The 232,778-nt window shown below is 44.5% G+C and overlaps 4 protein-coding genes across 10 annotated transcripts; 3 read left to right on the plus strand and 1 right to left on the minus strand.

The window, feature by feature from the left end:
- Positions 1-92,914: 92,914 nt before the first annotated feature.
- Positions 92,915-161,252, plus strand: ZHX2 (zinc fingers and homeoboxes 2). 4 transcript variants are annotated; one of them, XM_084511195.1, is made up of 5 exons: positions 92,915-93,069; positions 120,609-120,677; positions 125,706-125,762; positions 152,779-155,469; positions 159,807-161,252. In XM_084511195.1, the coding sequence occupies exon 4, from the start codon at positions 152,967-152,969 to the stop codon at positions 155,463-155,465; it is 2,499 nt and encodes an 832-aa protein (XP_084367321.1). In that variant the 5' UTR covers positions 92,915-93,069; positions 120,609-120,677; positions 125,706-125,762; positions 152,779-152,966; the 3' UTR covers positions 155,466-155,469; positions 159,807-161,252. The 4 variants fall into 4 exon arrangements, with proteins under 4 accessions (XP_084367321.1, XP_084367320.1, XP_084367318.1 ...); XM_084511194.1 differs by lacking the exon at positions 125,706-125,762 and adding an exon at positions 141,784-141,870; XM_084511192.1 differs by lacking the exon at positions 125,706-125,762.
- A 13,369-nt stretch (positions 161,253-174,621) lies between these two features.
- Positions 174,622-188,770, minus strand: DERL1 (derlin 1). Of its 2 annotated transcripts, XM_084509288.1 has the most exons (8): positions 188,454-188,770; positions 186,821-186,932; positions 183,645-183,709; positions 181,513-181,539; positions 179,269-179,364; positions 178,829-178,881; positions 177,553-177,663; positions 174,622-175,713 (listed from the first exon to the last, which is right to left on the minus strand). In XM_084509288.1, the coding sequence occupies exons 1-8, from the start codon at positions 188,604-188,606 to the stop codon at positions 175,575-175,577; spliced, it is 756 nt and encodes a 251-aa protein (XP_084365414.1). In that variant the 5' UTR covers positions 188,607-188,770; the 3' UTR covers positions 174,622-175,574. The 2 variants fall into 2 exon arrangements, with proteins under 2 accessions (XP_084365414.1, XP_084365415.1); XM_084509289.1 differs by lacking the exon at positions 181,513-181,539 and having other exon boundaries at positions 183,618-183,709.
- Positions 188,771-188,983: 213 nt separating this feature from the next.
- Positions 188,984-214,948, plus strand: TBC1D31 (TBC1 domain family member 31). Of its 3 annotated transcripts, none has more exons than XM_084511188.1 (22): positions 188,984-189,096; positions 191,930-192,076; positions 192,573-192,688; positions 194,608-194,786; positions 198,477-198,628; positions 199,050-199,209; positions 199,474-199,674; positions 200,890-201,063; positions 201,909-201,988; positions 202,091-202,237; positions 202,520-202,653; positions 203,624-203,757; positions 204,380-204,559; positions 205,556-205,788; positions 206,352-206,504; positions 207,569-207,704; positions 208,539-208,631; positions 210,252-210,392; positions 211,404-211,598; positions 212,022-212,172; positions 213,748-213,864; positions 214,561-214,948. In XM_084511188.1, exons 1-22 carry the CDS (start codon positions 189,020-189,022, stop codon positions 214,701-214,703), a joined length of 3,243 nt encoding a protein of 1,080 aa, XP_084367314.1. In that variant the 5' UTR covers positions 188,984-189,019; the 3' UTR covers positions 214,704-214,948. The 3 variants fall into 3 exon arrangements, with proteins under 3 accessions (XP_084367314.1, XP_084367315.1, XP_084367316.1); XM_084511189.1 differs by having other exon boundaries at positions 214,480-214,612; XM_084511190.1 differs by lacking the exons at positions 212,022-212,172; positions 213,748-213,864; positions 214,561-214,948 and having other exon boundaries at positions 211,408-211,556.
- Positions 214,949-218,281: 3,333 nt separating this feature from the next.
- FAM83A (family with sequence similarity 83 member A) lies at positions 218,282-230,352 on the plus strand. Its single transcript, XM_084509290.1, has 6 exons — positions 218,282-218,311; positions 219,201-219,373; positions 219,467-220,073; positions 222,604-222,771; positions 224,200-224,324; positions 228,235-230,352. Exons 3-6 carry the CDS (start codon positions 219,501-219,503, stop codon positions 228,782-228,784), a joined length of 1,416 nt encoding a protein of 471 aa, XP_084365416.1. The 5' UTR covers positions 218,282-218,311; positions 219,201-219,373; positions 219,467-219,500; the 3' UTR covers positions 228,785-230,352.
- Positions 230,353-232,778: the final 2,426 nt, after the last annotated feature.

Genomic DNA, 232,778 nt, shown 5'->3' on the forward strand with positions numbered 1-232,778 from the left:
GGAAAACTCACAGTGCAGCAGAATGTTGTGGACGTCCATAAGCTCAGCCTTCCTGAATCAATGCTCTAGCTTTCTTCTATCAATTATTTTCTAGTGGAATCCTATCAAAAAAAGAATTCTGATAGAATTTCAAAAACTTTGCTGCATGCATCCAATTTGTACCAAGGCATGATGCTTTCTAGCTATACCAAAACTCAGATAGCTCTGTCCATGAAGAAATCACAGAAGGTCATAAAGCCTTAGGCAGATTAGAGTTGCTGGATGAGCTGGTTAAAACAGGCTTCTAGCTTATACCACAGTCTACACTGAGCTCTTTTCATACCGATGAAAAGCTGTTAGGATAATACTCACAGGAAAATGTACAGCACTCAGACAGCTAAAAGAAGAGCAAAACAGAGCAAAAAAACATAATGCTCTGAAAGCAGCAGTGATTTCCTGGTATCCTTGTTGGAACAGAATTGAAATTAAACAATCCTAGGCCAAGATTTTAGCAGGAGCTTAGCATCAGACTCATGACACTGACATCAAACCCCCCAGCTGAAATATGCCTACCTACTTGAATGCATGAAATAAAATAGCAGCATGGCCAGGATTTTTAAAAATAGAAACTTAGCTCAGACCTCTGCCTTCAGATTCATGCATGCAGGTATAACAGCCTCATTTCCTTAAGAACCAAGCACTCAAAACCATCAACTCCAAACACCGCTGCTGGGAGCCATTCAACATTTTTTCATACTTACTTATTTATTAGCCTAAATAAAAATGTCAGAGCATAATATTAATCCCCTGATTTTTATTTATTTTTTTTTAATCTTGGCTTGTGCCTGTTTCATTTCATTTCTATCCCAACAAAGAAATAAATCAATCCAACAATTCAAGTCTTTCTGATTATTTCAGAACTGGGAGACTATCCAGTTACAGGGGAAAACAGTTTGAAAGGCAACCCACACATGGGATCGGATGTAGGAAACTCCTGTCAGCTTCAGAAGAGGTAAAATCTGTGTGTGTTCAGGTAAGGGAAAATACAGCAGTGTTGTTATTTGCAAAGTGCAGGCAGTGAGAAATGTGAGACTCCTTCCAAACTTCCACAGATCTTTGAAGAATGTTTTGTTTGTTTGCAGGAGTCAGCTGGAGTGCAACTGGTGCCAAAGGGAACCAGCTTTAAAAATGAGTAACAGCTCAATGCCTTGCTCATATGCAGCAGAGATCGAGCAGAGAGGCAGACAGGAGACCAGATGCCAACTGAAAGCAGGAACCTGTCCAAAACATTGCTGGAATTCATTCACTGATCGTGACAGTCCCGGCATCTCCACTGCAAATGAACTGAACTGGCAAGTGGTCGTTCTCTGAAATGGCTCAGACTGCAGAAGTCATTAGATGATGCTGGCTTAATAATATCTCCTGGAAAAATCAGAAGCTCTGTACCAGACACAATAAGATATTTATGCTATTATAGAAGAGAAGGTAGAATATAACATAAAGAGAGGAAAAAACAGAGAAGAGTTAATTGTTCCCCCTATTTTATCTTTGCCTCATCATATTCTTTCTGGTATTTCTATACCTCTGTTTAGTGAAAAAGGTCTTAACATGCCTAATTTAACCTGCTCATTTTCACTAAGGCACTAAGGAGTTTACTGCCTGTGTTCCAACCCTAAACCTCAGCTACCCATCATTTTCTACTGCAACCCCTCTTCAGGCAGAAGCAGCATTTGCTGCTGGAGCCCTCCAGTCTTTCTTTACCTGCTTCTTCACTGCCAAGCAGAGGAGACCATAATTTGAGCTCTCCTTTCCTTTCCCGTAGCAACGCAAGAAGATAAAATCTAGCTTATGGGTTCAGGAACTACACAGACAGACAGTGCAATTACAAAGCCTCTTCCCCTTTGGAAGCCAAGTTAACATCTTGGAAATGGAAGACTTACTAAAATTAAAAATTAAATTAAAAATTTAAAACCTAGGATCTGTAGAAGTCTTCTGGGATAATCTGATAGTTTGTAAATAGCTCCCAAATGGTAGGTGGAAGAAGATGCAAGAATCTGACAGAAAGGTGACTGCATGCTGGATCTACAAAGATTTAGGTGATTCAGGAAATTTTCTGAAACATGGGGTTGGTGTGAGGGAGTTTTGGGATGCTGTACACAAAAGGCTGCTTTGGTCCAGACATCTCAGTAACCCTGTGTGAAGAGAAATGGAGAGCCTACTGCTTTCAGGTGCCTAAAAGGTTCAGATGATATGTAGTCCCACTTGTACACTGAACTCCATAAAATAAACTACAAGCAGCACTATCCTAATGGATGGTGCATTCACCCCGTAACACCAGATATGCCTGACTGGGAGACTCTCACACAGAACCTTTGTCCCCATCCTTCCCACATTTGCAGCGTGCCTCTCCAGCAGGATTTGGCACATGAAAGGTCCAAACTAACTCAAAATCATCAAAGAGGGGACAGAAGGAATAATTTTCTTCCTTTTATAGAGCTACCCAAGCAGCAAGCAAAACCACCTGGCCCCTTTCCAATTCCTGCTCTTGGACAGGTCTCCAGGCTCTCCTTTTCTACTCCTTTCATATGTACACAGTAGCCAGAATTTGTCACCTTGCAGGCATGTAATAGTTACCCATTCTCATGACACCTTCCTATGAATGTTTTTTATTTGTCTTTCTGCAATCCAAAAGATCTATAAAACATGGTCAAAGCCAGGGGGTTCTTCAGACTTTTTCTCTGAAAAATTAAAAAAATAATAAAGCGATGAGTTATGGTTATTAAAATAAGATGTAGTGCTGCCTTGCAGACAATCTCTGGCTTTGTTTTCTCAGGCACTCAGCCAACAAGAGAGGCAAAGCAATGAGCAAAACTGCAGATTGCAAAGTCTAATTTAAAGAATAATTATTATCATTATATTGCAAGACCACGTTCCCTCACTGGGACCTGCATGAGAAGTTTCAGTCTCCAACAGACATTTGGCAGTCAGGCTCAGAAGATAGGGATCTGCAAGACTCTTGCAAAAGTTACCAATTGCAAAAGAGACAGAGTAGTGGGGGAAGATCCTTGGGTTTCAAAAAGTGTGTGGAGGACGCTGAGGACTGTATTACCTCATGAGAGTGGTTGACCTGAAAATGAGAGGCGTCATTGGAGTGGGGCAGGAGTGGAGGGATGATTCAGAGGGCATTTATGGAGATCATGATAGCTCATTCCCTGCCCCAGGTAAGACCCTGGCAAAACTCCTGCTAACATCAATGAAAACCCACAGTCTCTTCCTGTAAAATGCCCCTCTGCTGTCTATTTGCAAAGGGGCAGGCTTGCAAAACCAGTTACATATTACTTCTGTAAGAGATCCTGGGCCTAGGACAGGCAGATAGTTAGAACCCACCACCATCCATCCTGAGTAAAGCCACACTGATGCCAGTGCCCTGCCTGAAGCCCAAAGCCAATCCTGAGCAGTTCCTGTGATGCTTGGGGATATTCAGGCATGTCAGAGGTCATCTTGAAAAGGCTGAACACTTAGCAGTGTAGAGGGCTGCCTGAAGTTAGCTGATAGCAGATATCAGGTGAAGGGCAATGCTTAAATCCCTCTCCCACTCTCTTCTCCTCCCACCCTGGTGCAGGAGCAGTTAGGGACTTGAGTACTTTCTAAGACCTTAAGGACTGTGGGCCTGATTTCCAAAGCTGTGTTATAAGCAGCAGAAATCCATTGTGAGGTAAATTTAGATATCGTGTCTACTGTAGGCAATTTCTGTCTTTACAAATGCAGCCCTAGGTGACTGAGACGTTTAGGTGACTCTGACACTTGCAGCCAGCACATCTGCAGAACATGCTAAGCCCCCCTGCCCACATCACAATGTTGATTTAAATTGGATTTCCTACCCTCAAAATAGCTGCCCTTGTGCATCAAGGACTCCCAGTATCACTTGAAAGTCTGACAAAAGTAAAACCCAGAGATAACAAGAGGGCTACCATGCAATGCAATGCAGTATAACTGTATCGAGACCCCAGAGAAACCTCAAATGTAAAAATTCTCTTCCTCAGCAACAGCTGATAGGAAAAAAGATGTTAGCCACAGACATCTGAAGATACCGGAAGCCACGCTAAAAGCACAACAATGGTAATTATTAGATGCTAATAATAATGATGATATTAATAATAAAATGGTATGTTTTAAATGATAAGAGCCACAGCAAGAGTCCATGAAAGTTTGTATTTAAAACTGATCAGATAAGGTTCACGTTTTAAACAAAAGCACTTCAGCAAGCCTCGTCAGTGCTGCCAGGCTGAACCCAGCTCAGGCGTGCTGAAGGGAAGTGCCCCGTGACTGGGCTGCTTGGGGAAGGCCCGAGCTTTGTGGAAGTGTCCATGAGCTTTGACATATCCTTGACACATGTCTACACATCCTGCAGCACCTGGGCAGGGACAAGCATATGGCTCTGAAATCTCCCCCTGACCTCATTATCCGAGGGTCACTGGCTTGGGCAGCTCCAGCAGCTCCTGACTACCTAGGGAGGCTTTAACCCATGACTGCTCATGTGGGCCGAGACGCTGAAGACAAAGGATTCCTCTCAGACATTTAATTGAAAGCAGTTGAAGCAGAAGCTTTGAGATTTTTGCAAGTTATGAATGAAGCTCTGTGAATGAGTGAGGCCAAAGATTTGCAGCCTTGCAGTTCCACCACCAGCAGTGGCAAAGCACACTTTGACCACGCCACTGGCCTAGCAGGACCCCTGCCTGGCAGGAAAAAGCGCGAGAGTGTCAGAGCGTTTCGCTCCTTATGGCCATTTAATCTTTGGCCTTAAATCTCCCAAAGCCATTCATTATCAGTGACTGAGAGTGGACGGAGTAGCATGCTGTTGAGAAACCACAAAACCCATGGGAAAAGAGTGTGTTTTGCGAGGCCAGCTCCCATTCACATCCAAGGGGCGAGGGCTCACCTCGGGGAGCTGACAGCTGATGAGCAGCAGGAAGGGAGGGAAGAGAGCAGCCCCTGTGCCCATCTCTCCTGCTGAGAGCTGCTGGCAGGGCACGTGGAGGCAAACCACAGACGCCACCAGCAACTGGCTTTAAAGGAGAAATCTGTAGGGCAGCTGGATGAAACAGAAGCCAACACCACGAGCTGCACTAGGTCACGTACTCTTGTTTCCATTGGGTGGTAAAGGCAAGTTCTCACCTTCCTGTAAGGAGCAGAGCAGCCTGCTGGCTGGCTCTTGTCTCCAGCATCTCATGCCCAGTTCTTCTGTCACACAAACCTCATTGTTTTTGCAGTGTTGAAGTTACTCCACACAGTGCTGTGCCAGGGCAGGCCCAGGAAAAGAGGCAGAAGTACAGATGAGCAGGCTCTCGCAGGCAATAGCTAGAAGGGGCCATGATCTGCCTACTGCCCAGTTTTACTAGCTCTCCTGACGTAAAACAACTGCTACCAAAGCCATAATATTTACAGAAATAGTCTTCTTTGAACAGATACAAGCATAACACTGCCACCCTCCATTATGCTGCATAGATTTGCCCAAAAGATGTTTACCTGTTGTGATAGAGCAGCTGCAGAGGACCTGAGCACAATAACTTGAGACAAGTTTTTAATAAAAAGCAAACAGCAAAGAAAGAAAAGCCCTAAAGCTATCAATGCATATTCAATATACATTGAATATATACATGTATAATATGTATATAATGTATACATCAACTATATTCTCAAAATTTCCCTTCCATGCTTCTAGATGAAGAAAGAAAATAATGCTGAAGGGGATGGTGAATGGTGAATAGTTTCCATAGCCTGGGCTGATAGTGGAGTCAACCAAAACATAGCGTAGATCTTCCAGAAAATCATCTGAGTTACTCTGAGATATCCTATGAGTGAACGCCTCTCTCTAAAGTTACAAAGAGTTTTGCTATTAACCTCAGCTGGACCAAGGTCTTACCCAATATTTAGATTGTGAAGCTCTCCTTTATTGCACTCTTATGGATATAACATTACTTTATGTTGGCTTCTGGGCCCCACAAAATCCCATTATAATTAATCTTACTTCTACGATAACTCTGGCTCAAAGGATGCTGTCATAATGACCATGAATATAATTGCCTCACCATGCTGCAAGCTGTAGTAAATCATCAGCCACCATACAAAAGATCAAAGTAGGCTAATTAAACTGTATCCTTAGCTGTCTGCTACAGACATTTCAAACTGCTTTGGCTCCCAGCTGGAAATCAGTGTTTCACAAGACCTAAAGCAACTCTGAACAAAGACCAAGGAAAATATATACTTGTACTTAAACAGCTGCTTAGTCTGTCAAACTGTAATAAAATGCTGAAAAGGGAACTGGTAGATAATGAATAATGCACTCAAAAACATCCATAAGACTCATCAGGCTATTGAGAAACAGGCAGGATTGTATATAAAATATTGAATGGTCTCTTGATTTTATTCATGTAGAAACAGCACACCTTAATTTTCTTAATTGGAAAAGTGCAAGAGATTGAAGTGCTTGGCAAACCTCTCTGAGTTATCCACAAATATCACTAGTTTTCCAATGAAGAAACTGGTTGCTAAGGGCGTTTTAAACTTCAGAGCTACTACAATGATATTAAGGAGCTGATCCTCCATACACTCCACCTAGAATAAGAAGTTGAATTAATGTTAGGGAAACTATCCTTTCCTCCCAAAGACTCTCTAAATCAACAAAAGTTTTCAGCATAAGGCCTGAATTAGGAAAAGGTAAAATAATATTTTCACCTAATTCACAGAGACTAGGATTTAAAAAGGAAGTTCTCTGAGCCATATCTCAAAATTTATTCCATGTCAATGCAAAATATCTGATGTTTCAGAGGAATTAAGATCAAGAACTAAAGTGTTCTTTAGGGTTTTCCATGTTGAGCTGAAATCTGGCCATAATTTCTGTTAATAACCCATTTTCCTGCATGCACAGCAGTCTCCATCACTCACAATGATCCCCTTCCTCCCCTCTACTCTTCTGATGCAGAGAGGCAAATCCTTAGGGGACTGCAATGTTGCGGTAAGTGGTGAGGAAGGAGAGAATCCAGCAGGGGAGCCCAGCTCACAAAGAAAAGGAAAATGACACATTTGGGCTACAAATCTAACAAAACACAGAAGCAGCATTTCCAAATCAATATATTTCTGGCTTTGGCAATAACAAAAATACACTGTTTTAGGTGTTGGGTTTTTTTCATGAGGTGGAATTTATGGGAAAAAATATTTTAGAGAGCACAAGTTTAAAACATTATGTCAAAAAATGTTCCCGTCCTGAAGATGTTGGCCATAAGAAGTGTTCTGAGTTGCACCTAAAAATGTTTATCTGTCAAATATTTAATAAAAACCTCATCTTCTCTTCACTGTATAATGCATTTAATCTAAAAATTCTAGAGGAAGGATTCTTCTCTTCAATTTTGTAAGACATCAGCAAAACCAATTTTTGGCAAGTGGATATATGCATATATATGTTTTTACTTAGGTCAGAAAAAGATTGCTTTTTGTGTTGAAAGTCAGCAAGATTCAAAATCTGCCAGTGACTTCTGCTAAAGTACACCTCTGTTTCCATGTCATAGGCAGAATCAGAAAACCTGGGGAAGAGTTACTATCACCAGCTGATCTCAGTGCTCTTAAAAATCCTCCCAGAGCTTCACCCTTGGCTCTGACAGTCATGCACCACTACAAGCTCCTGTGTGACAAATGCTACATCCACGTATAAAGTTGGGTGAAAACGAAGAATCAAGTACAAGATGGGTTTTATAGGTGATCTCTGGTACCCAACACGGGAGAAGAAAAAGCAGAAGAAAAATGGTTAGCATTGTAACCACAACTATTTCTCACAGCAGTAGGAAAAATAATGTCTGAAGGCAAATAGTAATTTGGGCTGTGGTTTTTTCTTCTGTTTGGTTGAGTGATTAAGCCCACACAAATATCTCAGTGTTGATCAGCCCAAATACTTTCTCATTATTATTAGGAGTAAAGAAATTAGAAAAGTGAGCTTTGGATCAAAATGAAAAATATCATTCAGTCCAAAATAAAACATTGTTCAACTATAAGGTTATTTCACTGTTTTTGTTAACACATTTTTATATAAGTTTATTTTGAAATGAAAATGCTGCCTGAAAATGGCAAGTCTGCAAACTAAATTTTCCAAACATGGAAAGGAATCTTGTTGCCATTTTCAGTATCTATTTCCTCTTCCCTCTCCCTGCTTTTCCCATACTCAACCCACACGGGTGGCTTCAGTCACTGGCATGGGGATTTCTCTGGCCAAACCATAAGCACTTCTGAGATAGACATCTGCAGCTCAGCAAGTCTCAGACCAGTATAAAAATGTGAAGTACCTTCGATGAATCACACCCTAGAAGTACCTATTTCTCTCACAAGCTATAAAGGGGAGCTAAGCAACTAGCTGAGGTGACTTCCTCCACCCTCCCAATGTTTCAGGATAGGTGAGTTAACTACCATCCCTTTACCCCACTGTTTCAAGGACAATTTGCTGTTCAGCAACAGCAGAAGTTATTCAGCTGTACTGAAGCACCTTTGAGCAGTGGCTGGCATGTATATTCTTTGTGGTCTGGGTTATTTCAGATTTATTTCCACTCCAGCCAAGTAGACCTCTTTAGTTCAGCTCTAGTTATTCTGGTTTTGGCCATGAAACAAGAGTCTTGCTCAAGTGGCTCTTTGCTCTTTACACAGCATTGTTAATAAGAGCTGTTATTGTTAACTATTTGGAAGGAATATTCAAGGCTGAGATACTTGAGGCTGAATATGGTATTCAAGGACTAGGTAAGAAGCATTTTCCCAGTTATTAGGTCAACAATCAAAAAAAAAAAAAAATAAATCCATAACTGATTGAAATAACACCTAAATATTTCTCCAATCAGGGTATCTTCACAGAATATCCTGGGAATAAATGACGAAAAAATATCCAGTATCTGCTATACTACTTTAGAATGTTCTGTCCATCCTTTCTCACTTGTCCATCCTCATGTTCCGGTCTCCAAATTTCCAGGGTGACACATAAGGTGGAAACCATGACTAGGTTGGACCTAAGAGATAGGAAGCAGTGTCCAAAGCCAGGTGGAAATGGAAGCGCCATGTCTGAGGCCAGAGACAGTGTAAGAGTATGTTAATTGTTCTTCTGGGTCCAACTCTCCCAGACCTCTACTTTGCTTGTTAGTAGCAGTAATAGAGGATGCTGCCAGGCAAAGTCCTGGCCACTTTCTGCAGGCCACTGCCCTTGTACCCTACCAATGTCCAGGGTCACTGGATTAAGGACAGTAGCACATACAACCTTGCTTATGCCCTCTAAGATCTGTTTTTATAGAATCATAGAATGATCTAGGGCTGAAAAGACCTTCATGATCATCAAGTACAACCATCAACCTGACCTATCAAGTTCCATCACTAAACCACATCCCATGGCACCCAGTCAACCTGTCTCTTAAATACTTCCAGGGATGGGGACTCCAGCACTTCCCTCAGCACTTCATTACAATAATTGACCACCCTCTCCATGAAGAAATTCTTTCTAATATCCAATCTAAACCTTGCCTGATGCAACTTGAGACCATTTCCTTGTGTACTATCTCTTGTCATCTGAGAAAAAGAGTCCAACACTCTCTTCACTGCAACCTCCTTTCAACTAGTTGTAGAGAGCAATGAGGTCTCCCTTCAGCCTCCTCTTCTTCTGTCTAAACAAGCCCACTTTCCTCAGCCGTTCCTCATAAGTCTTGTTTTCTGGTTCTTTTACCAGCTTCATTGCTCTTCACTGCACACATTCAAGAGAACTCATCTATCTCTTCTCTGTGCTTACAGACACTACGTGCTCTCCTGCAGAAGCTTATTTCAGGAGGTCATCACCCACCACTTAAAAGTTCTTTCCTTATATTTGTTCCAAGTGGTAGATCAGAAGAATCACACACCGGAAACATTTCTTTCTCTTCACTGACTTGAAAGGGCACTTAGGTGCATCACTGAGATGATTAAAGACAGTGAGTCATAAGATAATGTTTTTATTTTTATCCCTTTGATTATTAGTCATATTTAAAAAGTCAAACTGCCATTTGCACATATACATGTATATAGACCTACCTAGGAAGACGCAGTTACATACAGATGAGCTGATACTACACTGAGCTCACTCTGGCATGCTGGCACTGCTTTCCCAGCCTGGCTGCAAGCTCCTGCCTGCCCTCTGCTGTGGTTCTTCCCTAGCACTTCTCCAGCCACGGGACAAGTCAGTCCACCTGACTGATTATTCAAAGAGCTGTCTGGGCCCCAGGGTGATCTTTCTGTGCTGAGAGCAGTGGGAGCTCACCTCCAGAGCAAGGAGTTAAGAGCAAAGATGCATCTCTCAGCAGCATCTCACCACTGGAGTGACAGCAAGGCAGCACAACACCCGCTCCCAGGATGCTCCCAAGAGGCAGACTGCCACTGTTCCAGTATAAGATGATGCTTCCAAAGTATCTAAAGAAACACACCTGGATTTCTAGAGAATCTGTAAGGCTCACAAGCACATAAACTGCAAGAGCATCAATAGCTGGTATATTAGAGGAGATATACAGGCTGCAGACTACCCCAGACAGCCAGAAGATTGACATAAATGAGACACCAGAATGAAGCAATTAGACCCCCAGTTTTACATGCAGCTTTGCTTCAACTAATTTGTTAGCTTCCTTTCATACAAATAGATTGGAATGAGAGCTCCTTGGAAGAGGACCAAAAGTCTCCTTTGGAGTGCCAGGAAATGAACCAACCAGTTCCAATGCTCATTTTTATAAATATTTCTGCCCATAATGAGACTTATCTCTGAAATATCCAGCTGTCAGTTACAGTGAGTTTAATGAGCTCCATTCACTGCCCAAAGCCTTGTGTTAGGCTTTGATATGGTCTGCTGATACATTACTCTCCTATGATACATAAGGGAATTAAAAAAGCAGTGTTACATGGCAATGAAGGGCCACCCTTGCTCTGACTGGCTATCCTACAAGCCCTTAGCCCAAGTGCCACGTACCTGGTGTGTGTCTTTGAAGGGCTGTTGTCTCCAAACCAAAGTAGTTTCCCTGAAGCAGTGGATACAAGGTATAGCCACCTCCACACCAATTACAGATGCCATCAGGCCTTTGTAGAGTCTTTGATTTTTCCCTTTAGCTGTTGGAAAGCTGCATCAGCAGTCGTACCTGCAAAAATCTTTCACAAGGAAGCAAGTTTAAGCACTGCCTTCTCTTCCTCTTCTCCTAATCCATGAGGGATGATGCTGAAGTAGATGAAGGGCCTATGGCACATGTAGTAAATGCACCCTTCAAAGCAGATGCAGATGCAGACTTACCTCCAGCCATGCCAGAGAGGAGCTTCTCTGGAGACACCATTAGCAGCTCTGAGGTCCAGGACACTCTCCTTCTGAAGTGATGCATCCATCAGGAAACAACACTTTGCCTTTTTCTTTGACATATGAAGCATTTAGGACCCACAGCTTAACTCCTAGCTGGTGCTGCTCTGGTTCACTGTGTCATAAGTATTTATGGACTTTAGGCATTGTAGTACACAAGTTTCCCAGGGAACATGATACATGGCAACTTTCTCCCAATTTTATTACCCCTCTGACACAGTAAACCTTCCCTCCCCTTTTTCTTTCTGACATGTTTCCTCAAAAGAAGGCTTGTGGGGATTGTTCAAGACTTTCATGCCAATTCCTGGGCCAGATCTTGCCAATTTCCTATCCCTTTGCTTTTAAACATGACTCAGAATAGTGCATTTGTCTTACACATTTTTTCTCTTTATGTTTCTATTACAGCTTACACAAGACATATGTTACTCATCCTTCTTCCTGCAGCATCAGGAGCATTCACAAAAATCAGGTGCAGCCATAAGAATATCTGTGTCCAGAAGATCGTTTGCATATGACACTTTAATCCAACCTAATCATTCCCATCTCCTGGTCCACAAACCTCAATTAACTTTCCAGAGCCTCTTATGCAGGCTGTTAGCACTAACCACGGAGAGCACATGGGTGATCCAATATACAAGAGTACTTGCTCTACCAGTAATCTTAGCAAATATTTAACTGCATTTCAGGTTTTGTTTTGTGTTTTTTTTTTTTTTTTTCATTTCAAATCCATAAATCTGACATACTCCAAGACATTTCTTGACACTTTCACTCATTTGGAATAGTACTTTCTCTCAGCTAAATCAATAGCTTTGCCTGAGTAAGCTTAATGTTAATGAAGAGGAAAGGGAGAGAAGAGCTTCTGGCTTTTAAACTTGGGCTTCAACTAAGAGAAAACCTACAAATACAGAAGATCTGAACTATCGTGCTCTCCTCCCCTCCTCACCTCAAATAAATAAAATTCCAGCAGAAAAAAAAAAAATAATAAAAAGCAGATTCGTACAGTCTGAAGGGGAGATTCCCTTTAACCTCTTAATGGGCTGCATCCTGAGGTCTGTCAGTAGCATCACACACACGTCCCCATTATCCACCATGAAAGATCATGCAGAGAATGAGGGAGAGAATTGATTTCCTGTCCACAGAGTGGCAGCTCCAGCAAAAGTCAATGTTATCTGGAGAACTAAAGTGGAGCAGTGCACTTTAGGATAAAGGCTTAATGTTTTATCTGCTCACATAAATACTTTCAGATAAAAGAAATTGGATTTAAATAGCATTCCAGCTGTGACACAGACTGACAAAAGTCAGGGAGTGCCAAAGATAAGGCCACATCCTTTACCCTGGGGAAAAAAAAAAAAAAAAAAAAAAAAAAAAAAAAAGCCCTGTTCAAGTAAAGATTGATCCATCAGTTTCACCTGTGAGCTGTTTATCACACTGCAAGCCTTGTGTCCAGATCCACATGAGCATGTGACGGCAGGAGACAGATTCGATCTTGGAGAAAACAGTTATGAAAGAGTCATGATTCAATACAAAAGCTTTTTCCTGAAGATAAGCTCTTCCTTCGGAAACATTGACTTAGTTACCAGCTCAGCATGACACCTGAACAACCCCTTCACAGGGGTCTGCTGGCTGCTGACCTTGTAAAACATGCTCACTATCTCTGGGCTTTGACTAAAGATGGGCTTTTCTTCCTCAGGTTTGCTTTTAGCAGCATTTCTCTGCCCTCTGCCTATTTAACTCAGTCATCTCTGTGTGGGTCCAGCTTCTGTTGGCAAAATTCCCAACTGGCTTTACTTGATTATTTTTTTCTCTTAAAAAGAAGGAACAAATCCTCAGTTCTTACCCCTGCATCATCTGGCAAATGTCAAATTGTCGTTTGCTGAGAATTTGCACAAGGGAAGGTTTTATTAAGTTGCAATGAGAAAAAGGAGGAACACATCAATTTGTTCCTGAAACTTACCATGGATATTGGCTGAAGGTTGTGAAATTCTGCCAGCCTTGACCTCATAGAACAAGAAGGAAATTTCAAAAGATGTAGCGGGTATAAGTAACTAAAAACATGACGGTAGAGAGGAGTTTACTTATTTCAGAGTGCTTTTATGAACAAATACAAAGAATGCAGAAAGCCAGAGGTAGGACATGTTCCCTTATATACTGCCGTACATGCCTATTAAAATAATTCAGTACCAACAGGGATCTGACTTAGATATGATCATAAGTCATTTTCAGTAGTTCCCACAGGTTGTTTCTGTCAGTTCCCTGGGTGAAGACTGAGTCAGAAGAATATCTGAGCACATGCATAACTCTTAGCAGGTGTCTGCTGCTGTTGAAATGTATATGACTAAATTGCTTTAATGAATGGGAACTTCAGTAGCTGTGTGAAGTAAATGGGGAACACTCCTAACCAGTGAGCACTACAGCAAATAAAGCCTGAAACTACCCAGACAATTTGTCTGAGAGTTCTCTTATTCTTGAAAGGTAACATTAAAGGCATAAACTTTATCTCTGCAAGATAAATGTTGCATTTCTAAGACTACATCCTGATCCTGTCAAAGTCAACATGAAAAATGGGTGCAGACAAAAATTAAAATGGAATGAAGGACTTGATACAAATCACAGCTGTATAGTATCTCAACCCTGAGCTTAGTGACTCAAAGTTACCGCTATTTCACAACATTAACAAAGGTTCCACACAAATATTTTTAAAATAAAAGCATTCATGATTTCTCCTTTTATCAATGGGAAAGAATTAGGCCAAATCACAAAGATAACATTCCTTTTAAAAGTTATTTTTTCTGGGGGAGGTGGGGAGGAACTTGCATAACAGACTTATTATGGTCAGCACAGCTTCTTACTTTGCCTAGCACCTTAAGCCCTTGACCTTCTAGAGGTCAGAAGATATGTCTGAAATATAAATTTTAAATACTAGTATAAATAATATCAACACACATGACTGCTAAGGTGTGAGTTGACTACAGTGTGTTGAAAAATGGCTTTCAGCCACTTAGTTATTGACCAAAACAAGTACACTGGAGTTCAGAAAGGGATTAGACAAACTTATGAACAGGTCCATAAAGTGATACTGAGAGGTCTAGAAGGGATACTAAAAGGACTAAACTTGCATGCTCTCCCAAAAGAATATCTTCCCTGCTTCTGCAGGAGATTAATATTAGACTAGAATGACCATTTGTCATTCAGCAGTATGGTGTTCCTTATGTTATCATTTATAACTATCACAGTTAATTAAGCCTAGCAAAACAATTCCTAGAGGCTAAAACCTCTGTCTTCAAAAGCTTGCATTTTCTCTAGTAGGGAAAAACAGCAATATGCATACATACACACTGGGATGTCTAATAGCTCAATACAGGTTTCACAGAATCCTAGAATCATAGAATATCCTTACTTGGAAGGGACACACAAGGATCATCCATTCAGACTCCTGGCTCCACACAGGACCACCCAAAAATCAGACCCTGTGTCTTAGAGCATGGCTCAGTGCTGTGACCACTGCCCTGGAGAGCCTGTCCCAGTGCCCAACCACCTCTGGGTGCAGAACCTTTCCCTAATCAAAGACACATTGTTAGCATAGGAATGAGGAGTTTGGGAAGAAGATAACACCTACAGTGGAGCAGATTTTCTGTGTACATAACAGAATGGATGCATATCTATCAGCAGTGTCTAATCAGTCTGGATGATTGCACTGAGTTAGTATACTGAGTATTTTTAAAGTCTAAATTGCATGCTGCCACTGCACAGTAATTCCTATTTCAAGTTAAATGCAATTTAATTACAGCCAAATATTTCAGGATAATTTCAGTAGAAGATTTAGTGCCAAATTCTATCACGGAAGATCAAGACTGAATCCACAATATATAATCCAAGACCCAGTCTTTACCATATGACATATGGTTCAGAGTATCATCAGTTTAGCAAACAGTGTCCCTCTTCAGGTACTTGTCCCTTTCTGTTGACTCAATGGACTATGGATGCACAGTGGAAGAGTCAGACATCCTTATTTTCTTTTGCATTTCTCTGCTTTCTGATTAGCTGCTTTATATTTAAACAGAAAAGCAACTTAGCAAAACACCACAACAGCTTTTGTTTTGCATCCACTTTCAGCTGTAGAAGTATTGCCTATGAAAAACAAAAGAGTTTTCTATCAAAGATGAACATTGCACACATCACTCCATCATCTTTAAAACAGGCCATGTTTTCTGATGGTCTCCATCCCTGCTCCTTCATGGCTTAATTCCATGGGAAGAGAAACAGAGGGAAGATTGATCTTGTGAGGCTCCAAAAGCAAGAGTGTTTGTAGAAAAGGAGCAGTTGCTTATTATGACTTTCCTGATCTGTCAGAGAAGAGCACATGGTCAGAACAAGAGAAGTCTAGCCAGGCAATAAATATGGAGTGAAAAAATACATTAACACACTCACTTACCACACACAATGTCACATAAATCATATGGAATACCATTCTCTCAGGCTGAACTGTAACTGAGGGTGGCAAGTTTAACTTTCTACTCATTAAGACTGTTTGCATGCCTAAGAGCCTGTTAAGAGCTGAGATGAGAAGTTGACCTCTTTTCTATACAGATCTCTGCTGAGGGCAGCAACACCCATATTTTTCCCCAGTGCTGGGCAGGGGGTTACAGACAAGACACACATAAATGTTGGGTTCTCATTTGGACGCTATGCTCTTTTTTCTTGATTGCTTTCTTCCTATACAATAATTTATGTAGGTGGAAAATAAGTATTTATTCTTTTTGTATATGGAAACATAGCAGCAAGACTCCACAAACTCTGCTCATTTCTGACCTTAGAAGGAAGTGAGAGCCAGTTGGGTTAGAAAAACAAGAAAGGTCTCTTTGCTGATGCTTGATACTGATTGCAGCCACGAAGGAGCATTGTGTACATTCAGATGTCTACTCTGCAATTTCATAGCATTATCTTCTGACTTGCCTTCTGATTATGGTTCCAGACAGAATCTTTATTCCATCCACAATTACAATTATTTTCTGTTTCAAATTCTCCTTTCTTTTCCTAAACAAGTTAGGCCTCCTGCTTATCCTTTATTTGAACAGACAAAAGAACAGTTGAAACCTCCTTTTTCCTAATCGCTCCACTATAGCTGCATGTCCTCTCTGTAAAACATACCATTGTGGTATATCAACAGACATTTCTTATATTATAGAAAAAGTACCTTTAAAAATAAAATCATAAAGCTGTTCCTACTAGTGTCAATAAGCCATGAAATCACTCTCACAGGCACATCTGTGATATACTTGGGTACTACAAATAAAACAGAATGCCCTACAGCTTCTGTTTATTCTAAGAAAATTAACCCTCCCTTCTTTGTGGATAAATCCTACCAAGCTACCCACACCATTTGCTACATACAGTTTCACTTCTGACTTCTCAGAAGGGAGATTTGTCCCTGTTTAGAAACAGCCACCTGGAATGAAATAAGTTCTTTATTATGTTCGGTGCAAGGATAAAACCCAAGAGAAGCTTTAGAACTATGAATAAGATAAGATTAATTTTGGTTTATTGGCCTGTTCCCCCAGGGAGAAGGAAAGATGAGAGCAAAAGGAATTCAGACAGTTCATTCTGGTTTGCACGTTGTTATATGCACTGCAAGCTCATATTTATACATAAACTGAATTTCTGGGGGGCTACAGAAGTGTACTGTTAAGAACTCAAAAAGGTACTCTCATAACAAAATGAATAGGCCAGCATTTCCTTTTTTAAATCATGCAGCCTCTGCTTTACAGTTTCTGCATCTCCAGCCTGCATCCATGCAATTCTTATTTGCATTCCCAAAGCATAATCCTACTCTTTTTACACACAAGTAAAGCTGTGGTGAATTATTATTACACAAATGAATGAGGCTTCCAGGAATATGTCATAAAAATTCATAGTAACTATATTATGGTATATGCATAATACCATACTATTTACAGATAGACCATAATCCTCATTCTGAATCATTATGGTCTATCATATCAACACAGCTTTTAAACCCTGGGAACAGAGAGACCGCAACGGTTCCCCTGGAGCCAGTCTATAGTACTGCAAAATACAACTGTTACATGGGGACAACTTCAACCCATAAATTCATAATTGCTGTTGGGGGGAGGAGGGGTTGTGTTGTGTTGTGTTGTTTTGTTTCAAGGAAATCACTGAAAAAATATAATAAGCACCCTTGTGAAAAGCATAATGGCCACTATTTTTATATACACTACCTCATTGCATTAGTCTACATCATGGAATAATGGAATTTCAGACTCATAAAAATCCAAGGGATATCTTATTGTAATTCCTTCGCATAGGTCTTCAAATTATACTTGAATGCAATTCAAATGCAAATTATACTTGAATCCCTTGCAAGTCAGAAGTTTGGATGCCGATTTTGATGTTTGTCAAGATTTTATGCAACAATGTTATGTGTTTTGCTTGTTTATTCTAAAAATACAATAGTCTTCAATTTGCCTTAAAAAAGGCAAAAGTGTCCCAATATGCAACTGTTGTAAAGGTGCATTTTGAAGCGTAAACATCACCTACTCTGTAAAAATGCAAACTTTCTGGTTAAGTGTGACAACTCATCACTCTACTGAGGTATTTGGATCAGTAAGATTGAATTCTACAAGTAATAGTTTTTTGTCACAGAAGTCAACAATAATACCGTACAGCCACAATCCAGCAAAGAGTAAGCTCCAACTGTTTAGCTTGTGCACAAAGCTACACATAGGTTAATATTTGCAAGCCTGAAGCCTGAAGGCTTAGATTTGCCATTGCCATTAACCCCTAAGTAACAGAACACAGAGAGTTTAAGACTTCTTTTTTTTCCCTAGGAAAGTCATTGTGGTTATACTCTGACTACTTATTAACCAAATGTTGTGCATCACTCCATCCTAGCACTTCACAGTTCCTCCTATCTCCTAATCATTTCTCCATATTCCTGGTGACTACAGTGCTTGCGGTTTTGCCAGGATCATGTCTTGTGGTGAGGCGCCCTGTCTAGGCTTTGTTTAGCAAATAAATTTATTTCCTCATTTTACAGCCTTATACATCATTCTTCATTTTACAAGCAGGGTGGGGACCCCTGTGAAGATGAGATGGGCATCTCAGGAGGCTCTCCAAATGAGCAGTGTTTTCAAATAAATAAATCACCCTGGAACTCAGAGTTTCCTTTACAGACTCTTGTGCACACACACAAATGCTCGCACTTCCTCCCTCCATCTAAGGCTTTCTTTGTTCCCTTTCATTTCTCTGCTGTGCAGTATATCTACTCAGCTCCTACCCAGGTTCTCACCCCACTAAATCGCTGGAAGTTGTTTTCTCTTGACCTTTGGGAACCTCGCAAAACTTAACTCTTTCCTTTTTTCTTTTTTTTGTAAGCAATTTTAATGGTGGCCTTTTTTTACTGTTCACAGCCCAAGACAAGAGAATGTGGAAACAAAAGAGAAAAGAAAGAGATACAACATCCACCATCACAAAATCAGCTTTTATTGTCACTATTTAACAAAACCTGGTGGTATGCTCATACTCAGATTTTAGTTTAAGCCCATTTTCCTAAAATGTGCTCTTCCTTATCTACATGCTTTACCTACAAAATAGCACCAACTTCCCAAGTTCCCTAAAGGAAAGCCCCCCACACCTTCAGTGGCTTCTTTCCTCACAGTCCAGACAACTCAGGCACAGGCAGGCCTAAGCCCATCACAACCCCATACCCTGACAGATATATTGAGCTTATTTTCCTAAGCATGACCGATGTGTCTGAGCTAGAGCTTGACAGACAATGGACAGGACTACAAATAAGGTTTATAACATCCAGAAGGGTTCAGAGAATGTGATTAGGAAGCATTTACTGTTTGTTTCTCATGAAGCTCTTGCTTGAGGATTCCTGAGGAAACCAGAAATCACGAAGTTTGACAACACTTCACCTGGTACACAGGCACAATGTGGGATTCCTTCCAAAGAGTGCTGTGTAGCCTCCAAACATTAACTGATTTCTCAAAAGAAACCCTTCAAAATTCCTGGAGATATCCACAAGTGCTAAAGAACATCCTCTGCTGGATGTTGGAAACCCCAGATTGCTGGCCATGAGAAATGGGGAGGATAAGATATGGAAAGAATCACATAAAAGAGCAGTGGACACCTACTTTTCTCTAATGCAACAGCTGCTTCGGTAATCAAAGGGTGATGGGAGATACATGATCCATGTTATTTTAAATTCTTTCACTACCAGTGAACACCCAAAGCTTTAAAATCAAGTTATGGTTGGTAAGTAGAGGTAAAGTTCCAGTTACTTAGTTTTTAAGTCCTTTAACAGAATATATTCTGCCTAGGTTTTGAAATCTATTACAAAATAGTCAGTTAAAAAAAATAAATAATATATATATATACACATAGTAATAAGTTTATTAATATGTTCATATGCTTTTTTTCCAAAGATCTTAGAAACAAAATATTTGCTTTCTGAGTTATTTTTACTAAAGGAGTAATATTATGTTTATTAGACCGATAACTTACAAAGACCTCTGCAGAAAATAATAGCATAATCAAGAACAAAAAAACTGCCTTTGACTCATAGTCATAATGAATCTTTTTCTTCCTGAACATGCTTCTTGGTCCAATAAAGGTTTTCACACTGGCTAACTTACCATAAATTCATTTTCATTCTTCGGTTTGTTTAGATATCATGTGCTTCCCATTTTCTGCAATATGATTAATGAGTGAAAAGTATTGCTCTCATAGTACAGCATACAGCATTTGAACCACAAAAAAACTATAAAAATATCGCTGACCAAGATCTCAGACAGATTCTACAGTCAACCTCTCCCTGCCCTGGAGGTGGGCCCAAACCAAAATCACAGCTCCAGACAATATGAGACTTTTGGAAATTTTCGATCCAAAGTAAAGTACCACCATTTAGACTCGCTTCTAATTATAACAGACTGGATTTAAAACACAAATGTAGTATCTATCCAGCATCTATGTTGTGCAGAGTCAATTGCAAAACTCTTACTCCAACAGGAGCCAAGATAATCTTTATAGTGGAATCAACAGAAATAGTTAGGAAAAAATAATAATCAATATTGATTGTTTTTAAGAGAAAGACAACATTTTCTGTGCTGTTTTTTAAGTGAAAATCTATGAAAATCTACTCCTTAAAAAAAAAAAAAAGGCATTTGAAAATTCTTTTTCTTGCAAATTTTTAACAATAGTAACGCAGATAACAGCTATGTTAATAACATACAGCTTCCCTTTTCCTTATTTCACTTCTTCTGAGTTCTTGAAGTTTCCTTTGGCAATTGTTATTGCTATTCTTATGTATCAGTCCTTAAAGCACCAGGAAGCAAGCTTCATGGGTATAAGCATATTAACAGAAATACAGTCATGCCCACATTTATTTTGTTAGTCTGATGTAGCTACATGGCTGTAGGGAAAGCAGAAGGACCTCTGTGCTCAGACAAAGCCTTAGATGTACTAAGTTGTGAACACTTGGTGCCCACATCTATTTCAGTCCATGTCTTAAAGTTGAGGGTATTAGTTTATTGACCTACTGAACTGCCATTCTCTTTCCTGGCTTCTCAGTCTTTACGTTATCCCCAGAATGAGTAGATTTTACCCATTCTTTTAAGAAACCCACAGTGTATATGGAAAATACACATCATTTTCCAATATGAAAATGTCCCAGCACACAAGCCAAGAAATGTACATCTTGAAGCCTTAACAGATTAAATCTGTTTTGGCAGTTACTGTAAATACAAAGGAATTACACAGAATTTATAACCACGGTGCATTTTAACAAGCCTTCAGGTTAATTTCATATTCCCTGCCTTCAATACAGACAGCATGACCTTTTTGAGAAGGATGAATGATTTACAAAAATTCTATAGAAAAAAATAAGATTATTCATAAACCACGTGATAAATATTGCCCTACCAACTAACTGTCTGTAATGCAACTTTAGTGCACCTAAGTGCATGTGTGCGTTCCCACCCTTCCAAAGGCACAGGCTCTGTAAAGTGAGAAAACCGCTCCCTCGTGGCAACAAAATGCACAGTGAGGGAAGAACAAGCCTAGATCCACAACCGTGGAGTTTGTCGTGGTGGAACACTGCTGGAAACTGGGCTGGCTCATAGGATATCAATAGAACATTTGTTTCACTTGAGATTTAATAATCTTTGTGAGATTACATCGACTATGCTAGTAATTTTCACACTCTGGATGTTGAGGCCAGGGGGAATATATTTCACCTAAAAGTCACCCTGATGAATTCTGCAAGACTGTGGAAGGAAGAAGAGGTCATACCTGCAAATACCACATGGAAAGTAGGTAGAATTGAGCTGAATGATAATCATAACTTACTGTGTATCAGAGCTTTACAGTCCTGAGTAGAGAAATAGCATCATCCCGTTGGAGAAAATTGGGTTTCACAAAGGTGAAACACCTCCTGACACCTGTGATTTAAAGCTCCCCTCCTGGGAGGGCAAACCCACCATCCAGTGTTATACCAGTAAAGGTGCTGGAATCATTCAAAACCAAAGACACTGCAAGTGGCAGAAGAATGAGGCTTAGTACTGATCAGACGAAATTAGAGGTTGATATTCCACAGAGAAAATCCATTTTTATGTATGTATGTACTTCAAATTGGAAGGAAAAGGGGAAATACTGCAAAGTTGGGAAATAGTAAGCTTTTGAGTTGAAAGTACAACTTTAAATTTGCCTTCTGATGCCTGTATCTAATATAATAGCTTTGTGTTTTAGATCATGTTAAGATAAACATCAGCTGATGCAGAATGGGATAGCTTTTAAAATTTTGCATATTCTACTTCTGTCAACGATAGCTGATATTACTATAACTTGTTAATTTACTTTCAAAAACTAACAGACAACAATAATCTATTCTCTAATTCAACTTAAAAGGCCAAAATAGCTGATATTTAATTATTTTTTCAAACCTGAGCCAATCAATAATTTCCACATTATGATGTTGAATGTCCCATTGAAATAAATGAACTTGTTCTTTTAAGTGAAGAGGCTCCTGTGTGGCACTTTGATGACAAGATTTGGGCAGATTTCATGGATAGCTCTGATATAGCATTTTAATGGAAAAAAATATATATATATGTTATTTGAGCATGAAATGTGCCTTTCAAAACCAGCCAACGCAACTCATTCAAATGATCCAAAAGTGATACAGTGCAGCCAACTTCTGGTGTGTAACCCCATCACAACATCTCCAAAGAAGTCGCTGGGACCTCAAAGCTATGCAGGCATCACTGGGTCTTTCCTTTTAAGCAATGTTTTTAACTAAGTCTTCTGTGTCCACTAGCCTAAGACCTGTAAGAAAACCTGCTCTTCTGCATCATGTGGGTTATATCTGCTTGGGGGAAATGGAAGGGCCAATTCATCCCTCAGCCTGCTCTTCCCTCTCTTTTTCCTCTTTTCCAGGTCACCCTTTTGCTCTCGTTGGGCTTCCCTGGCCTTGTGATGCCCTGCTGCTCCTGCCTGTGATATTGTGCAGCATCTCTGGAGGTGTAGAGGTTATCCAGAGGTTATCTGTGGGGGCAGGTTTATTTGATGACTTCTTTTCAGTCCTAGTCCTTTTAGAAGAGGGTGGATTATCTGAGGGCTGGGTCACCCGCAGTGTCACAGGCCTGATCCACACCCCGGTGTAGTCAAGGAGCTTTGATTACCCATCTGATGGCAGTAGCCCTCCAGAATACTTTTATCTGCTTCCCTATTAGCGCAGTTGCTAGTTTGTGCCAATGTTGTTTCTTTGCTGCTTGTATAGGGCCTATCTTCAGGTTGGAAAATAGGGAGAGGAGAATTTAAGCCACAAGTGTACAAGGCAGATGAGGGACGGAAAAAATGATGCTCTACCTTCTTCCTCTCTTCCTTTAGGAGCAGGTGAAATAACACTGCCTGATGTACAGAGCGGTGGTGGAGCAGGCAGCATCCTCTTGGTAAAGCCCTGTGCACCCAGCACAGTGAGCTGCCATTGAAACAGGCTCACAAACCTGCACTGAGCTGTGTGATATCTTCCAAGGACTGCATGAGCAACCCAGGTCAGGGTTTGGGAAGCAGCAGCTTCCTTTTCAAGTGGCCCAATTCAGCCTCTGGCTGCTTTTGAAGTAACAAGAGGAGAAGGCGTCCCCTCTCAGAGGGAAGATGGTGTAACTAAAGAGCCTCTAAAATAATGTTGTTCCTTCTCTCCTGTGATGGCCGGTTTGGCCGCCTGACGAGGCCTCTCTCTAAAGAAAACAGGGCGTTTCTCTGTGAACCAAGTGGGGAAGGATCAATACGGTTGTTACTTAATCAGTTCCACCAGTGAGACATTTCAACCACAAGTTAGAGGCCTGAATACACAGAAAGAGGGAGAGAAAGGACAGCTGCTGTGTCGGTTGGGATGCCCATTCCCACCCTTACCTCCTGTCTCCAACAACCTAAGGAATGGGGTGCTTCATGCAACTTTCACACATATGGACACAGACACACACACACACTTTACACACCCGTTCACATTCACACACCCTGCCTGACAAACCGTTCGCACAGGCGAGCTCTCCCTCCACATGCTCTCCGCCAGGGCCTCCTGCTGTGCTGGAGCAGCCCATCACTGGTCACCTCCATGCCTCGTCTGGAGGCCTCTCACCATCTGGACCACCTGTGAGAAAATGTTTTCTTAAAGAGGGGAAGATTAAGGAACAGGGATTTACACCTCGGTCCCCAAGGTAATTACCAGATGGCAAATGGCTTGTTTTCACTTGATGATTCAGAGCAACTGAACCAGGCCTACTGAAGCAGCTTGGATTTCGTCTCCAATGAACCTCGCTGCTTTACAAGCTGAAAGGTTTGCTCCCCACTCCTCAGATAATGATTTTAAGGTAGAGCTTGCGTTTAAAACAGAAGCCTGGCATTATGCGGGTGGATTTCAGTGTGCCGGGACCACTTCTTAAACTGCCTTAACTCTTTGCTGACCACCAGTGGGTCTCACCCAGAGCTCACGGCGGTGGTCTGCTCACCTGAGTAAGCAAAGCAAAATGTGGCCGTCTCTCCCAGGGGGTAGCAAAGAAACCGTAGAAGTGAGGACTGTCATCAGTCTTTCATTTTAACCTTCTGCTCTGGTAACAAAGATGAAATTAAAGCACTTGCCTTTTGAAGAATTAAAGCTTTGCTTTTTTTTTTTTTTTTTTTTTGCTTTTTTTTCTTCTTTTCTTTCCTTTTCAAAAATGACAGTAGAAAGAAGCAGTACTTAGAGTGAGCATTAACAAAACAAGAAGCAACAGAATACATTCAATGGAAATTTATAGTCAGTGCTTTGCTTTATTTCCTTTAAAAAATGGAGTGAGAGATTTAATTAAACCTAAAATGAATGTTCTATTTAAGGCCCTCTTGTAAATATAGGCTCCCTGCCCTAAATTAAAGTAATATGACATTCAAATGTCATCTTCCAAAATGTTAAGGCCAACTAAACTACAAATTTAATGTCTAATTTGGCATTCATTCTGTTCCTAAATCTTCTGCTAACTTTCTATATATTAGCTGGAATAAACATCAGGGTTTGTTTAGTTTGTTTTTAGTTGTTGTCTTTTTTTTTTATTATTTCTATTCAAAGAGTTTTCTGAAATGAATAACAAATGCAGGCAATCAGCAAAGGGAATGCCAAGTAGTACTGGGACTCTCTCTAGTTTCACTTTACAGAGTTTCATTTTGAGCTTGCTGTATCAATTGCCATAGCAGTTTAACTAATTTGTCTTATGGCCTTTTCTCATTCACTGCCCTGCCCCATAGCTATGGAAAAATAGGATTATATTAGAGGTTTCTTCCTTAACCCTGCCATACAAGGCTTATTGTCTCTCTCTGATGTTGATGTATTTTGTTTCTGTCATCAGTTTAGATGTTTCTGTTTAGGTCCTTTTGAATTCCAAGATTTCGGATTCCCCAGTTCCTTGTGCTGGAAGAGTCCTATCACCCTATCTTCTTCCCTGCTCAAGAGATATATTTTCAGGTGAAATAAAATTTGCCTTTTCAAAGCATTTGCAAATGCCCACTTCAAAGCACAGCTCTGCCCGTGAAATGATGATTGATAATCAGCTGTAGTTTCTAAATCCAAAAATTAATTGCGAAAGACCATTTGTATTCTGCATTGACCCTGAAACAAGCCTTTAGTTTCATTACATGGTCAACTGTCCTATGGCATTTTGTAGTAGAATAGAAGGCATAGGCCACTTTTAACAAGGAATTGGTCATGGTCTGACATGTCAAGCAACATCCAGGAAACTAAGCGAACATGGAAAGAGGCCACATTTGGATATTTTAGCCATGAAAAAGTTAGAGGTATGATTAAGTTAGTTCTCTAGGTTCACTCTATAATCTATAGTTATAGAGGATCATGATCCAGTGCTGTGCAACTTAAGGCATGGTTTTATTAAGTGTTTTGGTGTGGCCTTGATTCAGCTTTGCTGAAACAAATGCTAGGGCTATGAGAGAGTGAGTAAGTGAAGGCCATGCAAGATGAGTTGTAACAAAGACAGAAAAGAAATAGCTGAGCTCATGGTAATTAGCAGTTCAAGAGAAAATTATTGAATATAAAGACAGAAAGCACTGAGAAAAAAAAAAAAAAAAAAAATTAGTTGCCTGATAAATGATAACCAGATAAAAGCAATCCAAGGAGCTGGCAGCTTCAGGATAGACAGCTGGGTCAGCAGAGAGCTGAGCTCTGCAGAGAATGATTCGTTCACTTCTCCTGCCACTGATGCCTCCCTGGGCATGGCAGAAATCAGCTTCTATAGGTGCCAGCCAGGCAAGAAGGTTGGGCGGAACACCTATCATTTAGGTAACCAAATTTCTATGGGATATATCTTACAACATGTGCAGATGCATTGTAAATTACCAAAAAAATATATAAAGTATATTATGATATAGCAATAGTTTAATGTCAACCATCACAAGTTACATGGGCAGCACACTACTGAATATGCTGATCTGCTGACAAAATGTAGATCAGATGCTAGTGGTGATGTAGTTTTCTTTAGGTACAAGTTTGATTACACCTAGCTCCTCATCAAATGTGGGTATGTCTTGGTGATAGAACTTTCTCCAAATTCGTTTGATGAAAAATTCAACCTAGTTTCTGTTGGTACCACCACTTTGCAAGGTGATTAGGAAGTCAAAAAGAGTCTGGCCCATGCTCCGTAATTTGCAACTGTCTACTTCTTAAGAGCCAAAAGCTACATGCATCCAAATTAAAACAATGGACAAGGACTCTCTTTCTGGTATTTCATGCAGTACTACAAAACAGTCTGCATCCATACAGCTATGCTATTTTTTCACTTTAAAAAAAAAAAAAAAAAAAAAGAGAGAGAGAGAGAGAGAGAGAGAGAAATTAATCTAAGTTTCCTATTAGAAAGAGTCCTTGACCTGTTCCTGAACCATGCCAGGGCTCTGTCTGGGAGAATATTAGCTGGCATGGGCCAACACCATGCCAACAGGCAAGCCAACAATTACACAATACAGGCTATTGTAGGACATTGCTCACCCTATGCCCCAGTCTTGTTTAGTTTAGTTACTACTATAGACATAGGCAAAATAGCAAGAATATAAGGCAAGGATTTTCCCTGCAATTAAAAGCTGAAAAATTCAACTCAGCCTCTGTTGATAGACTACATTACATGCAGGATCTTTAACATCTCCTAGCAACACGCACTAGAAAGGCTGGTTGAAACTTAGAAATAACAGAAACATCATGTGCTAGTGGGGATAAAGCAGGCAGTGCTAAAACCTATTTCTCTCTCCTGGTCCTACCTGCCCAGAGCTGCCTAGCCCTGGAGCCTGTTGAAGAAGAAGCCACCCACAACATGCACTCTGGGCAGGCACAGCAGGCTTGCCAGCCACCAAACAGCGCACTTGAGGCTCCTCAGAGCCCAGACAAAAGCGTGAATTTCCTTTTTTTTTCATTCTGTCCTTGTCAAAAAAAGCATACTTTTGCATCTGGGCTGCCTGTGTGGCCAAGACCACGCAGAGGACTGCACAGCTATATCTAATAACGTGGAAACATGCCTGACATTGGCTGATTCTAATGGGAAGGTCACAAAATGTAGCAGTGGGACAGCATAACAGTTAATAGAAAGATCCTCAAAGATATGAGACCTGATGTTCAGCAGATAGGACAAAATCAGGGCTAGTGGGTATAACGTTGATAGGTACAGTGATAATGGAAAAGACACAATGGAAGCATGCTGTTTCCATGCCTTTAAGGAGAAGGGTGGGATGGCAATGCCAAATACTCTTTTGTTTCTGTGCCTTTGTTGAATGTCTGCTATTATACACACATTATTTATTTAGGCATGAAAATTAACTCCCTCAAGCCCACTGAACCAAGGAAGCACACTGTGAAAGAAATGGGGGCCCTGAAGGCAGTATCTTCATTTGGCAAAGGAAAACAGCAATGTTCACTCTTCATTTGAAGAAGGATCTCTAAAGAGCATTATGTTTGCTAACGGTAAACACTTTGGAGGCTTTCAAGAGCCAGGGATTACACTATTATCCAAAACAAATAATCTTAAACCACATTTTTTGAAAACAAAACTAATATGATAAACAGACAGGAGTAATTTATCAAGTGCTGCATACACGAATGATTCTCTTCCTCCAGCTCAGAGTAAAGCTGAAATTCAGGACTCGAAAGCTGTCTTCTTGCTGCAAATCTCTTTTGTACATGGTTGTGTCACAGTTCTTATTGGAAATCAGATCTTTACAAGCCAGCTAACAGTGTGTTTCAACATTGCTCATTGTATTACATCTAATTTAGGCAACAATTATTCTAGACTGACTTCAGCTGTGATATTATCATCTATTCTCCTTATTGCCTTTTAAACACGAAAGCCAAATCACACAGAAGGGAAGAGGTCTCAAAACCATTACATTCCTACAATAGTCATGGGAATAGATGGACAGGTCTATTGAAATGATTAATCTCCCACTATGAAAAAGGCATTGTTATGAGCTCCAGCTTACTAAGAGAATCAACACCTGCACTTACTCTGAAAATAAAAATCCATAGGAAATGCAGATACTCTGATTATGCCCTTCATGGCATTACTGTGCAGCTTATCGAATCCAGGCAGGTCCAGGTCAAAGGAAGATGCTTAACCCCATTTTAGTGAGACAGTAATTTAGTGAGGCAGATACCCAGCCTGCATGGAGTCACTTGACTCACTGCATTCAGATAATCAGAGAGCAGTATATGCTTAGTATTACTATCACAGGTGGCACTACCAGTAGATTGACTACTGAGTTTAGAGCAAAAAAAAAATGAGTATAAGAGTTGTCTTTTTTATAGTTCATTACTTAACAGAAGCTGTGTCCTCCATCCTATGGACATCCTACCTCTGACTACCCAGTCATCTCGTTAAAGAATCCCCATTGGTATTAAACCTCAGACTTCTTCACATGGTAGATGGGCAACTAACTGGGGAAATACAAAAAGGCAGTTCAATGATGTACCTGCTTGACTCCTCAGAAGTCTAGAGCTCTGCTAAGATGCTTGCATGATCCATTCATAGCTGGATCTGATTTCTTCTGAATCTCTAAGGACAAAACTGGTCTCCTTTGCTTAGCTCCTTCAAACACCATGATTGATTTATAGAGCGCTTGTCTATAAAAAAATAAATAATTAATTAAATCAAAGAAAAAAATGTTACAGGCATATTCTAGTCTTTACTGTCTCCAGGACCATCACCTGAGGCTTAAAGATAGCACTGCTCTCTAAGTGGTTCTGTTGTTCAGGCAGAAGGTTGCTGCTGATAGTTGCATCTAGCAATATCTAAAGGTGGCAAAAATCCTCCACTTACAGGAACTTTAGGTAATGGTTAATCTCCTGTAAATGAAGAGTGGGCTGTCTAGGATATTTAAGTGCTGCTGCATCTTATGATCATCGGAGCTTTCTCAGATTGTGGGAAATGGTTGCTGGCGATAGAATAAATTGCCAAATACAGTAATGAAAATCAAGAGATTTTCTAATGATTTTGATGGCCATTTACTGTTGGTCATGAATCTAAAATAATCTTGCATTTCTGGAGTAAAATGTCCACACACATCACTATCAGCAGGGCACAGTAGCAAAACAGCATTACTGAAGTCAGCAGTTCAGGCCTTGTTGCACTGCACTGCTTACCACCACTGCCTCCAGCCAGAAAGACTTTGTGACTGGGGTGCAAAAGGCAAAAGCAAAGATGTATTTCATGCTTTATTCCTGCAGCCATAAGTTACAGAACCTGACCTGCCTGTACCAATAATAGTCCAAAAGTCTTAGGTAGACTTTGACTTTAAACTTCATTATGAAATTCAGATTGCCAGGAGAGAGACTTAGAATTTACAGAAGACGCAGTCCAGGAGGAATCTAGCTATATATAATATACTTAAAGCACTCTGTGTACACAGGAAAAGCTGAACCCAGCATCGAGTGTATTTTTGTTTGTGCTGTAAAAATACAGTGCAGCATAAACTCTAATATACAATTTACAGTGCAGTTTCCGTGACCTGAGTTTTGGTTATCTGAAACATCCTTTTTTTCCCTGAAATGGATCATGTTCTCTATTGTCTATTAATTACTTCGAAAGTATCTCATCTGTTTTTAAATACATAATTGCCTGAATTCGTTATCAGCTCCTCTTAGAGATTTGGTTATTATGAATTGCACCACATACTAGTTATCATCAGTTTGTACACTGAAAAGGCAGGGCAAGCTAATGATGATAATGAATCTCAGGCAAGTTTTGTGCTTGCTCTTTCTTCTCCCCAGATGGCTCACCCAGCTCTAAAGCTTACAAATACATAATACCATTCCTTAGAGTAAACATATTGTAACTCGATTTTCTTCCCCCAAGCAAGCAACCAGATGAATGGCCTTGGTGGATTATTCTGTAACAGAAACACTCATAAGGGGTCTGTGATAAGCAAGCCAATGGAAATGGAGTAGTGCACTGTTTAAAATCATCTAAACATTTTCTCTTAACATGAAACATTTGAAAATGTGTAGCTCAGTGTTTGATGAAACACAGTACCCTGTTGTCTGTAGCCCAGTTCTAGCCCCTTCTTTAAATGTAATCTTTTATCAAAGTCACATGTGTTTTCAATAAATTCACATGTGGATGCAGTTACACCAGGAAAACTGATTCACAAGTACTTTAGAGGCTCCTCTATCTTTCAGGCCCACCTAAAGTTTCATACTTTTTTTTCTTTTTTTTTTTTTAATATTTTTTTAGTAAGCATACGGAGGGAAATAATCAGTTTTGCTTGCTTACAACACAACCGCCCTGGTCTGAATCATAAGTAGAGCATTGTTCAAAGGAACAGCTGGTACCAACTCCGAAAGTTTAAGTGTTCCCCTCCAAACAAAAATCTCTGTTGAGTCTGTTAGTCATCATCTCCCACAGGTATTGATTCAAGGCTACAGTTCTGCCTGTTTCTGCCATGTCTAAAAAGATTACGTGCGCTGTTCTCAGAAAGGAACATTTTCATGCACAAGCAAACATACAACTGTTTCTTTCTTGTCTGCTAATCTACATGATTATTGTACCTTTCTGAAAAATTTTTTAACCACATATAGGGCAATTGCACTTCAATAGCAGCAATGCAGCACTAAGAAGTGATTTCTGCAGGGGTGGATTTGCAAAGATTTTTTTGCCCTCAGGAGTTTAAGCTACATTAACACACAACTTTGTTGTAAATCCCACTCAATTCTGCCATTTTTTTTATTTTTTTTTACCAGGAAAGACAAATTTAGGGGTGGGATCTGTTTAAAATATATTTTCAGAAACTGAACTCTTATTGCACCAGACTTTCAAAGCAAGCTTAATACAGGTCACCTTCTCATTTCCAGGAGTCTAATTTTATTGCTCCTTCCAAGCCATGCCAGACACGGGAGCTCTAAAAAGCACTTAAACTACTTCTGCAACTGTGCTTAGATTGTGCTGTCAGCTGAACTTCTCCCAATGACCAAAGGGTAAACTTTGAATGTCTTTCATTGGTTTCTAGGACACATATCCTTGACAGTGAGTTTTCAAATACAATTTGCATTCGGTTATATTTAGCGCCGCTTTCATTAGCATCAGCCCCCATCTTGTCTTGGGATATGCAGTTATCTCTCAAGGCTTCTTTCAAGCAAAGTAGTTTAACTCCACATCCTCCCATAGCCTGTGGCCTGCTGGTCTGAGCCTAGACACCAAGTAATCTACCTCCTTTGACTCAACACAGGAACCTCCAACACTAGAGAGAAATCAAGAAGCAAATGAGGATTCAGATGCTGGCCTGGATCTGGTGTGACCAACATCCTTCATCTGTAGCTGAAAACCAGAAGCTGTAATGGACAAGGAACTTCAGGAAAAGCTTTTGAGTTCCAGCTGCCCTGCTGAAAACAGAGTATTTCCTGAAGAAACTGGAAATAGAGTTGTTGCTGGCAGATACAGGAGAGTTGGAGTTGCCCATATCTTTTCAGTCAGAGATCTGTATTTGCTGATTACGTTTCAACTTGAAAAGCAAAACAAAACAAAACAAAACAAAAAACAAACAAACAAACAAACAAAAAACAACTATTCTCTGGCCCTCCTACAATAAAATAACAGACAAACAAGAGGAGAGAGGTTGCTTATGTGCATTTGTCACATGTTGGTCTCTGGATCATCCAGCCATTTTCTTCTCAGTGAAGAGAAATCTCATTGCTGTGAAATCAAACAGCATGTAACATGGTGCCTCACACCATGGAGTGACGGGATGCACTGCCTGGCCCTGCTGTTGGGCAGCTCAAGGGGCTGGAGGCAGGACCATGTCATTCAGCCCCACAGCACCATGCCACATCAAAATAAAGCTCAGCCCTGACCACTGCACTTTTCTGACTGACCTGTACAGCTTGTGTGAGCTCATCCATATGTGAGCTCAAACACACCAGGCAGAGGAGTCAAGTGTGAGGGTCCTTGCAGGGGACTGACTTCCAAAGTCCACACTGTCTTCTCTGACCTCTCCTCTCAGTGACTCATGCCTGGCCTGAAGATCATTGTAGTTTCAGTCTGTACCAGCTATGAGCATTGTGACTCACAAGCAGTAGAAAATGGGCGTAGATGTTAAGAAGGCTGAGCATTCTGTGCCAGATCCAGGAAAATGCTTAAATACATGTTTAAAATTTATTCAAGTGGAATCAATGAGACAAAATATGTGTAATTAGGCGTGTATCTCACCAACCACAGTGTCTACACCTTGGATGATCAGAATTAACATAGCAAGGCTTTGCTCCCAGTTACTGATGCACCTTATAGTGAGAAACAGGACAAGCACAGCATTGAATCAAAAGCTGGGGACAATATCTAGAGAATAAGAACAAGGGACATAGAAATAACCCTGCTCCCACAGGGCTGGGACTAAATAGCCCATCATCTTCACCAGAACTAGTTCATGCTGTCTTCCAAAAACACAAAAAATGACCATGACTCCAAGAATTCAATTTCTCCAGAATTACATACAAAGGATGCAGATGCCTAAGTACACCTTTTGTCCTAAAAGAGATTAGCGATTAAAGCAAATGGCTACCAACTAATATACCTGACAATACTGTACGCAATAATTAGAATTAGAGTGATGGTTCTATTGTCCAAGGGTTTTTTCAAATTGTTGAGAAAATAACAACTTTTTAAAATATAGGCATTACTCTTAAAATATGCCTACTCAAGCTAGTCTGACTGAATCTGACTTTAGCTGAGCACATTTATATGAAAAATGAATGGGGAACTCTTTATAAAATTAATCATCAAGGAGGCCCCACTCTGTTCAAAGGTAAGGGTTCTATACAGTTGTGTTTAAGACATGAAATTCAGAAGTCATAGTTTTACTCTGTCTATTACAATCAAAGAATAAATGAAAACTACCTAATGCGAGGTAGATTAACCTGAGATCTCTTTGAAACCATACTCCAAAGCTTGTGTCTTCAAATACCACTACCAGAATATAAATTCATTTTACCCCAAATTTAAAAGATTTATAACTGGTGAGGTTGTTTGGTGCCATAACTCTTCACAATAAATTTGCTTACAGCCATGTTCAACCTACTAGTTATTGCACAGCAAATCCAGACTACTTCCAGGGAATCACAAATCTCACAGATGTGGATGGAGATAAAAAACAGTAGGGTTTCAGTGGAACTCCTGTGGTTTTAATCTAAAATAACAAAGCAGAATCTGGTCTGGAGAACACAATTCCCATGGAAATCTTCATGACAAATTCAGGAGGGGTATAGGTTACATGTTAAGTATAGGTTGATCTGAAATAGTATAAGTGGTGAAGTAGTGGTAAGCAGGATCTTGGACTATTTTATTCCCCAGTGACTGCAAAAAGGGTAATGTACAGGCTGGGGAACACAGAGTAGAAACTAAAATGAGAAATGAGAAAGCAAGCCATTCTGCTCTCTTGGCTGAAATCCCTCTTACTCTACAGATGAGGAGCTATTGACTTCATTACAGAGACTGAGTCTTTTCTTGTTCCATGCTACTCAGCAGTGATGGTGGTACATGATGGGAAACTACTGCCGAACACAGAGTAAAAACAGCTTCACTGTCTCCGTGTCCTGTTACTCTCCACGTACTTGAAGCAATCAGAGGATAGGACTTTCTGGCAGGGATTACAGCTGCAAGAACAAATCATCCTTCAGGGCAAAAAATAAATGAGTCCTAAGTAAACCTCCATCAAGGGCAATACTTCCAAAAATGGGTGAAAGCATCAAAATGTGAGCATGTCTACTTATAAAGGGAGATCAGAAGGACTGAAAACTGGAAAAATATTGTGTGGTGTCTCCAGTAATTTATTTCTTAAGGGAAAAGTCAGGACAACTCCCCCTCCTTCCCCTCTCAGTCTCAGCCATGTCCGGTTCTCTGGTTTAAAATTCAGTTCAGTACCTTCCCAGACAGGGAATATGATTTCCTCCCTTCATTATAGATTTCTCTGGTTTGCATTATCATTCAATAAATATATTGCAAAATGTTATTTGCCTCTGTCCACCGCTTTTGATTTGCTGGAGTGGTCTTAAAGGCATCACAAATTAAATTACTGGATCCCACTCCAAACACATCAGGACACACTGGGGGAGAGAAAAATCAAGCAACCCCATTGCATCTGGTGTTTGGTGTTTATGTGTTCCAGCAACACATGTTACATTGTGCTAATACCCTTCTGGAAAAGCATCAGTGAGGAAGAAACTGTCCAGTTAACTGCAAGGACCAGTGCTGTTCTCATAGTCAGCCTGGCAGTCAACACTGTGCTTGAGGGATTTTAATGTACACAGATATGTTTTTGATTTGTTGACCTTCATTTTTAGCAGGAACTTCTTCTGAAGTTGGTCAAGGTAAATGACCAGAATCTGGAACGAAATCTAAGAACTGTATGCATTACTTGTGTCCAAGATCAGTAGTGAATTCAAAGCAGGCTAGCTGGAAAAAAGGAATAGCTTTATATTGGAATGTATTTTTCAGGATAAGCTTACCCTGCACACGCAAATAATAAAAAAAAAAAAATAGTAGTAATAATTTAAAAAAAAATCAATCAAGTATTTATTGTCAACAGGCACTTAGAAGCAGCACCAATCAATCACAAACAGTGCAACTGCTGAACCCATTCTATTGAGACACTTGGGGCTTTGGATCACACCCTAAACAATCTGCCCAAAATTGTGTCCTATACATTCCCTTTCTGGGTGTGTGTTCCCACCACTGTGCAGAAATGCTGGGGACAGGCCTCTGTGAGCCCTTGGATATGCTCCTGACAGGGATGATAGGGGATGATAGAAGCACAGATGTATCAGAGGGGAACCCCGCTACAGTGGTGAGGAGAGACCACCGTAGTTATCAGCTCTTGCACCCTCACACTGTGTGCGGCTACATGGGGACTACTAGGGCCATGGCAGCAAGCACCAGGCAAAGGTGTAGGCATGGTCCTTTGGCAGTGACCTTGTCTGGTCGATGGGCAGCATCTCCATTTGAACTCTAACATGCCCCAGAGCTGGGATGGGAATGTGAAACATAAAAATAGTTATTGGAGAGCAATCTGAAACATCTGAAATGTAAGATCTCTCCTTTGAATGGGCTTTCTTATTCCCATTGCTGAGACCTATGCATGTGGATCCACTGATGTTGCAGAACTGCTTGGGAGCTGGGTGCAGCAAGGAGGCTTGGAGATTACACCAGCAGCATGTCTGTAGGTCTCAAACTGAAGAGAGATGAGCCTTATTCCTGATTCTCAGAGGGTCCTGGGGATTTCTCCATGCCTCATTCTCTTCACTGTTGAGTAATCTAATCAAGAAAATGGATATGCACTCTTCCCTAAGGCATTTTTGACCAACTGCGAAAGGAAGCCATCTAATTTTAAAAGCCAGAAAAAAAATAAAATAAAGTAAAAAAGATTCTATTAAAATTGATATTTTCACCTATCTTTCCTCATAACCAACAAGGCTAATATCATTTAATATCACTTGCTGATAACTGTCATTGCAATATCATCCCAATTACCTCTTAACGATGGGAAATACTGTATTGGCCAAATAGTCCAGGAAAGTGACAATCCGTCTGGGCTGCAGAAATGTGAAAAAGTCTTGCCAACTGTGCCAACTTTTCCTGAATTAGATGACAGTGAACAGTGATGCACAGCTCAGAAGTGAATAGGAAGGGTTTGAGAGCTCACCAGAAAAAGGGAACTATGTCACACATAGAATCACAGCCACTATGTCTTCTTCAGTGCTTCCATTTTAGACTCTTCCCTGTGCTGGCTCTTCCTCACTCAGCTCGACATGGCAATGCAAGGCCAAGCAGGAAAATAAATAAGTCAGATCTTCTCAGCAGACTGCACACCTTGGTGTTGGCTTCAGAATGAACATATTGAAGGATTTCAACTGACAACTGCAAATACTAAATAAGATTATGTCTTAGGAATTGGCAGGAATATGGGGAAACTGTGAGAAAAATTGAAACATCTGAGGGTGATAATTTATTCTCTGGTCTACTAAAAAGATGTTTTGGAAAAACCAAGTGAACAAAAAAGCCATTTCAGCCAAGAGAGTGTAGGATTCACCAGAGGTATCTCTGGCTGTTGATGTGGTGGCTTATTTCTGACAGGGTATGTTGACACCACTCAAGGGATTTATTGAGGCCTGATATTTATCCTCAGATAGCATTGGGGTTCTTTTCCTAGGACTACCACCAAAAACGTAAGCTGCATAAATTACAAAGGGGCCAGCAGGACTCTTTCTGCTATATTCAGCTACACTTTATTATTTCTGGGAATCTGTTCAAATTACAGCCAAGATCATCTCTCTTCTTCATCCAGTTGTTCTATTACAACTCTCCAGTCATATTCCTCCCTTGTTTCCTCATCAAACACAAGATTTCTCTCCTAGCTTTGAACATCCTCCGGAACACTGTCCTATCCTTTCAACTCTATCTATCACTGCAAGGTCATTTCCAACCCAGCAGCCTTTCCTGCAGAAAGCCCTTTAGTGGGCTTCAACAACTTCGATGTTCAGAGCCACCAACACTAATGGCTCTATTTCTATGCAAGGGTAATAAAAAAGAGCTTTGTGGCCACGTAACTCCATATTTTGCACAGTCTTCTACACTGCCATCAACAGGCAGGAAAAGTTTCCAATCAAAAAATGCAATGCAACCCCTGAAGTCCTACTCCACCATCCCTCCTGCATGCACCCAGCAGTCTTTAACCTGGTGAATGTGTGTGCAGAGAGCTGTGGGAAAGAACTGATATTATAAGGAGTGAGAACATTGTGCATCCCATTAGACAAACCTGCCGATCTGTATCTCACACTCCAAACCAGATAACCTGCTTGATCCATCTGGAGTGGAAAGCCTCTTTGACAGCACCAACACAAACAGACCCACTTGACTGAAATATTAATGCACCATCAAAGTACAGAGAATGATAGACTTAGAGGAGAAATCATGTTGGAAGTGACCTTACCAGGTCTGTAGCCCAACCTCCTGCTCAAAGCAGGGACAGCCGTAAGACCAGGCAACTGCTCAGTGCTTGGGTCTTGAAAACACCTCTCAGGATGGAGGTGGCACAACTTCTCTGGGCAACCTGCTCCCACACCTACCTGTCCTCGTGGTAAAAATAGTTTTCCCATTCTCCCATCAGAACCTTACTGTTTCAATTTCAGTATGCATTTAATCAAAATAAATGTGGCATTGATGTTATTGTTTGTAACAATTAATACAGTGAAATTATGCAGGGCTTTTCACTCACCTTTGTCCTCAATACTTAAGAAATTAGATATTCTCTATGACCATTTTAAAACTCCACCAGCTGTTACTTGTTTATTGTCTTGGAGAACAACTAATTTACGTTCAGAGCCATTCTATAACCAGATACAATATCTTGCATTTCAATGTCCTGTACAGTAAAAGAGACCCCCCAAGCACTTAAATATATATCACAAAACCCTGCATTAACTAGCGGTTGCTTCTTCGGTAAAGCCTGGCAGCTGTTTAACCACAAACAGAAAATAAGGAAAAAATAGTTTTGGATAAGACATGGGAAGTACTGCAGGAATTTGGCTTGTCCTTCTGTGGTGGTGTTTCACTGTGAAGAGCCATCGTCAGCGTTTCTCTCAGAATAAGTTGGCTGGAAAGAGACTCCCAATTCAATTCAGTGCACCTAAATAGCAAAGCTCAGCAACTCCCAGAGATGTTACTAGGAACTCTGGGTTTCTCAGTTTCATCAAGAAGCATAAAAATTGCTTTTATTGACTGAACTCCAGACTTTGACACCTCATACAAAGCTCTCGCAATTCAGAAATACTTCTTTTTTCCATTTTTAGTCCTGCACACCATTGCACATTACTTCATTGCTTCTCTAAATTCATCAGACACTACACAGAAAAGCAAAATGCAGTGAGATGCAGCATGCTTCTTGAATTGGGTCTGAACTAACGTTCCCTGCAAAATGCCTTGGGATATCTTCGTTGTCCAAGAGTGATGAAGAACACAACTCTGCACCACCTCAAAAGCTCTCACACCCCCTGATAGGGTCAGAACAAAGATGTTTTAATCTGGTAATGATCCACCAGAAACCAGGATTGCTCTTTGCTCATCTGCACAGTATGTTCAAATGCTTGCCTTGTACACACACCCTTGAAACACGTGCTAAATTATTTGTTTCTACCTCTGCTAAAGGAGAGGAATAGGGACACCAAATGGTAAACAACCCTTAAGATCTGATTCACCTTCACACTATATTTGAATGAGTAACAGCAACAATGATGGTGTATTTTTTTCTAGGATCGTTCAGTTGCATGGATTATAGTTCATATTTTCTGGAAGCTATTCAGCTGCAGTTGAGCATTCTGTAAACAAGAACAGATGCTCTACAACTTCTTGGTACCCTTCTCTACTATCCCGAGCCACTGTGCTGCAAAGGGAAATCAGTGTAATGCATTTAGGTGCATTTTTGCCTTTTAATGGACAATTTATCATGATGAGGAAGAGCAAGCAATAGAATCAATCAACAACAGATTTCATGGTTAACACAGGGAATCAGCCTGGTGACAGGATTAGCCAGGAAGCTCCAGTGGTTTTACTTTGATGTTCCAGGTTACTTTCAGTCCAAAGCTGGAAGAAACAATTGTATTTTCTGTCTTCAAAGCAATTTGCTGCACTCACATGAATAATACAGTAACTTCAGTGTGCTAGCAATATCTTTCAGAAGTGAACAGACTCCCCACCAAACCCATCAACACCACTGCATCAATTGTGAGAGACAATCTCCGTCCATTGCCTGTGGTGGAAGGACCTCCCTGGCCAACCTACTGAAGGATGGGCCATCAGTAAGGCTTCAGTGGAGAAAAATGCAGGTTCTCCCACAGCTCTCATGCTTAGCAGGTGAGACCTACCCTGGCTAGTACAAGGTGCTTTGACCCTCCTGCCATCACGGAAATTGTGCAAAATGTTCACAGAAGTCTTTGTCAAAATTCTCCAAATTCCTCAAGGACAAAGATCCATATGACTTCTGCCGGAAACCTCAGCTTACTCTTGTAAATAGCTAGAAAGAGAAAATTCTTTAGCCTTTTGTGTTATCCTCCCGCTGCCAAAGTAAAACTGCAAACGTACGCTTTTATGACAGCAAGAAGACAGTAATAATAACAGCAGTAGATGGATACACTGATTCAGGCTCACAGAGGGAAGTGATATATGTGCCAGTTCAGCAGTGACCTTTAGGCAAGCAGACTGCTTATTCTTGATGTCAGGGGAGTCCTGAATAGGTTTACCTCCCCTGCCATCACAGGTTTGTGTTCCTGAGGGCCACCTGCAAGCAGCTGAATCCAGTGTTGAGGAGAGCATACAATGCCAGTAGCCTTTATAGGGGCACCTAGGGAGTTTTCCAAGTACTTTTTACAGAGGTCAGAGATCTTGTCAAAGTGGATTTTCAGATAGGATAGAGATAGTTCACTCTGAGTATGTAAATAGTTAATTCCTCCCTTCAGTTTAAAAACTTTGCAGCTCTTCACTGCTTCACATAAGTGATTTTTTCCTCTTCTTTGCTTGATACAGATTAGTGTTTCACAAATAAAAGAGCTCTTCAGTGCCAAAGTTAAATCATATTATCAGAAACACAGAAGAGAATTCGGTAGGCAAAAAGCTAATTCTGCTAATACCCCATGAATGAAATTCTAGCTGTCAATTAAAGAAGAAATACTTCCTCTTCTTCTGAATGCCGGAGAGCAGAATTAATGCCACAGACCAATTTCTATGGTACAATGTAATAACACAATTACAAAGCTGAGAAAATCCTAAAACTTATTTTGCTTGGCTTCCAGCCTGACAATTTTCAGAACCGTATGCAATGCATGGTTATGTTTCCCATTAAAAAATTATTTGTTAAGCTTCATTCAAGACACAGGAAGAGACAATTCAATGGCTTATCAATTTCATCTGAACATCACTTGATTTTTTTGCTTGGCTTGCACTCACATTACAGTCTCCTTAAGTAGCTGCAACAACCCAGATTCAAATAATATCTCCATCCTCGTACCAGACAGCAGTGATTTACAAGCCTCTCAAGTCTTGCACGCCAAGCATAGGACTCCCACAATCTCACCTCCACACCTGGGTTGTCTCCTTGGAAATTCACTGTGCAGCATCACGAGTTGGCCCAATCTGTGACCTGCTAATCCACTTCATCCAGCACAAATGGGGGAGATTTGTCTCCAAACTGAAGCACCTAATAGGATTAATGTCCCCATATACCTGTGCACTAGGCATCTGAGTTTCAATTACAGTTGGTAATGATCCAGGGCTCAGTTTGGTGCATTTAGAGATGCCCTAGATTCCACATGATTCCTCCAGGCACCACTCCGAATGGCACAAGTCTCTTCTAGGACTGTGTTTTCCTGATACATCCAGGCGACTTGAGTACTCAAGAGCACCACACAAGTTCTGAAACTGATCCCTGCCCTTCGCCCCAACTGGATCCCACCTGTAGACTGAGACCAGAGCTTTTCAGCTGAAGAAGGAATCCAACATATAGCTGACTGTTTTCCTTGCAGTAAAGTATGTCATCACACCTCATTAGGCTGTATTCAAAAATATATATTATATATATATACATATTAAGACAACTATTAAAGACAACAAGTAAACTATTCATATTCGGAGCTGGCCCCAGATTTGGAACACTTCAAGATTAAGTATCTGGGATACTGGCTCCCTACTCTGGAAAGATAGTACCTTTTGGAAAACTAGAAATCAGACTCAAAACACTGTTAAATTGTGGGAATGCTGGAGTATAAGGATAGGGTCAGGCCTGTTTCCCAGTATTAGAAAAATATTTGAAACAGAATTCACAAGGTACATTGAAAAGGGTAATAATAAATCAGCTGCTGTATTAGAAATGGTTTGTTTTGTTGTGTTTTTGTTTTTGTTTTTGTTTTCCAGAAGTTGTATGGTTTATTTCCATTTGGCTTCTGTGTGGTCCCACTGAATGTGATTTGTGATTAAAGCTGATTATGATACTTGTCTTGAGGCCAGTACTTATAGTTTGGCCATTTATACTGAAGCCTATTTTCCTTGCCACACAGTCCCCAACACTGGTTAAACCAACCACGGAGAAAGCTGCAAGAATTCGTTAGCAAAGACTAAGTGGGAAAGCAAGGCAGGTTGTGGGAAGTAGCTGGGACCAGGCTCCAGCCCCAGGCATCAGGCTCCTCCATGTGTCTGAGGCCAGGCTGGGACATCGGGCTGCTGGTAGGGGTCAGGATTAGGCCCCATGACATGAACCAGTGTCAGAAATAGCCCTGAGCTGTAGGGACAGGGTTGGTCTCAGTGGAGCCCATGGCCAGGCAGAGCAGGGCTGTGCCAGAGCTGGAAACCAGCATCCTACAGCATCAGTGGGGCAGGAATCGATGGTCCTAATCCATGCCAAAATGGATCTCCTAGGCCATGGGCAGGAATGGGACAACTCCAGGGAAGGCTGGTCATGTTCAGTATGGGCTGTCAGTGCCCTTGGGGTTCTGATGGTAAATACTTGCAGCCATAAACTTCATCATCTTTGTAATACATCAAGAGATGCAGGTAGGATTCAGCTGGAGAATGACAACTTTAGGTGCCTGCATGTATTTGTCATGTCTGCAAGAGTCTCAGCCACCATTAAAGTCACTGGAGATCCAGCTGTTGTGGCCTTCGGATCCTGAGGAATCTATTCAAGCAGCCCAGCCAGTAGCCATGAAGTTCAGCTGAAGAATAAGATAGCTGAATGCAGACTTCTAAAGGCAGGTGCCAGGTCTCAAACCTCACCATCATCAGCTAAGATTTAGACCTCAACTCAGCTGCCTACACACAGGGATCTTCTGATAATGGAAGCATCCTGGAGCACCTGAGATATCTACAAGGTGCTGGTAGATGTGACATAAGACCAACAGTGGTGCCTAATTTAATGTAAAGTGTATCAGCTTTCATGGAGTGTATTAGTTCTTGGAGAAGGAACATCCCCTGGAAGCCAAAAATGAGGTAACACCTGAGTTCAGTGGGACAAGCAGGGTCTTGGTAAAAAGTGCTAAGTAAAAAAAAAAAAAAAAAAAAGACCCTTTCTGTTTAAGGAGGCCTGTTCTATCATGGAGGAGGGTAGAAGTCAGAAGAGAGATGCTGTGAAAATAAGGCAGAAGGAGGACATGTTACAATGGCTAGGCATAAGGCCCATAATCCTGGGCTGAGAGGGAAGAAACATCAGGGGATATTCAAAGAATTGTACAAGTGGCAGCCAGAAAACTCCTGGAGATGATATGAAGGCATTAAAGCTCTGGCACCAGAAGTACAGACTGCTCTTTCTTTTCCCTCCCCCTCGACCTCTCCCATGGATTTTCCCCAATAAATCATAATGGGGGCTTGCTGACTGCTCGGTACACAGCCACAGTCACAAAGAGTGTCTTGGTGTCTTTCATTAAGTCGTTTAAGAGAGCAGTGCTCTCCAAGCAAATTATACAACCACAGACTGGTGGATGGTGCTCACTAGCAGTTCTTTTTTTTTTTGTTTCCCTTCTGGTTTGCATTTATGTGGCCTAATTAATATTCAGTCAGAGGAACTCACTTTCCATTTACCCAGATGAATGAAGCAGAATTCAGAGCAGAGTGCTTTGCAGATGTAACCAGTGGTTAACCTTCAAGTGCACGTATCCTGCTATATCAGGTGGGAGATGACTTGTGTCAGTGAAATACTAGCAGTCCTGAACCCATTACAAGTGCTGCATGGTCACAGGCCAAAGACCATTTTTTTGAAAGGAACAATACTCTTTCCAAGGACAATCAGGGAATCTGACCTCAGTTCCCAGTTCTGATGCACCATGGTGGGAAGTAAGCTGTGATTCCTCAGTTTTCTGGCACATTGATTCACATCCTCTTCAGCTGCACATTTCTGTAGGGTGAGGTGCTCTGCGCCACTTTTGCTACATATTGTATTTAAATGGTATAACAAAAGAAAAGTCCTGAGCAAGTTACAGGGATTCCAGTGTAGCACCAGGCTGGAGGCTGGGATGGTGATGGGATGCTACTGCCAAAGGTAGATGCCAAATATTTTCTTTGGCCCACAGTTGTAACAGTTCTTGATGGGTGTAACAGGGCGTCACAACATCTAAAGATTCGGAAGTTCTGCCCCACTGAGTGACTCAGATCATCAGAGTTGGGGCCCAGATATCACTGGGGAGAATCAGACACCCTGGAATGCAACGCAGGAAGCCCACACACCAAGCAATTAGCTGACCAGATTTAGGCAGCAGGACAGGCCAGCTCTACCTAAACAGAGTCCCAGTGTTTAGTCCTGAAGCCTTGCCTGATTCAGGATCAGCAACACAGACACTCTTTTTTCTAAAAAAAAAAATAAAAATTTCCCAAGCAGCAGGAAGACCCTAGCCCCAGTCTCTCCCATCTCCTGGCAAACAACCAGAGAACTCTTACACTAAAAGCAGAGCCACTTCCTCCCTCTGAGGAAATCTTGGTTCAGCATCAGATAGGAGCTCAGCAGCTGACCAAGAATCCAGCTCTTCGGGGTGGTACTTGAAAACATTAATCATTAGGACACACTTTCTCTTTCTGAAATCACTTGACTTGCTCCCTCCACACTTCCCAAATTCTGCAGCTAATGAGACTGGGACCCTACAGACAATAGACTTACTCCCACATCATCTGAATTAACATTTTTCACACTATGCACTGTGAAGGAAATAACATGAATGTGGAAATAACAAGAATGTGGTATAATCTTTTTCTGCTCACCCTCACTATCCCAGGGTGGATTAGTTCTCCTTTATTATGGATCCTTTGTCAACCATTCCAGAGAACTATAGCTTTATTACTGTGAGCTTAAATAATTATGTATGTCTATCCTAATAAGAGAAAACATGGTTTGAATTTTGTAACAGATGATCTTGAGGACTTCAGACTTGCTCTGTCACTGCAGTTGGCCATAACCATCAAGCTGAGTAGTTTTATTGTAAATTTAAATTATGAAGATCTCATTAAGGTCTGAGCTTTCACTATGACACATGCATTGTACAGATCTTATTTACTTGTTATTCACATTTCTATGGTGCTAATCATCAGAATATCCTCCTGATGAAAGAAAATGCCATCATTTCATGTAGGAAAGCACTGCAATGCCAGGAAAACAACCCAAACTTACTTCCTAGGTTGAAGGAAGGAGAAAGCCTCCTGCTTCAACTAAACACTAGCACATTAGCACTGAGCTGGTACTGCCTCCAGATAGAAGGGGCCAGCTGTCACCAAGAGGTAGATTAGACCGCTCTTACTCTACTGAAGTATGGGAAACTCACCTGATGTCTGGGTGTCAGATTAGGACTTTTAAAGTGATTTAATGTTTACTGAATGTTTACTGTTTAATCTGTTGAAATTTCTGTACACATAGACAGAGGACACACGATACCGAGTTAACCTAAGAATGCAGATTTAAACCTAACACATGTGGGTTGTACCTAGTGCTTTTAGTGTGACCATTGTCAAGGTGGGGATGGGGGAGGAGGAGGAGTGGAGGGAAAGTAATAGGTGTGTGGATGTGAAAATCGGGACACTTTCACAGCTTTATAGGTAGTTATGAGCTGAGTAGAGTCCTGAGCTATCATTGTTAAGATTAGTTCATTTCTCTTTGGTACCTTGTAATTGGGTGCTTGCAAAGGTTTACAATAACCAACATATCGTAGCACAATACATGACTATAAAATTGCTTTGTTTTTCTGCCAATTATGTGGTGAGAAATATATGGCTGACATGTCTTGCCACATAGGGGAAAAAAATCATTTCCCAATTAGCTTTGTATATTTTTGGCTAAGAAGTTTTCTCATGAGTCACAAATCATTTTCTCATGGCATCAGTAGCCTTATTACATATGCAACTAATTTTGTTCTGTAATCTAAAGCAGCAACAAAATGAAAATTTCTGATATCTCTCCTGGCATCCAGTTATGAGAAGCTGCAATAATTTTTCTTTCTCTACAAATAACAGTAGGTGCAAAGGATCTCAAGAACAGCAATACCATTGTGCTTTCAGTTGGCAATAAGGAATATAATGAATAGCATACAATGATCCTGACCTCAACACATCCGTCAGCATTGACTACTTTCTGACAGAGCTCCAAAACAATGCCAGCTCAAAAAAGCATTTTGATAGCTCTCTTCTTATACTTATTTATCACGTGGAATTAATATTGGCCCCACCCACTGATCTCAGTGAGATCAAGAGGAAGTTCACAAACGGTTTCAACAAAAGAGAAAATAAAGATTTCTTTCTCATTTGTTGACCCTTGAAAAAAAAATAAAATAAATAAAATAAAATAATAAAATAAAATAAAATAAAATAAAATAAAATAAAATAAAATAAAATAAAATAAAATAAAATAAAATAAAATAAAATAAAATAAAACAAAATAAAATAAAATAAAACAAAACAAAACAAAACAAAACAAGAAGAGAGAGAATACTAGTAACCACATTAAATAAAAAAGCAATGTAAGTACTTGGCAATCAATGACAATATAAATAGAAACTGTTACTTTTTGATGAACATTAGAAAATCTAAACATGGTGATTCCTGCTTGTTTCTTCTGGGGTTGCCTACCTCCCACAAGACATGCTCTTGCTGTTCTCCATGGGAGATCATCCATTGTGGAATTGGTGAGGTTTAACATAGGGCCATTTGACAATGGAGCTCGTCTTACTAACTGGCTAATTTAACATTGAATTCTTTATCCTTGGAGTGTCTTGAGTTGCTGCTTTTTCCATGGTCCAATGGCTCTGAATCTTTCATGCTGTAAAGAGGTCTGTTGCCATGTAAATCCTTATTAAAAAATAGCCAAACTCCTGTCCATGACAAGAATGCACCATAATATCAAACCAGTCACAATTATGTTGAATTTAGTATTCTAACTATTCAAAGGTATATATTATCAACAGTTTTTAGAAAGAGGTACATTATCCTATAAATCTTAGAAAATTTCCCACTGCAGCCAAGTGCCTGCAAATGAAACAACAGCATGACAATTTCACAACAGGCATGAAAATTACTCAAAAGACTTAACTCATAATATGGACCTAAGTAGGAATAACACACCTCAAGTTTTCAAAGCCTTTAAACATATCAGTACACTCTGCTTTCAGCTGAAACCTTTGAGTGGATTAACAAAAATGTTTTCAGCTTCAGTTCTGAGATGTTACAGTAGGCTAGAAAAATAGTATCTCAGGTATTACATTCCTGGTGAAGGGCAAGCACCAGCAAAGTCAGAGATAGCCTTGCCTTGTGAATTACTCTACATCAAATAGGAGGCCACAACCTTCAGCCTTTGTTCTGTGCCTCCAGTACTTCTGCCAGCCTCTAATTATATTTTCATGTGTAAGAACTGACCTAGAGTTCACACCAAGTGCGTTCTCCAGGTTGTCTTTCTCGCATTTCTGTCAGCTCTGCTTTAGCAAGTATCAGTGATGGAGGATCACTGGACTCCTTCCTTATTCCCACCTGGGTTTATGTTGGCTCTGCAGGAGCACAAGTGCCAGTTTGGCTGTGTGGAATGAATGACCATGCATGGCCATGGCTTTTGCATTTTGAGATCTATTTTTCTACATGTTTTCCTCTTCAATTTTTTTTCTCTTCCCCTTAGGGGTCTACTCTCATCTGCACCTGAGTAGTCCAAAGAGACTATAAAGACAGTTGCAGGCACCACAAGCTCCCTGCTCTCTCTCCGGTCTGGGTTAGCAAAGCTGATAGCACAGTGGTCCTTTGGAAAAGAGTTGAGACAGCAGCAAGAGAAGTGTTGAACTGTAAGATCAGGAAACACCAGTCCTTGCACTCTAGGTGGGACTGTACAAGTACCAAACTGTACCAAACCAAATCCAGTACCAAATGGATCTCCAGATCTGGAGTCATCAGGATTATGAGCCCAGTCCTCAAACCACTAATGACTTGATTGCTTTTACCATTGAGGAGTCATGCTGCCTGTACATCAATGACTGCTGAGTTTATTTTCTTTTTGCATACCAGTACATTTTCAGAGAAGAAAAATTAAAAATGAACTGACAGGATACAGTTTTAAGGCAGGCATGCCTCAGAAGGCATTCAAAGGTATTTTAGTTGTGTTGTTTTGCTGTTGGCTATTTGGGATTCTCCAGTCTCACCTGGCTTCTAGATGCTGGTGAGATTCAAACAGGAATGTGGTGCAAATCAAGCGGGGAGTGTTGTTGTCTAGCATCCACCCAAGTCTGCATCACAGCTCTTGTAGCCACTGATGGCTCCATCCCAAGTAGCGACAAAGTTGAGGGCCTGTTTCATCTTAATCAACTCTCACTGACTAGCTTTAACTACCTCTTATGGATTGATCTTACAGCTCTCCAATTGTACTTTTCCTGCCAAGATTGTTCATTTCAGTGTTTTTCTTTCAAGTGTCTCAAGAGCACAGTTCATACAACTCCATATAAATCTCCAAATTTACAGCATGTCTAAGTTATACACAAGATGGTCAGGAAATTATGCCTAATAGAAAACTGTCAGCGGCAGATTATGAGAGAAGTGTGCAGGACAGGTAACGATAAGGCAGAAGAGAAATACAAAGACCTGCAGGAAAACAAAAGAAGGAGCAGCGGGTCTGGTCGCCAGTTGGCATTTACGCCAGCCTAGTCATATCAACTAGTGGTGCTGTTCTTACTGCGTTTCTCTGGCAGGAGCCCTAGCAATCATTTTTATGATGGTAACAGCTACAGCTTTTTTTTTCTTTCAGGAATTTTGGAAAGCTACACAAACCAAAAATACCTTTTTTTTTTGGTGGTGGAGTCTGTTTCACTATATCCAGAGTTGACTAAATCAACCACCCCACCAGTCTTTCCCACATGCAGGGCCGCAACCCACGTCTCAGCCTAAAAGAGCAGGGGCTATGTGAAAGCACCATCCACCCTCCTTCCCTCAGAGAGTTCCCACGTTTAAGTTCAGTCTGAGTTTGTCCATGAGTGAGGACAACACGGCAGGTGAAGACAAGCATGGTGGACCCATGTCTGACCACCAAGTAGATATGCTCAGGCCTCCCGCTCTCTCCCACTTCCCAAGCCCTGGACTGCGAGTCCCAGGGCCAGCACCTTTCTCTTTCATTATGTTCCTCATCTGGTTTAACTTCTCTGACCTGCCCAGGCAGACAGTCAGGAGGTTTGGTTTTAATAACATGGCTGACAGGCAGAAATGAGCCCAGAGGGCCTACTTCTGGCAGCCCTCCCCTTTTAACCATAATAAGGGGCAGGTGGAGGAGTCACTGGGTTGCAAGACTCTAAGCAGAGGTGTGTGGGATGAAACCTGCCAGAGACAGAAGAGTGAGAAAGGGAAAGATATGAGACTAGCAATTCAGAAAAGCAAACCATGAGTGACACAACAAACCAAGCAGTGCCAATATGCAGTGCCTACAAGCCCATCTGCCAGCTCCCCTCCCATTATGCTCGCTTGGATGCCTTGTCACTAAACCCAGTCAACCCAGAGTGCTTTGGTCCCATCCTCCAGCAAGAATGACTTTGTTTCAGAGCAGGATCATATGCTTAGGGAAAACCTCGAGTGATCCGGCTGTACCAGGACAGACAGTCACAGATGTCTGCAGTCAAACTGGTCGTGCAGCCCAGACAGTGGTAAAGCTTTGTTCCTCTATTAAACACTTCTGTAGTTAGATGTTCAAGATGTTCAAGGCTGGGTTTCAGTAGAGTCAGTGGGTGCATACAGTTAAGCCACATGTATGTGTTTAGTTATTTAGTTTTTTAGTTATTTTCCAACTGAGGGAAAAAAAAAAAAAAAAAAAAAAAAAAAAAAGGAGGGGGGTGGATTTCAGCTTTTTGATGCAGGTTTTTCTCATCTTCACCTGGTACCTGCTTCAGATATGGTTTCCCAGGCAGGACATTTATTCAGCTGACTTGGAGCTAATCAGCAGTAGTTTGAAGTTAAAGCAGATTTCGTAACTGAATCTTGATGTGGAGAAAGTTTGGGTGGGGAGAAAGGAATCCTGTGGTTTTTCCACAATAAACCCCCCAAACTGTCAGCTACTGTCTTTTTCGTTTCAGTACATTTTTCTTTTGCTTTTCTTTCCGAAGGGCTGGGGTAGAAGATTCAGACCCCCCCATCCCACTGTACTTTTGTTTCTAGCAGGTTTCAAACACTGTGACGAGCAGCAAGTTTTTCCATCCTTCCCCTGAAGCAGAAACTGTGTTCTGCCGTCATCTGGCAGGAAAGAGCAGCGTCCATCCAGGGAGCCACAGCAGAGAGGTCACTGGTAAAATACACATGGAAACTGAAATATTCACTACTCAAGGTTTGCCTTTGGCTTGCAGCTATTTTAGCTATTAATATCTGAAGTGTTCAAGCCTTGCGAAATGGTTCTGAAATAGGCACTCCAGGTCTTAGCTTAAAGACTCTGAGTATTTCAACGTCGAGCTCAATGAAAGGTGAATCGAGTCCTTAACACAAATAATAACAGGGAGAAAATACTGCCTTTCATGCAATGCTAATATCCTTGACCCCACACACACTTTTCCCCAGCTGACAAATTAGAGCTTTTATTTGCATTTGGGTCCCTCTAGTGGATAAAGAAAGAAGCCCGAGGACTGCTGAAAAATTTGTGTGTGACACCCTTTGCTACAGAACCACAGTTTGCAGCTGATGGGGTTTCTGTGCCTTTGTTTTGCCTTTTAAAACCAGATCACACCACAGATCAACACAGATTAAGCTGTTGTGGTGACAGAAGACAATCCTCAGCACCCCATGCTCTGAAGGACGGGTGGGGGCCCCTGGTCAGCTACGTACCAGGATATTCCACACTTTTCCCTCATTTTAGGGATGGAGCAGCACCGTCATGCAGCTGTATGGACTGGGAGACAGCTTTGCAGTCCTCGTGGACACCAAGTTAACCTGGGTGAGCAGTGCACCCTTGCCAAGCTCATACAGGCCCGTGTTAGCACAAGTGAAGCCAGCATGTCAGGGGAGTGAACCTTCTCTTCTGTTCAGCACCAGTGCAGTCACATCTGGAAAACTGTGCCCAGTTTTGGGCTCCCAGACTCAATGCAGACATTGACAGACCACAGCGAGTCCCAGAGATGGCCATAAAGGGGGTCAGGGTCTGGAGCACACATTGTAGGAGGAGAAGCTGAATGAGCTGGGTTTGTTCAGCCTGGAGAATAAACATCTCAGGAGAGACCTTGCCTGCATCTAACTAGTGGTAGAGCACAGAGAAGGTGAAGTCCCTCTCTTCTGAGCTGGATGGTGAAGAGGCACAAGTAACATTCTAAAAAGATACAAGGAAAAAGATTTCACCATGAGCATGGTTCAGCACTGAAGAAAGTACCCAAAGAGGTGGGGAATGTCCTGCACTGGAGATATACAAAGCTTGAACTGAGGCCCTGAGCCACTTGCTCTGATTTCAGAGTTGACTCTGCTTTGAGCCAGGGGCAGAGCCAGATGATGTCCAGAAGTTCTTCTCAACCCAAATCATTTTGTGTTTCTCATTCACTGAATAACCCATCTGGGCCTTGGCTTTGATGAAGAGAAATTTGAAAAGGAGCAGTGGCTATATGAGAAATCAGACAAAGTGACTGATACAACATCAGAGACCATGGAACAGAGCATGCATCTGAAGGAGAACAGTCCATCTGCATTCATCCCTGCTAATATCAGGTACCTGCAGTAGGAGTATGGCCACACAGTCCTGGCCCATTCTGAGACACCTTTTATCTGTCCATCACTGAAGAAAGAAGCTAAAACACTGAAGAGTGGAATTAATTTCTTCTTCACTGACGCATTCTCATCAGCAATTCAGCAGCTCCGGTGAGCGCTTCTTACATGCCTCAAAGCAAGGGACACTTGTGTTTAGAGATGAAATAAAATGTTTTGGGGGTGTGGGAGAGAGAGTTAATGCTTTTCACATCACAGCCAGAGTGGCAAAATGGTTAAGTTCATTTGGAAAACAAATTGCTGGCAACATGTTTGCTACACGGGTGGTTTCCGTGTTTATTTTTTGCTAGTTATTTCTTAGTTCTTCTGTTTTTTTAATGACTACATAAAGTTGTTAGGAATTACAGGCCTGTTTTTGTTTCCACTGAAATAAATGGAAAGCTCTCACTGATTTCTCTGCTGCCAAACTGAGATTTTTATGGCCTGATGCGGGCAGGCTTCCACAGCGGTCAGCCCAGAGAGCACAGCAAGCCTTTCTCCAGAGCAGGAGACTGGCTGTCCATGACAGATGGCTGCGTGGATATTTCCTCTTAGGCAGAGGCTGAACGTGGTGCCATCCTCTCATCTCACATGCAAGAAAAGTTCTCTACCAAACTTCTCAAAAAATATTAATCAGGTTCCTGATGAAAAGTTGTGGCTTCAAAAGTTGGCAGAGCTGCAAGCAGAAAGAAGTAACTGATAACTTTTCTATGCACGTTGCTATGAGCTGCTCCTTATGTTGCTGGGCAGTGTTAGCACTCTCTTTGTAAGACTGTGGAGCAGTGATGATGTTGAGCCATCAACAGGAATACCTGTGGATCTAGGAGCATTCGTTCTGCTTTCAAGTTGCTCAGTTACCAGTTGTGTTGTACTGAAACAGGCAGACAGCAGGATTGTGCTTTGACACAAAAATCTGCTCAGCTCCAGACAGAAAGAGAAAAATGTTCTATCTCCCTTTGCAACCAAAACCACAAAACAGAAGCTAGGAAGAAAATAAGGGAGGTGGTGGGACGGGAGCTTCCTACCCAGGTCATCCTGAAGCACTAACGTGAGCTCACAACATGACCTTCAAAGAGAGGTTTTCTGCCATAGAATAAAAAATGCCAAGATTAATCAAATTAACACATCTCCTTTTATTTTAGGCAATGAAAAAGACCCATCTGACATCACTGAGTAGCTGAGAACCTGCATCTAGTGCATTTATCACCCTAGTAGGTGAGCTTCAGTGCTTAAAATCACACAATTGCCCAAAGCATCACAGTGATCTGATAGTGGGATCCCTGACCTGATATGTGAGAGTTCAAAACAGTACCAAATGTGAACACCCAGGAACAAAATACATAGAGGTACTTCAGTGCCAAGGGCTTATTGGCCAATATAACTGTTTATCAATAGGAGAAATGCCTGCCATGGCAAGGGGAGAGTCCATAGCTGGTTAAAAGATAGGAGCCAGCTTCTTTCATCTTCCTCAGTAAGGCCCTCATCCATATGGATATCTGGTTTTCCATCACATTGGAACCAGGGGAGAGGGGAAGGCACTATGTCCTGCACCGACACAGAATGAAGGCAGGGCTAAGCATACAGATGGTTGAAGTCCCCCAGAGCACTGCTTCAGTGGACCTTTTCCATCTGCCCTGACTTGTAGTGTGTGACAAAGTGTTATGTTTTTGGCTGGGATAGAGTTAATTTTCTTCACAGAGCCCTCCATGATGCTGTGTTTGGGATTTGGGATGAAAATAGTGGTGCCAGCACACTGCTGTTTCAGTTGTTGCAGGGCTGCGCTCACCCAGAGCCAAGGACTCCCCAGCTCCTCGAGCTGCCCTGCCAGCGAGGGGCTGGGGGTGCCCCAGGAGCTGGAGGGGACACAGCCAGGACAGTTGGCCCCAAATGCCCCAAGGGACATCCCACATCACAGGGATGCTCAGCGATGGCAGCTGGGGCAAAGAAGGAGGCAGGGGGGCACTGGGAGTGGTGGCATTTGTCTTCCCAAGGCACCACTACGTGGGGAGCCCTGCTGGCCTGGGGGTAGCTGGCACCTGCCTGCTGGTGGAACGGGGAGAAGGGATTCCTTGCTTTGCTTTGCCTGTGGCTTTTGCTTTGCCTGGTGAACTGTCTTTGTCTCATCTCATGAGTCCTCGCACTTTTACCTCTCTGATTCTCTCTTGCATCCCACCTGAGCAGAGTGAATGAGTGGCTGGGTGGTGCCCAGCTGCCTGCCGGGGCTCAACCTAAACACAAAGCAATGGGAGAGCATCAAGACAAGAGAAATCAGAGGAAGAATGGGAACAAAACACAGAAGCCAAGAATTAGGGGAACGGGTGCCAGATCTTTGCATAAGCAAATCTGTTGCCAATCATTTTCCTGGATAGAGAAGCTGGTGTGCCTTGAGCACAGTTTCCCCATCCAAAGGACTTGGATTTTAAGCTAATTCTGCTGTCTAAAAGATTACCATGAGGCCCTAATCCCTCCAGCTCCATGGTAAGGGGAAGAATGCAGCACACAGACCTTGCTGGTAACCACTTACAGCATTGGCATCAAACGCTATTATGAGCACCAGTTAAAAAGAGAGGCATGACTGCATGGCGCCAGGCTCGCTGATTTCCTGGCAGCTCTATGTCCATGCAAGTCCGTGTCCATGTGAGCTGTTTATCTTCATGCTCACCTCCTGCTCACAATTACTCCCTGTCACCCTGATGGCTTTACTGCCACCTCAGCACTCACTCCCCCGTGATGCACAGCATCAGCCTGCCTCACCCCCTACCCCACAGCCACACACCACTCACCCTTGCAGACACATTTCCCAGCCACTGCCAGCTCGGTATCTTGGGGTCACACCACGGACCCCTAGCCCACCAGGCCAGCTTTGCGTCCTCACTGCAGGGTACCTGCCCTGGCAGGACTTTCCCAGCCCATTTCATCGCTGTCTGGCAGAAACTGATCCATACCTCGGCCTGTGCTGCCCATCTCTGTGGGATATCCATGGTTTTTGCACCACTTTTGCCCATGATGGTGAGTGATCCAGTGTGATCCAGCAGCCTCTGCCCCTTGTAGCGGAAGACTTCTCCTCTCTTCCATGTGTATAAGAGAGCAGATAGTCTGTCTGGGTGTGCCTTAGGCAAAAATCTCCCAGGGAAAGGAGCCAACTGGTGTGCCAAAGTTGTGCAATGAGTCCAGGGGGAGTGTTTGGTAGGACAAAGTATATGAAAAAAGACTAACCCCTGCTTAAGAAGGCCAAATTCTGCTGAAAGGCTTCTCGGCCCTGGGTTATGAACCCATGCTAAACACCCTGTTGCTGGCCCTGTGACAGAACTGCTCACAGTTAATCCTTACTTACTGAAATAACACTTCCCAGCCAGCAAAACAAAATGCCTTAATGGGGAGCTGGGGGGATGCCTCAGGTTGGCTGGGACAAAGATTTCGACCGTACCCATCCATTAGCAGGGAGCTCTTCCCCTCCACACTGAGCTCCACCAGCTAGAGATAATCACTGACAGCAGAGATGTTCCAGTCCTATTTCACAGCAGGAAATACAAGGGATGTCCGTGGTTATGAAATATCACATCCCTCATTCTCCCAGGTCTGTCTGTTAGTAAGAGGTTGGTAAGGTTGGGCTCAGCAGAGCCCTAATGAGCGCAGAGGGTTGGAAAAGCAGCAGATAATGTAAGTCTGCTCTGAAATGAATCAAAAATTTATACTTTCACTACATTTGGCTATAATTCTTGGGAACAAGTGAAGACAAATCACAATGTTAAGATCACTTTGTGCATAAAGTTACTGTGTGTAAAGTAAACTTACTGTGCAATTTTAGGTGCTAACTCCCAATACAAAAAGTACTCAAGTTTTTAAGAATTTTAAGAAAATTTTGACATGAGCAAAGCAATGCTTTTCCCCTAAATTCAGCCTGCAATTGTCTGAAGAAGTATTCCAAAAATCACCGTGCAAGGAAACAGCAGAACTGATGAATTTCAGCTGAAACATTTTAAGCTTCAGGGAGTTTCAAGTGAGAAAAGCGGGTCTTACAGAGGAAACGTGTTTGGTAGTATAGGCATAACAATTGCTAACAGCTCCACCTATAACATGTTCAAATTAATGTATACTGCACTGTCCGTAGTAAAACACAGATTTGAGAGCCCAAGTGTTTCCACTGCTATTTGCACTGATCCTTGCCATGAGAATAGCAATGTTTCATCTATGAATAAAAACATCAAGCCTAAGCATTTCTGGCACTACATATAAAACTTCCCTTTTCTCCCACATGTTAACATGGAGATTCACAGGCAACCAGCCAAGCAGACCGGAGAAGCTAAATTCACTGTATAAATAATTCAGAATCAAAACCACTGGTGGTAAATCTGGAAAGTCACCATCTGACCTACCATATGTGGTTACTATGGAAATAGCTTTCTCCTTTAACTTAATGTACTCAGTAGTGGGAACCATTTCCCTATGATTCACATGAATCTCTGGCATGTGCTCCACTGCTAAGTGCCAGCAGAAAGCTGCTTGTTGCAGTGATATTATAATACCTTGACAGGATTTCAGGACTAGAAACTGCCACAGACTGGGTATGAGATAACCGGAGATGAAGTTAGAGTACCTGTCAGCAAAAGCAGCTCAGAAGAGGACTTGGCACCCAGCATTGCAATGTGGTCACATCCAATGCCAGTAATGTTGGTCCCAAGGTGATAACAAACCTGTAGCTCACAATGGAGAGGCACAGCTCACTTCCAGCCCAGAGATGAGACCCATGGCCACCTGCCTATGAGATGTGGTCTAGTTGGGATTACAAGGACGGGTTTATGTTTTGAAGGATTAAGCACAGTGAAACGATTCAAGAACTGCAGAGTTCTTACCTGCCCCTGCTACAGCTGCATTGTCCGAGGAAGTCATTTCACTTGTTGATACCTGTAAAATGCTTGTGTATGCCTATGTATACATCACAGTATTTGAACAGATCAGGTGTCCTGGTGACAATAGCATCAGCCAGGAAGAAAAGAAAAAATCTTGGATTACATCAATTGGAGGTATGGGATGGAGAGAAGGGGGGTCAAGTACTGGTATCATTCTCTGGAGTTGCAGCAGAACAAGAACAGCACACCAGTGATGCTCAAAATCAGCCCATCTTGAGCACCACTGAGAAGCAGTGTGGGTAACTAAACAGGGAAGAAAAGAAGAGAATAATCAGGTTATTGTTATATGAATAGTTTTTCCAAAGCCTTCACTTTACATGTGAGTTAAATAGCATATCTTACTAAATAGCAAAAAATATTTTAATTTTCATACTGTCTCTTCAGTAACTAATAAAACTTCTGCATCATACACCCTAGGTTTATAGGGCTGTTAAAATGCAGCCCACTCTGGGATGAAGTGCAACAGTTGTTATTTTGCTCATATTAATACTCCATCCAAGGGCAGCAGAAGAAGATACTCAATTATTTACTATTTTACAAACAAAAATCATATAAAAGCCTTGGTTATTAACCAGTGCTCTGCACAACAGGCAGGGCAACCTGCATTCCCCTCACATGGACAAGTGGAGATTCTCATCTTCCACAAGAACACAAAAATTCCTAGCCAATTGCTAAATGACAGATAGGAAAATGATGCAAATCCCTTTAATTTGAAAGGGATAGATAAGAAAAGGGGTTCTTCCTTAGGAGTGCTGGGATCCATCATGCCTGGGAGAATGGAGAGTGGGGAGGTGGGTAGAAAGCAGAGAGGCACATCCAAAGGAATCAGGACATACCGCCTCCTGCCTCTCTCTGTGGGTGATACAGTGCTCCCGCTCCTTGGTGCATCCCACCAGTCTGCAGTCAGATGGGGTGAATCTGGACACCAGGGAGCCCCTGGGCATTTGGCTCTTCAATAATTCCTGACTCACGCTGACTCTTTGTTTCCCCCCACTTCCTTTCCTCTTTTCATCACGGGGATAGAACACAGGCTTTTAAATGCATCCGAAGTCGAGCAAACAGAAAGCACAAGCTAAAATTCCTCATTGACACCTTTGGGACAGCAGTGAGCACAATAGCTTGGTGTGATTTAGGTTACAATTTATGACTTCAGTCTGGTTTTTTGATATCTGTTGACATGGGAAAGCCATGGCCACTGTCTGCACCCAGATAAATGACAGACTGAGCCATTAGGATGCTCTCACCATCTTGTAGGCAGAACTTGACAGTATATGTAAAAGCATCAATGTGACTGGGAAACGTAGTTGTCATCCAGGTACTCAAACATCCCTCTATTCAATTAACACACATTTTAGTGCCTCTGGCAGAGTACATTAACAATTTGCAGACCCAAGCAAGGTTCAGCTTCTTGGGACAGAGTGAAAGAGTCAGTCACACAGCTGCTATACAGGCAAAAATACTCAACTGAGGAGCCAAACATGTGGTGTGACTCCCAGAAGAGAATTTGGTGTCTGACGTTCCTCACCAGTGCTCCAGACTTGGATGTTGTTTGGATTGGCCACCGATTCTTTCTCTGGCTGCAAGGAATGAAGGACAGGCAGCTGGGCATCCCAAACTCTCCACAGCTTTACTATGGGGTCGGTGTGATCTGGCAGTTAAAGCACAACCCTACAAAGCGATGGCTTCAGTCCTCCACATCCAGCTTCCCCCTCTTGCTGCCAAGAGAAGCCTGGCCCAGGGGTGGGTGCACACATGAGGTCCTTCCAGCAGCCATCTGTAGGATTCAATGGTTTGCACATTGCAGTGGGTACGGGGGCTCATCCAGCTGTGGACAGAGAACTCCAGATGAGAAGGTGTTGGGAGCTGTCAGTGCTCTGTGCAGCTTTTGAAGGCCCTGAAACCCCTTTTTATTTTTAATAACATCTGTTCGTTCTTATTTCATTTGTTCAGGTCCATCAGTTGTGTCCCAAATGGGGAGCAATACCGCCTTTTACAGTTATTGGGAGACATCAGCACCGTTCAAGATGTTCATGTTCAGATGTGATGAAGTGTAATGTGCTTTTTTCCGGAATTCAAGGTCTCTTTCCCTGAGAGCCAGCTAGTCATAACAGAGATGAAAAAGCCATCACTAGTCCTTTCCAAAGCTGCCCCAGCACTGTGATACAAAGACCATCACAGTCTACAGATTTACACCCTATTACCTGCAGCACCACTGCGCATTTTTCAGACTCAGGCAAGTGGAGTTTGATCACACCTGTTAAAACAGTGTCAGCAAAACAAGCATCAAGAAGTAAAAAAAGCTTCTCGCTGTGGATGACAGCAGTGAGAAAAACCTTTTGATTTGGTCTCATCCCAGCATTGCCCTTTCCCAAGGTGCCACACATAGCTCATTGTTTCTTTGCAGGCAGTGTACAGATTCCCTCACTCATCCCCACAGCAACATTTATGAAGGGATAGCAAAGACACCATGTGCTAACACTTCTTGAGCATTGGCCTGGTTGCAAGGGGCAATGCAGAGCTCACACTGTCCTACCAGGTGGGCAGACAGACCTCTTGTAATTAGGTAATGAGCCCCAGCACCTTTCATTACCTGGCAATCACACACTATTACGCTGAGACTCCTTACATTCTTTACCTTTCATGTGAGAACTGCTAAGATGCTTAATTCTGAAAATGATGGATGATCTCTAAATGGGCAAAGAATCTCAATTTCCTCACATGCAATTAACATTATCTGGCCCAAGCAGAACTGTGCTGCATATCTGAGAGCTCTGCACATAAAACTCTGCTTTCCTGCAGCCCGCTGAGATTCAAAAGCCACTTCAACTTGCCCAAAATATAAAAGACATGACAGAGCATTTTTGTACCATGTTTTATGGTCTTTATGACATCCAAAACAAGTCTTTTAGTAGAGGAATTTGTGCATTCAGTAGGCAAACTCTGAACTCACAATTGTCCCTGGGCAATATGTCTGCATGGCCATGTCCGCTCATTTCTGTAGGGGATGCATAAGAATTTGCACTAGGACAGCCAAATGTTTACACCCTCACAAATAGTCCAGCAAAAGATTATTTTGTTTTGTGCAAAAAATTTCACATTTCATCCAAAAAGTTTCTGGTTTCATCCACCAAAAAAAAAAAAAAAAAAAAAAAAAAAGTCTTTGGCCTCAACCCAATTTGCAGACAAAAATGCTTGGGCCTTTTGTTGTCATGAACCAAACAGAAATCATAGTTTGGCTTTTGCATTGTTTTGTTTGTTTGTTTTTCAATAAAAACAGGAATTTTCCACATCAGTTTCTATTTTGACAATGAAGTGATTTATTTTAAAGAAGTATTTCCAAATGAATATTCCAACTGGCTTTCACTGTTTGTATTTTCATCCAATAAAGAAAGGAAAAATGTCAGTGCAAAAGACAAAAGCTGCAGAGTCACAGCTCACGAGGATGAGTGATCAGGAATGCAATTTGCTTGGTTGTTTCCAAAAATCCGTCCCTTAGTAAATAATAATTCTGAGTTCTTGTTCATCTGCAGATCCCAAGTAACATTTCTAAGAGAAACTTTTATCCTTGAAATTAAAAAATCACTTCTTTCATATGCTTTTCAGAAAAAAAGGATGTACATACACTTCACATGCAAAATTATTTCTAACCACCCACACTAACTTCAGTAACCACATATTCCGATTTCCATAACCCATTTTCTTCCCTACTCTTTCTCCTCACTGAACTGTCAAATCCTTCGTTGCATTGCAATCTCTTTTTTCCATATAATTTCCCTTCAAGAATCTCTTCTGTTTTCAGGTGCTATCAAATAAATAATCATTTCCCAAATTGATCATTGAAGCTAAAGTCTGGGCTTGCTGTTGCTGGCATTCTGCATATAGTTCACAATCATATAGACGTGTGCACAGACATGAAGAAGATTAGGATAACTCTGGCACTAAAATAAGAAACTCAAGGGACCTACAGTCTTGGCTTTTATATACTCCTAAGGTTATATTACTGCATGAGGTGGTAGATATTCTTCTATCTCACCATTAATAACATAAAAAGAAGCCACCAAGTTGCATACTTCTATCTCAAAATTTCAGCACACCCAAAACACTGTGTCCAGCACAAAGCACTGGTTGCATTCATCCAGGTGACTTGAATCCCCCATTTCCTGTCTCACAGCTCTATGCTGGCTTCTGACATCCCAGCTGAGGTACCTGGCACCAAAATCCAGGTACAGAGTTATACAGGCAGTGTATCATACATCACACGCAGCATCACAAAGAAGAGACACAGCCTACTCTCCTAGAAACTGAATTATTCATTTTCTTATTTAACTTTTCTATCTCCATTTCTCAATCTAAATGAAGTTCCCATAAAATCCTTAATCCACTGCAGCCATATAAATCTGCTCAGTGAGCTACAAGAGGGAACTGGGGGAAGAGAATTTCCAAAGTACAAATGGAAAGAAAAGATCCAGCCTTCACAGCAGCTGAACTACCTTTAAAACAGTGGGGTTTTCATTTTTTTGTTTGTTTGTTTGTTTGTTTGCTTGTTTGTTTGTTAGTTCCCCAAAGTATCCTGCTTTAATCTAACTCTGCTACTGTTCACTTGCTTTGATTTCAGACTCACCAGGTGCTTTTGGCAAGCCTGTTCCAAAAGATCTCTGCCCAGATCTTCAGCCCAAGGGTGCTCTTGCAGTAGCAGCTGATTGGAAAGATTTCATGAAAGTATTTTGGGGGCCAAAAAAGATCTGTTTTTGTGATAATTCATGCATTTTCAATTAAAAAAAAAAAAAAAATCTGTTGATTTTGATAGCATTTGCCCTAGAAAGAAAATAATTGGCACATTGTGAAGTTCACATATCCTATTTTGTCCTTTTGGAACTGCAGTTTTGATTTTCTTTCTCCTGAAACAGACTTTCAAAACAAAATCCAGTTAGCAAAGTTTTAAAAGATGGAAATTAAGACCAAACATTTTGTGTCATTTATCTGCCTTCCTGGAATTTCACTTACTGGGAAAGGATAGTTTTTCCTTTCCAGTTGGGAATGGAGAATCAGAATTTCCTTGAAACAGAAGATCTGGTCTCCACCCATACCATTTGCAATCACATGTGCTTATAAACATGAGGAAAGGATTTTCAAATAATCAAAACCATATCAAAATAACCCAAAAGTTTCATCAGCGTAACACAGAGGAAATAGCACTGTGATTGCTGTGATCAAGTTAAGTCCCACAGTGGAGCAAGTGGATCCAAATGGTAGGTTTTCCCCATGGGCTTTCCCCGTTAGAAGACCCTCAGACCAACCAGCAGGTCAGAAAATAACACCCAGCTTTCACAGAGTTAGGGACCAAAAAATTGATCACATCCAACAGTGGCAGAAGGAAAAAGCAACTTTTGCAGAGTATTGGTGAGCTTTAATGAAGGTGTGATCCAGAACCCTAAAAAATTTCTCCAAGCAGAGTAGCAGGATCAGGATCATTTCTCCTTTCATGCGATGAAACTCTAACACGTTGCATAGAGACACACTTCCAAACTTCACTTTTGCCATAATCCTGAAAGTGTAGTTCCTACAGCTATCACAGGGTTTTAAACCCAGACAGGTTAGAAGACTGGATCCACTGCACAACTAAGTAAATGGACTCACAGATACAGACTTTGGATCAGGAACACTGTGCCAAAACTCTGTGGGCTCAATCTTCCCCTTACTCAACCAGTAAGGGCTTATCCTATTAGGTGACATATCAGAATTTTTTTTTCCATCCCCAAATAATTACAAGGAATACAGAAAATCTCCACCAGGAGGAAATTAATGCATGTAAGTAGGCATGGAACTGAGAGGGTTGTTACCACACCCAACGCAAGTGAATCACGGGAGAACACTTTGAAGAACGCCGCATTTTACGAAATAAGATTCCCGCATTTTTTTCAAGTGTTTCAGGAGGAGAAAAAAAGTGCCCGTGATGTCACCAGGCCTGCTGGGCGCTTCCAATCTGGGCTTGCTCTGCCAAGTATTCCCAGAGCGGTGATTTAATTTTGGCTGTGTCACTACTGCTATGTCAGCTGTGCTGCTGTGAAAGCAGCTCTCATGTCGTTCCAGCTGGGCTGTCGCTGTCTTTCAAAATCCTCGTCGTGTGTGACACTACAAATGGACAAGTCAGCAAGGTACTAGCTTGTAATAATGAATTCTAATTGCACATATGGGTAGGATCTGCAGCGCTTCGGGATGCGTTTACGCGGTTGGCATTTGTCGTAGGGCGTGATCTGAGGCTAGCAAAACTAAACAGCAGCCTGAATAAAACGAGCTTTCTGCAAACTCATGCTAGCCAGGGGTGTAGATGTTTGCCTGCTCCAGACCTCGACAGAATGGCTCCATGGATAGAGGCCATTGTCGGGTACTTTGCCTGTGAGAATGGGGACTTTCTGTCCTGATGTGGATCCTCCTAATCCAAAATAAAGGTTATTTCTCTGCATTCCACTACTGCAATTAAAAACAGACCAAACAGGGCTTCTCACCATGTGATGGACATAGAAATATGCATGTTTGCCAACTCCTCATTTAAGCACAGGCACAGCAGTTTTCCCTTTGTAGTTCCAGTAGATGGAGCAGCTCCTGTCCCCACCCAGCTCCCCAGGCTCTCTGCTGCAGCTTTTTCGTTTGCTCTGGGCTTGTCCTGCTCCTGAGCTTCACAAGCAAACTGCGTGTCAAAAGGAAAATGAGGAATAAATAGGTAAAAGACCAACACGCATCCATGAGCCTAAAATTTCAAATGGAGAAGTAGAACAAGTGCTGGAAAGAAAGCAGTTTGACAAATAAATAAATAAATAAATAAATAAATAAATAAATAAATAAGGAAGAGAATGGATTTAGTTGGGTGCACAGCTCTCCCATGAAAGAGTCCCCTTTGATCTACTTAATACCTCTCCCTGCAGGGACATGTGAAAACTTGACCACTGGCCGTGCAGTAAGCTGACACTTGTTTTTTTAGCTCACACAAATCACCTGACGTCATTCAGCGCTTTGGTGGGTGAAACGGAGCCGGGGTGCAAATCCCACAGAGGTGGAGAGGTGGCCCCCCAGACCCCATCCCAGCAGCTCACATTGCAGCCCGTCACTGCTACAGGGCTCTGGACCAGCCGGACTAGCACTAAGCCAGGCCCTACAGTCCCACCTCCATGCCACAGCACAGGCACAACCCTGAGGACCAACCTTCACCCTCCTGAAACTCCACAAATTGGTGTCTGCAAAGAAGGAACCAGAAGCTGTAACCTCCTGCTCGTTCCTTCTCATGGAAACAGGAGGCAACACAAGGCAGAAAACACCACATGGTAAGTCAAGAGCAAGGAAATCATCCATGTTATCCTGAGGGGGGAGAGGTGGAAGATCTCTTTAAGAGCAAAAAATTCAACTGGATATCTTCCAAACTACACTGAGGATCAAACATCCTTTTATACACTGATCTTACACAACTGAAGTCAACAAATATTCTTCCATTAACTAAACTGGCAGAATAAACTCTTTCCAGCCAGAAGTGAGCCACTTACGTGGAAATAGTAGAGATAAATCTAAGACTGTAAAGTTAACCACTGACTAAATGCAAAAGCAGGAGAGCTATGCTCTAGCTGTCTTCTATGACTGCAAGGCACAGATGTCAATAGGGCATTTATTGGCCTGTTTTGGATAGCATACACAGCATGACTGGGAAAGAAGTGAAAATCAGAAGAGCAAGAAGTGAAACCAAATAGAGCAATTGCCATAGACCCATAATAAAATAACCAACAAGACGACAGTGAAAAAGCAACCATCAAATGTACAAGAGGCAAGCCAGAACTGATGCCATTGCAATCAGACTGCCACATAGATTTTTATTAGTATTATTTACAGGATAGCTTTATACTAACTGTGTTTCCTAAATAAATGAACTAGAATGGCAAACCCAAGCTTGAATATAGGCTGGGGTTGAAGATGACAAAATGAGGCAGGGTGTCCTCAATGGAGGAGACAGCTGATGACTGTCAAATGATCAATGTTAACAAAGGAGGAGCCAGTCTTGATATAGCCAGAACCTTATTAGTATCACTGACTGTTGAATCCTTCTTCTGCAGTCAGTGATTTCTCCAATTAGACTGGATGGACAGCGGTTTTCCCTCTGGATAATTTCAAGATAATTTCCTTTCATCCACAACAGATGAAAATTTATGTACTTGGGGAGACTTCCAGATTGTCTCCGGAGCTGCATGATAACAAACTGCTGCAGCCTCCTTTTGAGCTGATCCCGGATGGCAGGACTTGCCTTTTGCTCTGTGCAGATGCTCACTGGAGGTCTCTCACAGGTGTAAATCAGGGCAGCTCAGTGATTTCAGTTCCTGAGGAGGATTAGCTAGATCACCAGTTTTTAATCACTCTAAGATTTTAGGGCAAAGAAAATTACTTTAAATGAGTCAGAGCAAAATCTGTCATCCCTTCAGCACTATGCATATTTCTCTCTACTCTGTAATTTCAGCTTTGGAAATTCCAGCAGTGTCAATCAGAGCAAACTGAGAGTCCCAAGGAATAATGAAATAAAACGAAATATTCAGAGTTACATCTCGCAAAACTTAGGAATGATTTAAACACTAAAGTGGAACTTTTACAAAACCCCAAGGAAGTTTTACATTTTGTAGTGTCAGCAAAGCCTGACTAACCATCCCTTCTTCCCTCCCTCCCTCCACAAAATTCCAAGAGAGCTATAAACACCTACAATAAATCTAAGGCTTGTGACCACTTCCTAAATTGAACGTGCTGGAGGATTTTTTATGCAAATCCCAAGGTACTCCCAGCATTATTATATTTTATTATACTGCTTAAATAAGCTTTAAAACATATACATGGGACTAGGTATATTAACTTCCATAGTAGCTGTAATCTAGTAAAAAATGGTTTACAAAAGGAAAAAACTTCATTAAAAATTCTTATATTGTTGTATATTTTAATATACAAGCTAATATTGGTTATTTTAACCTCAGTGTTATATGTGAGATGAAAAGGTCTCTAAAAATGATTCACTGATTTTCTAGGACTTGTAATAAAATAAAAATAAAAACAGGCTCTTTCATGAGAATGGACAGCTGAAAGAACAGCCACCTCCAGCCTACACAGGGCACGTGGCATCACCTGGAAAAGCAGCATGTACAAAAGGCACATAGGCAAAAAGTTTTTACTTGTTATTCTTCAGCGCACATGCATATTTTACACAGACAAACAGGGAGATCAAAGGAAAGAGAAATGCAAAGGATGCAGCTTGAAAAAACATCACCACTGTGAGAAGGTAAGAAAGCAAGCCTTAAGCAGACATGCTGGGGAAAGGGCATGCAGCTTGCAAAGGAGAGCCTGACTGATTTTCAGGGGAAAAAAAAAAAAAAAGTGAATTTTGTATGTTGCTGAAATTTAAATACAACTGCCTGAGAGAGGGATTATTCCCTCTTCCGTTTCTACTTGTCTCTCTGCAGCCTGGCATACATGCCTGGTGATGCTCACATCCCAGTGGGATCTCCATGGACTCTGAGCATCCACACAAGCAGGAGGATCCACAGGCAAAGCTCAAACTGTGAGGTCAATGCACTTGCAGGCTCAGTACCTGATTGCTTTGTTCCCCATGTGCTTTGTGTTAACCCATTCCACTGAAATCAGTGGGTCTGCTCACATTTAAGGGAAGAGAAGAGAAGAGAAGAGAAGAGAAGAGAAGAGAAGAGAAGAGAAGAGAAGAGAAGAGAAGAGAAGAGAAGAGAAGAGAAGAGAAGAGAAGAGAAGAGAAGAGAAGAGGATTTAATTATTACTCATTAAACATTGAGACTGTGACAGGACTTAGACACAGACTGCACTGGCATTTATTGAGTGATCAGTCTGGAGGCTCCCCCACCACAGAACACCCCAATTCAAAGAAATGTCACAGTCCAAACATCCTCATGCAGACTGCACAGAGAGACTCTCTGATAGAAGCTTTGGGAACCCACAGGACACAAGACCGAAGCAGAAGCAATCTGCCTAAAAAGCCTCCCAGCTAATCTTAATCTGACCAATTTGTGAAAAGTCCCTGGTGGAGGCAGCTCTACAAGCTCCCTGGGCAGCCCATTTCCCTGTCCCGGCAGAGCATACCACTTACACCACTGGCCACTCTGTGGGTGTTGCAGCATCCTGCACCAGATGCAGTGTGCTAGGACTCTGCTAAATCTGGCTTTGGCTGCTGTCTGAGGCTCTGTTTTTAATGTTAAAACAATTATCATGCAAAAAGATATCAGGTAAAACTGAGTAAATACACTGAGTACATCAGTTCTATTCTCAGCTCCCTTCTATTGACAAAAGGTTGTTTATTTGCATATTAATGCCTGTTTAGATTAGAAGGTTTGTCTCTAAGAGGGAATAAGAGTTTATTTACAAAGCTATTCTGTTGTTTCCATCTCTTGAGTGCTTGTTTCATTGGAGCCACCTGGGTGTCTCTCACTTAATCTGTTCATTAATTACCCCAAGGGGTCACCCAGACCCCATGTTTTAACTCCACACAAAGTGCTGTGAACCATATATAGATGGGCTGGGGCTTTTGGGTCTGGTCTGTGCTAATCAAAAGTGGTGAACAGATTACAGAGCTCCATAAAAGTCACATATTTATGTTAAAATATAATTGTGTATATAAGGGAGTTTAGCTGGGTGGCCAAAAATCGTACTAGGGTTACTCTTCTGGATCAGAGCAGGGATCCATATAGCTCACTATCCTGGTTTTGTCATTGTTTTTTAACAGAGCAAGTCCCATGTACTCCAAAAGAAAGCTCTTCAAATGTTGCACAATAGTTAGATATAGATTGAACTGAACTCTGCATTAGAGCTCAGTGTTAAATCTAATTGTTAGAGATGGAATTATCCCAAAAGAGCAAGATTTTGTAACAAACAGTAAAAACCTCAGAGCAAGAATAAATGCTGAAATAGCTTTAACGTAGAAACTAATTTAGTAGAGATGGATAAAGATAGTATTAGCGGGAGATAGGTGAGCTCCATCTGTCCTCCTTTCTCATCTCAGATCCAGATCCAAAGAAGCATTTGCATTCCTAACTGCTGTGGAGGTACAGAAATCTCAGTGAAATCAGAAGGATCTCTGGCACCCAAAGAGAAGCCAGGTACTGCTATTTTAGCCTTCTTCCTTCTACACCAGTTCACAGCACCTTTGCATCCCACTTCAGGCAAACTGGGATGAATCCTGACCCAGGATATTCATTGGATACCCAATTTTGAACCCCAGCTGTACAGACCCACATCAATCAGGCAGAGTCCAACTCTGTATAATCACAGAACCACAGAATGGCTGAGGCTGGAAGGGGCCTCTGGAGGTCATCTGGTCCAAACCCTGCTCAAGCAGGGCCACCTAGGGTATAATCCATCTCTGTTTACTGAGACCACTTACATGGGACAAAGCTAACCGTTTGTGTATATCTTTGCAGGCAAGAGCCTCCAACAGATCCTAAGGGAAAAATTATGTTCTTATTGCAGTATGTTTAACTCCATATCTTCATCTTAGAACAGAAAAATAATCATAAATGTGGCAATTCCAAGTTCTTTGGTGAGTCACCACCAGAGAATGACTGCAGGCATCTCTCCTGTGGAAAAGATGTCAGTAACGCCACGTCATATTGAGCTCCACTAACAAACAACCTCTTGCTTAAGTAAGATCAACAAGATGATCTCATTCGTAGCTGGTCCTGAACAATAACCAGCTGTGATAAAGACTGGGAATTAGAGGTACCTAACTTGGGGGGCAGAATTGATCTCCAGAGGCAGAGGCAGGAGCTTAGCTGTCCACATGTTCACTAGGAGTGTAAATTCACACTGCATTCAGCTCCAGGGCTCAGTTTTGTTGGACAAATACAACCTTCTTATGTTGCTTTATATGCCCCAAGGGATCCAAGAGATCCACACAGAGCTGGATGAGATGGCACTGTACCAAGAGGAGTCTAGTTCCTCCCTGAGCAGCATCAGAGTCCAAGCATGATCTCCTAAGCTGATATCCCTAAATGACTTGGATCGTGCTTATGCAGGCTGTTACTGACTCAGTCACCTAACACAGGCACCTGGTGCCACCAGAAATGCCTGGTCCCAACCACAGTTCCAGAAGGGTCTCTTTGAGGTCCTAGACCATATCTGCCAGCCCCTTGTGGGTGTGTTAAATGCACTGCCACATCTGAAATGGCACTTGGTGCATATGCACGGACAACAGATATCCCTTTTCAGCCCCTTTGTCATGATATGAGTCACATCAGATGCATCTATTGCTATTGAGTGAATATACAGAGACACTTGGTGATGAGCTGAGATACAGGCATTAACGCTGTAGACATCTTCATCTGGTCAGGTGAGAAGCACCTCAAAGAAAATATTTCTTCACATTATAGGTTTTTTTTTCCCAGGAAATGTTATTCTTCCTTTCTAAAAACAAAAAGAAAAGGTGATTTTTGCATGGTTATTTGAACTTTAATATCCTTAATCATGAAAAAAAAGTTGTGAATACCTTTAGCTCTGCAGAATGCTTTCCTGTCAGTAAAGAATGCTACAGCCCGTTTCAGGAATGAAAGTCTTCAAAATTTTTATAAAATATAACATCTGAATTTACTAAATTAAGTTACAATCAAGGGTGAAAGAGTTGGAATTATTAGATCCTCTAAACTGCAGAAATAGATTAAGGGATGAACATAAATAGAATTACATGCCTCCTCACAGCCTTTACCAATGAATATTCTATCCAATCAAAGTGAATACATGCTTGATAGGATCAAGACAAAATGAGTGGGATGGCTAATTATTGAATGGATGTGGAGCAAGTAATGACATCTCATCACTAGCTCATCAAAATGGGCATTTCAATGTTGAACTGAAACCTGTAAATAAATAATTTAAGACATTTTAACAAATTCTATATTCCAGAAAGAGAAGTTATCATAAATACCTAACACATATTGCAAGATCCAGTTTTGATATTTTTACAAGTGGAAAGCATTTTAAGAACTGTCTTTCCATCATGAAGAGTATCACAAAAGCAGCTCACGCTCTCCTTCTCTTTATTTACTTACGTGAGTTTGGCATGGGCCTTTATACACTGCAAATGTTGTGTGTTTATGTACTTCTAAGAGATGAAAGATAATTACTGAGGAGAATGGCAAGCTAACCATTGTTTAAATTTAATGAATAACATTAGTTTTACTGAGCAGAAAAGAACAACAACAACAAAATAGAGAGAGATTTGTTTTTAATTTCCAAACCAGAAAGATGCGGGTACAGTTATTTGTCCATACTAGGCCAAACAAAATTGTCTAAAAATTTGAAACCATATAACATTTTTGCTTCCAGATTTTATGTCAGATTATATCAGATTATAGTCCACAAATTTGTCCCCTACCTGATTAGTGAGAGTAGCAAACAGTTTCTCAATATATCCAAACTTACTGCTTTCCTATATAACAAAAGAATATTTAGAAATTTATCCTTCCTGGGGGAAAAAAAAATATATAAATAAAAATAAAAAATAAATAAAAAAAAAACAACTCTACCCTTGATTTCTGTTAAAACTCTGGAGCAGCTCAGGCATAAGACAGACATTTTAAACTACTGGAGCAAGTTCTATCAGGAGTTCTGTTTAGGAGTCCCAGCAGCACACACACAACCAAAGGCCACAGTTCAGCTGAGCAGCAATGTCCATGCTGTGACCGATTCCATTATCAACTGGGCAGCAGTAGCATCCTGCTGGAAAGGACCCAAGGGTTATGGTGGACACCATTTGACTAAGAGCCAGCAATGTATTCTTCCAGGGAAAACTGCATTTTGGATTATATTTGGAGCAGCAAGGCCAGTGCATCAAGGGAATTCATTGTCCTTGTCATATTGGATTACTAGTTTTGGTTTCTGGCCCTCCAGTTGAAGAGGGATGTGGACAGCCTGGAGGGTACATACTAGTGGGCAACCACACTACCTCAGGAGACTAGAGAACAAGACCTAGAGGGAGATACTGAGAGAGATGAGCTTCTTCAGTTTGATCAGAAAGAGTCTTAAAGATGATCTAACAGAGGTTAGCAGCTACCTGATGGGTAGTTACAGGGGTAACAGGCTTGGGAGGAGCTGGTGGGACAGTGTTTCGCTTGGCAGGTAGGCAGCATGGGTGAATACTTCCCAGAGAAACGTACAGCAAAATAAAAGCAGTACTACCCCTCTAAAGTCATCATTTGTCTCAATTGGTTGTGAGTAATATGAGCTGGTAATATTTGTCTTTGTTTTGGTGAGGAAGAAAAGGCAGGGGGAAGGACTGGCAATCAGAGAAACCGTTATTCTGGCATCAGTGGGAAGGCACTATATAGCTTCAATCTTTTCAGCAAATTGGTCTTCCTAGGAAAGTGCACCTAGTGACAGCTTGAAATTATGCCTTTGAAAGGGAAAAGTAACTTTAGGTATGTGAAATGAGGACGAGAACAATTAAACAGTGTTCTTGCCTCATTCACACCTGCACAGCGCTCACAGAAATGTACTTTACTCTTTCCCCTTCCTTAAGTGAAATGTCTCCAGATGCATATTAAAGCTCAGCCTTCTCATGTGCCTGCTGCAAGATGCTGAGCAGAGAGCAAAGAAAGTTTCCAGTGTTCAAGAAACCTTGCAGTTCATATACCTGGCCCTTCTGATTCCCCACATTGTAGGGGGTGTTCCCTACATTACTGCTTGAACATCAACATAAGGGGAGGCAGAGTTGAGAACGCAAAACACCATTCAGAACTGCACAGTCTGCCCTTGTTGTTTTGTAGATGCAGATTTAAGACTTCAGGTGATGATAAAACTCATCCGATCCAACTTGCAGCATTGCATGAAGCTAGACATCTTGTTGCTCATGCAGCATGCCTTCTGATCCATGGCGGAGCTCTGTAATAGCCCCTGCTTTCTTTTTAGCATAGAAAAAGAAGAGATCAGCAAAGCACAGTTGTTAGAGTAGTAAATGCTCCATTCTTAATATTCCCCACGTGTATGAGAAAGTAAATGAAAGCCAAGTAAAGAGAATGGGACACAGAGGACCATATTTTCAAAGTGCAGCTCTTAAGCTGTCACCCGTTACAAGCCCCATGCACATTAGACCCATTTATGTCACATTTGCACTTGCAGATTGAAGGCCTTTCATGCAATAACTGTACATTTTACACCAGTAGAGCATTGACACCTGAGGGCAACGTGGTCCTGCCAGGAGCAGAGGCAGCTCTTTCACCAGAATTAAAGCAGGCCTCAGGGTTTATCAGGCATGTTCCCCTTGATGTGTTTGAGGTGACTTTTAATGCATCAGAAAACCAATCCCTGCACATGTAGTGCAAGACAGGCAGTTGTGCTGGGGAGGTGGGGGAGAAGTAGGACCATCTCTACTGGTAGCAAACCACAGTCATAACATGAAACTCTGGCAGCTTCTTCACAAATCGTTGCAAATGAATTACCACCATTTACAAGTAAGGTAAATGTATAGTAAAATGTTTTTGATTTCAGGAATCTTTAGTGTATTGGGCTGTAGTTTATGGCAGTTCAGCTGCCATTGCATGGGTTGCTGAGCCATCCCTGAAAAAAAAAAAAAAAAAAAAAAAAAAAAAAAAGTGATGGGATGGGAACCATTGTAAATGTTTGAAAATAAGCAGGACACCAGAAGGACCATTGCCAGCTTGGCCCTGTCCCAAAATGCCACAGGGAAACATCTTCCTGCACAAATGCACATTTCAGACACTGGAAGTGACTGAGGAAAAAATCAGAGATTTATATTGACACAAACAAGGGAAAATAAATAACAACCATAAACAGAGTTACCAGGTCTGTACATGTCCCAGATGGCAGAAGGCATAATCTATCTGCATTACAGGAAAGAGTGCCTGGAATACGGATATTTGTAGTTGAAAACTTAGAATACAGAAAAAATAGTCTTGGCTATATTTTGCCCATTAAGCTCCGTGAAGTGCTCTGGGATACGGAAATGAGTGAGAGAATCCCTGGCCAGTTTCCACCTTGGCTTCTGTCTACTGCAACCAACTTCACAGCTAATTCCTGTGCACCCCTCGCTCCAGCAGAGCATTTACTAAATAACTTTAAGTACATAATTATCCCCCTTCCATTTAGGCATTTAACAAACACTCAAGTTTTGCTACAGCACGGCCCCTCGTGAGTAAGAACAAGCATGGATGCAGCAGCAGCCAACAAAATCAATACCTAATTCCCTGCATCAGGGCCCCTCGCGTGAAGGACTCTTGTCCAGCATAGGACCAGGAGTGGAGTTTGCTCAGACACGGTGGTGGGGTCAAGTTCACCCAATGGCAGATACCCCCAGTGTAGATGTTGACATCTGCTCATCACTTTAAAATCCCTTTATGGAGAGAAATAATGTGCCTTTGAACCATTCTTCACCAGACCTCTTTAGAGGTCTATCTGGCAGAGGGCACAATGCATCCTACACTCTGCTGAGCAGCACTGAGTATATAGAGGCCAGTTTGGGGTAGACATGGTCTTTAAGGGATGAATCCTCTCACCTGTCTGCAGAAGACAAGGACTGTCCCCCCAGGCCCTTATGGGGAAGCTGAAACATGGCCTAGCCATGAGGTTCAGTGGAAAGCCCTGACCAGGCCCAGAAAAGCTGTGGCTGGCACACCTATTTCTGGGGAGCAACCTGAGCAAAAATCCCTACTTCTCATCAAAAGCTGGGCTGAAACTCTAGAGAAGCCAGACAGCTGGGCCCCAATGGGTGTTAATCCCGACCAAGGATGTGCAAAGCAAATGGTCCACAAGAGGGCTCCCAGATGACAGCAGTGCCTGGGAGCCACCTCTGCCCCCTGGGACTACCCACCCAGCATGAGGTGGGGACGCCCTCCTCCTTCCCCGGTCCTTGGCTCAAAACCTGCCTCTCCCAGTCCCACCTGACAGAGATGCGATAAGTGGTGTGACCACGTGCCACAGATCTGCATTTCGGCATCCACATCCTGAGAAGCTGCTGGGCTGGCCTAGTATAAATAACTTCCCACAGAGGAGACAGGGACATCCTGTGGACACTGAGTCACTGGTGGTGAAACGTGTCACTCCCAAGGACACCCGCACCCAAAAATGTCTGTGAGAGAGGGCAATGAACCATCCACAGCCCCATTCACTGGAGCTGGGGGGGAAGGAGCTCAGTTCAATGCCAATGTCCTGAGAGAGGATGCAAAAATCAGCCAGGAAAAGAAATGCCTAGCCATGGTTTTCCTATGGCACAGGGACTGCCTCTGTGATTGTCAGGGTGCAGGCTGGAGGTGGATGAGCAGAAGTGCACTCACAGCTTGGGTGGCAACATGACCAAAGGAGGCACCCAAATGGGAACTGCTTGACAGCCCTGACCAGGACATCTATCTTTAATGTTGTCAGTGCTGTGATTTTAGTCCATCATGAGACATCTCCGTGGGCCTGGCCATATGCCCACTGTCAAAGCTGCAGTGCAAAGGCAGAGATCACCACCCTCTCTCCTTTTTATTGCTGGAGAGCTGAGGTCCAAGGAGACCAGCTATCCAGTGTCATGTGTGAAATCTGGAGCAGGAGCAGGGGCATGACCCACTCCTCCCCAGTTTACCCTCACAGCACCCTAGAGCAAAGACTGCCGCTCACTGGCTTCCTACTCAGCTTCCAGGGTTTTGTGGTTGCTGGTGAAAGAGCTGAATCTCCTGGTGGGAACAATGGTGACTTGGGCTGCCTTAGATTTATAGTGCTTTAATCAGATGTGGACATGGCTATGCTGTGTCCACTAGAAACTCTTCCAGCCTGGTTATAAGGTCCTTCCTCATACCATGCTGAACACCCACAGTGCAGGCTGCTCAGTAGATGCTGGGTTTAGATGTGATCTAGCTTAGAGGCTGCTGAGATGCTGTCCGAGAGGTCCCCATAGCTGATGTGGGGAGGCAGCCAACTGCGTTTTCCACAGGTCAGCGCGGAATTCACTCCTCATCCCAGGCAGCTGCACATAGAGGTGATGAAAGGCTTCTGGAGAGTGCGCAGTCCTCTGACAACTTCCAGGTATCTCCCCAGTGAGCAGGGAGGCCCAAATCAAGCATCAAGAGCACATGTGAACAGCTGCCATGGGAGGAAACCGCTCGAGTTATGAGGTTTGTTTTCAATTCTTTCCCCAAACTCAGCTCCATATGTTGCTACATTTTTCCAGCCTCTGCAAAGTGATTCATGTGGCATGTTGCCTAACATTGCACAAAGTGTGCCCATACGAGGCCTTGCAAGTGCGCGGAAAGACTCTGCTCCGAGGCAGGTCCTACCTCTCCAAGGACAGACGGGACTAACTTTGCTGCCCGTAATACTCCTGCCCTTCTCCAGCTAAACACGGACACCCTGTGGAGCCCAGGCATTTCCCAGCCTGAAGAGCCTCAGGGCAATCCCTGTCTGAAGTTCCTGCCTCTCTGTATCTCTGGTCAGCCCGTTGCATCTAGCTGAGGGTATTGTAACCTCAGCAGCAAACTCTGTCCTCTTGGCCATAAACATCCTGCAAATAAACCTCTGGTATCTTTGGCCGAGTACCATGCACGATGCTCCCACGTAGATCTCTTTGTCCAAGATTTAAAGAGCAACAGAATACAAACTGCATCTTCTATTCAGAAACGTAATTGCAAATTCTCAATTGATTTTGTGCCAAAAAGATATACCATAAAACTCAAACAGGCTATTAATGAGAGAGACATTAGCAATAAAAACCCATATAACTCTGCACATAAAGATGAGCGATCATTATGAGAGCAGAAGACAGAGATGCAAATACTACGTGTTGTTTGCTTGGGGTGATTTTGCTAACATTTGGAGCTCTGGTGTAGTAACCCTTCACATAAATATTACAAGACTCCACTATGTAATTATTCCATCTTGAATGTCATCGTCTGTACTTTCTCCCAGAGTACAAGTGGTTTAGATAAATGGAGGGAGTATTTGGGACTCGGTTGCTCAGGACTGGGTTCAATTGTTTTTGCAGCAGCATGAGCATATGTTAAAGGTATGTCAACTCCAGGGGACACAGATAAACTGAATTAATTTGATCCACACTAACACCACATCCTGGAGGGTGGAGGGAGGGCAGTACAAAGCTGGCTGAACTTGTGTCTAAGTTAAACAGTGCCTGAGCCAGTAAAAATCTGCTTTTGTTGATGAGGTGACTGGCACTGTGGACAAGGAGAGGGCCGAGGATGGTATACACCTTAAACTTCCGTGAAGACTTTGATGTGGTCTCCTACAATGTCCTTAACATCAGATTGGTGCAATACAGATAAGAGGACAATAAGATGTCTCCTCTTCACATCCTCTCTAATGACCTTCATATCTTCTCTAATGACTTGCGTGATGGGACTTGACTATGCAAGCTTGCAGATACCAAATCAAGGAAGGAGTGAGATGCTGAAGGGCAGACTGCTGTTCATGGGGGACTGGAGAGGCTGGAAATTTGGCTGGCCAGCTGTAGGACTTGCAGATGAGGGGCCCTTCCTCAAGCCATGTGCTCCCAAGGATTCTATCCAAGTGTTTAAACACCTCCCACACAAAGTTTTAGCTGCGTCCTGTGCCAAAGCCCTTCTGTCCCAAGCATAACATTGCTGATACTTTACCTTGGGCACTGGAAGTCTAAATGTCTTTGAAGGTCTCAGGGTGAGCTCCTTGGCCTGAGACCTTTATGTTTCAACCGGCAGGTTCAAGAAGAAAAGAGTCAGCTAAGGCCAATCCATTAAGAATAATGAATTTTTGAAAGAGAGAATTTCCTTCCAAACACAACTTTGTATGAATGAGGATGAAATTCCCCATTATCCAGCACTCCAAACTGGCTTAGTATTCAACATGTAGCAAATCTACAAAACGTGGTAAGAGGGAAATCAAGAGGCTGTTCTGCACATGTAAGCAGCCCTGATCCTGACTATTTTCCTACCTTGTTAGTTATTTTGGGTATAACCTTGCAAGAAATTAGAGTTCTCACCTACCTTTTAGCAGTGATGTCTAACTTTCAGGTACTCCTGGCACTCACTCAGCCTTTGTCTTCCCTGATTGTTTCCCTGCTGAAGCTGGATTGCTCCATATCCTGTCCATGCATGGTATTTTGTGTCCTGCCAAAATGCCCTTTGCAAATGCAGGAGGTGAGGGAAATGTCTGTTGTGGAAGTCCCCTATGGAGTTGCATACACATTTTGGGCTGTTTAGGGTTTGAGTGAAAAGAGGCTTCTCACAAGAGCACAATTCAACACCTCTGCATTTTCTACCAGCCAGGAGGACATCTGTGAATCCCAGACTCAGGCTCCCATCCCCACCATGAATTCCCAAATGGGAGGTGTGAGTTCACAGGACAGCAGGTCACCTAAAAACAAGGCTCACAGGTACACAGTGATGTGGCACTTGAGTCTTGGTGTTGAACCTGAAGATTCCTGTCTTGGTGCATCCACCTGTAAATAGGGGCTATAGGATTCACTCCACTCTACTGAAACCTTGAGAGAGTGTGAGGCTGAAGCCTGGGGTGCTGAATTCACATGTGAGCTTCCTGCCTCCCACCTATGTATGAGAGAGCAGCTCCTGCTAAGGGTATGGGGTAGTCTGGGGTGCTGAATCGGTACTGGGAGGAAGGAAGGCAAAGTCTCCCCCTCTGCCCTCTCCAAAACACAACATTCATTTTTCTGCAGTGCTGAGTTCTCAAAGAAACTACTTGTTTAAGGCAACAAGCTGAGGCATTTAATTACAGTGATGCCATTCATAACACGACAGTTAAGCATCTGTTGGCTTTTATAGCATAATCTTTATTCTAGACCAAGAAAAAAAAAATATCTGAGTTAATTTGGGTGAAGAGCCCTGACCCCAGGGCCCAGGAACAGCAAATCTCTCCTTCCAGTAATTCAGATTTGTCCTCTCTGCACCACACACGGTTTGCATGATCATCTACAACTTTAGGAGTCCTGCAGGGAGTCAAAAACAAAGGAAGCCTTCACTACATATCAATTGTTCCTCCTCACATGTGGCAATTTTGGGCATATGCTAACAGATGTTGCTATCCCAGCAACAGCCCCTAGTCTAATCCAGGGTTTTCCAGACATTCTGGACTATTTGACATTCAAGATGCTTCCTTCATCCCCACCTATGGCTTGTACTGACAGGGATCTTTTCTCAGTCAGCTTTTCTCAGTTTTTCAGTGGGAAATGAGGCTCTGCAGGTTAGTTGGACCCCTTAAAGATGGATCCAGACACAGCTTAGGAAAATTGAATGGGTGCTGAGAACAAACTCTATGGACATCCACAACTCTCGAATGCCCCTGCCTCTGTTGAACACTTTCAGGAAGAAGAAATGGGCATTGGAACGGGCTTCCCAGGGAGGTGGTGGAGTCACCATCCCTAGGGATGTTCAAGGAAAGGTTAGACGTTGTGCTTAGGGACATGGTTTAGTGGGTGACATTGGTGGTAGGGGATGGTTGGACCAGATGATCTTGGAGGTCTCTTCCAACCTTAGTGATTCCATGATTCTAAGAAACACCCAATGCATCGCACAATGAGATTGCATCAATAATGCTTTAACCAAGTCACTAACCTAAACCAGCTCTATCCCTTCATCACCACCTCTGCAACACAGAAATAGTATTGTTTTTTAATAAGCAATTCTTTCCTCAACCAACTAAAATTAACTTTAGGTGAGATGTATCTTCAAAACCAGGTATTTTTAAAAGCTTCCTGAAGGGATATGCTCAAGCTATAGTGTGATCTGAAAGTTTACAGAGGCGCAAAGAAAAAAAAAGAAGCCACTCCTCAGAATCCAGCAGCAAACAACAGCCGGGCTGACCACTGCTCCCTGGAGCCAGAGTTTCACCCTCAGTAGCAGAGCAGCTCAGCAAATGCATACTCTGGGAAACATGCAGTGAAAACATCAAGTCAAAGTTCAGCTATTTTGGAGTCGTTAATGGGAAAAAATAATACTTTACTATAGGAAAAAAATCCCAGGAGACTTCCTCATACACATTCATCACTCAGAACAACTACAAGGAGCTTATTCAAACTTTCCATCCTGGCATTAATTGTAGCAGCACCTTGGAGCCCCAGCAAGGAGAGCCAGGCTGCAGCGGGCACTTTGCACGTATATGATAAAGGAGACAGTCTGTTCTCTGGGAGCTGACAATGAAGCAGATAACAAATAAATAGATCAGCTTCAGAAGAGTGAGCTGCATGGAAAGCATCAGGCAAAATTATAACACTTTGAGTAAGCTGTGAATGCATGGAAATTGCTTTCTAATTGACTTTTTTTTCTAAAATGCAAACTATACCGCTTGTCTTCAAGTGGACAGAGCAGTATCACAGAAACCTTCAGTACATTCAGCATAAGCTTGACAGCTACCAATTAGACCAACCATTAACTGAACAGTTCGGGGAAGAAAAAAGGGCCAGAGCATCATGATCCTCAGTGCTATTGTGCTGATTAATGTCCCTCTATAAATTATGTCTGGGTCACCTGTACCTGTTTAAAGTTTCTTTCTTTCCTGAGCTTAAGTTCTAAAAGAAAAAAAGAAAAAAAAAAAAAAAAAGGAAAAAAAAAAAAAAAAGGATTAAAAAAATATGTATCTTCTTTCTTCAGTAAGGCACAGAAGGCTCTCAAGCTCATGTAGTGGTGAAACTAAGCAAGTTTGGAGAAGGGAGGCCTACTTTTATGCCGTTTGCTCCACTGAGATAAGACTTGCATTCACCTTCAGAGGTCAACGAAAGCTCTCTGATGGGTCTCACTGCACACAGCTTCATAAAGTAATGCGGTCCTGAGTATTAGTTGTAAAAAAATATCTGTCGCTGAGTCCTGGATTCACTTTGTCACACTGACTTCCAGACCCATGTATGAAGCCTTGCATGGAAGTCCTCCAGCTCATGAAGAGTAGTGATGAAACCTGGCAGCAGACTGCACTTGCACTTTCAACAAAAGAAAGTATTGTAAGAAAAAAGAAGGGAGAGAAGATGTGGAAGGAATCCACATTCTTCTCCTTTATTATGTAGAACTACAGGAAACAAAGGAAGAGAAGAAGCTTGGGAAGGATAGGGTCAATTTCAGAAGGAAAGGAGATTTCTCAGAGAAAGACTGGAAGTCCTCAGAACACCAGAAGGCGTAAGAAGCAGGTGTGCAGCACAGAGCACGTGGGTACATCCCTCACCTGAATACCCATCCCATGACAATCTGTGAGGTGGCAACCAGAGCATTTCAGGCCATGTCTTGGGTATGGTCCCCACAAACTCCCGCTGGGTCTCCTGAGAACCAGATCACAGAGCATCCCAGCAGCAGGGAGCTCAGAGTCCACACATTTACTCTTAATGCTCACTCTTTTCTACCTGGTAAGTGTATCCAGAGATGCCAGAAAAGAGGTCAGAGCCTCTCAACACTTGAAGTCCCACCAGATGAATGCAGCATGCCCCAGGACTACTCACTGGGGTGGTGGATGCAGTACTACAAGACTGGTCCATCAGGAGAAGCCCATAAAATGCAAGAAAGGGAAGTAGAGGTTAGGGATATGGTTTAGTGGGGACTGTTAGCGTTAGGTCAGAGGTTGGACTCGATGATCTTGAGGTCTCTTCCAACCTAGAAATTCTGTAATTCTGTAATTCTGTTGAGATCCTATGGATTAGCATTCATGTCGTTATTTCTAGAGGTGCTGGAAGTTTACCACCACCACAAATTTCACAGGCAACTGGCAGCTGTAAGTGTTTTCTGAAAAACAATATATATGATTTTCATACGCTTTTCCTGATTCAGAGCATATGAGTTCCTCTCAACACTGTATGGATGGGGAAAAGATTGCTGCCCTTTTAATGTCCTGGCAGAAAAATGGAAACCTAGATTAAAAGATATAAATCAAGTCTTTGTTAGAAAAGAAATTCTTCAGCATGAAAAAAAAAAAAAAAATTAAAAAAAAAAATCTTTCATTTTGGAGAAGCTGGTCACAAGGAAAGGGCATTGTTTTCTTTCTTTCTTTTTTTAAGGACATTAAAAATGGATCAAAATGAGCACACAGCCCTCCAGAAGCTCCTGGCCTGCCCACCCTCTGGGGTTCAGTTAGAAAATTGCACTTGGAAAACATCTACAAAAATGTTGGCAACTATATATCAGCTTTTCCCCAAAAGACCTCATGGGCTTCTACTATCCAAACAGATCAGATAGCTCAGAAAAATCCACATCTGTACCAAGCTGCCGAATGGGAAATGAGATCAAAATGTGAAACGGAGAACTTCTGATAGCTCCTCCATGAGTGACATTAAAGTCAGACGGGGGAGCAGGAGGTTTGGCTCCACCATTTTGCCCCATTCCCCCAATTTACGAAGCCTCAGCAGAGGGCATGGATCAAGGGCCCTGGCCACAAAGACCCTTCCCAACCCACCACACGAGGGAGGAACCAAGAGCTTTGGTTTCAAGAGACCATTTCTTGTGATGGTCTCTACTGTTTTCACCACTTTAGAGATTCTTTTTCATATACAACATCGGGGCTTGTTGGAAGGAGTGTCAAGATTAAACAGAGCACACAAGTCCCCTGCTCATACACTTTCCCCTCTGGACAATATAAATAAGATTGCACACTTTCTTTCTGGCAGTAACCGCTGTTATTATTTTCCTCCCTCTCTGCTGATGCTGCCAGTTGAGCATGGAAAGACACCAGAGTGGAGAAAATCATTGGGAGAAAAGGCTTTTGGAGTGAAGATCGCCGTACGTCACTTAAAGAAAGTTGCTAGAATTAGCTCACTTGAATTCCTGTGGAGCTGGGAGGTGTTTGGAGGTAAACCCAAATTCATCCACGATAATAAGCTCTCCATCAGGATGAATTCAGGCTTAGCTGCAGCCTTTCTGTTCCCGTTGCTGTGTTACAGCACAGAGCTCTCTGCAACCTGAGGAATCGCTGCCCACCAGGGTGTCTCCCCTCAGAAAGCATGGGACAGCAGCTCCCACTGCAAGTCCTGGCTCAGGATGGATCCCCCAAAATCTATCTATAGAGACCTTTTCTGGGCTACAAAAATGAATTAGACACATGCAGCCCCTGGGCAATAAAAATAAAATGAAGTGAGAGGAGTTCTGTATGAAGAGCTGACTATTCAGATGGAAAAGCCTCATTAAAGGAGTATAAAACTTATAAAAAATCAGATCCACATAAGCATGCTGATCTGCAAAAGCCAAGACAGCCCTGAGATAAGCTTTCTATACAGTTCTCCTCTGATGTGTATCAGCGATAAAGCACTTTGAATCACCACTTTATTCCTGGAGCCAGATAACAGGCCTTACCACTGCACAAATATTTGTCTTTACCCAGTTAACAGAGGCAAAGCCATTAATGCCTGGTGCATTCCTTGTCCCTCTCTCCTTGTGTATGGGCTTTTTTTAGGGAATGCCAGCAGCAAGTGGCTGTCTTGTGGCCCAGCTGTGGCCCACCAATGTCACCCTTGAACCATACCCCAGTGCCAAGAGATGAATTGGCAGAGGGAACATCCCGTATGTGTAAATCCTGTTAAAATCCAGGCAGGCACAGATGACCCATCCACACTGTACTCTCTTTATACAGAAAATACAGGTTTCCTATGACCTATGTGTATGTGACTTCTGGGTGAGTAAATTCGGAGCACAGCCAGTGCATGGAGTCAGTACGTAACGCTGCTGGGAGAGTTATTACACGATCACACTATTGCCAATGAGGTATTTGACGTTTTGCTTCACTGGGACCAGGATTTCAGGCAAATTGCTTATGAAAGGTGGTAGACTGGAAGACAAAAAAAAAAGTGCCAGCTGGACAGCCTCAGCCAACCTGTTCACCAGTAGTAAGAGAGGGTTGTAGCTCTTGCATTACAACCGTAGCCGAAATTGCTAAGCTCTGTGAGTAGAAACTGCACTATTCCCCAGCCCATGAAATTCTAAGTTCTCCTCCTTTCTCCCATGCCCTATTCAAGTACTGGTGATTTCACGTGGTGAGGAAACCACAGGCTATGCTTTGCTGATATGGTACCGATAGACCATGCTTTTTGAACATACCGCTTGTCCTCAGATGGAAATACCACTCAAGGGTTTGGTAGGACTCAGGTCAGCTGTAGAGGGAGGTGTAACTCCTTTCACACCTACCCACATGTATTTCCAGCACACAAAAATTCAGATCCACTTTCCACAGATCTCCCAGCTGAGAACCCAACAGTAGTGAGTAAGGACCAGGCAGGTGCATGGTCAAGAGGCCCTCCTCAAACCTCTCGACACATCCATGCTCAGAAAACATTTCTTCTAACCCTGACACACATTGCTAACTAAACCAATGTTCAACAGGAAATTCTCTCTCAACCATCCTGGCACTTCTTGTCCCCATCATCTGCTCCACTGCCTTCTCCACTAACTTCCACAGTGTCCACCCACCAAATGCTGAGTCAGCTTCATCTTGTCCCAGAGAAGCCCCTTGGTGAGCTCAGTTTTCATTTCAGCTGGGGCTTCTCAGAAGACAAGTATTTCTGAGTGCAAGACCTGCTGGGACAGCAGAGGAAGGTGGACTGGTTCCATTAGGCATCCATTTTCCAGTTCAGTCGTGCTGGTTTGAAATCCCTTGTCTTTACTGCGGAAGCATTAGTGTTTTACCATTCGCTTCAGTGGGAATCCCTGTGCCAGGGAAGCAGATGAGGCAGTCGACCACCCCGCCCTTATCTTTGTTAATTTTGCAGTACACACAAACACTGCCATATCATCCCGACAAAGCTCCGTCTGCTGGCCCCATGCCATCCCCTCCGCAGCACCTCCTGTGCGGCAGCCCAGTCTCCTGGAGCTGGAGAGATGCGATCCAAATCTCTTGGCAACATTAAATCTCATTCAATTAACTTTGTTGGGGGACAAAGTTATTTTGCTCCTGATGTTTATAAGTCTGATTTGCCACCCAGCAGCTAGGCAATTAGGTATGGCACAGCTGATGTGAAAAGACACAGCATGCTCCAGAACAGCAGAAAGAACCCATTAACCAAAAACCCTGCCAAGTCCTCAAAAAGGCCCACGGTGGCAGCAGGTGCAGGCAACTATTGGCCTTCAGTGCCTTCTATAATGTGGTCTGCACCCATTTTGTTTCCACCTGCAGAGACACCTGCCCCAAGGCACCACAGCTCTGGTTTTGGCCCCATAGGGCATCCCCACCTACCGATGGAGGTACCAACAAAGGGTGGGCAGGTGCTGTGTCCTGGCTAACTATATGAACATACATCTCCATCTGGCACTTCCCTGTGAATAAAAGCTCATCGTTGTCTCCAAAGAGATTTCTTTTGCACCTGTAACAAAGCAGGGGGGGTCTTCTAGGTCGCTGATGGAGGAAACTACTCCTCGACCCAACGAGGAGGTGCTAGGGTGCGGTACCAGCTGGGAAGTGGTGGGTTAACACTGCAGGCCTCCCCTGTGTGTGATTTGACTTGCGCTTAGTTGCAGCGCATGAATCTTTAATTACATCTATATGACATTAAAGGGAAATTAGTATAGTCAAAATTCATATTCTTTCCAGAAAGAGTAAAAAAATAAATAACCAAAGAGGTAGTAATTTGTTTTTACCACGCAGCAGGTGGTATTATATCCCTCATTAAATTATACAGATATGATTAATATTTATCTACATTTGTACCACTATCCATCAAATTCAGTACTCACCACACCATCCTTAGCTCTGCACTTGTTTTGAAATGCATTTCATCAAAGTGGTGAGACATAAGTAAAAGTGGTGAACAGGACCTGGACACAGAGACACCCCTGTGCCCCAAAGCAATACAACATCATGGGCATCATTAACACAACCTACACCTTTTTTTCATCCTGTTTCTGACTCCAGGTAGAAGTAAATTCAAGAGGCTGGGGGAGAGGGATCGTTCAACTTTTTTTTTTTTTTTTGGTTTGTGTTAATATTGAAAATACCTTTTTTTTTTTTTTTTTTTTAATATTGAAAAGAGTCGTTTTGAAAACAGGTGGCTCTATACAGTTCATACCCAGCAAAATGCACGTTCACATCCTTATAAAGGTGTGTTCTTCTGCAAGTTGCCCTCCCGGTGTGTGTCCTCCCACTGCTTCCCCCTGTATCACCACTCACACGTCGCAGATCCCCCCCCGCCTGTTCAGCCCTGGATGCCACACAGCTGATGGCAGCAGGACGCTAAATTTAATTTGCATCTTGTAATGCAAACGCGCCCAGAGGTTGAAGCAACAGGCAGGTTTTTATAAATCAGATTTTACATACAGTATCATTTTTTCCCCAGCCGCTCTCAGAGCGTGAGGAAATAGGTATTTCGCAGGCAGCACTTGAGCTGAGCTTAACCACCTCTGTTGAAAAATGTCACCACAAATTTGTCACTGAACCAGGGTGACATTTAAGGTGGCTACTGTGACAAAATATTTTACACTGAGAGAGCTGCTTTTCTGGGTTTCATCAAGTTCAGAAAAGATTTTCCCTTTAGTTGTCGTAAATACACTTAGCCTAGCCTGTAATTTAGCATGTTCCCCAGCAGCTAGCTTTTCAAATCCAGTTCTCCAGAACCTCCTGGAGATATTACCAACATGGCCTTGTGGCGAAATGAAATCCTGGAGCTACCCCAGCACAAAGGGAAAATCTGTGTGCTGGGACCTAAGGGCAGAGCGCGCACTAAAAGGACATTATGAACCGCTGGTGGAGCCGTGCTAGGATAAAGGCTCCAATTTATTCCTGCAAGCGCGGCAGTTCTGCTTCTGTATTTCTGATGGCGATACAAGCACACTTCCCTGTGAAAGCAGGAAAATTCCTGCTGCCACTGCTAAGATACAGGCCACTCATAAATATTTACCACAGCACGCGGTGAGCCGAGAGCTGGGCACTCCTGCTGGGACCAGCCACGGAGACAAACGATGGCTGTGGAGCGAAGCCAGTGGGTTTACGCTCAGGAGATCTGGCTGTGCCAAAGGGTTTTTGCATGATGCTGGCAAAAGCCACAAGAGCCCCAATTCTGGTATTGATTTTTATGACCGCTCACCCAGAGCCAAAGGCACTGGAGAGCCTCATCCCCAGCTCCCCCAGGCCCCAGTTTCACACCAGTACTTTGGGATAACCATATGGGCTGGTGGTATGGGTGTGTTGTAATGCTCATCACGTTAATCTTTTAAGCATCTTGAGACCCTGGTATGGACAGCGCTACATAAGTACTGTTATTTTTAAGCGTACACAGCCAAAGACCAATAAACTAATTACATCCCCCTTAGGAAAAGAGAAGATATTAATCTTCTCACATTAAATCTGTCCAGGGTAAACATTCTTCTCTCCTCCTGCTGTTAAAACATGTTGCCATAAGTGTTTAGTGCAACATCTGACCTGTTTCTCTGGAATCTTCCTAGATTAGGGTCAGGCCATTTGCACTTCAATAGTTGCAGGGCTGTACCGCAGTTTCTGGGGCTGGAACATGGCTCGGCTGTAAACACTTGCTGGAGGCTGTAAAATGGCATAAACAGGCTGGGCCAGGGAATATTTTATAGTTTTGGAAGGAGAAAATCGTTGTACTTGAATCTTTTTTTTTTTTCACTCCTTTTTGGTTGTGAGCCTAAAAATTTATGGAGGTCTTTGAGGTCAGCACTTCCAAATGGCTTAAAGACAAAGCTGCAGCAAGCGTTTGCCAGGTGGAGAGGTAAAGCAAAGTGAAAAGGCCTGACTAGTGATCCACTCAGGCTGTATGGATGATATACGTACAGAAAGGGATGGGGATGCACCAGACCTGTCAGCCTTGTAGACCAGCTCCACCCTAAGGGACAGAGGAGCCTATAGCATGCTAAAGGCTGTGTGCTCCATGCAGATCCTGGCACAAAAGCCCCAGAGGGGTTCCCTGGACATTATCACCATATAGGATCATCATAATACGAAAATCTATTCTGCTGCACAGTGAGGAATTGTGCCATTTCCCCTGGATCTTCTCCTCCCCTTTCCCAAAAATCCTCTCCTGTCACACTCAGCTTTGTTACCTCTTACCATTTAATAAGCACATATTGTTTAAGTCCTCGTAGACAGCACCGTATCCACTTGGCAATGATTAAAAGAGCCAAATCAGACTGCCTGTTCACTTTCCAGCTCCCCAGAGAGGTGGCACATTGTGCCACACATCCGCCTGCATTCCTGCACTGCCAGATATCCCCATTATTTCTGTCTGTACCATCAGTTTCAACGTGCTACATCCTAGTCTAGGATAAAGGCACATCCTGAAAATTCGTACTAAAGTACAGACAAACATACAAGCTGTCTCGGCGAACTAGCTACATGTGTAAATAGCTTCCCAGAGGAGCAGACTCAGCTTGATGATTAAAATCAGCTCCAAAATCCACAGGAATCACAAAAAGAAAAGAAAAAAAATACTACTTTGAACCAGGGGCTGTGATCCAGGTCTTTGGTTAATTGAAAATGGGTAACAGAGGCTGTGACACCTGCGGGGCAGCCTTTGGTCACTAATCCACTCCAGTTGGCCACAAAGACTTGCGACAGTTGTCACCCTTCCCGCCAGGCTCAGCAGGGAGGTGAGAGATGAATGCCCTGGGAAGCCAACCCACTCCCCCCCAGGCCTGTTATCTTCTGGATGGGGTCGGGGCAAAGCCACGGGGGAGCAGAGGTGAAGCATGCATTGCCCCCGGCCATGCAATACCTGCCTCCCAACAGGAAATAGGAAGTTTGGCCTCCACAGCTTTTAATCTGTGGGTACAGAGAAGGAAAAAAAAAAAACAGGGGGGATTGTAAAAAATTCCAGGGGATTGAACTAGTATCATAAACAGGTGAAAATGACTTTTCAAAGAAAGCAACGTTCTCTACAGAGAGAAATTTTTGGTTTCTCAAGTGGATGCCACCCCAGCTCCAGCCTCAAAGTCCTGCAGAAAGCCCCCGGGAAGGCTTCAGCCCTTTGGCTCCAGGGCAAATCCCCCGGCTTGCAGCACAGATCTCACTTTTGTTAAGGCAGAAGCTGCTTTTTGATTCCTTCTCTGAAGCATCCTGGCCTGCCTGGTCCCGCGGTGAGGTCATAACTCAGGGCTGATCACATCACAGCGCGTTGCCATGGCGATGCCCGAGCTGTCACCGAAGGATGCGTGCTATGATTTCACAGCAGATGGGCTGTGAGGGAGGAAGCCCTCATTTAAATTTTAAAAATTGCTTTAGTAATTAGCAAGAGCAATGGGGAAAAAAAATATATTGAAAAAGAAAGAAAGAAAAAATATCCCCGAAACTGGCAGCCTCAGCAAAGGGTAATGAATTCTGCAGGCAGGGATGGGGGGAGCAGGGGCTGCTGCTCCCAGTTCCCCCCATGGGGTCACTGCCCAGCTGTAGGGTGCCCCCCCTGCCTACCAGCACATTTCAAAGCACAGGGACAGCTCCCCTTGGTAGGGAAGGCAGGGTGCTGGCGGAGGATGCTGCAGGTCTCGGGCTGGGTTAAAGCACCAAGTGCTTGGCAGAGGGGAGATGTGTCCTCCTGGGTGCACAAGTTCTTAACAAGGAGCTGGCTCACGTACTCCTAGGGCCCTTTTTAATGCAGAAAATGAGGAGCTTGGAGTCCCAAGAAAGTACTTTTGTCCTTGCAGGGACATGGTGAAGCATCACTCCCAAGAGGAGAGTGCAGGCCCCAGTTCTCCCACCCCAGCCACACTGACCCATACAGCAGCCTGCGCTGGTCTGGCCCTGCATCCTCAGCATCTCTGGGGCTGAGCCCAGTTCCTCCTGTCCCTCTGCACACTGGAGATCAACAGCAGGCCCCCTGGCCCTTTGGGGACCTGCAGCAGGCCCCCCAGCACATGGGGGACCAGCAATCAAGGGGGCAGAGCAGACCAAGTCAAGCTTTTTCCAGCCTTGCTGCCCCTCCCCAGCAGAGGTGACCTTGACGAAGGTCCCCACCTCCAGGTCCCCATCCCTGCAGCCACCACGGCTCATTGCAGAGTTGCTGCCATCCCCATAGCTGCAGCTCTTCCACATCACAGCTGCTCAGCAGTCTCTGGGCAGGATTAAATCTCTCCTCCGCCTGCAGCAGGCAGCACACGCAGCATCTCGGGGACCTTGGGCTGAGTCCTCGTATTTAATGGGGAGAGCAGACTTTGGTGCAGCATGTTCCTTGCTCGTTCGGTGACTAACTGTTGATCTCTCGAAGAATAAGCCAGATGGTTCCCGTGATAAGTGATCAGCTCTCCTGGAGTTTTTGAAACAGAAAAAGACAGATGCCTGCGTGCCTCTTGCCAGGACCCATCTGAAAGCTCAGGCGATGAGTGCAGGCATGCCGGGAGCTTGTGTTTAGGGGATTCTCTCCATCCAGGCTCAGCAGCTGATCTTCCCCATCAACCCTGCTGAAGGGGAAGCATCTTGCCTCCTGACAGCCTCCCCCAGCTTAAGGGCATTACAGATCATAAGGTCAGCCCTTATAATTGGATCAGACCGCAGCAGTGCTTTGCTCTTCTGTGCATTTGTTTTAACATCTCATTTTGCAGACAGCACGTCTGATCGGTGCTCTCCACCTCAGCTTGTGTTTGTACAGCTCAGCGATTGAGGAAAGTGATAGGATTGACAAAGCATTTTAGCAGGGGAGAAAGCTTAATTTTGGTAGATGTTTTGCTGGGGGAAAAATGTGTATGGGTTGGAGAGCGAGTGGCAAGTGTAGGAGGTGAAAGAGCTCTGTTCCTCCGCACTGGTCATTGACCACAGTGCCAATGCCAGTGCCTCTCCTGCAAAGAGCAGAGACCAATATCTCTGCAAGAGAGGGAAGAAATAACAGTGTTTATCTGCTGACCTCTTTTCAATTTGTTTTTAACTTAATTTCTACCAATGTCCACACCAAGAGCCTAACTCCAGCATCAATCTGTAATTAAAAACACCAGCTGCGAGCCATGGCCTCGCCGTACCTGTGTGGGTGATAAAGAGCAGGGTGGGATGGAGCCAGGAGCCAGGTGTGTGATCAGCAGCTGTAGCTGAGCCTGGTTGTTCCTGCAAGCAGCTTGGGACCCCAGCCCAGAGCTGCTAAAGTCCCCTGGGGGGGGGGGGAAATGCATCCCGAAGCTCCCAGCCCACTCTCTGCTGCAGCATCCCATGCACAAGTCTCCTCCTGGTGCCACGGCGCTAGGCCAGCAGAGACATGAGCAACGTGCAGCCGTTTTTATTTCCATGCCTCTGTTTTGGCTTCCAGAGGACGCTCAGCTCCTCCGAGGATACACACGGAGTCTCCTCGGAGTGCAGCTCTGAGCTGCACCTCCACGAGGGGGAAGGAGCTCTGTAACGCTGACTCAGCCTGCAATTTCACAGGCTTAAACAGTCAGAAAGGAACCATCACGCTCAATAAGACCAAAACATATGTGACAATACATATGTCAGACGCTCATCTCCTCACCATTAAGGGTATATAGACACACGTATCAGCACAGAGTTCATTATCTCTGACCAAGGTGCTATTTCACAGGGGAGGCTGCAACTTCATCTGAGGTCTTTATGAAGCAGGCGTCACCTTAAATCTAGAGAAAGTGCACGGAGGAAATGAAGAGGGCACTGGATTTAAAGCAAGCCAATGTCCTGCCCTTGCTTCCCAGGGAAATTGTGCGTGCTCACTCACGGTGCTCCGTGAGCAGTGGGGCTTCCATCATGCTAGGAACTGAAAAGAGAGGCTTTATGCAAAATAAATAAATAAATAAATAAATACAACATATAGCAACAATAATAATTGCAAACTTCCGTTTTGCATATTCTGTATAAGCAATTTCCATCTCCTTACTTTACCCTGCATCATTTTAATGTTAGGCTTCCATAAATTAGTTACATACAAAGACTTAGCGAGAGTATTTACACCACTTTCACCATAGATACTTCTTTTTTAGTCTGATTTCCCAAAGAATTAATACTTTTGTATTAAAAGCCCTAATTGCAAATACTGCTCTCCTATCCCTCAGCAAATTTATGATCCTTTCTGTTGATCTCATTTAAATGGCAACAAAGCTGGTAAAAGTGCTGGAGGGCATGCCCTGTGAGGAGAGGCTGAGGACACTCGTGTTGTCCAGTTTGGAGAAAAGGAGGCTCGGAGGCGACCTTGCTGCTCCCTGCAGCTCCCTGAGGAGGTGGGGAGGGAGGTGCTGGTGATGGCAGGACATCTGGGAATGGCACAAAGCTGAGCCAGGGGAGCTTCAGACTGGCCATTAGGAACAATTTCTGTACCATGAGGGTGGTCAGACACTGTAAAAGGCTTCTGAGAGAGATGGTTGATGCCTCATGCCTGCTGGTGTTCAAGAGGCATCTGGATAATGCCCTCATTAGTGTGCTTTGACTTTTGGTTAGCCCTGAAGAGATCAGGCAGTGGGACTAGGTGATCTTTGAGGGTCCCTTCCAAGTGAGCTATTCTGTTCTGTTCTGTTCTGTTCTGTTCTGTTCTGTTCTATTCTATTCTATTCTATTCTATTCTATCCCATCCCATCCCTTCCCATCCCATTTCATCCCATCCCATCCCATGCTATCCTATTCTACCCTATCCTCCTATCCTACATCTGACAGGGCAGGAGTCAGAGATGCCCCCCCAGCCACAAGTTCCCAAAAGGAGAGCATGTGGACAGAGGTGCCACACGGATTGCTGGTCCCACTACTCCAGATTCAAACAGAGGAGGAGCTTGATGGCCAAACCAGGTCTCTGGTTTGCACTTCCACATGGGAAAACGCAAAGTCACGGAGGAACAGCTGTCCTTAGCCTTACCCCCACAATCTCCACAGTTGCCTTGCAGCAATGTTGAATAAACTGGGACAATTTTAAAACCGACACCCTCCTCGCCTTAAAACCCAGGAACCGTGCTCCATCCTTAATGGCTTTTCAGCTCCTAATTGCTATGACGTCATGTAGGTTTTGGGGGAACCTCAAGAGGGCCCTGATTTAGCGCAGGGACCGCCCCGACCTGGGCTGGGAAGTGCCTTTGTCCCCAAAGCCTGCCCCCAAGCAAGGCACCCGGCTCCCGCTGGCAGCCCTCGTTTGCACTTGAAAGCCGGCGTTGACGGCAGCATCACCTAACCGGGCAAAGAGCCCTTCGCGTTTGGCAGTGAAAAAAAAAAAAAAAAAAAAGGAAAAAAAAAAAGTTAAAGAGGCCTTAAAGAAAGTGCTAATTAGGACAACCGCAAGGAGAGGATTTTTCGCTTGCCTTTCCATTGATCTGCCCTGTAAAGAGTATTTTACATTAACAAGTGTAGCAGTCATTAAAACGCTGTGGCTCTTCTTTGTTTTCGGTTCCCAAATCACAGAAAATTATTTAAGACTAGAAAAAAAACCTTCGGGGGGAGGGGGGGGGGTACTTTTGCAGAAAAAATAGCTTTTTTTTTTTTTTTTCCACCAAGCATTCAGAATTCGGCAATATTTCCACGGCTGAAGAGTTAAAGTGCATTCGGCAGTATTTATCAGAAAGCGGAATTTCCATTAGAAAGAAATAAATCCCCGGGGACGAAACCCAAAGGTCAACGAGCATCAGCAAGCCCGAGAGGTGGTCTTCGGTGCCCCCGGGGAGGTCGCCTGCGCTCGTCCCTTCCCCGGCAGCTCCCTCCTGGCGAGGAGCCGAGAAGTTAAAGCAAAGCGGTGAGAGTGGAGAGAGGCAGGGATCCGTCCCGTTCTCAGCCGGAGCTCTCAGAGACTGCACTCAATCAGGCAGGCAAAAACACGCCTACTCAGCTCAGGGTATCCCCGCAAAGAAATCTCTTGACATTGCTTTGACATATTTACTTTCTCACGCGATTTTTTTTTTTATTTTTTTTTTCTTTCCAGTAGCAATAACTCCCGGCTCCTCTTCCCTGCACTCCGAGTGATGCCGGGCGGTCCCGTCCCCGCAGGAGGCTGGGGACACCGCGGTGCCCGGGGGTGTCGCTGAGCCCTGCGGGGGAGGGGAATCCAGCCAAGCTCTGTCCCCTTTTTGGGACACGGCCGAGTCCCACATCCTGCAGCTTCCGAGCCTTGGGATGTCGAGGTGGGAATGTGAATTTAAGGGCATCTCAGCAGAGGGAGCGCATCGCAGCCAGCCTGTCCCCGAAGTTACGGGGATGCTGTGCTGCTCGGTCCTGTTAGCCCGGACTTGTTGCAAGATCTGCCAGCCGGCAGCAAGCTAGGCTCGGCGGATTATTTCTTGTAATTAATACACCGTAATAAATAGAAAATAGCCCGGGTCCTGGCTGGCTGCGCGTCTTGGGTCGAAAGGGGAAGAGACACAAGAGTTTAACGACAGTTTTAAATGGGGGGCAGGCTTCCTGCGGCGCGGCAGAGATTGCAGCATCCCTTGGAAATACCCACTACCTTCCTGCAACGAACAGCCACCGCCTGCAGCACCCCCTTGAGCCCCCCCATCCCCAGCAGAGCCCGAAGAAATGCCTCCTGCCTCCCCAGGTGTCCCGAGGGGCAGCCTCAGGGAGGCGGCACGGCCCCATCCAGCCCCCGGTGCCCTCTCCACGGGTGGGGACGGGACCGAGAAAGGGGGGTCCTAACCCCACGGGGCGATGCTACGAGGGGAGAGGTCCCGTCCTGGGGCCGAGCCCCCCACCCCCGGCGGGGTGCCACCGGCGGAACCCACGCGTGCGGCGCTGGGGGCGTGGGAAATTCACGCGGCCGGGCCCGGGGCAGCCGGGGGGGGGCCACAACCCCGCTCCCAACTTTCCTCGGAGCCCAGGGACCCCGGCGGCCGCTCCGGCGGTGGTACCGTATGCAAATACGCAGGCTGACGTCAGAGATCATGTGGCTTTTGGCGTAGATCCCCGCCGATCGAGGGCTTTTTTTTTTTTCCCTTTTTTTTTTTTTTTCCCTTTTTCGTTTTTTTTTTTTTTTTTTTTTTTTTTTTCTCCTCTCCCTCCCCTCCTCTCTCTCTCTCTCTCCCTTCTTGCCGGGGCGGTGCGTGCGGGTGCGCGTAGCGGCTGCCCGCGGGGGGCCGTGCGCCGCGGCGGGGGCGGGGGGCGCGGGGTCCCGCGGCCGCGGGCAGCCGCGGAGCGGGTGCGCGGAGCTTTCCCCGCCGCTCCCCCCGAGCCACTTCGGGGACAGCGCCTTGGGGCTCAGGTAGGAAACTTCCCAGGCGGAGTCCCCCCCCCCTCCTCCTTCTCCTCTCCTCTCCTTCCCGAGCCCTCCTCGGCCGCCCTCCTCCTCCCTGCCCACATGCGCTTGCGGGCGCTCCCGCCCCGCTCGCTCGCACCCAACTTTTGCTCCTGGAAAAAACTGCTCCGGGAGCCCGACCGGGGGCTGGGGGGGTGCTGGAGCCTAAAGGGGGGAGCCGGGAGGGTGCTCGGGGTGGGTTTTTAATTGATCGCTTTTTTATTTTTTAGCAATGCGGCTTCTTTCCCCCTGCCCTCCCCCCCACCCCTTCTCCCTCCCACCCACCCCTCCGGTCCTTCTCCCCGCTGCCTCCCGATCGCAAGTTCGGGTGAAGGGGGAAAAGAGGAGGAGGAGGAGGAGGGAAAAGGGGGGGGGGGGAGGAAAAAACATGTCTACGTTTGTCTATGTCGACATCAGCAACACAAAATATGGCGTCCGCTTTCGACAGGGCGTTACGTAGAGGCGAGCAGGGCGATTTTGGCGGTGCGGGGTCGCAACGGGAGCCGCTGGCTCGCAGGGAGGGGAGATGGGGGAAAAGGGAAAAAAAAAAAAAAAAAGAAAAAAAAAAGCTCTCGGGTTGGGGGGGGGGGGGGGGGGGCTGCAGGAGACGGGCGAGGGGGTCCCGGGGCTGCCGCCGGGCTCCGCGCCCCGCTGCCGGAGTTGGCCGGGATTTCTTCGGATTTGAGGGGCTGTGATTTTGTTTCGGTTTGGTTTGTGTTGTGTTTTGTGTTTGTTTGTGTTTTTGTTTTTTTTTTCCTGTCCCCTTTCTGCCGGAGAGGGGGCACCGCCAGGCCGCGGCTCGGAGCCCCCCTGCCCTGCCCCGCTCCTCCGGGGGCTGCGGCCGGGGCAGAGCCGGGGGCACGGAGCCGCCCCCCCCCCCCCCCCCCAGCCGCTGCCCAAGTCCCCGTTTCGCCGGGGCGTTGATTTCTCCCAAAACGGGATCGGGAGATTTCGGGAAACTCGGCCTTTGGCACATTGCATCCACTTTTTTTTTTTTTTTTTTTTCTTCCTCAGGAGGGGGTGACTTTCTCTTTTGTTTTAGCGGCTTCCCAAAGCCAGCCCACAACTGTCTGCTTATTATTTTTTTTTTTTCCTTCCCTCTGTCTCGTCTCCGGGCTGAGGGGTGAAAGCAGAAGGCACAGATTTTGTCCCCTCTTTGCTAGGAATAAAACTTGGAAGCAGAGCTGGGACGTGCTGAGGAGCTCCACCTGCCTGGCTCTGGGGGTCCCTCTGCCCTCTGCTGCTGGGGGGCATCACCCTCGTCCCCAGATCCTTGGGCTCCCCAAGCACCTCCCCAGTAGAGCATCCCCACCCTGAGGGCAGGAGCTCCTTTTAAACCCCAGGAGCTCACCAGGGCCCTGACATACAGGGGAAAGGCAGCAAAAGTTTGTTGGGGGATTGGAAAGTGGAGAGCAGGAGGGGGAAAAGCATCCAGAGAAGCAGGGGTGGAAGAAAGAGGGGGATTTGCTGGGTGAGGAGCCTCCAGCAGCTCCTGCCAGCAGTGCTGGAGCAGTGAGTGATGCTGGGGGGGCACACGGAGCCCTGGGGGGCTTCACCTCTGCTCACAGCAAAGCTGAGGGCACAGCATGGGGATGTCAGTGAGGCAGAGCCAGTACCTCCTATGTGATTGTTGTGTCCCACCTCGATTCAAATAACACAGGTGCCAGCACCCCAGTTGGGGAAGTTTTAGCACATCCTATAGAGGAGAAATGACAGGAACTCCAGCAAAGCCCCTTTCCAACTTGGGGCTGAAAACTAACATGTCAAATGCCTCTGTGATACTATTTTCCATGAAATGATTGTAAATCATCGCTGCTCTCAGCTTCGTCCACTTCACCTACAAAGAGTTGTCATTATTTTAAAACTAGGGATTAAACTTCAGGCCGGTTTGTCCCCTGGCTGGAGCCGGGGCAGTTTTATAGGTGCGAGGAGGAGCAGGCTTGGACGTCTCCAGCAGAAACTTGTGTGTAGCCTTGCAGGGAAATAGCACGTGAGCTCCCAGAGTGTGTCTGGGTGCATGGTGTGGTGGTGTTAGGAGACCAGGAGAGGAGTGATTGTGTTGTTTGAGAGGTATCCGTGACAGAAGTGCTTTGCCTGTGTAATATATTCCTGTCCCGGTGAAGCCTTTCTGATGTAGATGTGGCTTCAGCCTGTAGGATGGACACAGCAACCCTTTGAAACACAGAATTGCAAATTGATCTCCGGGTCGGTGAAAGCCAGCCACTGGCCAGCAGGTTGGGAGAGTATAAAGGATAAAAAAAAAACATGCATTTTTTAAGTGGCTGGCCAGTCCTTGCTTTTTTTCAGGAGCCACTTGTGTGTTTATCCCCTCTCAGGCTGCCCCTGTGCATGTGCAGAAATGAATTGCCACAAGCTCTCCTCTGTTTGTCCTCTCTCCTTGTACCTGTGATGAACTCAGTCCCGGAAAGAGCTCGCAGACGTGCGTAGCTCAAAGCGATCAGCCCAAAGTCCATGTGATTACTCGCCTTCATAAAATGACGTTTTTCCTGCCTGGCCACCACAAAAGTTATCCCGTCAGAGTTTTGTCCTGCAGCACACCTCTGCTGTGGGTGTCTGGGAGGAGGGCGCTCCTTCAGCTGCTTTCTCCGCAAGTACCACGGTTTTCTCTTCTTTCCACCCCAGGGACATGCCACGATTTCCAGTCAAGGGCTGTAAAACCAGTAAACCATGGCAGGGGACATCCCAAGCTGGCAGTGTCACATTTTGATTCTTTTTGTCAAGGAGGTGGACTTCATGGTGTTTTAATATAAGCCCCAAAGGAGAAAACTAGCATTAAATATAGCAAAGGTACTCGCTTCTTTTTGCATTTTCAAACCAGTTTCAAACTGCAGCAGACTGGAATACAGCAGGTTTTGCTCGTCCTCATACAAAATGAGGCTTTTAATGCCAGGCGTGACATCACTGTGCTTGCATGTGCGACATCCTCCGTTTTTATCCCTTTTAGCTCTGCTCTAACTAGGGTGATCCTCAGGGATATCACTTGGAGTCTCTCGCGGCTGGGATGTTTTGACCCATATCTGAGTTATTTTTCTGTGTGTCCGCTTGACTTAAGGAACGAAGGCATCCACTGAGAATAAATACAAATAGTGTTTTGATTATAATTTGTTGAGAAATGGACATGGTCTCAACTGACTTCCCTGAGATTGTAGCATGGCTGTCAGTGGCAGCAAAGCTGCATTTCCTTTTTATGTGGAGAGTGTAATTTGAGTTTCAACTTCCTTTCAAGCATAACCATGATCCAGCTAGTGTGCCCTTTCCCTAACAGTTACTGCAAACCAGGGGTTGTAACATGCACAGCTCCCTGGTGGTATCTGTAGGTATTCCAAGTACGTAAGAAAATTAAGCATTATAGGCATTAACTTTAATCCATTAAAGTAATTCCTGGGATTCTGTCAAGGTGTGTTTACGTGTGTCATGTCAGCTGGAAATAGGTGTGTGGTGTTAGTTTATTTTATCTCCCGTGTGAAAATTCATAGGCCTGGAGTTCAGTAGATGTCATCATATGGTGATATTGGAGGTACACAGTGATTTGGGGGCTCTTCGGTAAAAGCTAGAAGACATAATGATTTCCAAAATGTTGCAAATACTTTTAATAGACAGTAGTATTTGTTGGTGTGGTACCCCGAGGTGGGAATAATGTGAACAGGGCCCTTAAAAGATTAATCCAAGAGAGTTCAATTCCAGCATTGCTGTCCTAAGGCAGTTCAGAAATCACCATCCCAGCCCTCCCTCCCCAAAACACCATGGCTTTACAGATCATAAGGTTGTGGGTCTTTTTGTTGTTGTTGATGTTGTTGTTTTGTCCTTGTGTTGTTTCTTTTCTGTTAAGAGAGAGACACTTCAGAAACACTGTGGTTTGCAAGTTAGGACAGCACTCAGCAAGCTGCTCTCTGTAATGTGCACCCCCCAAAATGGCTCTGAAGCAAAAACTGAGGTGTCTGTCTGGCAGCAGGAGTTGCAGTTTTATGTAAACCAGCCAGTACCGTGAGCATGTTGGTGCAACTGGGAGGCCTGGTCCAACTGGCGCACGTAGGGTGTCTGTGTGAAGTGTGTGAAAGATCCTCTGTTGTTGGTATAGGGTTTTTTTTGGGAGACCATTTTTTGTTTAGGGAGACCAGTGATGGTAAGCAGATGAGGTTTTGGCATTAGTGAACAGGAGGGGACCTGCAGGAAGTCCTCCTGGGGATTTAATCTGGGGGGTGTGGGGAGATTTCAGTGAATTGTGACAACTTTCTGCAAGTAGCACACTTCCAGGGTGGTGGAAGCAAGGCTTGCGCAAGGAATTTGGTGTCACACTGGTACTGATCCTCCTCATCATAGCTACATTTTCTCTCCGCTGTGGCCCCTGGGCAGACTTCCCAGCAGGGACACAATTTAGCAAAGCCAAGCCTGTTGACCATCAGCTTGCCCTTCGAGTTAACTTTTATGGACATTTTGTGGTGTCATTTGCACAAGTCCTCTCCACAAGTCCATAAACCATGGGTTAAAAAGCTGTGGTCAGCACTATTGAGCAGTGATGTGGTTCAAGTTCACCCTTGGGTGCAGCTGCCATCCAGAAAAAGCTCTGAAGTGATGTAGGTCTCCTCCTCAGGCTGCTTATAATCTCTTTATGCAGGGCATCTAGGGCCTAGGTGGGCATGAGCACTTTGGTGGGGTCCTCATCCCACAGCCACACCAAGAACTTGTTCCTCGAATTTACTGAGCACGGGTTTATCCTCTCAAAGCCAGGCAGTGAGCTGGACGAGCTGTGTAAGCACAAGATGCCCTTTTGCTTTTGATACAGGCCTTGCTGCTGGTGGGATACATGCTGCCCTGGGCTGATTCAGCATCGTGGCAAATGTCTGTGGCACTGTAGGAACTTCTTAAGTGGTATGTGTGTGTGTGTATATCTATCTATCTATCTATCTATCTATCTATCTATAAAAATATATATAAAGTACAGCATTTCAGTGATGTGATCTATGGCATGGTCCCAGCTGGCACCAAGGGCGAGGACAATTAGCTTCTTGTCAACAGCAGGAGGGGTGGGTTGGGAGCTTCCCCCCCTGCTTTCTGTGCCCAGGTTAGGCCATCATGGGCCTGAAGTCTTAGTTTTCCTTGCCTATTTTTCTCCCAGTCTTCCTGTCCTGACCTTATTTCCCCTCTTAGATACTAAGTGCTTTTTAAGCTTGCAACCTCAAGTTACCTGTGGATTTTGGCATCTCTTTTGTTGTTGTTAATTGTCTATTGTTCCCACAATTTTCTATTAAGTGCTAAAACTGCATATTTGACTTGCTGGATCCAAAACAAAACAAAACAAACAAAAAAAGCTAAATGGAAAGAGATTTTCTTGCCTGTTTTGAGTCAATGACCGTAACTGAGGAAGCCTCAAGTTCAGAATTATTTAACCTCTTGTACAGTCTGGTGAGTAGAGGAAGAAGTCAGAAACCTGATGTGTATCTCCTACAGCAGAGCTTTATAGGGGAAAAAAATGTGATTCCTTTCTTTTTACATGGAATCGTTTTGTGGTTTTTGTTTTTAAATAGCACTCCAAAGAAGCAGGCTCTGAGCGGCTGCTAAAGGCACCATCAGAGGGGTTCAGTAAAATCCTAGTATTTCTCAAGGAGTCTGTGCCCCGTCTCTTTGCCTTCAATCCATGTGTTCCCTTTTCTCACCCTCCAAGCTTTGGAGTTTTTTTTTTGTGTCTCTCAACCTAATTTCATGCTTATTAGTTTCAGTTACTTTATGTTACACTTCATTCAGGCAGCAGAAGTGGGAAAATAGTTGTTGATTTTGTTGTTGTTGTTGTTGGTTGGTTTTTGTTTTGTTTTAATTTGAGGTCATAAGTTTGCTTTGTTTCGGATGCTGCAGGGTTTGGGGCACTTAGCCGGGGGATGCCAGGCTGAGGCAGGCCACACTGGCATCTCCCAGGTTTGCTGCCAGGCTCAGGAGCGCTGCTGATTCACTCTCACAAGAAATTAAAGGAGAGTCCTGTTGGTTCTGGCCTCAAGTGTTTTTGACAAGATGCCTTCCCCACCCCTCTTTCTGCCTCCCACCTCTAAAACAAATATGTTTTGTTGTGGTTTGTTTTTTTGTGTGTGTGTTTTGTGTTTTTTTTTCCAGCATCCTCTCCAGCACGAACTGTCAGGCACTGCAGGGAGTTTTTCCTTGTCTTTTGTCTCTCCAGAAAGTGATTTATTTAAATGATATGCTCGGAGCACGCTGCCATTGCAGGCTTCGGTGCTTGTCGCCTTCATTGCCTTATTATAGTTTCCTTGAAATCCGTGGAAGATCAGCCCAAGGTGGTTTGGCAGTCCTTTATCCCACATCTGTTCCCTTGTCCCCATCAGGCATTCCTGGGGCATCTCCTGCAGCCTGCCACGTTGACGATGCTGCTTGACGATACTGTCGTGTGGCACTGCTAGATGTTGGGAGGAGTCGTGGCCTCGCAGTTAGAGATTTTAGGGATCTCTTCCTCATCTCTCAGGACAGCATAGGTTTTTTCAAGGCTGTGAGAGCCAGAAATCCTTTTACATGAGCTTTGTGTAAAGTTCCTGATCTTTCCAACCTGGGCTCGGGTACCAGCGTCTTCTCAGGAAGGCACCATCTCCATTCTGCTACTGTTTTGAGGGTTAAATTTAATTTTCTTTGAGAAGTCAGTGGTGTTGAGATGCTGAAAAAGCACTGTGTGGGGTTTTCAAGCCAGAGACAGTGTCTGGTGATGCTGCATGGGAGAAACAGCATAGACATGCGGGGCTGGTGCTTGCTGTGGGCCTGCAGGATTTTACAAGGAGGCTTTCAGGTTCAGAGCTGGTGATGAGCAAATCATGATCTGCGGGTAGTTTCAGAGGAAACTGCTTCCTTAGGGAGCCTCTTCTTCCCTCTGCCTGCATGGGATCTTCTGGCCTAAGGAAGGAATAGGCTCTGCATGTGTTTTAAAGCAATTAGAGTGACAAGGAAGCAGTGTTAAATGTGTTAGTTAGGAAGGAGCTGTTTTCTTCAGCTACCCTTACTTGGTATCTTCTTTTTGTCTGGAGTTAGCGTCCTCAAGTTTTGCTCAATCTCAGTTTATACAGGGCTCCACTCCTCTGTGGATCTGCCGTAGTCTCATCTTTGTGCCTGGTGGTTATGTCAGGGGGATAGAGGTGGTTTGGGAAATGTTGCTCAAGGCAAACACAAGTTTCAAAATCTGCAGTTAATCAGATACAGGAAAAAAAAAAAAAAAAGTTAGCTTTCTAAAGTGTTTTACATTCAAACCTAAATGTTCTTAGATGTTTTTAGACTGTAAAGATGGTCTTAGCTCCAGCCTCATCTCTTCTCACTTAGCAGAAAATCAGAATGCCGAGGTGGTGGATTTAAAGTTAATCTTTTGAAATCTGAACTCGTTTTTTTTGCTCCACTTTAGCTCCTTTGCAAGTGGAAGTTCCTGTTCTCCCTGTAAGGCACCTGTGAGCCAGAGTGCTCAAGAATGGGAGCTTTCAGCAGGGTCAGCAGCTCCAGCTCCCAGCAGAGCCAAATGCACCCTACTGCAAAATCTCCAGGGGATGCACATATACATAATTTTGGGGGAAAAAAATAATAATAAATTCACAAACCTCTGTCTGCATCCCCTCACCAGTTTAGGAGGAATTATGTTGTTCAGATCATGTTTTGCATTTTTATTTTATTTTCAGTATCCTCTTCCTTCCCCTCCTTTCCTTTCCCTGTTCCCATAGCAGGGCAGCACATCCCTTTGGGCGCAGGGTGCTGCCCAGGCAGGGTGCTCGCTGCCCTTGTCCCCTACATCCCAGGCTGTGCTCTGGGGAGCAGCGAGCTGTGAGCTGCCGGCTGGCCCGAGCTGATTTTTTCCATAGTAAACATGAGCCAAGTTCTTTTGAAAATTCACGGTGGGGTACGGCCCGGGGCTCTTTATAATTCCGCCTACCAAAAAAAGGCCACATTTCACTGTGGCACAGCATCATTCAGTGCCTGTCTTTAAAAAAGCAGTCTGTTCAGTAGCTTTCTACTTATGTGCTGGGGAAACCATGGCAGGGGAAGAGCTTTTGTGGTGCACGGTGGAGCGAGGGACCTGCTCGGTGATGTGCTATTGAATGAGAAGCACCCCCTGGAAAGTGTGCAAGCTGCATTGCAAGGAGGATATTGGGTGTTTAGTGCTAGCACTGCTGCCTCCAAAGATTGGTTGTGATGTGATAAATAGTGTGTGGTACTTGCTGGCCAAGGTTTAGGGGCTGTTTGTGGTCTGCTTTGCTTACAAAAGGTATAGGGAAGTAGCCTGAGGATGGGGATTAGCATCCATATCCACCACCTCTCTAAATTCTTTCGGACGTTTTGTGTGCAGCAGTGCAAGGTGCAGTTTGCTGCATTGTGAAAAGAGTGTGTTTGCACAGGAAAAGAGTGTGTTGATTATTGAATACCTGAGCTTCCTCTCTCTGTCCATTTTCTGGGCTTGCAGCTTGTGCTAAAGTTTGCTGCTTTGGACCCAATGCATCCTTCCCCATTGCCTCTTGCTGGTGCAACCCTGCTGGAGGATCCTTCCTCACCTCCCTTTCACAGGGTCTGCAGGACAGAGGAAAGGACTGTGATTTGCCACAGTTTATTCTGTTTTTTACAACCCACAGATACTCATCTTGAAACGTTGTTCACCTTCTGGGGTGGCCCCTAGGCTTGGGTTGGGTTGGGTTGCAACTTGGTGAATTTTTGGCTGGCAGCATGATGGTCCTTGTGTCTGTGCTGTGCTTGAAAAGCACTGAAAAAGTTGGAATCAGTACATTTTAACACAGTAGTGAAATTTTTAGGGTAGCTAGCAGAGGAAGAAAAATATCACAAATCTTGGTTTTCGGTTTTGTTTTTCATGAAACAGTGAGACGACTGTGGTAGAAACCCGATTAAGAAACATTTGCAGTTGGGTATTTTTTCAGTCATTAACCTTTTTTTGGCTTGTCAGTGATCTTAAAGTATCCATTCTTAAATTATCTAAAACATCTGGTTCATGCCAGATGAGGAAAAGCCCAATGCACATCTGGGTTTGGCAGGATTCTCCGTTCATGAAGTTTCATCCTTAGCATGATTTAAATAGTTCAAGGTGTTAAAGTCATTAAATCAAGGTTTATAACAGCTTTCAGATGCTCCCCAGTTAAAGCAGGAAGGAATGTTACATGCTATGTGTTTTAAAAGGAAGCACTGAACGTTCTTTGCTAATTATGTTCTTTTTTATTAAGTCCAAGTAGTTGTTTTTTTTGCTTTTTTTTTTTTTTTTTTTGAGGCGAGTTTGGCAAATGATAGTTTTTAATCAAATTACAGAATAAAATAATTGCTTCAAATTGAATGTAATGAACTCTTATTTTACAGGTCTTCATACAGTGAGGATCTGTTAAGGCCACCCTTGATCTGCATTGAAATTAGGCAGGCAGAGTCTTGTTTGAAGGCAAGCAAAGCCAAGGACCAGTTTTCTTAAAAACTAGAAGACATCGTGCCAGGAGGTGCTTGTCCAGAAGCACAGGCTTTAGGAGAAAGCAGGGTGTTAGGGGATAGAGAAGCCTTTTGTCTGTTCAGCAGGTACCTGTGGATAGATTAGGCAAATTGTAGTTAATGGTTTAACGAAGGGCCCAATGCTGCAGCTGTGCTTGACTTCAGTGCTACTTGGCAGTGCTGTTCTGGAGGGTAGGATTAAGACTATGACTTTGAAATTAAGCTTTTCTTATACTTGTCTTCTTCCCAATAAATACAAAGCTTCTGACTGCCAATTCTGAGTGGTACAGCCCAAACAGATGACGTGTAAAAAAAGGCATTAAGGAAATGGGTCTGTGCTGTCCTTATCCACCTTCAGGAGAGCCTCTGAGCTCCAGACCCTTATGGTTTTCTTTGCAGACCCTTATCATTTGTTTAGCAGGAAGTTTCATCTGTGTCAAGCTCTCTGATGTGAGCTGAAATTCAGGAGACTAACTGTGGGAGCAGCAGGATTGATGTAGGCTGCTTTCCGCTGGATTTGACTCTTGAGATTGAATTCCTGCGTGGACTTGGAGATCTGTGTCCCCTTCCCTGAATGACACTGTTCCCTCGGACCTGTCCTCCTCACCCTGTCTGCTTTTCCTGGCTGTAAGGCTGGAGCTGCTCCAGGCTTTGCTGGGTGAAGCTCTCTGTATGTGGAGTTAGCAAACGGGGGACGGCTGAGAGACGCTCACTGCGTTCCCAGCTGGGAACATGCAGGCAAGGCGATGTCAACTCAGAGGCATGAAAGAGTAAGCAAAGCAAAAATACCTTTCCACCGAAGCCCTCGCTGCATGCAAGGCTGAAATCATAGGAGCTGTTCTTTGAAGTCAGCCTCCTAGTTGTATTGTGAATTTGGCTTTCAGGGTGCAGCTTTGAACATGTAGCTGAGGCCTTCGAAAGCCCCAAACCTCTGCTCTTTTACGTGACATTTTTACATATATTCATCTGCTGGGTACACATATACTTGCACACATGCATAGCCTGTTCCCACCTGGACATGTGTTCGGGACACTTGTGTTTCAGTTGGACGTAGTCCTGAGGTGTTCTCCCCCCAGCAGATGTTTCTGGAGCATCAGGACAGTCTGTGCAGACTTTTTGCAGCAGTCTCCATCCCTGGGACCCACCACTGCTGGGTCCAGCACAAGGCTGCCACCACACGCAGAGGGGTTGGGTGCAGTTCTCCTGGAGGTCTGTGACCAGCCCCAGGGTCCTGTCCTGACGGGAAGGATCTGATGAAAGGATCAAGCCGTTCCTTTGCATTATCACACTGTAGTGAATGGGCAAACACTTCGGTTCTCATCTTGCCTTTGCTTCTGAAATCACCAGCAGCTGTTTCATTAACTATTAATGACCTGCTCATTAATGCTGTAAAAGGCTAGGACCAATCTCACAAATTTTCTGGACTCTTCCCCTGAAATATTTATGACTTGCTCACTATGCAGAAGGGCAAGAGCAACAGCAGAGAACATGCCTCCAAGTTTTGTTGAGCATTATTAAAGAGCTCATGAATATGAAGAAGCTGGCAGGTTGTTTCTTTTTTTTTTTTTTACTTTTTTTTGGCTTGCCGAGCTGTGTGTCTGGCTGCAGGGGTAGGACAGGCCCATAGCGGGCGCTCGCTGAAGCATCGCTGGCTCAGCTGGTCCCTTGGTGCTCCATTACTCCAGGCAGCTTCCTATCCAGGCTGACCTACTCTTCTGTCTGGTCTTCTGCCTCCTTAGCAGAGTTTTCTTATTACTATTACTTAACTTTCTTATTACTATTTTTTACGGGGTGTAAATATTTTATCCCACATAATATGAAAGGACAAGGGATGCTTGGTTCCTTTCCTGGAACCATTACTTATAGCTGATGGACCAAAGTTAAAATGGATCCGGGATGGAATTTCAAAGTCCTGTCCTTCACCAGCATCATCTTCAAGGGTTTAACTTAACAACTTACTTTTGTACTGCTAGGACAAGGTGAAGAGCCTGTTTAGGCAGCCTGGTGGTAACTAAAACCTCATGTTAGCACATGGTCACACCATGCCCCATATGACTGCAGCAGGCCCTGGTGGGACCCCATTGTCACATCAGTCTCCAGAAACGTGCCAGCAGTGTGCTGAATGCAGCTTGGGTTTGACCTCAAAACTAGCATAGTTGTCTCTTGGGAAGACCTGTGGGACTGCAGCCAGCATCCAGATTTTGTGTGACTTTTGTCACTCCTATTTATTGAAGCAATTCCTCCACAAGCTGGAAAATGGATAGATGCAAAAACAGGGTTTCTACCCTTTTGCTGGTGTAGATCTTCCAGGAGCAGCTGCAGTGGAGGCTGCAGAGCAGATCCTGGTCAACTATGTTTTTTTTTTAGTTACCCGTAGTGCCATTATCCCTCCGTCTGTAGAGCTGCTCTCTTCCTTCTGGAACATCTCCCCCATCATCCCACCCAAGAGCATGAAGCTCCTCCTAAGTTTTGGGAACCCTTTCCTTATTTCTTCCTTGGTGGTTAGGAGGAGTTGGCCCAAAACAGATGCTGCTCCTCTCTCAATCTGGCATTGAATCACAGGTGAAGGATGTTGCAACATCTCTGTTCCGGAGCAGAGGGAAGACCGATGTAACTCAAAACGCTGTGTCCCGTCCCTGCCAGAAGCACCAGGGATCAGGTATTGATGACGTGAGAAAGCACGGTGATGATCAGCATTTCCAGTAAGCAGAAGCTTACGGTGTCCTGTGAAATAAGCGGAAGAGGGAAGCGTCTCCAAGGGTCAGCTGTGGGATCTTGGTGTCATAACTTGAGCTGCCAGCAGCCAGAGAAATTCCAGATGTGTCTCCTGCGTGCTGCTGAGCTGCGGGTGACACTTCAAGGAAAATGTGTGTCTGGTTGCACTCACGGGCAGATTCCTGATTTCAGCACTTTCAGGCTGAGGACTAGACCACGCTGTGGATTACACTGAAACTCATCATTCATCTTCCTTTTTTTTTTTTTTGGGCGGGGGTGGGGGCACTGTGTTCCTGTCATGCCCTGTCAAGATGAAAACCATTGCTCACATATTCAAACAGCGCTGTCTGAGGTCCAGCCTTTAAAATGTCTTAGCATCGAAGTGATCAGTGGAGTGCCAGTAGGTCACTGGGACTTGTGGGTCTCCAGCATTTCTTGTAAAAAACAACTGTTCATTAGCTATATCCACATTTGCCTTGTGTCTCCGGGTGGGTACCCAGGTTTGGAAGTGTTAGCTTAAATTGTTATGAAGCCTGATGTGCATTTAGGTTGATTTAGTCACTCCAACCAGCAGCCACATTGGGGCTCAGTGAAGTCTTACTCAGGGAAATGTCTTCAAAGCCTAAATTAAGAGGAAGAAAGGGTAAAATCATCCTCATAGCTGCAGGCTTATGGGTAGAAATGGAGGAGCTGCTCAGCTGGCTTAAATACGGTGGGTTCTGGTTAAGTCTGGGATGAAGCTGTCCTGTAGGATTTTAATCATCCTTCGAGATGTGTTAGTTTCTGTCTGTAACAGCGAGCGCTACAGCTTCATCCTGCATGCGAAATCCTTTCCTGAAACAGTGCTAATCTGGAGTTTACAGACCAGTGCAAACTCTCCTGTTTGGCTTTTTAATAAAACCTTGTATTTCACAGCATCAGCATCTCCACGCTTGCTTTACAGCGACTGACAGTCGCTCCCGTGAACGGAGAGGCTCAGCGTAGAAAGGCACAAGGGCTGAATTTTATGTTTTGTAGGACGCAGGTTGTAATGCACACTGGAAAGTTAGATCGCATCTCGCTTTCTTCTGAAAATAGCTTGGGGTTAAGCCATGCCTACAGCGCAGACTTCTGCCAGCAAAGCTGTACTGGCCAAAAGCATGAAGAGGTGTGATTCCTGAGTGACACAGCCATGCTGGCACAGCCCCAAGGCAAGGCTTGCTTGCGCTGGGAAAAACCACCCTTCCTCGGCCCTGCGAGCTGGTTTTGCTGCGCTGTTGTAGAAGGTGGGCTTGTTGCAATGGCTCAATCTACTGCATAACATTTTGACAGCACTGTGTAGGTATTCGTCTGCTGCTGAAGAGCTTCTGGTGTCGTGGGGGTCTTAGTTCCTATAAAATTTTTAAAGGGATGTTTTCACATCCTCCTCAGCATCAGAGGTGAAAGCCGCATCTTACTGTTGCAGGTCCTCTTCTGTCAGCTGTCTTTGTGTGGCTGGTTTTGGTGTCCCTCCACTTGCTGGGGCAGGGCACAGCAGCTGTTATTCTGGCTGTGCACGACTTAGTACTGTCTAATGTTGCAAGATCCAAAAATAAAAAGTGGAAAAATATGCAGACAGAGGAAACAAAGCACCAGTTTACCTCTTGGACAGAGCATCTCCCTTCCCTCTTCCCAGCACAGCTTTACCCCTTGAATCCTGGAACACAGACAACTCCTTTGGGTTTTTACCACCTACTTCATCTTTCCACAGAGTTTTAATCTTTGGCTTCCTTCAAGAACTGATGTTGTTACACTGCTACTACAGGTCCTTTGGTGAAGTACTGTGCCTTTCTTCCCCCCAGCATTTTAGAGTTAAACATTTCTTTGCTTGAGGAAAAAAAAAAAAAATCAAGGTCATTCTCTGCATTATCAGGGAACCAGAGAAAAGAGCAGTTCCTTGTGTTTTTTTTAACCTCTTTTTTAACCTCTTTTTTTTTTTTTTTTTTAATAAAAGTTGGGTTTTGTTTTGTTTTGTTTGTTTTAAAAAAAAAAGCTCCTGATAGCTGTTAGCATATTTTCCATCCATGTGTTTGTGATGCAGAAAAGTTTTCTTAGAAGAATGACGTGCGGAAGCAGTGAGGAATAAAACTGATATGCACATTTTTCCGTGGGGAATTAAAATCTCTCTTCCCATGGCCCTGACTAGGGCATTACCCTCCCGCCTGTCCTTTTCCTTCTGTGTACCCATGTCCCCATGTTGTGAGTTACTATTCAAATAGCTCGGTTTCTCAGTACGGTATTGGAGGCTCTGATTTCCAAACAGGTCCCTGAGCATGTGCCAATTGAGTGTGACGGATGGCAAAGGCCTCAGCAGACTTGCAAACCTCTTACTGATGTTTGTTTGTGGTTTTTAATTTACCTGTTACCTTTGGCAAAGTTAGTGCAGTAACTCAGTCTGCTGGCATTAGCCAGCTAAATTTCAGATCAGGTAACAGTGTATTGAGATGGGATTATCAACATGAAAACATTCAGATCCCCAACTTGGTCTCCATGGGGAGCGTGGATTCTGACTTGAAACAAATATGTGGCAAGACTGCGATTGTGGCTTGTTTTTCTCCCAAAGTAAGAATGGGAACTGTGTCATCTTTTGTTGTCTTTTCCCTGATCCAGTGAAAATCTGCATTTTTTCTTTGTGAAAATAGACCCAAAAAAATTATTTTGCTACAGCAAATGCCATCAAAATGCAAAGGTGAGTCTGAAACACTGAAATGTGATTGCTCTCCAGCGAGTTTCCCCCATGTATTTGCTGGTGCTGTTTGTAGCTGTGGAAAGCAGGGATGCTCGGCTTCCTGGGGCACGAAGCCCTCATATTTAGCTCATCCCAACAGATCACAGGGCACAGGACCTCAGTGTAATATCCTTAATCACTCCTCATTTCCCTCTTCCACCAGCAGTTCTCTGTTACTGTAGGGATGTATGCACGCACCTCAGCACTGAAAAACAACACTCGCTATTTTTACCTGTTTATTGATTATTTTTTATTTTTCCTTGAGGCTAAACACTAAAGACAAATAAGTTTATGAGCAAAGCATTTAAATGAATATGCAGTTATTATAGCTGATATCAGGGCAAAGGAATGCAAACAGGCCAGTGTGTGGCTTGATGTTTTTAGCTCCTGACCCTCCACCAATTTTTTATTTTGAGCACAGGAAGGGGCCAATATATGACCATATGCTTACAAAATGCTGGTTGCAAATGCATTCCAAACAATGTTGTCATAGTAATGATATGTCATGTATGTGTCACGTTTTATCACATCATGAATGTATCTGCATGACTACAAAACTTACTGTGTCTTCTTTTTGTATTCTTTGCCATAAGTATTAAGAATTGTTTCCAGTATACTTTTGTATCCATTCTGAATAAATTGGAAATGTGATTTCATTTTGTTCAGTACTGGTGGAAAATTCATACTGCAACATTTGCAAGAGATTGCAAGGAAAATGTTAAGTGTGTGCTTAAGCATTGTTGATGTTGATCAAGTTAAGTGTGCACTTAAGCCTTAGGAGCTATTGCCTCTTTCCAAGCATTGGTCTTAATGCAGGTTCTGAAAGAAGGGGAATTGATCTCTACTTACAAGGTTGTAAAGATGGAAGTGCACCTTGAGGGGAGCAATAATCAGCCAGAGCTGATGCAGGTAATTCTGTGAACATTATCTTGGCTGTACCTTTTCATTTTCCAAAGATAAAATCCTTTCAGCATGATCTAAAGATTCCTTCAATTTTCAAAAAAAAAGAAAAAAAAATCTCCCCTTGTGATTTGTTTTCCCTTATTTTTCTTGTCATATAATCGCCTTCGTGTACTTTTAACAAGGTTTTGAAGTTAACGCTACTTTGAGGCAGTGATATCTAGGCCAAAGAGGTTCGCACCTCTCTGGTGTGAGCGAGTTCTTGTGATTTTTGGGGAGGGACGTCTTGTGATCAGGACGTGGAGGAGCAGGCAATCAAGGCTCCCAAGTCCAGATTCGATCTCTGCAGCTTTCCCCCTTGTGAGCCTTTGGCAAATGAGAGAATAATGCAGACTGCATATAACAATCTTTAAAATAGATATCCTTTGGGGAGAGTGTGGATTAATTAACATTTCAGAGACGCTTTGAGTTCCTTTGATAGGTGTTGCAGAAATGCAAAAGTGTTTTTTTTTCTTGCTAGACATAGGCTATCTAAAGGACAGATTTTAATGATGTTGGTTTACCTCCTAAGAGTTCTTTTTCAAACGGAAGACTATTTAACTTCTTATGTATGTACCAATGTGGAGTTTTACCGCCAACGTAAGCCAATTAAAGTATAGGGTGCCTGGACAAAGACTGGATTTGGTACCTTCGCTTCGTGGAGGTTCATGCTGATAATTTGCCACTAGCCTCAGGGCTCTGATAGCAATTTGCCAGATGCTATACCAAGCCTAATTTGCATCTGTATTTACATAAATGCTTTAATTAAAATTATATGCACCGAGCTGAGATAGATCAGCAGCACTGCCTGCTATTTGTTTATGTTCCCTGACAATAAAACCCTACGTTGGCTTACAGATCATGCAACCTGACAAGGCAACTTGAGGTGTGGACTAGAAACTGGACAGATTTCTAGTTCGGCTCTACTGCAAAACAAGGAGAGACCTCAATCCTCCACAAATAAATTCTGCCTTTATTTTAGCACCAGAGGTGATTTGAACATCTTGATTCCAGCAGTCAGATTTGGTCCAGGATACTCTAGGTTGGGTAGTGCTGTGTAGACGTGATTTGTAGCTTCTTGCAACCCATGTCTATTTTGTCACACGTGAAAAAATGTGAAACTCCTCTGAGTACAGTAGAAAAATATTTTAAATGCAGTTTCCATCATGAATAAAATGTTTGACTGCTGTTATCTATGAGCAGAGCATTACAGAATTCCTTGTAGAGGCAAGAGCTCTAAATAAAGGGAATTTCTGGGCTCAAGTAAAGTCCTGGTCCTTTCAATGGGACATGTGAAAGCTTGTGGCTGAGTTGGGATCAAGGCAGTGGAGACACTGACTGAAGCTTTTGCTTAGACTCCACAGTCAATCTGGAAAATGCTAGCATAAAAATACAAATAAGTCAAAGCCTGAGTTAAATCGAAACTGTACAGTTTGCATTGGAACAGCAGAGGTTGCTCTGGTGTCTTGCTCTGGTCAATGTCACTGCTGCTCCACAGTTATTAGGAAATAATCACAAAGTGTCACAAAGGAGACTAATAGCGAGGCAAAGTTACTTAACTTGCTCTATACCAAGTACTTCCAAGCCACTGTTCCATGTTTTGAGACGTAGTGTATAGATCTGAGCATCAGCAGTGCATTTCTCAGGTGACCTGTGGCGACCACCTCATATAAGGTGACTTGCCATGGGACGGGTGGCCAAAACCAGCTTATTGAAGTCCATGTGCAAGAGCACAGGCATACAAAGTGTCTGTATTTGTTGCACAGCAGCCTAAATATCCCAATACAGAGGCCATAGACAGGCTGGGCAGGCAGCCAAGGGTGTGAGGCATGCAGGGCAGTGAGGGGTGTCCAGGCCTGTGGCCACCAGAGATGGCAACTGGGGCCTTCTGGGTGCCATGGCAAGGCAGTGCTTTGTGCTGGGGGGAACGTGGGAGCTTTAATTGGGAACAATGAAGCCAAATTTCCAATCAGCCTTGCTTTATCTCATCAGTAATAAAGGAATGAGAATACCTCCCATTTTAAGTCCACTACTGTGGTTGGATGCTGGTTGTAAACAGGCGTTTCCAATCTAAGTGGAGCAGGAGAAGGATGGGAATGTGGCACATGGGGTTATTCTGGAGCTCAGGAGAAGAAACTTCTCCGTGTGGAAAGCATCCTGCTTGAGTAGGATAGGCGCGTGGGAGGTTTTTAATTTTATGTTAATATATGCTCTGTAGCAACCTCGTTTGGCAGGGTGGCCTGATGCTTGGCCTACCCCTTCACCCTTCCTGCTGCATTGCCTGGTGAGGAAGTGACAGGAGCCCTGCTCCTTTCCTCTGCCCATTGCAACCCCAAGATGGTCACTGGTGGGAATCTGGGCCAATATCCCAAGTTTTTTACCTCTACTTCTCCCAGGGTGATCCTAACACATTTTGCATGAAGTGGGAGCCACAGAGCAGAGGCAGCCATGGGCAGAGTCACCATGGGCAGCCCAGGGTGGGAAGAAGTTCTTTTTTGAAACCGCGGTGTCTCTCTGATTTTAAAATTCACTACCAATGCTTTGAGTTTACCAAGCACTGCAAGCTGGCCGTTAATCAGCCAGCCTTGTCACAACCTGTACATATTTTAAGAATTGTGCCAACTGTTACTGCTTCAGTGATACCTAGAGATTTGGTGGAGAGAAGCCTGGCCTAATTTTTTCAGCGCAGCTAAGGAGGCGTTTTCATTTCCCTGTTTAATGGGACTCTCCCCAGCCTTATTTTTCAAGGCATTTTCTTTGAAAGATTGCAAAGCTCAGAGCAATCAATTAATGCACAGTGGAAGGCAGAAGTCTGGGTGTAATATAGCAACAATTCTGCAATTAGAAGTGTTTTAAAAACTGCACTTCAGCATGGCTCAGTAGTGAGCAGAAGGGCAGCCTGTCCCAGAAGACAGCGATCCAGCCCCTTGAGCTTATTACCAGGAGGCAAGCAGGATTTGGGGAAGCACCTCTTTGGGTGAGCCTCCTGAGCAGTTCATGAGGCTCCTCAGATTGCAATGGGAGATGGGGAAGGTGGTTAGAATAAAAGTAGATGGAGCTGTAGGTGCTGGAGGAGGGTGGAGAACATGCGGTGTGACAGGGAGGCGCTTGGGAGAGGGAACCACCAGCCTAGTGTTGGAGTTTAGTCATTCGTGTATCAGAAACCGTAAATCTGTTAGGTTGGGTTTGGGTTTTTTTTCGTGTTACACAATTGCTGTGGTGGAAACTATTACTCATCTTTCCATCTCAACTCTCCAGACAAGGAAAACGGAGTGTAAAAATGCAACTCTGACAGAGCTTAGGGATCCATCCTGATGATCCTCCAGTGCCAGAGTGGTGTCCCAGAGCCAGGAAGGAGTTGCTCAGCTGAGTCAGATCCCTCTCAAGCTACAAGTCATAGTGCGTGTGCAAATGTCCCCGCTCGCCATGTGCCTGGATCCCTGCAAAAACAGGTCTTGCCAAAGTGTGTGCCCAGCTTCCAGCAAAAGCAAGCTTGCTGATCAGGCTCTTGGGCAACATTTAGTTATTCCCAGCATTGCACCACCAACAAAATATGCAAAAAGCATCTCAGAATTAAAAGGACTGCGTCCTGGAAAAGCACTTGAGAGCCAGTTCATTAGCTCTTTGTTTTTACCAGGAGTTAATTAGACTTCCCAAGTACTTCATAATTTTTTTTCAGCTGTCATCTGGAGTCGCAAGCAATTTTTTGAGTCACTGCTACTACAAACTGTTACCTGTTGCTAGGCATTGTCCTAGAAGTGCCCCTTCTCCATTTCCCACCTATGTGTGCAGATAGAGTTGATAATTCAAGACATCTGCAACAGGTCACCTCATCCTAAATCAAAATCTAGTGTTTTTGTCACCTGAGGTCAGCTCTTTTTTATTATTTCTATTACAGAGAACCTCAAGACAGACATTGAGGTTGAGGAGACAACATAAAACAGAGCTGAAGAGTGTGCCAAATAGTTCATAACCATGGAGCAAGACTTGACAAAGGGCAGAGAAATGGAGAGATAAATTAATGATAAAATGTGTGTGTGAGTGTTTTTCTTGTGCTTTCTCACGTCAGCTTTTCTACACATTGTCAGCTGTCTAAGTTGAGTGCATGTAACAGCAAAGATATTAAATAGTATATAATAAAAACAGAAGCAATGTGGGAAAACGGCATTTACTGAATTTAGAAATCGATCCAGATGCTCTTTTGCTGTTAGACTTTTGACTTTTTTCTTTTTTTCTTTTTAATCTACCTTTTTGATTTGGAGTCACCCAGCAAAACTAATCCTTGGCTCAGGTGGATGTTTGGCTTAAGTTCTGATACTCTTTTTTTCTTCTTTTTAAACTAAAAAAAAAAAAGCTTAAAAAAAATGATATGGTATTTGCAGAATCAATAGAAAAGCTGACCCAGATAAAAGTGTGCAGAAATTGGTTTCATGCCCTAGAACTTTTCCTGCATGCTTTTTGATGCAATGTATCTGATCCTTCAAAAAGGAGGTAACACAGAGTGATCTCAGCAGCTTTGAAGAATTGTTCTGGAAGAATAACAAGGAGCACCAGAGAAAGGGGTGTGCATGTGTGCTTTTTTTTTTTTTTTCTCCCTTGTTAAATATATTGTGAGAAGGAAGGACTTAATGTCATGTTGCAGGTTATGTTGAAAGATTGGATAAATTTTGTATGAAATCCCTTTTTGTCTGATTTTTAAGTGGTGAAAGCGTGTTTCTCCTGAACAGCTATTCACAGTAGGATGTGAATTGCACTTTATCTTCCTTGGTTTGAACCTTTTCCTACCGGAGTGTGTGGCAAAGGCGTATTTAAATAGTAGCTGGATTTGCTCTCAGAAATGTAATTATGCCCTGGATCCTGAGTCAGGTAGAAGGCTGTAAAAAGCATCGGCTGCTACAGACATACTCCAGCACAAGACTCCAAATCTTAATTTGATTCAAATACAGCATTTAGATCTGTGGAAATGTATAAAAGCTCCAGTGTCTGAACCTGTATTCCTTTGGCTTCCAAAAATGCATGAGGGTGTTCGGAGGTGTGGACCTGGAGGCGTAACAAATCAATGTTCAATACAGCCATCACTGCCAGGAAGGTGATAAGTGGATAGGACCAATTTGTGGGGCTGAAAAATTGGCGGTCTGCGAGGATACATTTTTGTTCCATCTCTTTGTGTTCTCTGCTTAGAAAAAAAAAAAAAAAAAAGAAAGAAAAAAAAATCTAGCTGGAGGGAAAGGATGGGCCCCAAATTACTGATTCCTAACAGAATACGCAGATGCAGTGCCCGGGCTGCACTGGGTATTGCCCGGATGGGGAGAAAAGTCCACAAAAGCAACTGCTGCATGAGTTTTCCCAAAAGCCTTTCAGTCCTAGGGGCGAACAGAGCCATCAGACCCTCTGAGTGCCCACCAAGCCTAGGGGAGCCACACCAGTACAGGGATTTGTGCTGCCAGAGGATGCCAGCCCTGTTAAGCTCATCTCTCCCATTTATTTTTTCCCTCAGATGCTGTTTTTTGGTTCTTGGTGTGTGCAGGATTTCTGCTTTCCACAGCATTTCTGCAAGGCACCCAGTGCAGGAGCACTGATGTACCATCACTGGCACATGAGCTGCAGCTTCCCAGATGTTGATACATGCTCTTACTGAAAATAAGAGACTCAACAACACCTACTGGTGCTAGTTTTCAACAGTAGATGAAACACACACACCGTTATTTGAAAGGAGCGAAGTGATTTCTTGCTTTATGTTTACACCCTATGCTCATTTTGTTTCTCGTACCACTTTTGCACTGACGGCTGCTGTGTTTGGCAGGAATTTGCAAACACATCGATGCTTACAGCCAAAAGTAGGAATGGTCTAAACAGCCGGAAAAGGGAAACCCCTTCCCCTTGTGTTTATTTTTATAGCAGCAAAATGTAGTTGCTGGCTGGCCTTGGTCTGTTTTTTGTTGTTGTTTTGATTTGTTTCCCCCCCCCCCTTTTTTTTTTAAGTTGCCTTTCTTTTCTTTTCAGCTTGGGAGTTGAGGGAAACAAAGGAGGAACGAATTAAGAGCAGGAGAAAGAGTGTCTGCTGCATGGCTGAGCTTCATTTGGTGAGGAAATCAGGCTGAAACTGGAGAGACCAGGCCAAATCCAACAACAGTACTGGGAGGCTTTAAAATGTGTCATTCTGACGGTGAATCGAAGTGGGGAAAATAACTAGGGATGTTTCTGGCTGCAGTCTGCTTCCAATAGGTTTGTACACACACGGAGTGATGCTGCTTGCCTGCTGTCTGCATCATTTGCCATGCGTTCCTGTGGGATCCCTGCTATAGGCAATCTCGAATGATAACCCCTGTCCTTTCCAAATTGGCACGTGTGTTCAGACCGTAGGGTCTGGCATGCATTAGCGTAGTTTTGCTTTCTGTTCACTTCAGTTTTCTTTTCTCTGTTGATCTTTTCCTCTCTAGCAGTGCCATTGTTCCAAGCTTAAATATTTGTGGAGGGTAGGAAGGAGCGTGTGGTTCTTGGCTGGTCCCCAACGTACCACATTCTCTGTGTCCCTAAAGCAAACTCGCTTGATAACACCTGGATGGATCTCAGCACCAGGGCTCGGCATCCCTTCGAGTTGAAAACTGAGAAGCAAATGGATAGTGTACAGCTCATTTGTTTAAAACTCAAATAAAAATTACTGCTGTACCTACGCTGGGCAGCAAAAGTGTCCTACAGCAGTGCTACTGTAGCAACCACTGTGTTGGAAAACAGTTATCAGTCATGGTTTTGGCAGAGGAGAGTTGGACAACCGCTTTCCAAAGGCATTTATTACTCTGGGCGAACCTTTACTGCCTTGTCTCATAGGTAACTATCCAGAGGGTGGCAGTCTGAAATGGAAGGGATAAGAGAAATAATGTGAAATAAATTAACTCTGCTAAAAGCCAAATAAATTAATGATGAACTTTCTCCTGGCCAGAAAGCATTCCGCTACGGGACATCACTGAATTTTCTTACACAGTCAAACATTCTTCTCTTTGCTTTAAAGCCCTTGCTGCCAATTTAAAATAGTATACGAAACTGAGATTTCTCACCCTTCAAGAAAACGCTTTGATTTGTTGAGGGAAACTAGGAACAGTTAAGAAAATAGAAAAGAAAGTAATATGTCTTTCTCTTGTGCTGACATCCACAGCTAGGGATGTGTTGAAAAGCGAATGTAATCGGCTTGGAGCGATGCTTTCCCATTCTTTTTCATTTGGGTTCAGTCCTTTGGTTCCCCCTGAACAAAACGATGGTGAGCTGAGGTTCAAAGAGGCTGTATGAGCTGAGCGGAGACACGGCATCAGGACCTTGTGCTCGTGGCTGTCATGCTGCCAAGGTGGAGGGGTCCCTCGCAGGAGTCTCCTTCTCTTCCCATGCCATGCCAGAAGCTGCAGCAGCCTTTCCACTCCCAGCCTCGCCTGCCTCGCTTCATCACACCTGAGGAGACTGCGGAGTCCCTGCTGCCTCTCTCACCATCCCTTTCAGTGCTGGGGAAGGGCAGCCGAGTGCCCAGTGGGGCAAGGATGAGGTTGCCAGGGATGAAGAGGTGCAGGGACATCCCCAGGCACCACCGGGTGTTCCCAGTTGCATGGTGTGGCACATGGTTCATGTGCTTGCAGAGACCTCTGGGCAGTTCTGTGGGGTTTTGTTTCGTGGTTTGGTGGTGGTGGTTGTTTTAACGGCTTTTTCACTGCATATTCAGTTCTTTGATGGAAACTCTGGACTTTTGTTATGGGTTTGGCTTAGGGATAGGGGCGGAGATGGTTTAATTAAACTCTACACTGAACCTTCCAACTCTGCATTCATCATTTGCCCTGCAAATAGAACAACTGTGAGGTGGTCTGGCTTGGCCCATGGTAGCACTTTGGCTATGCCAGGAATACTGTCCATGCGTTTCCATCCCCATGTCTTTGCTCAAACTGGGCTATTCTTACGTGATTTAAGCACATGGAGATCATAGGGCACACATAAGCTTTATAAAAGTGGGTGGAAGTGAAGGATCTTCATGACCACAGTCTTCCCTTTCGTTGAGGGTTGCCAGACACGGGTGAACGTTCGAGGAGGAGCTCGGTGGAGGAGCTGCAGCACACAGCAGTGCCCCGCCAGCCAGCAGCTGCTGGGGCGCTCGGGACCCGCCGGGATAATGGGGATTTTCAGCACATTGAGACAGACAACTTCCAGGAAAGCTTGTATCTGCTAATCATGCCATAATAACAGTCTGCAATCTCCAGGCTGTAAACCACCCATTTCCTACACAGCTGTGAATATTTAATTTGATAGAAGGCATTTCTATTCTAGTGCTCAAAGTAATTCAGCTCACTAAGATTGTAATTTTTATCATGGTAGGTTTTTTTTGGGAAATCTAGATATAAGCTAGACGGAAAAGTTAATAAATGCCTATTGGGATACAGACACCAGGGGGTGAGGAGCTGACTTGGACTTCATTGTCCTATAGCCTTGATGTCTCAGGCAGGGCATGGTCAATGGATGGGGGAAGCCAAAAGCCACCAGGCAGATGGAGGGCTGAGGACTCCTCCCCATTGCATCTCTCTTACCCAATCCATGGGACAGCCCAAGCCTGGCATTTTGGGGCAGCCAGAGGTTGGGAGCATGGTGATGGGTCACCAAAGCCTCATGGGGCTGCTTGCAATTGTTGGAGGGTTGGCGTTGGAGGTGTGACCTGCTCCACGTTGATGCTTGGGGCAGAGTGGCAGTGGGGATCAAACTACCCAGCTGGCATCTTTCAGGAAAAGAGGTCGAGGAGGAGTTTGGGTTTTATTTTTCCTCGACTCAAGTGCAGCTGGGGAAAGCAAGTGCTTTCAGGACTCCCAACTCCATTTCTCTTTGTATAGTGTTCTTTTGCAAAATTGATAATTTCCTTAGGTTGAAAGAGTCTCAAAGGAACCTTACTGTCAAGCTGCTAAAAAGTACAGCTATTTCTCTTCTCGGCCCTAACAGCAGCTCTGGATTTACATTTTAGTTCACTAAAGATATTTCAACAATCTGTTTTTTGGGGGTAAATCTCTTGCGAACAATGAAAAATAATCCCATTTTCAGGTGGTTAGCTCTGTGATGTTTGGGTTGCAGAAACCTGCTAACGTTCGTAGAGTGACACACTTGTTAAAGTCTTTCTGTTTATTTGTGGTTTTCTGTTTGTTGTCGTTGTTTTGACATGAGATGCCACTTTTCTTTTTGGAAAGCATCCAGAATGACGAAGCGGGGCTTGGGGCTGGTGGTTGGGTTGCGCCTGCTGGTTGGCAAGCAGAGAAGGAAGGAGCTGGAGTTGTCCTCCCTAGGCTGCAGGCCAAGTACAAGCACACGGAGGCGATTCCTGTGAGTCAGGTGGTGCGTGGCAATTCATAAATCACCGTCACCTGTTCCGTACGTGTGCTCGCCAGGACACCACGCTGGAGCCAGCGGATACAAATCTCTCCCGTTCCTGTCCGTGACCACGCAGCCGTGTACGTGGCACATGTAGAAGAAGGCAGGTTGTGGTCCAAAGGCAGCGTGGCTGCACATTCACAGGTGCCTGTCTGTGGCTGGGAGAGATCTGTTCTGCCTTCACCTGGTCCCATGGCTGTGACACACTTCTGCAAAATGACATTTTTGAGGAATGAGTGCGGCTTCCCCTGACCTGAGCTGGTCTGGGGTAATGCAAAAAGCACTTCAGGAGCAGCCATTCAGGAGTAGCTGCTCAGGCTGAACAACGTTGGGCAAGACCTAATTCCTTGGTATTAGCAATTACCTACCGGATGCAAAGAAATATTTGGCATTTCTGTGCGAAATGTGTCGTGACTACTTCTTCTGCAATCGCCTAACTCCAGACTTTCAAAAGCAGCAGCAGATCTCCCAGAACCGTCAGGTTGTTTGTAAGATCTGAGATATGTGTGCATATATATGTATATATGTATATTACCAACACGTTTCTGAGCTGCTGTCTTAAATCATGCTCTCATAGCCACGAGGGGTAGAAACTTTTTCCGTGAATTCTGAAGAGGATTGCGTGGTGCGGCACAAGAGTGAGGGACTGGGTTTAATCACCCAGGAGATTTCCTCTTGCTTTACATCTCCTAAAGCTGGGATCCTCACAGAAACTTCACTAGCTGAGTCTTTAGGAAAAGCACCAAAAATTGTGAAGCTCATTATACAGTCCTAAGAAGCGATGGCACTTTATATAATGTATTTATTTCAATTGACTCCCTAACCAGAGGTTAGAAATGAGGCTACTTAGCACTACAGGCAATTTTGTTAGTGGCTGAAAGCATTTTATCTGTAAGGGCATTTTTGGTCCTGTTGGGAAGACATGGGGCCACTTCTATGCATTGGACACAGCACTGAAAAGGCAGGATTTCAGAGGGTGTATTCAACATAAGATAACCAGACTAAGCCCATTAAAGACAGAAACTGCTTGGCACCAGGATTGTAGCACAGAATGGGAGAATTGAGGGATTTTAACCCAAAATTCTGGTGCCAAGCACTTTCTGTCCCTTCAGCAGGTGGAGGGGTAAACGCCAGTTTCTCAGTTACAATTCAGTGAAACTCATGTTTTGCCTTACTTTGAGGCGGAGCAAAATGGGAAGCAGTTTCCCTTTTATCTATGAATAAACACGCAGCTTCTTCTATTCTAAGCTCTTAGAAAACATCTTTTGGTTGTGTAACAGCTCCTGGCCTCCCAACTCCTCGAGTAGCTCTGATATTCCTTCAGGAAATCAAATAGTGGCTTCCTCTGAAAAGAGCCAAAAAACACCTGACCTGCTGCTGGGAAGGAGCGAAAGACTCCAAGTGATTTCTTTCTAATTTGCTGTCAGGTTTTCCAGCCAGCCTTCCTCTGTCCAGATAACGCGGAGAGCATGAAGTTTTTTACTGAAATTCCTCAGCTCGGGCTGAAGATGCAGGCGGTGCTGTGGGCACCGCTGAAGCGATCGATAAGCTTCTGTCTGGCGAGCAGGGTATTTGGCTGGATGTACTGCTTTTGCAGCTGGATGGATTGCTTTTTTTTTTTCTCAGCCCAGTCCTGTGACCACTTATTTTCCCCTCTCCTTTTCTTCACAGCCCCTCAGGCAGGGTGTTTCTCAGTTGTGTGTACACACACATGCACAGCTGCTACTGCCAAACCCTTCCATCCCAGCGCTGAGGGGGGAAATATATAAAAAAAATAAAGGAAGCAAAACCAAAGAAAGCAAACTTTAGCTTTAGGACCCAGCAGGTGAGTCCCTTGAAGGAGAAGGGCGATGAGCCAGGCACATTTTATCGAAGCTCCCAGTAGCCAGAGCTGGTTCTGGCCCATGCCTGCAGCAGATGTGTTGTGGGTATTTCCAGTCCAACGCGGCAGGATGGCAGGGCATCCCTCTGTGAGTGCTCCCCACTGTCGTTTTGGCCTCAGAAATGTGGATTTTCTTTTTCCCCAGAGGCCCCCAAGGTATGTGGTGTTACTGTACATGCTGGAGCACCAAACCTTCACATGATGCTGTTGGTGGTCAGTGGACATTGCTGCAGTTCCTGTCAGTCAGCATTCCCAGGTCTTGTCAAAAAACTCATTGTGGGCAGAGAGTGGAAGGGTTGTTTGCTGTTTTGCAGTTTTCTCCTTTTTTTTTTTTCTTTCCCTGACTTACAGAGCTTTCTCCCTCTTTTGTAGGTATCTGAAGTTCTGCTCGCCTTGAGAGGCAGAAGAACTGAATTCCCAGGATGTAAGAAACGCAGTGCTGTGAGTAGCTGCTTTATTTCTATTTTCCTTTTAAGTGAGAACCCCGAGTTTTCTCAAACAGAAGGAAGCATAAAAAGAAAATTAAAAAAAAAAAAAAAAGACATTTTTAGAACTGTTTACAGCAAGCAACTCCAGTGCTTTGGAACCAGTTGTGTGTCTTTGGCACCTCTGTGCAACCCACAAAATGTAGCCAGCATTGTATTACCACATAGGCTGAGTAATTATCTCGCTACAGATATGAACCACATGAATGCATTTAACTATGAATATGGTCAGCAGAATGGACCATTAGCACCATCTGAAGCTTGTTTGTTATTTTCAAGCCCTACCAGCCATTAAAAGACAAAACATTGCTGGAGAGTTGAGGCAAGGAATTCCTCAGGAAGAAAGCCTGTGTGTTTTGGAAGGGGAGAAGAACATGGGTTTGCCGTGAGGTGGTTTTTGAGTGTGTGTGTACAGCTTCCCAGCCCTGTCACCAAAACAGAAAATGATCCAGTATCTAGCTCTTCCCTAATCTGGTCAAATAACTTCAGAGCCACTTTTACACCACATGAGGTATCTGCAGGCTTGGCTCCCTCCCTTGCTCCAAGGCACTTTGGCCAATATTTTATGGAGTTGGACTCAGTGATCCATGTGGGTCCCTTCCAACTCGGGATATTCTATGATTATGAGTATATGCACATATATTTGAGCAGCAGCCACCCCATGGCTTCTTCCTCTGCATTGCCAAAGAAGCCGGGGCTGGTTTGTAGCTCCTGAGCTGCAAGAGCTGGGGCTGCACAAGACAAACCTCTGTGTGCCCCAGGGCAGCTCCTCCAGGCCATAGGGAAACAGGGTTAAAATTTGAGTGTTTGGGTACCACTGCTCTGGGCATCACTGCGTTTCTGTAAGTTTTCCTAGCAGAGCAGCTGTACAGGGGTTGGGGTTTTTTGAGGTGTTTAAAAGCAGCCCGAAGCCCATTCCATTTTTACCCTCTTCTGTGGTGATACAAATCTATGGTTACTTGGAAATCAGGAGAATTTTGTTTCCATTTATATTTCAGTGGCATACAGCCTGTTTTGTGTTACACCAACACAAATCTATTTGGGCTAGAGCAGAATAAAACCCCAAATTGAAATCAGCCTGAAAAAAATAAAGGCCTTTGTTATGTTAAGAGGAAAGAAACCGAGTCCATCAGTGTTCGGAAAAAAGACGTGGTAAAAATTGCTAAATAAATACCTGGCAGGCATTCAGAAATTGGTAAGCAGAAACCCAGCAGTAGGGAATCCTGCTTCCAGCTTTTTCTGAGGGATACCAGCACAAAGTCCTTTGCTGGGAGAAAAATGGTGTGAGATTGTGATGGTGTTTTGGGTTTGTCCTCAGGAAGTTCTGTTATCTGTAGTCTCCCTTTGGATCAAAAGCATTTTCTCCCCACTCCTCGGTGTTTAATGCCGCATGAGGCCTGCTAATCGAGCTGTGGGGTTTATTTTTTGTCCGTCACTTAGAAAGCACCACACAGAAGGGGCTCTGGCCTTGTTCCCTACAGCCATGCTGGCTGCAGGGAGGTGGTGTGGGGGAATAAATTCAGCAGAAAGGTGCCACGTTACACGTTGTGTCTCTCAAAATATGTCCATCCATTAGAAACGCTGCTGAGCAACCTCCTCTTTGAGATGAGCGTTTTGTTTTCTGTTAAGTAGGCAGTGCTGAAATTTGGCCTCTGCTCTGCAAGCACCTCTGAAGCCCTGACAAATCCTTGTCCTAACGCACCCATGCGGTGCTCACTGCTGCAGAAGGAGTAAACACGGGGACCTGCCCGTGCTGTGCTCCAGCTCTTCAAAGGCAGACGGCTGGTCCAAGGTGCATGCTGTCTGGGTTGTTAAGTCAAAGCAACACAGCGGTGCAGGAGGCTCTGATATATCACGGCTGTGTTAAGAGGGTGAGAGATAAAACAGAAGAGCAGGCTGCTTGGAAGCCGCCCAGGTGACTTGTGTACGGTCTCAGATGGCTCTGAAATTATTGCAGTGAGAAGTAGCCATTTTTCAGCGGTAGAAGGAGACAGTAAATCCCCATTTACTTGTGTTGTAACACCCTGGCATGTGAAAGGCTGCTTGGCCAAAGCCAAAAAGAACTGGGCAGCATGAGATGGCTGCAGCGGGGCACTGCCAAATGAGAAACAACACGTAGAAGGTGGAGGAGAAACCGGAGGTGGAACATCTGCTCTCTGCATTACCCCTCCTGTACTGTCCTGCAAAATGCTTCAGGACCAGGCATTCAGCCTGGAGAGGTGCTATGGAGAGAGGGGAGAGCTGCTCAGCTGGGAAGTTCCCCTCCATGGGGTTTTGTTTTTGTGGGAGAGAGGAAGGACCAAGCCCTGGGAGGAGGCAGGGGGAGAGCTTCCTCCAGGTCAGATCCACTTGAGAAGCATCAGCAGCTGTGGTGTGGCTGCTGTCCCATGCTGGGATGCTGTGTGGGGGGACGAGGTGGTGCCAGGGCATGCTGCAGCATCAGGCTGCTGAGACATGGCAGGTCTGGCAGGAGAGCACGAAGGGCAAAGAAGCACATTGTATGCATTGGAAAAGCTGGGAAAAGGTAACTTGGAAATCTCACCCATTTTCTATCAGCACTCCCAGATGTGTAACTGTGAAGAGGATTCTTGTTGCAGGGGACCTTTCTCTGCCAGATACGGTTTGGATGGATTTGGGGGACTTCAGGGGTTTTTTTTGGTGGTAGTGGTGATGTTTTTTTTAGTTTTGTTTTGGGTTGTTTTTTTTTTTGCTATTTGCAGCTTGAGCAACGACTTGACAAATACTTTCTATCAAAGCTCTGACAGCGGGGTGTCCTCTGAATACCAGCACTGTGCTTAGGCACTGGATGGTGCCCTCGGCCCCCAGCCAGGAGAGGGTGAGGAGATTTCCTCCATGTAACATCAAGTCCACCTCTGTCCTGTGGCCAGGGCAGGGAGGAGGGCAGCTTTTCCCAAGTGCTCAGCACCTCCTGAGCTTTGCTAAGACCAGGGCTGATGCTGCCTGGCTTTCCAGCAGCCCCAATGTGGCCATCCCTAAGGATCCGGTCCAGGAGGCAGGAGGAAAGAGAATAAAGCAGATTTTGTTCCATTCTTTGTATTTTTTTGGTAGTGTCTCTTCTTCCTTTTCTTTTCCATTAAGCATGATGTCACTAATGACATCAGTCCAATAACTGCTTGCGGTTGTCATAGTCACAGCCTGTGACACCCAAACAAAGCAGCAGGAAACCAAGCTGCCCTACAAATGCTGTAATATTCACCACATTCCTTTTGATTAATAACTACGTGATTAGGTATTTAGTTTCCATTAGGAAAAAAAATAAAAATAAAAAAAGGAGTGGGGGGGCTAAAAGAACAAAATGAAGTCGCTGCGAAGGGGAAGGTTGTCCGTGACTCTGAGCCACGCAGCTGTGCTTCTGCTTCTGGTTCCTCTTCCCTCAAATCAGCGTTGCCCTGGGACCTTGATGTTCAACTCCCTCCTGCAGCAGTTCCCTTCAGTGATTCCTTCACGGTGACACCGTGGCATGGATGAAGGCAACGGGAGAAGTCCCAGTGCCTTCAGTGCAAGCAGTGTCCTCTTGGAAAAGCCTCCCAGGGCAGCGAGTGCCCGTTTGTTGTTTTAAATATATAAAATAAAGAGATTTGGCGTGAAGGGGCAGGGCTGCTCTACACTGGCAAGGTTTCTTCTCTTCTTCAGAGTTTGCACAGTTGGCCTGAGGATCGGAAGGCACCCGCTGCAGGACAAAACTCCAACAATTTCTGAAAATCCTTGGCAGGAACAGATGAAGAGTGGATGCTCTGGTGTCCCGATGAGAAATAGGGGGCTGGCAGGGAAGGGGCTGTGCCAACCCCTTGCTACCACCACCCAGGCTCCCCACACCAAGCCCCCCTGTCCCTGGACACCCATGGGGACGTGCACACCCCCAGCATGGCTTCCCCAAAATCCATGAGCTCCTGTGAGTGGCCAGGGTCAACCCCGCCGAGCTGGGGGCAGAGTCCAGCAGCGAGCGCTGCCCGGCTCCGGGGCCACAGGCGCTGGCAGGGGGGGTGCTCATTATATAATAGCTGGAGGTTGATTAATATGCCGTGAGTCAGAAATGCTGGGGTATTTTAGCTTTCTCCAGTTGCCACGGCAACGTTATTTTAACAAATAGCTTTTTAATATTTAATTAAAACTCAGCTTTTGGCAAGCCGGGGTAGGGACTATTACAATCGCTACTACAAAGGGTTAGCCATGGGTTTTGCTGGTTGATTTGTGTTTTTTGTTGTTTTTTTTTTCCTTCCCCTCCCAGAACTGTCAATTTCCAAAAAAAAAAAAAAAGAAATCACTGTAATTCATTAGTTGTGAGAAACGTGTGCGCGTTCCCAAGACACAAAGCAAATGTGATGCAAATCTGCAGTCGCAGTTGACAACTGAAGGTTGTCGCTGCTCTGAAATGCCCGGTGCCAAGCTGGCTGTGTCGGGACAGGGCGGTTTGATGGTGTTTATTAAGCGCTGCTTTGTCGCCAGACTTCCTCGCTCTACCTTTGCCTGCTGGGTGAGATCATGCCCGTTTTGTTTGCTTCCGTGCCAGGTTGGATGCTTTTTCCCTCGCCAGCTTGTAGAGGCTGGTGCCCGGGGCCAGCCCGGGCTCTGGACCGATTCCTGGGCTTTTTTTAGGTGAGCTCCTCCGCTCCCTGGTACTGCGGCGGAGACGAATGAACAGAGAACTTGGTCTCAAGAGGAAAATAAATATTTAACAGCTCTCTTTGTAAATACCTTTTATTTATAGAACAGTTGCAGGTTCTGCCGTGCTTGGTGAGCGGGGATGCTTTTTATGCAGGAATTCTGCCTTGAGGGACTCGGTGGATACTTAATGTCATTTGTGATATAATAATGAAATAAACGTGTTGGTCTCGTGGGATTCCCTCACAACCCCTCTTTGCTGTGATTAACTCCACTATCGCACACTTCGTCTCCATTCTCGTCGCATCGCTTCATCTCGTACTGAAATGTTATTTGGAAATAACACCTTTATTTCCTGCAGGGAGGGAAGGGAGGCTGTTCGGTGTTTTGACTTACACAGAAGACTCTGAAACTAGAGGTATCTCCATCACGTGCCACCATCACGTCTCACCAGGTCCCTCGCTTCCCAGAAGGCTGGCACAGGGCTGTTATCCTTCCCCCTTCCAAACAGCATGGCTCGTCTGTCAGACCTATGGCTTTCCTTCCTATTTATGCTGAAGGCATGCTATTGCAACAAAAAATATAGTATTGCTGCTGTAGTATTTCAAACAGCGCATTGGGTAGTTCTTTAAAGCATTCTTCTGGGTTGCATCCCATATTTCTGTGCATGGAAGGTGTTGGAGACTGCTGTGGGCTCTGGGGAGGATTGAGCTTAATATCTTACTGCTAAGGAATCAAAACTTCCCTGCTGCAAGATCAGATTTGACTGGTTTTGTAGCAAGCAGGGGTCTCAACATGGCTTGTAAAGCATCAGCCAAGGTCACTTTTGCTGGTGAATAGAGGGAGGTCCTGCTGTGCCAGGGACAACGTGATGGGGAGCACGGTGACAGGGGCTCGGTTGTGCCCAGGTGGAGGTGGCTGCAGAGGTGAGCAGCGGCTGCTGGGGCCAGGAGCACATGTGGGGAACAGGACCTGGGCTGCGAGTGATTCAGGCTTCCAAGCACCATGTGATGTGGCAGGTCCAGCTCATCCAATCTGCCCTGGAAAACAGCTTTTGAGGTGGAAAAAAAAAAAAAAAAAAAAAAAAAAGAAGAGTTTCTCTAGGAGGGAAGAAGCAGAGAAGAGAAACTTCTTTTTTGTTTGGGTAGATGTGTCATACAGAATCTTCCTGAAAAGGCAGATGTGATTTGCACGGGGGAATAAAAGCTGTGCTGCAAACACAGACTGCAGTGGAAGAGCTCAGCTGGTCCCCAGCAGAGCCTGAGCACTCAGGGCTTCTCATAGGGGTGAGCAGCAGTGCAAGGCGCTGTGTAGGTTTTCAGTTTACACTAAGCTTGGACCGGCACGTCATTTTGGGAGGCACAGCATGACCTCTGGCAGACCAAGGCAAGACCCTCTGTCCTTATGAAGGTTTAATATCTCTGCTCACACTTTGTATTGCAGGCCAGTAATCTTGCCCAAATCCCCATCTAACCAACCCTGGAGCTTCTCCCCCTCCCCAAAACTCTCATTCCCCATGCTTGAAGCCAGCCCCAGGTTTGCTTCCTTTTCTCGCCGCTGGTCCTGGTTGATTCAAAACCCACGCTGCTACCTTTGTGTCTGCCTGGAAGGTGAGAACAACAAGGGACGGAGTAGAGAGCCAGGTAAATTGCAAGGAGGCAGGTGGGAAGTGACAAAAATCACAATAAACTTCCCCGGAGCTCCCTGTGCTCCCCAGGATGCAATCCCCCCACCTCGGCTGCCGCAGGAGGTTTTTGGTAGCGTTGTCTCTCGCTGACTGCTTGCTCCCTACGGGGTCTGCTGGAAATCTGAGGGAGCTGGCACCCTGAAGGCAGGAGCTCTTCAATCTGCACGTCTGCTTACGTACTGGAGAGCACGCCCTTGTCTCACAGCCCGGCGCAGGCAGTGGAGGTGAGCATCATGGGGTTTGCATCCCAAGTAGCTGCCTGCGATGCAGCTGTGATTCTTGCATGGGTGGCATCGTTCAGGCCCCATCTCGCTGCTTTTGAGGCTCAGGAGGAGCATCACGTACGCAGCGAGCGCTGCGCTGGTGTCTGAGCTGTCTCCGTTCTCCCTGCCAGCGTTAGTCATGGCTCAGGTGCAAACAAACCCGGCACATTTCCTGTCTGTGCTCCTCAAAATGAGCTCAAACCGGGCTGTAGCTGTGTGTGCTGCTCCCCGACACCCAGTCAGGATTGCGAGGGACGAGTCCAGCCCCAGCTGGGTCTCGGGCAGGACAGTGAGCATGGGTGGGGAGGAAGAGCAAGGACAGCACCCGGCAGCTTCTCCAGGAGAAGACTTGAGGTCCTGCGGCATGGGGAAGTGTATTTGTCACCAAAGAGGTTGTTGGTTTTGTGGTGTTTTTTGTTGTTGTTGGTTTTTTGTTTTTTTTGTTTTTTTTTTTTTAGCTCTGGTCTAAAATATTCTGTGGTCCCTATTGCTGGTGCAACCTTATTCTCTAATTTCTTTCTTTATTTTTTTTCTGAAATAAAAGAGCCCACTGAGTGACCATGGCCAGACCATTTCTCTGGTGCTCAAGGAGTGTGGGCAAGGAGCTGCCTCCTTCTCTGACCCCCTTCTGGTGGAGTCGGGAGCGAAATTTCAGAGGAATTCAATGAGCCAGGCTCAGCCCCTTCAAAAATATTTGGACAGCACTAGGAGAAAGCACTTGTGAGCAGGTGAGAAGCAGCTTGCTTGTGGCAGCACACCCTTGGTAAGGGCTGCTTTTGTAATGAGCACAAGCCTTTTGGTGCACATTAGGGACCGAAACCTCAGCATCCTGCAGCTGCAGCGTAACGTGCAGCCCTGCCTCTTGCAGCCGTACGTCGTGCTTGGGTCTGGTGCTGCAGAAATTGTGCCGCTGCTCTTCCTCAGCTCCAAAAGCGACTTCCTTTGCCGTCTGTGAAGACCTGAGGGTGCATTTCGCGTGTGTCACGAGGACGGCTGAGTATCTCTTTCCAGCCACGTCTGGCTGAGTAATTGTGTCACTTGGATCAACTCCTGACGGCGGCGTTACACTTGGGCCAGTCCTGAGGTGGCAGGGAAATTGGAGGGATGCTCAGTGTGTTAAAAGTGGTGCAAGGCTAGCTGAGCCTACAGTACCTTGTATCATCTTGGTGGCTTTTAGGTGGGTTTTGAGCCTGGGAAGCAGGTGGGGATGAGATGAAGGGAAAGGAGGGAGATGGTGACCTCCATAGAGCTGGGTTTCCAGGAGGGGCTTCGCTGTGCCTCCAGCGATGGCTGGGATTTCCCACAGCCCCCTTCCTGCACGGGGTCTCAGTCAGGACTCGTCGGCCCCTCCTGCAGCCACCGTTTCGTGCCACGGCCGCGTTGCAGATCCCCTTCTGCTTGGCTGCACGCTGCTTCTTGGCAACCCAGCTGCCCTCTCATCCTGCCTGCGCGTGATTTTATCGCTTCCTCAACCCGGTGGGTTTAATGGGAAGTCTTCGTAGCGTGTATAAAAAAATCCTAGTAGGCTTAGCTGGCGAATTGCACCCGCAAATCACAGCCCCTGCGCGCCTGTTCCTGACACCTCCCTTCTGCAATGTGTCTCTTACCTCCCAACCAGCGCGCTGCTGTGCCCATCAGGTCTCTGCACAGCAATAGATATGTATCAAAGATGTTGCTTCTCCTCCTGAAAACCTCACTGTGCTCTGCGGTGTATCCACAGCACTGGGCTCAGGTGTAGTGGCCTCTTCCATGTCCATCTGGGGTAGCAGTGCAGACCCAGCCACCACCATGGTCAGCAGATTCGCAGCAGTGCTGTCAGACACCTGTATACAACACATGGGACCTCAGTTTTTTTCCAGGGCATTGAACTCCTGGGGGTCCCATCAAATGGTTTTGGAGACCTGGGTCCTGGCCACATCTGAAAATTAGTCTGTGGCTGCTTTGCAGGTGCTGGATTTTATTGCAGGTGATCAGAAGCCCTGCAGTGGGGGGCAGTGAGTTCCTGGGAGTGAGTTTGGGGTTTGGTTTCTGTTATTATATAGGCAAAAAGGATGAGTGACAGCATGGCTAGATCCACACACACTGCCAGCCTGTGGGTTCTCTCCCACAGGGACTGCTGGGGGTGACTGGTGCTTCTTGGCCACTCCTTGCCCCAAACCCTCTTTGGCAGAGGCTCGGTGCCAAATTATTTTGTGGAAATTCAGCACAACAGCAGCTGGACGGAGGTGAGCAGGTAGGAAACCCAGAAGGGTTCCCCCTCAGCAAGGGCTGAGGTCGCCCTGGTGGACACCTCTTGCTGTTTGCTCTCTGCAGGGCAGAAGCACCCTCACCGCCTTGCCTTCGTTGGGGCAAAAGGGGCTGAACAAAATCTGCCTTGACTTCACGAGTGGAAATTTGTTGGGTTTAACCTTCACACAGAGTTGCCTGTGAGGAGCTGTTAGCACAGACAGTAACGCTTGATGCCGCTTGTTGTTCCTGAGCCACCGATTGTGAAGCATCGAGCTTATTGCTCAAAATTACTATTTTTGTCATGGTATAAATGGTTAGTAGAGAGTTTTGAGGAGTATGTGTTGACTCATGGGGACAGCAATATTTAGCACTTGCTTTTTTTTTAATTTTTTTTATCTTCAAAGCAGTTTACAGCTAGTAATCCTCCTAACTCCTCTTTGAGGAAGGAAACAGTGTAAACTCTTTGGGGCAGGGATTGGCGCTTGTTTTGTTTTTGCAGCACTCAAATTGGGATTGGGGAAGAGCTATTGGTCTGGGAAACATTCTCACTATAAAAATCCTATCTAGTTATCATACAGAGAAACCATTTCACAAGAATAGCTCAAAAATGCTGGAGAAGATATTAGGATCGGGACATCTCCAGTGCTAACAGTTAAATGGTATCCCGCCTTTCTCAAATTTATGAAAAGAAGTTTTATCTGTCTCGGGAGGTTTTCTTTTGTTGTTTAAAGTTCCATAAATCTACATGGGAGATCTTAAAATTGGAGGAGGACTGTGTGACTAACTGAGGCATTTCTGAGTTAAGTTGTAACATGAAACATAAGAAAATAAAGGTTCTCTTGGCTGGGTGCATTAGTAGGATATATTTGAACCAGTGTGTTGCATGTCATTAAACATATGGTGAATCACATCTGACATACATGCCAAAAAGAGTCTGAGATAATGGGACCAAAATGTCATTCAGTAACAGTATTCACATGACAGAGTAATTTCCTGGAATATAATCTACAGGGATTGTCAAATTAAATTTGAAAATTTATCCCCCTTTCTATCTTGCCCCTTGCAAAATAAAACCGCCAGAAATCATTAACCCCTTGTTTGTTCTTGCTGCAACTTATGAATGTGAAGTTTCCTATTGTGTCTTGAGAGCCTTTTTCTGCCCCAGCTTCGCCTGCCCGAGGGCAGTGTGAGTCTGTGCACATCCCTCAGCAGTGTCCCTGCAGGGCCCAGCCTGTGCTGGGTGTCTTCTGCTTTGTCCTTCGTGTCTGCCGGCTGTGCTCTCCTGAAGCAGTGACCGCCTCGGGTAACATGCCTGCTTTGTGTATTGTCATGGACATAAAAATGTGCTCTGGGTTTGTTTTGGCTTCCTAGGATCTCTTCGATGAGAAGGCGTTGCATGTAGTTGTGCGTTGCGTGCCGTTGAGTGTACCATGAATCTGTGCTGGCTGAAACAACGATGTTCTCCAGGGATCTCATGCGTGTTAGGAGAAAGTATAGTCCAATTACTGCTAACCTGCCTTTATGCTAAACTTCATGCTAAAATGCATTAGGTAAACTTAAGAGATTGCTGAGGTTGTGGGGTAAGGTTTTCTGAAAGCCAGGCTCCAAATCTGCTCGGTCTGTCTCCAGTCTGTGTTTTAAGCGTTGACTCCAGCTCCTAGCAAACGTTCTCTAACTTCGTCGGTGTTAGTCAGGCGACTCATTTACTGGGAACTCTTACAGGCTCCAGTCTATTTACACAGTCCTTATTAAATTAGGTTGGAAAAGCACAGTGGAATTTCAAAGAACAGCAGAGTGTAGATTCATGATCTTTCCTTTTTTGTAGTCTGTTTGGAGGAGAATGCCTGGGGTCTCTTTTCATCTACGTGTAGATGCAAATCACTGGTGAAAATGTAGCAGAGAGAAGTCTTTTATTAGTGTTGTCTCAGCTGATGTGGTGAGCCTTGGGAGTTGTGGTGGGCATGGGCAGCAACAAGGGGACATGGTGGCTCCTGTGCATATAGCTGAGTTCAGGAGGAGAGCAGGGTGCAGGGGCCTGACGGCAAAGCCATTCCTTAGTTATTCTCCTATTCCCTTCTCTCTGGGGCCTTTGTAGCCCCTGGCTGCTGCCTCTTTCTTTCTGTCCTCCTTTCCCCTTGTCCAACCCAAAAAAGACGGCTGAGGTGCAACCCAACGCCTGCTGTTTTCATTATTGCCTACAAATCATCCTTCTTCCCCTCTGGAAAACCCTGTGCTATCACCCATGCCGTGATACACATGCATACACACACAAAAAAATAAACTTACAGCCAAACAGGATGAAATCTATAGTAAAATACTACGTGTAACATCATCAAAGCTCTGGTTTAGGCAGGGCAGATGGAGCTGCCCTGCTGACCTAATGCCCATTAAAAAAAAAAAATCTGTAGCTGGTGTCAATGGGCTGCTTTCTTTTCCTTTCTTTCCCTTTCTTATCATTTCTGTGCTTTCTCTTTATAAGAACTTCAGTGCCACATTAAAGAGATTACAGGTTCTTTTCATCTTTACCTTTATTCCCCCAATTCCACTTCTTCCCAGCAAGCCTCGGGGGTTTTTGTTGTTTTATTATTATTATTATTATTAATTTATTTTAAAGCGATTGATTTATAGCTCTCCTACCTACTGGGAAAGATTGACCCACTACTGAGCATCTTCAGACAGCTCTTCTTTTGGGTCACTTGGGACTGGAAGCAAACAGAGGTCTGGATTCAAAGGTGTTTCTTTCCTGGTGGTACTTACTCCCTACAAAAACAGCAATGGCATGTGCTAGTTCTGTGTAGTTTTATAGATATTGTGTGTATGTGCACCTTCATGCTGAAATTGGGTTGTCCGTGGAGGAAAGACTTATTTTTCACTAATAGATTTCTTGTTTTAGATCTGGTAAAAAAATCTCAAATCATTCCTTTTCCCTCTTTCTCTCCTAGTCTGCTTTTGGTGTTTTTCTGCTGCGTGTGGTTTTTTATGCAAGCCTCAGACTGTGCTTTGATTCTTCTGAAACACGGGCCTTGGATCCCATCTGAAGCCCCTTTTGGTGGGTTAAATATTTTGTGGCTCTCCTCAGTTTCCTGCCCCTGTCTCTGTCTGCAGTCTGGGGCAGGAGGCAGAGGAGGGATGTCTTTCAGAGCCCCAGCTTGTGTGCCTGATGGGCTGCGTGGGCCATGTCCTTGCTCAGCTTTTGAAGCACTGAAAAAGTATCTTTGGGTAGTCTGGAAAAGGACAGTTTTCAGTTCCTGCCATCTGATACCAACTCTAAATTGTTTCATCTTCAAAGGAAGAAACTTGAAGTGCCAGGGTGGCTGTTTTTCATCCTTCCTAAAGGATGAATCTGACAGCACCAAATTTCCTTGGCTGAGTCTATGCTGGTCCAAAAACACCGACCTCAGCAGTTAGGCTGATTTATTCCACAAAAGGAGTCAAATCTGTCCTGTTCTTGTTTAAACTCAATTTTGAAAGAATGAGATCTGGAATTAAAAACAAATGATGAGAAGAAAACAAAGCGCCCTTTTTTCACTCACCTTCCTAGATCTAATATTCAGGCTCCTCTCCTCACTCACTCATGCAACAACAGCTAAGACAGAAATCCCATGGACGTAGCCCTTGAACTCTTTCATTTTGTGCCGCCTCTCATTAGGAAACAAGTAGAGATGCCACGTCTGAGCCTTGGCAAGTGACAAAAGAGGCCAGCAAAGACTTAGGTGCCAGCTCCGTTCTGCAGATGGCTCAGGTTCTGGTGACCTACCTCCTTTTGCCTGTCCCTTCTTGGCCTGGCGTGGTTTGGACACAGTTAACTGATGAGAGCTGCTGTGTGTTTGAAGAGGTTTGGGAACTGATTTCAGCAGCCAGATCCAGTTTCTCAGCAGTGTTGTGTGCAATTGTGTTATGTTTTGTCATATTCCCTTTATTTCAATAAGTGTTATGAGAGGACTTGTCAGTGATTGAGGATTTTCCATTACATTTCTGTAGCCTTTTCATGCTCCGTGGCTGTCGTTCCCATTTTGCTGTACCTCGCCTGGGATAACTTCTCTTTGGAGCTGAAATCTTTCAAAAGGAAAGAGGAGGCACAGCTCACCCAGTCCCTGGCCTGTATGGGTGGGAAGGGGCTTTAAGACTTCTTGTTTGTTCCCTCTCTCCTCAGATATTTACCCTTTAACTTACTGTTGTGAGGCCACAAGAGATACCAGGGGAGTTGAATGCAGCAGGTCATGACAGGCACGATTGCTTCCCAAGGCAGGAGCACCCTTCCTCCTCAGAGGCTTGGGAGTATTGCTAAAGGCCACACAGATCAGGAGCTCTGTGAGGAGTTTGTCCTGTTCCTCCTGACTGAGCTTTTCAACCCCCTTCGTGTTTTGGTGGGGGTGGAGAAGGCAAAAGGCATCAGAGAGGAAGCAAGGCCATAGTATCATGGAATGGCTTGGGTTGGAAGGGACATTAGAGACCACCCAGTTACAACTCCCTGCCATGGGCAGGGACATCTCTGACCAGACCAAGCTGCCCAAAGCCCCATCCAGCCTGGCCTTGAACACTTCCAGTGATGGGGCATCCACAATATCTTTGGGTAGCCTCTTCAGCGTCTCTTCCATGAGACAAAGAAATGATGAAGAGAAAAAGAACTTTGTGAAGAAAAGATAAAAAGTAATTCAAGAATTCAGCTGGGGGGAGAGGGTCCTCTTTCATGTGAGGAACATGCAGTAAGCCTTGATCTAATCCCCTGAACATCACAAAAGTCTTGAGACAGCAGTAGCTTTAGGAAATGTTTTTGACCAAGTGTTTCACTGCCAGAAGGCAGCTGACCTGCCGGAGTTGAAGCTTTTTACATAAATGCATGTTTCAACGATGCTTTTGTCAGGAACGTTGCCTGAAGCCCATACCAGCTTTGAGAGAGAGAATGGTTTGAACACTCCTTGGAGATGTGGTTTCAGGTCTCTGCCATCCCCAGCCTTAACCGCTGGACTATTGTCTCCTCTCTTCCCACCTTATTTGGATTTTGGGGTTGGGTGATTTCAGATAACAACATCAGCCCTTGCTTTTGTTCAGCTGTGGAACGTAGTTTTTCCTAAACCTCAGAAACTGTTGTGCAACTAAACTTTCACATAAAGCCTCAGGAGAAATAACCCTGGATGGCTCCAGCCTGGGTAATCGGAGCACTTAAGGCAGAGTCTTGCAGGTGATAAGATAGAGAGGGAATGCTGTTGGGAAGAAGGAAGGGGGGAAAAGTCCTTGGGAACCGTCTTGAGTGTCAACTTTGGATCCTGAGTGGTTCAAAAAGGATCACAAATCACAAAGGATTTGGCTACATGGCTAGATTGAAGAATATCCAAAGATGAGGCGTGCCTGGAGGTCCTAGCTCCCACAGATGTCTGGGGGCGCTGAATTTCTGAATATTCATTAAAGGCCTGGGAGGGGGGTTGCTTCAGAGGATAAGTTGTGGTTGCGAAGACGAGCTTGAAGGCACAGCCCGTGTTTAATCGTGCTGCAGCAGCGGCAGGTCGGTGCTAGCAGAAGACGGGGTGCAACACCCAGTGATGCCTATCGGAGGCAGCGAGGGAGCTCACAAGCAGCCTGCCCACAGGCTCGGCTGCCCACACCAGCCAGGGGACATCCCTCAGCGAGCTCCTTGCTGCAGCATGTGGAGACCATCTGGGAACATGGCCCAGTCGCCTTAATTGTGCTCCTTTCTGGCACGGAGAACATTTTTGGGGCTGCAAAGGTAATTTTCCGTGACGTTTGGAAAACAAAATACACTGAACGTGCTTTACAAAACAAGCAGACCAACCAACCTGCAAATGACCGAGCGGCTGGTTAATGGTTTGAGCCAAGGCCGCTTTCTTGGGTGTTTTAGTGGTGGGATCACCAGGATGGACTCGGCCAGCGGAGGTTTTTAGCACACTCCTTCCCTGCCCTCCTTCGTTTTGCAGCGAGGTCCATGCAGAAAAGCGCTCTCGGAGCTGGTGGGTTGCCATGGCAAGAGCTGCCACATCGCACGGAGCTCATAGCAGGGTTTTCGTTGGTTATTTGTTTTAAAGAGAGAGAAATTTTCACAAACATTGTAAAACTGGGAGACAAACTAAATTAACGCAAGCTGGTCACAAAATCAGCGGTTCTTGAAATCATGCAGCTAAGGATCTTTTTTTGTTTTTTCTTTCCTCCCTTGGAAGGAGCGCACGTGTTTTGGCAAACAAATCCCGAATATTAGTGTCCTGCTGGATGTCAGTGACTGGTTGGTTGGAGCCTATTTTGCAGCACACAGGAAAGGGGGGAGGAGTGTTTGCTGAAGTCAGTGGGGATGAGCGCATGTTCTGGTCGCTGTGCTGCAGACCTGTTTCTGGCCATTTTCGTGCTTTTCGCGCTTCGTGGCCCTGGCAGGCAGCACCGTGGATTAGTAACATACTGTGTCGGAGGAGATGTGAGTTCGAACTTCTCGCAAAACTTTGCTCTTAGCATGCATGGGCTGAGTGGAGATTATTTCTGTGCCAGCACCACACGATCCCTCTGAAATTTTGGGGTTCGTCTGGCACGGGAGCTTCATGAGCCGTTGCTTTCTGTGCTGGTTGTGCTCAGGGTTTTGCAGGATTTCCAGCACAGTTTGGCTGGAGAGGCAGCAACGGCTGCCCAAATGACAGGTTATTTCGGAAACAATGAAACTTAGCACTTCTGTCATCCCGTCCCTCCATGAACGGGACCGGAGCCTGCACCCCACAAAGGGCACGGACACAGGTTAACACTTTCCTTCTGACTTCTCTTTCGCCTTTTTCTGAAAAATTCAGCAAGAAGATAATCCATGAGACCGGCAGGCAAGGGGGAGCTTTGGGCTTTGAAACAGGAGAGGGAGGTGGGCTGGGAAAGAGCACGAATCATACAAAATAAGGAGAAAAGCGAAGTAAAGAGGTTTACGGGATGTTACAAACTCAAGCTCAGGTCTTGCTTTCCTTCTGTTGACCTAGATAGCAGCAAGAGTAGCCGCCTTCTGAGCTGATTCCTATTTTTGTGGTTCTGCCTTCGTATGGCTTCTTTGCGTTGCATTCTGATGTCGTCTCGTTTGTAGAATAGTGATTAGTGTTTGGTTGTTTTTTTTTTTGCTTTTGGGGCAGAATCAATTATGTATAAGAAAGTACTCAAAAATCATTCCTTCAGATACTTTTTAATGGAGTGAAATTGCTCAATGGAAGATTTCTGACATACCAAAAGGCAACGTGAAATAATTGATTGACCTTGTAAGAGGCAACTAAGACGTGTTCCCCTAAGGAGGTGTTTTTTTTATGTGTATAAACCAGCCTTGGCTTTTTCAACCGAGATCCCTCCTACTCACCAGAAACGGGAGGAGAAGAAACCCAGTTTCAAAAAAAAAAAAAAAAAAAAAGGATTTAGACAAATATTCCTCAGTAAGACACTGTTGTAACGAGCAGTTCTCCTCTTCTGCATTTCTGAAGTATTGCTCAAGAGCCATTGTTACAGTTTGTTCATCTGGACACGCTATGAAGTAGCCGGAGGGGGATCCAGGGAGACAAAAAGGCCGATGCTTGTAATGAGTCCAGCTCTGCGCAGGAAGCAGTGAGTATGCCCGAATTAAAAACGTGTGGGAGGAGACAGGAGGAGGTAACTGTCAAGTACACTTCGTGGTGTTTTAAGGTGTCCTGATGGCAACCACTTACACTGGTAAGAAAGAAATGAATGGAAGGTTTTGCCAATTCTTGTCGCTGGCAGTTTATTCTTTGGCATGGAAATAATCTGTCTGGGTGAAACATTGTCCCTCTGTGGTTTGGGAGTGTAAGGGGCATTCCAGCCAGATGCCAAGGCATCTGAACTTTGTGTGTTCCAAATCAGACTCGGTTTTGGAAATGGGAACTGGTTTGTTCTGCATCCCGTGATGTTTTAAATGAGAAATGGAAGAAACAAAATGTGCCCTTCTTTGTGGCCCTCCATGGCAAAAGTCTGCAAAGGTGTGGATTGGGTTAGTCTGATCCTACTTTTAGGTGTGTCACTTAGCTGTTTTTAGTACGTGGTCAGATTTTATGAAACTTCATTTACTTCCAAAGATGCTTTTCACTCTCCTGCTTTTTTTTTTTTTTTTTTTCAAAAAGAAGGACTGTTTCTTTCAAACTGGGACATTAAATAATTTTTGAGTTATCCAGTAATCATCTCTTCTGCATATTTCATGGGTGAAATGAAAATGCGGAGACACGTCCTGCCAAGTCCCGCTCTTTTCCAGCAGCAGCCGCTCAGGCTGTGCTCAGCCTCCATCCCCTGCCCCACCACTGGCATCCTTTCCTGGAGCTCCCAGGTGCTGGCAGCTCCCATCCACAACCCAGTCACCTTTCTTGTAAGGGACATGGCAGGGAAAGGTGGGACAGGCTGGATTCAAAGCCCTGCTCCGGGCCTGCTGTGCTGACATACACACACAGGCTGGCAGATTTAGAGCAAACGGAGAAATGTGGCGCAGAGGAATAATGTTACATCACATCTATCTGCCAAGTTTCTGGCCTCAAGAACAAGAATGTACCTGGAAATCGGAGAGCTGGTGGTTTTGCAGCATCCAGGTAGCGAAAGTCCTGCAAAGAAGCTGTGGGCAGAGCTCCGACACTCTCAGATCTGTCATCTGTGCTGCTAGTCAGGTTGGAGTTTGAAGGAATTTGTGCCCCAAAAAGCAGCGACTGGCTCCCCTCTGTCTTCTCTGTCCTGCAGTTCTCGCTGTGGGAAGAGGGAGGTAATGTTGCGGTAGCGGGGGAGTGCTTCTGGCCCAGCCATGGAAACCCGACAGTGTGTGACAAGGGGGAAGGATTGCATTGTGCACCCAGGTCCTGGCACGAACAAAGGTCCTTTGTGGCCCTGCCAAATTCTCCCAACAGCAAAGCTGTCACTGTGTGCAGAGGGCAGCAGCTCTGCCCTGTGACAAATCGGAGAAGCAAAGGGTGCTGTGGTGAGGAAAAGGGAGCTCCTTTGGTCCGAGAGCCCTGGGGCAAGATGCATTTGTTTGCCATCCTGCCTGATAGGCACCAGGAGGGACACTTAGTAACCTGCACACACCCACCTGAAATCTCAGCATAGGGCAGAGCAAGGCAGGCCTTTTCCCCATAAGCCAGCACGGTTTTGAAAGGCTTTTTAACTCTGTGTTTGGGTTTTCTTAAAAAAGTTGTATGCATAATCTGTGATTATCCTAAGGAAGATAAGTATTTCTATTTAATATTAGGGTATTAAATGCATATTAGTTGGATGACAGAAGCTAGAACAGCAGTACAGAACAAGACTGTGTCTTAAGACTAAGTTTAGCTCCAAACTACTATTAATTTCAGACTTTAGATGGTGTGAACATCAGGACCATCAGTGGTGCTTCTGCTGGCTTCTGCTGATGGATAATGAATGCTTGGTAGCTTTGGTCTTGTATGAGATGTCTTAAATACTCAGAAGGCTGGGAAAATGTTTTGTGACTTGCAGTGGAAGGGACACATGCAGATGTTTCTGAGGGTCTTGTCTAACTTGCTGTTTATTGTCTCTTTGCCTTTTCTGCTGAACATGTATTAGGTCTTCTGCTTCTGCCATACCATCAATAGGATTATATTAAAGCAAAGTGGTTTGTATGGGTATGAAGTCTGGGTGCTTACTAAGAAAAAGAGTGATAATTAAATACACCTTGAAAACAAAGTGCTGATACAAAAATTGAAGCCTATAAGAGAAAAACGGTGTGCAGAGGTGATCTAAACAGGAATTGCAGAAGATTAAATACAGCAGGTGTAATAAAACAACTTCATCAGGCACAGCATGTGATAAGGGTGGTAGAAAACATCAACTAAGCATCTTTTAGAGGGTCACTGTTTCAGTATTTGACCTCAGAGCTGAGGTCAAGGAACTGATTAAGGGATGATGTGATGCACACTAGGATCACTCAGTTTGTATTACCAACAGTAGGAGAAACTTGACTGAAAAGCATGTGGGAAGTGTAGGTAAACTCACAGCAGCTTCAGGACAGGACTTCCAGAGCCTTCAGAGCCAGCAAAAAAGAACAAATATATTAGCAATATCAACAGGCTTTGGATTAGAGGGAGTTGACATGAGAAGGTCTTCAACACTTTGAAAACCTCCCTGAAATACTGGATTTTCCAGAATTTAGGCAAATATATATTTATTATATATTGATTTATATGTTTTAAATATATATATCAAGGCAGGAGAATTTTTAAGCTGTAGCATTCAAGCCAAGAAGACCAGGAGGAATTGGTGCAGCTTTGCTAGCAATGTATGTTGCTGCAGCTGCAAAGGAAGGTAACTTTGAGCTTCTGTAAGGACAGATGTCAGAAGCAGAGGGGCTTCTCTGCAGCCTACGTGCAGAGACAGGCTTGTCTGCAGCATGGCCTGATGAATGATTTCTGAGGGAAGGCAAATAGCTCAGGCCTTTGATCTTCAGACTTTTGATTTTTGCAGAGTTGTGGTGGTTTTGTGTCTTCAGCACGTGTTCAGTAGGACCTAAACTAAGAGTCCCAGCTCCTTCTGCACTGGCTGTTAAATATTTTTAACTCATGAGCCAGGAGGATAATCTGAATTTCATAGCCTGGAGCACAGACCACCTGGATATAATTTCCAGCCCTGCAGACTTCCCATGTGACCGTGGTGGGTAGGGCATGATTTTTTGCACTGTCTCTACCCCATCCCATTTGGCAGCAGCAAGCTGTAAATTGGCTTGACCATTTAATGAAGCCTCAGCCACAATCTCTTCATGCCTTAATTGCCCATCTGAGCAATGGGATAACGGCACTGCCTTAATTCACAGCCCTGCTGTGAGGATAGGTGCCTCAACAGCCGTAAAGCCTTCAGATGCTGGGCTGCTGGGATCCTCTGAATACCGTAGGTCATTAACTACCTAAGGGCAGGCTCCTACTTGAGGAAAAAGGCCCTAGAAAATCTACCTGTCTTACATACTCGGTGGACATCGTGTGATTGCTGTCAGAGAAGAAAAGGCTCTGAACGGGGAAGTTCATTTTCCATGGTGTGAGGCGAGGCCGTTCTTGAAACAGCCTTTCCTTTAAACAAGTACAGCACAAGAAAATGTAATGTAAAATGTGACAGGATGAGAGTTATTTACACTAAGATGCTCAGAAAGGCCTTCAGCAGAACCATCAGCACCAGGGCTGGAGGGAGGCAAGGAGGTCAGGTGGATGGATGTGGAGCACTGCATAGGCCGGTGCTTCTTTTAAGCACCTAAATCCTCATAACCAGCAGCCATCAACTTTCTTGTGAATGGGGACGTAGAGATGTGACCTGCTGATTTTACACCTAGCATGGGCAAGTGTGGGGGTCTGCAACATGCTGTCCGACCCGGTGGTGGGGTCTGTCTGCACTCCCAGACCAACACATGGCATTTCAGTGTGGGGTTTTACCTCACGTTTGCCTCCTCAATTCATCAGGGTATCGAACCACCTGAGTTAGGCCAAAGGCTGACTCTTCATCAGCTTAAAATCGGAGCTGTCTTGAAGTGCCTGGGGCATCAGGTTTGTGTGATATTCCCCCCTGCATTAGGGGGACACTGGGTGTCCAGGTACCCGAAAATCTGGCTGGCAGTTTTTGGGGTGGTTTGGTTTTGAAGGTGTGTTGAAGTTCCTGCTTCTGGAAATCTCAAGGTGAACATTTTTTTGTACATTGCTGTGCAAGCCCTCAGCGTGGTGGGCTCCCAGGCACTGCTTCATACCTCAAACCCTGCTTTGTGATAGTTTATGGCACCATAGCTCAGGCCTTTTCATTCAGATGGAGAATATTTTTAGGTATTATGATAGTAAGCCAGACCTAATTTTTTTTAATTGGAAATTACTGTTTTCTGAAGCTTTTCCTGGTGGTGCCAAGGTTCAGACTGCATAGGCAGTGTCAATCTGAACAACGAGAAGCGATAGCCATTGAATTCAACAGAGCATAGATGAGTGGAAAGGGAAGTGGGGGCAGGAGAGAAGAACAGGAGGGTCTGGGGAGCAATGTTAAAACCATGCTGTGGGAGGGAGATGTTACACCAGCCTGTCTGTGGTGTTTTCTCCTCTGATCTGTACTCCTCATCTGGGAACATGAAGATACACACAGAAGCCCTTGGGGGTGGGGGGAAAGGGAAGAGGTGCAGTGAGTCACCAGCGTTGTAAATCACAACCATCTGCGTTTTTCTACCACATCTTGAGTGAGTCAAAGGGGGAGGTGTGCAGCTATAGACACGCAGGTTACTAATGTTTTGTGTTAATTGTTGAGCTCCTTCCTCTCTTTTGGGAACTCCGTAGACTCCTCCAAGTGCTGCTGCTGTGTTGGATGAGGCTGATGCAAGGGATGCTCCCCGTGTCGGACAAATAGTGTTGGCCACACATCCTGTAAGTCTGCCTGTATTGCCTTTGTTGTTCAGACTCAGCACCCTGGTTGCCTGGATTTCTCCTTTTCCTCTCCCTCAAATCTAAACCCTGCTGAGAAGTGGTCACCAGTTGTCTCCTGCCCTCAGCCTGTGTTCCTTCCCCTCCATCAGGTCTTCTGGGCACTTTTCCCTCGGTGTTTTGTGGTGTGATGTGTGCTGCCTGTGTCAGGAGGAGAGAGATTTAGGGGCTGCTTGTAGAGAAATTAAGTTGGTTGTGGGTTTTTTTTGAGAAAGAGCTTATTTCTGTCCTGGAGCCATGCAAGAAGAACACCCAGTATGCACACGTGATTTTTGTTTGCCCTATGCAGCTCAAAAGAGTTTGTGAGGGCCTTAATTTTACTTGAAAAACTCGCTGCTGAGCTGACTAAAGGATGGGTACTGCGGTTCCCAGGGCAGGACAAAATGCTGAGGGAAATGAGCAGTGTGAGAAGTCCTGAAGCAGGAAAATTTCTGTGCTATTGCTTACGTTTTGCAAGTGTGTAAAGAAGTCAAATGCCTTCATTCTGTAATAACCCATCTTCTTCCTGCTTTGCAGGCATAGGGTCCCTCTAATAACCATAGGTCTGAACAGAAAGAATAAATAATAATAATTGAAATATACAGGAATATATCAATATAAAAGCTGCCTAGATGGAGGATCACAGGAAGGAGGAAGGGGACCAGACGTTGCTGTTAAAACATTTTAGTTTGTTTGTTTGTTTTTGTGTTGTTGTTGTTGTTGTTTTTTCCCAACAAATGGGAAATGATTTCTAGAAGTCGCTAGAGGAAAGAGCACCGCTTTTAACCCTCCTAGGAATTGTTCGCTCCTTAAAGGCATACCTAAAAATAAAATAAAATAATTCACTGAATATTCAAACAAAACAAACTGGTTTTAATGTGTAAAATCAAATGTGGCTACATCCAGGTTTTGGCCATCTAGTTGAAGATACTGTGTACAGATAATTTCTGTTTTGTGTTTGTGAATCTCTTGTCATCCCACCACATGGTGCTAGATAAAAGCTCAATATGAAGAATTACTTAAATCCAGCAACTTTAATCCACTCCAGTGATGAGGATTCAGTGAGCTGCACAGACAAGTAATTAAACTAATTAGAATGAATGTTTTTATAGTGTTTCTATTTCTCTCTTAAGAAATCTGTTGGTCTTTATTTCTCTCTGATGAACACGCAAGTACCCACCCTAGGAGTAAACATGCTGCTGATTAGAGGAGATAATTTTGACACGGTGCATGACTAATCTCTGGAACTCGCTGCCCCTGAAAGCCATGGATGGAGGGTGTTGGGAAGAGGCTTAACCCCCATGCAGGTATTGAACAACTGCTGATGCATCCACCAGTATTTCTGGGGGGGTGATTCATGCATCCTCTTGCTTGGAGGAGGTCACACTGCATTTTTCCCTCCCCAGTGGGAGAGCAAGGCCCCAGGAGAACACCCACCAGCATCTTCTGAGTTTTGAGCGTGGGCAGCTGCAGACTCCACAGGAATTTGGGGATCTTTCCTTCCACGCATGGGAAGCAAGGGATGTCCTCTACCTGCTAGCAGAGAACCAGCAAGCTGCGTGTTCAGTAGGACCCCAGGGCAGATGCCTCTTGCAGAAACACACACCTTGAGGGAAACAAGTTCATAATCAGTGAGAGGCATGGCCCTTGTGTGCTGATAATGATTGCCCACATGCCCCATTTGGCCTTCAAGCTGTAGGTTGCCAGCCCATTTTCCAGAGGAGAAGGCAGTGGCCAGGAAGTGAGGAAACCTGGGTGTTGTCCCCATCTCCACCACAGGTGCAGGACATGACGTTGGGCACATCACTGGTGCTCACCTGCCTGTCCCAGGCCTGTCCCATCCCCTTGGGGGCTGGAGAGGGACAATTCCCGTGGGGCCTGAGGGAAAGGCCACTCTCTTGTTTCGGAAAGCAGCCATTGCTACAATGCAAGCATTGAATCAGTCTGTAAGGTGGAGCTTTTCGTTATGGGTAGGGTATTGTATCACTTTCCCAGTCCTCATTTTAGCCACTAAACTACTTAAACGTGCATTTAAAATAGGGAATTAAAAAAAAAAAAAAAAAAAAAAAAGTGGTTGCAGATGAGTACTTAAGATAGAACATTCACAGCACACAATGTTCAACTTGCCCATTTCTGGGAGGGGGTTGGCCACTTGTGTTCATGCAACCAGCAGCACAGAAAACCCGCAGTTTTTACCATGCCTTTGGCTTTGCAATGGTGTGAATGAGAACATTTTAGTTCAAAGAACATACCATATATGAGCAATATACTCTGAAAGATGTCTAGTGTGCGGTGCTGGCTAGCACAGCTCACTCTGGTAAAGCCTGCTGAGGTTATTTTCACAACACTTGTGTTTTCCAGAATAAATTTCTCCATCTCTTTCCTCCACACCATGATCACGTAGACCCTGAGCTGTAATTGCAAAGGGGCAGCGTTCATGTGGACTGGCTTCAGCATGCCTTTCTCTGGGGTTTTCTCCTACTGTTAGCGCCTTTTGAGCACTGCATTTCATCCCACCCTCAACTCATCCCCATCACCACCACCCATCAGTGTTTTATGTGTGTATTTTTGCCTCTCGGTGGCCGTGCTGCAGGCGTGGATTCCCCCAGACAGGGCGTGCATCAGGGCTGCTCCTGCCTTGCTTCATGGAGGTGTTGGCACCCAGCTTCACGAGTCATGTTGATGCGGGTCAGGAGTATGGGGGCACTTTGCTTTGCTATTCACATGTGAAATGTGTGAGCAGTTGAGTCTTAAAGGAAAGAAAATGCGCCAGGCCATCATGACCCGCCACAAACATCTGCGTGGTTATTTTCTAATTAGAAATGTCTCCATCAACATATGTGAATTAAAAATCTACAGCATTTCCAATTTTATTTTCTCATGTCTCAAAAAACTATCACTGTGGCAATCTGTATACCTCCCCATTAATTTTGCTTTATTCAGCTTACAAAGAAGAGCAAAAGAGTCAGAGCTCTTGGCTGCTCTCTCTTAAATGCTGTTTAAAAGCTCAACTCTGAAGTTCAGAAACCTTCCTTTCTTTCTGTGGTTTTCCCTTTGTAAATCATTGCAGTCCCAATCCATCATGTAGGAATTATTTGCCCTGGTTTGCTTCTGCTTATTCTCCTGCATATAATTAAGCAATGTTTTTAACTGTGTTATCACAGTGGAGAGCAACAGCATTTTTGCTGTGCTGGCTGATGTGCTTTTTGATATTGCTGCAGCAGCTGCATGCTAACAAGAGTTGTAAGGAAGGAAAAACATCACCTAAGGCATGTTCCTCTTTGCACCATGGAATGTATCTCTCACCTCTCTTCTTTGCATTTGTAGGAGCATAATATTGCCACAACATTAATGAATATGAGTTCAGCCTCTCTGATAGGAAGCAGGAGAGCAGCTCTGCTGTACTGTTCATCTTCACACTGTGGCTGCCTCCATGGGTGAGGAATAAATGGTCATAGGGGAGTTAGAGGGTTCTCCAGCAATAGCAGTTCTTGCACAGAGCCAAGCTGTGGGCATGATCTTGGTTGGAGTCAAGTGTTTTTTGATTTGCTGCATGATAAAGCAGGGCAACACCCCAAAATCCATGGGCAGAAAGGCTTGTGACCAACAAATCCTTTCCAGGCAGCACCTGCAGGTGCTGTGCTGTCACTCCTGCTGCAACCCTGAGCTGGGAAGGGGGAATGGGAGAGCTGCAAGGAGTTGTTGGTACCTTTGTGATAGCGAACATCATGTTCAGACATGGGGTTTTGTTTGCTTTTGGCTGCAGCCAGATGCTGGCATAGGGCAGAGCAAGTTATCCGGTGAGATTAAAAACAGAGGAGTCTATTGGCAAATCACACAAGCATCACTACAGCATTTTATTTTTTTTAAAAAAAAGTATATCTGTGAAAAACACAGATCCATTTGCACTGGGTGGGGATTTCAACCCCTTCGGGGTCTCTGTTGCATCCATTTCATTCAGTCCTGGCTCCTCTGAGCTGGAAGTGAGATACAGTGTGAAATAGTGGCGTTTCTGGTGTGCCTTTCCCTTTCTGCGGCAGTTTTTATCTGATTATTATTATTATCATTATTATTATTATTATTTTATATTGCTTATGTTTGGGATAGCTTTTGCAGACTCCCTCATATTTTTGGGGACCCTGCCACCAAAGCCCAGGGGGAAGAGTCCTGTGACAGGGAGTTCAGCCCCTACTTGAATATTTGCTTTTTTCCTTTTAATTTGTTGGGAGGTAGTATTAAACTGGCTGTGGGAATAAAGGAAAAATGGGAGAAAGTGAGAAGATGGCAAAATTCAGCACAAGAAAGGTTTGTGATTTATTTTTCCAGCCCTTTGCTTGAACTCTGCTGTTTGTAAAGCCAGTCCACACGAGCAGTTCTAGTCAGCTTAGTACCACTGGCACAGACTGCCCTGGGGTTTTATTTTTAACAGCTCTGAACTGCCAAGTGCACTAGGATAGTTATAGCTTTACCAGCATAAAAGTGTTTTCACTGCCCAAACTTACTTCACTTGAGAAACCTATAGAGGCAGGAGTTATCCTTTGCTGCTGGAAGATGGCATTGCTACCCAAGCAAACGTTTTCCAGCCACAGCCAGACCTAAAACCGCGGTTTATTTTCCCTGCATAGTTCTCTGCAGTTTCCCAGCCTGGGAGCCAGCAAGCCACGAGGAAATCTGGCATTTCCCTGGTCATGCACCAAGTCACCAAATGAGTTGCCACTTTGTTCTCCTGGCTGATGCTCCAGAGCCATTCGAATAGGGCTTTGAAAGATCAGAGGACTGTGGCTGGGTTAGTTCGTTAGCTCTTGGAAATTAAACAAAACCAGGCTGGGGCCTCTCTCATAACTGCCACGATGCACTTTTTGAGCAGAGATGCCGAAAAGAACACATTGCTTCTGACCTGCGTGCTCCCGTCCTGATTGCTTTGCAGCAGCAAAGCAAATCGAAAGCTCCTGTTACTGCAGGCGGGCTCTGTGGTTTGGTTTGGACCTGGTTCACGGAGGCAGCTGTCTGCTTGGAGGCGAGCGCTTTTGTTTTTAACCTGGCTGCCTTTGGCTGCTTTGTGCATCTGCTCGTTTAAAAATAAAAAACAAACATAACCAATATTTATTTTTTCTGCTGTTTTTCCCCCTTGCAGCCTGGCAAGCCCAGCAGGAGATAAGGCAGGTCAGCTGCAGGGGTGAGGGCTGCCTTCCCCCATATGTCTGGGCTTTCGCTGCTCGTAGGGCAGTTGCCAACAGCACTTCTGCACTCCGTGCATGGTGGTGACAGCAGCTAAAAGGGAGGCCAGTGGTCCTGGGTCCCATCCGTAATAAAACAAAAGCAGTGAACCAGGCTGGCTTTAGTGACAGAGATTGTATGTGTGCCAGAAGTCTGTACCCAGTGCAGCCCCGTTTGTCTGGCACAAGACGCGGATTTTGTCCCTTGGAGCAAGCTGAACAGGGGCTTGGTGAAGTGTGGCTTGTGTTGCCGTCTCGACATGCTGCTTGCTAAGCCTTGGTTGTGGCTGAGGGGTGTCACAAAATCTGGGGAGTCACTGCCAGCTGGAGGACCAGCCACCTGCAGGTAAAAGCCGGTGGTTTGTGCAGTCAGGTTTGTGCGGTCCCCTGCCTGTCTCACAGAGATGTGGCATGGGTGGTCCATATTCGTTGTGAGAACTGATTGGGAGCTCCAAGGCAAGAGAAATGCTTTAGCAACTTCATATTTATCCTGAGTGAGGCACTTACCGAGGTCCTGGAGGAGCAGCGGCTTGGAGGTCCCAATAAACTCCTCGTACACGCAGTTGGTGGGCCTCGCTTTCTTCCCCTTGTTTTGGGACAAAGGGACAAACCCTCACTGGTTGTGGTCTCCCAAAAACAAAACAAAACAAAACAAAACAAAAAAAAAAACAGCACATCTTGGCTTGAAACTCATTTTTTTGTTACTGACCTCCAAAAAGCAGCATTTGACTTGGGGTTGATTTGTATAGTGGGTAAGGATTCTTGTGTGGTAGAACTGTTCAACGTGTAGAGTTAGCAAAGCAGCAGGTAGAAATACAGAAAAACACTGTGAAATAGAACATAGGAAAAGAAGAAATATGTAAAAATATCTAGTAAAATTGTAGCAGACAGAATTTGTTATCCATCCACCCACTTATACATGTTTCAGAGATACCTTGGCCCATGTTCTGTATCAGAGCATCCATGCCTGGGGCTGATCCTTGCATCCTCGTGAGAGGTGGGAGTTTGGCACAGCAACCCGATGTGGCAGGGAGCTTGCCGAGCTTCCAGAGAATGGGGAATTCAAGACATTTAGCCTGACTTTTAAGAAACATTTGATTGATCCAAAGTAGTAACCTAGATGTTTCTCTTTCTCCAGTCTTTCTTTCCCATCCCATTCCTTTATCTTTTTGTTCTTAGCTCTTTCTTCTTTTTTGGGGGAGAGGGGGATTGATATTCAGTGAAACGTAAGTAAGCCTTGCTCCGTCTTTGATGTCTTTTCATTTTCTTCCTTTTGCTGATGTTGCCACATGAATTTTGCAGAAGGTCACACATCAGAAAAGGAGCAGACCATTAAGTTAAGCTGTGTGGCCAGGGAGGGAGAGCAGCAAAGGAGTATCAGGGAGCTGTGGCTCCATCCTCATCCCCAGCAGCCTTTCCCAGGGTGCTGCTTGCACCTCCCTTCCCTCATCAGTGTCATGAGTGGGATCTGCAGGGCAGTGTGAGGTGACCCCATTCCCTTCACCCCATTTCCAGCAGCAGCCTGGTTTGGACAGCCGATTGTACCCCCTTCTCTCACCTTTTGACCCATTTAAACCAGATTTGATATAGCAAAGAAGCTTCCGGAATGATTAATGTTCTGCAAGCTTCATTAAAAATAGTTGGCTAGGAAGATGGGTGTTCAGACAGTTGTGTTTGTGTCTAACTTCTGATCCCATCTGCAGTGGGACTCAGCAAGTGACAGACCACAGACAAAATACTCTGTGGGAGGACGATTGTGAAGAGGGAAATTTTGAAGGAATATGTGGAAATAACAGAGAATATTCAGAGTAATCCAGTTTAAAGGTCAGTCAGCACAAATCTGCAGAAAACCAGGCATCATTTGTTCCACTGTTCATCTGCTTGCTTATTATTAAAAGGGAGAAGGGAAAAATAAAATAAAGAAGAGATGGTGGAAACCCAAGGCATGGGTGGCTCAGAGGTGCTGATGCCTTGGGTTATGGTAATGATAGTGTTGGTGATCCCAGGTTGGAGGAAGGTGTCACCGTGTCATCCTGACCAAGGTAAATGCTTAAGGAACAGCCATAGAATCACAGAGTTGTTAAGGTTGGAAGAGACCTTCAGGATCATCTGGTCCAACCATCCTCCTACCACCAATGTCACCACTAAACCATGTCCCCAAGCACCATGTCCAGCATTTCCCTGAACACCCCCAGGGACGGTGACTCCACCACCTCCCTGGGCAATCTGTCCCAGTGCCTGACTGCTCTTTCTGAGCAGAAATGTCTCCTCATTTCTAGCCTGAACCTCCCCAGCACAACTTGAGGCCATTCCCTCTGGTCCAGTCACTGGTTACCTGTGAGAAGAGGCCGACCCCCAGCTCCCCACACCTTCCTTTCAGGTAGATCATGCTGCAGACAGTCCGAACCCTACTTCACCGAGCTGAGCAAAGATGTGCCATTTCCCAGAGCTTAAATAAACCCTCAAGCATCAACCCAGTGTTGCAGCACTTCATCAAATTGGAGCAAAGGTGCAGGAGCATCCCTGGTCTTGGTCAGGCCTTTGGTGGTGGCTGTAAGTGTGGAGCACCGCACGTGTAGGCCGAGGCAACCGCAGTGTAACAAATAGCATCTCCAAAAGGCCTCTCCTCCATCCTGCATCTTTGCCGTTCCACAGCTTGTGTTTCAGCAGAGCCTTACCTGCAAAAGTACTTCATGAAGTGCTGTATAGAGAAGCAGTTCACGCTGGGTTTTGGGGAAATGGAGCTGGAAGCTGCCATCTCTGCGCTTATCCCCAGCCGAAGCTGCTGCTTCTGTCAGTACATCATTTTAGGTTTCCGTAAATACAGTAGGGGAAGGATCTGCGATGGGCAGACCAGCAGGAATATGCTCTAGAGACTTTCAAAGTACTGATAAACTGCAAACAGAGCTAAGCGGTTAGCATCTGCTTGAGCAGAAATTGTTTCTGGCTCTGATGGTAATACAGAGGTGAAAAGAGCAGGTTCAGGGACAGCAACGAGGTGGTCTGAAACTGCCCGCTGGTGTTGGATGTGTCTGGGGGAACTGCAGTGGGGTTTATCTCATTGGATTTTCATGCTGGTGATCCTGCTAGGTGCTGGTCACAGCTCATCATTTACAAGCTTCTCGAAAAGGTCTGCCTTTTCTTAGAGATAAAATCTCTAATTCAGATTCTCCATTTAATGTGCTTCTACAAAAATCCACACAGGCCCTACCCACGTTCCGTCCTCCTCAAGTCTGTAAGCCCTGGTGCCCCCCACATCCCATCCCATGGACTCCTTGATGTCAAACAATGAGTTTCCCATCAGGTCTGGAAGCATTACAAATCCAGAGCCCATCTGATCAGGAAGAGTAGCAAAATTAGAGTCAAGAATTGATCAGAAAAGGCATTTTGTGAAATAGGAAAGAGACATCTTTTTTTCTTTTCTATAGAAACTGTTATAACAATGGAATTTCACTCCCCACACACACACCCCTGATGAGCACAGGTAGATTATAACACAGCTGATGTAGTTTTTCTTTTTTTGTGGTTGTGCTGACTGATGTTGACTTCAGATCCTTTTGTGATATATGAAATAATAATTCATGTCAAGAAGATGGTTGGTATTAATAAAGAAGGGAGAGATGTGGGAGTGTGGCCATGGAGGTCGGCAAGCCCCATGGTTGATGATAACATCAGACTCTTAACGATGAGGACATCAGGAATGTAAAAGTTTATAGAGGGAACAAAGAAGGGTGATTGAGGAGACGCCATGCAGTCTCGGGTTGCTTGTTCTCCAGCCAGTAAGGCATGGAAGTCGCAGGGTGTTTGCTGCTGCCGGGCAAAGTTGTTTGACCAGTGAAAAGTTGTTGGAAAAGGACTGCTGTGGGGCGAAGGGTGTAAGAGGGGAGCCTGTCCTCAAGATGAAAAGGAAACACGATATAATGAAAAAGGAATGAATAGGGACAGGCTAGCAGAACAGAGACCAGGCACATTGATCTCCTCATGAAGATGGGTTCAGCCAAACTCAGCAAACTTCTCAAAGTCGCTGGAAATGGCACACCGGAGCTGGGAAGAAGCTCAAGCTGAGAGAAGCAGACCCACATACACAACTGCCCCTCGTTGGTGAGCAGTTGCGCATTATGGGGAATCATACGGCCTTGGAAACAAAGACTGTCCTGGTAACCTTACAGCTTATTCTCATTAACAATCAGACAGTTTATGATCCTGAAATATGGAACCAACTTGAGGTCAAGGTGTGGGACTCTGCAACTAAAAACTATTGGCCTTGAAAAGGAGACGGATCTGCTTCCCTTCAATCCAGAAAGAACAGGATGCATAAGGCCTGAAGGCCAAGTTGCTTGACAACTTAAAGCAAGACATATTGTTCCCATGACTAGCCCTGGAATTCTTCGTTGTTTGTAATCAAGAAAAGGAATGGAAAATGGAGACTGTTATATGATCTGAGAGAAATTAATGAAGTCATGGAAGATATGGGAGCACTTCAACCAACTCCAACTATGCCTCCAAGGATTACCAACTCCAACTATGCTCCCCCAGTCACGGAACTTAAAAGATTGATTGTTACTTCTTCTGGTTGTACATATGTATAGGCATACTCAGGTTTAATATGGACAAGAAAAGCAATTGAAAATGGAGACTGTTCTGTATATTTAGAAAGTTCAATGTTTGTGTGTGTGTGTTGGTAGAGCATAGACTCCACGCGCACCCAGCGCTGTTTGCTTGCCTTTGATAAATATTACTAAATTCAGGTTGAGCTGAGACTTCATTTATAACACTTCTAAAATGCATATATTTTTATGGAATTCTTACATTTAAGAACTTCCAAAACCACTTCACCATGTGAATCGTGCTTTTAAAATGGATTTTTTTTTAAATTCTGTAGGCAGTTAAGTGCACAGATCAGGACTCAATGGGAATATCAGCAGGGTCACAAGAAGGGACCCTATTTAGAAGGGATCTAAGGATGTCTATGACCTCTGCTAGCTGCCTTTATCAATTTTCAGTGAAAAGTGGTACTTTAAGGAAACTTTTGTTCCAGAAGAGACTTGATAGGCCTCCACAGATCTGTGCAGTTTCTTTGAACCCACCTCTCATCAAAACACAGACCTTTGAAAATGTTGACTTACATTAACTATTCTTTCTGCCTTTACTTTTAAAAGCGAGGCAGTCCCTATAGCTTTATTTAGAAATCACCCATCATTAGTAACCACAATCATTTAGTAGACATATTTACAAGGTAAGTGACAGTGGGAAGTAATTAAGTTTAATATAAATCACACTCAATTTCAGATCTGCATGCTTCAAAATAATAATTAATAGAAACTGCAGCTTCTATAAAAAGGTACGGTATTTATAGCAGTGTCTTCTTTCTTTTCCAGCTAAATGCATTGACTCTAGTGGAGATTAAAATCCCCTGTCTGTTCATCTTCCTTGTTTCAAAGTCATTTTCTACCTGTGGTGCACTTCATTGTGAATTATCCACTGCTTTTATTCTTTGTGGGCAGATCTTGCCTCTTAAGTTGATGGGGAGAGTAGCAGGGGGAGAGTTTAGCATTGTCCAAAACGGTATTTTAAATGTATATATCTTGAGCTGCGGCTTTTTGCTCAATCCATGTTTTACAGATCAGTGCCTAATGGTGTGTGCTTTGTTTCACAGGTGTCATGCAGCTGATGGGTCTGCTGTTGGAGCTGATGGTCACAGCCAGGGCTGAAATCCTTTATTAAACAAAACAGTCAAGTAATCCGGGAAGGTTGGAGCCATTTGCAAGATCTTTTGAGTTTATTGCTCACCCTGCCAAAAAAAAAGTCACCATTTGGGACCACAGCCTGCTGCAAACAGCTGCCATGGCTAGCAAAAGAAAGTCAACAACTCCCTGTATGGTGCGAACTTCTGAAGTGGTGGAACAGGAAGTCACAGAGCGCGTAGAAACTCCTAAAGAGAAGGGGGCTGGCACACCGCAGCAGGACGCTAAAAAAACTTGGCCTTCAGAAAGCTCAGTAAAAGATTGTGAAGTGGTCGAGGCAAAGCCCCCAGCTGAAAATCAGTCTAAGAAACCCCAGGGCGGTTATGAGTGTAAATACTGCCCTTACTCTACACAAAACTTAAATGAATTTACAGAGCATGTTGACACTCAGCATCCAAATGTCATTCTCAACCCCCTGTATGTGTGTGCCGAATGCAATTTCACAACCAAAAAATACGATTCTTTATCTGACCACAACACAAAATACCACCCAGGAGAGAGTAACTTTAAACTGAAATTAATTAAACGCAATAACCAGACTGTTTTAGAGCAGTCCATTGAGACCACCACTAACGATGTCACTGTCACGAGCAGTGGGCTAGAAAATGCAGAGTGTGAGGATTCGCTTCATGGGGGAATTAGTGTGAGTAAAACGCCGATGATGAAGTTGGGAAAGCCTAAAGGGGAAACCAAAAAGGGTCCCAAAAAGCCAGAAGAAGGAGTTACGGAAAACCACGTGGATGGTGCTCTCCCCCGCATCATAACCGAAGCCACTGAAGCGATTGCTTGTATAAACGGAGACCTCCTCCATGACGTGTTAGCTCATGTTATGCCCTCTGTACAGCTACCACCAAATATTAACCTTGTCCCCAAGGTCCCGGTACCTCTGAATAGTACCAAATACAACTCTGCACTGGACACTAATGCAACCATGATCAACTCCTTTAATAAATTCCCTTACCCGACGCAAGCAGAATTGTCATGGTTGACAGCAGCCTCAAAACATCCAGAAGAACAGATCCGAATCTGGTTCGCTACGCAACGTTTGAAGCACGGCATCAGCTGGTCTCCTGAAGAAGTGGAGGAGGCGAGAAAGAAGATGTTCAACGGTACTATCCAGGCAGTTCCCCAAACCATCACCGTCCTGCCAGCTCCTTTGGCAACGGCGAAAATCCCCCCTCCCATCATCCAGACAGCTTTGCCCTGTCAGATACTGGGCCAGACCGGTCTGGTTTTAACCCCTGTGTCGAACGGTTCAGCAGTTTCCTGTTCACCAATTACACTTGCTGTTGCCCCAAACCAGGGGCAAAAGAGGACGATACAGACCCTAGCAAGTGTCCCGGAGGCCAAGCGTCCTCACGTAGTTCAGGTGCCCGAGAGCCCTGCCAAGCTGACCGCCGTACCACTGACGCCAGCCAGCGAGCGAAAAAAGACGAAGGAGCAGATAGCGGAGCTGAAGGCCAGCTTCATAGCAAGCCAGTTCCCCGACGACACAGAAGTCTACCGGCTGATAGAGGCAACGGGTCTCTCCCGGAGTGAGATCAAGAAGTGGTTCAGCGACCACAGGTATCGAAGGCAGAGGGGCATCGTGCACGTCACCGGCGATGCTTTAGGGAAAGATCAAATAGCGCCTTCACTGGGTCGGCACGGCCGCTCGTTCCACCCATATGCAGATTTTGCACCCCAGAAGTTCAAAGAGAAAACCCAAGAGCAGCTTAGGGCCCTCGAGGAGAGCTTCCTGAGATGCTCTTTTCCGACCCAAGGAGAATTGGACAGGCTTCGAGTGGAGACTAAGCTGAGCAGGAGGGAGATTGATTCGTGGTTCTCTGAGCGGAGAAAGATAAGGGACAGCATGGAGCAAGCTGTCTTGGACTCGATGGGATCATACAGAAAAATTAAAGAACAAGGAACTCCCAACGGTGCAATAAGCCAAGCAGAACTGCTGAATAGCTCCCAGCTCCCCGGTGCTTTGTCTGGGTCCTCTGCCACATTCAAGAAAACCCAGGAGCAGATTCATCTACTGAAAAGCACATTTGCAAGAACTCAGTGGCCATCACCCCAGGAGTATGACCAGTTAGCATCTCAGACTGGGCTCACAAGAACTGAAATAGTTCGCTGGTTCAAGGAAAACCGGTCTTCACTAAGAACGGGGTCACTTAAATGGATTGACCAGTACCAGCAGCAGTACGCTGCTGATGGCCATAACGAGCAAAACCAGAAAAAGGGATCAAAACTCACTGAGAGTCCAAAGAATGGTAGCGAGGTGTCCCGGCAGCATTACCAGGAGCACAAAAAGCTGAACGAAGAGAACGCGGGGAAAACGGTGGTGAGGGCAAAAAGGGACTGCGAGCCACTGAAAGACTCTTTGTTGGGGAACCAAGCGGAGGGCGCGGAGAGGCTGGAGTGCAACAGCCATGACGGCCACGGCAGCGAGGAGAACGAGGAGCCGGCCGAGGTCAACTGGGTGGAGGTGACGGTGGGTGAGGATGATGCCGCGTCGGACTGTACAGACAGCTGGAGCCAGGCGGCACCCGAAGGCCAGGCGGAACTGGCGGACTTTGACTCTGAAAGTATATCGGGAGACAATGCCCACGTATAGACAGGTAATGCTGGTGGTGCCTTGCTTCTCCGGGCCGGCCTCAGGCCAGGTGTGTTTCCAGCATCTCCTAGCTCCTTTTCCGTGCAAATCCCCCAAAAAACCATCCCTGCTGGGTCCTGGTGCCTGCTGGATGCCTGAGCAGAAGGGAGAGCTGTCCTGGTTATAAATTGAAGCAGCTGCTTGCTAGGGAGGGGTTAGTGCTGTGCGCCAGGTTTCTCCTTTCATTTGGGGTCAACTCCCGTTTAAGGGCTTTTTTATTTTTTTAATTTTTTTTTTTTCCAGTAAGTGCTTAAGCCCTGAACTTCTGCCTTCAAATGACCCGTGTAACCTCTGCAGAGCCTGATATAAAACACACCAGTGGAGCCATGCAAAGAAATAATAGGTGATACTAGTTCCCAATAGCCCTTTTGCTAACAGATCACTGATCTCCCACGGACAGAGGCTGCAGCGCCTGGTTTTGCACCCCGGGTCCTTCCTTTGCAGCAGAATAAAAGCTCTCTGCGGGAAGGGCCCGGGTCAGCGATGCTTCTTTATGCAACAGCAAGCACAAAATGCTGTGGGGCCTCAAGCGGCTCATGTAAATGTGCTCTCTTCCTCTTGCAGGTGAGAACTGTCTCCAGCCTTGCTTTGTTCTGCTTGCTCACTGTAGAGGATTAGGAAATGCTCCAGACTAAGCTGTGTGGGTGTTTTAGCAGCTCTTCTTCACAGGATCCTGAATTTAAAAGCAAGCTGCAGGGTCTTTTCTTAAGGGGGCTGGGGGGTTATGTGAGCTTTCACAACGTGAGAGGATGTGTTGTTTGGAGACCTGAGGCCTGTTTCTGATCACAGTTACACAGGTATAAATGTGGAGCAAGCTCTGTCAGGGTTTCCTGACTTGCGTGTTGAGTTCCCCAGAGCCTTTAAAGTTCTGTGCATGGCACAGCCGAGACCAGAGCCCATCTTTCCTGAGCTGGAGTCTCCTTACACTACAACTTACCCAACAGAAAGCACAGCACCACTCACTAACAATTAGAGAACTTGGATTTTAGAAAGAATTAATTCTGCTAGGCGCTTTCTCTGAATTTAAAAAGGGTTTCCAACCCTGCAGTGGTTGCATTTTGAACTATAGTTTGGGCATTCGAGAAATGTCACTGTGTCCGTACCACGAAGTATTTTAAAACTCCAGGCTGCAATACAAAACTGTCCTGGGCTGTGCTTGCAGCAGCTGCTGGCTGGGGGTGTGAGGAGCAGGTTGTGGCAAACACAGAGGTGGGAGGGAGACAGGTTGGGGACGTCACCTGGAGCTGCTCTGGCTGCTGCAGAGGCACATGGGGGTGCCACGGCCAGGCAGTCACATAGGAAACCAGACCCAGGATCTGATCTGGTATTTAAAATCCAATGAGCAATGAAAAATTGCACAGTGGGGCTTATATTTTTCTGTCAGAGTTTGTCGTTCCAGATCATTTTGGTGTTCCAGCTATAAACACGTACCCTAATGTAACCAAAGGGAGGGAAAAACCCAGAGCCTTTCTCTCTTTCGTTCCACATCATCTTCCCAGCACATCTCAGCCCAGAAGTGCCAGTGCCTGGGTGGGAGGCGTTGTCACAGTCATGGTGACATGAAAGCTGGGAGCTTTATCCCTTGCACTGATGGGACCCGTGGAAAAATCCTGGCTTCTTTTTCCTTGAGGATAAACTGTCACTCTTATTTTTGTGAAGCCTGCTTATCTTGTTTGATTTTGAACTGAGACTTGGGAGTTGAACTAGCAAGGTGTTATCTGAGGTGACACCCAGGGTATGACTCAAAAGCAAAGACCGTGTGAGACCTGACGGTGAGCTTGTTTCTGCTTGTTCTCATGTAAAAGTCTGATTCTTCCTAACGCTGCAGTCCTCGGTACCTTCGAGGGGCCATGTCACCTTCCTGGCTGCACACAGGAGATGCTGCCAAGCGCTGAATTGCTGACAAGGGACTTTTCCTCCTCTTGGCGCTTGCACAGCTGCAGTGATGATGTGAAACTTTCACTGCTGCACTTTATGCAGAAACGTGCTCCTTTGATACTCACGTTGTTGCTATTTTCTCAGCCTGACAGGAGCGCTTTAAAGTGAACATTTTTCGGCGCTCAGTCTCCGTACTTCTGTTGTTGCCTGAACTTCTGTGCAGCTTCTGCAAAACTTGCAGCACTGCAGAACTTCTCAGATCCCTCTTTGCCTCCTCCAGGTAGTTTTGTAAGTTCCTGAAACCATTAGAGAGCATTTGTATTACAGTCTCGATGGACATGATGCCTTAGAAAATGGGTTCTTCAAAACTGATGCATTTTCAGTTGCTTCTGCCGGACTTTCATGGCCTCCTGACCACACCATCCACAGGCTAATGGGGTCTGTTATAAAGCCTGCTTCTGCCTATCTGAAACTTTTGCCAAAAATCAGATGAATTCCACGGAGCAGAGTGAGGTTTCCTTGAACACTGCCTCAAGGCCTGTCCCCATAAGGCACCTTCGGGATGCTGAGTGGCTGCTGCACGGCCTCACTAAAAATGTCCTGGATGCTGCGTGACGAAGCCTCGCATCCCTCATTTATCAGCACAGCCTGAGCTCCCTGTCCATCCGTGGCGAGATTCCTGCCTTCCGACAGCAAGGGTCAAAACCAGGTCTCTTGTCACCACTTGCACAAGCCTGACGCACAGAAATCCACCTCAAATTAAATGCAGCACATCACAGCTCAGCCCCAGGAGCAGAGCATGCTGGAGCAGCTGGCAGCCTCACAGCTTTATCTCCCCGGAGGGGTTTCCCAAGATTTCCTCAGACCGGAGCTTTTGTCTTTTCTCAGAAATGTGCTATTTTTCCCCCCCCACCACCACCTTCTCCACCGAAAACTTTCTGTTTCAGGGTTGCTCTCACAACCTCCATTTCAGGCCCGAAGGCCTTCTACTGAGGTAGAAGATGCTCTCAAGGGTCACGAGCACTCCCTGGGGATCACTGTGCTGCCCTTCCACAGCCCAGGGAGCTCTGTCGAGATGGGTTGAAGGCCAAGATCTGGGAGGTGGTCACCAGAAGGCCCCAGAGAAGCCAGGCCTTGCTTGCTGCATGGTGCTGAGCATCAGCAGCCGTCTGGGCCCTCCCCATGTCCTCAGCTCCTTTCACACCACGGTGGGAGCTGAGATCAGTCGGATGCTGGTGGCCCAGCACATTCCTCAGTGTCTGAGACTGCTGAAAGCTACCAGCACCGGGGTTTCCCCTCCTTTCTGTTCGAGTTCTCGTTTTTCTTGTGGTTTGGTGCTCTATCCATGAAGCTGGCTGCAGCGCCTGCTGCTGACGGTGGGATCCACGGCCCCCGTCCTGAAGGCAGTGTGGGACTTCCCAGCGGTTTTTACAGAACCGAAGCATTTCAGGGACTCATCATTTCCCCTAAAACCAGCTGTGTTGGAGACCCAGCAATGAAGGACTTCAGAGGGAGAAACAAAACCCAAAGCAGCAATTACGGATTTGCAGTGCTTTAGAAAACACAGAGGGGTTGTCTGAGTAAAGGCTGCAGGGACAAGGAGGATTTTTTTTTTTCCTTTTGTGTTGGCTCAAGCTTAGCTTTCTGAGGTGCAGATGCCAGACAGAGCTCAGTGCCTCCGTGGGAAATGACAAAGCCAGTAGCAACGTTCATAAAAGGTGTGAAATAAAGGTTGTGGTGAGCTTTGGGGCAGGAGAAACTACCCCGTGCTGCCGCCTGCAGCTGCAGCCTGAGTCGGTGCTCACACTTCTTGCACTCTCACGCTTCACTCATGGGGAAAACCACACTAGAAGTCATCCCTGTAGGGCTGGCATCCCTGTAGGGCTGACATCCCTTGCCATCTCCCTGTAGGAGAGCCCTTGCCCTGTGTCCCTATCTGTTCACAGGGCCGTGTGGAGGCAGGCAGCTGTTTGAGGGCTGGTTTCAAGTTCGTGTAATTCTTTGCTAAATTCGTGCCATATAATGAGAGGATTTGCTGGGAAAGAAAGGCCTGAAGTCTCCTTGCCCTTAGCTCTGTCTCTCCTGTGGTCACAAAGCAGCTGCCCCCAGCCCTCGGGTGTCACCCACGAGCTGGTGCAGGCTCTGCCCGAGGTGTTTGCAGCAGCGAGCGATCGGTGAGAGTCGAGGCCGGGCTGTCTGTCCCCATCAGCAGTCTGTAGGGGGGAATTAGCTGGGTGTCGGGCACAACAGAACAAATCTGGCCCCCTGCTGCAGCATCAGTGATAGGGACAGGCTTCAGGGGATGGTTAATACCAAATGCAGCGCCACGGCAGCTGCAGGGATGTAAATTGGGTGCTGCGTTAGTCAACAGCCCAAGTATCTCTTCGTGGTGTCTTTAATATGTTTCTTCTTTAATTTTTGCAGGGGTACTCATCAGCTGCGCTGTCCTGACAATGAAGGGGAATTCTGCCTGAAAATAGAGCAAAAATCTATTTTCCTGCCTGGGGTGAGAGAGAGTGTGTTGCGACTCCAAGTCTCAAACCGTGCTCGCGGAGGCACGGTGAGAAATACTCTAGTGGAGCACCGTCATGGGGTTGTTTATAGTGCCAAAGTCCTACTACTGCATTGGAAAGGAAAAGGAAGAAAGAAAAAAGGGTCCTTGTATATAGGGTTCTCCTTCGCTTCTCTCCCACCCACTTTCCTGCCCATCCTCTTCCTGTACTGGAACAGATTTGTACGACGTGGAAATTTTGTTAACTTTTTAATAGCTGCAAGTTGTTCTTGCATATAATGCCATGGCAAAATTTTAGGGTTGGTTTTGGGGGAGGGAGGCGTCTTTTGTGGGGAGGGGGGAGAGGAGATTGTTTTCTGAATCACTGAATGACAAAACAGCTTAGGTTGGCAGGGCCCCCTTGGGTCCACCTGGTCCCCCCCTTAAGCAGGGAGACCCAGAGCAGGGTGCCCAGGGCCACGTCCAGGCGGCTTCTGAAGATCTCCAGGGGAGGCCCTACAACCTCTCGGAAGCGTTTGAAGAAAAATTTGCAATTTTTGGAATCTCTTTGGTGCCGATCGACATCCGATCCCAGATTCCCACCCCGGCAGCCGTTTACATTTCAGCCCACGCAATGCAGTTTGGGTTTGGGGAGGGGCGGTCTGGCTTGGTTGGGGCTTTGGGTTTTTTTCCCTGTTGTTTTGACTTTTTTGTTTTGTTTTGTTTTATGGCCATCTTCTACTGGTTGAAGTATTTAAATCTCTGCTTTCCTGTGCTCCTATGAAGCGAGTCTTCTCCAGCTCCTCACTTTTCCCAAACGAGGCCACTCCGTGGGTCTCTGACGATCTTTGCTACAATGCCTTTTTTTTTTTTCTTCCTGTTTGTTTGGTTTTAGCACTTTTTGTTTGAACACGCAGTGCAACCCCCGGAGGGGTTTTAGTGAGAAAATGAAGATGCTTCGTAATCTGAACTTGTTTGCGTTTCTTGGGCTGGTACAGGGACGGACAGCATGACCACGAGGCTGTCCGCCAGCTTTAGATGTTGCAGCGCACAACAGAAATTCCTGATTAACCCTTGCCACTAAATTCTTAGATCAGTTCTAGATTCCTGAGTGCACTTTTTTCAAGTCCTGCTAATTTTCCTTTGTGCGGGGTGTCTGTACGGGTGGGTGTGAGGAGGAAGAAGAGGAGGGAGAGCGGGAGCGTGCGTGCGGGAGTGGGTGCAGGAGCCGGCCGCTGGGTTTCTCGGACCAGCCGCGTTTTGAAACCTTCCCCATATTTCAGTACACTGCACAAACACAATGCTAGGGAGTTTGAATAAATCCAATTTTTCTAACTTGTTGCTCATTTGTTGTAACTCAATAAAACAAAAGCTAGACATTTTGGTAACCTTTTTCTTGTCTCTTTTTTTCTTTTTTTCTCTTAATGAAAAACAAAGCTCGGCCGCCACCAGCGCCGCGTTGTGCAGAGGAGCTCGGGGGCTTCAGAGCTGCGATTAGGGTTGGAACTGGTTTTGCAGTAATCAGCTTGGCAAACGCTAGCCAGATTAAAATGAGCAGCTCAGTCCACTACTGGTTTTTATGTTCCTGGTGTCAGATGGTTTTACACCACGTGAGGGGGTCAGATGGTGCCTGGGAATGGGGAACCAAGCCCCTGCACCATGGGGCATGCATGGATTTAGGGCTACCTTTATATTGGTTGCCCTTACAACCTGAAGGAAGGAAGGAAGGAACAAATGAAAGAAACCTTCCATGTGACTCACCAACACAGAGCTATTTTTATTAATAGTCTGCACAATATTTAAGCTACAAGGGAAGTTTACAGTAAGTAGCGGGGAGGACTCGGTGACTTTTCCTACAATAAAGCTGTCCAGGACATTGCTGGAAGGGGCTGAACCAGCACCCACCTCCCTCTGGGGCTCGGCACTGCAGTGGCTGCGCTCACCCTGATCCTACACCAAAATCTGATGGCAAAAGGTACAGAAACCACCCCCGCTGCTCCTCCAGCCTGCTGGTGAGCACCAACACAGGCTGTGCCAGTGACCACGACAGCACACGAGGCTGCATGGGGCGATCCTGCCTGTGTGGAGCCAGATGTCCCGTGCAACCCCTTCTGTCCCCCCTGCATGGGCTGTCGGATGGCTGGATGTGTGTGTCAGGAGGCAACGTGTCTGATGGCTTTCCTCCAGGGCTGCAAACTTGTAACTGAAGCTAATTGCCGCTTCTGCCTGCTTTGCTTACATGAAAGGATGCTAATATTTTAATTGCCCTTGTGCACAGTTTTTAACAGCCACTTGGCAGCTTAATATTCCAGTTTGTGTCTCTTCTGGCTGATGTGCGTGTAAGTATGCGTGTCTGGAGTGCTGACCTACTTTGTTTAGCTAGCAGAACTCCCGTGGCTCTCGGGAGTTTTCAGCAGAACAAGACCCACCTGGGTTGCCTGTATTTGCACAGCACCAGCCGCCGAGGGACTGGGGACTGGGGCTCTGCAGGATCGCTGCAATTCACCCAGAACAATAGCAGCAGCCCCGGAGTTTGTTATTGCAGAGATAATAAAGCCAAAGCTCTCCCAGAGCAAACAAACGTGCTTGCAGAAGAGCAGCAGGGCTTTGCCAGCCCCAGCCAGGAGTGCCGGCAGCACGGCCACGGGTTAAGGATGGGAGCAAGCCTCCAAATGTGAGGGTTCCTCTTGGAAAACCAGCCCCTTTTCCTTTTTTACACAAAAACATCCCAGTGCCACACAAAGGTTGCTTTAGCAGGGCTGCCTGAGCAAGTTTGCAGAGCGGGCACTGCGAGCAGGCTTTGCTGTCATTAATAACGACACGGTGACTGCAGCTCCAGGAGAGGCCAAGTGGCGAGGCACAATCAGGACGTTGTTCGTGCTCCGCGGTGATCGGGGACGTCCTTGGGCACGGGGTTTCACTGCGCATGGATGCAAGCAGGCTGCTGATGCTGACTTTCCCCGTGCACAGCTCCACGGCCTGTCTAGGGCAGGCACTTGTGCAACGCTTTTTTAAAAAAAAATATTGTTTGGGGAAAAGAAAAAAAATCCATCACAAGGATCCAAGTACAACTTGAATTAGGTGCCCTATGCTTTCCTAATTTAGTCTGCTTGTGGATGACAAGTTGACAAGAGGATGGTTTTTGGTTACATGCACACATGGCCTGGTCCATGAGATGATCAGTAAATGAGACTCCATTTGCTTCTTGTTGTCGTTATTCAGGCCTTGCTTAGAAAAATAATTTCTTTGTTTTATTATTTTTTTTTCTCTAACTGATGTCTGAGCAGCTCAGGACTCCACCACCATTAAAGAGCTTCCAGAATAACTTGCAGCAGTAGGACTGGGCCTTGATCCCCCTTGCAGTGTGGAAGCTGAAGCACAGACATTTCCAGGTCCTCCCAGTACTAAACGTGATTGAAAGCAGCCAAGGACTGCAGGTGTTTTTGCTGGCTTGGCCTTTTTTAGCTCTTTTAATGTACAACAGGGGGTTACCACTGATCCTGGCTGCACCTCAAGCTCCCACCTTGCCTGCAAAACAAATCCTAGATGTTCACAGCCAGCACCCAAGGAGCATCTCACCAAAGGATGAGCTGCCACGAATTTGATGCCAAACTGCCACCGCTGCTAGGTGGAAGGTGTAAAGACCGGAGTCCACCTTCTTCTTCTTGGCATTTCTTCCTCGCCAGCAGCCCTGCTGTTCTGGCTGGGCCAGGAGGACCAAAACCAGCCAAGTTTCATCTTCTGCACCAGCCCTCAGCAAGGCAGTCATGGGACAGCTCTGCCTGAGAAAACCAGAAGCCAAACTGGAATATTTTGGGGATGTTGGCAGGAGTCCATGGGACAATGGTGACCAGAATGCACGAGGAGTCCATAGGGAGATGGCCACACAAACTCCCCTGTCAACACATGCCTGACAATCCAGTATATGCCCAGCCATATAACCCATAGGAGCTTGTTGTTGCTACCAGTGGCTTATAATTTGACCAAATTTGGATGTATTTTGCTAGGGGTGATGAAAAGCAGAAGCGGTACAGGCCCTTTTCCTCCTAATGTCCTTTCCCTGAAGGGCACTAGAGCTTTCCTAAATCAACGCCCCCAGAAGTTTTTAATGGGAGCAGAATTTATTACTCCGATTTTATGGAAGTAATTGAGCGTTTTTTGGCTGAAATCTTCCATGTGTCAAAATTAATTAATTAACAAACACTTGACTTGGAGACTGGGCAGGGAAATCCCCATCCCAGAGTTACTAGCAGCCGGTTTTCTTGCCGGAGGGAGCACGGATCAGGTGCTGGGAACGTCTCCTTTGCGATGATGCAGAAACCCACCCAGAGCAGCCCCATGCTGCCCTTCCCCATTCTGCTCACTGCGGTGCCAAACCCATGGCATCCTCCAGCCCGTTTGCCGTGCTCCAGGAGGAATTACATTTTCCCCTATTTTTGCAGACTGTGTGCATATATTGGTTAAGTACATTGTGGATTCACCCAAGCATAACAACGCCAGTTTTAAGTTTTGCCCTGAATCTGCACACTGATTAGACTTCAAACACCCAAAGACTGGATTTTGTGGTTTTTGGAAGTTCTGCCTAGGAATCGATGAATTTAACACCTCTCACTTCCTGCATCCTTCAGCTGAGGGCCATCCTTGGGCAGCCACCAAAGCTCTGCTGACACACGCAGCAAGGCTGCGATGTGCCCCCAGGCATCACTGGCCCCAGCAATCGCTTGTGACACATTTTGTTGGCACACATCGTGCAGGAGAGCTCAGGAAACACAGTCCCATCTGCTACCCACAGAGCTGAGAACTTCAGAGGGAGGAAAGTTTCAGAGCAGAAATCTCAGTGTATAAGTCTCTCTGCAGCCTAAATTATATTGCTTTTCACAAAGCCATTACTTATATATAAAAAAACTCATTTTGCAGCCAAGTTGTTGCAGGGGCCGTCCCAATGCCTGACTGCTCTTTCTGAGCAGAAATGTCTCCTCATTTCCAACCTGAACCTCCCCTGGCACAACTTGAGGCCATTCCCTCTGGTCCTATCACTGGTTACCTGTGAGCAGAGGCCGACCCCCAGCTCCCCACCCCTTCTTTTCAGGCAGTTGCAGAGAGCAATGAGGTTTGCCCTGAGCCTCCTCTTCCCCACACCAACCACCCCCGGCTCCCTCAGCCGCTCCTCACAGGACTTGTGACCCAGGCCCTTCCCCAGCTTCGTAGCCCTGCTCTGGGCCTCAGTGTCCTTCTGGGATTGAGGGGCCCAGAGCTGAGCACAGCACTCAAGGGGTGGCCTCACCAGAGCACAGTATGGGGGAACTATCACCTCCCTGCTCCTGCTGGCTACAAGTACCAAAAAGAAACACTGTCACCTGGGAGAGACAGAATTAATTACAAAGGCACATAGAGCAACATTACAGAAGTCAGCTTGGTGTCTGGATAGCAAGAAAAGTGTACACCAGTGATGGAAAGGAAGCTTTTTTTAATCTCCTGAAGAGAAAGAGGACTAAGGTTGTGGAGATGAGTGAAATGGAGCACGTTGGTGGTCATTTGATTGGTAACTAATGGAAAGCTACAAGTGTGGCCTACAGGCCTCGAGTGTAATTCTGAAAATATTCATAGTACAGCAGGAAAAGGGAACAGTGGCACAAGCTTCAGCGATGATGGGGATGAGGGGGAACCATCAGCCCCAAACACCCGGCTTAACTGCAGGAAGCCACAGTGGGGTTTTCTCCGTTTTTTTACTGCCATCAGACTTGCTCCAAAACAGTAGCTCTATTAAAGTATTACAGTCCTCTTCATTTAAGTGTCGTGTAAAAAACACACCAAGAGCAAACTGGCTCAGGCAAAGTAAATGGGGTGTCTGTAAAACTTCTTAATGCACAAAATCATCCTCTCCATACACAAAGCTGGACATCTCCATTCACTGGAGTTGGCTCCAACCTGTGATCCACATCCTCCTGCCTCACCCGATAGGTCATGTTTGCCCCTCAGAGGTTTAGGTTCAGCTCCCCCAAGCCCACCTCAAGCTGACCAGAGGATGCTGAGCAAGGAAGCTGACTCTGGAAAACCACAGAGGCCTGCTGGAATTAAAATTAGCACTAAATTTGATCAGGTGATGCCATTCTTACTTGTGACACATGCAGAAATAAAGAGTGCACACAGGCGTTGAGCACAGTGGGCAGTGCTAAGAGGGGGCACACCTGGAACAGCAGCAGCAGCGAGAGGATGCCAGGATGATCCTGGCACCACAACAGCTATGAAGAACATACTCCAAGTCAGGGAAGCCCAGCTCCAAACCTTTTCTCCAGCCCAGCTTCAGCTGCCACCAGGCTTGAACCAAAGCTAGAGGCAAAAACGTGGGCAGGGAGCACCCAAGTTGGGGCCTATGGGGTTTTTGCTGCATGCTGCTGTGAGAGCCCAGGTGAACAGCCCAGAGCCAGGAGCCCCAGCCAACCCCTGCCCCAGCACCTCAGCAGCAGTGTGCTGGAAGGCTCCCTAGCAGGGATTTAAACAAAAGGAATTTTAATCTTTTTTTTTTTTTTTTTTTTAAATGAATGCCAGTGTTTGAAAGGGGGTGGGGGGAGAAGATGGAAATTTTAACATGAAGCCACACGCTGAAGGTCACAGAAAGGCAAGGCAGGCATTGTCTCCAGTAATATTAAAAGGAAGACCAACCCTGCTGTGTCAGAGAGAAAGAAAAAAAAATAAAGAATGCTTCTTTTGATTGGAAAGAAAGTTTCTCCATGCCCAGTTGTGGTGCAGCATTGCACAACGGAGACTGCTGTGGCTGGGAGCAAGGAGAATTAATTACTTTGCTTTCTGAAGCATGTGCGGCTCTGCGCCGCCGTGCCAGCTTCAGGAACGATAAGCACTCACCCAAAGAGCATGGGGAATTTTTTTTCCTGGTGTGAGTTGTTTTGCCGGGCTAAATCACAGGAGGCTGCTGAGCTTTTTGCTTTGTTTTCTTCACACTTGGCCTAAGCTTGAACCTGGGGAGCACCAGTTTTGTGTCGGCCGAGGGAAGGGAACTGGCCTGAGCGCCCACGTCTGCCAGGAGGCGCGGCGGTGTAATTGCGTTAGGCAGCAGCCCGTAGCGCTGGCAGATGACAGCACCTCGTCACAGGCAGGGTCATGACGAATGCAAATTTCTCTCTGGCCCACCTACTCTCTCTGTGGGTTTTGCTTTCAAGGGCATTCCAGCATCCAGACAAAGCCGGACCACGTCTCTCCCCAAGTGAGCAGGCGGTGGGGCGGTGGCACTGAAGGATGGCTCCAGTGCTTTGTCCTCAGCTGCGCCGCAGCAAGTCGTGTTGCAGAACGGGCTTATTGATGGCATGCCTGGCCTTTCAGGGCTTTGAATTGTTTCCTTGAGTCTCTCGCTCACGTTTTTCATTTCGAAGGAGATTTTTTATACAAGCGACTGGGGAACTGAAGTCATACAGGTTGCTGAAGCTTTCCTCCTCTGCTCACAAACAACTTTCAGGTGTCCCTTGGCAGGAGAAAAATGGTTTCACCCAGTGAAAGCACCACCCACCAGTTCAGGAGAACTGCAGATGCTGCCGCACTGACCTTCAACAAGCAAAATCACACAGCGTGTGCATTTTCACCGTAGTGTTGACACCCCTTTGAAAAAGAGCGATTCCCACCTCTCCCAAAGCCACTGCTTATGGCCATCTGCGGCCTCAGCATGCCAGAACTGCAGCTCCTAGGTCTTCATCCCAATTTCGTGACAAAAGCTGCTGATTTACCTATGCTGTTGCAAAAGAACTGAAGGATGCAGGCATGGGGCGGTTTTTACATCAACAGCTCCTGCCGACCCGTTAGCAGACTCTTGCAGCAACACGCGGCGAGCCTCCTCCTAGAGCTCTCAGAAGTGGTAGAGCCAAAACTGATGTCTCCTCAGCAACCTGCACTCACGTTCTTAGTTCATGCTTAAAAAAAAAAAAAAAAAAAAAAAAAAAGTGAAAGCTGTTACAAGCATAAGATTAAATAGAAGAGCTATTCAGAGCTTATCAGGCTTTCACCATCCATTTCTCGATGAAAGCTAGATCTGCCCTACTTCCCATGCCTTGCAGAACTGATTTTAATTTGCTGCTCCTGTACGACAGCCTTCGGTACCTCGACAAGCCAAGACACAAACTCTTGGGCTAGGAAGATCAGCACTTTTCTGGATTTATGTTCTCCCTGAATTACCATACTCAAGTAATGATTTCTCTGTTGGCACTTCTGCTTGTTCAACACTAGATTAATGCTTCAAATATGATCCAGACTACACGCTTCTTAAAACCATCACCTCTCAGTTTCCAAAACAGATATACAGGGACTGGGGAGGGAAATTATGCCCGCATCCTATCTGCTGCTGCTGCTATTCAAAGCTAGATTACACCAATACACTTATTTCTTGTTCCCATTTCACCTGTGTTCACCAGCTCTTTAGTGGGGTTGCAGTACCAGTCCGTGACTGTTTTCTAGCACGCACGCAGTAAAGCTGAAGCCTGACACACAGTGGCATTGTCAGAAATAAATGCAAGTCCACAGAACTGCCCTCATTTGGGCAACAGCTTGAAATTTTAAGGTACACCTCTGGAAGAGGGAAAAATCAAAGCTATATAGGCGAGATAACCATTGAATGAGGAAGTGTCAGCCCTACTGATTTGGCCCACAGGCAAATTTCGCTTGAGTGAAAAATAAAAATAAAATAGTAGCAATACAACAAGGTAGAGATCCAGCACAAGTGACCTTGGCAGTGGCAATAACGCCAAGGGAAAGGCCACCAACAGGAAGGACATCCTGCTTCATGCCTGAGGGCACTTCCACGGCAGGGCGCTCCTCCCCAGCCCTGTGCCTACCCACTCCTACTCCACAGAAGCTCCCCCAGCAAATTAGCAGGAATAAGCCCCTCTACATTGGTTAAAAAACAAAGAAACAACCCAGATAAATGGAACTGAACTCCCTCTGGCTTTCCAGCTGTGGAGGCATCAAGACCTGGATACCCTGCCCTGAGGTCAGAGGTGTTACCTTGCAATTACATGGACACAATTGCTTTCCTGCCCCCCTTTTTCCTAGGTTCCTCCTAGTTTCCTTCCCTGTCAGCAACATGCCCACACATCCCTTGAAGATATTTAGTGGGTTTTTTTCTCTCCTCTTTTTGAGCAGTGCAGCTAGGGGTCATTATTAATCACGCTGCTTTCCATTCTCCATTTCCCTGCTCATTGTCCCGTGCCGCTTGTTGAGAACCTTATCTTTATTAGCTGCTCTTATCACGACTCGATTACACATTACCAGAAACACTCCTTACTCAGCAGGATTTCCTCGGGATTGCATTGCTTTCGGCTTCAGAAAGCAGCTCTGTGGAGCGAGCCACTCCACCACAGCCAGCCCAGGAAGTTATTGATCTAATTTAAGATGCACAAGGGGACATGAAAAGCTGGAGGATGACTTTGAGGAGCTGGCAGGAGCAGATTTAGAGGACAAAGCATTTCTATAGGGGAGGAAATGCATTAGCTTATGTTGTTTGCATTGGCATTCAATTATGGAGTAATTATTTGGCCTCGGTGAGCTGTGCTCTAATGGCAGCCACAGAGCTAAGATCCTGCAGCACGGGGATTGCATCCAGCTAAAATGTCCCCCATCCACTTAGTTACTCAACCAAATAACACAGCTGTACGGCTAGTGTACCTGTCTGCTTCCAAGAAATCAGACTGATGCAGTTCTTAGGGATTTACTAGACCTTCAAGCACACCACCACACCATGTACTCTACTGATAGTAGAATTGAAGGGGAAAAAATCCCCTATCACATTGCCCAGGGAAGTTAAAAGGCATCAACTCCTATCAATTTCTCTTGCTCCTTTATCCTTCCAATCCCCTGCCCCAAGCACATTACAGAGAATAAATGGTTTGAAAGGGCAGAGTGAGTGCAAGGGTGCGGGAAAAATGCATTCTTAGAGGAAAAACTTTTCCTTAATGGATGTCTTTCTGAACCACAAAACCCCATGTCTCCATCCAAGGACTCCACAGCCTGGTGAACCCTCATAATGCCAGGCACAGGGTAGGGACAGGCAGCCCAGGCAAGATGTGGGCAGAGCTGGGTTTGTTTGATTGCTTCTCCTTCCACTTGGGAAGAATGGCACCATCATACCATTGCCACAGCCCTTCGGATCCCAAATCTCTGCCTACACACAGCTTCTAGGGCTGGCTCAGGAACTAGGAGAAGGTCTGGAGAATTCATTAGACACCCAGTTAACAGAGCTGGAAAAAAAAAGGACACGAGTTTTTCTGGAAAAGCAGGAGCAAGCTCCCAGAGCATATATAGAATTAGAGGACAAATTTTCTGAGTCCTACTACTCACCTTCATCAGACCATCTGAGAGACAGAGTTAGTGACAGCTGAAAAAGAGATGACCGCGAGCAAGGGAAGAGGTATTAAACTGGTTCTTCCCTGAAGAGGGGAAAAAAAAAGTGACTGGTCATTTACTGCCTGCACAACAGGCACCAGAAGAAGCAAGAGAAGATTATAAATTGCTGTAAAATCAGTATTGCTCCTGGGCCCGTGATTTTAAGTATCAAGACAGCTTCTGAAGATGGTTTGAAGCTCTTCTTCATATACACTGGCTGTCACAGCAGGCAATGGATGAAGAGTTCCTGTTACAACCTGCTCGGGCTCTGTAAATTGATGCAGATTCACATTTTGCAGGTGGAGCTGGTGATTGATCCGGTGATTCCTGAGAGACTCTTCCCTGCCACTGCAGAACCAGGCTCGGAGCAAGCACAGGGAGCGGGTGCAGGTTTGGTGGAGGAAGGCTGAGTCCATCCCTGCTCCTCCTCCAGTGCTATGCTAAAACATTTTCAGTTTTAAACAGTTTCAGATCACCAAGGGGAAAGGAAGATCTGAACGAAGTAATGCTGTTCTCACTAAAACATACAGGAAAACTAAAAAGCAGATCACAACGACCCCAACGAGAGCAGCAGACCTGTTAGGAAACTTCCACTAGGAATGCAGAGCCCCCCCCCCCCCCCCCCCCCAGTCTTCTCCCCTCTCATGGGTGCAAAACAAACTTTTTACTTAATCACCTGCTAGACTCCAACACTGAGCGATGCCAGTCAAGTCTCAGTGAAGACAACTGCTCCCAAAGAGCCCTTCCAGTTGAAGTATGTGAGGTTTTTTGACTTTAAAACAAGCTGAGAGGTCTGCTAGGGTTAACTACAACTAGCCAAAAAAACAACAACTTGAAAACAGAGGGAAGCATCACTATAAAGAAGCTTTCTACTTTTAACTAACCACTGTAAGGTGATGTGAACACCATAGGGTGAAGAGATTTACCTTTCCTTTACCTCTGAGCAGGCAACATCCTTACACCACTGGTTACAATGCTCATTAATACAGGGATCTACCCATTGTCCTTTAATCCATAGCAAGTTCAGGGGCTGAACACATTTCTTTTAAGAAGTGAACGCAAACATTCCCATGCAAGATGACAGCTTGCAGTGTTTTTGTTCTCAAATGCTGCCTGCAGTTGCCACGACCCCCATCACAAAGGACAACCATCTGACAGGTACTGGTCTAAAGAAACTTGGCCTTAAGAGCTAATCTGAGGTCTAATGGCAGCTCCAAGTTCTGCTCACATTATATTTACTCTTTCTAGATCATGTTCCAGGTGATAAAGGGGTGAGCCACTGCTGCAAACAGCACTCCCTTCATCACCAAAGAAAGTGTGCTTGAAAAACATTAAGTCATCTTTCAATCTTTTCTGAAATGAAAGTCACCTTTCATCTTCTCAGTAATAAGAAAACAGCACATTGTCATCTTTTAGATGTATTTCTGGTTAATATGCACATCTTACATAATTAATTTCATTAATAAAACCATGATGATAGACTCGATACCAGATTTCGAGTCACATTGTTACTATCCATGGCAAAATAAGAACCTAGGGATGCACAAAACCAAAAGCTGTTTACTACTGCATGCAACAACAGCCCCAAGAGCATCTCCACCAAAATTAGTGCCCTGTCATACCATGGCAAGTACAAATTGATCAATCATCCTAATCCTAGCACAGAGAAGAATATGAATCACCTACCTTTTAAGTATGAAGAGCAGAAGTGAAGATATTAGGTGACCTGTCAGATCAGAAGCTTGAGACTAAATTAAGGTGCACCTCTTCAACTTACTACCTTAACTTACCAAGGCAATGTAGCCTGCCTCCCTGGTAAGGTAAAGACAGACAAACATAAAAACAACCTTACACTAAATTGCAAATATGCTACTCTGCAAGTTAAAGCCCCTCAGTTTTCCTCGGGTGGCACTCAGATGACAAGATGGGTCAAACAGGTCATTTCTCAGTCAGACACTACCAAGCTATCAGAGAACAGCTGTTGACAAGACAGAGTGATTGGAAGGAAAGATGAAGTGTTCCAGAACCAGACATTTGAGTTCATGTTCCTGGCTCTCCCACTGACCACTTATGCAGCTTGAGCAAAATCAAAAGCATTTGTCACTTTGCTGTATCTGGTGTATTTAGCATGGACTGAGACTTTCCAGCTTAAAAGAGCTCAACAAATTCACGTACCACCTCAGGTATGAGTCCGTGGTCTTCTTCGGCACCTCTATAGTAACAAGCTGAAAAAGTGCAGTCAGATGAAGGACGAGGACCAGTACAGTCTTTTGGATGATGCTAAGCTTGTCTCCAAATCATCTGAGGTAACAGACCCTCAAATACTCTGGCTGTTGTGCCTACCGGGCTTGACAGAGGGTGCTGCAGAATACCAAGGTAGCTACTGGGAAATTAACTGATCTCTATCAATCCCACAAAACTCGTGTGAATATACGGGTATTTCCTCCCAGAGGACAATAAACAGTGTGAATAGTTGCGTATAGCCCCCAAAAACTGCAACAGGATAATAAACCAGGAAGGACAGACTGTCTAAACTTACGGTGATGAACAGAGACCAAAGAAAGTATCTTTATGATTTTGCAACTCATCTGAGGAGATGAGACTCCCCCCCAAAACAGGTCACTGTCCTGAGAGTACTTTTGACCAACAGCAGCTGGTGGCACAACGCAGCTGCCAGACACCCTCTGGAGACACGCACATCAGAAGGCTTCTCCTAAACCGCATTATGATTTAGCGAAACGGAGACAATAACAGATTAAAACTTTAATTTAAAACTTTGCCAACAAAAAGTGATTACAAAAAGGGAAATTATCTGTACAAAATAAGAAAGGAGGTACTCGTTTAGCAAGAGACTGCTGCTGTCAGTGTACGCTGGAGGACAAATAGTGCTTCAGGTCAAATGACAGGTGAGAAACGAACAAAGTGAATTTATAATATGCAATTCTACAGTGAATCTTCCATACAGCAATGTAAATTGACTTGAAGCGGCTCAAAGCAAACCAGGACTTACCAGAAGCCAATTTTCCTCACAAATCCTTTCCCTCTTAATTTATAGAGGGAGGATGCACTAACAAAGCAAGACCCAGCACACCGCACAGGGCCAGGACAAGGGCTTTTGCCGTGCTTCCTCCCACTCACGCCTTCCTTCTGTAACAAAGGAGCTGTGCAAGGTGAGTGTACCGGAGTTTCAGCTGAGTCACAGACTACTGCATCTTCACTTTGCAGTTATGTCCTGACTCAAAATGAAGACAAGGTAATACCAGTTTGGAGGCAGTGATATTTTATGACTAAAAAGACCAGTTGCACCGTGACTCCTCTAAAGCTGATGGTTCTGAAACTTTTCGAGTTGGCCATCAAGTAGCAGGTGCTGGTCAACAACAGGTTAGTATTTACAACACTGAAGTCCTCTTTTCCACCCACCGTTTTCTACAGAGACAGACGGGGACAAGAACATCTTCAGAACTTATCACTGAATGGACAGAAATGGCAGGTTCTCTCTGAACTCCACGCTCCTGTACAATCTAAGCACTCACTGTGATCATTACCAGTTTTCCACATTTGTCCACAAGCCAGATCAACGAAAGGGAGCTGCAACAATGACATGGAGCATGCATATTTTGCAAGCAAGCCAGCTGAAGACTTCCAGTCTGACTGCTGATTTTCCACCCAGTTTCACATCGAGAAGTATTTACAAGTTTATCAACCTTCATTAGCCACATTTAGTGAAGGAAAAAAAAAAAACAAAAACGGAGTAATAAAAGCGTTCTGGCCCAGATTCACTTCACCTACTTATCAATACCTGAGATACCTACGTTGGGGCAGAACAGCCTGCTGTGCCCTACCCACCCAGTAAAAAGAAAGACAAAAAGCAAAAGGGAAATTCAAAGACTTGGATCTCATCCTAGTGACAGTGCTTTTTCCTCCTACTATAAAAAAAAAAAAAGGGGGCAACCATATTCCAACTTAGCTTAAGCGTCGTTCACATGAACCTAAGCCTTCCATTTTCACTAGCAGCTCCCACCCAGGGAAGTTGAGGGATGGTTACTTTTTTTTTTTTTTTTTTTCTTTTTTAAGAATCCTAAGAGACATGCACGAGTCCTCCTTATAACTGGGAAAACAGAGATAAGGAATAAGTTTGCTCGGATTCATACAGTAAGTCAGTAACTAGCTAGCGTTACAGCTTCCTGGATCTCAGCCCTGTGCTCTGCCCACAGGAACCCAGTACTAGGAAACCTGCACAGAATCATTTCCCTCTCCATGTCAAAAAGCTTTACAAGAAAAATACAGACGCTAATAAATAGTGTACGTAGTTTCTCATTCACCAGTGAGAGTCCTGTAGTAAAAAAAAAAAAAAAATCTGTTCTATTTTATCTTGAACCTGGAAAAGTTTATTTCCAGCTTTGATTCTTTGATGTCTTAAAGCTTTTAAGAGAAAGTCGTAGATTCAGTTAATATAAACATAATGCTGTAGTCAGAACCCTTTAACCACAATGATATGTTACATTTTCTAGCTGTAAATTACTATTTGTGCTATCCAATTTTACAATCAAAACAGAAACCTTGAAGCCAAGAATTCAAAGATCTCAGGAAGAAAACAATCCAGACAGCTTCAATTTAAGTAGAGCAAGCCTTGTACATGACATGAAGAATTTATCATTTCAGTTCTGAGTATCTGTTATCGCCATATCAAACGAAAGCCCTCTTTTCCTTAGTCTTGCCCATCCCGTGCTGTAGCAGGTTGGACAAATGATGCATGGCAAGAAAAAATTGCTCTGGAAATATAGCTTAGTTGTGGAAATAAAACATTTGTACTTTACTTTATGAACACGGCACAGAAATATCGCTTAAGTAATGTTTCCAAAGACCCTGGGACTTAAGCACAGCTATGAAAAAATCAGCTTCCTAAACTCTGGGGTTAGTTTGACCCAACTGCCATACACCGGATTCTTACTTCTACTCTGCAGCTGAAGCTTTTAATTACCAGGTGGGACAGAACATCGTTAGCTTGCTCCATCGCATCACAGAAGGAGATGGCAAAATGGATGCCTGTTGTGACAGACAGACAATACTGTACAAAGGCAGCTTTTTTTTTTAATGGCAGAATCAAATTGGACACTACTGGACAACCTGGAGTAAGATCTACTTTTTTCCCTTCTGGACTTTGTAATTTTCTCTTGCACCAGAAAAATTCTTCCCAATCGGTTATATCCAACAGCACTACAGAGAGCTCAGTTCTTTAGCAAGCTCTGCACCAGGAAGGATCAGTCCTAGAAGCAATTAAAAACAAGGAGTTGCTGTTATCCAAGGGCAGATGTTTTTCACTGGTCACCTAGCCGGAAACCTTGGCCCCAGTTGTGTCTTCCACCACCCTGCTGATCTTCCGCAGCTCTTCTCATGCTAGCAGGCGGGACACCAAAGCCTGACACTCCTCCTCTCCTGTTTGGCAGCCAGCGGTACCTAGGATGAGCCAGAAGAAAAGAAGTTAAGAAATAGCTGTACCTTGGGGGTAATTACCAGACAATTTTTCCATGGACTTCCTTTCAGCTGCTAGACTTTGCATTACAACTAGCTTTTGATAGCAGTACCTCACAGGATACTTTCCAAATTTAAGACCCCAGTACACTGAGAAGTAGAAATCCTGGGGAACTTACATCCCTAGGATGTGGTTATATGAACAATGATCCAAGCTAAGGGAAAAGACGGATGATAAGGGAGTCTCATTGTTCAGAACAAATGCTGTGATATAAACTTAATTCCCCTAACTTCTCTTCCTTTTTTTTTTTTTTTCCTGGAGAAGTAATAAAAAAAAAAAACAGCAAATTACTTATGAGCATCTCTCTCCAATAGTTACAAAGCTCCTGCTACCACAGCATCCAATTATCTCACTGCTCCCTAAATAAACCTTCCTGCAGAACTGTGGACCAGAGACCAAGGGAAACAGGCTCAAGCATGCAGTGTTTTTGCTGAAATCAAAGTTCAAGTGACCTGGCCGGAGCAAATCAGGGCTGTAAGACCTTATCATCCAACTTAGGCTACCAGCTAAACATAGGGATCTAAAACACAGCTTCTGCAGGTACCAGTGGGATGTCTGGGATGCTATCACTGCAGAGTCATTTCAGGTCTACAATAAATAGGTAATTATGCTGAGCCCCTGGAAGGCTCTTCCTGAATCTCTTCAAGAAAATCTGAGCCCCAAACAAAAAACAGATTCCTTTATAGAAGAAAAATGATCCCGTATAATCTTCATTACACTAAATGTATCTGTAATTCATGACAGCAGCTTTTTCTTTTTCATAAAACTTTACAGTACAGAAGCAGAATTTATTTCACTCTAGAGGTGTTTTCAGCACTTCTATTCCTGCTTCTCAAATATAGAGAAAAATTAAATACACATATGAGGAATCAAGAGAATTGCATATAATCAACAAGATTGATGGTAGTTTCAGAGCTGTTATTACCCTGAAAGACATTTTAAAGCAACATTTGTCTTCTAATCTTTAAGGAAAACCAGGTTTAGCAGTAGGGCTTGCAAACACAAAGCTTCCCTTCTCGTTAAAACTTGCAGAGGAAATATAATGGCAATTCAACTTTGCATCTTTTAACCTTTTTAAAGGACAAACTATTAATTAATTGAATTGCTAACTAAGGTTTGGTAGAGAAAAAAAATATTTACAACCCAAAAGGGATGAGGACAAGGGGAACTGAAGCTACTATCTTCAGCTTCTGATCTTAATATTTCAGTGCCAAAAAACAACGATTAAGTTACAAGGAAAGCACTTCAGAATCCAAGACCTGAAGTCTCAGCCAAGGTGACTTGTACCAACTGCAGAGTTGAGTTCGTATTATGGCACTTAAATCTGCAACAGACTTCTGTTGTTGTTACAGCTTGCTAAACTGGTAGCTATTGCAATGATACATGGACATACAGATAAAAGATCACTTACAAGAGAAAATTTTAAAAAGAATGTGATGGATTCTTTCTGATAATTGGCAGGGAGGTCGCTTCACTATAGTTTAATTCACTAGCAGAGGTGTAACCTTTACTCTTACTCTGAACAGTGAGTAAAGGACACGAGCAACCTGTAGTGGTAACAAAGAACACCGGCCATCTGCAAGAAACTCAACATTTTTGAGGGTTCAATCTATACACAGCAACACAATCACTACCATAGTCTGAAGCAGACTAAGTTTAACAAAGTATTTTACACCTTGCAATCCTAGCAAATATATGTCCTTATAAACAACCCAAAAAATTGGTCCAAATACATGGTGAGACAAAGCACAAAGCCAGCTTACAAGAACTGAGGTGTGGACAGAAAATTCCTTCCTCCCAAATCCATCGGGTATTTGAACATTAAGAAGAAATACAGGTGTCCAACCAGATTTCCTATCAGCTCATTGATGACTCTGCAAAGCAAAAGAAAAAAAGAGGAGTTTCACATGCCATCTTCCACAAAAAGAACTGAGTGACCATCTTCTGCCAGCTACTATTGTTCACCTGCCACGGGCTCTGCCAGGGCCATGAGCCACGGAAAATTCCCCTTTCCTCAGCATTTTGCAGCCACTTCTTTAGAAGGGCAAGCTTGCAGTGCCAACACATCAGCAGGCTGTTCCACCCTCCCTTCCAAGCCATCTCTGCAGACTGTACTGAAAATGCAATTAAATGCTTGTTTACCTCAGGGAATTAGACCGTATAGCTATTAGTGTCTGAAATAATAGTCTGCAGAGCTTGAGAAGTTACGGCTGTTTTTGCTGGACAACCTGTCTCCCGCTGTACTGTTTTGTTCCCAATTGTGCAAGAGCACTGCTGAATGGAGGCCCTTGAGTATTTGCTGTCATGCATAGAAACAGCAGGTATCTAACAGCAAGCAGTTTTCTCGAGTGACGGATGAGTCAGTGGGAGGCACAGCCAGGAAAAGGGAATTTGGTTTTGCTGCACTCGTATCTCCTCCTTTTATAAACCCAGCACATCGCTTGCCACTGTCACCAGCTGTGCTACAGCGTCACCAAGAGGCCCCCGTCAATACAGGGCACCGGTGGGAAAGGCTGAGCACAAAGAGGGGATTTCTGCATGAGAGCACTTAAAGAAATGCAGGACCAACCACCAGATAGAGAAAGTGCTAATATGGCACCCCGCAGGCTTGTTATTGCCATTTTCCTTGTTTCACAAGCCGATAAAAGCTTCACGCTGAAGGAGATTCTGATGGAACGAAGTAACAACACGTATCAGAGGCAAGCTAAGTTGTTTCTAAAACCAGTAATAATGGCTCATCACATGGGATGAAATCTTTCTTCACTGGTCATCATGCTTTTAGCAAGGAAAAGGCCTAACGCATGGATCTACTAGAACATAAATCAAATTCTTATTACTTTCTCCTCACCTACACTCTCTAGTTCCCACATCCTCATCTCCCTCTTTGCATTTATCTTAATCACCATATGACACTGAGAGGGATTAATCCAATTATACAACTTTAAGCCTCTTATTTTAATATTGCTGCAAAATTCAGCAATAAAAAACAGCTGCAAAAGCCTTTGTAACTTCAAATCGGTCACATCTGTTAATACGTACGATCCACCAATGATGTAGTTGAATCCCAGGATAACCCATGGCAGGTAACAGGCCTGAAAAAGAATGCAGAAAATGTAAATTCAAGTGGATTACTACTTAAACCTGCTCAAACTCCACTGCACTAGTATGTATGATGAGAATCTCAACGTTTTAGCATCACACAAATCCTAATATATTAAGTAGATTCTAACTAATAAGGTAGAATACTCTAAACTGAGTAATCACTAACATGCTTAGACAAATCATACTGACTTAAATATTTAAGTACATGTGCCTTTTGCAGTCTATGTTTCATGCCAAGCTTACATCTGAAACATCTTTTCAGCAAAGCCACACTGAGTGACACCATATGAAAGACCAAAAATACTTATATTTTGTCTCTCAATCCCTTCACATGCATCTTCCAGGCAAAAACCTTTCCAACAACCTGTTTGATTTACCTTAAATCTTGTTCCAAACCAAAACGATACAATCATGTCTCTGTTCAGCTGGGCCCATACGTAAAGTACTGACATGATGAGTGGAATCATCAGCAACTGTAATATTAAAAACAAAATAAAAGAGGCAAAAAGTTACCATAACGTTCACGGAAGTCTGAGAAACTTAGGCAGCAAGAGGCTAGAAGGTTCAAAAATGGTTTAAAAGAATGATGCATCAGCGAAGTCTTTAAAGATTGACCCAGAATCTCTGCCACCACACATCGTGGTTCTGCTCACAAGATCAGGAAGCTAAACAAGAGAACCTCCTTGGTCATACTCTTTTGCTGTGCTGGAAAACACTTTGTTAATGAAAACAGTGCCCCATTAGGCTACAGTATGATAGCTGAGATAAGCACGGAAGCCAAAATAGGTGGTGCAATTCATGATATAGGTATAAAATGATTAAACACATGTTAAAAATGCCTATGTCCCAAGCCGTGTAGCTACAGCAGCACAAGACCAAAGCAAAGGGCTCCAAAGCAACCTGCATTACGCAGAACAGCAGCTGTGGCCAATTCCAATGCTCCCAGCTGCTGGGTAGCACACCTACAACAATCAGCAATGTTTGTGCCATGTTCGTTTCTGTTTACAGTCCAAGGTAGTAACCCCAACACATCCTCATCTGGGGCTAAGCCAGAGGTGTCACAGCAAAGCATCGCAACCTGATTAGGCAAAGCTCTTGGAAGAGCTTCAGGTCACCCCCTGCTCCATGCTGGGAGAGGAGCCTGTTCCTAATACTGCCCCCTACTGCAGCTGTACTTCAGCTGATTGGAGTATTTTGGTGAAACAGATAGAAAGGGCTATTGCAGGTACCTGCTGCTGATTTCTGAACCAAAAAGTGTGCTACCACCACTGCCATAACCAGACTTTACACCGCAAACCAGCTGGGGTGACTGGAAGAGAGGATAAAACTCATCCCTTCAAGGGTGGCACTAATTCACAGGCTCCGCTTTAAAGCTGCCATACCAGAGCCAACCCGGCCTTCCCCAAGCCTGAAGTTTCACCAGCCTGAGTCTGACTCTTCACACAGGCACCTTAAATTCTTTATTAAAATTATTTTTATTTCAATGAAAAAACAAATGTTTCTCAAGTATTTGACACAGGAGGCCCAGATGTCCTACTCTATCATCTCACTTTTCAAGTCATTCATTCTACACAACCAAAAACCCTAGTTCTAACAAAAATACATTTCTATACCAAACAATTGACTCTCTTTTAAGCAGTACCTTGTGTGCAGACTTAAAACAATTTTAGCTTTATTTTTAAAAAGATACAAACCAACAGAGTCTAAAATTCAAACAGCATGACATCAGCCTTTTTTTGAACAATTTGGTGGAGTCTTCCCCACAGCAAAAGAGAATGAACTGCAAAATTATGGACATCCCTTCACAGAATTCAATCCCGACTGCAGATGCATAATCATTATTTCTGTCTACCAGAGGAGCCCGATAAATGATCTCATAAATACTAAGATAATCTTGCACAGAGCATTAGAGATATTGGTGCAGGCTTTGGGTGATGGGGACAGAAATAAGATGAGGATGGAACAGCAGAGGCAGGCTGAAGGCACGCAGTTGTATCTGATGCTCTGCTGTATTCAAGAAATGCTTCCTTTATTTCCACCCCCCTTAACATCTGGGCAGATAAGAGCTCCCTCATTGAAACTCCTTCTTCAGACTGCTATTTAATCATTCTTGTGAGGATTTTGCACTTCACAGTTCTGATAGGAATCTGAAGCTGTACTTTTCACAAAAAGAGCTTCTGTCAGCAAGTAGAAGGACTGAATTTGAGAAGACTAACGAACCCAGGAACCATTTTTAGCTTAAAAAAGTAAGAATGCAGATCCACATTCATTAGAGGAAACAGTACATGGATGAAATCTTGGGTCCACATCAGTGACAGGCAGAAACTTCCTGACTGTGAAAGCTGCTTCTCGCTCCTTGACTCCCTAACTAGGTTATGGATGGAAGATTCAGAAACGAGCTTGTGATGGCAGCTGAGGTTAACCCAAACTACTCAAACTCAAAAAGAAACAATAATACACACAGAGCCAGTCTGTTTTGACATAAACTAAACCAACCTACCTTAAGCATGCTCTGTGTTTACGTAGATAATGCTGGCTAAAAAGCCATTAAATAGTCTGAGACCCTCATTAAATAGTCCGAAAGCTGAAGACTTATTTTTAAAAATCTGCACTGCACTTACCTGCATGTCCATGGCCAAGCCAGTTATCTGTCATTTTGCCATTAAGGAAAAAGCAGCAAAACCTGACAGACTTGAAGGAAAAAAAGAAGCTACACACACACTGAACATAAACGGGAAGGCCTTTAATTTAAACGCTTACAATGAAAGCAATGTTCTTGTGAAGTATTAAGTCAGGCACTGGAAAAACGAAAAACCTCCAGTGATCTACAGACTTGCACACTTAGCTTGAAAGGCTACTGAGAAGTGATTGATGTACAGGAACTATCAACTCAAGCCATTACCCCAGCAGCTGGCAGATGCGCTGGCCTCCCTCCACGATGAAACTGGCCAGCTACAAACTCAGCCAGTCCTTTCATAACAGCAGGTCATTTCTTCCACTAGTTTTTGGTGCTTTGTTTGTATTATAAAGACTAAAATGCCTTTGTAACAAAAGAAATACCAAGTCAGACGAAAATATCTAATATTGCTACTAGGTCATAGAAAATGAATAATTTCTTAAAGACATTTTTAACATCACTTTCCTGCCTTGGAACTCAGACGGTTTGCTTGCTGTAGTAACTGCTGGGCAGAAACAATTACTGAAGAATTTTGCTATGATCAGAATGTTTTCAACAGTTCACAAACGCACGTACAATGGCACCGAGCTCCTTCCCAGCTCAGGCATCCAGCTCGCCCCTTACATCATCTACGGAACAAGCACCTGGAAGCTTTCAAATGACCACTTTGAACGTCAAGACACGATCAGACTCCTCTCATAGCTCACAGCCAGCAGCCTGCAACCACAATGAGGCTGATGGGTTTCTTAACAACACAACTAAACACAGGTTGCTTTCCCAGTACAGCTGCGGCTCAACAGGACTAGCAGGAATAACAATTCCCTCTCCATGCAGTGGAATGTAACCAGAGATGGTTACTCTATTGATAAAGGCAGCAGCATTTCTACACAGTAGCTTGCCCGGCTGTATCTGGTTCATGCTATCATTGCTCCCTTTTTTCTACCAGTTGTGCCACTGCAAATTGCTGCAAGGAGGCCAGGAGTGGCACAACCAGAACGGGAACGCCTCCAGGGATGGAGATTCCACACCCTCTCGGAGCAGCCTTCACCTGTCTGTGACCAGTGCCACAGTAAAAAGGTTCTTTCTTGTGTTTAAATGGAATTGTCTGAATGGAATCTACACACATGGATGAACCCCTGAACCTTTTCTTCTCCTGTGCTGCATTCCCAGCTCCCTCAGACTCTCCTCATACAATGTTCCAGCTCCTCAGCCATCCTTACAGTCCTTCACCGGACTCGCTCCAGTCTGTCCGTGCTTCTCCTGTACCAGAGCTGGGCAGAGAGAAGCCACCACCTCCCTCAACCTGCTGGCAACGCAGCCCAGGAGGCTGTTGGCCACGTTGCTGGCTCCTGGTTAATTTGCTGTCCTCCAGGAGCGCCGTGGCCTTTTCTGCAGAGCTTTGCAGGCAGCAAGTCCCCAACCCGTCCTGGTACACGGGGCTGCTCCTCCCCAGAGGCAGGACTTTGCACTTTCCTGTGCTGGGCTCCCCAAAACCCCCGACCAGCCCATTTCTCCAGCTTGTTAGGATCCCTCTGATTGGCAGCACAACCGTCTGCTACCAGCAACTCCCAGTTTTGTGTTTGAAACCTAACGAGACTCAGGAAGTTGGCTCAGTGCAGACGTCTCAGCACTGCTTTCACAGCCTTAGCTGACTTGTACCCAGCAGGTAAGGGTTGAGGTTATGAGGTAACCCCAAATTCCCAACTGAGGGAACAGCAGAGATCAGACCTGCTTGCACGTGGCAGCTTAAGCACACTAAACTCACTCCTAGCCCATGCTGCAAGAAGTGGCTACTGGAAGTAGTACAGTGAGCACTACAGAAGCTCTTGCAGCACGAGTGGAGCTTTACGAAGCACAACTCCACTCCTCAAATTACAAACCTGTGTTAGCACACGTATTACTGTTGTCCCTGCAAGCCACTCACTACGTTTCCAGGAAGACAGAAGTTTACCTATAAACTTTTACTACATTGTAGAACTGTTAGCTGCTAAAACTTGGTCTTTCAACATATTTCAGACAGAAATATTGGAACCAAAATATTCTAAAAGCTTCATGATATGATAAACAGAAGGATACAACAATGCAGATCCAGTTGAACAGGAGCATGAACATGTAATCTGCTGGCCTTCCATCAAAAGCCCCTGGAAATAAAAAGAATTGTTAGGACAGGTGTGGTATCTTGGTTAAAAAATTAAGACTTTATCTTCTGAAGTCTAAGAAAACTTCAGCTGATGAGAATTACACTAACTACTGCCAGTGGTTTATTACTTTTATTTTTTAAGTTTAAAAAGCTTTATAACAACCTTCAAGACCAAAATTTAAGACCTATTGCATTAAGTGCACACACAACAGCTCTACAAAACAAACAAACAAAAAAAAAAAACTAACAAACAACATGCTAACTCTGGAAATAAGTAGTTTTTACTTCACAAGACTTCAAATTGGAGAAGTTGCCAGTCAGAAGCACACAATAAAAAAGTGTACGTACAGAGCAAAAATAGAGACGCAAAGTTGATCAAGTCACATGAAAGCTACTCCTTACTTAGGCAAATTGCATCCTTTTTGCATCATCTGGTCAGGCTCAAGAGATGTGACTTTTTACACTCCAGGGAAGTTAACATATGTAACAGAGAGTATAAACGTGCCATGCATTCTGTTCCTTCATCCAACCTGACCTGCTTGTCTGATTGCCTGTTTAAAACATGTCAGCTTTTTCCAGGACAGTGGAAAAAAAACTAATAACATTCCCTGCAGGTCACAGAAAATGAAATTATCTTTTGATGCCCTCTTCAGTTTATGAGCTGGCAGAGAGAAGGCTTAAAAAACAACCCCCCAACTCTTTGTGAACATGAAAATTACAGGCTCTCAATCTTGCAGTCCGTGGCACAGACCTCAGCATTTGAGCCAGATTCCTATCAACTTTCATATCACCTCACACAGGCAAGGAAAGACAAAGAATTCTGCTGAAACAGATCCAAAACACCACAAGCAAGCTGATTTACTTGCTACTAAACATCAAAATACCCCAAAAGGACACTGTAATATTAGCACAATGTGGCTTCCTACAACTATTTTACAGGTCTTCAAGAATCTAAAGAAAACATACCCATTTTTAGCATTCTTTTTAAATAATTGGAGTGACTCAGCCTGCGTAAAAACACTAAAATGGCAACCTTGTTTTAAGTTTATTATTTAAGTTTAGCCACACAAGTTATATGACAGGAAAAAACAAAAACACTTTGAAGAAGTCTTCTGGAAAGTTTTAAAGCTGGAGAACTCCATCAATTGGAGTTTTCTCCTTATTGTTGCCATACAAATGAAACAAATAGAAAGGAAGCTGACTAACGCTGACTAACACTGAGGAATTCCTCCAGAACATGAAGAAATAAAGGAAATAAAAAGTTTCTAATATCTCATTATTTAGAAGATTAGTAACTAGCAAGACAATCTATTTAAGTTGAATTTCCAGTTCATATTTAAGAAAACTGAGCTACAGGCTCCCAAGAAGTTCAGCACAGGACTGAGGAGCCCACTGCATCCAGCAGGGCCCAGGAGAAATCCAGCACCTGGCGAGGAGCTGCAGGCTCAGAATCTCATCATTCATACTGCTGGCAACAATGAATATTCCCACTGCGGTCTCCCTGGTGGCATTTGTTACGTTCTTCACCACCAGAAACAAAGCAAAACCATGTCAATCCCATTTTCCTTAGGTAGCTGGACATCAGCTCGTCAGGAAAACACAACCACAGTCTAAAGCCATATGGTTGTGGTGTTTTTTTAAGCAACTGAAGCTCTTCCCTTAATAAATTTGAAGTTAGCACGCAACACTAGTGCATGCTCAAAGCCGTGTACAACCCTGAAAACAGTAATTTCACTTCCTCAGTTTCACTGATAAAAGGAGGCAGGTCTATGCTGATTTCAACCTTTAAACGTATCAGCAGCTTACACACAGCAACTTCCCACTTGCAGAAGTGCAAAGGATCCGAGAAGTTTTTTGCAGAAAGGAAGCAGTGACCTAATCCAGAACTTTGGTTACACTAAGAAAAATTAATCTTGATCTTGCAGGTGAACTGCATTGCCTCACACAACAACACAGCTGACTTCTCAGCTTCAGAATCCAGGTGTATGTGGCAGAAATGTAAATTCACTACTGAAAGACCTGACTTCCTTCCATGAGCCACCTGCCATAGCAGAGATAACTACAGTATTTTTTTTTTAGTATAAGCAGTGACGTCTTATGATTTGCATATATTGATCGAGAACTCTTATTTCATGTAGCATGTGTTCATAACCTTTTACACCAAAAGGCTTAAAGAGAAGGAGGAGCTGGTTTTAGCAACTGAACTGCCACGTGCTTTCATTGAGAAACAGCCAAATGCAATGGGCACCCTCCTCCGTTTCCCTGTTACTTGACTTAAAAAAGGGATCCCACAATGCTCTCTGGATGACAGGTCGACTGCGGACCTCTTCTCCACCCACAGGGGTTCCCAAATTTCCTCCATTTCCACTTATACCATCAGGTCTAAGGCTCCATTAAAACTACACTGGAATTATGTTCATAAATGCTTTCATTTTTTTCATTTTTTTTCATTTTGGCTTCCTAAATTTACTTGATTTGAAATACTTTTTGCTAGATTTAATGAACTCTGTGATGTAAGAAAGTCCCACGTGAAGCTACCTCATAACAACAATCTCTAAAGAGATAGAAACCCAACCAGTTCCTTAATATTTTCACATTCCTGTTTGACAGAAGGATACACTTCATTTGTACAAAGGTCTCTCTCAATTCAACATATGCTACAGAACAATACAAGTAAGCCCCATTGCTTTCAAAATAAAAGGAAAAGCTGAAATGGTTACAAATTACACGTGCTCTACCATACTTCAATGTTAAAGGACATAAGATACAAGAAAAAAGAAGTAAAGCTGTCTTCTTGTCTCTTTCCCTCGTTTCCTGAAATCAATGATTAGAAGCACCACACCTTTCTATTGAAAGGAAATATCACGTTCAGATCCTAAATGAACAAGCTCTGTGCCACAGGCAAAGAGGCAGTGAAACAAAATCAGTTTTTAGAGCAGTTTTCCCTTTGACTGAGAGAAGTGGGCACAGAGACGAGCCATCTTTCTCCCAGTTCTACCCAAACCTGCCACAGTCCCATCATCAATCCCAACAGAAGCTGTTTGGCAATGCTTGGTCTCTATCAACTCCGGGCAGAGTTTCCCACATGCACACACCTTCACGGACAACGTACCTGTTTCTAATCGTGATGAATATTGGTACAGGAAATACAAATTCACCAAGTAGAGAAAACCTGTCCCGGGTCCCACTGGGAAGAAGAAAGTTGCAGTTATCGGCCGCCAGATCTGTACAGAGGAAAAGAGAAGGACACATTTATACATTGCAGAATGCATTCATATGCACAGCTTTTTTTGTTCTGCCTTGCTACCAATTAATTGAAAAAAAAAAAAAAAAAAAAAAAAAAAAAAAAAAAAAAAAAAGGAAAAGCAACTACTGCTGCTTCAGCAGCCTCTACAGTCACTTTTTGATCTGATGAGCAAAGCTGTTAAGGCTACAGCTGAAGTCACCCAACTTTCAGGAGCACTTCCATCACATCTTCACAGTATTGAGTCTTTATCGTGGTGCAAAAGAGGTCTGCTTGCAAGGATGCTGGCCTGTTTTAAAGGCATCTGTACAGAACCCTCTCTAACCTGTTTGAGGCAGGATCTCACAAGCAGCCTTCAGCATATGTTTTCAGACAGCACAAGCTACTCTGAGCTTTTTCCTACCTGCTTTAGAGTCTCTCAGCCATTGGTATTATGCACAGAGAACGGCAGCACGTAGCCAGAATACAAAATGTCTGGCCATTTAAGAATGAGCTCGATATTGAATGGGCAACATTTCCAAATAGCTCTTTAGGCTCCTGAGCATCATAGTTCCAGAAGGTTTAACAGAACTACAGAAAACACAGGCGCTTAAGCTATTACATTTTGGGGAAAATACATGAAGCAAACAGACAGCGAGGTTTTTTTTGTTGCTGTTGTTCACTCAGTCTGTTTTACTAGTGGTGCAATGAGCACATCTAAACCTAAAGGAGGGGCGATCTTCGCTTCCTTCACTTTCATTTTCAGTTCAACCAGGGGACAATCCACTCAAACATCTGCGTACCAAAAAAATGAACCTGTGACCTCCTAACAGAAGAAAAGACCACGTCTGCCTTGTGATCAGCCTCAACATTTCTAACACAGAAGACCGACGTTATTCTGAAGCTCCAGGACTTCAGCAGTCAACTTACGTCAGCCATACCCAGGCTGACAATCCCCAAACGTGACCTTTTACGTTCAGAACACGAACATAAAGCGCTCAGGGCCACAAAAAGCACTTTTTATGCATAAAATTCACCCTGATATGCCCAGACCCAGCTCGCTCTGGGGGCAGCTGCGTGCCTGCCTGCTCACCCACCGTGGCGTAACAGGGGCCAAGCACGTCACCTGCAGCTACCGCCACGCTTTTTATGATTTTAAGCATGAAAACACGAGGATGAGAGGTGAAAAAACTCCAAAAAGCTCAACCTCGCCCCCCTGTCTGTCTCGCAGGGGCCCTGCGGACCCAGCCCGTGTCACCTTGGGGGCTGCAGGGCGGGGGCCGGCCCCAGCACAGGCTGCTGCAGGAGGGCTCAGCGCCCCCTCAGGCCGGGGAAGGGCGCGGTGGGTGCCCGGGGCTGTCCCGGGGCCTTTCGCCCTCACAGAGGGGCCAAACCCCGGCTTGCAGCCCACCGCCCCGCCGCCGCGCACTACAACTCCCAGCGTGCCTTGCGCGCCGCACCCCCTTGCTTTCTATGGGGGGAGCGGCGCGACGCACGCCGGGAGCTGTAGTGCGGCCCCTACCTGGAAGCGGTTGATGAAGGCGTCGGGCCACAGGAAGAGGTAGACGGGGCTGACGAGGCCCAGCTTGCCGACCAGCGGCACCGCGATGGAGCCGGCGAACCAGTAGCGGGTGATGAGCGGGATGCTCCGGAACCAGTCGCCTAAGTCCGACATGGCGCCGCCGAGGCCTCCCTCAGGTGATGGGAAGGGAAGGGAAGGGAAGGGACGGGCCGGGAGCGGCGGGGCCGGAGCCGGCGGAGGAGGAGGGAGGGAGGAAGGAGCCGGGGGGAGGCCCCGAGCCCAGACGTGGCGCCGCCGAATTCGGCCCCGCCGCCGCCGCTTCCGGCCCCGCCCCGCTCCGGAGCCCGTTGCCAGGTGACGGGCGGGCTCCGCCACCCCCGCGGGGCGGAAACTACATCTCCCAGCACCCCCCGCGGCTCCCAGGCGGGGACTGTTCCATCCCATCCTATCAGAGGGGGGGATCACCCTCCTGTTTCCTATTTCCCCCTATGGACAAAGCGGGGTTGGGCCGTACCATTCGCGCGGCCCCCCCCCTCCCCCCGTGTGGCGGCCGTTTAGCCCGGAGGATGCCGAGCCGGGAGCTGGGCGGCCGCAGCCAGGGCCCGCTGTGGGGCCGCGGGCCCGGCCCGGCGGCGGGCGGCGGGTAACGGCCGCTAGGGAGCCCTGAGGCGGCTGAGGGGGAGCTGAGGGGGACGGGGGGGCTCAGGCAGCGGGCAGGGCCGTGGGGCAGCTCCCCGGTGGGTCGTGGGGGGGTGGAGTGAAGTTAAATCGAGTTAAATTGAGTTAAGTTAAATTTAAATTAAATTAAATTAAAATTTAATTAAATTTAAGCGATCTGAAGGCAGGCAGGAGGACGGGGGGTGGGCTACAAGCGTCCAGGCCTGGTGTGGGCGGCCCGAGGGGCCCCCAGAGGGACCTTTCCCCTTGAATTCCCCCAGAACTTTCCCTAAATTATCCCCAAATCCCTCCTGAATTCTCCCTAAATCCCTCCAGAGCTATCCTGAACCCCTCCTGAATTTCCCCTGAATTATTCCCTGGTTTTGTGACCCTCCTGGGGCATTCGGGTGACCCAGCATCCAGCTCCCTCCCCCCAGACATTACAACATTAAAACAGGAGAAGTAACTCCGCAGCACTCCACCTGTCACCGTATCGCTGTAACGGCGCTGGGAGCGATGCCTCACCTGGGTAATTGGGGATTTAGCAACAGCGTGGTTTGTACTGGAAGTGTGCCACCAGCAGGAGCAGGGAGGTGATCATCCCCTGTGCTCAGCTCTGTGCTCAGCTCTGGGCCCCTCAGTACCAGAAGGACACCGAGGCCCTGGAGCGTGCCCAGAGCAGGGCTACGAAGCTGGGGAAGGGCCTGGGGCACAAGTCCTGTGAGGAGCGGCTGAGGGAGCTGGGGGTGGTTGGTCTGGGGAAGAGGAGGCTCAGGGGAGGCCTCATTGCTCTCTGCAACTGCCTGAAAGGAAGCTGTGGGGAGCTGGGGGTCGGCCTCTGCTCACAGATAGGACCAGAGGGAATGGCCTCGAGTTGTGCCAGGGGAGGTTCAGGCTGGAAACGAGGAGACATTTCTGCTCAGCAAGAGCAGTCAGGCACTGGGACGGGTTGCCCAGGGAGGTGGTGGAGTCCCCGTCCCTGGGGGTGTTCAAGGAGAGGTTGGACGTGGTGGTTGGGGACAGAGTTTAGTGGTGATATTGGTGGTAGGGGATGGTTGGACCAGGTGACATTGGAGGGCTTTCCCAACCATAATGATTCTGTCACTCCACCTTATCCTCTGTGTAACCAGGAGCGTGAAGTGTGTAGTTGGCCATGTGATCTTTCAGATCGTATCAGAGATGGAGAACATCACTGTGTACGTCACTGAAGTGCTAAATAGTACACAGGTGTTGAAGTGCTGCCCTCAGAGATAGGATTAGATGTGAGGGTTACAAGTAATTTATTCCAAAGGCTAACATCTCTAATGATGCAGCAGTTTCACATGCTGAAATAGCTTATTTTACTTGAACTCAAATGCTCCAAATAGCTTATTTGGAACTTGTGAATGTCAGAACTGTCCTGAATTTGTTTTCTGTTTGTTTTTATTTTTAATGGCCTTAAATACCAAGGGCAAATTCTCACGAGATTTTAATTAAAAAGTATGTGAACACTGTCTGGCCCAAAATGAAGAATGCTACTTTTGGGTACCTGTGTGGTGTTTGGCATGGGAAATCTGAGTGCAGCTCCATGAACTGATCCCTTTATTCTCCTAGGTTAAATTGGTAGCAAGGAAACTTTTGAAAGGCAGCAAATGGTGTTGAAGAAGGCCTGGGAAATGCTGTAACTACTTTGATAAGTCACTTCAGGGTGTTTTAGAATCGGAAGTCACACTTTCTATTTTTATGATGTTAAAGACACTAATTTATCACAGACTCTTAATTGAAATAGCTTATTATCTTTCTAATTTCATTTTTATGGCCCTTCCCCTTTATCCCAGAAAGGAATGGGCATAGCAAGGCAAAGTACAACGAGTTTTATCTCCAGCCTGTACGATCGCTGCATGGTCCTCCTGGGGTTCCCTCGCGCTTTGTACAAACACCAGCAGTTGTGTGCAGGCGCTGGCTTACGTTTTCTACTCTTCTGACACCAGGATCTTACACTGCCATGGCCACAGCGTTCTGTAAGGGCCCTGCAGTACCTAATCTACCTCCCAAAACAATTGTTTTTCCCAGAATTATCCAAGAAATCCAGGAGCAGCAGACCTCCCAAATCTTCCTGTGCTGCTTCCTGGAAAAACCATCCAGTTCTGGCCTCTTCTGCATGTGAGGTTCTGTTCTGCACCTGGCTTTGTTTTATGCTAACAGCGTGAGGCAAGGAGAGAATGTGAGAAAGCAGAAGCTTCTGCTCTGTAATATCTCAGATGAACAATGATAAAAATGGCCTGCCTCGTGCTTGTGAAGACTCTGGGAAGGAGTAATATTAAAATGGATTCCCCTATTCCCCCACTTCTCTACATCTAATCAAAATTGCTGTTTTGTTTTGTTTGTTTGTTTCTGGTAATTCTTCACAGCTTTTCAGTTTTCTCTAGCTTGTTCCTTTACAGTGACAACGAAGAGGCAGGTTCCTTGCTGAGCGCTGAACTGGGTTTTCAGATAGTTTGGTAGATGATAGACCAGCATACGAGTTATTGTTACTCAATATGAATGAAAATCAGTTAACTGGGAGCCACATAAGAGGACCACAAATGTTGAATTTCCCCCTGCCTGCTTTCTTTAACATCTCCTGACTATAACTGCCTTCCAACGTAGTGAATGACTTCCTCTGTTTAGTATATTTTTGTATTAGAAATGTGTTTTTTATGGAAGATTTCTCATAGAATGCTATGAATGATTAGAATTCTAAAATGATAATCTAGGAATCTGTAAATTGTAGGTCTTGGAAAAATGCATGTTTATAAGACAATTCTAAACAAGGTTGTTTTTGCTTGCTTTCTTCACAGAGTTATAGTGAACATAACTCACACTGCCCCAGGATCTCCTTCAAAGACAATACGGTTCCTGAATGTGGCGTTTGACAGTTCTGGAGACTCCCTCCTTGCTGGAGACCACCAAGGGAACGTATATGTTTTTGACCTGAAGGGGAACAGGTAAGAAGATTTATATCAAGACATTGTAATTATCCTGCTGTCTGCATCACTCAGGGACATGGAACCTGCCTGCCACTGTGCCACAGGTCTGGTTTTAACCTCAGGTTTCCGTGGCTGTGGAGATAGAGGGAGGTTTGCTCAGAGCTGAAGCTGCCAGCCAGTGTCTGATATAGGTTCCCTGTGTACTATTTTATTAGTGTAGCTGTTCTGAAAAGATAAGAGGGAACAACCAGCAGTTTCATAGATGTTCAGTGATTAAAGACTTAAAAAAGATCATCATTTTGTAGAAGTAAAATTTTTCAATTTTACACTACTAAGTTTTACAGTATTAGCAGTGATTGTTGTATTTATTGTAAGTAGATATGGTTTCTTTGCTCCCTTCCTTTGAGTTAATTTATTTCTTGGTGAAATAAGTTGAAACTGTTTAAGCCATTACTTCACTTGACATAATGACCCCAAGTTTGCTAACACAGTGAGGCCGTGTATTTTTAAATAGGTTCAACCTCGTTCAGCGAACAATGCAGGCGTGCACTGCTTTGGCATTTAATCTTCGCAGAAAGACGGAATTCCTGGTGGCTTTGGCAGACTATTCTATTAAGTGCTTCGATACAGGTAAGCAGAAGTGTGAAGGTTTATTATCTGGATAGTTATGAAAGCCTTTATAATTTTAGTTTCAATCTCAATTTTTTGCAAATCGATTGAAGTCTTTTATGCATCTCATACCTTGTGTTTTTCCCACCACCACCACCCCCCAGAAAACAAAAAAGTACGCAAGTTGAGACCTGTGAGGCCTGTATGGGTTATGGTCCCGGGGGTAAATAAGCCCTTCACTTTGTCAGAGCTTCCTTTTCCTACTGAGTTGCACAGGCATCTGTTTAGCTGAAGGTTGGCACAGGATCAGGATTATATATTTTACTTTTTTAATGTAAATCTATATATATTTTTATAGAACAAGGTATTCTGTGTAAAATCAAAGCAAAATCAGTCAACAGTGTGTTAGTTTCCAACTGAACCAGTTGTAAACTATGTTTACAGTAAAATACGTAAATAAAGTAAGCTTATATACTGAAAGAATTGTCAGTTGTATTGAGAACGCCAGCAGATCTGTATTGTTATTCAAAAACAATGTCAAAAATTAACTTCACAGGCTAGCTGTGTGCCTCTGACTTGATTAGAAGTTAAATGGTGAAGGGCATTGACAATTCATTCTTCCTGACTTAACCTGTCAAAATTATATCTGTAATGTCTCACATCTGGATTTAAGTCTTTTTAAAAAGCCATAGGAGTCACTTACCTGCAATTTGAGTGGTTCCAGTCTGATATTATTAGTGCAGTTTTTAAAGTAACAATGTTTGCCCAAATAAGAGTAGGAGATAAGGCCTTGAAATCCTACCAGCTTTTCCTTTCAACCATGGTAAGACCAACCATAGTTTTTGGATGTGTTTAAAGAAATATTGCTGATTATCCCATAAACCTGCATGTTTTTATGACTCAGTTTCCAGATACCAAATCATACTGAAGAATGTTTTAAAATGTAAGTGATCTTCACATAAGTCAGCGTCGGGTGAGCTACTCTTAGAGGTGTGTTCGATAATAGTCAGTGGGCTCCATCTGCTTCAGAAGCCCTTCTCTGTAATCCCGTGTCATCCTCCTGTGTGACAACTGCTTTAAACAATCGATTCTCTGTAAGCCAACAGAAAGTTTGGCTGTTAGGCTTTACAAGCAGCGTTACAGCCACTTCCCACCCTCGATGCCGTAGCAGTTGGTCAGCCGGAAGCACCCCGCGGGCAGGCAGGCAGACTGCCCCGTGTACGTAGTCTGATTGCCACAACTGCAGTTTAGCTGCTGAGGAAGGATTAGTGGTCACGCAGTCACCAGTGGGAGACAATGTAGTCAGAGAGCTATTTCCTCAGCATGCAGAGCACAGCAGAAAAATGTTTTGGACTCTAAAAGAGTTAATGAGATGTTGCTTTCTGACTGTACTTCTCTACAGGCATTGCCCATTGTCATTAAACCTTTTTTCCTTGCACCTGTAAATAGCTGCGTAATCATTCACATGGATCGGCCACAAGTCAAAACAAGTGGAGAACTCTAACTAGAACGTTCAGCCTTCTGAATATTCAACTTCTAGATATTTCTGCCAGTGTTCACATCAGATAATCTGCCCACGAGGCATGCTGAATTCACCTGATCTTAACATTCTTGATTTCTTGCGATTGATTGTTAGCCTAAATTAAACAAGCCTGTGCAGGTTGGATATCTCCGTAGAACTGAGAGTAATTTATGAAATCTGTTACTTAAGCCTGTTATTTAGAGATGAAGAGGTTATGTTTATCTGAGGTGTAATAATAATATGAATACTGATATGTTTGTTTCTTGTTTGTTGGATTGTGATGGTAAATGGTCGTATACCAGGTGTGTTTAAAAGTCTCTTTTACAGCGTAGTGCTGGCAATGAAGAGTATAATATTCATTGCACTTTGACTTTCATATCTTTTATTTCTTTCTTTATTTTCCCATCAACTCCTGCAGAAACCAAGGAGCTAGTTAGCTGGATGAGAGGACACGATTCTTCAGTGTCTTCCATCTCGGTCAATGGCTCAGGCAGGTATGCCATCACTACCTCCAGTGATACAGCGCAGCTCTGGGACTTGGACACCTTTCAAAGGAAAAGAAAGCTGAACGTTCGTCATTCTGTGGGTATACAGAAGGTGAGTAAAGAGCAACTGCTAAAGGGCAAGCAAGCATACCTCAGCAGGAGTAATCCCACATGCTGAAGTCACAGTACAAGGGCAGCAAAACAGAGGGCAAGATGTATGAGGAGGGGCTGAGGTCCCTTGGTTTGCTCAGAGCAGAGCAGGCTGAGGGGAGGCCTCATGGCGGCCTGCAGCTCCCTCACGAGGGGAGTGGAGGGGCAGGCGCTGAGCTCTGCTCTCTGGGGACAGGGACAGGACCCGAGGGCACAGCATGGAGCTGGGACAGGGGAGGGTCAGGCTGGGGGTTAGGGAAAGGGTCTGTACCCAGAGGTGGTCGGGCACTGGGACAGGCTCCCCAGGGCAGTGGTCACGGCACCGAGCCTGCTGGAGTTCAAAAAGTGTTTGGACAATGCTCTCAGACACATGGGCTGATTTTGGGTCATCCTCTGTGGAGCCAGGGGTTGGACTCAATGACCCCTGTCGGTCCCTTCCAAGTCAGGATATTCTATGACTCTGTGATACTTTTAAAAATTCAGCAGAATCCTTCCTGCGTTCTTGGGTGTACCTCCGTGACTGTTAGCCAGTCACGTCACCCAGACCAGTGGGTGGTCAGCAGTTGCAGAGAGCTGCTGGGAACATGAAAGGAACCGATGAGGATCTTTCCTCAGAACTTGGTCGGCTGTGACTGTGACCAACCCAATCTAACCTGGAATTTGGCCTTTCTTTGACCTGGGGATGGGCTCAGATGACCTTCAGAGATCAGTTCCAACCTGAATGAATTTGTGATTCGAAGGGTGTTGTTCAAAAAACAGTTTGGGGGTGATGATGGTGACTTAGTCACCACCACCTACCCCATTCAGCTGCTTATTCCAAAGCTTCTCTTCCTCCTGTGCACACTTAGCACTGAATGTAGGAGCAAACACACTGAGAAGTAACTCAGCAAAAAAAAAAAAAAAAATTGCTGCATTTCAGCCTGGTGGTTTCTTTGGTTTGGTTTGCTGTGCACTAATACTGGAACAACGCAGGGGAGGAGAAAGAGTACGTTTGTGTTGGGGAGTGGTTTAAATAGGCCTCCCATCGTGTTACGCTGCTTTAAATAGGGCTGCTTGCGCCACCAAACGTCAGACTTGGGCATTTGTACTGCAGAAAGCGCCACTGCAGTGCCTGAGCGTTGCTTACACACGTGCTGCCCTACAGTGAGTAGTCTCACACGTACCACTTCAAACCAAAGTTCTCATCAGACCGGTCACTGAACAGCTGTGCTGATTCTGTACGGAACAAGGATCCTCATTTGTGTGCTTTCACCGTGTACTAGGGCAGGCAGGAATTTTGCCAGCCTGAAATAGTCACCTGCCAATTAGTGGGGGAGATCATGTATACGTTTTTAGTTGCTTTATTAAAGCTGCTCTTAAGTGCACATCACAAAAATAATTACCAGGTCTTCCCTCCAAAGCAGGCTGCATTTCTTTAGTTTGCAAGATGTTTATTATTAAAGCCTTTCAGTTTGTAAAGGAGGCTGACAAGAAAGATGGAGAGAAACTTTTTACAAGGGTATATTGTGATAGAACAAAGGGTAGGGGTTTTAAACTGAAAGAGGGTCGATTTAGATTATATATTTGGAAGAAAGTCTTCACTCAGAGGGTGGTGAGGCCCTGGCACAGGCTGCCCAGAGAAGCTGTGGATGCCCCATCCCTGGAGGTGTTCAAGGCCAGGCTGGATGGGGCTTTGGGCAGCCTGGGCTGGTGGGGGGTGTCCCTGCCCATGGCAGGGGGCTGGAACCCAATAAACTTTAAGGTCCTTTCCAACCCAAACCTTTCTGTGATTTTTCTGCTGCTCATCTTTCTTTGCATAGGCTACATGCAGGGGCTGCTTGCTGATGAATGACTGTTGGAATTCGGTAGGATCAGGATGTTACAATGCAGAAACAAACTTTTAAATCCAAACAGTAGTGACTGCGGTTGGGTGAATAAATCACTATTTGGGAAGCAGGAGTCTGCAATTTTGGTTTGGCTTCGCCATTTCTGAGATAGGACTTCATGCAAGTAATCCGTTTTATCTGGATTTCATTTTGGAATAGAGATAATGATGTTTGCTCCTATGTCATGATTCCAGATATACAGATAAGTGCTTTATTAAAGATCAGATTTATTATTAGACACAGCCATGACGCTCATTGTCCAAAGTTGGTCTCCTGCTTGCTAGTTAATTTCACACCAATCTGTAGAGTTCTTTGTGGAACCCTTTTATTTAATCCCAGTTTGCACTCAAAAACACACCTTCTGTTCGTCTGGTATAGGACAAAGCTAAGTTAAAATGACAGAGGCCGTGTTGCACGGTGTAAGAATGGCAGGTGGGAAAAAAAGACGAATGAGGAAGAAGAGCTAAAGAAAAAACATCTGTAATGACCATTTTCAGAGCGTCGCTGCTCATTCAACAGCTGCGTGTGACCAGCTTGTGGTATTTTGCTAGGACAAAGCAGAAAATGAGGAACTGCTCATTACTCCAGCTTGCCAGAACTTAAATAGCAACTTTAAACCCTTCCTAGGGCTTCATTTACTGTTGGAAGGAGCAACAGACTTTTCTGATGATAAAGAAAAGGTGGAAATCATGTGGCTTAACTTCATCCGTCTGCCCGATAGGCATTTACTCTCATTTCATTGTCTAGGCTTCCTCAGTCCCTGAGGGAGAAGGGGCAGCTCAGTCTGAACAGAAATTACTGTGGTAGGTGAGGAGCCTTTTTCCTCACAGGTAACTTCTGCTCACTGTCAAGTGACAGAATTGGGCTGAACATCCAACTTTTGGTCACTGACATTCAGCAACATGAATCCTGTCCCATGTATCCAGAGCTCAAGGCCCAGAGAAACCATTCAGACCAAAACTCTGAATTTCTTGGCACTGACTGCAAATCTCAGCTAGTGAACCCTTCAGGTGGTCAGTACCTTGATGAAATAGCCAAAACCACTTGGAATTTAACCTTCAAAATTATAGCTATGGGGAATTGTCCACATTTTTTTAATCAAAAGGAATTATATGTAAACAATACACCTGCTGAGAATAATAATAAAAAATACATTTACAAGCTTTTTGATTTTATTTTCTTTCATGGCAAACTGCATTTTATAGTTGCAGAACACACTGCTAAATTTTTTACAGTGTTTCTAACATTTAACAATTGTATGTAAAATTTAGGAGCTTAAGTCTGAAGGTAAGTGCTTCGCAGACTGCATTTGCAGGCTGTTGAAAGCTGAAGTTAGTTTGTAGAAGACACAGCAAGCTCTGCAAAATCCTCCAGTGCTCAGTGAGCAGTTCTGGTTGCTGGCTCCCATCCTCTGCTGCTGCTGGCTGCATTTTCCCAGCATCTATATTATACTCTCTGTGACATTCATCAGGACCCTCCATAAGACAGTCACAAAAATAACCCAGGTAAAGATTTGAGTCATTTTGGTGAGTGAAACTGGCTCAGCAAAGGGTACAAGTTCTGAACCAGCGCAAGGGAGAGCATGCCAGACTTGCCTGTTACAGGAGAAAGGATCCCACTGTTTGTGGGATCAAAGCCTCGCCTTGCAGCTGCATTACACAGTTACCAAAATATCCATACTGTCATGCTTTCTTGCTCTGTTTTATTCTGCCATTCACTTTGGTCCAATGCAAAGTATACTTCCTTGACAATGCCGTTCCATTTTTTCCTTCTTCATATTCTTTCAGGTGTTTTTCCTTCCGTTGAGTAACACCATCCTCAGCTGTTTCAAAGATAATTCTGTTTTTGCATGGGAATTTGATACTCTGCACTGTAAATACCAGTTGCCAACTCCAGTAGAAGGCTCTACATTACTGTATAAAGTCTTTGCAGTTACCAGGTAAATTGCTATTTTAAACACTCTAAAGGCAAACCACAAAAACTGTAATTTTAAAACAGCTTTTCTTTTCTTATTTGTCGTGTTTTGTGGAAGCATTGAGCTATGTGCTATGGTAAGCTTTTGAAATCTGCCATGACTGATGCTTGCAGCAAGGATCAATAGCAGTTTTTATTATAGTCCCATACTAGTTGAAATAAAGTAATTTAATTTAATGACCGCTAAAATAAAGTTCATCTATTACAAAAGCAATTTTATTATTTAAGAGCTATTTTGCTCTTTCAGGAGAGTAAGGCAGGAATAATGACAGATTCCCAACTGATTTGAGGGCATAGAAAGAAATGCATGATCTCTGTCTCTGTAGCTAGCTTAAATTCTAATATTCTGATGAGTACTGAGAAACTTTGCCTCCCCTGTGATCCAGGGATGGCCGGATTTTTGTAGCTGGTGGAAAATCAAATCATCTTCACTTGTGGTGTTTAGAATCAAAGCAGCTGATAAAAATAATCCAGATGCCTACAAAAGTACGAGCTGTTCGCCATCTGGAATTCCTCCCGGACAGTTTTGACGGGGGCTCCAATCAGGTCAGTTTTAAAAATAATAATAATAATAATAAAAAAACTTGAGAGGGGATATTTGGTTAATTGATTCAACACAAGTACTTTCAGAGCTTTTTGAGGACAGTGGGGAGATGGGCCCATACCATAGAAGGGGAAAGCTATTTTGCTGAATGTTTGTTCAGTTGCTCTTAGAGTTTAATGGAAGGTCAGTCCTTAATTTGGTATTCCTTTGGTATCCCTCTTTGTTTTACATTGACGGCATTACTGATGAATCCTTTTAACTTACAGGTCCTTGGAGTATTAAGTCAAGATAATATGATGAGATTTATCAATATAGAAACATGCAAACTGCTTTTTGCCATTGGGAGTCACGAAGAGGGAATTAGCACGGCAGCAATTAGCCCCAACGGACGGTATATTGCATCAGTAATGGAAAATGGTAGTGTCAATTTATACAGTGTCCAAGCTTTGACTCAGGAAGCAAATAAGGTACAGTGTTCCACATTTCTCATAGCTGCAGTAAATCCTATTAAAGGTGACACTTGTCCATGTAACTTTTGTATCAGCAGTAGTTTGCTGATGTATCATTGGCTTAGAAGTGTGGCAGTGTCATCTTTAACACTACAAATAGAGAAAAAGTGGTTTGTTGGGTTCCCTGCATTGTTATTCCAGCCGGTCAGGTAACGTGATGTTTTCAAAGTGCATCATTGTGTTTCTGGTTTTGGGAGGAGGGGGAGATGGCGTTGCTTTCTACAGTGATTTGTATGGACTGATTTTACTTTGTAATGACTTTGGGGGGAGATAGAAACAGCACAATTGTGCTGCTTCTGTTCCATTTCCTACCAGGAAATGCCTTGCAACTAATGCTCTCTTAAACTGCAGGCATGAATGGTCTTTTTGTTACTGTGATTTTGTTCTTCTTGCTGTGTTATTGGATACCGGCATCCATCATTATGGCACAATCATACTCCTAATCCTTCCTAAATAACAAACATTCTAAATACCAGCTCTTATTTTATTAAAGTAATTTATTAATGGGAGTCAGGTTTCTAAATCCAGAATTCCATGTATCTTTAATCACCACGTCTTTGAAGTAAACAGTAACCAGCTTTGGATAATGAAGGAGTTGGAGCTGAGGAAGGATGTGTAAAGATGTCACACATGCATTCCATTTGCACTTTTGCTGCCGGGTTGACATGAACTGGGATATCCACTTTGTTCCTTGCTTTCCCAATCTCCAAAATTGAATTAATGCCTACCTGACACTGATGATTAATTTAAGTTCGTAAAGGTCTTTTGTGTGCCTTCTAACAGGTGCTATAGAAATGCAAAGTGTTTTAGTAACAGTGAGAAACATACTAAAATAAATAACCAGAATGCTACCTGGTACACATTTATGCTATCCCACTTGTATTTTAGTGTTTAAACAAGGAAATAGCATGATGTTTGGTTTGATGTTTAAAAGCTACATAAACATTCTCACAGTACTTCTTGCTAGTTCATTACGGCAGCTTAATTCACTGGCATATATATTCAGGAGTATACAGACCATATACATTTGTTTCTGTTATAGCTGTGGCTCTCTTCTTCATGGTATGGCCATCAAGCTGAAGGATATAGCATATAAAATAGTTAGCATCAAATTATAGTGTGATTTATTCGGTCTTACAAAATGTTAACCAAGGTATTTTCGCTTAATATTAGCCTCCACCACCCCAGTTCAAAGTAGTGGAGGATTGGCCCAAGTGCAAGTCAGAGGCAAATAAGCTGATGAAAGTGACTTCAGGAAGGTCAGAGCGGCCTTGGAAATCCAAAGGAAACAAAATTCAAACGAGACTGCTGAAAGTGCAAGCAAACACATCGCTTGAAAATAAAGAGGTAGGAAGAAATTGCAGATGTTTTGTTCTCCAGACTGCAGCATTTAAATTTCATTGCAAAATAAAATTAAAAAAAAAAAAAAAACAAAAAAAAAAAACACATTTACTGTAGAGAATAAGTTCAGGCACTGATTCACTTGGATGTTTGAGCAGAGTTAAGGGAGTTTTACACCATTTGTGCTCACTGTTCAGCCTGTATTATGTGACACTGCCAGAGCTGCCATTCCTCCAATCAGGTTTGGGTACCTCTGAAGTTGTTCAAGGAACTTGTGACACATATGCTTATTTGCCAGATCTGATCTGCTTCCCTGCTAGCAAACTGCACTTCTAAGATGTCTGCCTAGAAGCTATTTCATTCTTTGGAATTGTTCAGATGATGCGTTATCGGTACATTTGTTTCCCTTCCCTCATCATCGTGCCGCCTTCTCTTTATGTCTTTATCTTGAGTCTCATATATATAGTCATATATGCATATATATATATATATATGTATGTATATATACACATGTATACACACAAATATATTTTTTCTCCTCTGACATTCAGCAGAATATAATCCATTCCTTATGTAAATATTCTTTGTTTGACCATACCCATCATTTATTTATGTATAGTTTCGTCAGTCAGATTCTGTCTGCTTTTGCTGGAAATCAATGTCAGCTGTTTGATTTCAGCAGAAAATGAATGATCCATTGAATTACCTTTGTTGTTGAAAAAACTAGGATAATGTAGCTGTACATAGTATAGTTTTTCTTTAATATTATGCTAAGAACTCCACTATTTAGCTACTGTGCAAGGAAAGCTAAAGAACAAGAAATCCTTTATCATTGATTCCCTATTTTGTAGAATGAATTGCCAGGTGGATTAAATAAGAAACGTTTGCAGGCCTTGTTGAAAGGATACGGTGAATATCCAGCAAAATACAGGTACGTTTGTGTGCATGCTCATGCTTGCACTAAATCAATTTGCGTGTGTTTACTGGCCTATGAAAGAGAAGCTGCTTGACTAAGTCTCCATTTTAATTACAGGATGTTTGTTTGGCGTTCCTTATTACAACTTCCTGAAAACCACTTAGCATTCAGTAGCCTAATAGATAAGGGCACCCACAGTGCGTTTGTGAATATTCAGAATGAGTATCCGATCAAAAGCAGGAAACTGCTGAGAGTTTTACAGAGGTAAAATGTATATTTATATTTACTTAAATATTATAGCTTTATATCTTCATATATTGATCTGAAGCGTATGCAGTAGCTGGAATCAGCTAGAAGGAGAAGTCTAAAATGAAATAGTAATGCCCTGATGCATTTTTGTTTTTGTAACCGGTATAATCCTGCATCTAGTTTGAATTTTGCATGATAGTATGATACATGATACATTTTATATGATAGTATGATAGTTCTAAAATGCATTTGTTTGAGACCAATGTTTTCTACACCTTTTCTTGCCTTTACATACAGGACCTTATCAGCTCTAGCTCACTGGTCTGCTATCTTTGGTGAGACGCCTTATATTCCTTTGCTAGCGTTCCCATTTGTAAAATTATTCCAGAACAACCAGCTGATCTGCTTTGAAGTTGTTGCTACAGTAGTAGGTAGGTAAGCAACGATTTTCAGAAGTCATAGATGATGCAACATGTTTAAGCTTTCCCATGCAAAAGAGTTTTTCCTGATGAAATGAATGAGGTGCTTTCCTAAGTTGTTACCAGACTCTCTTTTAAAGGTATTACCGGGAATAGCACTGTACATTTAAAACCAAAACCTGTTTTTAAATCAAAACAAGATATTAGACTTCCTTTTGCAGTTCTTGTAGCAAAACCAAGCAGTTTTACAGCATTTGTAAAGTCTAACCAATAAAAATGACTGTATCTTGCATAATCACATCATATTTAATAACTAAAATCTGTATCTGAGTTATGGGAAAAGAAGTCAAGCCCACCTCAATCAAAGGGGAATGATCTCTTTTAAAGTTTTACTGTGTTCAGTTGTCACATGTGGTACCTCAAAATTAGACATTTGCTGAAAGCTCTCTATGGCTGTCTTCTGAAGAAACATACTAAATTGAAGTGCGCTACACTGAAATTAGTTGTTGCAGCTGCTTCTAAATCTGCAGAAGATATGTGCTGCCAAGCATCCATACACACTTTGCAAACACATGCTGTTAGTGAATAAGTACCCAAGTTTACCAAAATTATTCTTAGTATGTTAAAAATTACTTGATCCAGGCTTTAGTTCCACGAGACAGAAAAACTGGCTTAAGCATTCCCATCGGCCTCCAACCACCTAGTCGCACAGCACACAGACTTGTTTCATTTTATCTTTGAGCCAGATTAATTCCCCAAGCTGGTTCACAGCGTGCTGACACACTCATGCCAGTGCAGCTGGAGGAGCAGCGTACTGTGGAAATGGTTTAGGAATAAATGGTAGGAGAGATAGGAATGCCTCAAATATACTTCACTTAAAACTTCCTCTTAAATTCACAGACATTATAAACAAACTTTAAGATTGTCAAGAGTTTTCCCTTTGGATTACAATGGATTGTGTTTTGTTTTGTTTCTTTTTCAGTTAATTTTTGTCAGCACTGGTTTGAGTATTTTCCCAATCCTCCAGTTAATGTCCTTAGTATGATGGAAAATATCTTAGCACATCATGACAAAGAACTGCTTCAGCATTTTATAAAATACAACGTGACTTCACAGGTAACATTCTAGCCTACATTTGCATATGAAATGTCATTGCAGTGAATGACAGATAGTGCACTAGTGTTTTATTTTGACATAATTCTTTTATTGAAGGAGTTTTCATTAAATAATAGTGAACGATATAGGAGTATAAAGAATGTATCATTGCTTTCCTGCAACTTTTCTTTTTGCATAGTCATAACTCTCATGTATATGCTACTGTAGTTCTTAGAGATCCTTCCCTTTCAAGTGTATAGTGCTTGAAAATCTACTGGCCAAATTGTAAATGTATTTTTACTTTCCTTTTTTTTTTTTTTAATTCAATGTAGGTGTGATGAATTAATTTTGTAAGTCAAAACCATAATTATACATGTTTATCATTAAGGATGATTTTAGCTTCACAAAGCTAAACGCATCCAGTGAATTAAGAAAATTATGTATATTTACCCTGTATTCATTTTGAATGTTTGTAGTGGGGAATAAAGCATATCTTCAAATATTCTGGTTTAGTTCCTATTTCTTTCATAAATAAATAGGCTCTTGGTATAAGGCAATAAATTTTTATATTATTTCTGTGAAAGGAATAGTAAAATTCTACTAATGGATTGTTTGTTTTTTTCAAATTTCCCAAATGATGTAGGTTTATGCCTGGCCTCTTCTAGAAACCCTGTTCTCTGAGGTTCTAACAAGAGAAGAATGGCTCAAAGTCTTTGATAATATCTTCTCTAACCATCCTTCATACTTCCTAATGATTGTTGTTGCCTATATTGTATGTTCCAGAGCTCCACTGCTTCACTGCAATCAAAGACAGGATTTTGAGGTAAATGTGTTCTTTTGAAGTCAGTCACCTGAAGGTGTTGCTACAGAGAAGTGTGAAACACCATTAACTGTTCTTAAGGAGTTTTGAAGGAGGTGTTTCAGTTTCATATTAATGTATTCTTATATTTCTGAACAACGTCGTCTAGTACCTGACAAATGTACAATAAATGAAAAAAACAATGAGCAATTTCCTGCAGTTTCATGCAACAAGGTCTCTAGAAGCTTTCATAAATTTTCTAATGCCACTAAAAGTTATTTAGTAAATGGCAATGGTTCATCAACCACAAAACAATTCTGCCTTTTATTCGGAGTTCCAATATTGATTTGTGTGTGTGGAGACAAAAGACAGTAATTCTGTCATGTTGTTTCATTATTTTGCTTTCAGATTTATGAAGTCAGGCAATATTATTTGATGTTCTCTGATGATAAGCTAAAAATTTTTTCTGATGTTTAGCTTTACAAGGGAGGAGGAGGATTTTTTTACATGAAAACATCTCTGTAGACAAAGGGTTCCACCTTGACAATGTGCTTGTGAGCAGCTTGACAAACATCAGATAATATTATTGCTATATTATTTCAATACCAACTGAAAGATTCTCTTGATGAAGATCTTTGATGGGAAGAACAGTCCTGCTAGAAGAGGAACTTCTGTGGTTCATGTTTAAACACTAAAAGTTGAGTGAGGTCTAACCAAGTGGTAGGAGTGTCTTTTTGAGCAGCTGGACACTCTTACATCACAACAAGGTACCCAGATCTCTTCACAACTGTCATTGGAAGGGAAGGAAAAGAACCCAAGTATACTTCTAGAAATTGAAGGCGTTTGGGCCAAGTCACTTGAGCCCACGATACTTTACTAACCAGTAGGGCCAACTTAATCACTTTTTTAATCAACGTTTGGAATATAGAGCTTGCTAATTTACCTAATTATTCCTACATAAGTATATTAAAAACATGCTTAATCTTTTGTAGAATGTAAATGGAAGCATGTCTCTTACAGTATTTCTTTCATCATCGTAACAACCTGGACATTAACGTTGTGATTAAAGAAGCTTATCATTTTATGGAGGCTACACCACCAGATATCCATCCACAACGTGTGCTTGATGACTTCATACCACTTACAAAAGGACAGTACCCTGTATTTAATAAATATCCCAAGTTCATTGTGGATTATCAATCTCAGGAATGGGAGAGGATCAGAAAGGATGAAATTGAATACTTAAGAGAAAGGTATTTACTGGGAAAGTTGAGGACAGTGTCAAACTGGGAGGGACAGGTGGATACAATTCCCTTTTCCTGTTACGTTGTGTATGCTTGAGAATAGAGAGGCAATATGTTTTAAAAAATGGGGAAGATAACTTTAACATTCAAACAGTTACTTGGCTTGATGTGTTTAAGTTAAATTTGTGGTCTAAATACTGGGCTGCCAGTCCTCAAACTTGAAAGCTTAGAAGTAAGAACCTAAACTGTTAATGCTGTCATGTCCAACTTTGTGAAGGGCCTTTCCAATCTCAAAATTGAAATCAGTGGGAACCATGATTTCAAGAGACATTTAGAAATAATTTTTTTGTTAAGAACCTGAAGAAGATGTCTGCACTCATCTGAAATGCCCTGTTGTCTGTAAAAGTCAGAACTGTTGATCTTTCCCATCTCTCTCATCTTTCTCACTCTTTATCAGTACACAAAGGGGATGTCATAGTCTCATGAATCACATTTCAGTTATTGATTTCAAAGTAACCAAGTAATTGCTTGGTACTTGGTGTGATATATGGACATGATTTCCTTCCATTTAGACAATTAATGCATGAGTTAGAAGCTAAAGCACAGGAACGGAAGGCAGAAGATGAAGCTTGGTATCGAAAGCAGGAATTGCTTCGAGAAGCTGAAGAACAAAGGCGAAAAATGCTTGTGGAAGAAGAAAAGAAGTTGGCAGAACAGAGGCAAAGGTATTATAATATGACAAACATTAGGGGCCTGGCTACAGTATCCTGGTATTACATTTTTAACCATGAGTAAAGGAGAAATGGCCACTAATTTGTATAAATTGAAATGTGGGAAAGCAGCGTGGTCTGGTGGGTCAGATTTTGGTGTGGGAATGAAGAGATCTGGGTTGTATTACTGCCATACTCAAGGGAATACAGCAGATCAGAGGCCAGGACACTTCATATTTTTGTCTCAGCTCCCAGCCTTTTCTCTGGTCTCTCCAGATTGTAAATACTTTTGGGCAGTCAATTGCTATTTGCACACTGAGACTTCAGGCTTATACTGTGGACAGACTTTAAGTGCAAATACAAGAGTCCTTTACAGTCTCAGAGTACTGATGCTATACTGTACACGTTCTTGTATGTCTAGTGGATTTAGAAAAAAGACTGCTTTATTTATCATTTGCTGAGTAAAGAGTTGAGGTAGTTCCAAAGTCATTCCACAGTTCATACGTTTTGCAATTGTGAAGGTTTAAGAGAATTTCAATGTCTCCACAGGTTTTTAGATCAACTAAAAGTAATACTTGTCTTAAACTTCTGTAATCTACAACGTAGGTTTTTATTTAAAAAGTAAGCAGTGGGGTTTTCTTTGCCAAGTAATTCTTGAGTTTGTGGTTTTGTTCCTTGAAAGAGTTTGATATTTTGCAAATAAACATAGGACTAATTTTGTGCTGAAAGAGGTACCAGGACACTGGCAATTATTCTAAGGACTAGTTTCCAGCTCTGGATCATTACAATACTAAACTAGTGCTTATTAACGTACAACAGAAATAGAGCACAGGGCTTCAAAGCCTAATTGGGAGAGATTGCCATTAGAGGATGTCTGTGTGTCTCTGAATTTAATTTCATCTTGTAAATGAAAACTGGGCAGTTGACAAGAACGAGAGCAACTTCCCTAAGCCTTACAAGTTAGAGATTAACTCCTAGTAACTGTTGGGTAACCGTGGTGCAAGCTTGTGCTCTTTATTACTGACCTTTTATAAAAGGTCATAAAAATTCCCATGTTTCTGTTTGTTTTGTCTTTGAAGACTAGCTGCTGTGAGAAGAGAACTGAAAGTAAAGGAACTACAATTTCTAGATGCTTCAAGAAGGCGTTTTCTGAAATACCAGCAAGATCAGCGCCAAATGGAACTGAAACGCCTTGATGATGAAATTGCTAGAAAAGCTGAGTATTGCTCAAGCAATTCTTTTCTTGAAGGTTTATTCAGAAAAATAACTAAGAAAAAATTTAGAACCAAAATTTCAGTTGATATACTGTGATTTGTGACCCCAAAAGTGTATTTAACGTGAGGTTACAAGTGCATAATTGAGGGCAATTGTAACTGGCAAAACTCCTGGGAAAAGCCAGATTTATTGTATACCGACAGTGTTGAAAAATGTAATGAGCTCCTTAAAGGCCTAGTCAATTAACAGTAGTCTGTGGGCTGTAATCAGGCTGCAAATTAACTCTGCCATTGATTGAGAGGCACTGAAACAGCCTTTGGCCAAGCCTGGCTCTGCTCCTGCAGGGTTCCTAGCTCAAGCTCGACATCATGCAGACGCAGAGAGTGGAGCACGAGCTTTAGAACCTCATGGGCATGAACTGAGTCTTTGCAGAGCCATTCCTTACAGCTCAGCACCACACTTTGCTGAGTCAGGGAACTGTGAGATTCTTTTTTGCAGCTCTGCACAGGTGGCTGCTTTCATATCTCTGCTGTCCTCCACAGGATTTAGATTTTTTATTCAATTTGGAGCTACATCTTGCAGATTATTAGTGCTAGATCAAGCCTGACATTTCCCTTATGTGTGACTGGATGCAAAACTGTTCCCGTGCCTCTTCTCTACCTTGCCCTGCACTTTTGATCTTCAGTATTTTCCATTGTTCATCATATAACAGAAAGTTAACTAGACCTTAGAAGTAGGATGCTTCTAGTTTTGGACATTTTTCTTGATATTATTTTTTAAATGGAGATTTTTTTTTCCTTTGCACTGTTTTCATGTGTTTCTCTTCTCCTCAAGGCATCCATGAGAGAGCAAGAAACAGCTGCCACTGTTCAAGATGTAGAAGTACGACAGATGGAGCTTGAATCACAAAGACAGCTTTTTGAACAGGTAACTGTTAGGGAACTGTACAGATGTTTATATTTAATGGTTCTTCCTTTGCAGTTCTCAGATTTGGTTGTATTCATTCAACCAGACTATGAGAGGAAAAATTTAGGTGTTTTTTCCCCCCTTTTTAATACCCTTTTTTGAATAAACCCTCTGATAATAGTAGTAGTACTCATGGTTACCCACTTTACTGGGAGAAAATGCCCATATCCTCCCCATTTTGTTTTTCTTCTGAGCAGAGGCATCATGTGGTTGATGCAGGCTTTATCTGTATACTCAGCTGTCTGAGAGAAGTGAGAAACATGTAAATAAAAAAAAAAAAAAGTCTGTAACAACATGTTCCTCATCCCCAAAACTCCCACCTTTTCATCTGTGGTATCCAGATATATCTCCATTTTCTGAAGGGAACAGTGTAACAGATTGATGTAGTGGATGAAAGACTGTCTCGTTGCCAGCAACATCATTAAGCAAAAAGGAGTGGATGGTTTGTGGGGAAGGTGCAGTTCCTTTCTCAAATGCCTTACGTTGTAATCCAGAAAGATCATTATTTAGCATTAAAGGTTTTTATTTTGATAAATATTGTTCAAAAATAAGTTAAATGAGTTAATGAAAATGGTTGACAAGGCTGCCAGTCAGACTTAGTATTGTGTGTTTGACTTCTTAAAGCTTTTGGCCATAGACTTTTCATAATTTATGCTGACCATAACTGGGCTAAATTTCTTTTAGCATTTATTTGTTAAATACACAGCCAGCTGCACTGTGGCTACAAAACGCAAACCGGGCTAGGATCACTGGTGTTCCAGTCCATGAAAAGTCAGCTGGTTAAGGGAATTAATTCTACAGTGACCATCATCTTTAGGCTAGAAAGGCACCAATTATTTAACTAACCAAGGATATATGTCTGCCCACAAGAGCCTGTACAGGCAGGCTTTTACTGCCCATGCCCTGAACTGTTTTATGCTGTCAGCAAGGGTCTGTATTCAATCTTCGAAGGCCTGTTGAGAGGCAGTGTTTGTTACCTGTGCTTAAGTACCCTGCTGACGCAGCTCAGCGGATTCCAGCAGGACTGGGAGGGGATTTTGCCTTCTTCAGAAAAATGTAGATGTGCCCCAATGAATGTGAAGAAAAGCTGTTAAGAGTTAAAATTCTCTTTCTAGATCTAATGCTGATTTGTATTATTTTGACAAATCATCTCTGCATTCAATCTGCAGATGTGTTTATTTTAAGTCCCTGTGCTATGGAGCATGATTTATATTTGTGAAGCATTTTGAGGTTTTGGCTAAGATATGCCATGAAAATGGAGAATATTTTCATGATTAATCTAATTGATTTAAGTTGGAATTCTGCTTTCATGTTCCATTGCAATCCATGGAATGGAATTACATCAGCATAAACCTGGGAGATCACTGTGCTGACTCAGGCTTAGCTTAATTCCAAGTGGGTAAAACAGCAGGGAATATCACTTCCTTGAACAGTTATGGTAGGTTATGATATGCAGTGGGATGAGATGCGTGGATATATTCAAATACTAGTTTAATGAAGTTTTAATAAATGTTTAAAGAGAGAATTACAAAAGTGGGTTAGCAGCTTAGCAACAATAACTTATGCTGGCGTGTTTGGCAGCATCTTATCAAAGATCAAGAGAGCTCCACGCAGGAAATGAAAGAAGAGATAGATGCCAGTCGAAGAAAGGCAGATCTTGAAGATCACGTTGTTCAGCGATTGATGGAAACGGATCGAGAAGAAAAACAGAAAGCTCAGATGGTAAAATGATTAGATTTTAACACGAATTTGGGGAAGTTAGTGTGTTAACTAGTACAAGTGGTACTACTTAATGGCGTTTCAATTGCAATTAGCTAGTCTGAGCTAACGTGAAAATATTTTGAAGGAGATCTATTTTCTAGTTACCTGTATTAATAGATCATGATGACATGCTAAAAATTTGGACACTTTTGAAAGTCTGACTGAAGTGTCCAAGCAGCTATATAACACTGAAATTCTCTGGGACTGCCATGAATATTAATTTTCCTTCGTTTTCCAGAACTTAAAAGGAATGTAAGACTCAAAAGTGCTCTTCAGTATAAGTTCCTCCTGTTAAGGAACATGTTTTATTTGTAACCACAATAAAACAAAAGTAAGCCACAAAGGAACTTTCAGTTGATAGTACTTGGCAGGAAATTCAGCTGTAGAAGCTGTCTTCCTGATCACAGTAATGAATGTGTATGGCTTGACATTAGGAATTGTTCAGATTTTCAAGCTCAGAACTTGTAACTGCACAGTTGGAAAAATAGTTGCAGCTAACCCACTACCCATATGCTTGGCATCTGCATTTATATTTTGTCTAGAAATAAACATATGGGTCTGAATTTTTGTAAACAGCCTTCAATTTTTGGAAGCAGATGGATGTGGGTGGAAGTATTGGCATTCAGGTATCTCTCTTATGTTAGGAGCACCTGGAAACGAAATGTAATCCGTGGTAGGAAAGCAAAATCCCCAAAATCACAGAGTGGGCTTATGTCTCGTTTAAAAGGCCCTGGGTGAGAGAAAGAATGTCAAGGATGTAAAAGAAGCAGAAGACAGCCCTGTCAGATGAGGCAGCTTGCTGTAATGAGTGGGGGAGTGGCACTGCAGGTGCAGTCTCCTACTAGGGGCATCTAACAGTGATACTGCAGGACACTTCAGTCTGACAGCAAAACATCTTCCCTTATCTGTATGTAAGGCTGTGTACTTGAAATAAAGCAAGTGGATTCCTGGTAAGAAAGATTTTTTGTTTAGGTAGCTGAAGAAAATTTAGCCAAAGCAGAGCAGAAATGCCTTGAGATCGACTGGAGGTTGCAGGCCTTGCATAAACTAAGGCACGATGATAAGGACCGTGAGAAGCATTATGAAGAGATAGCCAAGCTCCTTCACGACAACAGGGTAAAAGAAGCTGAACTGCTGAAGGCCTTGAGGGAGGCAGAAGAAAAAAAGGTATTTGCATTATTTCTTTTCCTAAGGGGGACTGGCACACATGTAACTGTCTTTTGCCCATAACATAATATAGCATAAAACTGAAAGATATTGAATAAGAAGTGTTTATTAGGCAACTCCTTTACAGTTTCAACCAGGAGTTTCTGAAAGCACTAGAGCAAATTAATGAGGATATTTTAGGTTTAGGAAAGCATGTTCCTAATTGTGTAAGTTTCTCTCATTTTTTCTCTAGCTCAAGACTCTTAACCTTTCTCCAGGTGTTTGAAGGAGAAACTTTCGGCAAAGGAAGCATTCACTCGGTGTAATAACATAGCTTTTTATTTAAGGATGAAGTGTAGTCTGTAATAACCCAGATGGTTTTGCTTGTTGCCTTTTTCCTGTAATACATCTGTCAGAGATGCACTTAATATCTCTGTTGCGCAGTGGGAAGAAGTTACACGGAAAAAAGCACAACTGGAGGAAGAGCAGAAGGCTGCTGCTGCAGCACATGAACACAGGAAGCAGTTTTTAGAAGATGAAATGAACGATGCGTTAAATTTGGCTGAAAAGCTGCAAAGAGAGGATGCCTATTTTGGTGAGTTTAGAGAAAATGCAGTTCTGGGTATCGGGCATGAAGGCCTGGACTCATCAACTGAGTACAAACAAAGAACGTAATGCTAGAGATAAAGTACTTTACATGAGCACTTTTTGGCAGTGTTCTTTCATGTAAACAATATATAAGGCCAGACTTATACAGAAAACATAGGATAGTTTGCACTGATCTTTCATCAGATTGGAAACCTCAGTCTGTAATTTTCTGGTTGCCTAGAAGATACCTGCTGCTTGGGGTGCCTGTGGTAGAGGCATAGATATTTTCCATATGGATGAAAATAGTTTCACCAAAGGTTATATGGGAGTCTTTCATCAGGCATTTATATCTTTCAGACCATCCCACTGACATCAGTCCTGCCTCCAACCTGATCAGTACTGTTCCAGCCTAACTGTAATTCCAGTCATATGATGAGCTGGCAGAATTAAGTTCCCCTGGCTGTTTTTGTACAGTTACAGAACACAAGATGGAGTACAAACTCTCCCACTTTATCTCCTTCCCTTTGTTCCCATAGTGTTGAGAATTATTAGTAATACTTATAATATAATTCTTTCTTTCAAAAGGTAGGATTTTTCAGATCCCTGTGATTTCATAAACAGTGTTATTTTGTAGGTTGCCATCAGAAGGGACACTTTTCCTTCTTCTTCCTGTGCCTGGCACATGCTCTTGTATCAGATCTGTTATTCCTAGGCTACATGACAGGCTAGAGCATCTTGCCTATCCAACTGCACATTAGTCCTTATTTTCCAGGACTAGAACTTCAGTCGCATCTGATCTAACTTCGCACCACAGAGTGGTGAGCTCCAGACCAGCACAGAGGCAGTGCTGTGACCGGGAGCAAAGGAAACGATGGGAACAGCATTTTTGGTAGGAGCACAGGCTTATGTCAGCTTAAACCAATCATAAACTCTCATCTCTTAGAAATCCTCAGTCAAATAACATTTTCTTTACTTACACTACCACCAACTGACTTTGCCAAGTGTTTGTTCACAGAGGAAAAAAAAAAAAAAAAAAGGTATTTGTGTCCTTCCAGGATTGGCCACTACATCCTTCTGAAATGCTGCATTTGGGTGGGTTTGCAGATAAATATCTTCCTCTTACATCTCCTCACACACACAAGATTAGTGATTAGTGTTAAGACTGGATGATTAGTATTGCTTTCGGCAAAGTTTTTTCCAACTTTGCCCTAATTTGCCTGATGGTTTTAATATTGAGTAATTTGCAACTGTAAGTTATTAAAATGGGTGTCTCCTTCTAAAACTGCAAGTACAAGTAGACATATTCTGCGTGAACTTAGTGGCCCATTTGTTAGAAGATTAATTATATAGGAAGAAACAGCACATGTGGAACTGTCATTAGTTCAAATGAAGTGCAGTGATGCATGCCTTTGACCCATAGACTGAAAACGAGTAAATTCTGAGGGAATTCTATTTGGCACGTAGGAGTGAGTGTTCCAGTTTTGCTTCCTGCAGAAAAGCTGTTTCACCTCAAGCAAGAAAAATTGACTAGGAATTTAAACCCTTCGAGTTTACAAAGACACCTTCTCTCCACTTCCCACAGAGAGACTGCGTGATTTAAAGGCTGGATGTACAGGGAGAGGGGTAGAATTCCAGCAGGTGCCAAAGTCTGGAAACTTGTGTTTGAATGATTTGTCTGCATCAGAGTCGTCATCATACGGTAAGTTTCTAAGTTAGAGCCCTCCTTTCCCTCACATTTAGCTTCATATGCATTACTGGAACACCTAGGTGGGTGATAGAGTCATTATTAGTCATGTAGGTGATCAGTGGATAGTAAACCAGTTTATTGTTGTATTACACTTCACACCTTAAAAAAAATCACCACCAGGAATAGCACAGGTAGGAAGTGCCTGAGGCATGTCATGTTATGAGACTAGTCATTTTAAACCTCAGCCTAGTTTAGTCTTATTCTGACCTGATAATTTTACCTGTGTTTTCATAATTATGGATGATTTGGGGATGTTGGGCATGTGTAGAACTGTCTTTCATGAAAATCCTACAGAGAGTTATAGTCAAGAACTAGTCTTCAGTAATTTCCCAAGGACTGTCCTAGCCAATGAAAGCACAGACTTGCATCTTACCTATAAAACTCCGCATGCAACAAAAAACATGTTTCTTTGGACCTGCCATAGCACTCCAACATCTGACCTTTCTGTAACAAAACATAGTTTACCCTGGTACCACTTTCAAAGAAAATTGCTCCTTGATTTTACAGGCTGTCGGGCTGTCTCAAGTACAACAGTATTCATTAATAAAATGTAGTGTTTCTCTACAGGAGTTACCTCTTTTCCAATAAACATTCATGGTATTTACAGAAAACAGTTGCAGTATTAATTCTGAGTTTCTTGCATTTAAGTGTCTTCAGTTAGAAGACGAGAACTGGCATACCAGGAGCGGGAACTGATGGCAGAAGTCAGACAGCTCAGACAGAAGCTTACTGCACAGGCTCGAGTTAGACATCCTCCAACTCATCTCTCATCTACAAAGTGGACAACTTGAGATGATGTGCTCGGGACCTCAGCTGTACTTCTAAATTATCAATCACTGAAACCCTAACTATGTGTAATGTGATTTAAGATTGATCATAGGTTGTTTATTTTAAAGGCCTTTGGAAATATTTTTTATATAAAAAATAAAATTCTAGCTAGAAAAATGTGCAGTGTTTGTAACCTCGTTATTTTCTCATTAATTATAATACTATTTTTACTTGTAAAATAAACTCACTTTTTACCACTGTTATTACACTTGGAGTATTTGTGTGCTTTATTGGCTCTGGTCAAAGCCATGACTTGAAGCAACAAACCACTGTGAAAATACTGCTTCTGTGAGTGATGTGTAAGTGCGTTCTGCAAGTTGCAGCAGGGATATTTGCAGTTAGAGGAAAAAAAAAAACTTGACAGCGAGAGCCAAACACTGAAAACAGGGCCCAGAGAGGCTGTGGAATCCTAGTTGCTGGAGATGTGTGTGTATATTAGCATATATATTAGATGCATATATATTAGCAAAGCACATTTCCTGAGAGAAGGGAGAGGAACTAAATAAAAATAATGATTTTTGGTGCTACATGGCTGATTTTCACTGGCTGATGCTTTTAACCAAGAGTACAACATTATGTCCCAAAGACCTGGGACTTAATTTGTTCATTTTCAGCCAGATACACTGAAAATCCCTTTTAGTTTTCTATGTATCCCATTCATTTGAGCTCCAAGATAAGAACACACATTTTCAAAAGCTCCAAAGCAGCAGTGTAATCCAGATGTGATACTGATAGTTGAACGATGCTGGGATGCAAAGAAAAATCCCTAAACCTCTTGCCTAGGTGTTCTGCTTCCCCTGCAGTTTTGATGACGCTCTTTGGGGCAGCAGTATCAGAGAAGGGCTCCTGTGAGTGCCAAGCATACACGGAAGGCAGGCTTGGGCAATACCGCTGAACAGCTCCTCTTCGTCACCTGAGGCAGATGGCAGCCTCCCAATTTCACATTAAATTCCGTGAAGATGTAAATGCCAGAGGTACTTACTTATTAAATTAACATACTCTGTGTCTAGACCCATAGTCACATTAGCAGGCACCAAAATTCTTGGAAAACTCATCAAAGATCCTCAGTAGAGCTCGGGGAAAGTGTAGCAGCACTGTTTTTTTTTTTTTTTGAAGAAAAACAGCAAACAAAGATCTTTGGGATGCAGAATGAGTAGATGCAAAAACTGTATTTTTTTGACAACTGCAATTGTCTTTGAGTTTACATGTGATTATTTCTATATTTAAGAGGGAAAAAAAAAAAAAAAAAAAAAGAAAAACAGATTTTTGGCTAGCACCTTGGGCCATATGTGTACACAATTATGGTTTGTAAACGATGTTGCAGTTGTGTGTTATTGGGACGGGTTGCCCAGGGAGGTGGTGGGGTCACCGTCCCTGGGGGTGTTCAAGGAAAGGTTGGACGTGGTGCTTGGGGACATGGTTTAGTGGGTGACATTGGGGGTAGGGGGATGGTTGGACCAGATGATCTTGGAGGGCTTTTCTAACCTTAATGGTTCTGTGATTCTAGTTTATTAGTGGTCAATGGTTCTATGGCCTCTGGTGGAGGCCAGTGACAAGTGGTGTCCCTCAGGGGTCTGTCTTGGGACCGGTGCTTTTTAATATCTTCATCGGTGACATGGGAGAACTCACTGAGAGCAGTCCTGCAGAGAAGGACTTGGGATTTCTGGTGGACTAAAGGCTCGACATGAGCCAGCAGTGCGTGCTTGCAGCCCAGGAGGCCAACTGCGTCCTGGGCTGCATCACCAGAGGGGTGGCAGCAGGGGAGGGAGGGGATTGTGCCCCTCTGCTCTGCCCTTGTGAGGCCCCACATGGAGCCCTGAGTCCTGGTCTGGGGCCCCCAGCACCAGAAGGACGTGGGGCTGTTAGAGCGGGTCCAGAGGAGGGCCACGAGGATGGTGAGAGGGCTGGAGCACCTCCCCTGTGGAGAAAGGCTGAGGGAGATGGGGCTGTTCAGCCTGGAGAAGAGAAGTCTCCAGGATGACCTTATTGCAGCCTGTCAGTACTTAAAGAGGGATTATAAAAAAGGACTCTCTACTCTGGTAGATAATGATAGGACAAGGGGGGAGTGGTCTTAAACTAAAAAAGGGGAGATTTAGACTAGACATTAGGAGGAAATTCTTCACTCAGAGGATGCTGAGGCACTGGAAGAGGCTGCCCAGAGAAGCTGTGGGTGCCCTATGAGTGCTGGGAGGAGCCCTGTCACGCTGGTGAAAGAAAGAAAAGGGGAAAAAAAAAAAAAAAGAAAAAAGCTATCCGCCTTTGCCCCGTGTGAGGATCGAACTCACGACCTTCAGATTATGAGACTGACGCGCTACCTACTGCGCTAACGAGGCGGCTGAAAGCTACTTCGCCGCTATGGCTGTTGAGGGCGGTCCTGAAGAGGCGGTGTGGCGGGAGGGGCTGGTCCATGGGGATTCTGAGAGACTCTGAGGGACCCTGTGGTGGCCGGGGGGATCCCCCGGTGACCGAATGAGGGCTTGTGGGGCTTTGTGGAGGCCATGTGGGACCTGATGGTGACAGCCAGGGCCCATTTGGTGGCTGTGTATGTCACCAGTGTGGGGCCCCAAGCGGACTGTGGGGTCCCTAGGTGACCATGGGAGACCCTGAGGTGACCAGTGGGACCCCAGTGTGACCATGTGGGGACACAAGGTGGCTGTGTGAGACCCCGAGGTGATCATGTCAGGCCCCATGATGTCTGTCTGAGACCCTCAGGTGACTGTGTGGGTCCCCAAGATGACCGTGTGGGACCCTGAGGTGACTGCCATGGGACCTCAGCCTGCCACTGGGACCCCAGAGTGACACTGACGGTTCCCCAGGGTGACAGGAGTGGAGCTTGGGGTGATAGGGGGGTCCTTGGACTGCCCATATGTGTCCCCAAAATGACCGTGAGGTGCAGTGACGGTGTGATCCCTGAGGTGGCCATGCAGGGACCTCAGGGTGACCGTGTGGGACAAGGGGGTGACCGTGTGGGACAAGGGGGTGACCGTGTGGGATATGGGGGTGACCGTGTGGGACCCCAGGGTGACGACTGTGCTGGCCTGGGCTGGGGGCAGGACATTGGGCAGGGCCGGTGACCGCGCTGCTGGGCCCGGCCAGGCCCTGATTGGCGTTGGCAGGGCGCGATCTCGCACGTCACATTAATTAGGAGGCATCGTTCTCAGCATAATTGCGCCGAGCAGGTCACTAGATAATTAATGACTTTTTGCTGCGTCTGACAGCTGCGGGCGGATGTCGGGGGCGGGGGGAGGGCAGGGGACAGTTCCCAAAATCACAGCATGAGCTGCACCTCTCCGGCCACCACCTCCACCACCTCTCCTCTGGCTCCTGAGGTGCGTGTTCCCCCCCCTCCATGGCTCTGGGTCTAAAATCTGAACCATTTCGAGCTCCTCTCTGTTTTAATATGTATGCTTGTGGCACGCTAGCATATAATTACTTTCTTTTCTTTTATTTTTTTTCCATAAGGCATCTGACACAGACTCTGGGGACACAGAATCTGGGAATCTACCCTGGAAAAAACAGGTCTGTGCTCCTCTGAAGAGCCCTGAAGACGCCTGTGCTCCACAGCGTGTTGGTAAGAGGGACAGGACTCCTTCCCAGCTCAGGTGTGCCCTTAGCAGCCCAGCAGAGACCAGGCTGCTGCCTCTGGAGCCATGGCACGTTGGTGCACGGATGCGGCGTGGCGCAGAGCTATGCAGCCCGATGGTAAAGCCGAGCTGCGTGATAAAAGTGTGTCACACGTGCCTCTGCATAAAAGCATGCACCCAAGTATTTATGGCATACCTCAGGCACGGTGCCTTCACACCCTGCCTCACCTCACCCCCCGTGCAGTCATACCAGTCGGCCTGGCTCCCAGAGGCGCTGCGCCTCTCACCCCGCTGCGAACCTGCGCCTCCGTCCTGCTAATGACACAGCAGCCGGGCTGCCACGGTGACAACGTGACTGCAGGAGCTGCTGCCTTTAAAAAAAAAAAAAAAAAAAAAAAAAAAAAAAAAAAAAGGAAACCAAACAAACAGCACTAAATGTGCACAATCAAATGATGAGTGTTTGTATTTTGAGGCCAGCTCACAACCCTCCCTCCACATAATACTCAGGATGTTTGGGAAGGGGTATTTTTCTTTTAATAGGGCAGCGTAGTCACAAAGCTTTAAAGAAATACAGGAGTGAATCGTCTATGGTAATAGCAACATACTGTGAGCGGGGCACAGTGACGAATTTCAAGTTTAGTTTTAAGCCTGCCTGGCAGCATGTAGGTACAGACGAGAGTCTGTGACCCTTTCTGCTGTTCCGAAGTCATGGACAGGGCTGATGTCTTTGTCCCAGTTAAACACCAGACTTGTTTTTGCTCCATAACAAATACTAGGGGAAGAGAGAGAAGCCTCAAGGTGTTTTGAAGATTGTGCAACAATCCTCGGGAGCCTACCTGCTTTTGCTTGAATACTTTCCTCACTCGCATTTCACAGGATGTGTCGAGAAGGGAAATACAGCCAAATCGGACAGCTCTGGTAATTGGACTTGAATCCTCCGCATGCCCTTGGGGTGAGGTGGGTGCCTCTCAGATAAGCAATCTAATCAGCTTTGTGCTTGTGTCCCATCTGGAAACAGATTGTTGCTGAAGTACACCGCCACCTGAGAAGTAAGCTTCTTTTTTTTGAAGATAATTGTACCAACAAAATCAGGGAGTGTGAATTCGCCTGAGGTAATAAGATCTCTTTATTTTTATTCGCAGTTAATTCATTCAGCCGAGGTGATTTTACGCCAGAATGCAGGCTCCCAACCTGAAGGACGATTACGTTCCCTGCGCCGCGCATATGCACTGTGCCTACCCCGCAGATCGGCTGCTGAGACAACGAACCATGAGCCACTCCAGACATATGGGCAAGATAAAAAAGAGGCTGGAGGACATCAAGAACCAGTCCCTTAAGTCGACGAAAGCAGATTTCAGCCACAACGAAAGCATAAGGCTGGCCACCGACGCCTTCCTGGACGGGGGGACAGACTCGTACCTCCAGACGCTGAGCAAAGAAGGCGAGGTGGATTTCCTCTCCTCGGTGGAGGCTCGGTACATCAAGGAGAACGCCAGGGAGTCGTATTACGCGCAGGAATCCCCCGCGGACGGGGCGGCCGTGCCGAGGCAGGCCGACGCCGGCTCTCTGCCGTCGGGGACCTACTTCCCAACCATTTCTGACAGCAGCGAGCCAGCCCTCCTGCACACATGGATTACGGCAGAGAAGCCCTACCTGAAGGAGAAGTCCACGGCCACGGTGTATTTCCAAACGGAGAAGAACAGCAACATCAGAGACATCATACGCCGCTACATCAACAAGACCACTCAGGTACGGAGAGCAAATTCATGTCCCCTCTGCACTTCTCTGTCCTCCTGCTCTTAAAAAAAGACCAGCTAGAGCTAGAAGCAATCGTTTTGGGGGGTTGGTGGGAGATGTGGGTGAAGGGGAGCCCCTAGGAGGAGGGCAGGTGCATGCCAGATGTCCCCAAAGGAAGGGAATTGTTCAGAAAAAGGCTTCTCATCCCTGACACGTTATCAGTGTCACTGAATCGTGACATGGGCTCCATACAGAGCCCCCCAGCCTAACTCGGTGTGTGGGACAGGTGTGAAGCACGCCTCAGATAGCAGAAAAGTTATGAGGGGCATGGAGGGGTGCCTGTGACAAGGAGGCTGCCCACCAGCTGGCAAGCCAGCAGATGGACAGCTGAAGAGGTCAGAAAGCTCTTCTGATGTGTGCTCAGGCAGAGTGGTGACAGCTCGGCTCTTTTCTTGGGAAAAAAAAAATATATTTGGCATTTCAGAACTCTGCTAATCATCAGCAGGGAGCTTTGCTGTTGTGTAAACTTGAGACTCCGTCGGCAGTGTCACAGATGAATGGTCAGAAGCAAAACCCTCGTGAGTGCTATGTTAGAAGGGAAATTTGGGGGGTCCCAAGGCTTCAGTGGCAACGATGAAGTCCCCAAAGACTTCTTAAGGGTCAGAGCAGTGGGCACACCTAGCAGTTTGCCTGAATTTCCTTCTGTAGGGAAAATAACTTGCTACACTCTCTGCTTTAGGTGAGGGCCGAGAGGCCCCAAGTGAGAGCTAGGAACGGAGCTGCAATTTGAGGGAAATAGTGCACATTTCGGATTTCTTGGAAACCATGGCTCTAGGTGTTATAATCACACCCCTACTGCTTTTAGCTCTGCTGAGCAAACTTCCAAAAATTTTAACCTCAAATTTCTGCTGGCTGGAGAGCTGCCACATGAAAAGAGAGGTGTGTGTGGTGCCGGCTCCCCAGCACAGGCTGCGGAGCCCTCTAGAGTCAGGGACTTTGCTGTGGCAGCGTCCTGCGAGAGCAGGAGCTGGGCCTGATGATGCTGAACGCAGCAGCCTGGGAGAAGAACGCCTGCTGGCAATTTCTCTTCGAGAGGCTGCAAGAACTCAGCATGTCAGGAGGATCACAGATCCATCATTTGAAGCTGCCAGCGTCAGAAGGGTGCAGTAACAGAAGCAACACCTCTGGCATTGTAAGATAAGCATCAGCCAACGTATCAATCCTGTCCCATTTGCCGTCCTGAGAGGAGAAAACTCACAGGGGAAAAGTGGGAGACGCAGTGTAAGCCCACCTGACCTCCTGAGCCACCTCATTGATGTTACAGGAGGGCACCGGAGTAACACGTGGTGACAGGATCAGTTTGGCACCTGCTTTTCGAGGAGTTTTTCAGTGACTGGATTCATTAGTATCTGATAAGGGCACACTTGGTATTTAATCCAGCCATTAACAACATCAAAAATGGAATAAAGAGTATGTTTGTGGATGACATCAAACTGCAAAGGATTAGGGAGCAGGGAGAGCTATGACCCTAATACATTTATGAGGCACAAATCACAAAGTGAAAGGCAAAAGCACTGAGCACTGCAAGTAAAAGGCACGTGCAAAAACACAGCTGGGGAAGGACTGGTGAAAAAGCAGGACACGGTCTGGAGCTACGGGGAGGCTGAATGGGAAGAGGCAGAATTGTGCTCTTGGAAAAGGCAGTCTCGGTCGGAGGTGTGTTAACAGTAAGCGTGGACGTAAGATATTGGCCGTAATTGGCCGTAATTGGGCAATTACCCAGCACTGGCAGGGCCTTTTCTGCAGCATGGTGCCTTGGCAGCAGGGTGAAGGTGTGGGATCCTCGCTGCTCCACAAGTACAAGCTTGTCGGGACAGGATGGCGGCACGCAGGACGTGCCGGGCCCTGTAGGGTTTCCTTGGGGCGGGGAGGGAAGGGAAGGGAAGCTCACTGGCAAGCGTGGGCACAGGCTTTGAGTAGGATTTAGTGGAAGCTGAACGAAATTAGGAAGACAGAACTGCAGAAATACTGTGAGGTTTGGTTTCCCGGGTTGAACACGGCGTCCTGCGAGTGCAGGTACCACGAGCAGGAGCATGGAAGTTTGTCATCCCGCCGTTTGTGCACTGGGAGGCATAGATGTGTGCTTAAATTGGAACAGTGAGCTCAGAAACCGTGAAAGTTGGATGTAAAAATAAAAAAAATAAAAATAAAATGGAGCTGTTGCAGTGCTTCAATGTACTTCCTGGTGCTGACATCTCGCCTACCATTTCCTGGGTCCCATTCTGGTTTACGATTAAAAGAACTTAAAAGTTATGTTGGGTTTATTAGAACAATAAAGCAACGAAGCGATGTCTCTCCTTGATTTATTGATTCAGGGGGAAAAAAACAAAGACAAATCCCCATGTATCTTGTAAGGTTTGCATTTTTTAGAACTTTTTAAAAACAAATAAAAACCCCAGTACCTTTCAGTGACCTCCCAGGCAACCCTAACTTCTGTAAATTTACTCTGCAGATGCTCCTGTTTGTTTTTTTTTTCCCTTAGGTGCTCGCTATCGTGATGGACGTGTTCACAGACACTGAGATTCTCTGTGACCTCCTGGAGGCCGCTAACAAGCGCATGGTCTTCGTCTACCTGCTGCTCGATCACGGCAACATAAACCTCTTCTCTGAGATGTGCGACAAACTGCAAATCGCTGAGGATCTCTTCAAGGTACTGCGCCTCTCGGCTCCATCCCACTTTGGGAGCTTTGGGGTAGGAGCACGGTTACACTGGGGTCATTCCACTTTTTAACTAAAACAGCAAAAGAGACTTCCAGAGGTGGGATTATCTTACCGAACCAATTAGCTTACCACTGATTTTAGAGGATGTTGAGGCATTTCCATTAGATGAAGCCCCCTAACAGAGGGAGGTGACAAAAGCACTGACTTCAGCTGGTCTGGGCGGGGTTGGCTCTGCTGGCATCGCCCTGCTTCTTTCCCTGCTGCTCTTGATCCTCAGCCTCAGCGTTTCAGCTCGGTTCTGTGGGTGTTTATAGGAAACACAATAAAACGACGCTGTTGGGGCTGTGCTTAAAAGGTGATGCCTCGCATTGAGCTGGCTGTTGGCACAGTCCAACTTCATCCCTGCCGGAGGAAACTGACCTTCAAAACAACCTCCTAGGAGCCCTCTCAGGTGTTGCTCGAGGTGCTGCAGGGCACATGGGACATCTTCGCGGGGCTGGCTGATACCACAGAGACAGCGGCCTTCTGGAACAGCAGCTGGAGGGCAGGCAGGAGGCCTGAGGGCATCTTAACTGCAGCAGACACCTGCGTTTCAGCAGCTGAATTCCACACCAAACGTACCAGGAAGCCCAAATTAATAAAACGTTCTCATTACGGTGTCTGTATGTCTGTACACCCCCACTCCTTAGCTGTTCATTGTACGCGTGCTGCACCGATTCACGGGTTTTCAAAAATGAGCTGCACCCTCAATGCCACTCATTTACCGAGGCCTTCATTCTGCATAGCGTGCACGGAGGCAGTGGAGTCAGCTCTGGGCACCTGACGTGGCTTTAATTGAGCTTGCTGAGGTACAAGTAGCAGCTGAGCTGTGCCAGCTCAGAAGCATATCATGGCCAAATGGACCTTTTCCTCCATTCACACGTGTGCTCGCACCTGATCCTGCATTAACAGCTCATCTGGGCCTCACCAGCAGTGCAGCATGCATGTCCTTGCAGGCCCGGGTGGATTAGAAAAGCAGAGGTTGTGCCAGTGACAGCGTGAAACGATGGGGAAGCACATGTCACTGGGATGTCAGGGGAGGTAACAGGCTACTCGGAGCGAAGGACACGTCTCTGGTACTCATTTCATGAGGGGCAGCATCTGTTCTTGTACACTGCAGCTTCCCCTGCACAAATTTCCATGCAGGTTTATATTCCTATTGAAAGACGTAGTCTTGTATCTGGTCAGAAAGTTTCCCTGTCCCCAAACCTTCAAATATAACTTTAGAATCCATAAAGAAATTGTAACAGAAACGAGGGAAGTGCTAAAGGCAACAGAGGAAAAGGGCTCTTTCCTTCTGACTTTTAATTAAAAAAAAAAAAAAAAGACAAAACATGTAACTCACTCTGCTCATACAACTTTTCTTTTTCTTTACTAGAATATCTCAGTCCGCAGCGTTACTGGAGAGGTTTACTGTGCCAAATCAGGCAGGAAATTTTCAGGACAAATACAAGAAAAATTTCTTATCTCTGACTGGAGATACGTGCTCTCTGGATCTTACAGGTGAGATAAGCCATTGCAGTTCATATCTAGGTCCCCTTTTATTAATATTACTTCACAAAAAAGTGCCGTAGAAATTGTGGTATGGGTGAACGTGTTTTTTTGAACAAAAAAACAAACCTTCTGCTTTCATATACATGCCGTTTTCCAATAATCCAAATCTCTTGCTTAAAAGCCCTTGTTACTTCTTTACCAAGTGTGGTATTTAATTTAAATGTTCCGAAACTAATTAAAACAGCTTTGCCAGTGCAGCCCTGGAGCAGAACTAGAGACGTGTGTGTCGTAGCATTACACTTTCCTTATTGTTTGGGTCCTCAGATGCTGTGATCATGAGACACGATACATTTCCATCCCTTGGGATCCCTTAATGCAGCTCAGCTTATCTGAGGATTTGTTCTCTATTTGACAAGTTTAGTGATTAAAGGGAAAGCAGAAATACTTCAGAGACTTACTCCTTTGTCTTGTGTTTCCCTAACAGATAGGAAGTGTGTATCTAGGTGGCTGTTGTACTTTTTTTTTTTTTTTTACAAGCTGCATCTGCAACTCTCCACTTTTGTGCTTCTGTAATTATTTCAGGTACAGGATGTAGCATCTCAACAATTGGGCTTTTAATTAAGAGCTGAGATCCTCAGGTCAGGGAATTTCATGAGACTGTGAGCTTGCATCAAATAAATAAAGTTCCTAAGCCTCATGGCTACGTAGGTAAGCTTCACAAATGACTGAAGCGTATCCTAGAAACTCAGATACAAAAAGACAAGGGAAAATGATTACAGATGTGATTAAATAATTAAAAGGAGGAGATTGTTTTTCTTAATCCAGGTTTATGATTTGGAGGCTTAAATGCTTCTAGTCTGATAAAACTGTGCCACCAGGAAGATTATGCAACTATAATAACAAAGGTAGAGGTGAATATGCGGGGCTGGGGAAGGCTGTGAGAACTCAGCTGTCTTCTGACACAGGCATCCACTTTTTCACTGTTTCTAAACGAACCATCAGACAAAAACGAGTGAACACTGTTGTTTTTGTTTTTGTTTTTTTTATTGGCCGCCATGGTTTCATTGTTCTTTCAGTTTTCTTTCAATCCCTCACCAAAGACATTTGGAAAAGCAACAGCAGATTCACAGAGAAAGCAGAAGTCGATGGGTGGGAGAAGAGGGACAGAACAAGACAGATTTTCTTTAGCCAAGAAGCTTCCTTTTGGCTTCTCTTTTCAATCCTAAAGAAATTAGGATTTAGGATTTCAATCCTAAAGAAGAAAAAAAAAAAAAAAAAAAAAACAAAGTCCTGTGCAGAGTCACTTCTGTCATTCTCTACTGCTGTTGCATTATCTTGTAAATCCAAGAGCCTTGCTAAACTACCTAATCCCATATCCAGCAAGCAAGCAGAGTGGGTGGTGAGGAACAAATCTACACACTATTTAACTTCAGCGTGCTCAGCAGCAGCCTGGAGATTCATACAGCTTGTACCTGGCTATCAGTGCATGGCATTTCCACAGGCTTGCTAGCTCTCCCTTTATTCATTTGAAAAATTTCTATTATTGCCAAATCTTACTCACCAACCTCTGCAGGCGTAAACAGAATGATGTTAAGGGAGTAAAACACACTTTTTTTGCGATGCATTTGCTGGAAGTCATGTTTAAATAAATCTTAAAATTAATACAAAGGATCTTAAAACCAATACAATATATTTCACCTTAGTGCTGTGCTCTGTGTGGCTTTATAACAGCAACAAGGGGAGCAGGGTGAGGAAATAAAGTAAAGGTGAGGAAATAAAGAGGGACCACAGCTTGCTGGTTCCAGCCAAAGTGTCTGGGAACAAACTATGTTAGCCTAACAGACAACAAAGAGGCCTGAATTTGGTGATTTATTAGAGGCAAAGGAACCACCATGGAGCCTGTGGGATCTCCTGCTCCAGAGTGGTTTTTAAAAAGCCATTAAAAAGCCCTTGCTTTGGTCAGTGTGATGTGCTTGGCTCTGCCACATGTGACAGGCTGGAGTGGAGAAGCTCCTGAAGAAGCAGCAGCTCCAGCTGTGCGTCTGCGTGACTGCAGGCATCAACAAATGTCTGAAGATTTAGTTTTTGTCTCAATCTTTATTGCCTGTTTCTGTGGCGTGGGGTTAGGATGAAATATTTCTTTATGCTGCCTCTGTCTTAATCTACCCCCTCCCATTAAAGGGAACCCTAGTTCTTCATATTTTTAATTTGAATGAAATCTGGTTAGGTAATATAACTCAGTGCTCCTAAAGGAGGCAAAATGAGCACACCAGAAGCTGGCCCTCTCCCTCCAGGCAGAGAGCACCAGGGCTGGAAGCAGCGCACAGCCACAAACATCTGTCTGAAATAACGCAGGTTTTGCCTCGTTTTACTGCTGACCCTCTCAATTCATATTCTTTCCAGGTTCGTAGCCTCCCTCACGGTTAGATCAAGGACACGCAAAGGTTTGGAGAGCGCTTTTTAGCAAGTGACGGCAATGCCCTGCCAGCACAGCAGATGTTACCAAAGCAGGGGGAGTTCGCTTGCTGGGCAGTTTATCTCCGCTCCTAAGGTTTTGCCAAAACTGAGAATGATTTGCATGAGGTGGAGGAGAAGTACCCGGGGTTTAGTAACATACTGTACGTTTTCATGCTCAGTCAGAAATGGTCAGGTGCCCAGTGGCACTGAGCAGGGATTATTTCGCTCCTCCTCTTGCTCCTGAATCAACAGTACAGCAACAACGCGTGCCAAAACCTAGCCCTCTTTAGAGCACCTTGAACTGGCAGGTACAAAGTGAGTCTTTATTCTGTTAGTGTCAGCTGAGGCTGTCAGTCCCTCCGAGTTTCACACAGTTTTGTCAGTTTTGACAAGACCGGGATTGAAAGTGCTCACACCTACAGCCAAAGCTGCCTGCTGGCAATCCTCGTGCAAATCCAGCGTAGCTAATAAGGTCCTACAGGAATATCCAGGGCAGGCTCTTGCCAACACTGAATAACCTCGAGTTCAAACCTAACTCTGGACCACAAAATCTGCTGCCCAGCTCGAGCCCCGGTCAGCTTGGGGAGCAATTAACATCTCGTGCTCTCAGCTGCGCTCGTGTTATAAATGCAGCTGCTGCTCACACAGGGCAGCCTGCACAGCACAGCTGAGCTGGCTTGTGGCTTTGTAAGAGAGCACAACTTTACGTTTGCCAAGTGGATTAGGGTAGTGCATAAGAGAAAAATCATTTAGAAGCCACGAAGTGTTCCAAGGTGAGCCTCCGGTCTCCAGGAATAAAAATTGTTGTGGTGCTTCTCCCTTACCTTACAGCAAAGCCTTTTTTATTTTTATTTTCATAAAGGCTGTAGAAAATATTGCTAATTTCATTCCCTCTGTTGTGAAGAAAATGAGCTTTTTCCCAACCCCAAATGAGGTTTGTTTTGGCGGGGGGGGGGCGTGACAGGGAGGTTGGGTTTTTATGAGCTTCTCTTGACCAACGCAGACAGAGGCACAGCAGAAGGAAAGCTGACGAAGGGTGCTTGTTTCTCACCAGTCTTTCTAACACCAGTTTTGAGATCTACAAAGTGGCGTGGTGAGATACAGCTGATGTATCTGCAGGAGAGACGTGGCAGGACATGAATTTAAGCACTGAGGGACAGCTGAACCAGGGGGCTAAGCTCCTTCCCACAAACAGCCACAGGCTCCTGAAGGACTTGGCACTGAGTCCTGCCATGGACGTGGCTGATGGTTTCCACCACTCCCTTCAGGAGCTTATATAACTTCGCAAGGGTTCTTGAAGTTTTTTAGAAGCAGCTGCAATAACAAAGCTCGATCCAAGTCAAAGAGCGAGGCGCTGATGTGAACTGACCCGAAAGCCAACCGGGACATCTCCGTCCCGTGTTGGATCTCCCGTCCCCGCTGGCTGGAGTTAACGCTAACCTCGCCTTGTCTCTCCCTCCAGCTTCACGTGGCTGTGCGGCCAGGTGCACCGCAATCTCCTCTCCAAGTTCACCGGGCAAGTAGTGGAGCTGTTTGACGAGGAGTTCCGGCACCTTTACGCCCTGTCCAAACCCGTCAGGGGCCCCAAGTCTCCGCCACGCACCATGCCCTTCCTCTTCCGCACCAGCTGGGCTCCCCAGCGCAGCCTCCCCGACAGCAACGAGGGCAGCGCCAACACCCTCTCTGACCCCCTGAGCAGCCTCTCCACCGGCAGCAACCACCAGAACCAGCAAACCCCACGAACTCTCATCTTCAGCAGCAACCTGGCCCCGCAGTCACCGCTGCACAGGGTGAATTCTTTCCACAGCTTTGTCTCCTTCACGCCTTCCCCCCCGGCCCAGCCGGCCGTCCAGCCCAACTACTACCAGCCGCACTACGCGCCCGACAGCTCGGCGGTCCTCTACAACACCATGAACATTTACCGGCCCGTCAGAGTCCGACAGGAGGAACCAAACAGGACGGGCTTAAATTCGCCCTGGCGATGCCTCCACAAAGGTAACCTGTTTGCATAATAAGCGCCTGGCCCTGAATTGCAGGCGGACGTAGTGAGGACCTGTTTAGCAATCGCTTGTACACTGCTGAACGCAGAAATTCTGCCTACTGCAAAATGAAGACGATTCCCAGCCTCTTCTTTTGTTTCGGTGCTTGTGGATGCTTCGTTTCCCTAATTACCAAGCCAAGCCTGGCAGCACATAAACGTCGGATGCCTCACGGTCCCGGTAAGGGCACATCTAAAGCAGTGCTGCCAGCCACGTGCCCCTGCTGGCAAGCTGCTGTTTCGGTAGATCCAGCAGGTTTCCGTGTGGCCAGGCACCTGGACGCGGGGTAAGGCGCAGGTTCTCCCCGTGCCTTTTGTGCACTTGCCTAAGGAACTAATTCGGGAGACCGAAGGCTGCTATTTACGTGCCAGACTGACACGACGCTGTCATCACAGCTTAGTCTTGATTTAGGAGGACTCCTTTAGGGCTGGCAGGGAAGCACAGTTTCCACCTTCGCACTGTCTCCGAGCTGTCTGCTGGAGGTGCGCAGCGAGGAAATCTCTTTGCAGGGTTTCTAGGAACAGAAAACGCTCACCACGAAATGGCCCCGCACCAACAGCGCGGGGTGCAGAGGACATCTCGCAGCCACCCTGTGCTGCCTTTCCCTCATCAGCACCGTGGGTGCATTCCAGCCCGCTTGGTTACAAACCTCCAGTCCCACCAGCTCCGAGCAATTTTCCTCATTGCAGAGCAGCTGCGTGGAGCCAGGCTGGAAACTGAAGCCAAGCAAGGAAGCGAAGTCCTCTCAGTAACAGCCTCCAAGTACCGAGTTCCAGCTCACTCAGCAGTGCGTGGATCTTGGAAATCCTCTCAGTGCTCACTAGACCGAACAGTAACTTAGAGGTTATGATACTTTATATGAGTTCTTCAAGGTTTCTAATTTGTAAAGAGAAACTGGGTATCAGCAGTTTCCATTGAATTAAAGGAAGTTACAAAGATTCAGCACCTTGCACTGCAGCACCCACAAAGCTGAGAAACTTTTGGCCAAATAAGCCATGAAAACGAAGGAAGCTTCTGTAAGTGAAAGGCAAAAAACAGTAAGAAAAGGCATGACATATAAAGGACTTCCATCGAAGTCCCAAAGTTACTAGACACCTAGCATCTATTGATTTATTATTTTGATTTTTTAATCCTGCTTTACAACACCTTTCATCTGACTCCAACAGAAAACAGAAGCCTAAGCACATTGATTCGCCCCTCTGACCCATTTTGCCTGTCTTCTCACCTGTCCAAAAATCGTATTCAAAAGAATATAACTTCACTTTTTAGGCTGTGGATCGTGAAAATTGTATGCAACGGCAGAATTTCAGCTGAGGAAAGTTTCTCATCCTTGGACGAGCTATACTTTTGAAAATGTAAAGTTTACAGAACCGAATAAAAGGTACAGGATGGATACTGCTGCACCAGCTGTGGTGTAGACGTTTTTACCCGTGGTGTATCACATTTTGGAGTCCGGGAACCCAATGAACTATTGCATATCCCTGTAAATCTCTGTACATAGCAACATTTTTTGGATTCCTTGGGAAGAAGGGAAAGTTGATTCTTCATTCCTATGAGAATTCTATTTAATTATCACATACAGTTATTGTATTTAGATAAATAAAAGAAAGTTTCATTAAAAGCCCTTTGAGAATCGTTTGATTTCTTCATCTCTTCCACAACCTACATGATTTCCACAAAGCCAGAGCCCAGCTGATGAGGAAATGTGTAGTTTTGTTCTGAAATTAACTCAAACAGAATTAAACACGTCCCTCCTGCCTAATTAAGGCTTTTCTTCTAAATTGGGGTCACTCCCTTGATCCTGGTGGGGCCCGATTGGGGGTGGCACGGCGCGGATATGGGAAGAAGTTCGTAGACCACTACACCTCTGAAGCCTTCATTTCCTTAGGCCATGACCCATGAAATCCAGAAGGGAGCTCCTTTCATCACCATGGGTGAGGTGCTCTGCCTCCAGAAGTTTCGGAGCACGCAGCTAACGAGGAGTAGATAAGGGACGAGCTAATAGCACAGAAGGAGCATTGTGAGCTAGGAAGAACTAATTTCAGCCCTGGATGAAGGAAACAGCGTGTGCTAATTGAGACGACAGCTGAACTTGAATGTCAAACGAATGGAATTTCAGTTTTGATGGAAAACAATCAGAGTTTGCAATTTCAGCGGCGAGTTATGCCAAAAATCCTAACAGGCTCCCACAGGCTCGATTGCTCAGCGGTGAAAGGAACGTGTGGTTACAGGCAGCTGCAGAAACCACCTGTCAGGAAGGTCGGGGCAGGATGCTGACATACCTGTCAGCCTGCTGCGAGGGATGGGCTTGCATAAACGCTGCTGCCATGCCATGAGAAAAGGGGGGGGACTTCACTAGCCGCAGCGGTAACACACTCCTGCTCCTCGGGCTGCGTTCGCACGCACCAAATCGCCTCCCAAGCAGCACGAGCAGGTCAGAGGGTGCTGCCCAAAGCGCCTGGAACATGAGCAAGTGTTAAGAGTGACAGAATCCAACCGTGGTAAGAGCTCACAGAGCGGTTCTGTTGCTGCTGAAGCAGCCCGAATGCTGTTTCCACCTTCCAAAGAGCGGAGCCAAACCCTTTGGCAAGGTCCCGTGAAATCTCTCCGCGAACCCGGTCCCACAGAAGCTGCGTTACGATGCTGTAACTGCTGAACCTCCGGGGGAGCTGTGGGAAAACAGATTTTATCCTTTGTCTGGAGATACTCAGGACTGTAAGTTTAAGAAGAACCTGGGAAAAGTCCCCGTGTCTGTAACTTTTTTTTTGCTGACATGTTTAGCATGAAGCTTTCCATGTTTCTATGGCTTTTCTGCGAAACCTTCTATTGTTGCTGCCAGCAGTGAGTAATTCACAGCCCCTTACAGTCTTTGCTGCAAACAGCAGTCAGCCCTAAAAGCACCCCCAGCCTTCCAGGTGGGCTTCCTGCCACCCGAACACGGTGCTCTACACACACACACCCCAAAAATTTCCACCCAGCCAAGCGCACGCACGCCTAAAACGAATATCCTGCACCACACGAGGAGTGCTTTCATGCTTCCCCGAGTACCCTTGCCAAGCCCTCAGATTTCGTAACCAGCTGACCAGGACGTGGTTTAATCGCATTAAGGCACCAAACTATCCCAGGTAATTTGACGTGGCTCAGGGCAATATTCCATTTTTCCGGGGAGATTTCACAGTCGGCTTAGCAGTGGGACGTGGTCCACCAAGTTACTAGTGGCCGATTTCCTAATAAGCTTGAAAATTCATCTAAAAGTTGCAGATACAAAACGCTTTCACGTATGGTGCATGACATTTCAGCTGTGAGTTACTGCCAGTTTCAGCACTCCTCAGTACAGCAGGAAGAAAACATGAAAAAAGTCACAGCAAACTGTGTCTGAGAGAGTCCCAGTTTTAAACGCTAGCCATTAAAGACCATTTTTACAAAACGCTACGAAGAATTTGAGAGTCACAGTTTAATAGGAGATAAAATGGGGGAAACAGCACGCTTTGCCTCCAATCTGAATTGGTTCAAACCAAAGAAACTCCAAGATCTTCACAGCCCACAGCAGACAATGTCGAAGCTTCAGAGCACAAAGCAAAGTGCTGTCACTGTGAACCCAAAACAGAGCGTAAGGATCTGTACGATGCAGGAACAGCACCGCCAATTTCCCCAGCAGAGGATTTTTATTCTTTGCAAGGTTTTACAAAGGATATGCTCTGACTAAACACTCTTCAGCGCATACAAACAGCCTTGACAGTTCTTCACCCTCCTTGTATAAGCACCCTGAAGACTAGGCTGTGGCTAGCTCTATGCCTGCAAAAGCATTTAGCCTGGGCAAAAATCTCCTTCCAGTTCTAAGTTAAACAGTTACTATTGAGATATTTTCCCCCAAAATACGGAATTATTCTTTTTGACAACTTTGCAGCATAAATACATTTAAGATTCGTAGCCACTCAGCTCTGAACAGCAGATCAGTGTAATGTCA

The sequence above is a fragment of the Aythya ferina genome (assembly GCF_964211825.1).
Source record: "Aythya ferina genome assembly, chromosome: 2".
Lineage (NCBI taxonomy): Eukaryota > Metazoa > Chordata > Aves > Anseriformes > Anatidae > Aythya > Aythya ferina.

Bases quoted from the DNA above. Each gene is read 5' to 3' on its own strand.
- ZHX2 (XM_084511195.1), top strand. From the start codon at position 152,967: ATGGCTAGCAAAAGAAAGTCAACAACTCCCTGTATGGTGCGAACTTCT.
- DERL1 (XM_084509288.1), bottom strand. From the start codon at position 188,606: ATGTCGGACTTAGGCGACTGGTTCCGGAGCATCCCGCTCATCACCCGC. The intron at 181,540-183,644 runs GTATCCTTCTGT...GCAAAATGACAG, and splicing joins TCAACTGGATCTGCATTGTT to ATAACTGGCTTGGCCATGGA. The intron at 175,714-177,552 runs GTAAGCTGGCTT...GGCTCATCCTAG, and splicing joins CTGTCCACACCTCAGTTCTT to GTACCGCTGGCTGCCAAACA.
- TBC1D31 (XM_084511188.1), top strand. From the start codon at position 189,020: ATGCCGAGCCGGGAGCTGGGCGGCCGCAGCCAGGGCCCGCTGTGGGGC. The intron at 207,705-208,538 runs GCTGAGTATTGC...CTTCTCCTCAAG, and splicing joins ATGATGAAATTGCTAGAAAA to GCATCCATGAGAGAGCAAGA. The intron at 210,393-211,403 runs GTAAAATGATTA...TTTTTTGTTTAG, and splicing joins AAAAACAGAAAGCTCAGATG to GTAGCTGAAGAAAATTTAGC.
- FAM83A (XM_084509290.1), top strand. From the start codon at position 219,501: ATGCAGGCTCCCAACCTGAAGGACGATTACGTTCCCTGCGCCGCGCAT. The intron at 220,074-222,603 runs GTACGGAGAGCA...TTTTTCCCTTAG, and splicing joins ACATCAACAAGACCACTCAG to GTGCTCGCTATCGTGATGGA. The intron at 224,325-228,234 runs GTGAGATAAGCC...CTCTCCCTCCAG, and splicing joins GTGCTCTCTGGATCTTACAG to CTTCACGTGGCTGTGCGGCC.